The sequence below is a fragment of the Crocodylus siamensis genome, chromosome 7 (assembly GCF_052110815.1).
Source record: "Crocodylus siamensis isolate JL-2025a chromosome 7, ASM5211081v1, whole genome shotgun sequence".
Lineage (NCBI taxonomy): Eukaryota > Metazoa > Chordata > Crocodylia > Crocodylidae > Crocodylus > Crocodylus siamensis.
Genome location: NC_143401.1, coordinates 17,369,596 through 17,657,194, shown reverse-complemented (window position 1 = coordinate 17,657,194; position 287,599 = coordinate 17,369,596). Strand labels below are relative to the sequence as shown.

At 45.6% G+C, this 287,599-nt stretch overlaps 4 protein-coding genes and 1 pseudogene across 10 annotated transcripts; 3 read left to right on the top strand and 2 right to left on the bottom strand.

Annotated features, from left to right (window-relative positions):
- Positions 1–5,855: 5,855 nt before the first annotated feature.
- Positions 5,856–24,412, bottom strand: LOC149859536 (2-hydroxyacylsphingosine 1-beta-galactosyltransferase-like). Of its 3 annotated transcripts, none has more exons than XM_090057110.1 (7): positions 24,067–24,189; positions 16,897–16,953; positions 12,973–13,817; positions 8,745–8,887; positions 8,561–8,637; positions 7,943–8,162; positions 5,856–6,921 (listed from the first exon to the last, which is right to left on the bottom strand). In XM_090057110.1, the coding sequence occupies exons 3-7, from the start codon at positions 13,807–13,809 to the stop codon at positions 6,606–6,608; spliced, it is 1,593 nt and encodes a 530-aa protein (XP_089913236.1). In that variant the 5' UTR covers positions 13,810–13,817; positions 16,897–16,953; positions 24,067–24,189; the 3' UTR covers positions 5,856–6,605. The 3 variants fall into 3 exon arrangements, with proteins under 3 accessions (XP_089913236.1, XP_089913237.1, XP_089913238.1); XM_090057111.1 differs by having other exon boundaries at positions 8,745–8,884; XM_090057112.1 differs by lacking the exon at positions 16,897–16,953 and having other exon boundaries at positions 24,067–24,412.
- A 1,930-nt stretch (positions 24,413–26,342) lies between these two features.
- Positions 26,343–45,762, bottom strand: NOLC1 (nucleolar and coiled-body phosphoprotein 1). 4 transcript variants are annotated; one of them, XM_090057825.1, is made up of 14 exons: positions 45,605–45,762; positions 45,467–45,522; positions 41,628–41,746; positions 40,138–40,295; positions 38,901–39,066; positions 38,122–38,240; positions 37,324–37,480; positions 36,192–36,347; positions 34,975–35,064; positions 33,289–33,432; positions 31,062–31,649; positions 30,687–30,799; positions 30,227–30,307; positions 26,343–29,953 (listed from the first exon to the last, which is right to left on the bottom strand). In XM_090057825.1, exons 1-14 carry the CDS (start codon positions 45,713–45,715, stop codon positions 29,795–29,797), a joined length of 2,217 nt encoding a protein of 738 aa, XP_089913951.1. In that variant the 5' UTR covers positions 45,716–45,762; the 3' UTR covers positions 26,343–29,794. The 4 variants fall into 4 exon arrangements, with proteins under 4 accessions (XP_089913951.1, XP_089913950.1, XP_089913953.1 ...); XM_090057824.1 differs by having other exon boundaries at positions 37,324–37,483; positions 38,122–38,237; XM_090057827.1 differs by having other exon boundaries at positions 38,122–38,237.
- Positions 45,763–72,424: 26,662 nt separating this feature from the next.
- On the top strand, positions 72,425–154,551 carry PIK3AP1 (phosphoinositide-3-kinase adaptor protein 1). 2 transcript variants are annotated; one of them, XM_090057789.1, is made up of 17 exons: positions 72,425–72,565; positions 81,181–81,597; positions 111,290–111,438; positions 115,395–115,539; positions 116,752–116,894; positions 117,235–117,367; positions 118,381–118,577; positions 124,527–124,716; positions 130,104–130,199; positions 135,221–135,403; positions 136,253–136,315; positions 140,480–140,685; positions 142,455–142,527; positions 145,219–145,374; positions 148,001–148,071; positions 149,241–149,356; positions 150,440–154,551. In XM_090057789.1, exons 1-17 carry the CDS (start codon positions 72,553–72,555, stop codon positions 150,492–150,494), a joined length of 2,406 nt encoding a protein of 801 aa, XP_089913915.1. In that variant the 5' UTR covers positions 72,425–72,552; the 3' UTR covers positions 150,495–154,551. The 2 variants fall into 2 exon arrangements, with proteins under 2 accessions (XP_089913915.1, XP_089913916.1); XM_090057790.1 differs by lacking the exon at positions 136,253–136,315.
- Positions 154,552–157,053: 2,502 nt separating this feature from the next.
- On the top strand, positions 157,054–158,533 carry LOC149859533 (uncharacterized; annotated as a pseudogene).
- A 9,756-nt stretch (positions 158,534–168,289) lies between these two features.
- On the top strand, positions 168,290–273,258 carry TM9SF3 (transmembrane 9 superfamily member 3). Its single transcript, XM_090057064.1, has 15 exons — positions 168,290–168,541; positions 183,887–184,082; positions 205,443–205,565; positions 213,021–213,181; positions 219,030–219,107; positions 224,554–224,685; positions 225,434–225,600; positions 230,940–231,034; positions 236,978–237,108; positions 251,966–252,105; positions 256,726–256,794; positions 256,888–257,034; positions 257,432–257,515; positions 258,783–258,859; positions 271,620–273,258. Exons 1-15 carry the CDS (start codon positions 168,449–168,451, stop codon positions 271,685–271,687), a joined length of 1,761 nt encoding a protein of 586 aa, XP_089913190.1. The 5' UTR covers positions 168,290–168,448; the 3' UTR covers positions 271,688–273,258.
- Positions 273,259–287,599: the final 14,341 nt, after the last annotated feature.

Here is a 287,599-nt window from a genome sequence, read left to right as displayed (position 1 = left end):
CAAGCTCAGCAAATGGGCAGACGAGAACCTCATGGTGTTTAACACCGAAAAATGCAAGGTTCTCCACCTTGGGAGGAAAAACCTGCAGCACCCTTATAGGCTCGGCAGTGCTACGTTGGTTAGCACTACAGAAGAAAAACACTTGGGGGTCATCATTGACCACAAGATGAACATGAGCCTCCAATGCGATGCTGCGGCTAGTAAAGCGACCAAAATGCTGGCGTATATCCATAGATGCTTCTCGAGCAAATCCCGGGACGTCATTCTCCCCTTGTACTCGGCCTTAGTGAGGCCGCAGCTGGAGTACTGCGTCCAGTTTTGGGCTCCACAATTCAAAAAGGATGTAGAGAAGCTTGAGAGAGTCCAGAGGAGAACCACATGCATGATCAGAGGTCAGGAAAACAGATCTTATGATGACAGGCTGAGAGCCACGGGACTCTTTAGCCTGAAAAAGCGCAGGCTCAGGGGTGATCTGGTGGCCACCTACAAGTTTATCAGGGGTGACCACCAGGATCTGGGGGAACGTCTGTTCACCAGAGCGCCCCAAGGGATGATGAGGTCGAACGGTCACAAACTCCTGCAAGACCGTTTCAGGCTGGACATAAGGAAGAATTTCTTTACTGTCCGAGCCCCCAAGGTCTGGGACAGTCTGCCAGCGGAGGTGGTTCAAGCGCCTACATTGAACACCTTCAAGAGTAAATTGGATGCTTATCTTGCTGGGATCCTATGAGCCCAGCTGACTTCCTGCCCTTTGGGCAGGGGGCTGGACTCGATGATCTCCCGAGGTCCTTTCCAGCCCTAATGTCTATGAAATCTATGAAACTGCCAGAGGGCACCCATGGACAGGTGCTGCTAGTTTGCCATGTGCTGTGAGAAGTTCTGCTTGCACAAGCAAGTTAGTGTAGACAAGCCTCAAGTCACTTTAATTGCTTTTTGGTGTCTTGAAGGCTCAGATCAAGCGTAGTGGCTTCTTAATCTGGCAGGGGAAATACCATGCATCTGTGTCCAAGGAGGCAGTTTTCCTGAACTGCTTTGCAGGAGAATTGCTTTTCTGGCATGGCTCAGCACCTGCCAAGGTGCAGCAGCTTTAAGCTCAGTTTATGAAAATTGGAGTCTCCTCCCTTGCTTGGTCTGAGGTCCTTATGGCTAAGGGTAAGCAAAACTTGGAGGCATCCAAACCCCAAGCCTTCAGGCTAAGGCCTGCAAGTAGGATGCCCGCCAAAGGTTTTGGGAACATCTGAAGTCCCGAGACCACTTATGATTCTGGACTCTTGGATTTGGATTTAGTTTTGGCTAATTTGGCCTTGGATACAAATTATTATTAACAAATAGAATAAAAAGACAAGCCCTTAAGTACCACTGGCTTTCCACCAGAAAAAAAACAAAGCATATGGCTGACACCAAACTACTGTCAAAGCCCATGGTGTTTCTGAGTCCCTACATGTTCTTGCATATATGTTGAAAAGGTTCTTCACACCTGGGAAAAAGTGTCTGGGGAAAAGCAACAGTTGGCTATTCATCATTCTCTGGGGAGCTACTATAATGTTGATCAGCAGCACCTTGTGCTGGACAGCATTAAACACTGCAGAGTTGCAGCAGCAGATGTGCAACTGTACTGTCTACATTTATGGCAATACAAGGTGAAGGTCAGAGCTGTGTACTCTCTGGTTTCTCTTCAGTTCTTGCATAGCACTGTACTGTTTAAATGCTCACCTTTCACAATTACGTTTCACAGAAGCAAGAGATACAATCTTCATTAGCAAGTCTGTCTTTCTTCATTCTTGGAGGAGGTTCCAAATAATCTGACTGGGCAAGACAAACCAGATGAACAAGTTAGTTCACTCCCCAAGCACAGTCCTCCCATTGGGTTTCCTCAGAAACCTTTCTGATGTTTTTCTCATACTGCATCAAGAACACTGGCACTTGACTCTCATTCACTGTTCTCTTCCAAAAACCTAGAGAACGGTGGAAGGCCAACCCTGTTCAGAGAGTTGCATGGGACTAAACCAAATTATCAGCACTTGTGTGAGCATCCTATAGTTTCAGTTTCCTCTCTGCTTCCCAGCCATAGGATAGGAATGATAAGGCCTGCTCCCCAGGTTTCCCTTTGTAGCTGCTTCTATGGCTCAGTGGCCCACATAGCATATGAGCCATTTTACTTTCCTGACTTGGAGAAGGCTGAACTAGATGACCTTGTGAGGTCCGTTTCAGCCCTGCTCTCCCATAGTCCTACTTCTACACAGGACTGCACATTCTTTTCTGTAAAACTTGAAGTTGTTGACAGAAGAGGGCACCTAGTGAATTGCTCAAACTGACCCAGCAAGTCAGGGCAGATCTAGGAGTAGGAACCCAACTCTCCTGACTCCTCTCCTCTACCACCCCTCCCCCAGATTATCCATATCAAAACTTAAAAAAACCTTTTAAAAACTTAAAGACAAGCAACACATTTGTCTCGCATTTACACTCTGCTTTTAGCCAAGATGTAAAATAGTCATTATTAATGTAGAACACAAACATACAAAAAAAAGTAGAATTCTTGGTTTCAATGGGGACTTTTTACCATCTTGTACCATCTAAACTTTTTCCCAGAGCCTGACAAAGGGCCTTTAATCTCAAGAGCTTGAAGAAAATGACAATTTTCTTGCAATTTCCCATTTGGTCTAATAAAAAGGTATAATTTTGGAACCAAGAGTTCTAGTTTTTTTGTATGTCTTCTTATCTCAGATCAACACGGCTACCAAGTACACCCCTGAACACAAACATATAGGTCTTACTTGGATAATGCATTTTACAGCCCAGCACAGGAATGTTCCATTCCTGGACCACAGGCCAGATCCAGCCCACAGCACTGTGTCATCTGGCCCACTGGGCTCCCCACAGACCTTTGGGATACTCTGTGAGCTGTGGCACTGCATGCTAGGTTGGGTGTGCAGGGCAGTGCAGGGCCCAGTCCTGGCGCACAGGGGCAGTGTGGAGCCCTGGAGCCTAATCCCAACCTGAAAGAGAAAGGATTAAAAATCTAGGCAGAGAAAAGCAAGGGAGGGGGTAGAGACCACGCATTAGAGACTTCTAGAAAAACATTCCTGATCTCAGAGTTTCTCTTGAAAATTTCTAGTTGTCCTGAGCAGTTGATTCCACAGTGACCAACTTACCACATCTGTGCTCAAGCCTTCAATTATAGGATGCTCCTTAAAACACAAGTTGTGTAACACTAGTCTCATAACAGCTATTAGCACCCTGAGCCAAAAGTTATTTGGAGTACTTCCAAAGCCCATGTGTTAAATTAGAGCCCCGCTCCCAAGTCACAACAGCAGCATGCATCTAAGCTAGTTGGGTTTATTTAAAAACAACTGATGTGGGGAGATGGGGACAGGGGCTGGAGAATAGATCTTTCTGCTGCAGCAATCTTAATCTTAAAGCACAGGTCCAAGGAGGAGCAAGGAGTACTAGCTAAAAGTTGTTCCCATCTGGGTTTTTGTTTTCATTTTGAGGCGGGAGGGAGGGAGGGGGACAAAGGGGGAGGAGCAGAAGAAGAGTGGAAACCTGGGCTTAACTTAGACTTGTTGGCCAAGCATGTGTACAGGTTTGAGCAATCCAAGTAATTTGTGAAGAAATAAAAGCAGTGCAGGTGGGGCTGGGATATCACAATGCTCTTGCCCCATTCCCAGTCTTTGAAACTTTTGAAAGATCCAACTTTCTGTGAAACTGGTTTTCAGCAAATTGATTAATGTTAAGATTGGTTTCCCCTTTTGGCCAAATTATAGAACCAACTCTCCTGAGCTAATCTCATGCCCATTCCATAGCAGTCTGAGTCATACGCATTTAACTCTGCTCTTTTCTTTGCAAATCAAATGGTGGTTTTTTACATTCCTGTCAGAGTGCTGCACACTTTTCCTTCATGAGCAGCATTTATCTAGCGTGAGTTTGCTGGCAAGGATTCACTCTGGAGCAATCCTGCAGTTTATGGGATAGAGCATGCTACAGAGCAGTGAAACATAACCTTGCTTTTCTCCTTTTACAGCACTCCAGTCAGCTAGTACTTACCTGCCCTGCAGCAGGGGAATCAGACTGCAAAGGAAGGATCACTAGAAACCAGCATGGACAGCTTGCATCTTTACCTACTTTCCACATGGAGTTCCCCGAGCTACAGACCTTCAGCTTTTGTGCTGTAAACTGAGCAGACAAGGTCATTTTGGGGCCCACATGAGAACTGGTAACTTGGACAGACACTATACCAGTGGTTTTCAACCTGTATTCTGCAGATCCCTGGGGATCTGCAAACTCTGTCTAAAGGGTCCATGAAAAATTACTATGATTGATCAAAAGTACGTGAATACACACACTTACAATCCAAAGGGTCTGCATCTCCATTCAAAAAATTTTTAGGGGTCCACAAATGAAAAAAAAAAAATGTTGAAAACCACCACAGTATACAGCTTGGGCTGACATTATTTAAAGGTGTTAGCTTTTCAACCCCCACTGATTGATCACAAAGAGGAAGACTGAGCCCGCAGCCCTCCATCACAATCCTTACTCCTCCCCTAGCACCTAGATGTCTCTCATTCTCCTCATCCCACCGCTATTACTAGCACATCTTATTATATATTCTCTTCTGCACTGTTACCATGCCAGTTACAACAGTCTCAAGTCAGAAATGACATGAAACAGCAGGACTGCTAAAGAATAAGGCTACTGTAGACTGATAGCCCATTTCCAATGCAGACCAGAACCAGATGGGCCAGAAAGGAATAAGAAACCACCTGAAGAGTTTGTTACACCCAAGTCAATAGGTACATAGTGTTTCAGTCCACATAGACTCAGCTTTACATTTGGCCTAGAGAACAGATAGGATTCTGGCTGAAGTCTTCTTTATCACCCTTGTGTGGCTCCAGTGATATTAAGAAAAAAGGAGCTAGAACAAGGCCTGCTGGACAGGATGGTCTTTGTCATGGTAGGAGAGGAAGGATTTGGGTATTGGCACCAGAGCCCTGAGCCAAACACATGGCAAAAGAAACACAAGTGCATCTACCCATTCCCAGATGAGCAACACCCAATACAGAACCCCTCAGGAGATTAGTCCAAGCATTATCTCCTTGCTCACATTCACCATGAGCAACTTAATATTAAAGGCAAGTCTGGAGGATGGGCCCAGGGAACAAAGCAGATTAACCATGATGTTAATTAATGGGCTAGACATTGCTAAGTCATGATATCATCAGCCAAGATCCCAGCAAAACACTCTTACTCTTGTTCCAAAGCATCACCAGTTTTCTTCCCAGCTAATACAGCAGTTACACAACCCACCTTCAGTAAAACATTGAATGACTTAACAGCTCATGCAACTAGAAGCACATACTCCTTGGCATCACTCCATACCACGCCCAAGTTCCAGAGCAGCTGCATGCCCAGTCGTGTCCATGTAAGAAGGCTTGGTGTCCATATTGTTACTCTTAAAAGTTAGATGCTTTAAGGTCCAGCCCAAACTTCCTGCCGCTACCCAGAGGTAAGAGCTCACACACCATTTCAGGCTGAAGCCCTTGCAGGCATCTCTTTCATGCACTCTTCTTCAACCACATGCTTGAGGCATGCCTGGGTGTCAGGTGGGTGTATCCACATGTATATGAGAAAGGTGTGCGTGTGGGGGGAAACAATCCCTGAAAACCTGATTAGAAAAGAGGGGCCCTAGGAGATGAGGGATATAGGGAAGAGCCGGTAGCCAGTCACACTGTGTGGGGTGGGAGATAGCTGTGGCTTGTGGTGTGTGCATCTGTGTGTGTAGATGCCCAATAGGACTTCAGTGAAACTATGGCTACCTCTGCCATAAGACATGCATTAACTTAGGCAGAAGGCACTGCTAAGGAGAAAGAATATAGTTTATTAAAAATAAATAAATTAGCACAAAGAACAGAGCACAACATGTTGAGGGAAGCAGGAAGGATGTCTGCCCAAGAAATTTAAAACAGAGATTGAGTTTTAAAGAAAAACATTTTGGTGCCATTTTCCTACCCCTTCCACAGCTCCACTTTGGGCTCTTCACCTGAACACAAAAGAAGTGTCCCAAGCCTCAGGATACTGGTAAATGAGGCTGGGGATAAGTGGTAACCAGCCCAGACAAGGCCCTTATCCCTGTTATATCAGGACCTGCCTTCTGTACCTCATAAACTGAGGTATATAAACTGATATAACCTTCCAGTTTAATGCCAGCATCAAAACCAACATACATAAAAAGGAAGCAATTGTTTGCTCCTCCCCAGAAGTCTACCCACTCATCCCCCTTTCCCAGAGTCCTGGCCAAATATATCCACCCACACCTGAATTTATGACCCCACCCACATTTGCTGTACACCAAGGTGTGCATATAGGCTTCTGCAATGCTCTCCCACTTTTCCAGCACAACAGCAGCCAGATAACCAGTTATATACCCACCTCAGAATCCACATCCCCACCCACATGTTCTGTACACAAAGGCCTGCACACAGAGCTCTGCTATGTAGCCATCAAAACAGCAGCCAGGCCAAAAACTCTTCAGTCTCTCCATGCATGCTTGCAAAGTGAGCCTTTGCACTGAAGTCTGCCTTGCTGGAGGGGATGCATCTGAGAAGGCCCTACTTCAACTTTTTCTCTTCCACCAAATGGCCATTTGGACACTGGCCATTCAGATGCATGGGTCTGACGCCCTTTCCCATGTACCACACAATGACTTTGTACAGGGCAAAGGCTGCCCCAGCTAGACACAAGAGAAAAAGAGCCAAGACGTCAAGGCAGTAGTACTCATAGAAGGAGAGGTCGTAGACAGCTGGGCGAAGGTACGGTGCCCCATCGTGGCGGAGGAGGTACTCCAGCCAGTACACCGTACGATTCAGAGCATGCATGGGCGTGTCTAGATGCAGAGCTGAGATCAACTTGGCTGCTTTATGGTAGCTGCAAGACAGGAAGAGAAAAAAAGTCACCTGTTTGTGCTGATGCATCATAACAGCCCAAATCCTCAAGGAAACCAAGCAGTCTCAGCTCTCAGATTGTGCAGGCATGGACCCTAAACATGAATGGGCCTTCTATCTGCCCCTGATGGCCAAGCCAATTGCAGACACTAATAGAGCTTTATAGCATTCACCTGTTCTGCAGGTTTGCTACAGCAATGCAAACCTCGGTCTATTCTGCCTCTCACATCATGGATGGGCTGTCAGTTCAATTCCAGGGACAACAGAAACTCCTCTGAAAACTTACCTGGGAGTTCTGAGGGTGGAATTACACTAATGCCAACATCATATCACAGAACCAATTTTCTAACAATGGCCCCAACCCAAGGTAGGGCTGAGCACTGTGAGCTTACAGTGAAGTTGACAGCAATTGAGATAACTAAATGGTCTGAAAGAGGAAGTCACACACAGCAGTTTAAACATGAGCTGTCAGGGGGATTTTGGGAGGTTGATGTCTACATCACATGGAAGCAAGACATCTGGTGGAGCAGTAAGAAATAATTCACAGGCCAAAGGGTCTGGCTTTCAAAACAAAACAACTACAACAAAGCAGCTAAAGAATCATATCTCATGCTTGCAGGCCCCACCAGTATCTCTGCACTCTCTGCTCACTTAATGCTGTCTGCTTAAATAAATTAGGGACATCCTGTCTTGCCTGGACTGGTAACATACTACCAAAAGACAAGGAGGCTCAGTATCAGCCTCTCAGGGACATTTAAAGTCAAAGCCAAGCAAAGACTAATCATATTCCCCTTGACAGTAAACCTGGACAGTCTTGTATATCCAACAGGGGCAAACATCAAAGGATAAAAGGCAACAGGATGTCCAGCAAGGCAAGCAATATAGCTGGTTGAACGAGTGCTGGACCACTTGTTGTCATGGGCTTTGCCAAGGATACACCCAGTTATTGGCATCCTGTGCCCTGCACCTCTGAACCGAACACTTGGTCCTTCCACATATCTCACCTGGGATCAGAGACAACTGTGACTATGGCTTGGTAGAGGTCATCTTCAGTGAATCGGCCCCAGTCCATGAGAATCCCCATGCCCTTTGCCTGAACTCTCGTCATGATGTCAAACTGATCCCCATAGAAAGGGAACCCCACCACTGGAACTCCGTGATAAATTGCCTCAAAAATGCCATTCATCCCACAGTGGCTGACAAAGGCTTTCACGTTGGGGTGACCTATGAAAAAGTAGAGGTGAGAAGGCGGAAGGCATGCCATGCTCCTCGGGAACACTCAGACAGATACCCCAATTTATCTCCATCTTTCTTCACACCAATGCATGCTGTAGGTTGGAGGAAAACTGGGCACATTTGGGAGATAGTATGAAGGCTCCTGTTTACTCCAAGATCATCACCACCTCCCACTTCAGACAGCTAGCGGGTTGGGTCCCTAAAGAGCAGGATCAAGATACTTGCAAACCAGAACTGTTTTGAGCATTGGGCCTGGACACACAGTAGTGGCATTTGTTTGAGGTGTTTTTGCTCCACAGTGGAACAGCCCCTAATAATGTTGGTAGTTCTCACATTCACACACATCCACTCACCCCTCGGCACTTATGTCACTATCCCCGTCTTACCCAGCAGGTCATTCTGGGGCAGCCACTCCATCATCAGCGTATTCTCACCCAGGTGAGCAGGCTTTGGGCCAAAGTACCTGCCAGAAAAAGTGAAAGAGAAGGCAGATTATGGGGTGGAACCATCCTGTGAAACATGGGATTTCTGCTAAACCAGAACCAATGAGAAAGCTCCTTTCTCCCTCACCTCCAAATGACCCTCTGAGGAAGGCGGGCAAACGCCCCAGCCATCTTGTCCACCATGTCACTTGGGAGCGCGCGGATCCCAATGCCGAAGGAGACAACAACGACACCTGCATCTGCAGCTTCCACCCAAAGACGCAAGCCCTGCTAGCAAAAAACACATGTACAACTACACCGTAAAGCCTCTCCCACACAAGCTTTGAATGTCTTATTCCATCTCAGCAGTGGGAAACTCTCGTCTTGGAGAGACCACATCCTCTCTATAGTGAGGTTATCTCCCAGAGTTTGCCAAGAGATCTATAGCTACTATGGCTCCTACTCATAGCTGTCAGGCATGGGAAGAGCCAAGTTGAGCAAGCAGAGTCTAGATAATCCTCCCTGCCAGGAACTTTGTAGGGAGCTGTCAAGAACATCCATGTCATGGTTCTGCTGCTTTGGAAAGCTCTGCACAGAGGCTGGTAATAGAGGGACTTGACGAGGGCATCCAGTTAACACAGGTTGCAGAGTGGCAGAGTGCAGAAGGTTATGGGTAAATTCTCATTCCCTAAAATTCCCTTGGATTAAAGAGAACACATACAGAAAAGTTGGAGCTGTAAAGGAAGTGTAGAGCTTTCCAAAGCTGCCTCAAGGATCTGGATACCAAACTTTCCATTGAGTACTTTGGGGAAAAAAAAAATCCTCAGCCTTGACATCTAACTTCCCAAAAACAAATCCTGTCGAGGTCTTGGCAAGGCACATGGAAAACACAAATGGCTTTCCCTTAATTTTGATTTTAAAAAATAAAAAAATAAAAAAAATTGGAGTGGGTGAGAAGATTCAGCCTTGTGAGAGACACATAAATAAAAAGAGCACTTCATTTAGAAACCACAAATCTATTTTCGACCATTTCACAAGTGTAGCTGCGCTGATCTAGAGTTACAGTTATTCTCAGGGAAGACCTCCCCTGAGAGACCTCTGCCAGATGCTCGCCATATTTAAATGTCTGTCTTCACACAATGATCTGAAAAAAGGAGGTTATGACTCCATCCTTTAAAAGTTTGGGTGTGCACTTGATTTAAAACTAGCTTTTCTCGAATTTCATGGAAATATGTTCCTTTTAAGAACTGCTTTAAAACTATTTTTTTAAGCAGGGGGTAATTTCATATTTTAAAAACACTATCATGGCTCTTGTCCCTCAGTAATTAAGTTACTAGTGAAACTCTATTAAAACTGCCAACAACTGAAGTTTAGGGAAAGACAGTTGACCTTGGAAAATGTCCTCTTCTCCCCCTTGAGTCCCCTTTAGCAAACACCAAATCCACATTTCCAGTGCCAGGGACAAACTCTCAGCCACAGCCATGTTTTAAATACAACATGGATGAAAAAAAGACAGATGTAACGGGGCAGCCTGCTCCTTTAAGAGGGAACAGTCAGCCCTATTGAGAAAGTCCAGATAACAGACATTTGGATAGGCGGAGGTGTCTTGCTAGAAGATTTCAAAAGAGCCCCTAGATGAGAGAGGAGAAAGCCAGCTATGAATGCAACTGCTACAAGAAGGGGCCAAGCTGCTGTATCCTGCTTCAAGTCCCTTTGAAGTATGCTGGAAAAATACACTAACACTTTCTTACAGGGTATCTTATTGTATGTCTGTATGGTTACTGTGATTCCTTCTGGAGAAAAGCTGGTCAGGCTGCATGCTCTCTCTGGTCATCCAATGGCAAAGGAGCAGCAATCCATCTTGAAAGACAGACATGTAAAGCAGGAGTTGGTAACCCACAGCCTGATACACAAGACATGAGAGGCTGCTGGAGCACAGTAATTGCTACGCTCCAGCAGACTCGATTAATCGAGTCTGCTCTGATGTGCTGGAATGCCAGTGCGTCAGAGCAGCCTCTGCGCTCTGGTATAGGCTTAGTCTTGGAAGGTGCTCAGTGTACTGCTCCAAAGCAAGGCAAAGCACCCAGGTACATACATGGAGTTAAGTATCTGAGTAACTCCACTAAAGGCAGCAGGACATACGTAAAAGTTAGGGTTGCACTTAGGTACTCTGTAAAGTAGTGCAAAGCTTCAGGTGCCAATTCGATTTGGAGGAGATTTGGCCCGACTCGGTGGCCAAATCTCCGAATTCAAATGGAATCGGAACCAATTAAAAGGTCCAGACTGATTCAAAGTTTTCCAAATCTTCGGAAGAGATTCAGAGAGCTTTGAAGCATTTGGACAGTCCCCACCCACTGCAGCAGGGAGCTGCAGCTGAACTTAGAGCTGGTAAGCAGGGGGTGGGAAAGGGGATTGGAGGAGGGGGGAAGGGATCATGGGGGGACCTCTGCCAGGCCCCATCCCCTGCCCGCTCCCCCAGCCCCCCATGGCTGTCCCACCTGCCCCAATGCCCCTTTTAAAAAAAAAATGCCCCCACTCACCAGGTGCTGCCAGGCAGGGGGGGCGAACCCTGCTGCCCCACACTGCATGGGGGACTCTGCCATGAGCCCCCTGACCCCTGCCCCTGTCTCAGCCCCCCCCATGGCTGCCCTGCCTGCCTTACCTCTGGCCCTTTAAGACACCCCCCCAAGAAAAACCCCAGGACTCACCATTCCTGCAGCTTGGGGGCTTCAGGGGCTCGTGCAGAGCCCTCCGTGTGGCGTGGGGCAGTGCAGGGCAGCAGGAATCGCTCCCTGCTGGGCAGAAACGTGAGTCGGGGGGGGTGGTTCTTAAAGAGCCAGAGCTGAGGTGAGCATGGCAGCCATGGGGGGGGGGGGGCTGAGGGAGCAGGGAGGGGTTGGGGGGCTCATGCAGAGCCTCCCATGCAGTGTGGAGTAGTGGGGGGGGGCAGCAGGGATCACTCCCCCACCCAGCAGCACCTGGTGAGTTGGGGCTTTTCTTTTTTTTTTTTTTTTCCCAAAGCGCCTGGAGCTGGGGCAGGTGAGGGATGGGCCTGGGTGATTTGGAGATTCGGCAGCAGCTGAATCTCTGAATCAGATTTGGCCGAATCAATTCGGGACAGTGATTCAAATCACCAAATCGAATCACTGTCCCCCAAATCGGCCAAATCTGAATCCGAAGCGAATACTAGCTGCTTTGCAGAGGCCTACTTTGCTGGATAAGCCAGAGACTGTTTGGAATGCCCCACGTACCTATAACATTACCTAGATGCTGCATAATAAGGAAGGGTGTGGAGGGACACAGGGGTCGGAGTTACTGTGCAACCTTCATTTCAAAGCTCTTGGTTTCATATGCTTCTTACTTTGCTAATGTTTTAGTTCACTTGATGTCTATTTATAGTTTTAACCCAGAACATCAGTCTCAGATGATGCTGAATCTGGCATTTTGTTTCAGTTTTATTTATTGTCAGGGACACAGAATCCCTTCTGACAGGCTAGCCCATCTGGTCACTATGCAGCCCTGTCTACACTAATGAGGTCTTCCTACATATTTCCAGCACTGCTAGGGAGGAATGCTTGCATTGCCTGGGCTCCTGCAGCCAGTCCCTGTTGCAGGACAAGTTCTGTACAACCCCAGCTGAAGACAATGGTGTTTGCACAGGTGGAATTGAGCACCAGGGCCTGGCCCTCCAGAATCTGCCACTGGTGATGTGGCATGAGCCAGAAAGAACCTAGCTGGTCTGATCCCAGAGGAGATGATCTGGGCTGGCTGCCGATGGAGGGGAGGCATGGAACATTTTCCCCCTGTAAACAGAGCAAACCTGACATAGAATCACAGAGAGAATAAGCACAGGGCCTGATGATGCCTTTAAGACTAAGTTTGAAGAACAGAACTTCACTGTAAATAAAGTGGGGGCAGGGAAGAGTTAGCAGAAAATCGTTATAGTAAGAAGGATGACTGGTGAGACAATAAGAAAATAAATGAGGTGATCACTTAGTCTTAGGAGCACAGTTGTTGTTAATACTGAACTGACCCCAGATCCAGCATAGTGCCAAGCTCCTTTGCTTTCAGGGTTGGGGGTTCTGAAACACACTCCCATCTGAGGATGAAGGATCCCTAAAGTGAATCCCCAATACACTGTCTTAGGTTCCAGGCCAGCCCAATACACACACATGTACATGCATACAGGCTTCAGAAGGAATCAGCTTTACAGCCTGCTGCATTATTCATGAGACTCCACCAGGGAAGATGCACCATGGATTTCCCCCCAGAACCAATCTCAGTTCACAGACCATGAAGGCCCTGGCTAAATCCAAGAAGGCAGAAGAGCTCTGAAAGGAGAAGTCCTCAGAAACGGATCCTTCTCAAGGACTTACCACTGGAAGGGGCTTTGCAGGCTCAGCCAGTATTCCCCCCGTGAAAACGACATGGGGGAGTGTGGGTCGGGGAAAGTCCAGCACCACATCATTACACAGGAAGAAGAGATTGGTCCCATGGAAAAGGTCCATCATGGACCTCTGTGGCTCCACCCCATGCTTCTGCATGAGGTGCTCAAACTTGGGAAGGATGACTAGTTTGGTGGCTATACGGATGATCAGGAAGACCAGGAGATTCCAAGTCCTGCCAACTAGCCCCATCCGGTCTGTCATCAGGGAGTTGAACTCGGGGACGTAGGCAATCGGTGAAGTGGCACCAATCTCTGCTGGGAACCAGAAACCAGTTGAGAGCACAGCATATTTAACACCAAGGAAGTGGGCCAGAATGAAGCCACACATCTCATTGGGGTCTACCAGGAACAAGTCAAAGTCCTCACTGCGAAGATGCTGCAGGAGGGCAGTGTTCCCCAACACTAGATCACAGTTGTCCACATACTTCTCCAGGACTGAGAAAATCTGCAGGGAAATCATCTTCCCCTGGAAGATATGCTTTATCTTCTCCTGCATCCAGGAATCTGCATTCTCTGTGCTGAAGGTCCCCTTGTACTTCTGAATTCTGAAGCCTGGCAGGAAGGAGTCCATCTCCCGGCCTTCATGCAGAAGTAGCACAGGGTCATGACCCTGGTCTCTCAATGCTTCTGCCACCCGCATGAAAACACGTAGATGGCTGTCAAAGATTACGGTGGGCATCATCAGCACCTTGGCACTACAGCAAAGCTCCAGATTGAGAGCAGCCACTAGGAAGAGCACAGCGGTGGGGTATGGCAGCAAAGTCATCTTCAACACTGCAGGGGGGGAGAAACATGCAAGTGTTACAGCATAAGGTGTTAGGTCATACACTTACAATCTAACAGCAAGATTATTTGCTTCAAACCAGAAGTTCCTCAGTCGGGAACAAAGAGAAAAACCCTGATCACAAGAGGATTATGAACCACCAACATGATCCTAGGAAGCATCAGGAGAGGTATTTCCAGGAGAAACTTGGAAGTATTAGTGGCAATGGCAAACACTAAACTGCAAGACTGTGTACAGTTCTGGTCCCCCATGCTCAAGGAAGACTATTTAAACTAGAAAAGATGTAAAGAACTGTTCTACTCCCCTGACCACAGTCTCCTAGGAGAGGAAAGAAAATAGCCTTGACATACTGAGTCTACCAAAATGAAGGAGGCTGAGGAGGGACACAATTCCAGTCCTAAATTTCTGTGAATTGCTCTCTGTGAAATACACCAAAGAGTAAGAACCTTCGAGGAAGGCTATTTAAGATGAAGCTCAGCACTGGTAAAAGAACAAATAAGCATAAACTGTCCATAAAGGAGTGAATTAGTAATCTTAAAACTTCTAGCCTATCAGAAGAGTGAGGTCCGGCTTCCCAAAAGATTGTTTTTTGCCTTACAACTCCTACCTACCTTTGAGACTGAGCTGCATGAGGGTAGGAGAGAGGATTATATGATGAAGGTGCCCACAATAGCAGCATTCTGGACATAACGATCCAGGAGGTCCCTTCCAGTGCTATGTTCCCAACCTGCTGGTGTTGCATTCCCAGACCACTCACCATGTGGGAAGGAAGATGCTAAGGCAGTGCCATATTTGCCCACCAAATATTGCTGGAAACTCTCTCTACAGGCAGGGCCTCAAGTTACATATGACTTAAGCTCCTCTACCTACCATTTCTCCCTTCTTTCTCCTTTTATAAGCCCTCCACTTTCTCACAACAAAGGAACAGTTCAGTATATTTTCACAGCCTCTTCCCTTAGGCTACTTTTAAAAGGTTTGTTCAGGAAAAGTAGCAGTTCCTGCCCCAGTAGTCCCATTTACTGGAGGCATCAGAATCCTTACTGATACCTACAGGCTTCCCTCGCTTTATGTGGGTTCTGTATGTGCAAACTTGCTCTTATGCGATGACCCTTTTTATACCAAAAATTTGTTATATGCACGGTAAATTCACGTTTATGCAATTGGTGTGGTGGAAGCACGCAGTCAGCTGCTTTGTGCAGTGCATTGTGGGAGTGACATGTGCCAAATAAAGTGTCTTGTGTGGATTTGTCACAGACAACGAGTTTGGAGCACACATGTTTCTGTAGTTGCCATCCCCATTATGGCTTCTAAGTGTCCCACTAGCTTAACATTCACCACCACCCAGTGCTTGTGTGTACTGTCCACTGTGGGCAAGTACCAAAATTATCTTGTAAAAGCGGTAGAAATGGGTCTAGGGGTCAGTACAGTCAAAATCTTGGAACATATCCCTATTTGTTACATTGTAAAGTGGGTTCCCTTTATGCGAATTTAAGTTATGTGCCGTTTTTCAGGAATGCGTGTACAGCATAAAGCGAGGGAAACCTGTACAAGAAGACCTCACTCCTGTTTACTTTCCCCTGCTCGCCCCGCAGAACTAGCACAGCTGGATTTTGTTCCTGCCTAAGGATCGGCAGGATTCCTCATTAACCTCTATTCTGTGACCTCTGTGCAAGCCTGCTGGAAGGACCACAAGATCACAGATGGCACCATCTAGCCTGCATAGCTTTTGTCACACAGCAGGAAGCTTTAGGGGGACTTTCAGTATGATCATGAAATCCTGGTGAGTTTGCAGAGCTTTCAGTCAAGAAGGACATTTTACCACTACTCAAACGAGCAAGACTGAGACAGAATAAGCATTCAGCCAATCCTACAGATTTACTATTCAGAGAAAAACTGCACTTGCACAGAAGACAACATCAGACAGCAAGAGGAAGAGTTATCCCAAGTATAGAGAACAGTAAGGATGCAAGATGATCAACCAGACCAGGCCTCCTCACACATGAATAGGTTTGAGTGGCTTGCAAAAAAAGTCAGGCAGACACAAGCAATAGCTTCTCATGTAGGTTACAGAGAGCATAACACTAGAACAGACTGGAGAAAAGGAAGACACCGCAGAAAGGACCCACCTATTCTTGCAAGTTCCTTCCACAGGAAGTGGTGCAAGCAGCCATTAATCTCCAAAGCCCCACACCTACAGTAAGCGGCTCAATTCCCAGGTTGGGACAATACCTAGTAAAGGCTAATTGCACAAGTTTAGGGAACCTTTCTATATCACATCACTGAAAACCAATGTGTTTTGCTTTCGGCTTAGTCTTTTGTGGCAATTATTTGATTACAGTAATTAGGAACACACATAAGCAAATTAATACTCTGAGCCCAGAGAGAGCCCTCTGCACATGTGCAAATGGCAATAGCAGCTCTGCTGGCAGAACTCCATTGAAATCACCATAGTTGCAGGGCTGTAACAAGGCAGAAATTGTCCTCAGAACTTGCCCCACCTATGCACACCTATAGTTGCACCCCTCTTCTTTTCCTCCTCCTCCCTCCACGAAGGGGCAAGAAAAGGATGGATGCATCTCTGCTAAATTTAACCACTATGGGGGGACCTGCTAAGGACTTGTGTAGTGTGGGGGAACAAGGGCCACAGACTGCTGAAAGAGGATGCAGATATATGAAGTTAAATGTACAGATGCTTCCCTGCAACTTGTCTCCCAAATGCAACGTACAACAGCTATAGCTTGTTAAAAGAGATTCACATTAGCTGCTTTCCACAATCCTTCTTTTGCATTAAGTTAGGCAAGTGGTGGGAAGGAAATGAGAAGGGCAGCTGGAGTAGTTGTAATTTAAAGAAATTAACAAGGAAGAGAGAAATGTGAGGACAGCTGCATACCACCTAGGAAGTGAAGATATCACAAGGGTGTTTGGATATACATACAAACATACACACACAGAGACAGGACTCCTGCAAGCAGAGGAGAGGGGTGAGATCACAGAGTTTTTCAAGGACCTAGATGAAAGACATGGGGATGGCCTACAGATTCCCACTCAATACCCTGCTCCCTCACTTACCCGTGTCCCACGGATATAAATGGTGTGCCTATAGGCTGCAGACTTCAGGGCAGAGTGCTGCAAATGAGAGAACAGTCACCAATTAGTATTAACACAGTGCATCTCCTTCCTCCAGGATGGTGGATGGATCTAATCTTCAGCTCAGGGGCTAGGACTAAAACATTTCCAACTTGAACACCCATTCCTCTGCTCCATGTAGGCTGAACAGAGTAGCATAGAGTTGAGGCTTTATTCCAATCCAACCAATTCAGCACAAGGGTTCTGGCTTCTGAATCTGCTTTCTAGATGAACGAGAAAAAAGCAGATAGAGGTATGGCTTTGCAGAAAGCCTCTACAGATAACAGAGTAGGCGTGGTTTGGTTCTGAAAGCAAGTACGTGATCTGGGGTTGGACACAAGTTTTGGAGTAAGGAGGATTTTATTTGCTGCATTTTTGACAGCATATAACATGTCCAAGGAGGCAACTATAGCTTGAGAAAGGAGCCTGAGTGAAGTGAATGTCAAAAAAAATAAAATCAAATAAAATCAAATCAAGGAAATGCCAGACTTCTAAACAGAACAGTGTTCCTCTGTCTGCCAGTTCAGGGCATCAACAGATGAAGTATTTACAGCAGTATAAACAGCATTACACTGGTGTGTACGTATACAGAAGTCAGAAAGCGGACAATACAGATTTTTATACCAAGAAGATAACTTTGCCCAATCCAGTGGAAAATTATCCCCGAAAGAACCAGGGGTAAAACTCTACTGGCCTAAGTCATACCAGGTCAGGTTTTGTCTGCATCTATTCCAGATAGTACCTGTTGGTCAATGCAAACAGCCTAGTATTACCTGCTTCCTAGACATCTAGTGGTAAGACACAGGAATAGTAGATGAGGAAGGTCAGGGCTGCAGGCTCCCTCATACCCTCTAATCCAGTGGTTCTCAGCCTTTTCAGACTCAAAACACCCCCCTATAACTTTTGCTTTATTACATTACTTACCTCCTTGTAGAGGTTCTGGGCTGAGGAGCAGCAAGGCAGGGAAAGCCAGAGCCTGCTTGCTTCAGTTATCTCCTCATACCTGGAGCCTGTTATTATCTGCTTAAACTACTCACACCTTGCTTATCTTCTCACATGGCCTGTGACACCCTTCAGAAGAACTCCTGGCACCCCAGGGTGTTCATCCACCCTGGCTGAGAATCACTGCTCTCTGTCCCGGCAGACTGGCCTGCCAGGTTCGACTGGTTAATACTGGGACTTGCAGGGTAGGATTCATAGAGATAGGATGAAGAGCTAGCCTCCTTTTCCAGAATTAAGACTTTGACCCAATGGAGCAAAGACCAGGTAGAAGATATAGAAGTGGGGGACAGCTCATGGACCATCCCCACCCACGCCAGCCCACACAGCTATCCCAAACACAGACAGCCTTATCTCATCTATAAACCTAAGGACCCACTATGCTCCATCCTCATCCTTCTCCCAGCACAACTCCTCTCCTTTTCTGTTGGTGGCTCTGAAGATGAGGAACCTGTCCCATGAGGTTAATCCAGATTTACCTTGCAGAGGCCTGAATTCTGTTCCTCCAGAGACAGCTGGTACATGAGTCCCTTTGTAGCAGCCACAGGTTCTGCAGTCACCGGAGCCTTAAGTGACCCCAAGGGTTCTGCCTAACTGCCCATGGCATACTGGTAGGGCTGAGCTGCATCAGCCAAGGTCTGTATGCAGGCAGGACTGCTGACTAGAAATAGATTATTTTCAATAGGGAATCTAAAACCCAGACAACTAGGAAACAGAATTCAGCACAGTATGGAAATTAATTCACAAACTGCAACACTAAAAGAATGCTTTTTTTCTGAAGACCAAATCTTGGGGAATAAAAATCCAGTGTGCAAATTGCAATGGGCACAGGCATTTAAAGTCATGACCTCAACATGACCCAAGGTCTAAGAGTCCTAGATTAGAGCACTAGGAAAGACAAAGAAAGCATAAGAGGTGTCTACAGAAAAAATGGGAATAGATAGAACAAGGAGGTAGACACTGTGGCTTCATGAAAGATCAATTGGTGAGATGAAGTAACTCTATACACCAAACAGAGATGCTCCCCAAACCACAAAGAAAACTCAGTTAAGGCTTGCATGAAAAAGAACAGCACGCAAAAGAGGTAGCCTGCCAAAGGGCTAACAAAACAGGGCTCGACACACAATAAGCAGGTGAACATCCTGGGGCAGGCCAGACTAGATGACTAGTCAGGTCCTTTCTGGCCTGAATGCTGCTGTGACCTACAGCACCAGCTGCTTCCTATCCCAGCTCTCTTACCACACCACCTGCGTAGGGGAGGCATCCCACTCCCTACCTTGCTTCTACCTACCCTCCTGCACAGGAGGGTGCCTGCCCCTCTATTGGAAGTGAGAGGGGAAGAGAAAGGCCCTTCTCTTTTTACTAAACAAGAGATGCTATTGCTCTAAGTAGGGAAGCTTGGAAATCTGGCAACCCCCTGCGTCACCAATTGTGACCAAATGCAGCGGTCGCAATGTAAAAGTGCTTTGGGCTCTTTGAGAGGGACTTTATGGAACTCCAGCAACACTTCAGCCCTGGATGCATCAGCTGCAGAGACATCTAGGAAAACTACACTCACTGATGATATGTTAGGTTGGAAAATATCAGTCCCTGAGCACATATAATTTATCCCATGGGAAGCAGTGCTAGCATGTTTAACCATCAAGCCCTAAAAACTTGCATCAGAGTAGGGTGTGTAGCAGATAACGTTGCTGGAGCCAGAGGCATCAACAGAGGCAGCAGGAAAATTTGCCATCACAAAAACCCAAAGAGAAGTCAATATATTAGTTTAAAGGGAGATCTACTACAAGAGGTTTATTTTACTTTCCTGCTGTCTTATACACGTTTCCCTCACTTTATGCTGTACACGCGTTCCTGGAAAACAGCACAACTCGAATTCCCATAAGGGAACCCACTTTACAATATAACAAATAAGGATACGTTCCAAGACCCTGACTATACTGACCTCCAGACCCATTTCCACCATTTTACAAGACAATTTTGGTTCTTGTCAACAGCAGACCATACACACAAGCAGGGCCTATCACGGGGAGGGGGGGCCAGGAGGGCCATTTGGCCTGGGACTGTCATTCACGGAGGGCCTCAAATTTAGACTTTTGACATTATCTCCAAATGAGGTTATACATACAGACACAGAGATACACTGGCAGGATTGAAAGAAGAAGACATTCATCATACAACTTTAAACTTGTGTCCCATTATCAGGGACACAGTGCTGAGACAGCAGGAAGTTATCACAACACCAGTCACCTTCCCCGAGTTGAATCGGAAAGTCTGAAGGAACAAAACTGGAAATCCATGCCCCTAGCATAAGGCACTAGGCTGGCTGGCTCTTCAGCTTAGTTAACAACCAGATTGTTTTTCTCTCATACATTGGAAAGAAAGGGACTTAAGGCAGGGAGTAGGGAATTCTTGGCATGCAAGTGGTTTGCTTTGTATGTGGGGGTGGAGCACTATGTTAGCACTTATTTGCCTTTTCTGACATAGAAAAAAAGTTTTCCCTCCCTTTCATCCCCCTCCAAATTTTGATTTTCCTATTGGCGCTCATGGAGACTGGACAGCTGGAGAATTCTCATGGCCAAAGTCTTACTGAGCTGGAGAGGAAGGAGCAGGTAGTTTGCGGTCATTAGTCTTCTGAAGTTTCCATAACTCTCTTGGGAGAAGAGTTCTCAGTAAGAGATTCCTTCTCCTGTACGCCTGCCAGTCCAGGGAAGAAGTTGTCCCTCCCAACCCTAGGCTCTACAAAAGGTTCAGCAGCAAGAAGGTTCTTTGGGTAAATCCAATATCTTTTATTAGACTAACTCAGACAGTTGGAAAAATTCTTCTTCGCAAGCTTTTGGGTACAAATACCCTTTGTCAGGCTGAGGAAACACCTGCAGTTGGTTGGTGCTCTTCCTGGATGGGATGAATAGTAAAGAAGCCAGAGGCTGGTATGTAGCAAGAAAGAACTTCTGATGCTTCATATCCCTGCTTCTAAAGCTCATAAAAATGAAAATGTGGAAGGACATGACTCGCCTAATGGATGAGAAAGCAAGAAATGGGTAGCTTCTCTCATAGGGGCTTTATAAAAGGAGAATTTTTGAACAGGGAGGGAGAAAGTTCCATTATTCCCTTTCCAGAGTTGCTAAATACATTTCTCTTCCCTTTCCCCTGCCCATGTATCTACACCCTTCTCAGCTCAGAGATATAGTTGTTTCTCTAACGAAGCCTGCTTTTTTGTCAGCTTTTCCTCAGTGCAGGAAATAATCTATTTCACTTTTGATTTCCATATTGAAACAGTTAACTGGGACAGCCTGGTTGCTGCTTATCTGAAGTAGCAGGAGGAAAGAGAATACCTTTCTGAAAGAAGTCTGAGGTTCTTACCTGAATGGGAAACTCACTTTTGCTGCTCTTTTCTTAGTCCAAAAAAGTGGTTGCATCTGCTGTTTTCAACCAGCTAATAACCAGTTGCTGTTACTCTGCCACCAGCCAATTATGGCTCATTAAACAACATCTGATGAAGTGAACTTGGATTCATTAAAGCTTGTGCTCTCATATATATACATCTTACTTAGTTAAAGGTACATTTCTACCCTGCCTTCTGACTGACTTCAGACTTATACAGCTAACTACTTCTCCCTGCTCATTTAAACAAGTCACAAGTGCATCTATTGCATACTGGCAGGAACTGAAGCAATGCAGATAAGTAATTCTGCTGGATGAAAGCTTGGCAGCCAGCAGGTTACTACTTTAAGAAACAGCCACTGAGAAGCAGCTTTCGTAAATGCCTCCAGGATAAAACACTGCACAGATCAAGTCTGAACATATTCCAAAGGCAAAACATCTAATCCATAATTGGTTTTAACATAGTGCCTCTCACCTTTTGGGGCCTTCCTTTCCACTAGCTCTGGTCACTAACACTACCTTTAAATGAAAAATACTTATCTAAGACTATCATAGAAATTGGGGTGTGGAAGAGACCCCAGGAGGTCATCTAGTTCAACCCCCTGCTCAAAGCAGAACCATCTCCAACTAGGTCATCCCAGCCAAGGCTTTCTGTAGCCAGGTCTTAAAAACCTCCAAGGATGGAGAATCCGGAACTTTTCTGGGTAACCTGTTCCAGTGTCTTACTACCCTCCTGGTGAGAGTTTTTCCTAATATCCAACCTGAACTCCCCTTGCTGCAACTTGAGACTGTTGCTCCTTGTTCTGTCACCTGCCACCACTGAGAACAGTCCAGCTCCATCCTCTTTGGACCTGCCCTTCAGGTAGTTAAAGGCTGCTATCAAATACCCTCCCAGTCTTCTCTTCTGCAGACTAAATAAACCCAGTTCCCTCAGCCTCTCCTCATAAATCACATGCCCCAGTCCCTGAACCATTTTTGTTGCCCTCCGCTGGACTCTCTCCAATTTGCCCACCTCCTTTCTCTAGCGGGGGGGCCCAGAACTGGACACAGTACTCCAGATGTGGCCTCACCAGGGCTGAATAGAAGGGAATAATCACTTCCCTTGATCTGCTGGTAACGCTCCTACTAATGCAGCCCAGTATGCCATTAGCCTTCTTGGCAACTAGGGCACACTGCTAACTCATATTCAGCTTATTGTCCACTGTAACCCCCAGGTCCTTTTCTGCAAAGCTGCTGCCCAGCAGTCAGTCCCCAGCCTGTAGTGATGCGTGGGATTACTCCATCCTAAGTGCAGGACTTTGCACTTGTCCTTGTTGAACCGCAGTTCAATGAGTAGAAGCCACATTTCTGTATAAATCTCACCACCAAAGCATGCAACAAAGCAAGATATTGCTTTTGATATTCCTAATACTTCATACTAGAAGTAGGGGGCATTGCTAACATAGAATTAGCATAGGGGTATTCACTTTCTTGAATATATAAAGGGAAGTTAAATAGGAGGGGGAAACTGGGCCATAATAAATAAGAACTTTCTTTAAATCTTAATATCTCATATCTTAATTTCTAAGTCTGGACAGTCAGAAAGAGGTGAAGACCTGAAAACATTCATTATTGGAGAGCAGAATAGTGGAATGAATACAGTACTTGGAAAGTTTCAGGTTATGGCTCATTAGCAGCCTTTTGAAAATGCAGGGAAAATGAGGGAGACATCAGAGTACCAAATTCCAGAGAAAGATGAGTGAGAAAAATGATCCTTAGTGACTGCTACTACCTAATTTATGCTGCTCTCCAGACAGCGTGCAAAAAGGTTGAGACATCTTAGGTGATTATGAAAGCTCACAGAAAGCGTGGAAGACTGATGTAGTGGGAGTCTGGCCAGACAAGTCTGATTGCTTTTAACAGAATTACAAAAACAAGAAAACAAGAGCTACAACTTCATTTTAGTAAAGCAGTTGATTCCAACTCATGAAGAGTTAGCCAACTAGCCTGGCTAGAACCAGTAGCCAGGAAAACGAGATGATCTGCCATTCCCAAAGATTAGTAAGCATACTGAAGGGCACAGACCCCCTCCAGGTGCATAGTGGGCTGGGACCATCCCCTCAGCAGGCTTGGAGGCACACAGAGCCGCAGAAGTGAGGGAAGAGCATCGGGGGTTGTTACAGCCCCAGTCCTGCGGGGACTGACCCCCGTGCTCCCAGAGCTGCCTCCAGAAGCCCACCTGGAGTAGTTACAAGACCTTTTCCTGGCGCTGTCTACAAACACTGAGGCTTTCAGTGTTTGTATTAATTAAGACAAGGAAAAAGACAGCAGCACAGGACCAGCCCCTGGATGGAGAGAAGTATGCAGCCCTGTCAGGCTGAAGTCAGGCAGCCCTATCTGATGTGCAGGGGCAGCCTGGGCCGGTGCCCGCTCGGTGAATAGAGCTGAAAGCCCGCGCTGCAGTGGGACTCATCCACCCAGGCAGCTCCAGGCTCCCTCTAAACCTTCCGCCGACTGATCCTTCGCCGGCCGACCCGACCGATGGCAGCGCTCCCTCCTCAGGGAGCCCGCGCCGCGCCGCTTCCACCCCTCCCCCCGCCCGCCCGCCGCGGCGCTCGTGCTGGCGGGGCCCGGCGGCAGCCCCGGAGACGAACCCGGACCCGGGAGCCTCGTGACACGCAGCGCGGGGGGCGCCGGGCAGGGCCAGGCGCCTCCCTCGGGGCGCAGGGGTCCCCCGGCCCCGGTGCCCACCTGGGAAGGGCCGCTGCGCTCGGCTCCGCCGCGCCGCGCTGTCCCTCCATGCCCCGGCGCCGGGGCCGCGGCGAGCACCGCACAGGCGTGGCCCGGGAGGCCGGTGCTCGGCCCACACAGCGGGCTGCCATTGGCGGCGCGGCCCGCTGCTGCCGCCCGCGCCTCGGCCTGCCCGAGCCTCCTGCCCCCGGGCCCGGCCCTGCCGGAGCAGGTGCTTTGCTTTCTCTAATCCACCCAGCCCAGGGCCGTCTCCACGAGAACAGACGTTTGGTGGCAGGGCCGCGCTGGCACCGTTACTTGCTGCTCCACTGCAGCCAAATTTCCAGACCGGCAGGCTGGAGGACGGCCCTGCACGCTGCAATGCACCTTCTTCCAGGATCCCTCACAGTCGAGGATGATCTCTTCCACGCTGTCTTATCTGTATGGCTGAAGAAGGTGTCTCAGAGATGGCCTGGCGACTACTGCAGCTCAGGCATGTTTCTGTGTGGGACAGGTGGCTAGGTCCTCAATTTTGTCCGCCACATGCTCTTTCTGCCACACCTGCTTCTCCATCTCCTGTTGTTGTTGTGAGGTTTCAAAGTACTGCAATTCCCGCAGCAGACTCTGCCTCCATTTGGGGCAGTCCTGGGCAATTGTCTCCCATGAGTTGACATCGAAGTTGCATTTTTTAAAGTTGGTCTTACAGATATCCCCGAAGCACTTTCTCTGCCCTCCTCTTAAGCATATGCCTTGGCTGAGCTGGGAGAATAAAACTTGCTTCCGGAGGCTGGGCTTGGACATCCAGATGACATGGCTGGCTCAATGAAGTTGACGTTGGATGACCATAACCCCGACGTGGTCTTTGCTTGCAAGAGAATGCTAACATTGTTGCGTCTGTGTCTCCACTGGATTTGGAGGATCTTTTACAGGCAGCGTTGATAGTATTTCTCCAAAAACTTTGGCTGTCTCCTGTACATTGTCCACATCTTAGCTCTGTACAGCAAGGTGGGGATCATGACTGCTTGATAAAACAGCCACTGCACCAGCACATGGCTGGATGCAGACATATCCTGCTGGGCTAGTGCACTGCATCACACCTGAAGATGGACCCTATGTGCCTAACCCATGATGGATCTGGCCCACAGACCAACCCTGCACCACTCACCAGGCCTGCAGGGCTGGATAGGTTGAGCACCACTGAGCTAGTTCTCCAGCTTTACACACAGAGCTCCAGGGAAGCCACAATTATGACAGGTGTATATTTAAGGAATACATAAGGACTCTAAGTGAAGGCCTTTGAATTTACAAGTCATCATGCCAGCACAGATCAGAGAAGTGGAATCTAGCTGTGAGGAAGCCTATTAGATGGGCTGCTCTAAGCTACAAGTCAGGGGTGGATAAAATATAGCCTGCAGGCCAGATTCAGCCTGCCAAGGGATTTTATCTGGCCCATGGCAGGTGCCTTCGCCCTGCCCAGCCCATAGGGCTTGCACCTGGTCCTGCCACTCCCGAGTGCTGTGGGGCAGGCCAGCACAGCAGATGGCTGTCTGCCTGGCTGCTGGCCCATCTGCCCAGCACCCACCGCAGGGGGTGCTGGACAGACTGGGCAGGTGGGGTCTCCATGAGGACTGGCCTGGGACTCCCATGGGCAGGATGCACTCAGCCGGGCAGATGGAATAGAGCTGTGGACAGGGGAGCAGCGTCTAGAAGTGGGATGGGTGGATGGAGAGTAGCCTCCAGGAGCTAAGACAGGCAGGTGGGGGCCAGGGCCTGGACAGCACGGCAGTGGCAGTATGGGCTCAGTGCAGGGCCACGACTGGCTTCCTGCATGACTGCCTGCAGAACCAGCACCCGTCACAGGGATATGCAGGCAGCCCTTTGTGGCTCTGCCCTTGGCCTGTCCCACTGTCACTGCCTCACAATCCCAGCCCCCACCCGATCCACCCAGCCGAGCGTGCCCTGTTCACAGGGGTCTCAGTCGGTCTCCATGGATACCCTGCCTGCCCATCACCCTTGGCAGTAGATGTGGGGTGGATGAGTCCAGAGCTGGATAGGATCATTTGCCCCACGCTCCCAGCACTAGGCCAGGTCATCAACCCCTGCTTCCACCCACCACCAACTCACTGAAACTCCTTAAATGGCCCAGCAGCTCAAATAACTGCCCACCTCTGTTATAACCACATGGGCCCAAGGGTGTGTGTCTTCATTACTGTCCATGAGTTAGTCAACCAGACTAAAATTACATAAATCAGTAGCTCCATCTTACACCTGTACAATAGGGCAGTGTTCCAGCCATCCACAGGGTCAAAGGAGGTATTTTATTTTTGGAGGCCTACTTAGGGTATCAAAAAAGGCACCAAATCCAAAAGTGGCAGAGGGTATGGGCCTGCTCATCTAACAGGAAATAACTTTGAGACAAAGGCTGATCAGCCTTGCAGAGTACTGACTTCCACCAGCATCTGCTGAATGTGCTCAGCATCCACCGCAGGATATGGTGCTGGCCTTTCAGCCAGCATAGCATCAGCCCAGGAACTCCATACTGAAACTGAGGGACCTGGGAGGGGCTCAACCTTGTACAACTACAAAGGTGAAGGTCCTCTGATGTGAAATGACTGGCACCACAAATGGCTTGACAGGGCTGTCCACTGCAAAAGTTCCCAGTAAGTGACAGGAGGTCTTGGAAGCACAATAAACTCAACTTTTTTTTTTGTTACTCAATTCCCCAGTGCACAAGTCTGTGATCTTCCCTTTACATTAGGCTTGGCGTACCTGGCACGTGTTTGCTCAACAGACAAATGGTGGGGCACACAGAAGGGATGCCTTTACAGAAGTATTTATTAAAAGGGCTTTTTCCATGTTATGCTTTGTGCACAAGATTCTTGTTCCACTAGGAGCAGCACAGAAGAGTAGCTCCGTGCCCAGGGTAGCCAGATTCAGCTAGAAGGTATCCACTACCACAAAGGAGTTAGAATCAGCGTCTAATCACATTTCTTTCTGTAGCCTAGAGTACAGAGACTTCACTCTTTGGCAGCCTTAGTTCACTAGAGTCTGACCTTAGTTTCTGTCTACTCTCCACAACAGGTCACATTCCTGAGCATGGAACAGGTCAGTTCCTTTTCTCCCACCCGCTTGTTTATCAGAAGAGCAGGTGGAGGCGGAGAAGGAGGACTTTCTTCCCATCCCCTGGCATGGACAGAGGCAGAAAAGGATCTTGGAGTCACTACTGATTCCAAGGTGAACATGGGCCACCAATGCAAGGAAGCGGTCAGTAAGGCTAACTACACCTTGTCACGCATCCATAGATGCATCACAAACAGGTCCAAGGTGATCCTCCACCTGTATGCGACATTAGTCAGGCCACAGTTGGAGTACTGCATCCCTTTTTGGGTGCTGCACTTCAGGAGGTACGTAGACAGTATTGAGAGGGTCCAAAGGAGGGCCACTCACATGATCAGGGGACAGCAGGGCAGGCCCTACGAGGAGAGGCTACGGGACCTGAACCTGTTCAGCCTCCACAAGAGAAGGCTGAGGGGGGATCTAGCCCCACACCTGCCCTTCTATTCCAAAAAGTTAACACTCAGTGAAGCACTATTTACAAATTGTCATCTTTATTTATGTATGACACTTGCTCATACATAAAACCTCCCAAATCTTAAAATAAAAAGTTTAACCATCACAGGTTTGTGAACTTCCAGATAAGGAGGACAGCAAGGTCTTGACAAGTAACTGAGACTGCTCTAAAAGTCACCCCACAAAGGAGGCAAAAAGCATCCTCTTTCCCCCTCCTTCAGTCTCTAAATGCTATAATAGCCATGGTTTCCTGAGCCCATCTGCATTACTGCATAGAAGCCAACAATCTGACTTGTTGTGCAAGCATCAAGGGGAGGTGCTGAGAGATACTACTTTCAACACGCTGAAGCTAATGTGCACGGTGGTAACTTAGTCACCCCTCCAACGCTCAATTATCTGGTACCGCTTCTCAGATCTAACTTCCTGCAGCAACAGGAGGGGCCCCATTCTGCTGGAAAGGAACACAGGGATAGAAACCAAGCCCAGGGTTACTCCTCTCTTTGGCATCCAGTGCCAGAGATCAAGCAGTTATGAGCTGCAGAAATTGCACGGGGGAGTGGGACCTCAAGCAGCAACTTGCCTGGATTTTGCTTGAGGACAGGATGTTAACTTTTGCACTGATTCCATGCCAACGTGTCACTACTCAGGGAAAGGCAACTGGAGTTTTACTTCTTCAGAAAGGTGCCATAGACAGGAACTAACCCCCAGAGAACAAACCAGCTAGGGGAAGAAGTTTAAGGCAGATTAAGTTACATTCATGTCACTTCCCTCATGGGCTGTACAGCACACTGCTGGGATAAAGCATGTTCTGGTGAATCAGATTCCTGAAGGTGACACAGCACAGCTTCTGTTGCAAGAGGGCTGGGCAAGGTGGGAGGCATTGCCTGATGCTTTTACCTACTTCATCTTTTTATCCCTTCTCTTGAGCCACAGACTTATCTGAGAGTTAGCAGGTAACCAGGCATTTCCTCGCATCTTCTCAACTGGCAATTCCCTCCAAAAAAGCACTACAGGACTTGCAGCTCCTGGCCTTAGTCCCCATGTGGCACAAAGGTGGGGAAAGCCCTATAGCTCCAAATCTTGAATTTCCAGGTTGGAGAACAGGCCATGGAACAAAGAGCATTTTAGCGCTTTGCCTTCCCCAGGGATATCAAATATGCCAGACTACTAGTGGAAGTGGGGAGGGGAGAGACACATCCAGGGGGAACGGCCCACCACAGAATCTGGGGACCTTGGGCCCTCATGGACAAGGTGATAGGCAACAGGAAGGCGTGCAAGGCTGATATAACCCATTGCCATTCAGTCACTTTGCCTGTCACCACTTCTGCAGCCTTAGCTCCTTAGCCCCTGGCCCAACTACCACCCTGTGCTAAAGTTAGAGCTGTTGCCGTGGCATGGGATGGTGGCAGGGCAGTAGCTCTGACTCCAGGCATGCAGCAGGGGTTGGAGCTGCACTGCACACAGGTCAAAACTGAAGCTGCCATTTGTCCTGGTCTGGAACCACCCCACATCCTGGGCCAGCTTCAGCCTGCAAGGAGCCCCACGGTTCCAATCCAGCTTGGAGTGCAAAGCAAGTTTGACACCCTGGCGTACTCTGCCTACCAGCACCCACAGGATTTCTTCAAAAGGTAGAAAGGTCATTGCAAAGTGGGACCGTTAAGGACGGAAGAAGAGAAGAACTCTGTCGGGTGTCTGTCCCCTCTTCCCCCACTCAGTTTTCATTTAACGGTGGGGGCACGCAGCAAGGAAAGCTCTAACCACTGGCCTTTCCTCCTTGGCCACAAGCAAATTACAGTACTTTAAATTTCACAGACTTACACTGGCTGAGAAAAGGGGACTTACAGAAAATAGAAATCCTTTGTTTTACACAATAGGCAGGAGTCTGAAACCCAGGACACTGCCAACCTTTTAAAATAAAACTGTACAGAATGAGCCATATAACACTGATGGTTACCAGGCAATAGTCTGGTGCCACCAGCCCTAAGGCTCTTACCAGGGCCACGGTCAGAATTAGTTAGTAATGGTGTGGGAGTCCAGCCACTCTCCCACAGCCCTAGTGTGAAGGATAGAGAAGGTTAAGTCCTTGAGGATTGATGCCCACTGTGTCCAGTCTTTTCACATGCCCACTTAAGGGACTGTGGTGGCCACATGGGTTATGAGCTCCCCAGCCACATGCAGCTCAGTCACTTTCAAACTTGATGGAATTAACTTGGGTAGAAATAGTGCCTCCGCAGTAACTGCCCCTTTTCTTTTTCGTCTTCTCGTGTCGGAAGGATTTGCCTTTGGTAAATTTCAGGACGTTGTTGGCTCTCTCACCCCAGTCGCCCGCAGCTCCTTTCTGTGACAGAGGGAAGGGAAGTTTGGTCAACAGCCAACAAACAGCACAACACAGACAATACTTGGCACTACATGATACACAGCAACAACTTTTAAAGGGTGGGTTTCACCCAACACTCAAGCCTGGAGGGAGTGGGTACTTCACACTGCCAGCACTCATGAGTTCCTCTAACAGAAGCAGGTCAGACAGGAAGTCTACAAGCACCTGGGACAGATCTGCCAGATGGCCTGTCTTATAGAAGCAGACTGTCATTCTGGCCTCTCCTGTGCTTACCTTTGCATCAAATGAGTTGTCAGCTACGCGGTTATCCACCTGGATCTCCTCTTCTCTCACTCTTCGAAATGGAGAAGAAGGCTGATTGAAGAAAAAAAATAATGGAAAAAGGCCATGGTCATGCTAAGCCAGTACATCCCACAGCTCTCCTGGCTAGCCCAGGCAGTAGTGCAGGACACCATCATGAAACCCATTTGACCCACCCTGCCCTTGTTTTACTGGTCTCGTTTCTCAGGCCTATGTACCACACACCTCACCTGCAGTGGGGCAGGACTAAGGTGCATAGCATAAGCATCTTAAAGGTACCATAAAAATGGACCCTTAGGATAAGTCAAAGAGGGTGCAGGGATCCTACTAGGATCCCCTGCAGCACTGACGATAAAGGAAAGCAATAGATTGCTGGGACCGAGGGACAAGAAAAAGCATTTCTTCTTACTTAGTGGATTCTGCTTTCACTCACCTGCTTTACTTTGGGAAAGGAATGGGGTGTCTTGTGCTTGGCTTTTTTATTCTTATTCTTTGGTGTCGCCAACTCTTGGTCATCTTCCCTTGCCCGCTTCTTCTTAGTAAGGCCTGTTAAAAGCCACAGCAGTCAAACTTCAAGGTGAACACAATGAGTTTTGTTTCTCTCCTTGTGACTTGGGTCAGCCATAATACAAGCCAAAAGTAGAAGTAGGCTGGGAACCCAAGCACCAACTTAACAAACCTCTAGTAATATGTGGAGGTGGCGTCAGAGCATAGGCTATGTGCACAGTGCTGTTTTGGAAACCATCTGTGGAAAAGGACCCCATGCATGCCCTGTCTGACAAATCCCTCCCCAGCCATGAGTTAGTACCTCCATTTGCTTTTCCCTTCTCCTCATCAGTGCTCTCAGAACTGCTCTCGCTGCTGCTGCTATTGCTGATGCCAGCTGGCTTCTTCACAGTTGGCGATTTGGCTACAGGAGTGGGTGAAGACTTTGGTTTCTTCTTCCCCACGCTGGAGTTGTTCTGTGCCTCTTTTTTTGCTTTCAAACCAGCGACAGGAGTCCCTGCAGGTTTCAGCTTCTCTGCCTCATCACTGGAACTGTCAGAGGAGCTGCTGCTATTGCTTGCAGCCACTCCTTTCTTCTTCACTGGTACTCTGGCACTCCCTGCTGGTTTGCTGGCCGATTTCATGGCTGGCTTCTTTTGCTCCTCCTCACTGCTTGAGCTATCAGAGTCTGAGCTGCTGGCCTTGGGTCCTGGGGTACAGGATTTGGACCCTGGTTTGGCTGCTTTCCCTGCTGGCTTAGTTGGGGGGGCCTTCTTCTCCTCCTCGGAGCTGCTGTCTGAGTCAGAGCTGCTTTGTGCTTTCTTTGCAACAGCAGGAGACTTCTTGGATGCTGGTGGAAATGGTTTAACTGAAGGCTTTGCAGGGGCTTCATCCTCAGAGCTTTCAGAATCTAGAAGGGAAGCCTCCAATGAGAAACCACAATGACTGAGCAGAGCTGATTCAGCAAGACCAACCAGGCAAGAACCCTGTCTAACCTAACATGTGGCAAAAAAAACAGGTTTTGCTCACTAGTTAAAAAGGCAGAACAACACACCCTTATAGATCAAAGGTCTCCGCTTACACAATAGCCACAACATGAATAACAGCAGTCTCCCCTTAGGCCGCCACAAGGGGACAAGCATGGTGGGTAGGTGAGTATGAGTGTGCATTTGCACGTGTGCGCACTGTACATATCTGCCCACTAGCACAGAGTCAAATTGGAGTCACTCACAAGCCAAACAATTGTCAAACCAGTTTGTCCCGAACGTCTCACTGGAATCAAGTGGTACTTTCAGGACTGAGCTGAGAACATGCCCACTTGCCTCACCTAGGGAGGCCAGAATATGGTCTAATGACTGAAACCAGCTAGAACAGCATGTTATTCTCAAGCAGCATGGTGTGGCAGCTCTTTAGAAATATTAACCTGGGCAGTGATTATTCGAAAGTGTTAGGAATACAACTGTCCCCTCCTGCTGCCTTCACCTCCCTGCTGGAGAATGAAGTTCACCCCCAAAATACAAATTTTACAAATGCTAACATCTGAAACTAATTTTACAAATACTAACCAGCGGGGATGATGTTTCAATCACGTGGTAGAGCGAGGTGGACAAAATATGGCCCATGGGGTGGATCCAGCCTGCCAAGGGATTCTACCAGGCCTGCAGCAGCTAGACTCTGCTTCCCAGCAGCCCCTGCAGCGATGGCTTATTTCAGCTGCCACTCCTAGCATGTCCACAGCCACTGGCCCCAGCCCAGCTGTTCTGGCTTGGTCTCCATGGAGATCCTACCTGTCCATCCAGTACCGCCCAGCAGGCAAATCACATTTGGCCAGGTGGATGGGATGGGGCCGCAGGTGGGCAGGGAGCAACCCGGGCTGGGATTGTAGGGCAGTGGGGCAAAGCTGCAATCTGCTCCTTGCATGCCCCTGCCTGCAGAACCGGTGCCTGTCACTGGGACATGTAGGGAGCAGATCACAGCTGTGTCCCAGGCCCCAGCCACATGCTGTCAATGCCCTGTGATCCTGGCCCCACCTGCCTGTCCTGCTCCCAGACACTTCTCCCCAAATGCCATGGCCCCATCCCATCTGCCCAGCCAAATGTGCTCTGCCCACAAGGGCCCTGGCCCATTTCCGGGAGACCCTGCCTGCCCACTTTATCTAGAGCCTCTGACAGGGGATGCAGACATGCCCGGGCTGGATGGGATCAATTCCCTCAACCCCCAGGCCCAGAACACCGCACCAAAATTCCTGAAGTGGCCTTCCAGCCAAAATAATTGTCCATCCTGTGGTAGAGGCACTGACACTGCAAGTGATAGGGTGCTAATGGGTTAGGAACTACTTTGCCTGCAATCTGTGCCCCGAAGTGGCATTTTGTAAGAGGTCAGTTCTGCAGGCTTGGCTTTTACTGAAAGGAACTGATCGCTGGGAATCAGATCTGCTGGGTCTCACAGAATCCTTTAGGCATTCACTGCTGGGAATGCACATCCAATTTTGCATGGCACTTACAGTTATTCAGCAATTGTGGAACATAACAGCCATCTGCTCCCAATACCTGAGCTGTCTGAGGATGAACTGGAGCCTTTCTTTGCTTGTCCCGTCTTGACAGCAGCCTTTGCTGGTTTGGCAGGACCCGTTGTTGAAGGTGACTTACCAGAGGGTTTCTTCACTACCTTCTTCTCTTCCTCAGAGCTGGAATCTAGGCAAGAGAAACACATTCCCTACATGTTGGGGATGCATCCCAGAAGCACACTAAAACCAATAGGAATCCTGATCATGGTAGTGTGGCATACAGCATCACCCACTAGGGAGATTCCCACTGCTAGAGTTTCTCTACTCATGGGATAGAAAAGAACCAACAGGAAAGGCAGGGCCAAACAATTCTGATAACCATTCCAAGAACAGCAAGCAGAGAGCATCTCAGCCTTGAAGATTGTCAAATTTCCTTTGTTAGGAGAACAGCACTGGCAGCAACTAGGTGCATCCCTAAAGAGCTTTTCATGAGAGGTAGCTGAGGAGAGTTAAGCAAACTAAGCAACTAAGGAGCGACTATGGGTCTCAAATGGGAAGGTGTCAGAAAAGAAACAAAGGGAACAGGAGAGTTGCAATGAAGATCAAAGAACAGAAGGAAACTGGGAGAGAGGGGAGTCAGTGTACAACAGAGGAGTGAGAGGAACGAATGGAGGAAGCTGCCTAAGAGGGTTAAAGTTTTTCTTTCACATGGCAGGCTGGGTCTCTGCGGTGGGCCAATGATGGGACTGGAAATCTCTGGATATGCTTACTGGCATATTGGTTTGTCAGTCGCACATCGACTTTGGAATTCATCTGACGCAAGGCCCAAATTTCAGGGAACATTCAGACTAAAGAGAACAGAACCCTGTCAGTGTGGGGAAAGCTGGAATGTAAAGCCAGGGGACACAGGCTTTCTGCTGTTGAGCCAAGGCACAGGGTAAGCCCTTCCAAATGCCTGTGGATAGAACCTAACACATTTCAATGTGACATGCAACTCTGCCTATCCTTCTCTGGGCTTACGCATGGTGACATCCTCTTGAAATAAATAAGGCAACCCTTAATAAGGATTAAGGGGTGCACACTGGGAGTGCTGAAGAGAAGGATGTTAGAGTGGCTCATTATATGCTTCAGAGGAGGGCAGAGATGAGACAGAGGGAGGCAAGCAGCTCCCACTACAGGCAATAAGCGTGATCAATAGAAGGTACAAACTATGGAGCCCCCTAACTCTAGAAGCCCATCAGGAGTTACCCTTTTTGCACACCTTGACCCTGGCAAAGGTGGTGGTGACACTCAACTCAGACACCTGTACCTGAAGCTGGCCCTGGCCCCATTACAGACAACCTGAAGCTTAAAAACCCAGAAATGGGTCCCCAAGCAAGTTAATCCCTTGTCTGAGGTGCTTGTTCAGGAGCAAGATCCCTCCAGCCTGCAATGGGGAAGACTTGCTTGAGCTCATCACTGTTCTCATCCATGCTGCTGTCATGCTTCTCATCAGTCCTGTACAGGCAATTCAGTTCTCAGTGGATTTTGGCATGGACAGCAGGAGAGCTAAGACTTACTCCTACTTGAGACCCCAGCAGACAGGAGGTCACTGCACAGTGAGAGTATGGACAAACGTACATTTAGAGCAGTTTCAAAAGGGCGGGGGGGATGATGATGACGGGGGTCTTGAAAGGGGGTATGAACAGAGTCCCTGTAAGGAGAGACAAGATCACTCTACCTTACTCACCTGAGTCACTGTCTGAACTGGATTCAGCTTTCTTGGTGGCCACAGCTGCAGGTTTTGGGGTAGGGGGCGTTTTAACTGCTGCTGCTTTGGCTGCAGAAGAAACATAATACATATCTTGTACTTGCACATAACCTTGCATCCAGAGACCCCAGTGAGCTTTACAAAGGTAGACCACCATTAGCCTCTTGTAAAGCAAAGAGAAGCAACTTCACTACAGCTCCAGCTTAAGCCTTCTAGATTTTTCCATCCAGAGTAAACAGATGCACCTCTTATGAAGGTGACCATACATCCTGGGTTGGCTGCGACAGTCCCAGATTTTGTAGGCTGCCCCAGTCGGTTGGTGAAAATTGAAACAAAAGACCCAGATTGGCAGAGGGAAAGTGCTGCAGCATGGGATGTTCACACATGCATGTGTGTGTGGCATCCTGGGGCAGTAGGGGGTGCAGGGCAGCTTGGACCCCTTCCTTGAGTCAGCAAGTGCAGGATGAGCACAGGGTGTGGCAGAACAGTGCATTTGGCTGTGGTGGCTGCAGGGGCGCTGTGTACCTGGATCTGCAGAGCCCAGCACGCCAGTCTGCACCTCCTTCCAGGTGCTGCAGCCAGGAGCCAAGGGTGTGCCTGACAGCCTCGTGCCAGGTGAAAGGGTGCATGCACTGGGCGGGGGCTTGGAAATCACAGGGGCAGAGTGCAGTCTGGCAGAGAGGCAGACTAATATGGTGCACTTCCGCCTGTAGCAGCACTGCTGACTTAAGAGAGCTGGTGAGGGCAGTATCCTGGATTTCCCACGGTGCTCCTACTCGTACGGCACACTGCAAACTAGGCCTAACTCACAACCCAGCTCTGGCCTGGGAATGCAGTGCCCCACATTACTACACACCCCTGCTCAGCAAACTGAGAAGATTCTCATCCAGACAATACATTCCAGCTCAGTGTATACCTTTGGGCACCTTCAATATGCACTTGATTCATCCTTAGCATAACTACACTGAAGTCACTGGAGTTACGTGAGTGGTTACCTGATTCAATATATTCAGGTTAGAAATGGGACTGAATACAGTTTGGAGCCAGGAGTTCAGGTTTTGTAGTTTAGGGAATAACTAATTGCTTGGAGACATCAAGGAGTCACATACAGAATCCAAAACTCAAGAGCAACTCCTAGAGGGGCCACATGCCTTCCATATATTGATTTCATGGCCAGCTGTTGCCCCACCACACACCTGCTGTTCCCTTTTTGGGAGTCTTGTCTGCTTCATCACTGCTGTCTGAGCTGCTATCTGAGGAATCGCTGCTCTTGGCCTTTTTCCCAGGTGCCTTTGCAACACCACCTTTCTTTGACAGTGCTGTTTGAGGAGGTGGCACAGCACTGTACAGAGCTATAGAGAGACCAGATAAGGGTCAGCAGAAGCACAGCATGCACAGACCACAACTACAGTGTTGACAAATGCAGCACATGTGGCTCCTGGGTTTATCCAGGACAAGAATATAAAACAAGCCATTTATATTACCTGCTCCCACACAGTCACACATTGGGACTTTATTAAAGCACAGATGCAATACTCTTTCCCCCTCCCATCTCTCTACACCCCCATTACAGTTCCTCTCTCCTCTGCCATCCCACCCACCCTTCCAAAGCTGGTAATCAGCATTGCTCCCTTCCAGACTTGGCGGGCTGGACTGATCTCCTGAGTTAACTGTGAATACAAGGAGCAAAAAAGCTTATATTGCCAAGTACCGTGGCTTAGTACAGCCAGAGGCTTTCTTTGCTGCTACAGCTCATTTATTCCATGCCTTACCAACTCCCAACGTAAACAAACTCTGCTTAACTTTCAGGTATTGCTTCCTCCTCCACCTGTATCAACTCCCACATTAGGGGGGACACAGGAACTACTATATCAGATCAGAACAGAGGGCATCTAGTTCAGCATCTAACTCTGACAAGGGTCAGCACACAATGCCTCAAAAATGCAGAAAGCTCTGGAGTGGACAATTACGGAATAACCAACTCAAAGTGGAGTTTCTTCCCAGCTCCTGACAGACTAGGAATCCTGCATGAGAACAACTTTCAGCAGCTTTGACCATGGGGCATAAAAGCAATGGGAGAATGGAAGAGGCAAACAGAACCATTTCCATTTCAGAAGAAGGATTGATTTTTAAAGCTTAACCTCACCAGGCTGTGGCCAGAATAAAACCCCTGCAGCTGTGGCACTTACTACCACCATCACCTCTCTGACACTCTTTAGTTAGCACCCAGTTAGACTTCTGTTAGCACGGTTCCTTTTCACAGCATAGCAGGGCAAGTAGGAGGAAAAAACCCTCCTTCCCAACATAGCATCAGCCTTCAGTACTCACCTGGCTTAGGTTTAGTTTTTGAGGCTGGCTTTTCATCCTCTGAACTGTCAGAAGAATCCTCACTGCTGGAGCTCTCTTTGGCAGGGACTTTAGTTTTACCTGCGGGTGCCTGAGCAGCTGCAGGCTTGGATATCTTGGATGTTTTCTTGGGAACGGCCTTCTTTCAAAAAAGAAAGAAACACCTTTCTTCAGTAAGAAACCTATGCTTTCAGACAGATGCCTACCCCTACAGGAAACTGTCTGGTTCACTGGACAGCAGATTTCCAGAACACAGAATCAGGATCAAATGAGGTTTCTTAAATGCTGGGAAGCCCAATATAGCCTCTCAGGCTGGGAAGAGCTGATATGGAACGCGAGCGGCCTGAAGAGAGCGGAATGGAAACTGCAGCATTCCCTGACCACAGCTGTTTACACCGTAGCAGGAAACTCTCTAGGAGATCCTCCTTCTGCTGAGGTGAGGCATTTTGAATTAACAAACTCCCTCTTGCAAAGGCACAAGCCATGCTATGGCTGGATGAAGCAGTGCACTTTGCACAGAGGAGGAAACCCATAGGGAGAGAGAAACATGCAGGTGCTGCAGAAGTATGCTGGGTCAGGTTCAAGGAAAAAGAGGAAAAGGTAGCCTTGTGGTAGCCCCTGGAGTGAAGGGGTCCCCAAGGCAAAGCCCCACTAACAAATGGCCAGCTGCTGGGAGGTTTGAGGGTTACTTTTCATAACTATTAAAAAATAGGGACTGACTCAATCCCAGAAGATTTGCACCACACCCAGGGATCCTCACATGCTGCTAGTCATACCTACCTTCACTAGTGCTGCCTTTTCCTTATCAGAATCCTCACTACTACTGCTGCTGCTGCTACTGCTGCTTTCTGCTTTGCCATTGGCCACTTTGGGGGTCACCCGGGCAGCTTTACTTCCTGCTAGGAACAAGGCAAAGAAAATAATTAGAAAATGTGAAGGAGGAAGAAATGATCATTACATTCAATGAAAAGAAGCATAAAAGAGGAGAATCGCAGTTATACACTCCCCCCTGGGCAATATAGGACTTTACATCCAGGCAGCGTTTATACTCCTGCTCCCTGTCAGGACAGTTCTAATGCTCCACCTGCAGTTTGCTTTTGACACAGCAAGTTCAGCAGAGACAGTCAGGAAAGCACTGACTGCAGCCTATAGAAGTCCCAGCAGTGCAGACTGGGCATAAGTTTGATTTGCCATGGTCCCATGTGGCCTCAGGGTTGAAGTCATTAGCAAGAAGCATATAATCCCAAGCAGTCTGGCTCAGGGATTGTAAACAACCACGGGAATGAGATAGGCTTCATCACGCAGCATTTCAGATGCGATTTGTCTTATTCTGTTTTTCACCGGGACTTCCAAAAAGTCAAAGTTAAGTTACACTTCCAGCATGTCCCCATCTCTTGCAGTCCTAGGGAAAAAGACTTAACTGATCTGCCTGAATGGATGGTGGGAGTTAAGATGGTAGATACATCTTTCCTATCTTCATTTTCAAAGGATCTGATCCCAGGCCCCTCCCCTGGGTTTTCCATTCACATAATCACTCATAGTATAGTGGCAATGTGTACCTGATTTACCAGCTGTTTTAGCTGCTACTGGCTTTGGAGTCTGCTGCTTTGGATTTTCATCCTCTGAGCTGCTAGAATCTGAACTGGAGCTTGCTTTCTTCTTCTTCTTCTTCTTCTGGGGTTGAGTTTTGTGGTTGCTTGGCTTGGCTTGGGGCCTGGCTCCCTTCTAATCAGGAGGGAAAAACAAATCAGTTCTTGTTGGTCTAAGAGGGCAAAACTAGCTGAGGTGTGAGAGGTGGGAAAGTAATTTAGCAGGCACCCTATTCAGTACAGCGGATGGCTATAAGCTGAGGTTAGTCAACTTCACTGCAGGTTTTCCATTATTGAGTGGCTGAATGTTCATTTTGAGGTACAGATGCAAACAGGCAGGCCATTTCCTAACCTTCTTGATAACAATAATTTTTCCTTGTACCCTGATACAGCCAAACAAGTACTAATTATCTGGTACAATGCTTCTTCCTCTATAAGAAAGGAAACTGGAACACCCAACACAGACCTGAGGGGGCGGAGTGTACTGAGGTGTTCAGTCAGCATGCTATATTCTCAGATGCATGACTGTCCCAGAGGGAAAGGAAGCACCAGGAAGAGTTGGGTCCAGGTTGAGCCATGAATATCTCAGCATACGGCTGATGCTCCTGGATGACCATGAGGCCACACCGGACATTTTCTATGCTTTGGGATTCAGTCACCAACTTTGAAATATCAGACAAGGATGGCTTTGGGACTGTGCAGGGGACTGGAGCAGATGATCTCTGTGGTCCTTTCCAACCTAAGGATTCTTAGCTTAGATTGTTAGCACAGAACCTCTCTTCCCCACTGGTCAGTATTAGTCTAACAGTTCAGTGCTGGTGGGGAATTGTTAGTCCTTCTCCTTGGACTCAAATGTGTCTTGATCCTCCAGCTCCCCTCATGCTCATGAAGGAAACAGATACCAGCTTCACAGTCAGGGTGCAGGGGGAAAAAAGGAGGGCATTTGCCTAATCCTCCCCCAATTCACAGGTTACCAGCTACTATTTGATGCAAGGCGGAAAGATGTGGTTCCTGCCTCACAGAACTCAGTAAATTGCCCTTGGCCTGAATTTTAAGATTGATTAACAGAACAAAGCGATAGAGGCCCATGCTCTGTAGCCAAATCCCAAATCCAGGAGTGGTCCCCACATCCCATAATGCTGGTCACACCCTATATTCTCCAGTGCTGCTGAGCATGTTTTGGGAAGGGCATGGAGGAAGATCTGACCTGTGCTGGCTTCTTCTCCTCTTCCTCAGAGTCTGAATCATCACTGGAATCCTCACTGCTGCTCTTTGCTTTCTTGGCTGAAGAAGGCTGTTTCTTGGCTGCTTTCTTGGCTGTGTCTGCCTTCACAGACACCTTGGGCACAGGGGTTCGCTTAACAGCTAGATTGGAAACAGCAGACACAACAGACTCACTCTCAGCTCCCATACAGTACTAGAAAAGAGATAAGTCTCCCACACCACAGCTGCTGAGGCCTACGTTGAGACCCAGGTGCCTACTTCAGCCTCCAAAATGGGAAGTTAAGGAACAAACCCACCGGATTCATTTATTGCCAAGTATACATGCAAATGCATAATTCTCTCACTGAAGAAAATGCTGGGTTAAGCACCAAGGTGTTATCAGGCTTACTACCTCAACCTGTGTTAGTCAAATCAGTTTTTCTCCTTCACCTCACTGTTAGTTGAGGAGCATGTTCCCAGGCTCCTTAAAAAAAAAATCAAGGTCAGGCCCAAATTCAGAGCCATGACTGGAAAAAGGCCAAATTAAATATCCACATGGGTCCCTCTTGGCTCCCCCACACTCTTATGCACTTTTTCCTTTTTCAGAATGCTTGATTCCTTAACCTGACGGGGCTTATTGCAACCACTGATTTTGGCTCGAGCCTAGTTTAACAGGCAGATTTCTGTCTCGTTAAAACTGCACTCACTTGCACTGAATTGGGCCCTCTGCCCAGCATCACAATAAAGCAGCATTCCTTTGAAAACCAACATTTTGCTGGACTGTTGTCCCCTTGGAGGCAGCACGTCTGGTATAGGACAAACATTTCCAGCCATCTGTTTGTTCCACAAACCCAACAATTTAGGTACAAAAAGATGTTAAGGAATGTGAACCGGGGTATCAGGGTACTGGCCAGAGCTGGAATAGATGCTGACAGAAGTCAACATGTCAAAACTTGACAAAGTTCAGAGAAGTGAAGACCAGACTCAGAACAAGAACGAAGATAAATTAAATCTAGAAAATTGAGGGTGGAAAGTATTTAATTCTGATTTTTAAAATTTTTTAAATGGGTTTATTTTGTTTTTTTATCAACTGCCACATCTCTACTTTCTTCCCATTTTAAATTCCTAGCGTTGATGATTTGTACTTATTTTTTTAGTTTCCCGTAAGTATAACAAGTCTGACCTAGACTTTTTTCTATTGAGTAGTTCCATGATTTATCCGATTTGTCCACAGGAACTAGTCAGATGGCAGAGAAATCAAGCAGCATGAGCACGTAAACTGGAAGTAGAATGACAGTGGGAGGGCAGAGGTTCTACTAGAACACAGACCCCCCCATCTCCAGCACCAACCCCACCTATGAGAGCTGTTCAAGAACCTGAACATAAGCCACAAAGGACCAGCCAGGCATCCAGCATAAAAAAAACCAAAGAAACACTTCTCCACAGTAATTTGGGTCACACATGCTTATCCCAAAGGCTTTTTGCAAACTTCACCTGGCTTCTTAGCTGGAGGCCCCTCATCTTCATCGCTGGAGCTCTCACTACTAGAAGAAGATTCTTTCTTTGAAGAAGGTCCATTAGGAACAACCTTCCGTTTCTTCCCTGCAGGGGATCTGAAGAAAGTTGGAAACAACATTTTCCTGATTTTTAAACACTGTCAGCATTTTACTTCTCCTATAAACATCCAGTTTATTATTTGTATTAGAAAACTGAACTGGAGCTTTATTGTGTTAGGTACTGGACAGCTTAAGACAGTTCTGAAGAGTCTGCTGCCTAAACAGACCTAGGAAGAGGGAGTGAAAGGAAAGAATGCAACAGGCATAGACAAGATGCTAATTAACAAGGCTGATAGCTTGCTAATTCCACAAATCTCTTTTTTTTCTTAAGATTTGTGGGTGGAGTGTTCAGGTATGCTCTGATGCTTATGGATATAAGGAACGAAGCACTTTCAATACCAGGTCCATACACTTATCATAACAACTGACCATTGCAACTCAGTGAGAACTCAAGGCCCTTCTGTATGTAGTAATGAGAGACTCCTTGCAACAGATAAACGTAGCCTCTTAAAGCTACAGCACATCTTCCAGTTACATGTAACCACAGATTTCATACCTTGTACCATTAAAAGTGTTACAGAAGGTTGCCATTCTCCATATCATTTTACAGTGGTGGTTTTAATCCTCATAGCTACAATTGAAAATGTTAATGATAAACCAAAAGCTAATAAAATGAAGCCAAAGGATACACTTTACTTTTTTTGGAAATATAAATGCAACCATGAAATTGTGCACACTTTGGGTTATTTCTGATGGCTTACTTGGACACTTTAATTTATGATTTTTATATGCAACTCATTTTCAACTTTGTTTTTCAGTTCTCCATGTGAAACCACTGACTATTAAGATAATTCCTACAACACAAAATGCTTTACAACAGTGACATACATAACCTGATAAAGGCAAGGTTTATTCACATGCAAACTAGGGGCGCACCGATAAGAGATTTTGGGGGCTGATACCAATAGCTGATTTTTAAAGAGGCATATTGGCCTATATTAATCCGATTTCTGATACAGCTGCACGTAGGTGGTAAGTCTGTTGTGGTGGAAGGGGAGGGGGAAGGGAAGGAGCGTGGGGGCAGATCAAGTCCCCTGTGGTGAGGAAGGAGCAGGGCTGGGGCAGGTGCTGCAAGCCAAGGCAAGGCGCAGGATGGAGCCACGGTTTGTCCGGGGGCGTGGCGCAGCTCCGGCTGCTGTGCGCATCCCAGGGTGGGGTGTATGCGCATGTGCCTCCCAGATCTGTGTGGGGTGGGCTGCAGCTGCAGGCTGGAGCCACACTCAGGGCGGGTGGCAGTAGCAGTGCTGGGAGTAGGGCTATTGGGGGGGAGGGAGGGCTGCAGCCCCCCCCAAATTTCACCACAGCCCCCCATGATCCATCCTCCCAGCACTGCCACCCACCCCCAGCACAGCCCCAGCCCAACCCCTCCCCCTCGCACCAGGAAGAGCCCAATACAACCTCGGCCGTAGCCTGCAGCCTAACCTGCACCTCACGCAGATCTGGGGGCACGTGCCACCCCCCTCGCCCCCCCCGTGCCCTCCCAGGGTGCATGCATCAGCAGAAGCCACGCCCCTGCCCCATTATGCCTGGATGAGTCGCCTCTGTCCCGCCCCCCACCAGGCAGCGCCTACTCTAGCTCCTTCGTTACTCCCTCCCTCACCACAGGGGCCTTTGCTTTACATCAGTGTTGATCCAATATCAGACCCATGTATCAGTGCACCTCTAATCCAAAACAATGTCCTTAAGATCAGGGGTCAGACTGCCACCTGAACAGAATCAACACAGAATAACCCTGTTCAAGGGACTCCTAGGGCAGTGGCTCCCAACCTTTTTTTGCCACAACCCCAAATCCAGGTCGCGACCCCCACCCCAATGCCCACCCTCACTCATGCCCGGCGGTGCCAGTAGAGCCTGGGCCAGGCTAGGATCATGGGGGGCAGCAAGAGCCGCATGGACTGTGCGCCGGCAGAGCCCCGCAGGCGGAAGGGGTGGAACGAAGGGCAGACCTCCCGCGACCCTGATTTGGGTCATGAGCTGAGGTTGGGAGCCACTGGCCTAGGATCTACAAACACACACCCGTGCTTAAAAAGAAACAACCCCCTCACAAGAAAAGTAAACAACCCCCTCCCCAGAAGCAGCATGACTGGGGAGCAGAGCAGAAGCAGAATCTGGGGGAACATAAGAAAAACTGATCCAAACTCCCCACGAGGTAAAGGAGTGGCCGTCTCAGGGTATTCTCTGCTCCTGCTCTGACACTTGTGGTACTGGAGATCTGACTGCAGCTTGACTCTCTACCATTTTTTCTGAATACAAGACAATTCTGAATGTAAGATAAATCCCTAATAATTGGATTCGATACATGAACAATGAATAAATTTGTTACAATTTTCCATGCACAGAATCTAATTCTTGAGTGGGTTGTCTTAAGTGTGTCCTTCCCATTGCTGTGACAGGGAAAACAGCAGCAGGGGGGCAAGTAGTGACAAGGAGGTAAGCAGCCTGTCTCCCACCCCATGCTCCCTATGCCTGCATCCCCTGGCACCTGCCCCTCTAGCACTCACACCCTCCCTGGTGCCTGCCCCGCTTGGCACTTAGCTCCCACCCTAGTGCCAGCCCCTTCCTACCATTTGACTTCACCTTCCCCCCTGCCACTATCACTTACCTCAAGTTGTGGCTCCAGGTCTGGGTCCAGGTCCAGTCCTGCTCTGACCCAGGGAACATGCTAGTTCTGGCCCCTGCTTGGCTCAGGAGCAGCAGTTGCAGGGGCAGCAGCTATGGACCTGCCCCAGCGCTGGGTCAGAACTAGAGCTGCCAACACTTGCAGCAGCTGCCATCCCAGGTGGGGCCTGGAGATAGCCAGGACCCCAGGCCAGTGACAGCAGCCAGAGGGGGAAGAGGGACACAAAGGCAGCAAAGGGGTAGAGTAGCACGGGGCAGAGATGGACACTCCAATTCTGACTCTGGGTGAGGGCCAGAGCCACAGCAGCTGCCTGCTGGCTCCATCTTGTGCTCAAATTCACCCCCACTTCTGCTGAATGGAGAAAATGACCTCATCTCGGATTTGAGTAAGCATGGTACTTTCTGACCAGATACACTAGAAATAGCGTGACTCCAGAGTAGGAGTTTCTCCACGAAAGCAGTGAGGATTCCCAAGCTCAAAACATGTAACCCTCTGAAGAACATACAGACGCCTTGAGCCCAACTCCCCTTCTGTTACATTGTCTTTTTCATGGGGCTGAAACACGCTTAACTGTCTGTTCTGGATTCATAAATCAGCAGGGCTAATCGTTTCGGCAGATGCGTCACAAATTAAACCCCGTGCCCTCTGCGAGTGCCACTCCAACCCCTCCCGCGGCCTGACCTGCTGCTCTGCTTTCTGCCCTCCCTGCTGCGTGCTGTGAGGGCCACGTGTGGCACACATGCTGCAGGCTGGACACCCCCGTCTTAAACAGAAACTTATGGTGAAACCTAGTGTTTCAGAAAGGCTTACGCCAACCCATGACAGCATTCGTGTTTTGTGCTCAGGAGCGGCAGCTGCATCTGAGCTGAACTCATCTGGTCCATGTGCTCCCAGTCTCAAACTCACGCACCACTCGCCGGCCCTTGGCATGGGCCGTCTAGGCTTGAGGCTTGGCTGGCTGGAGGAAGCGCTCGCTTCCCGGCTGGAGCAAGGAGTCTTCCCCATCCGAGCCCGCGAGCAGGACCCTCCCCCCACGGACCGACCCGGGGGAGGGGAAGGAGGGCGGCGGGCCCGCCACCCAGCCCGGCCGCACTCACTTGAGCCAGTGGTCGAAAACGTCGAGCAGCGAGGCGGCGTTGGGGTCCTGGTCCGCCTGCAAGAGCACACACGGGCGTCAGCGCGAGCCCGGCCCAGCCCCCCGCCCCGGCCGCCCCCCGGCCCGGCCCGGCCCGCACCACTCCGGCCTCCCGGGCGAAGGCGCGCGCGGCGCGGTCGAAGCGGTGCTCCCGCAGGAAGCCCAGCACGAGGGGCAGCAGGTCGCTGGGTACCACGCGCCGCTCCGCCATGCTGCCGCCACCACGTGTATCGCCCGCCTCCGCGCCAGGGGTCGGGGGTCAGGGGTCGGGCCGCCGAGGGGCGGGCCGAGGAGCGCGGCCGCCATCTTGAGGTCGGGCAGCGCTGCTCGGCCGCTGCTGGCGCCACCTGGCGTCGGGCGGCCGCGCTACGGGTGCGCCGAGCAGCCAGAGGTCTGGGAGCGCACAACCCCGGCACAATGTGTGATCAATGATAGTAAGTGTTCAACGTGTGGGGTCATTTTTTGAGGCAGCGAATTGATGCAGCATGTGCAAAACCCAAGTCACTCACGGAGAGTTTTAACCGACTTTTTTTGTTTTGCAAAAATATTTCTATATAAATAAATAAATAACTCCACCTCCAACACTCTGCCAAGTGGCCCTTGCGGTTCACTAGCGGCTCAGCACACTAAAAACCCATTACACAGTTTATGCTACGTGGCCGTCCACCTGTCCCTATACCCATACCCCCACCCACTGCCCTCCTCAGAGGCGCTAATCCTGAAAAAGTCTATGCCAGACCCTCTCCACCCCGTTAAGGTCTGCCATTTCTTTCTTGTCGTCCTCTTGTGTCTTTCTGTAGTAGCAGTACATTTCACTTAGTCCCATTTTAATACAGTCTTCAACTTCGGGGTCCAAGTGTCAGTATGTGAGCAGGTTCCTGGTTTTGCACAGTGCACACCTGAAGCAGGCGAAGAACTGGTCAAAGCCCGTGCTGTCTGGTCAGGTGCAGTGGCATAGGCAGTGCATGGGGGTGCACATGCACCCCCTGAGAGCGCCGGTGCACCCCCTGACAGGCCGCACTTGCCACTTAGGTGATGGGCAGGCAGGAGTGCCAGTGCCCTCCTGTAAGCGCCAGCTGATCGCTGCAGCCACTTCCAGGAGATTGGTCACAGCAATCAGTCATCGCGGGATCGGCTGCAGGGGGTACCCCCCCAGTGAGTGGGACTAGTCACAAGGGGGAGCACATGCCCCTCCAGCTAAGGAGACACAAGTTGCCCACGGTCAGGTACCCATAAGAACTGCTTCCCTGGTCAGGCTTCTGAAACCTCCCACCACCAGAAAGAGCACACAGACTTTATTCCACACCTTCCTGGCATATGAGTAGTCCCAGAAGAAATGGTAAAATGTTGCTGCCTGTCAGCATCAGGACAGCTTCACGCAGGGCAGAGAGTTTTAACAAACTTCAGAGTTTGCTGTCACCACTTTTTTGTGACAGTTATCCTTGAAATAAATAAACCTGTCAGCTTGTTCTCACTCACTCACTGGCGACTTACAGTGAGAAGCAATATAAAGTCAATAAAATGAATTATTTGCATACTTATTTGCATAAGTTTTCAGTGTACAATCGTTTTTCAGCAAATACGATCATTTCAAATTTCCAATTTGATAATTTCATTCCTAAAACGCTTAAGCCTGATGTGCCAGCCCTGGTGCCCTTCTTGGGGCTGGCAGACCCTTGGGCCTGGCCTGGCCCTGCCAGGGTGGGCTTCTAGAGCAGTGAGTCTCCCCCCACCCCTGAAGAGCCCCTCAGGGGTCACACCATGCTGGATCTAAGGGACTCATACAAGAAATGCACGGGGACCCCATAGGGCTTCTCCTGCCCTGCCTGGGGTCCAGCGGACCCCTGCCACCAAAGAATGGCTGGAGGCAAGAAGCAAGGGCAGCACAGGAGCTTGCAGCGCCCATGGCCTTTCCAGTGGAGTTGCATCCTGCACAGCTTGCGCCCCTGCTATATCAGACTCGGATGCAGGCACCTCCCCAAAAGCGAAAGTGGAAGCGTGAAGCAAAGCCAACAAGTGGCAAAGATCCAAGCCAGAGCCCTGTCCATACATGCCCCACTTAAGCTCCTGTGGCTGCCCAGGGCTGTGGTGGGCCACCAGGGAGACCTCAGCTGGGGAAAACGAACTTGTTGAGCTGAGAGGAGGCTTTGCAGGGGAGTTTGGTGGGGCCTGGCTGGGGGCCGCTGCAGGCACTGAAATGAGGCCTGTTACTGTAGCATCCAGCAGCCCCAGTCATCAGCCAGCATCCAGAGGTTCTCGGTGCTGTACCTCCAGAGCAGGAAGACCACCTGTGACCCAGAGAGCTTGTGAGTGAAGCATAAGGCGATGAGAGATGGAGACAGACAGATGGAGGAACACAAGGGAATAAAATGAGAATACCAGGCACCATGGGAGGCAATGGTTTTGGCAGCCTACTCATTATCCATACAGTTTCCTTGGAATAAGGGCAAAGGAGAAACCTGATGGGGGTCTTGAGACTGAATAAATATGGCCTGCAGATGATTATGGGGAGCCTGTCCCAGGCATGGAGAGCAGCATGAAAGGCTTTGGTTGAAAATCGAACAAGTGGGTGATGGCAGCTAACATCATGGGTTGATCAGAGGAAATAGACCTCTTGATGCAGAATGAGGGAGGATAGGTAGGGTAGGGTAGGGATAGTTTGCGAAGGGATTCATAAGTGAAGATGAGTAGCTTATGTTTAATGAGAGGCTCTCTCACTGTTTCCAATAGGATTGAGACAGGCTCCTCTTGCAATCTTGGTTGAGAGTCTTGTGTTGTTGGACATTATGGATAGGAAATGGGATGCACTTCAGACCATAAGGCCCTTATTAGACTTTGACATTATTACAGTGCTATTATGTGAGATTTTAGGAGTGCTGCTCTCTCTTGAGGAGCTCTCAACATTGTTGAATTTGTATCACCAATTCCTCTAGTTCTTTCGCAAATGTCAGATTTGATTTAAATTTAAAAGAGAGAAAGAAAGACAGAGAGCAAGCCTGGCACTGAACAAAGAAGCACTTGCTTTTGTAATTTAAAATTTAAATTTTAAACATATATATGGTGTAGAAATCTTCAGGAAAAATAAAAATAGAATGCAGGGATTTGGTATTTACACGCTTGTTGACAAGAAACACAGTCCAGCATGTATTACTGTAACACAAAGAATTGGGTTCTGAAGAAATAACTTAAAGTGGGCTGATGTGGGGAGGAGATTGCTTTGGTAGACATAAAACATCCTGCAGTGGGGGCTTGGTATGGTTATACTGATTTCTCTCCCAGCAGCAGTGTACCTTGCTCTCCAATAGCAGGGACAATCCAAAAAATGCTGAGCTCACTGTGTGGCTGTCTTCCTCGCTTTGCCATCTCCAAAAGCTTCTACATCCAGAAGCAACCACATATCTCAAAACTAGATCTGGTCCCATTAAAGCTATCCTTCCTGAACCCCCTTTTGTCAGTCAATGGACCTTAGAGTCCACAATGTCTGAGTGCTTGTGAAAGATCTTGCATTGATACTGTTGGCTTATAAAAGCTTCTCTTGAGGAGATAGGGGTTGTACTAGCTGATTCTTCCGTGTGCTTGTAGCAGGATAGAGCCCCCAGGGGTGGCTGTGATATCCCCTGATGGCAGCACAGCTCCTGCACCCACTCTGGCTCCCTGGGTCCCTTTCCTTTTCCTTCACCTGCCATACCTTGATGTAATGAGTTGGTTTGTGAAATGGAGGCTTCCCTGGGGTCTCCAAGTGAACCCTCGTTCATCCTTCTTGGCCAGTTGGTCCCTCATGGACGCCCCCGGTCCCTAAATCTGCCCTTCAGGCACTAGGTGGGCCCTTCTGGTCCATCCATGCTCCCTCCAGGGCACCTGTTGCCTTAAGGGCTAATTTTGTGGACTTTGTCCTCCTCTGTAGCCATGCCCATGCCTTGTGGAGGTTATCAGTCAATCGGTGTCAGGTCTGGCCTTTTTCAGACCTCTCCACTCTTGCTGGGGCTTCAACCCTGCTGGCTGCTGCCCCTTTCCTTTCATTGGCTCCTCTGCCTAGGCCCATCATGCCGGACCTGGCTTCTGGGCTCCAGCCCTTGACTCACCCTCTCGGGTTCTGTTTTGACTTCTTGGGCTTTGGGCCCTGGCCTTAATCTCACCCCTCTTGCAACTCTGGCCTTGGCCCTCCCAGCTTCAGTCTGTCTCTGGCTCCCCCATCTCAGGCTGTGGGCCCCTGGATGTGGTTTCACCCTCTTGGGCTCTATCCCTTAGCCCTTCCAGCTTCAGGCCACCTCTTTCACCAGGCTTTATACCTCTTGGCTGCTGCCTGCCTGGGGTTTGAGCTTAGCCTTTAGCAAGGGCTTAAACACTCATGCGCCTCTTGGGCACTATTGTTAGAAATGGAGTATTGTTAGAAATGCACAGCTTGCATCTTGTACCCGATAAGAAAGAAACACTGCCAAGGACTTTGTTCCTTTCCTAGCCTTGCCACAGCTTTTCTTATACTAAATCGCAGACTCTCCCCCAGCTTCTCCCTAGCCTTTCTCATACAGATTACAGAAGCTGGAATTCAACTGACTGTGTCCTTGAAAGGGGGCGGGGTTTAAACTCTTGGTGACCTATAGTAGTCTCTGAGCATGCTTAATTAGCTGATGCATATTTACCTCTCCGCCCTGCATACTTAAGTAGTTAATTATTACTATACATGCGATGTAAGTAGTGATGTAACCACATGTATGCTTGTGTGAAACGGAAGTGAGCTGTAAGAGTTCCTGTTTCTGCACACATGCCCAGGAGGAAAAAGATAAATACAGCCTGCAAAATTCCTTGGTGGGTTCAGAGTAACCTGAGTTTTTGACTCTGCTCTGACCCTATTTGCAAATACACCTTTTGTGCCATCTAATGAGTGTGTGTCTGTGATTTTGGTGGCCTCCAGAGAAACGAACGGCTTTAAACATCACTATTGTGGGTTGGACCCTGCCCCTGGCACAGGTCACTAACGTGTCTCTCTGGAGCTTTGGGAACGCCTTATCCGCTGATAGTCACAACCCAGCACATCACTATAATTATTAGGGCTGTGCGAAGCTTTGGGTGGTGATTCGATTCGGAGAAGATTCAGTCCGATTCAGTGGCCGAATCGCCGAATCCAAATTGAAACAGGGGACCAATTTCAAGGTCCGAATCGTTTCAAAGCTCTTTGAATCTTCAGCAAAGATTCGGAGAGCTTTGATGATTCATGCAGTCCCCAGTGAGCCACTCTGAGCTGGTAAGTACCAGGGGTGGGGGAGGGAGGAGGGGACCATGGGGGGATCCAAACCAGCCCCCTAACCCCCACCCACTCCCCCAGCCCCACCATGGCTGCCCCTGCCCGCCCCAGCTTGGCACTTTAAAAAAAAGCCTGGTGCTCACCAGGTACTGCTAGGTGGGGAGCACTGCCTCACACTGCATGGGGGGCTCTGCACGAGCCACCTTCACCCTCCCCTGCTCCACCGGCCCCCCCATGGCTGCCCCACCTGCCAGGGCTCTGGCCCTTTAAGAAAAAAAAAAGTGGAGGAACGCCCCTGGGCTCACGCTCCTGGTGCAGCCTTGGGGCTGTGGGGGCTCCTGCAGAGCCCCCACATGGTGCAGGGCAGCAGGGATTGCCCGCTGTCCACAGCAGAAGCAAGTCCCAGGGTTTCTTTGGGTTTTTTTTTTTCTTAAAGGGCTGGAGCTGGCCCATGCAGGACACCTGTGAGGGGGCTGGGAGAGTGAGGGAGGCATTGGGGGGAGGGGCTCATGCAGAACCCCCCATGCAGTGTGGGTCAGTGGGGATTGCCCTCCACCCGGCAGCACCTGCTGAGCCAGGGCTTTTTTCCCCCAAATGCCTAGAGCTGGGGCAGGCGGGGTGGCTATTGCTGGGCTGGGAGAGCAGGCAGAGGATGGACCTGTCCTGGCTGATTCGGACATTTGGCTAAATCGAATCAGGACAGTGATTTGAATCACCGAATCGAATCACTGTCCCCCGAATCAGCCGAATCCGAATTCGAAGCAAATACTAGCCGCTTCATTCAGGTCTACCAGTTACCCCCTGCAGCCCCCAATGCTGTCAGTCATTTCGGTTCCCTAGAGTTAGTTGCTTTGTTTGAGTGCTAGTTAGCTAGTTATCCACAGTTCTTAAACAGTGGCCAAAGCGTACGCCTTTGGAGACATGATTCCCCTTTCTCATTCAGCTGTGGGGGGCAGCACTGGGGACACCCTGCAGACCCGTCACGGGGACTTTGGGGCAAGTTGCTGCTAGGGGCTCAGGTTGTGCCAGGGCCCAGGACACGGCCCCATGCCTCATCCCTGCTCTTGGCAGTCAGTCTCCTTTTTCCCTCCTTCAGCTCGGGAGCTGTGTTTGCTTTCAGATGCTCCAGTAGGACAAGCTGCCACCGGTGCGCCTGCACTATAGCAACCCAAGTGCAGCGTGGGCATATGCCCTCCATGGGATCAATGAGAAGTGGCCAGTACAGGAGGCTTCAGGCCTGTGTGGCCTCCTCTCCCAGCAGGGTTTGCCTGGACAGGCCAACCCCTGCTGTCCTAGGTCCAATGTGGACAGACTGAACTCTGTGCCTCTGCTGCCCCCAGGAGTCACCCCCTGCTCCTCACCAGCAAGTTCCCTGGGGAAGGGGAGCAGGATTGTCTCCCACAGGCTCCTTACTCTGCTCCAGGTCCAGGCCCTGCCCATGCACCTGCCCTGGGAGTCTTTCCCCTGGCAACGCCCCTGCTCCCCTCTGCTCCCTTGCAGGGTGGGGCCCACATGGGCTCTGGGATCCCCATCCTCACAGTGGTGCTCAGGCCTACCCAGCCTGATGCGCAGCCCTCATCTCCCCTCAGCACCAGATGCCACCCTGGGTGCAGGCAGGTGGGCAGGAGAAAGACTCCCCCCATTAAGGGCTCTCCATGTTTACCCTCCCTGGGTGAAGGCCAGGAGAGGAGGGACTCTGCACCTGCTGAGTTTGAGTCCAGCCTAAGCTGGGTGGTGGGGCGGGGAGCTTGTGCAGTGGCATGGGGAGGGGGCAAGGTCTCTACCTGAGGGAATCCCCCCTCTCCCTCCTGAGCCTTCATTCCCAGGGGCCAAGCTGATCTAGCCCCTCCCAGCCTGTTTGGGACCACCCTCCAGAAGCCTGTTTGGGCCAGGAGACCCCTCCCCATCCTTACCACCCCTTATCCCTTTGCCCCTGGGACCTATGCCCTGCCAGGGGCATTTGCATCTCATGCAACCAGCCATGTCCCTGGGGTCTCTCCCAGACCTGCTCCCTGAAGCGACTCCCACCCCAACCCCCATGGAGGAAGGCCTGCCCTTGCAGCATGCAGGACTCCTGGTAGGTGCCCCCATGCGTTATGTCCCAGAGGGGCTGGTCGCCCTGCGCCTTGGCAGCAGAGTGGGCCCAGCAGATGCACGGCTCCTTGTCTCCCCTCAGAACCCAGAGCAGTGCTGGGGGCAAGTCGAGGGGTGGGGGAGACCCTGCCAGCTATGCCAGGCAGTGCTGCAAGGGGCCAGATGTAGCTGCACCCATCCACTGCAGTGAGTCTTTCCCCTGCCCAGGGTGTTGAAGGGACTGGCCTGGAGTTCAGGGGTCTCTCACCAGGTGCCCCATGCCTCTCCTACCCCCATGCAGTGCATGAGACCTCCAAGTAGAGTCTCACTCTCTGCCGACTCCATGGGCCCTCCAAGAATAAGGGAGGGGTCGTCGGTGCATCCGCTGATCATAGGGACAGTCTTTCCCAAATTGGAGTGTCTGAGGGGACCTGGCACCTTAAGTTGGGAGGTGGGGGATCATTAGAGACAGGTGGTAACAGCCAACACCTGGGATCCCCAAGACGCAGGCCCGTGAGCCCTACCTGGCCCCAGGGCTATGGGGGTTGCCAACCCTGCATCATGGGGAGAAGGGGAATTCACTGCCCGAGGAAGTCCATCGCTCCAGCAGTTCTTTCCTTCCCCAGGAGGAGAAACCTCGTGGTGGGCACTGCCAGAAGTAGGTGCGAGGAACCCAGCTGGGGTCAGGGGCTGTGATGGAGACCAAATAGGCTGGGTGAGGGCTGCCTGGAGGGGTGGACCCGAGGAACAAGCATGGGGCTGGGCTGGGGGATGGAGGTTGAACGCAGGGCTAGTGGGACAGATGTGGGCAAGAGGTGGCTATGTGTGCAAACAGGCAGTGGCATGAGGCCTCTCTAACCCAGACTGTGTCATTCTCTGGCAGCTTGAGCTGAAGGTGCTTTGAGCCTGACTGGCACAGCAGGAGCAGGACATGGAAGTCCTCCTGTCCTGGTAGGTGTGGGGCTGGGGAGGGAGCTGGCTGTTCCCTTTGTGTGGCACAGATTTTGGGGCATAAGCCCAGTACCCATCCCAGCTTCTGTGCAAGTCTCTCCTTCGGGAAGGCGTGTTTTCTGGGATGGCGCTGTCAGTCTCTCTGAGCCCGCAAATGTTTTTTGTCTCCACAGTGCACAGCAAAAGGAGGAGCGGCTCCTGGTGAGTTTGCACATGGCAGAGGCTGGCAGGGTCATGTGGCAGGGGAGGAAAGAGGCTGAGGCGAAGCTTGACCAGGCAGGGTGAAATCCCAGAGGATGCTGAAGCCGTGAACAGAGTCCTGACATTGCGTGTGGGGAGAAGTAGTCCCTGATGGGTGTCAGGGAGGTAACCCTGCTGGTGCAGAGCCCCAATATGCTGGGTGCAGGCATGGGCAGTCTCTGACGGGTTGGGGTGATTGTCGTGTAGGCCAAAGTGGAGGACCTGAGATGCCAGAATCTCTTCCTGATCCTGGCCCTTGAAGCAGGGCCAGGCTCTGGACGACAGCCCCACAGAGGTGAGCTGCTCTGCATGCCCCTGCCCCAGGGGGGCAGGTGAGTGTGTGTGTGCCTGTGTGTGCACAGGGCAAGCCTGTACCCTGCTGTGCCAGGCCCTACAGTAGAAGGGACAGGGGTTGCCCTGGCTCTGTGGCAGGGTTTGTGTGTGCAGTGCTGGGTACCATGTGAGCTTTGTGGATGTCACACTGTGGGATGGGTGGGGTGACATGTCTGTGCTGCACTGACATCCCCTGCTTCCTGGGTTGCTCTCCTCCAGGCTCCCCCATACTCTGCCAGGTGCCAGCTTGCGGCCAGGGGGCTGGATTTTCTCTTCACTGCCATTTTCCTTTTTCATTTGCAACAGCCTCCCATGGACGTTGAGGGGATGGCTGAGGAGTGCTGGCCACCTTGGAGGGGTAAGTGGGGGACTGGGAGGAGAGGGTGAGGTGTGGGGCTCTCCTGGGTAGCTTGTGGGCTCTGGGGCAGGCTATGAGGTGTTGCAAGTGGTGCTGTTTGCAGGTAGGGGAGTTCTTCCTTTTCTGGTGCTGGTGGGGATGAATTCAGCCCAGGACCCATTCCTGACCTGTTCCTTTTTGTGCAATCGGGAGCATTAGCTCCCTCCAGGAGAAGGAGGCAGGGTCCCTGCACAGCACAGGGACCCAGACCAACATGCCCCTTAATGCAGAGGCCAGCACCCAGGCAGAGAGCCCCTGGCATGAACACGCCAGCACCCAGACCAGGACCCTTTGACTGACTGAGGTGGGGTGCCCCAGTGAACCCCTGCCAAAGATAGAGGCAAGCACCCAAACCAAGGCTTACTGTCATCAAAAAGAAGTAGGACATGGGGATAGGTATGGTGCTTTTCATATTGTTAGTTTGTGAGCCTGGGATCAGAGCTGGATGGGAGCTGGGTGATGATCAGGGCCCCTTTTGCCTCCAGGCAGGCCGGGATGACCCATGATGGCCATCCCACAGGGGGTCAATGCCCTGTACCAAGGAGTTGTCTCCTGTCAGTCCCTCATCATCTCTGGGCCTCCAGATCCTGTGCTCAGGTAGCGTGTGGGCCACATTTTGGAAGGGGATTTCCCCCAGGCTCTATGAAACCCCAAGAGGCTGGTGGGAGGGGTCAGTGGGGATGTTGCGCACACCAGGTCATGGTATCCTGGTCCCTTCTGTCTCCATCCATCTGGGGCTGAATGGGGAGCAGGCTGTTCAGGTCTACTGGGGAAGAGGGCTGATTTCTGAGACAGCTCCATTTCTTTTTTGTCTCTGCAGTCCCCAACACAGACAGGGGAAGCTGTTGGTGAGTGTGTGTGGGGCAGGGGCAGCAGGGCTCTGCCACCCTCAGGAGAAGGCCAGGGATGGGTAAGGGAGCCAGGAAGGAAGCAATTCCAGAGGGGAACCCAACAGGGTCCTGACACACTTGGTGGAGGCCTGGGTAGGCACTGAAAGGCTATGCACCATCTCATGCAGACCATCTTGGGAGAGCTGTTTGGGGGGAAGTTGAGGACGAGCAGGACGAGGGGGAGCCATTGCTCCTAGAAACCCATGCTAGGGAGAACCCCAATGCAGAGATGAGCCCCTCTATGTTCCTGTCCCCTGGTGCTGTAGAGGAAAGGGTATTGTGTGTGGGGGGGGGGAGGTGGAAAGGGCAAGGCTGTGCCCCCCACTCTGGATAGCTCCTGAAGGGGGCTTGGGGAAGGTGGCACCTTCCCAGTGTTTTGTGGGAGGGTGTGTGTGCATTGCTGTGTGTTGTGATGTTGGGGTGTCCCACTGTGTTACCCATGGGGTGTGTAGTGTGGTGCTTGAGTCAGGGGCTGGTGCTGCACTGACCTAACCTCATTTTTGGGTTGGTGTCCCCTTCAGGCTGCCACCGGGGCCAGCTCTGGGATAGAGAAGCTGGAGGGTGGTTTTCATCCTCAGTGGCATTCAATATTTTTAGTTGCAAGCGTAGCCCATGCATCAGGAGAGGATGGCCCTGGGGGTCTTGCCAGCCCTGTGGGAGTAAGTGGGGGATGGTGGGGAGGAGGAGGTGGTCCCACAGGGGTATGTGGAGGACCAGACAGGTGGTGGGGGCACTGGGGGTGTCACGCACAGCATTCCAGCTGCAGGGCAGGCTGGAGGTGCTGGGAGCGGTACTGTTCATAGGTAGGGGAGTTCTTCCTTCAAAGGGGCTGTTGGGGTCGAACTCAGTCCATGATTCATCTCTGACCAGTTGCTTCTTGTGCAGCCAGGAGCAGATGCTGCTCCCAGGGGATGGAGGCAGGGACCCAGGCCAGCTTGCCCCTTACCATCAAGGCCAGCACCCAGGCAGAGGGACCCTGGCATGAAGACATCTGCACCCAGACCAGGGCCCTCTGCCTGGCTGAGGTGGGGTGCCAGGCTGACCCCCTGCTGAAGTTGGAGATGAGCACCCAGACCAAGGGTCATCACGGGCTAAAATGGAAAGGACAGGAGGAAAGGTATGATGATTTTCCCAGTGGTAGCTTGTGAGTGTGGGATCTGTGAGGGGAGCTGAGGGAGGGCTGGAGCCTGGACTCCATTCCTGGTCCTGGGAAGGGTCTAGCAGGTTGGGGGAAGGACGGGCTGAGGGCCAGGACCCTTGGGTTCCTTCCCAGCTCTGGAGGCCTTGGGAGGGAAGAGATGAGTGAAGGGGAAATGACTAGTGTGTCTTCAGTAAGTGCCTTGCCCACAACTCCCTCCAGCACCCTGTGTGTCTAGGTGGGGCAAGGCTGGGGCAGGAGCTCTGCAGGCCTGGGCTTTCTGTGCTAGGTCTGGCTCCTGTTGTGTATATCCAGACTGCACCCAGGAGCCAGACCTAGGCCCGGGCAGCACAGAGGGAGGAAGGGAGATGTGTCTGGCAGGGTGCTCATGGCTGGTCCCCTGGCATGAAGACACTTGCACCCGGTGGAGGGTGGTGGAAGTAGCAGGGGCCTCAGGGTTTGAGGTGTCTGTGAGGTGACCGTGTCTCTGCCTCCCGCCCCCAGTGCTGACACTGCAGCAGAGGGAGGAGGAGAAGGTGGGGAGCAGCGAGAAGGTGTGTATCCCCCAGGCCTGAGGGGCTGCCCCTCTCTCAGCCCAGATGATGATCTGGTGCCTCCTGTCTCCAGGTCACTCAGGATGACACATCCTACCACTCTGCCAGGGCCCTAGCGCCCCATATGAACTGGCTATCTCCTGGGTTGGCACCTCATTGCCCACCTCTGGGCCTGAGGACCCTGCTGCCAGGGGTTCACCCCAGGGTTTGGAGGTCAGAGCTTCTGGCCCAGGCCAGGCTTGCTGGGGACAGAAAGCCCCACTGAGCCATGTGTGAGAACCATGTACTGCTCCCTGCTGGGGAGACTTTCCTTTGCCCTGTGGTTGTTCCCTGAGGGTGAGTGGAGGGGCCAAGAACCACCCCTGTCCCACTCACACTAGTTTCTTCTTGCCCGGTCTGGTCTGCACCCCACGCTGAGCGTGCCCTGACTCTGCCCCTTCTCCCACAGGTTCCAGCTGGCCTGGATCTTCCCCTGCTGTTTTGCCCTCAAGGGGTGAACAGTTGGACTCCCCTCCTCTTCCACCTGTGTCGTCCCCTCACTTCATCCTCCCAGGCCTGATCCAGGATGGGCCCACATGATGCCAGCATTGGTGCTTCTGCCTCTCTGAGCATGTAAGTGGTTTCTGATTCCTTGTAGGTTTCTGCAGCCTTGTCTTGGGCCTGCACACTCCAACAAGGGGCTGTCATGACCTTAGGGCATCTTAGGGCTACAAGGAGCCATGTCCTATGAATGCGCCCATAAGCCAGGCAGGCTACAAACACACCTGAGCTATAAGGTGAGGCAGGATGCAAAAGTGTGAAACAGCAAAGAAAGGGGCATGGTATGAGCCACCGCTGCATTGCTCGTTTTATACCTGTTCAGCTTTCTGGCTTTAAAAGGAGTGCCCTTGGCCTAGATCTGGACAATCAGATCTGGACTGGACAGTCCAGCCCAGCACACTGCCATCAGACTGATGGCAAGATTTTCAAAAGAACTTAAGCAACTATGAGCTTGACATGTCCTGCTCTGATCCTTCTGAGTGAAGCATTTCAATGCTCTTGTTGGAATGACTTCATTCAGGATTTGTAGTTTGAATTTTAATTTTTGTTTTCATTTTAAACTTGGGGATTTTTCCTACAAATTCCTCTTGAGGCTGTTTAAAACCATTTGGAAAGGGTCAAGAGTGTCTCTGGAAAAGCAGGAATTCTTGAACTGGTTCACAGTGTACCAGTGTTACTTATGGCCTTGCTGTATGGTGAACATCCCCCAAAGTGTCCTGGTGGAAACTCCACATTCCCTGGAAATACTCTCTCTCTGCCTTGTCCTCAGAGCACAAACGTGAATAGGGGCTTAGACATTTTTGTGGATGGCTCCAGCTTTTATGAGGAAGGAAAATGCTCGTGTCCACAGGTCATCAGTCAGACAGCCCTGGGCAAGATGAATTAACCAGGCTATATGCAGGCTGATCCATCCCTTACCACTCCTCTGACCCTCATCCCATCGCATCCCCATTTGCCTGTAGCATTCAAAGCCCTAGGAAATCTTAATGTTGAGATTGCCCCCCTCCCTCTTGTGTAACCTTGTAACAGGCCCCTGCCTGCCGCACCTTGGCACTGCGGCTCAGGTGGCCTGGCTGCGATCAAGGCACTAACAGTGACCAACTGGACTGAAAGACAGCACTTGTGCCCAGAGAACTGGATGGATTTCTGTTCCTGAACAAGTGTTCACAATATGATTTAATCATCACAAAGCAACTGAATGAAACAGTGAAACTTATGACAGATACTTGCAAGTACACTCATATTCCTTGGCTGTCTCTTCTAGCTCATATCCCTCCTTCTCATCTTCAATATAAAGAGTCTAGATGAAGAGTCTACAAAAAACTGCTTCAATTCACTACCAATTTCTGAGGAAATGAATGAACCCCACAGGCCAAGGTTTATGTCAGGAAGACCATTTTGGAGCATGGGAAAAGAGCTGAATGATGCAAAGCTCTGATATCAAGAAAAATGGATCCAGCAATGGAAGACAATTGACACCCTTAATAATTTTCTTATCACAGACCCCCACAACTAAACTTCCTGGTATTGCTTTACTAAGGTAGAGCTGGACTACATTGAACAGGGTTCATCCTGGACAACTATCTAATTTGTAAACGGAATTGCATTGAAGACCCCAAGTGTGAGTGTGGTGAAATCCAAACTGTAGCACATATCATAGAGGAATGTCCTGTTTATCTTTGTAATGATTGCATTGAAGACCTGCACCAGGCTACTGATGATGCCTTGCCATGGATATCAAACCTAAAACTGTCACTCTAGTCTTGTCCCTTAGTGCCATTGTTTATAGGTTGCTTGTAGCTCGTTCTATTATTTGGTTGCTGTATTGCATATGAATAAATCACAAACTGGAAGCCAAGCACCCCTGCTCAACACCCTGGCTCCTAATTGACTATATCATACTGTGATGTCCACCTCAGCACAGCTACGACCAGAGCAGTGCGGGACTCCAACTGCCATAACGGTCATAACAGAGGCGCTCACGTCGCAGCCCGGTCAGATCCTGACAGTCTGCAGGTTCTGCTGAATCCCTGTCATCAACTATCTCAGACAGGACATGAGAAGAAGATGAGGAGAAGACCAGCCCCAAAGGCTGCTGGATAGATCCTTGTTTGATATCTTCCATCATGCCCATCCTTATGGCCACAAAATGATGTAACCCAAAGACGCAACCAATGAAGAAGTTCAATGTCAAGTGCTTCAAAAACCCTGCTAAAAACATCACCTCCAGCAGTGGTCTGAAAGCTTGCAGAAGAATTAATCAGGGGTGGACATGACAGGATACCTGTTGTTCCTCTTAGGACCTAGGCCCTCAGACAAGGAAGCAGTGAGAGTCACCCTCAGCCTGGTGCCTGTGTTCAGACAAGGCCTGGAGGAGTCCTGATGTAGCTGAGAAGCTCCATGGAGGTTGTCAAGGGACAATGATCAAGATGCAGCAGAGGAAGCTTAGGTTGAAGATTAAGAGGAACTTACTGACTATGAAGGTGGCCAAGCATTGGATCAGGCTACCTAGAGAAGTTGTGGAATCTCCATCCTTGGAAATTTTCAAGAGCAGGTTGGACAAACACTTGCCTGGATTGGTTTAGTCAGGGATGGTCCTACCTTGAGCAGGGGACTGGACTAGATGACCTCATGATGTCGCTTTCAACCCTACTTTCCTATGATCCTAGGGGTAGAAACAGTTATCACTTGACGTGACTTTTGTGGTGCCTTGACAGTTTTAACCAGGGCACAGATACTGAGAAAATACATCACTACCCTTTGTTGCACCACATCAGTAATGTGATAGTACTGATAGGTGGTGCTGCTTTATTGTCGCAGGTGTCTATTTGCTCTGTGGCAGGAGACTGTAGGCAGCTTGGAGCTGCCTGCATGCTCCTCTTACCCTTGGCATGTGCTCTGTTGGCTTTTGAGCCTGATCTTGCACATCCCAGGTTGGATAGGACCCCTCAAGCCCCCAGAGCACCTGCCTATTTTTCCCCACATACAGAGTTGTGTCCCACATGTACATCTCCAGAAGCAGAGAAAACCTGCATGGGTCCTGGCATGGAGGCATGGGACCTAGGGAATGCCAGGCACCCCACATGTCCATCCTGGGGCCCACATGACCCCAAACCTCCATGCTAGGATCCTCACTGACCCGTACCACCAGCTGAGGCACAGGTCAGTGCAGGACCTGACAGGGGGCAGCAAGGGACCCAAGGAATCCCCAGGCAAGGGGAACACATCACCCCTTGTCCTATATTGGGCAGGGGACCTCATGTGGGGCAAGCGTTGATGTGTGTGTTGCCCAATAAAGCAGATCAGCTGGAAAAATATGTCTGGCTACAGCTGAGCCACTTCAGTTTGGCAATGTAGGTTTCTACCCTATGATCCCACCTATAACAACCCATGAGAATATCATTGCAACTGCCCAGCTCAGCTAGCAGAGGGAGTGCCAGGTCACCAAAGCACCTTTCCTTTCTCTGTTATCTGAAGCAAGGATTTGTGTGGGTGATACCTTTTATTGGGCCATCTGCACAGTTGGGATAGACTTAGGCAAGCTTTCAAATGCAGGGCTGCCTTCTTCAGGTGACTCACATTCAAAAGCTTGCCTAAGTCTGTCCCCACTAAGGTGCTGGCCCAATAAAAGATATCATCCACAGAAATCGTTGCCTCTCCAATATCTCCTGGACAGTCATAGCTACAACATTGCCCCAGTGCTACCTTTCTCTACTATGCCAGTGTTCCAACACGGCAACATGAGACATGGATTCCTGGTTAAGAAAAGACAAAATATGGGACATTTAACCCTCACTTACCTTTCTTGTTGGGACATGGCTGCTGTAATGTCTGCTCTGGCAAAATGTAGCAGTGCCTTGAGGCTGGCCACTTGTGCCTCTGTAGGCAGACTGTAGGTCAGTTATAGTTTAAAGCTGGGGATGGAGGTTAAAATTGCATTCTCTTTGCTTACAGTTTTTCAGCCATGGAATTAAGTTGAAGCCACTGGACTAAGGCCCAGATTCTAAAAAGTACTTGATCACCTGCCTGTCTCAGTAGACTCCTAAAGCCAATGTCTAGGCACCACTGATATCTTCAGAATTGTTACCTACTTGTCCATGTGGCCATGTGCCTTGTTTTCTGCATGGCAGGAACTTACCTGAGAACTGATGCTGCATGGAGGCCTCACTGAAATGGAAGCTCAGAGACCGTCCAGCAGGATTCTTATAATAGATGTGTCTCTTGCTTATCTAAGTAGTTGGATCGGAGCCTCCAGGCTTCAGTTGAGTTCATTTTCCCTTCTTTATTACCAGAGGTCCCAGGACCATGTCACCTCTGGTAATAAAGAAGGGAAAATGGTAATGTAGCACTCTTCATACATAGGGAAAAAAGGTGTTATAAAGAGGATGGTGATCATCTGTTGTCCATGCTCCCTCCTCTGCCAAAAAAGGCATATTTAGAAGCCAATAAAAGGAAAAACACAAGACTCAAGGTATTCATTACAAATACAAATATCTTAAGCACAGCAAATTGTTAGCTGATAGCATAAAATCAATTTCTGCTTGTTAAGAAAGATAAATCTATAACATGATGGTGAGATTTTGGGTAGGATGTTGAGTAATGGCTTAACTTTTTGCAGAGGAGATCTATGTTGGAGAGTAGAAAAAAACCTTCTGTTTCCTATAAGGATATTTAGGGATGGAAACAAGTAATTCCTCCCACTGAAAGATGAGAACAGGATGGGTAACCATATCAGGAATGGTCTAGGTGCAGTGGATCCTGCCTCAGAACAGGGGGTTGGGTTAGATGACCTCTTGGAATCCCCTTAGTTAGTCTGCTGAGGTGGAGCCGGTCATGCTGTCTAATCAAAGCATTTATTAAAATCAGAACTGAGACGGTGACAGTCTGGCATCTCGCCACTTCCTTCATGTGGCTATTCTGGTATGCAAACTCTTAGGCAGTGATTCCCAAAGGTGTGCTGCAGCACACTAATGCACCGTGAGAACAGTGGAAGGGTACTGTGAAAAATGATACTTTTCTTTCTTTTTTTCTCCGTTGTATTTTAAGCCAGAGGCACAGAGTCCATGCAGAGCAAGGTACAGTGCAGGGTGCAGTAGCATGCAGCGCGGCTGTACAGCAGCAGCAATTTGCAGATGTCCAGTCCCAGTACAGCTCCCCAATGGCTGGAAGTTGCATGTGTACTGTATCCAGGGAGCCAGGGATTGGGGGCAATGCCAGTGGCACTGGGACCAGACATCTGCCAACTGCTGCTGCCACACCCTGCCTGCACCCTGAGGTCATACTGTGCACCGGCACCTTAATGCCACACTTTGCTGTGCCCAAGGTCATTAATGCTACACTTTGCTGTGCCCAGGTACATGGCAGAGTGCACCTGCGCAGCTCCCCCACTCCTTTTCATCTGACTGCAGGCAACTGGAAACCCTCTTGCTCGGTCCCTGCCCCTGTCCCTCTGAGTTCTATGGAGACCTTGCACCAAGTATCCCTGTGCCCCACTCCTGACTCCAGCCATGTCTGTACTCTGTGACTTCCCAGGGTAGTGTGGAGTTTGCTTGCCACTTCTCTCTTGGTCCTGGGGTGCACAGTGAAGTGGCTCTATGTACCCTGTTGCAGAGACTGTTGCTCCAGTTCAACCTAATGATGCCACCCCCGGGGAGGGCTTTCCCCATTCCCTTGCCACTGCTGCTGCTCCCAGAAGTGAGGTCTGTGTGCAGCTTCCAGCCACTGGGGAGCTGTTTTGGGATCAGACATCTGCAAACTGCATTTGCACCAATGCTGCCACTTTTGGCCATTCCCCTTTGCGGGTGTATGAGTGAAGTGTGCTGCCAATTTTAATTCAGAAAAAGTGTGCCCCAGATATCAAAAGGTTTGGGAAACACTGCTCTAAGCCTTCATTTAAAGTCAATGGTTGAGATGTCAGCAACCATGCCAATTTGTATGAAATTATGGTTCTGAAAGGAGCAAGTTACTCCATTTATTTTAGTGGGGGTGCCTCAGATGCCCAGTGCTTTAAATGTTAACACTGTTCAATGTCACTGCACACCAATGCATAGAAGAAAGGAGAGGGAGAAACATTAAGACATACAGTCAACTGTGAGCAGTGGCACATGGAGGCAGACCTTAAAAGTGTCTCTCTGTCTTCCTAGTTTCCTGGTTAGAGTCTGAACAGCCTCCCACCCAGGGCACCCCAGAGAACAGGATGTAACAAGAATTTAAGGCCTTGTCTTCATTACAAAGTTCCTCTGACAGTGATCTCTTGGGTAGAGATGTGAAAAGATCACCCCCCGGTGGTGGCGTAGCTTGGCCAGTAACACCTCCTGATGCAGATGTAGTTCTGTTCAGGGGACCTGGTATAATGCTGGTGGTAGAACTCCTTCTGGCAAAAATGTGTTTAGACCAGGAGGCTTCACAAACCCAGATTAGCAGCCCGATAGTGTTGACTAAGTACTACAGAAATACAAATGATTCTCTTGGGGCTGAATAATGGGATTTGGCTGCCCCTCTGGGAGAAAGGGGAAGGTTTTTGCCAATCCTATTTCTTCCAACACTTCAGCATTTTGTCCTAATTCCCAGTGTGTTAAAATCTAACACATTGTTTTAGTGTTTGTTTACTAACATTAAGGGTGGCAAAATACTTGGCAAACAGTGATCCAATTTCACAACACCTTTGTAATGGAAGGAAACAACTTTCTTATGCAAAATAGAGACAGCGATGCACTAATTTGGCACTAGCAAGTTTCATGGTAGTACTGAGTCCTGAGGTGCTCTAGCCAGCAGGCAAATCTTTTCCCCATCCCTACTTCTTCCCCTTCCTCCAGACATCAGTAAGTTTTCATTATTAACATAGATCATTGCAACCAAACAGTTCAAGCAGTACCCAGTTTCATAAAGCTTGGTTTTAATTGTGCAGTTTTCCAGAGTGTAAATTCCAGTATGTGGATTGAAAGTCAAATGGGGATGCAGGGAGTCTGTTCTACCAAAAATTGTTCTGAGTACAATGTAAGTCAAGAATGAATAAAGAAGCTTGGAAGGAGACCCCGGCCATCAACTTACCTGTATTCTGCTCCAGCTGAGACTGTCACAGATGCGGGAAGGACTGACATCAAGATCTGGCTCTTAACTTTCCCTATTTTGGAATCAGCTCATTAGACCTGAGCTGTGAACCAAATCTTGCCCAAGATATATGGTTTTGGTTAAGATTCAAAATCAGTGTGTTAGATCATACTTACAGTAACAGGCTAAGGCTGCCTGGAAATTGAAATAGATGTGGTGCCAGGAGGAATTGTATTAATTGGTGAAAATCCAGTGCTCTGATCCAAGACTAATACCAATTTTCATGCTCTGATAAATCAAATGTTTATTCATTGCAACTTGACATCTGTGCTTCATTGTTTCCTGTTATGAATGTAATGCTTCTTTTAATTTGGCTCCAAAGGGCTGGGAATATGTTTTGAAGGGCTGGATAGCTGGTAGCATTATGGGGTTACCTGATGGCATATAAAGGGCCTTAGGGGGAGCATGTTGGGACAACTACTGGGCTTGACAAGGACGAAAATGAAAAGTATTGGTCACTGCCTGACTCAGTACCTTGGACAGTGCCAACCCTTGGCAAAAAGAGTTGTAATAGAGCGGGAGGTCTGATTTTTAAACTTAGTAAAATTAAACCCGTTCACTGATCCCCACTTAATAAATCTTCATATGGAGCCTGACTAGTCTGTTTATGACTAAAACAGGAACTTGACAGGCCTGATATGTGTGTCTTCCTGTCAAATGCAGATTAAATCATTACCGCCATAGGAAAAAAAACCTGTTAGTGACACAGAAGCCAAGACAAGGCAGGAAAAGGGAATTAGAAGGACGTAAAATGATTTGCTTGGACGTCTTGAATCAGTATATTGTAACACCACTGTTATTCTTTAACTCAATGGGCAGAACCCCTTGCTCTTCTGCTGCACTACGAGATGAGACGCTATGGCTGTAGCGTCAGACAAGCCCAAACATGAAGGAAGAGTAGAAGCATATAGCAAGGTGCATCCAATTATTTCCTTTAAGAGCTCCCCACTTAATACGTTGAAGATGTTCTCAGAATATCAGGTTCCAAGCTACCTTTCTGGTTCAGCTGTAAGGATAGTTTGTCTACTCCCAGGCTAGTTCACTTCAGAATGAAACCAGGACTTCTACTCCAGAGGAGATTTGGGAAGGGTCATAAAGATTTTCAATAATCCTCTGATGTAACAGAGTGCAGGATTTTGCTCTACATTGTTAGCATGGCTTATAGAAGCCCCATCAAATCCAATAGGAAGTTGGCATGAGGGTGGTCCTTGACACTGGTGATATAGAAAATCTCCAAGATACTTTTTAGAAATTATTAGACACTTCAATGGTAAATGTATGTCCCTTTAACCACCCTGGCAAATGCACCAAATTAAAATGACTTGAAAAGCCTTTTTTCTCTTTGATTTAAATGACACTTCATTTCCAGGGGCCTCATGTCAAACCATAATCTAGCTTCCAGTGTAGGAATGGAAATGGAGAAGGTTCTTATAAATTTTCTGGCTGGATCAAAAAGGGCCTTAGGCTTACAGTTGAGGTTGGATCATTTTAGTTAAGCCCTGAAGGGATATTTTTGTTTCTCTTAAATTGATTGGGAAATGTTCTAAGCTAAATGTAAAAAGGTAAACCCCAACCCAGCATGAGTGCCTGATTCCCAAGGAGCAACATTGCATCTGGATTGGGAAGAGGAGCTAAGAGTAGTTGTTTGTTTAATGAGAAGAACCAAGACTTTCCTATATTCAGGGGGACATCAGTCTAGTATTTATTTAAAAGAGATTTGATTTAACAGATGCTCTTTTAAATAGGCTGGGACCAGCCCATGGAAAAATACCCAAGTTGCATGAAGAAGGTACTCTGACTCCACAGCAGTGACCTCATCTCCACAAAGATCAGAACCATGAGATCCTGCATGTCTATTCCTGCTTTGCAGAGGGGCAGCAATAATGGTTAGTTGCCAGTAAAGAAATATTTCTGAAGATGATCTTCATGTCTTCCTAAGCCTGCAGGGGGACACGCTGAAATAATAACCAAGATGTAAGCCATGACTCTAACTCCAACAGTATGTTAACTCTGAATCCTGCCTTCTAAGTGCCAGCACTATTACACAGCTGCTTATTTGTCTTGAACTTAAACTATCCTGGGCACAAGGTCACTGTGGAAGCTAGCAAATTCTAGCTAAAAACAACAGGCTTAATCCTATAAGGCACACTTCAAAAAGTGATAGTCATTTAACTGTCTTTTCATTAATGATTTGCTGTTTCTTTAAACTGGAGCAAAACTCCTTGCTGCTAGAAGTTAAGCCTGGAAGCTTAAATTAAAGGCACACTTGTGGAAAGGGACGTTATCTGCCCAATGCTAGAACACTTGTTGCATATTTATCTCTGATTAAATATCATTGCTGTCTCTAGAGTGCATAGAATATGAGCTTTTCTTATCCTCAGATGCATTTTTGGTTTTTGGGAGAACTTGTGACCAGATCTGGCTGGAAAATGTCATTTTCATTCCATGGGAAATTCCAAATTTTAGATTGTTTTTTTTCAGTATGAATTGACCCAAAGCTAAAATTTTCCATGAAACAGATATTCCAAAACTCCTTCATTTTGACGGTACTGAGTCATCTGTTTTAGAGAGGTTAAATCATCATAATAAAATATCAAATATATATAGTTAGTAGATTTTATTGTAAGGCCAAACACTTTTCGCCTTATGCTATCAGAGGTCATCAAGTGATACATCCCCACACAAGTCTTAGTTTTTGACAAAACCTTATACTTTGAAAAAAACTGTTCTGCTGGAAATTTTTTGTCCAGCTCCAATTGAAACCTATCTTCTCACAAAGTTGATGCCACTCACCAGTAACAATAAATGACAGTTTGACTTAAGAGTCATAGAAAAATAGGGTTAGAAGGGACCTCAGGTGGTCACCAAGTCCAACTGTTGCTTAAAGTAGTTCAGACAGGAATGATCCCATCTCAGCAAGGTGTTTGGAAGTTCTTAAGTACTGACAAAGATGGAGATACCACAAGCCTTCAGAATAATCTGTTTTAGTATTTACCCATCCTCATATTTAGAAAGGTCTTCCTAATATTCAACCTAAATTTCCCATTTCAATTTTAGCCCATTACTACTTGTCCTGTCACCTATGGAGGTAGAGACTTGGTTGACCTTTAGGATCCCTCTGAGGTCATTGCTTTCTTTGCTATTTTATTTTAGAAACTCCTGTGAAACCATTCCTTGGCACACTTGATGGAGATCAGCAGGGACCAGAATCACTGGGGGCACAGTCAAAGGAGAAGCAATGCTTTCTATTGCACACTAGAAAAGAGCTATTGAACAAACATATAGATGACACAAACTGCAAAGGAGAAGGATTTTTTGCCAGTGGTAAGTCTTTGAAGAACTCAGTACTGCATGGGTAGAATAGGACTTTTGAGACTGATTGGGAACAAATCTGAGGGTTTCTACAAAAGGAGAAAGGGAACTTTGTGCACATTTGAGTATGTGTGGCATGATATGGTCAGATGTCTTTAAGGGTACACCTTCAATGTAGTAATGTAGGCTAGTTTAGCACTGCAAAGCTCTGATCTTCTCAGCCTCATGGACCTATATTCATAAGGAAGCTGTACTAGTCTGGGTGCTGGGACAGATTTCTGGTGCTACACTGATGCCTTAATCCTCTGCTCTCTGACCTCATTAACAGGTGGCTCTCTCTTGTCTATCATAGAGCGGCAGCCTGGAACAGTGACATGAGAACACCACTATGCAAGGTTCCAATAACAGCACTCATTCTTCCAGCACGCTTCCAAAGGGAAAAGTGGACAGCATGTCACAGCATGGATGTTTAATGAATGTCATCAGATTCAGTCTCCAAATCACAAAGAGATTTGTAGCGCACTTGTCTGACTTTTCCACCTGTCCAGTTCTTTCTTGTCTGCTAAACATAGCCTCTGTTCTTCATGCCACTGTACAGAGTTTCTTTAGGTGGTGTCCGCCAACTTCTAAGACACCTTCATGAAGCACTGGTGTTGTTGGAGGCCCTCTGTTTAGCCCTTTGACTTCACTCCCATCTCCAAGCTGAAGTGTCCTCCATATTCATTTGAACCATCACCCTGTCTGAGTCTTTAGTTTCAGGTGGACATAGACCTGCCTGCACCAGTCACTCTAATAAGCAAACGTGAAAATGTCACCATGGGGTCATTTTCCTGAGGTTATGGGTGTCAGCTACTATCCTACGGTCAGAATAGGAGGAAGACTGTCACTGTTCAAACACCATACAGGTGCAGCAGAAAAGAAGCAGGTAAATGTGGGGCTAAAACACTTAAGTGCAGTAGCTTCTGAAGAAGAAGGGAGGAAGCAGACAAAGCATAGATGAGGTGAAGTTGTGGGATGTGAAACTGTGCTGGGCCTGATCACTCTGGGTTCTCACTGCAACACAGGCTGAAACAAAATGCAGGTTTAAGGCTATGTCCTTAACCGTGCTTGCTTGCTCATATTTATAGCATGCTTGAGTTTAGTTAGAAGTTTTTCTGTGTAGCTGAGGGCTGCGGTAGCACCTGCATGTACTCTATATGCAGAAGACATTCTGAAAGTGGATGGCAGTATTCTGAAAACTGGGATAGAGCTGGGAGACGACAAAGTCTAGGATGGATACAACTTCAAAGCTAGCAGTAAATGGGGGATGCAAGTTAAGAAGAGATCCAGAAAATTTGGATACAATGACTGGTGTGCTGTTCCACAAAACGTGAAAGGGAAAAACATCTTACTAAACACTGTATCAGAAAACAAAGACATCCAGTTGCCCTTTAATTTCTCCTTCAGATTTATATCTTAAAATCCTCATGTGGCTATCAGCTAGTTCCCTTGAATTCCATGTTTCAGTCCACATTCCTTTCCTTTCTGATTTATTTTTAATTTCAATGAATTCAAGTCAAAAGGGGAAGAGCTGAAGCAGCCACAGTTAGTCAAGTTGGAGCAATATTAAAGCAGGCATGTTTCCAGTCAGTGTCTTTTAGTATAGGACTGGCTAATTTTGAAAACATGAGTAAGGCTCCATGTTTAGTTCAGCTATTTATAAATTAGAAAACTGTGGAGCTGAGGCAGAGATACCTCATACGACAGATAATTTGGGAAGGATGCTGGCAAAAGGTTATTAAGCTCCTGGGATAGATGGTCAGTAATTTCCTGGGTCTGTGTGCTAAACTTCCCCAACTAAAGTCAAACTTCTTTTGGAGAAGCATATAGGCAATGCTAATTCCTTGTACCATCCTAATCTCTTAACTGCTCCACAGCATTAGCAGGCAGGAAAGGGAGGTGGAGTAAGTGTTGTTTGTCATCTTAAATGACCAACATTGTTTATCTACATGTGAGGGAGCTGTTACTGCTAGGAAGGGATGTGTGGTATGTGCGCTGAAATGAGAAGCAAGTAGATAAGTGAGACCCTGGTTTCTGTACAGGATATGAAGTAAGGGTGGGAGTGAGCGGGAAGACATGTGGTTGAGGTTTTGGGTGTGAACTGTATGAAGGTGAAAGAGTTGAAGAGTGTTCAAGGCATAAGGAATAGGAAATAGTGAGCTCTATGCATGAGAATTCATTTGGTGCCAAAATGTTTAACACTGGATCCAACTGCCAGCATTATATCGCTCCACTGAAGTTCCACCATGGTGAACTTTGCTTCCTTTGTCCTTTGGTACTTCATGAATTTGAGGTAACTTGTGTTTGCTTCTGAACTGCAGCTGCTACTGAGGTGGAAAGCAAGAGCTGTTACAATACTGAACCAGAGCTAGGAAGGGAAGGGCAATCTTTGTCCACTTAAAAGATCTGGGATCATTTAGGTAGATACTCCCTGAAATTCAGACTTGGTGTGAACAGGTGAACTCCACTGGCTTGCTTCCACTGGCTTGCTTACACTCAGTCTCAGGGTTTAGTCTGCCTGAATGAATTAACTGAACTTGAGGTTGGCCGAGGCATTGCAAAATTAACATAGTGATTTATTCCTTCAAACAAACCATGGGATAATTAATGGTCCACAAAGGTAGGGAACTATTTGTCCCTGGAACCCAGCAACAGACTGCTCTTTCAGTGTTTTGTCTTGTGGTTCAAGTTCTTTGTAAACCTGTGACAAAGCTCTCTGAAAAGCAAAGTAGAAAAGTGTTAGGTTGCTCAAACATAGGGATGCCCGAAGAACAAATTCCCCTCCACCCCCTTGGGCGGGTCTGTTCCCTGCTGACTTCCTGTATAATGTTCCCTATTATACCCTGGTGAGCTCACATTTTGCCTAGGTTCTCAAGCTACCCACCCCTTCCACCGCCAGAGCTGGGTAGGGAACCGGAAAGATTTCCATGTTAGAAGAAAACCATGCACCCTGCATTTATAGCCTCCCGCCCATTCAGCTGCCCAAATCTCCCTGTTCTGGGATGTATGCCCTCTTCATCCCCATGACACTAACCCTGCCCAGACCTGAACTAGGCCTCAGCGTGTTGGACCTGGGGTGGCAGTGTGGGCAATGGTACCATGGGATCAAGCAAAGGGCATGTGGGTCCATGCCAAACAGCACTGTCTCCTGAGCACCTGGTCTCTATGCAGTCCTTTCCTGTGATTTCTCCCTCTGGTTCCTCAATGGACTCGGACCTGCTGACGTTTCTGGTTGTTCTACCAACGGCCCCATCCCCATTCCTCCAAGCCCAACCTCTCCCCTTCTTTCTTTGTCCCACGCACGCCCCCCAGCCCCCTTCTTCTCACATTTGGGATGACATGAACCTGATTTAGGCCAAAACCAGCCCTTTGAGAGAAGCTGTGGGCCATTTAGTGAGCACCCCAGGGGACTGTGGGGGAATAAGAAATCCTCCTGGCTCCTTGCTGTGAAAACCTGCACCCACAGGTGATCAGCACCTCCATTTTAAATAAATTGAAATCAAAACAGCCTGGAACTGCACAGAGCTGGAGGACACTATGCATACACACACAAAAAGGGATGGGGGGGAAGCAAACCAGGAAAGGATAAGGGGGATTAAGACTTTGTATGGCACAAGTTTTACCCCTTAAACTAGAGAGGGGCTATAAACTGGCTCAGTTAAACCGACTCATGTCCCTGTAGGCTACTCCAGTTCGGGCTGAGGGGCTTCCTTCAGCTGCCTTTAGAACAGTAAGGGGCCTCCACGAGCCTGAAGTGCCCGTCCTGAGGAGGAGCTGGTGCAGGAAAGGAAGGTGGGCGGGAGGGCGAGCGGCGGTTGGAAGTGGCCCGCTTCGGACCCGCGCTGCGCGGCGGTGGGTGGGTGACAAGGGCTGCTGCTGTGAGACCCGTGTCCGCACGTCGGAGCCGACACGGCCACGGTGGGAAGGGAGCTGCCCCCGGCCCGGCCGGGACTAGGGGCCCGCGCTCCCGGCAGGCGCGTGCCGGGGGCTGTCGTCCTCCTGCCGCCAGCGGGGCACGGGCGCAGAGGCGCAGGCGGGGCGAGCGCCTGCCCCAGGGCCGCGAGGAGCCGGGCGCGCGGCACGTGCGGGCGGGCGCCGTGGCCCCCGCAGCCGGGGCGGGCGGGCGGAGCCTGGCGCCGCGCTGAGGAAGTGGCCGCGGGAGGAAATTCCCCCTCGGGTGCCGGCGGCAGCCGGGGCCGCGGCTGCAGGGCACAGCGCCGCGCCGGACCATGGCCGCCTCAGGTAGGCAGGCGCCTCCCGAGCCCCAGCGCCGGCTCGCGCCGCCCCGCGGAGCCGCCTGCCCTGGGACGGCGGCGGCACGGGCTGCCCTCGTGCCCGGAGCTGGGCGCGCCGCGCCGTCGGGGCCCGGGGGCGGCAGGGCCGGGGGGTGTCCGGGCACAGCCGGGGCGGCGGGGCACCCCGCCCGGGGCGGTGTTAGCGGCGAGCGGGTGAGGGCGGCTCTAGCTCCCGTCCCGCGGCCCCGGCCCCGCTTTCCTCCGCCGCCGCGCGGGTCCGGCAGACGGGCCTTGGCCGATGGCAGCGGTCGTTCCCAAGGTGCCGCCTTGCCTCGGCGCCGGCTCACTTCTTCCTGGCGCTGCTTCCCTGAGCCAAATGCCAGGAAGGTCACTCCCGCTCTCGCTGCGTGGCCTGGTGGAGAGGAGAGCCAGTGGCTTTCACTGGGCACAACTCACCCCTGTGCCCCCCTTCCGCGCTTGAGTCCTCCTCGGTACCTCAGGCTACCACTTGCCCCAGCTGTGTTTTCCTCGAGGGTCCTGCCATGAGATAACAGAGAAAGGGGGGCCCTAGAGTCAAAGAGAAGTTGGGCTGGACAGGACCCGCAGCGGTCATCTAGTCCAGTCCCCCACCCCAGGCAGGATCATCCCTGTCCAAGACATTTTCTACAATCCATCATGGAAACCAGGGGTGGACAAGGATTTGGGCTAGAGCGCCGCTTAGGGGGGTTTTGGTGAGCTCTCGTGGGCCAGGTCAGCATGCCCCCCACCCCCAAAGCTCACCAACGTCCCCGAAGTGGCTCTGCTCTATGCTCGGCAGGGTGGCTGGGATGGGGCTGAAGGCAGACAGTGACATCCAGGAGCAGGACAGGCAGGCTGGGCCAGGGCTGGGATTGTAAAGCCACGATGGCACAGGATCAGGGCTGAGTCACAATCTGCTCCCTGTATGCCCCTGTGACAGGCACCAGTTCTGCGGGCAGGGGCATGTAGAGAGTGGATCACAGCTCTTCCCTGGGCCTCAGCCCCATGCTGTCACTGCCCCACAATCCTGGGGTCTCTGTGGAGTCTTGTTGGGACCTGTGCAGGCAGGGTGCATGGCCAGGTGGATGAGATGGGGCTGCAGGTGGGCAGGGAGTGGTGTCCTGGAAGGGTGGGTGGGCTGGGATCTTGGGGCGGTGGCAGCATGTGGATGGGGCTCCAGCACAGAGCTGCAGTCTGTTCCCCACACGCCCATGCAGGTCCCACCCCTCATGGTGGGTGTAGGGTGGATGGACTGGGGTGCCCAGGCAGTGGGGTTGGGTTTGGCAGCAACAGCAGCCAGAAGAAGCTGCTGCTGATGGGGCTGCCAGAAAGTGAGTCTAGCCCTACTGCACACCTGGGTGTGGCGGGACCAGTCGCACACACCATGGCTTGGATTGCCCCCCCCACACATGGGCTGGGCGAGGTCAAGGGATACAGAGTCAGATGAAGTCTTTTGCCGTATTTTGCCCACCCCAATCTAAACTCTACCTAAGACTACCGCCAATGCTATAGCATGCAAGGGTGACTGCTCTTTAATCCTGATCTACTTGGGGAAGTTGGAAGGCTGGGAAATAAGGGAGTAAAGTATGTTACTTAGTGCCTTTGATGCTTCCCTCTGTGTGATGTTTCTTCCATGTCATGGTGCAGGCAGTGGAGTAAAGCTGTATGCTGGTCCTAATTCTCATGGTGGAAACAAGCAGAAGGAGTCTATCTGAGAACCTGTGAGTGTTCCCAGATCTATATGGATGCCCCAAGATGTGACTCAGGCCTTCATACCATGCCCTGGGCTCTTGCACGGCAGTCCAGTTGCCTGTGAGGATGTCATGTTGCTATGCAGTTTTATTGCTAGTGTCAATAATCATCCTGCTATATCCCAGTCTGAATGAGGAGGTAGCATGCAGCCAGGGGGTTGGGGCATAATGCTGGCTGGACTCTTCTAACCCTTGGGCATGCTCCATAATGTGAAGTCTATGCAGATCAGTGGTTCTAAACTGGGGTGTTGTGAGCCCCTTCCAGGAGTTCTGTGATGTCTGTGTGACCACAGCCAGGTTAAAATTCCTGTGGAGGTAGATGGGGAAGCAGTTGTGGTAGAGCCCATGTCCTTCCTGCAGCCTTCCTTGGTCCAACCCCACATGCTCCCCCATGAAACAGATGCCCTGGGCAGGTGGGCCTATCCCGCACCCCTCTATTTCTGGGAGGAACATGCAGGGTTGGACCAGAAGAGTGCATCCCCTTTGGCTGAGCCCTTTGTGTTGCCTGTCCAGAGAGGTTTGGCTGGGCAGCAGCAGTCATTTGTATTGCTTACTAGATGAGTCCTGCTGTGCTGGAGCAGCCCTTTGCACTAGCTGGCTGGAGAAGCTGGGTATGGGAAGCCCCAGGGCAAGACAGACCACATTTCTTCCCTCCTCCCAACCCAGAGGCACAAAGGAGTTTTGTCCAGGGCTCAGAACTCATTAGGTAAGCCTGTGCTCCTGCCTGTTTTAGGTTTGCTAGAAAACCCTAATACATGCTGAAGCTTGTGGTACATCACCCTGGTTGCGAACCACTGAGGCAAGTGGAGGCAGCAATGGTTCTCAACTGAGGTGAGGCAGCAATGGTTCTCAACTGAGGTGCTATCAAATTCAGAAAAGCTGTGGAGAGTGCCTTGACTCTAAAAAGGGTGAGGACCACTGACCTATATAACACTGTACAGCAACTTGTTTTCTATCTATCCCCTGATATGTGGCAGGGCCCGGAGATCATTCAGAGTCCTCCGGATGCCACTTTACTCCCATTCACTTGGCTGAACTCATTTTTAATTACCCTCTACACTGGGGTGGCTTGTGGTGCACGCACTACAAGTATGTAGCATATGAGCCCTGGGTACTCAGTAAAGGGAGGTGGAGGAATGGACATAAGAGGAATTGAGTATTTGGCTACTTGGAGCAGAGTGGGGACAGGTTCCTGCTGCAAATGGAGGTGCCAGGTGTCAGCACTAAGAGTCAACCTGTCCCTGGCTCTACAGCTGATGCCAAATTTAGGGCTTTACATCCTCACTCACCATATCAACTGTGGTGGTTGCAGGGCCTGGCTGTTGGCAGCGACTCCTGTCTTACAGGAGCATCTGGCTTCTGCTCCACCCTGCTCAGCCAAAGGCTCAAGGCCCCCCTGCCTCCATTCCAGCACCTAAGGTGGAAAATCTCTCAGGTGCACCTTTGCGGGGCAGGAATCAGAATGATCAGAGTGGGGAAGGTCACGGCCTAACTTGTGCCCTGCCTACCAACAATGTTCTACACAAAGCAGCTCAGGAAAACATATGCAATGTAGTTAATAGAAAATGGTTTAAGAAATCTGTGACTAAAATCTAATGCCATTGGCATGTGGCCCTGGAGTCCCATGAGAGCAGGGTTTGGCCCATGTTGCTTAAGTTTTACTGACATTGACCTTGCAAGTCCCCCCTCCCCCTCAGGGAAGCGTGCTTGTTTGTGAGATCTTCTTCTAAAAAAGGGAAAACGTGCCCTCCGGGGCTGTGAGGTAACGTTTGTGTGTCACTGACGCACATCTCCTTGTGATGTAAAAATATCTAAATGAAGGTCTCAAGGGACTCTCAGACAGATACCAAAATTACTTTCTCTTCAGTAAACAGAAGGTGGTTCTAAGAGGAGACTTTCTGCTATAAGCAGAACTACCTTAGATTCACATGCTGGTTTATGCAAATCTTGTGTTCCGATCACTCAGAGATGATCTTGTTTGCAAAGCTCTTTATCTACTTTTATCCTGCTATTTCCCCTGAGTTTGCTTGCAGCACTTTTAAATAAAGTATTGGTTTCCTGGTCCAGTCAACCTGGGAGACTTTGATAACATGTTGGTTAATAATTATTTTGGGTGATTAGTACTGAGAATGTTTTCACTTTACTATGCATTCCAGTGACAGACAGCAAGCAGCCATTTTCTTATGTACAGCTTAAATGCAGAAGCATCTGCCTAGACCCAAGGGCTGAGGTCAGCCAAGGGAATTAAGTATGGCAATACCATACCTAAGTTTAGGTGTTGGCTCTGGGCATGGAATTCAACCCAATCCAAGCCAAGGTGCCTTAAGTGCCTAGTACACTAAAAGGGGAGACGTAGGTACCTCAAGAATGGGGTTTTCAAAGCCAGCGCAGCACACTGGTTGGGGAGATAGTAAGCCAATAGGAAACACAGAAGAGAGGTGTGTGCCTGAAATCCCTCCTCTCCTCCAGACTTGGGCACCTGCCTTGCGGGCTTGAGGGAGAGGTGCCAACAGGAGACTGGGATTCACAGCCCAAAACTCCTTCCTGGACTTAGGCACCAAAGTCTTTCCCTTGTGTACAGATTTGCTCTTTTCCTTTTGAAGCTGGCTGGTGGTGGTGCCCAAGTTTCAGATGAGTAGCTCTGGGACTGAAAAAGGCTATTACACTGACCTGGGTAGACTCTTAGCCTAAGGTAACGTAAGATGTGCTCTTTAAGTACCCAGTGTAGTCAGTGCTATGATATTAGCAGCCCCCAAACTTACTAGCTCCGCTCCTTCTTGAGACTTCCAATAGCTAGTTCTGGACCTGCTGAAAATGAGTAGAGGTAGCAGCCCTGAACCTGACTGGGTCTCTTTGTTTTCAAGTTTTTAAGAGCAGCCCTTTGACAGCTGCTTCCCCTTTGCTCTTTCTGGAGCAGTTAGACAGGGTATATGACTGGTTATAAAGTAGACATGGATTTACAGCTACCATGCAATTAACTGGAATAATCTTAAATTACAAGGCAGAGAGAGGGGCTAAAAGATGCTACACTTTTAAACAGCTTTGGTATTAAATTTTATGCAGACAATGAGAGTATATTATGATATAAGCACTGGACAGCAGTTGGAACAGGTGTTGTATTATGTAGTTAAGCGAATGATGCACTTACCTGGTATCCATGTAAGTGGAGTGCACTGTAGTAGCCTAGTCGTTGGGGTCCACCCCAAGGCTCTGAGGTAGTTCACTGGGGCTTTGTGGCTTTCTCAGATTCTACCAGAATTGCACTTTTAGGTGCTGAATCCTTTCTTGGATCTGACACTTAAGTGTGCCAGGTGCTGAGAATCTTCATTCTTGCAGGAGCTGCTGCCACCCTCAACCTCCTGACAGCACGTGTACAAGACCAAGAATTAGGTCTTGTTATAATGAGGACCCTGGCCCTGATGCTGCCTCAGTTGAAGCTGCTGGCTTCTGTCTTCAGTAGGAGAGAACTGGGTCCTCAACAAAGGACCAGCATTTGATACTCTGGTAAACAGACTGGTCTTAGATCTTTCATTCAGGTAGATTACAAGCACTTCGCAGACTGTCAGTACTGACTACGGGCTAAATAACATCCCTAGGATAACCCCTCTGAAGTCATTAAAGTTACACCAGGCATGAAGTTAGCCTTGTTGATGAACTTTTCTTCACATACCACTTACTGTGGTCAACTCAGTAGAAGCATAGCAGCTGTCTGACAGCACCCTGTGGCACAAAATAGGAAAATGAAGGCGGTATCCTGCCAAAACTCAGGAGTCGTTAAATGGACAAAATGCAGTTATGCCCAAGGAGGACTTTTAACTCCCCACTCTTGGAAATATCAGCTAATTAATGACCAGAAGTGATCAGAACCCCAGTTTTACACTCTAATAACCAGAGACCAGCTGCTCAGTGTCTACCAAGAACATAAGGGCCACAGCCTGGTAGCGTGTTTATACCAGATCAGACCATGCTAGGGAATGGTGCTGTAAAAATACACCCGCCCACTCTCTCATGCTTTTTGCATGCTGAACAATATGTCAAGTAATTGCCATACTCATGAGTACACCTGAGCCTGAGAGCCATGCTATGTATTGGCCAAAAAAGCAGCTACAGGGAAGTGGAGCAAGTGACTGGTGTATCTTTTCATGACAATACTCATTAGCCTACTCCAATGCAGTGCAGACATAGCCTTACCTCCAAACGCTCCTCAAAGATGACCCTGAGGTCCCTCTGTCTTAGAGCCTGAAAGGATGGATAAAGCCGTGTATGGTACAGGTTCTAGTCCAAGGCCTTAGGAGACTTTTACTGTATTCTCGGTGCTTCTCTGGACCATCTATGACTGCAGGCAGGTCTGTTTAGATTATACATTTTTCGAGATGGGGACTTTCTCATTGTTTTTGCACAAGGCTGGCATAATGGGGCTCCAGTCTCTGTCAGGGCTGTTTAACAGTACTGGATCATCATCTCATTATGCACAGTGCCACATCATTAGTATATTTTATAATGTAGATTTTAAAAGGGGCAATCTCAGTTCAAGCTGAATGTAAAGCTTATATTCTGTAAATATTAATTCTTGCTAATTTTTTTTCAATTTGCTAACTTGATAAATTGACTTCTTTCTGTGAAATCCCTCCTTCTTCTTTCATGTCCTTTTGACAAGGTATTTAGTAGAATTCACAGATTCATTGGAATCTAACAGGGCCATGCTGTGAGCAATTCTGCTGTGGCTTTGACTTTGTGACCTCTGAGCTGTCAGCTGTACACCTTAGCACCCATGGCATCCCAGCCCTTTTCCATGTAACAGAAAAACCTAATGGGATCCTGCATTGCTTGCAACACTACAGACTTTTTATAAAGTAAAGCAATACATGCTTTAATGCTGAAATAAAATGGCACCAGAAGTATATACTAGATTTTAAACTTTTTGATAATTTAAGATAGGGCTGCCCAATTGATGTCCCAGGGGTTGCATGTGGCCTGTAAGGTGCTAACTCATGGCCCCTGGGGCTCCTGCATGGCTGGTGCTCCAACCACTGCTTCAGCTGCTGCAGCTACTGCTGCAGGGTCTCTGGGCTCCCAATCCCTCATCGTGCTTCTGCTTCCTTCCCCCAACCCCAGGGACATGGCATCATGGCCCACGGAGTCTGGGGCTCAAGGGACCCTACACAGTGAGGTTGCCCATGCATTGAGGGAAGCCTGGAGGAACCCATGCAACAAGGCAAGCATGGTGGGGGAAACATGGGAGATCCTGCCTGCACAGTGGTGGGGGAGTCCGTGCAATGCAGGGGGGAAAGGCAGGAGTTGGGGGAACCTGTGCAATAGTCCCCAGGTGCTGAGAAGAAGGACAGGCCTGATCCAAGATGCTCTAACAAGTTATGGAAAGGAAATGAATTTGTGCAAAATGAGACTTGGAAAATGTTCCTTATTGTGTATTGTCTTTTACTAATGAAGCATTAACCTGTGAAACTCCTTGCCAAAACATGTAGCTGACTTGAAGCAGAGGATGACAGAGGAGCTTTGTTAGAGTAAGGACCTATACTTTTAACTGTGGACTTCCTTATCCAGGCACAATAGTGTGTGGCCGGCTTGTGCCCTGAAGCATGAAGGTGCATATTCCTTATGTGTTTATGTCAACCACTGTTGCTGGGAGAGAACTCATTCTATGAAAGACCTTTCTAGAATTCTCCATTTCTTTCACCTTTCTGTGCCAGCTTGTATTTGATGCTTCAGGGGCAGGTACTAGACTAGTTACACAATTGTCTGAACCAGTGTTCGCTCTAGCAAGGAGAAAAAGTGAGCATAGAAATGCATCTTATGCTATCACTGGTTTTGTTAAAACAATTCTCGCACTGTAACATACCTGCAGGTCACATTTGTTCCCTCCTTGAGGCTTTCTTTACCATCTAGATTTAGAAACAATTTTCAGTATTTTTAGGTTCTCAGGCACAATTATACAGCAAGTAGTGGCCAGGAGTGAAATCCTAAAATAGGGAAGCTGTAGCCATAGAATCCATAAGTATTTCAGTACTGCTTGAGGTCTTGATTTAAACCAATGCTCTCTTAATTCTTTGCCTCAGACATGGGGATTAAAGATGCTATATAGGAAGTTTATTTCCTGAAATGTGACAGTTAAGGGAGAAGTGGTCAAAACTGGGCTTATAAAGGAAAATGTCTTGGAGCCTTAGCTATGGAGTTGCTGTCGTGGTTCCATGCTGGAGACTCTGATGGGACCTGATGAAACTCATTTCAGTTTCACACATAACTGCTCGCAGGCAGTTTGCAGAATGAGCATCTGACAAATACAGTATGGCCATTGTAACTTCCTGTAAGTCTTGAGACACCGTATTCAAATAAAGACCTTTTTATTATAGAGGTTTACTATATTTAGTGCAGGTTCCTCTTCTTCAGTCTGTAACTTGTAGGCTCGTACTTGAAAACTAACATAATCCACATAATCAACTAAAGTTAATCAATTTTTTATGATAGTCTGGTCTTTCTTTTACCTTAGACTTTCAACCAGCCTATTCAATCGGAAAATTTCCATTTGTGGCTTTTCACGCTCAAAATTGGGTAGGAAATTCCCCTCTTCAAGGAGGGTTTGTGAGAATGAAACATCTACTCAGATTTTAGCAGAGGAAATACAAGTGTGAGTTCAGCCAGCCATACAACTGCTCTGTAAATGCAGAAGACATCTGCTCATTCTGCCTATATCTGCTACTCTGTTAAACTTCCATCAAGTTCAGAGCTCATGTATATGAGTCGGAAAGAAATGAGAATTGGTTTCTTTGCTGCAAGTCTAAGGTAAGATTTTGGTTGCAGAGTTGACACTTCTCCCTGTTCTCTTGCACCTGCACAGGAGTCCCTGGGGCTTGTGACGTATTGATTGCATATACAGATGATGCCACTGAATGGTCTCAGTATCTTCAGAATCTCTTCATTTCTTCTCGGCAAGTTCGAAAGCAGCGGATTCTGAGCTACAAGGTGGAGAGTGGGACTGCCATTCCCCATGAGGAGCTGGACCTATTCCGTAGTAGCCGATGCATTGTTGTGTTGCTCTCTGGTGAGCTAGTGCAGAACTTTTACGTCCCTGCTGCCCTTCAGAGCCTTCAAGAAGCTTTGCATCCCCCACACAAAGTGGTCAAACTGTTTTGCGGTGTCACAGATTGTGATGACTATCTGACATTTTTCAAGGAATGGTCTCAGTGGAAAGAGCTCACCTATGATGATGAGCCTGATGCTTACCTTGAAGCTATCAAGAAAGCTATTTCAGAAGGTAAGTTGGCCACCTTGGCTGCATGTTTCCTTCACCAGGGAGGCAGTGTGTGATGTTATTGATCTCCATTTTGTGTGCTGTATAAGTGTTTCCCTGAGAACACAAAATATAGCAAATCCTATAAGCCTCTTGAATCAAGGAAGCTCTCCAAACCAGAGCCCTTTACATCCACCCCACCAATGGGTTTTTCATTGGGAAAGATTCTCAACAACCTTCAAACAGTTCTTTTATTTGGAATGCTTCATAGTCACTTATAATTGAAGAATCCCTAACATGGGCTCCTAGAAAGCAAACGTTATTTTTTCAGTTAGGTAATATTGTTTGTTTTACAGGTGCCAATGCATTTTCCAGTAGTCACCTTTGTTAATCAAAAAATTCAGCCAAACTGGAAACGTGCTTCTGATCTGGGCAGTGGGGAAAACATTGGCTTTGCTCTGCATTCCCACTGGAAGGCAGTTACTGTTCACTATGATGCATGTGACAACTGAAAAAGGCTAAAGCCCTCTTTTTAGTTCATAAGCAGTATTGGGGGTTCAGTACGTTCAGAAATGTTAATGGGCTCTAGAGAACCCTGAGCTGTGAAGCCCTGTCTGAGTCTAAACATTGCCAGAAATCTGGGGATGCTCACAGTGCTTCCTATCAAAAAGTTTTTACAGTAACAAATCAGGAGAACAGTGCTAGGCTTTAGGTTTGTACTACAGCCAGAAGTCTCTGTGAGTGCCAGTAATCTCCAGTAATCCCACGGGGGATTGAGAGTTGCTGGTATATCTCAGGGTTTGAACCTAAAACCTTATCTATACTGGAAAGTCCTGCCTCTTTAATGATGCAATATAATTGTCAAGTTTGGTCAATCATACTTAAAAAGATATCTAAGTTTTGCCACATGGGAAGGGGAATAACTGTCCTAGTATAAATCACTTTTTTACTGTTGTAATTATTATGGTAAAAAAAATCATGCTTGTAAACAGAGTAGTCATAACAATAACATTATTTAGTATAGACCAAGTTATGTTCCCAGCACAGCTGAGCCACAGTAGCTCCTCCATAGCTCAGGCTGCAGTGAAATATTTGTATGAGCTCAAATTTGGATCCCTCTTTCAAATTCACCAAACCTACTTGGACTTCAAAAAGGTTAGGTTTGGGAGCAAGGCAGGAGTTTCTCTGATAAACTGGATGTGAATAGGGCAAAAGACAGCTAAACTTCTTTCCCACAAGAACCAGAACCAGATTTCAAAAGTCTATTTGCTGCTTTGCAGGGGAAAAATATCCTCCTCTAGGAGAGATTTAGCACATGGTACTGACTTTTAGCTCATTAAAACATATTTCCAAAGTTAGTCTTTGGGAATGTCTGTACAGCAGCAATTTTACTTAAGCCTGTCAAAGGGCCATTGGAAACCTCTACCTTTAAAATAGTAGTAGGAATCAACTGTTAGCTTCTTTGGTGCAGATAGCTGTCTCATGTAACTTGACTGATGGGGAGGCTTGTTAATGTGGTTAGTGGGAGAATGTTAATTGATGGATTGCTGGTCTCTTTATAAGCCTGGCAAATGTTTGATGGAGTTTCTCTAGTCCTTCCAAAGCGAGAAAACCCCTATGAGAAGGAAGGACTTATCCTTATTCATCTTATTCTTCCAAATGCCTGCTGTTTATCATTCTCCTTCCTGACATCCCCATATCCTTTGATGGCTCCTAATGTTTGAGTAGCACCAGTGTGTACACGTGGGAGCAGTGTGAACTGCCCAAAACTGGAGCCTGGCTGACCAGAGCCACGCTTCAGCTTCTGGCCAGGCTCTGCACACTGGACTACTGCCACTGAAGTCCTGGGAGGCCCTCAGGACCCCAGGTAAGGCTGCTGGGGTCATCCCAGGTGCTGGCCCCAACCTCTCCTGCCCCACCTGGGGCAACTTGCGGCACACCAGAGTGTGCATGTATGGATTCCCTGAGGACAAGTAGCAGTGGCACAAGTCATCCACTTTAAGTTAGAGGAGATGATTTTTCCCTCAGTTGCCAGGAACTAAGAATATAGTTAAGGTTACACTGGAAAAGCTGGCACCCAAGATATCTGCAGTTTGTTCCAGAGAAGCCACTTATGTGTACCCAAACACTAAAACAACAGCCAGTCTATGGTCTTATCTCATACAGACTGGGAATCACCTTATGCTAAGTCTTGTTCTGCATGCACGTCTTCTAACTTAATAATATAAGCTTGTGTAGTTCCTATGGGAGGTGTGCTACCTCTTAACGATAGCTGACTAACTAGCAGATTCTGGAATCATGGGTCTGACCTTCCAGGTTCTGAGTGTCTACTGTGAAGTGCCAGATGGTCTCTGCACCTCTCAGGACCAGCCCCTACAGAAGAGATAGGAAATGATTCCAATCTGCATGGTGCTGTATTTGTCTAGTAGGGAACTGGTAAAATTCTTTCCAGTATGGATGAGCATAATGTAGTATGATTGCACTACAGCTACAGTGAAACTTCTTGTGGGCAGGTGGTAGGTGTCTGAATTTCTCAAATGGATTCTTATAGCTTTCTCTATACTTATTCTTCTGAAAGGTAACATGCACTGAAACCACTGATACTTGCCTGCAACATCAATTACAGCTAACTGCTATTTTAAGGAAGACTGAGGTTTTGTGGTACAATTTTTGTAATGAAAAACCCATCAAACTTTGTTCAGTTGCTTCACCTGAACTCAAATGCATATATTCCTGGTTGGCTTTATTGTACTAGAGGCAAAAATTCATCGGAAGAAAAGATGGTGTAAATAAAATACCTCGGTTAAAACTAATTCCTATTTACCAGGGTGTTTCTCATAGCCTTTTTTCCAGGCAGTATGATTATGACTGGAATGACTTGCTTTATTCAAATTTTAACATTAACTCCCTCCTCCCCTCCCAATCTGTCTGGCACCTAGGACCATTTGAAGTATATAATGAGACACTTCTAAGATTATCAAAGCACACAGTTCTTTGTCACTGACTCTGAATTGTGAATCTGCTTAAAATATGTTATTCAAAACAAGATATAACTGACATCTTACATTAAAAATCCTCTTGTTCAGTGAGTGTGGATACACAATCCATAACCCATCTCCTGCTGGACTGTGATATGACTGCAGAAAAGGTGGGATTGTAATTAAGGCTTTGGGTAATCTTGGTTCAGTTCTAGTCTCTGCAACAGACTCCCTCTATGTTCTTGGGTAGGTCATTTAACCCTTCTGTGCCCTAGTTTGCAATTTTCTGCTAATGCTGCATCCCTTTTCCCACCCATTTCCATTCACATTTATGTCACAGGGGAGCATTAATGTGCATTAACCTATTTTAATGCGCATTAAAGCATCACAAAAAACTGTGTTCTTTAGCTAATGTGCATTAAAATAGGTTAATGCACATTTTTCTAGTACCTCACAATGGAGGGTACCTGTAGACTTGCTGGGAGGCTGCTACAACATGCTGTTACAGTTCATTGGAGGAGACTCAATTAATTGAGTCTGCTGGAGTGTGCTAATTAGCGTGCCAGCCTCCATGTCTCGTGTATTAGCGTTCCTGTGCATCAGCTTATTTGATGAGCATTAGTTAAGGCACCCCTGCTACTAGGGACACTGATGTATGAGATGCACGAGACACTGTGGCACTTTAATTAGAGTGGCTCCCCCACTACCCACAAAGCACATGTAAAAATGTCTGGAGGAGGTAGTAGATTTAATGTGATTACCTAAAGTGCATTAATGAATGTGTAGACATGCTCAGGGTGTCTCACTCTACAGTGCCTAGGATAATGTTAGTACAGTGTGCCCTGATATTGTCTGAGGCTTCTACTAATAATATATCCCTGTCTGCCTGACCTACTTGATCTCTTTCTGTCTCTCATGCTGGTTATAACTGGATATGTCCCACTGTAGTGGCAGCACCAGCAGCAAATGAACAACTAGTGAAATCTTAAACTTTCTGTTACTTGAATTCCTGACTGACTGAGCATGTAATAAAGAGCATCATAATGACAGGTAACTGATAGAATGCTATATTTTGGCTCTAGCATTTGGTAATGGCTGTCTGTATGTTTGGGCCCTGCTTTGGGGACTGCGATATTGCCCCCACTGCAGCTGGTAGTGTGGTTTACTTCATACTTCACTGCTGTGTCCCACCCTTAGACATCACATGCAGAATGCTATTTTAACTGCAGTTCTGGTTCTATAGGAAGTCAGAAATGCGGAAGCTCTTGTAGAAGCTCATGCTAGTAATTGAAATTTTGTTGCTCTTTAGTACTCACAAGGAGTTGTTGAGTGTTTCTGTTGTTTTCAGAGTTGTCATTTCAAGCACACCTACTAATTAACCTATTATGCAAAGCTTTCTGTACTCACATGAATAATTCCAGGTCTTCACCTGAAAGTGAAATGGGAAAGTGAGCTTCTGCTAGGATTCTTTGCGAAAACTTCCGTGTAATAGGAACCATGCCCCAAGTTACTTAAAATTGAATTCTGTATCCAGAAATATAGTTCACATGTGGAAGAGACATGGAAATTGGAAAGTATGTCTGGAGAGTTGAGTTCTGAAAGACACCATACAAAGTGTTCTTTCAGGGGACTGGAGATGAGGGTAACTGCTTGGTGTTTAAGTGAAAGGCTGTTGTAGACAAAAAAAAAAGTGTAGCAGATGTACTCTGGGGCAGATGGCAAGAATGCTTGGGAGGTGATGGGCAGAAGGAAATGATCTGAGAAGCTGGTGGGATAGGAGTTCTGCAGAAACTTTTAAGATGATGGAGACAGCTCATAAGGGACTGAAAATTTATCCCAGATTAAACTGATGTGCAGTCATGGAACAGGGCAGTGAGCCTTGTTAGAAAATATGAAAGCTTGATATAATCTTATGAAATCATGCGCTGAGCCACCACCAGCAATGGAAACAAATTCTGTGCCATTTGAAAGTCCTGAGGAACCATGCTATGACACTCTTGTTAACTCTGCTGGTAATAAAACCAAGGGATTCCTTTTTCCTAAGGCATCCCTTGGCACTGAATTTAGTTATCGTCTGTCCTAAACATTTACAGCGGAGTAGTTCACACAAACTATTCATGTGCTAAAGACTTCAGTGACTTAAATTACAGGAAATAGAGTGATATGCTATAAATGGCCTGATTTTTTTTTTTTGTTGGAGGGAACTAGAGTAACAAAAACCACACAAAATGTGTTATGTGCAGGAAGAAGTGACAGAGAATGCTAATTAACTTCTCAGTTCTCTTCTTTTGGCCTGGTGAAACTATGAATGAGACTTCAGAGCACATGATACTACTTATCCAAATGCTTTTACTTACTTATTTAGCATGTTGCCAAGTTTCACTTGCTCAGAGATTTTTCTCAACTCTGCAAGTGTCAGACTCCACAAATCAAAAGCCTGATTGGAACTTTAGCCTTACCATATGAAGGGAAAGAGACCCACTCAGAAAGATCAACCTAATTAAAATGGCCAGAAAAAAAAGTTTATGTTCCACTTATGTACAGAGCTGGCTGCTATTGTCTATCATTGAAGTAAACAGTCTCTTAATTTCAGTGTTTTTTGATTATTTATTTAGTGTATGTAGGACCGATCTTAACATTGCTTAGCTATCAACCCTTACACATCAGTGCTTAAATTTACCTGTAGCTGGCCCTGGGCAACATTTTCAATCTGTTTTCTATGTCACTGAGGTTCCAGGCTTCATTCTGTGTACCACACCAACCCACCAATGGTACATTGGTGGCAATCTCAACAGTGAGAGGAGGGAGGAACAAATAAGTCATATAAGGTAATACGCAGAAGATAATTATTCTGCTGTACTTAGCACTGATAAGGCCTTGGTTGGAATACTCTATCTAGTTTTGGTCTATTATTTTTTGTGTCCACCAAGGGAAGGAGTAGAAGTAATCAGCCTAATTTGTAGCAAGTGTGATTTAGGTTGGATGTTAAGATTTTCTGGACTGTAGGCATAGTTGAGCACTGGAAAAGGTTATATAGAGAGATTTTGGAATCCCCATGAGAGGTTCTTAAGAAGCTGCAATGCAGGTACTTCTGAGGGTGTGTGGGAAAGAAAGAATGGGAAAGCAGAAGTGACAGGGGAAATATAAATGAAGAGCTTCTCTATAACCTCTCTTAAGTGTTTGTAAAGATTACAGTGTAGTGCCATGAAGTGTTATTTTTGTAATGATAATATGAACTTATAAAGGTACAAAGTATATCACACTTGAAAATGCATGCATGAGCCAGCAAAGTCTGAGAACCGCTGGGTTAGACAAATATCTGTCAAGGACGGTATTTGGTCTTGCCTCTGGGGTTAGACTAGGTGACCTCTTGAGATCCATTCCAGCCATACGATTTTGTGATTCTTGGTTAGTGATTGTGCTCATCAGGACCACAAAACCCCCACATTCTGATTCTATTTAATAATCTTGGAAGAGGAATGAGTCTGAACTAACTAGTGAGTTATTTGGGATCCATGAAACAAACTAATTACTGTAAGAAAGACTTGAGAGACTGGTCGAAAGTACCTTCTTTTGAAAATCCCAGCATGTTTGACTTGTAGATGTCATTGTTGAAAGAAACTTAAGATGCACCATGTCATGGCTCTCTCAAACTTATATAACATTATAGAGCCCAACATTATAGCAATGAGTCTCATGCTTTAAGTATGAACTGACTGTTGAGAGGGTGTCAAGAGACCATTCTTCCTTCTTACATAGAAAGACGGGATTCTATGGGCTCTGGATCTGAGTAGTCTAGTAGACAGCATGGGGTTCTCCAGAAGACTGGACTAACCTATGTTCTGCTCCTGTCTATGCTGCTGATTGGGAAGTGCTGTAGGTCATTTAGCTTCAAATTTGCTACCTAATACTAGACCCATAAATCCATGTGAAGCATTAAGTCTAGGTTTGACTGTGTAGTTCATTTCCTGGACACACAAATGGGGTTAGCAATGATCCGTCTTGTGAGGATTTATGAATTTGTATTTGGGTCATTCTTGAGAAACGTAGTTGAAAGGTACCCTGAAGCTTTCCTCTGAAATAGTCCACCGGCCAACAGGCTTACTATGAAATACTGCTAGCATTTACTCTTATGATCATTACTTCTGGCTGATTCTTTATATTGTACCTTGATATTTTTTAAGACCTTCAAATCTCTCTATGATCACCACGTTGTAATCCAAGAGTATTGAATGTGCACACCTTTAAATTATATCTAAAACCCCAAGTGCCCTACAGAAGAGCAAAGCAAACCCCAAAGTAATCTCAAAGAAAGGTCTGTAGCTTTTGTGGATGGGTTTTTAAAAAAATTACATACTTTTAAAGGCAAACCTTTGCTCCTACAAACCACAGAAGCCATAAGAGTACAGTAACTGTTCGGCTTTGCTAAAGTAACAGTTACTCTATCGTCTAGTAAGGTTGCTATATTGCTACCAAATTGTCTAGGTATGCATCTCTATATTTAGTGCTGAATGCTTAGCTGCACAGTGAATTTACTCACTCATCTCTTTTTGACAGTGCTAACTGTTTTTTGTCTGTCATGTCTTGCTTGTTCCTCACTTATATTTCTGTAGTAGTTCATAAGGTAGTTCAGTCAGCTCATTGTTTAGGTACACTGGCAAGGCAACATGGGACTGGTATGTATGCTGGAACTGAGTGTTGATCCACAGTACAGCTACAATTTCCAGAAATATTTGTTTAGCATCTATCAGAGCTTGAACATCATATTGCATGTGTTGAGACAAGCTGAACAGTGCAGGATGCAGAAAATTAGTCTACCACGGTTTAATTCAGTGAGGGCCAAAGGTTTTGGCAGGTACATTACAAATAAGCCCCACACCTTCCTCTAGTGTCAGTGCCCTTCCCCTGCCTGATCTGCTGCTCAGATTTATGCTCCCAGCCCCTGTTTTCCCTGCCTGATCTGCTGCTCTGTTTTCTACTTCCTACCCTATCTGCCACTCTGCTCCCCCCCACACAGAGGCTGCCCATGCTACTTGTGGCACTCACACTGCATGTTGGCCATCCTTGGTGTAAACATTATACAGTCAGGTGCACGCTGGCTGTTTTGAACGGTAAGTCTTTGCATTAGAAAGTTCTTTGGTTGACTGGGAGTCTGTTTCAGAGTGCAACACTTTCGTGATATAGCTTTGCTTCTGGCATTTGTCAAGTAGTTAAAGCCCTGAAAGTCATGCATAGGAGTTAAGGGTGAGAGAACATTATCAGTGCAAAACTGTAACCATTCCTTAAAAGCATAGTGTAGTTTTAAAAAATAGCTATTAAAACACTGGGAAACTATAGAGTTCTGTGCTTGCTGTGTTGGGGAATGTTGCATGGTCCAGTTAATGCTCCAAGAAATTTGAACTGTGCCTTCCAGAGATGCCCTTAGAAACAAACTGACACCCTTATCCACCTGCAACAAATGGGTTCATTGCAGCAGTAACTGCACACTGAAATAGCTTTTCGAACTATAAAATGGATACATGATTATAAACAGTCCAGATTGCTTTGTAAATTTTTCATCTGTCCAAGCTAAAAGCACAATACATTATGACTTGCCACTCATTTAGGCTAGGGACAGATATTCAAAAAGCCTAATTTAATTTAACCTACCTAGGCTGAACTGGTTTGCAGCTGCACAGACATTCTCTCTGCACTGAGGAAATTCAGGCACATGTTTGCAGTGGCTTAGGCTACAAGCTGGGGGGGTGGGGGGCAGCACTAGAGCAGCCCTCCCTCCCTTCTACAGAGCTGAGCTAAGAGGGGGCATGGTGAGGCCCCGGCAGGATGCTCTGATTAGGGAGGGATATAAGCCCCAACCCTGCCTGCACAAGCTCAGGCTTTTCCCCGCTTGCTGCTGAAGAGGCGGGAGTGTTGCCAGTCCCCAGCCCCGGCCTAGCACTCTGAGGCAAAGGTGGGGCGGAGTGTGCAGTGCATGCATGTGTTGATGATACTGAGCTTTTCAATCTCCCTCGCCCTGCTTCTTCATGCTGTTTGCAAACCTGACAAGCTAAGGAACCAGTAGGAAGCTGATAACACAGCATTTATCGTCAATAAACAAAAGCCTCTCTCATTAGTTCAAACTCTTCATAAACAGTTTTTCCAAGGAAGAAATGGAGGGACATTACCAGCTGACCTGTTGATTATTAGGTCCCCAAAAGCCCTAAACAGACAGTGTTCTTTCTGTCTGTTCCAGTGAAATTGGAGACACCCACCTCTCAGCATTAGCTAGCACACCACATGCCAGGGTCCATGGGGCTGGGGTCCATGCTGTGGGAGATGGAAGTTGGGGGGGGAAATCCCTGCTTGAGCAGCAAGCAGTGAGGGCAGTGGGAAGGCAGCGGGAGGCCAGGCAGACCCTGATGTGCTTTCAGTTTCAACCAGAGCTCTGGCTAGGAAACAGAGAGGTGTGGCCAGCTCTGTTCTCTGGAGCAGACAGCCCAGCCCAGGGTTGCAAAGCACCTGGGATGCTGGGGGACTGTGGTTTAACTTAAATTAAGAAGGGGTCTGGGACAGACATTGCATAAACTGGTTTGAGCTAAATCAGTTAAGTCTACATTCAACCAGGTTTATCTTAAACCAGTTTCAGCCATTTTGAAACTGGTTTATGTACACTGAACTCACATTCTGTTACAGGTTTAAACTGGTTTCTGATCACACTCTGGAATGATTTCTGATCATTTTGTAATGTCTGCTCCTAGCCTTAGGGTTTTTCCAGCTATATAAATATCTAACTGTGCTAGTGCATTTGTGTCTAGGTTCAAATAATAAAACTGCACTTTTCTAATAAGTGCTACACAAAGTGAGTGGTGAGAAAGTGTGCAACTGGTGGGCCTCGAACATGAGGTCTCACACTGCTTGGCCCCTGGTGTATGGGCCTGCTGGCCGCTTCATCCCTGGAATTGTCTATTCCAGATTGATCTTAACGGTAGTCTCCGCCCCTATCTCTCCTGCCACGACTTTGCTGGAACCTTCAGTGGAGAGGCCGACTACTTCAACTTATCCGGTGTTGGGACTCTCAGGGGCAATGGGCTTCTGTGAGGCTCCGCCTTCCCGTACACCTCGCCTTAAGATCCAGCCACGCCGCATTGCTAGTGATCCCGGTGCCGACCCTTGCCTCACGATGCCCAGGTGTAGCTGGTGGCGAGCCTGTGTGGCTTGTCCCTCCTCTCACTCCAGCTGGTAAGGGGACCCTTCTAGGGGGCCTCCAGTCCCTCGAACCGTGGGTCACTTAGGCATGCAAAAGACAAATACTACCCGTAATCTCCCAGGCTAAAAAAACCCAAAATATGGACTCCTCGTCCTAGAGAAAATCCTCTCCTTCCATAGTGTCCTCTGCAGTACCCCTATAACTGGGTGCAGCATTTCCCTAACAGGCACCCGGGGATGCTCCCAGATCTTTGGGCTTTCCTCTTTGCTCAGTCCCTTGTTGGATTCTTCTGCGAGGCAGAATCCAGGACTCTGCAGCCCCTCTCGCTGCTAGTACTTGGGGTCCCAGCGGGGGGTGGGGGGGAGGGGAGGGAAGGAACTCTGGGATGCTCCCCTGACCCATTCCGGTCCCACCTGGTTTGTCGGGTCTTCTTCTGGTCCCCTCTCTTCAGGGAGCCTTCAACTGTCTGGTTCGGTTCCCCGATCCTTTTGCCCAGCTCTGCTGCCACTCACTCGGTCATCCACTGCCTCTCCTGGGGCGTTCTTGTTCCCTCTGTCCGGGAACGTGTTCCAGCCTTGTGGCTGGCTGCTAGCTTCTCCCTTGCCTCTGTGTGAGGCCTTGGGATCCTCTCCTCTCCCCGCTGGTCTCCAGCTGTCCTCCTGCTCCTCTTCCCTTGGGGCATTCTTTATCGCCCCGCACCGGCTCCGATCACTATTGATCGCAGCTGGCCGCAGTTTTAAGAAGATGTGGCTAATCAGCTGCGTGGGTCCCACTGCCGCTTCTGACATTCCCGCGTTGTTGGCTGCAGGTAAGGAACTCATTGTTTTCTTTCTTTCCTTCTTTCTCTCCCCCACCTTATTTCGGGTCTCGGGGCACCTCTTTTCCCCTTCGGGACCATATTGTGCCGTCCCTCTGCAACAGTGTGTATTTATACTTGACTTCATACATATCAGGTACTCTAAAAATACTTCTCTTCAGTGCACATTCTCAGTAATCTACCCAAAAACTGAATAAGGAAGGGGTTTCCTCCAAAGTATCATGGCCACACCCATATCTTGAAGGTTCTTTTAAATCTTTATGTAGAAATACTAAGAAAACAGGCCAGTGGCACTTACTGTATCATTATAGTTGCTCTCTTTGGAACAGGATGGCCATAGCTGCAGGCTGTAGGTTTCTCGAAACTTTTAGAAAAATCCATTGTACAAAACAAATTTACTATATGAAGTAGATACAAAATTAGAAGGTTAGTTCTGGTATCCCTACAGGGCAGAGTTCAGATGATTTGTGAGCCTTGACTATATATCTCTACTCTGCACTTCCCAAATTTCTTAAGATTACTATTTAACCTTGAATTTCCTAGGTGTCCAATGGCTATAAATTCATATCTGCATTGGTGTAGAGATTTTGAATAACTCTTTATAACTTTGCCTTAGTAGCCTAAGTCCCACTGGATTTCAGTGGGGCTTAGGTTCCCAAAGCACATAATGAATTCAGGGTAAAATTTTTACAGGCACCTGGCTCAGTTCCTTCATTCAGGATGCCAGGCGAACAGTTCATGGGATCTGGAGACTTTTTTGTGCATGTTGTGCTGAGGCAGCCCTTGCTCTGCAGTGCTTACCTCTTAACTTGATGGGAAATAACTGACTAGTGCCTTAAATTTTCCCTTTTTTGTATGTAATTGCTCAACAGGAAGACATGAATCAGGAACTGTTAACAGCCTGATTTTTCTGCCCCTTGAAAAGTCCCCAGGTCTGCAATTGCCCAATTGGTTAAACAAGACAGCAGGAATGGATCATTTTTCCCTTGTTCCTTAAGGTTTGGGGCACAGTTTTTATGAAGATTTTGACTGACAGCAATGAACTTTCCACAACTCACACCTGTGTCCCCTTCTTTTCTCCTCTGGTTATATTGGGAGTTATGCTTCTGTCTGAGTATTTCTCCCTGCACTGGTTCCTCAGCTCCCACAGGCATGTACATTGAAGTGAACTTCCTGCTGGCAGTTGCCTGGGTGTAGCAATTGGACCCTGTTACAATCGCACAGTAGGCCTCTGTGCCCAAAAGGACTAGTAAGAATAACCAAGTCTCAGGTGATGTGGAATCTTTTCTGGGTAAGTACTGGACCTCTAGGTGGAGGTTTGCTATACATGTGTGTCACCTGGGAGCAGGAAAGGGTGGTTCTCTTCTGATTGTGGAGGGCAGTCTGTTTATATTTCAGAAGAGCAGATTTTCATCAGTGGTCATAGCCTCCTGCAAGGAAGAGTTATGCCCCTTTTCTGTGTGCCTGTCCTAGGAATTTGGCTAACAGTATGGTGTTCTTACTGGGCTAACAGTGTCTTTGGAGTTATTCACTGCTATGCCTGGCCCCTCTGGCTGCTTACTCTGCTTGTCCTGCTCTGAGGCAAGGACAGCCTGCAGGCCTCAGAGCACTGCAAGTTCACCAAGAGATGCTGTGCAAGGTATGTAGTGGTGTTTTCAATTTCATCTTTATTCAGTGAAAACACTTTTTTTTCTTTTCCTGGAAGAGGAGTGTTTCCCTTTTGTATTGGGAAAACTTGTATGCCAAACTTCTGTGGAACAGCTCAGTGCTCTGATACTAGTGGACAGATTTTGTATGGTTGACCACTTGGGTCTCCTTGCTTGCTGTCTATGGAGAAGAAACCAAGGATCAGGTTCAAGTAGAAGCCTGAACTCCATTTCCTTTAAGCCAGATACCTGCAGGTCAGGGTGGGGGAAGGTCACGGTAGCAGCATGGGTGGGTGCTTTGCGTAGTTGCAGCAGGTGCTGTGTTTGATCTTCAGCTAAAACTTTGTCACCAAGCTAATCTGGCATCCCCATTTTGATCCAGGCTTTATACAGAAAAGACTTTCACCTCAGGCAGTCTGCTATTCCTATAAATCCTTCAGGGCAAGTAAAGTCATGTGCACATAGTGGAGACCTGCAAATCACTCTGGGAGGACTGTGTGTGCAATGTTAGCTACTTGCTCACTTAATCACTACTGTTTCTCTGCCCATCTTGTGCTCCCCACCCTGCAGCTGTTTGGTTTATCAGATGAAACAGGTAGGTGGTTAGATTAGAAAGCCCACATCTCAGAGGTATTTAGATATCTATCGCTTATGGAAATCACTGAGAGTCAGCTGCCTAAATTCCTTGGGATCTGGGCCTACATTCTTTGGGATAGGGTCCGCATATGTGGACAGCACCTCACACGATAGCACCCTGGTCAGGGCCTCTGGGAATTGCCACGACACAAGTTATAGCAATATGCTTCTATGAACACTTAAAAACAGAGTGCATCCTGAGCAGCTGACTAAAAGCTGTTTTTTAATCTCCGTCTCAAAACTGAAAGGCCTCTACTGGAAGTGCCTCGGATCCCTTTGCTTCCTTCTTGTTTCCTATTGCTGCCGCTTCCCCTTCCGCTTGCAACTCTCTTTATCACTGCACTGTCTGTTCCCCATATCAGACCATGTTTTCCTCCTCCTCCTCCTTGCTTTTTCTTTTGTTTCCTGTGCCTTGTAGCTTTTTTGGCTCTCTTCTTATTAACTCTTTGGCTCTCAATATTCTTAGAACTACATGCTAGCTTTCTGGTCCCTTCCTGCCAAACGCACATGGTTTTAATGGCTGTTAGTGCACCCCTCAGAGCTGTTCACTGACTCAGCTCTGTCCCTCAGCTTGTTTGTTCATTTTGGAGATTAAATTAAAGAGCAACTCGGGAGCAGAGTTTGGTGAATACTAAACTCATGGACACTGAAGGGAAGTCATCACTTGGGTTAATTTTTAATGAACCGTGGAAGGTCACAGAGGGTTCCTGCAGTCTGCTGGGAAGAGGCATTACTGATATCTTTTTTCCTTTTTCATTTACAGGTCTGTGGTTCTGGTGAATAACAAAGGAACTGTTTTACTTATTTAGGTATCAAATATTCTGCATATTTGAACCGTAGAATAGCAAATGTTACTAGTTTCTACGGCATCTACCTGCTTTAGTAGCTAGGTACTTTTACAAAGCTAAGCACTCTTCTAGCCAACAGCTACCCACAGTAACTGAGAGGCTGGTTTTATCAAAAGGCCTCTTGCCTAGTGACCATCTTATCTAACAAAAAACAAACATAAACAAATGCCAAGATAAGATAAACTTATTAAATACAACTTGCTTCCGTGAAAGGGAGGGTATTTTAGCTTATTGTAAAGCTTCCAAAAACCTCTTTACAGAACAAACAGTGTGATCATTTCTATGAACAGTACATCATCTGTTTCAAGGCAGTACATGCATAGATTTAACTGTCCTTGCTTGCTCTTCTCCCAGCAACCTACATATCAAAATTAAGGATTGGAGCAAAAATAAAGGAGTTCTTTTCTTTTTCTGCTTGCGTGGTTCTCTGGGGTCATATTAGGATTGCTTCCTAACAAAAAAAAATCTAAGTAGCTTGAAACAATCTTTGTTCCTTTAATTGTGAAGTGAATTTGGGGTTGGTTTTCTCAAAGCATGAGGCCAACTTCTCCAATACACACACATGTTTTATCTTGGCTTTCTTTGCACTGTGTGAGATTGGGCAAGATACTGAAAGGCCACAAGCCATTGGATGCAATAAGTGTTCAGTATTAGTGGGAAAGCACTGTGTGTGTTCATTTAGGTGTGGACTTTACTGTAGGAGGGACATAGGGCCGTAGGACACAAGACTCATCCTCAATCAAAAGTCTTCTTTGGGAGATGTTATGGAAATGCTGAGGGGAGCTGAAGTTCAGGAACAGTGACAAGGCATACTGGGAAAGACCTTGGGTGAGGCAAGGTTTGCAGTGGATTCTTCATGGACTTTCAGTGTGAGGGGGCCAAGAGAAAGGCATGATCGGGGAGCTGGCTGTGGGCAAAGAGCATAAGAGTTTAGGATGGCAAGAGAGTCCTGGCTTCTACTTTGGGCCTACAGCTGTGGCTTCCAGAGCGTGAGATGAAGCCTATTTCATTCTTTGAATCAGCAGAAAGACATCAAGATGGGGTGCTGGGAGAGAGGAGCTACTGAACAAATGCTTGGAAGGCAAACTTGTGACAGGTTGGCATCAGTGCAGAGAAGGCTGCAGGCAAAGATAATCAAGGACATGTGCTATTGCTCCCTTGTCAGGGCTTCAGCCTTCTTGGCTTCTGCCCATTTTGTTTTGCTGGGCCCTCTAGCTCCAGTCTACTGTGCTGGACCAAGCTTTTGAGTTTCATCCCCTCTCTCTCTTCCTTGGATCCTGAGCCCCTTGGCCCATGTATTATTCCTTGTCGGGCACCTCTGGCCCCATCTCTGCCCAGCTCTGGGTACTGAGCCTACTTTGACCATCTGCCTGGGCCTCTAGCCCCATATCCACTCTTCTCTGGGTGGTGAGTGGCTCCCAGAGAGAGGAGGGTGAGAGAGCCTCCTTTGGCTCTCTTGGCTGCTGTCTGATTTCACACCATAGCTCACTCTTTGTCCTGGGTCCCTGAATGCCTGTTGATTGACCTCAAAACAAGGAGGCTTTAGCCTTACCTAGCATTCTCTGTATTGAAAAGGGAAAGCAGTGTTGTTCTAGTGCCAATTAAAGTAGGTTTATGAGATGCTTTTTTATTCTGTCACTCAACATGAAATTCCACCTCCCCTGACAGTGCAGGAACTTTGCATGAATCTGAAACAGGCTTGTATCCTTGGGTAAGGCAGCATCCTTAAGGCTAGGACAATGACAAATAGAGCCTCATGTTGCTTACTGTACTTTCCCCAAACTTCCTTATCTCTACTTACAGGACTTTGCCAAGAGTTTGACAAATACAGCTGAGTTTGTACATACAAAAAACTAGAACTCTTGGTTCCAAAATTATACCTTTTATTAGACCAACTGGGAAATCTCAAGAGAATTGTCCTTTTCTGTAAGCTTTCAGGCTCAAAGGCCCTTCTATCAGGCTCTGGAAAAAGTATAGCTGGTAAAAGATGATAAAAAGTCCCCATAGGTAGGAAATAAACTTCATTTTTGCACAGAGGGAGCTGGAGATGGAAAGCTGCCCCTCTGGGTCCATAAGAGTGTCTTTGTGAGCTGTGCTGAGTAGCTCTTTGATGTGTAGATTAGGTAGAATTCCTTCCCTGAAGGTGTCGGATGGCAGGCAGGGAGATAAAAAATCTTTCTTGTACTGCATAGAAGTTTAAAATCCAAAATTGGCTAAAATTCAGCATCATCCATGTTTCAGGGTTTTACTTGGTAGCCGTGTTGGTATGAGACAAGACTTTTACCATCTTTTACTATATATAATTTTTCCAGAGCCTGATGAATGGCGTTTGAGCCTGAAAGCTTGCAAAAGAGGACAATTTTCTTGTGATTTCCCAGTTGGTCTAATAAAAGGTATCATTTTGGAACCAAGACTTCTATTTTTTCGTATGTCTTCTTGTCTCAGACCAAGTACATCCCTGAAACTGAGTTTGTACAGCATTACATCTGAATACTTTTTTCTGGTGTGGAATATCAGGGGTGATGGACCTGAGCAAATTCAAGACTTAAAAGTGATGGTGCCAAACCATTTTCATGCTTTCATACTCAAAACTGATGTATTGACATTAAATTCTGCTGCTCTTTAAGCATGCTACTTCAGTTGTGGAATAAGCAGTGAGTAGAGCAAATGAAGTATCCAAAGATCACTGGTAAAGGTACAGTTTTTGACTGACTCATTGACTGACTACTAAACCTTGTGAAGATGATTCATGCCAACCCATGTAGACTGTATTGATAACCAGACACTGGCATGCCCTGGACAAGCTGCTGGTTTTCTGTGTTCATGTGCCTGGCAGTGTGTAGATTAAGTTCTGAGTACCATGAAACCACAGCTGTTGTCTCCATGCAGATAGTCAGTTTAGCCAGAGGAAATGGATGACAGACCGGACGTATGTTTGATGGGTAAGAACATGCATCTTAAAATAACTTGTTGCTTTGCATCAGCATGTATTTCTAGTAAACAGTTAACAAAGCAGGTGGCCAGACTAAGTTTTTCCTGGGGTTTTTGTCTGGGAACTACAGATGCACACTGAGTTTCTAAAATCAAATGGCCCTGTGGAATTGAAAGCTCTGGGTGCAGAGGGCTAGGCTGGTTAAGATTACTGTAGCAAGTTCATGTTCCAGGTGCGGCTGTGACAACCCTTGCCATGCCCTAGCTCTAGGGTGCCCTCCCTTTCTCACTTTCCTGCTACACTTTAATGTATTTGTCTGATGGAAAGGGAGGCTGCCTAAGGGTCCTAAAGCAAGCCCCAGTTCTTCTAGCAGCCAGCCAGGCCCTCCCGGGTTCTATTGTTCTCAGTTCTGCTTCTCTCAGTCAGGTGGGTCTGCCTGACCCATCTGTTTCTCCTTCCCCACCCCCCGGGTGCCTTAAGGACCGTTGTGTGGCTCCAAACACCCCTTACACCACACCCATGTCTTGCAGGTGTTACTGTGAAATTGCTCCCTTGTCAAGGCTTCAGCCTTCTTGACTTCTGACCATTTTGTTTTGCTTGGCCCTCTAGCTCCAGTCCACTGTGCTGGACCACGCTTTTGAGTTTTATCCCGTCTCTCTTCCTTGGATCCTGAGCCCCTTGGCCCATCTATTATTCTTTGTCAGGCACCTCTGGCCCCATCTCTGCCCAGCTCTGGGTACTGAGCCTAATTTGACTATCTGCCTGGGCTCCTGGCCCTTTATCCACCCTTCTCTGGGTGCTGAGCCTCCTTTGGCTCTCTTGGCTGCTGTCTGATTTCAGGCCAAAGCTCACTCTGTGTCCTGGGTCTCTAACCCCTGGTGGGCTCAGGACCCCTGTGTACCTTCCATCAGCTAATAATAGTCCTAAACCCAAACCATGGGATTAAAGTGTAACGAAGGAATAAGCACACTGGACATACACATAAACTAAACCTGTGCTGAGTCCAAACATCAACAGTAACTTCCATGCTTTCTCTTGCCTTGGGGTTACATCACCCTGATAGTGAGCCTTCAGTGCCTTACTTGCACCCTTAGGGGGTTCCTGGAGTCAGCAGAGCCCTTTCCTGCAGTCCATGACCAGGAGCTTCTCACTCTGCATCTTACTGGGCCAGGCTCTTGACCTGGTTTAGGCCCTAGGATTATTTGCAGCCTAATCTCTGCCCCTTCTGGTCGGGCAGTGCTCCAGCTGAGCCAGGGGTTTCTCCTTAGGGCCTGAAGGTTGATTGCACTGCAGTTTATGACTGCTGTTCTAGCAGCACCTCTGTTCTGCCCTACTGGCTTATTTCCTTGCAACCAGTTCCCCCCTAGACAAAGTTTTCCTAGCTGGCCATCGGTTTGCCCTTTCACAGCAATGGGCGGCTCTTTGCCTAGGTGGTAGTGTTTCTTTGCTGCCTGCCTTCTTGTGGCTAGCCCCTTTTCTGTTGTCTGGGCCCTGTCTGTTGCCATTTCTCTCTTTAAAGTAACAAGAGCATGAGGCTCCCTGTTAAAATTACTGTATGAAATTTGCCCATTGGCTCTTCCTGGATAGGTGCGTGTTGTTTAAGGGAAAGGCTGTTGGCTCAGAGCGTCTTTCCTTACTTGGATGCAAGTAAGTTCCTGCCTGAGAGGCAGTCAGATGTGTTTTGTGGAAGCAATCATTTCAAAGGGAGCAGAAGGACTTTGCCTTTGGCAAGACGGAAACTAAGGCTTCTCATTTACGAGTTGTTGACCTGTAGTAATTGTGCATGGAAAAGCTCAGTTCAGGTTTTATCTTATTGATCAGGAAATGCTGCATGAGCCTGTCAGCTTCTTGGTAGTAGTTTCTGCAATCACTATGATGAAGCCCATCCTACCAGACTTAATATTAGACTGTAGGTAGTGACACTGAAGTCATAAAATGCTTAGACAAAAACAGTTCGTTGTCTGAAGAGAGCGTCTATTGACACAGCAATTCACAATTTCAAGCATATGATAAAGAACAATAGAAACATTCTGCCTAAGCAAAGACACAGCCCGATAAAACAGTGACAACATGCAGCTTAGCCTAACTTAAAATGCAACATAAACCAGAAGGACAAGAGAAAGTCTTGCATAGATCTTACATAATCCTGAGGGCAGTGTCTCCCCGCAGCCAGCAATTCTGAAGGTCTTTCTGAGGGATCCACAGATCTTCTGGGCAAGTGAGGAGATCTGACCTTTGCCTGGGTTTTTATAGGCAGCCTGAATCCCCCTTCTTTCCATTGGGTGCCTTGACATGGCATGCTTTTCATATCCATCATGTATCCCTTTTCCCTCATGATTCTCATGCATTCAAGGTCTCTATCTCTTCTCAGGTAATTCCAGTCTCTTGCCCCTTACAGGTTCTACTTTGTAATGTAAATGTAGCTCCCGGCATGTAGTTACAGAATCTGTAAAAAGGCCAACACTTATGACTGTGCCAACAATCCCTTCTTTGATGGCCCTCCTAGAGGAGCCATCACTCTTATATTTATGCTCAGGGGTAGTGAAGTGTTTGAGGTCTATCCAGCAAAACACCTAGTGGGCTGCAGCCACCAAAGGAGAGATTCTTAGTTCTTTTTGATGACGCTCTCACTATCCTTATCCACTCTTGCCCTGGCCTCCATTATGATATTATGGTATGAGTCTGGTATTGGGTGTCACAGGTTACACTTTCTCTAAACCTAATGGGTTGCAACCATTTCACAGAGACTGATCTTTCTGGCGTCTTGTCACTGCAACCCAGTCTTGTCCTGGTCACTATTCTTGACACAGGAGGGTTTCCATCCTGGCCATTACAATTCTAAGGTGACTATACAGGTGATGTATATAGCACAGATAGCTATAGCTGATAACATCTGAGCTAAGAACTATTAATATTACTAATATTAAAACGCCTTAAATTTATATGTTAAAAGAGAACGAGGGAATAAAACTACATTACTATCCATCTGGGTTTTTTTTCCATAATAGCAAGACATGGTATTCATTCATTTATTTCTTCCATTGTTTTACAGATAGCTATAACCAAAGCACAGTACAAATAACCATAATTTGAATTAGTAATACAGTGAGTAGGAGGTGAGTAATAACGTGAGTAAGTCCTTGGCTGAAGTTCCAATGGGTCAGTTTATCCTACCAGTTTTCTGTGGTACTTTCCTGGATGCTACCATTCAGTTCTTTTAGCTGCTTGTTCTTTTAATCCACAAGTGTACCCACAACTTTTCCTTCTCCTTTTAGTCTTTCTGTAGTTTAGCAATTTCCTTCAGCTCCTTCTGTAGCCAAGTATGCAAATTAAGGGGACCCACATTAAAATGATTCACTAGCTTCTGGGTTGATTTGTTGTGTAATTTTGCATATGTGATACCCTGAATCCAGGGTATCCTTCGGCCCCAACATTTTGCAAGAAAATGTTACTGCACCAGGTTTCCTCTTGTAATTCTTCTTCCCCTATTGTTTGATTCTGTGTGACATAGGTAACATTTGTTAGTGAAAACACAGGTAGGCATACGTGTCTATCACTAAAGTGCCACAGGCCCTTGCTATGTCCTTGTATAGACATGCACGCTTTATGTGCTGTTTGCTTTTCCCCTGCAGCTCTGTCCATTTTACACCATATTGCCTTCCTGACAAACCCAAATGCTTATCTGGTGTTTTCAGCATGTACAGTTATGGCTACCTACTGGTCCTCTTCCTACGTGACCCATTCAGGGGCTCCAGTAGGCATGATGACTTATGCCATTTATCATGTTACCAATGTTTACAACAGGGTATGCCTTTCCCACAACTCCAGTCACTGGACCTAATGTGTATATAGTGTATCAGTTAAAGGTGTAGTCTCCTAGACTTACTTTCCACCAATCTACCCAAGGCATATCGGAGTTACTTACCACTATGTTCCAACTAGGAAGCCATGTCTTATGGGATACATCTCATATTGTTGATTTTAATTTCCTCAGATGTCCATAATTCAGTCACTTGGCACCCCGTGGCCCATGAGACATTTATGCATGGCAGTAGCCTGCATTAATACTAAGGCCTTTTGTCCAAAAATCAGGTTTTCAATTTTTTTTTAATGTACTTACCTCCAGCTTCTTTAACCCCTAATTTACTGCCAGTTGATCTTGCCACACTTGAGATGCATAGCCTCCTTCTGATTGTAAATTGCTTTCTAATTTTTGGATGTCTCCTGCATTTAAACTTTCTATTCCTGACCCAAATGCCCCTCAAGGAGTATCTGCTAGGCTCCATTTGTCCCTTTCCTTTGACCTTTTCTTGGGGTTTTGTGAGTGAGGCTTATCCAGTCCTCTAAGTTCTTTTGAATACTTGTGATAGCCATGCTACAGTTGGGATACCTTTCTTGTATGGACACCATTTTGGGTACCCACTTCTACCTCGTCAGTTTTAAGGAGGCATTGAATACTATTTGTTTGGGCATGTCTACTGTGACTTGCAATGGGGACCCCTCCTCTCATTCACTGTAGGGTTCCTGTGCCATAATGACAGATGAATTCCTTAATATTCCACATTTGGCGGGCCAGCCTGGAAGAACACGTTTAATTATTCCCATAAATGCGGGAAGTGTTTTTAGTTGCAAAGTTGTGTTTCCGTTGTTTTCACTATTTGTGTAGTTCATCACGTTCTACAGCTGGACTTGGTTTTGTACACCCCATCCTACAGGCCCAAAGGAGGGGTGATCTACTGTCCTTCTTCCTTCATGCTGTGCTTCAAGTAGGTCGGGACTGGTCCCATCCATACAGGACTGAGCGCATGATTTTTTTTTCTTTACCTTCTGATACAACACCTAGTGCCCAATCTCCTATTCTTAGACATGCAGCATGGGGGCTAGATGCTTGTCCATTTTCTGGATATTGGCTTTCAAGGTTGTAACCAATTGTCTCAGTGTGGTGGCCACTGATTGTAACAGGCTTTTGTAGCCATTGGTCTGTAATGATATGAGGTTGAAGACTGTTCGACGGCTCCCCTCCTATCCACACTGGTTTGGTAGCTGCATCTCTGGCTCTGTCATGGCTTTGTATGGGGTGATTCTATGCATGGCTACAGTTCCTCTTAGTGACATCAAAATTAGGGGTAACTTTTGATCCCAATCCTTCCCTTGTTGGTTGACTATTTTTTGCAAGGTAGTTTTTATGTTTCTGTTTGTCCTTCCTGCTTGACCTGAACTCTGGGGGTGTCCAGCAATGCACAATTTTTGTTTTATTCCAAAAGCTTGACATATAGCCTATGTGATTTCTCCAACAAAATGAGAGCCCTGATTCAGATCAATTTATTTGCCCCTGCCCCCCCCAAAGAACACTTTTTCTACCAACATGCATGCCATGGTGGTCACTGTGTTGTTATGAGTGGATATAACTTTGATCCATTTTGTAATGATATCCACTGTTATCAGGTAGTATTTATTTCCCCTTGCCATTTGAGGCACAGGTCCAATGTAGTCTATCTGCAGCCTATTCCACGGACCACTAACTCTTTGCTGTCCCAAAGGTCCCTTAATTATTCTGGTATCAGGATTATTTGCTGCACATGGTAAGCAATTGTCAGTGTATTGTTTCACTTCCTCCCTCATAGTTGGTCACCATCCTGCTGCCTGCAGTCTTGTTAAGGTTTTGTCTGTCCCTAAGTGTGGTATTAAAAAAACCACCACCAACAAAACCCAAAACCAGAGCTCAGTCCAAGCAGCTTCCAGTTTTTAAGTCCAGCATTGAATAAAATGTCTAAGTGCTTTGCACAGTAAAATCTCTCAGTCCAAGCAAATTCAGTAGAGCCCACCCAGGGGTGTGGAAATCTGTTACCAGACTTAATATTAGACTTTAGATATTGGCACGGGAGTCATAATATGCTTAGACAAGAATAGTCCATTCTCTGAAGAGAATGTTTATTGAGCACAGCAATTAGCAATTTCAAGTATAGACAAAGGGACAACAGGAAAACTCCACCTAAGCTAAGACACAGCTTAGTAACACAGTGACAACATACAGCTTAGCCTACCTTAAAATGCAACATAATAAACCAGCAAGACAACAGAAAGCCTTGCATAGATCTTACATAATCCTGAGGACCATGCAGGTGATCTGCATCCCTTTCTCCCCATTGGGTGCCTTGACCATGGCATGCTTTTTGCAGCCATCACGTATCCCATATCTCTTATGACTCATGCATTCAGTGTCTCTGTCTTTTCTCAGGTATTCCAGTCTCTTGCCCATTACAGGTTGTACTTTGAAATGTAAATATAAATCCCCAGATACAGCCTTCAGAATCAGTAAAAAGGCCCACACTTGTTATGACTATGCCAGATCTTTACCAACACTCATTTTGCACATATGGGCCATGTGGATATCACTGGGGATGTCACCCTTCAGGAATCTGAATGGTGCACTGGAGCTGCCAATGGTGCATGCCCCTTGTGAAGTGGTGCTGCCTGCAGTGACTCTGCTGCTGGTACTCGCATGTTCAGGTATGGTTAGCGTGTGCACTTGGCCTTTCTTTTGGCCCTGTAAATGTTGGTCAGTACTGATAGGGGAAGTTAGTAAACTCTGACCTAATTTTTCTGAATGAAAGAACACATAATTAATTCAAAATCCAAAGCTTCCCAGTTGTGTGTTTCTTCTGCTGTTATTCCAGTAACTCATTAACAGGGTTCGCTACCTTCTTACACTTTATACGATAACTGTGTATAACTGTGACCTCCAGTCAGTCAGTACGGTTATAAATATGGGGAAATACTGAACAAAATCATGAGTCCAAGACTTTAAGCATCCAAATATGTTGTTGTCAGGTAGATCTCTGTTGCTGTTTTGTTACAGTAATCATAGAATTTTGGGACATCCAAGAGACCTGTTTCCTCATTCAGGGAAGCTGTGCTGATTCACTTAAATCCTACTTAATTTTCTTTTCTGTTGATTTCTCTGTTCCCAAGGGAAAATTTAGTGGGATCTCCTTAAGCACAGCACATGTTAATCTCTGCTTTTTGGGTTGCATCCTTTTTGTATGGCTCACTCACATCATTAACAAAGTGTCTTTGGAATCTTCCCAACCTGGCAGCTGAAGGGAAGGATTTTGCCCAGGAAAGGGCAAAAAGTACTGTTAACCTCTGCAGGCAAGGACCTAAGAGGGCAAAGGGCTGTTTGGTTGGGAAGGTTCTCTAGTCTACCTCTGAGTGGGATTACCGTTGACTTGGCTGGAGGGCTGCCTCCAAACAGCAAAACTGAAACTGGGCCTGGAGGGGAACCTGGTCCACATTGCACCTGATGAGCACCCAGGCAAAATGACTCTGTGGAGCACTTACTTGGAGGTCCATCATGCACTATACCCAGCCTTAGCTTATGCCCATTTGCCTTTCTGCTGGATGTGCTCAGGCTGTGGTTTGGTCCCCAAACAAAATGCTTCCTTTTCCAGAGGCTCTATTGTCTATTCTTCACTGAACTTTCAGCATTTTCTCCATCTTGCCAGATCCTGTTCCTATATCCTTTTGCATTTGCCTTCTTCTCTGCCAGTCCTATATAACCAGGTATCTTTGGAGAAAATCTGGGTGCCCTAACTTGTCTTTTCCCTCCTCTGTCCTGCTACATTTCTCCTTGAAGAGCTCTGCTTCCCTAAAGCTCCTTGCACTTATGGTATCCGGTGGCTTTTCTCTCTCTGCCTTTGTCTCCAGGCTCAAACATCTGCTTTCCCCTCTGTACAGTCTCCCTGTTCTGTTCTAAGAAGATCAATTAGTGTTTTCATGCCCTGCCCTCAACTTCCTGTCTTATTTTTAAAACTTTTCTTTCTTCAGACTTGTCAAACCCTAATGCCATTGCCATTCCCAATGCCTGACTTCTTTCTCATCCCCACTGTTATCTTCAACTTCTTTTGATGGAATGGCTGAGCCATATAAATCCTTCTTTTCTTAAAGTGCCTGTGTTTTAGATGGAGTGAATTGCATGCTGTGTAAGTTTGCCATGTTCTGCTACAGTGATGGGAGGGGGCATTATCTCCTTATAATCTAAAGTGCTTCAGGATCCCTCTGGATATTAGGTTGTATATATATGTCAGGGATTTTATTTTATAGCTGTAATCAAGTCATAAACTTGAGTAGTGGCTTTTCTCATGGGGAAAGCAGTTTCATTCTCTGAGTTGGATGATCGAATTGGAGACTGTCTTCTACAGGATTAAAATAATTTGATTCCAGTGGGAATAGTTAGAGCTCACTAGGAATTTTTGAAGCTGTACTGTTCTGACAGTGGCCTGAAGAGACCAATTAATTTGAACTAGCAGAGAGAAATCAGGGCTTGAAGGCAGTGTTGAGTTATCTCCCTAGCTATTCCAGTGATCTCATTTGTCTAAGTGTGCTTCATCTTTAGTTTGAACTATATTAGACAATGGGCATATCTACATGTGCACATTTACTGCACAGTAACTGAAATTACTTCGCAGTATGGGTGCATGTCTACATGTGCATGCCTGCACTGTGCAGTAAATGTGGCAACTTATGCCAACTTGAGCATAAATTTGATACCTGCATCATGTGCCTTACTGCGCAGTAATATTCTGTGTGTGGATTGACTTGGAACTAGTGGGCCAGGCCAGATCCATTCAGGTCACAGAGCACTGCAACACTGCCTGCTCTGCCTGCAGCAGAGCCACAGCTATGCTGCCTGCTGCCACCAGTGCTGCGGGGCTAGGTTGTTGGGGGCAGCCATGTGACAGCCTTTGCTCGAGCCCCTCCATGTCTCCACCGACTGGGACATCCCCTCCCCCTGCTGTTCCCCATCCCCCCCCACTCCCCATAGCCCCCAAGACCCTCCTCCACTCCCGACATCCCCCTGCCACTCCTCACACGCTCATGCCCACCCACACCCATACACCCCCCATCCCCATTCCCTTACTTACCTTGGACCGCGCCGGAGGCAGCAGGAGCACCACAGAGATGCTCTGACCAAAACCAGAGCATCTCTTCTGGAGGACTGACTCCTGTGTTTGCTCTGCTGTTCTCCGGAGTGTTTTTTTTACCTCTGGATATCCAGGGGTCTAATTTTGTCCCCGCACTGCAAGTTTGCGGTGCAGGGAACATTTTTTCGTTCCCGCATGTGCCTCTTGTCACACCTCAAAGGGGTTTGAGACATGGCAAGAGGCATGTGTGCGCTCGTCTGAATTTACCCATGGTGTCCAATATAGGTACTCAAAGTGGAATGGACTGGTTTGTAAATAGAGGCAGTTTAAGATACCAGTATTAATTATAAATAATCAACAACACTTCCACCCTATTTAAATACTTAATTCTCTTCAAATAAACTAATTTGGAAATGATCATTCAAGCTTTAACATGTATTACCTACAGTATATTACAGGTATTGTTTTTAGGGCCTACCCTTGGTGGATTTTCTTATTTGAATTTTACAAAATTCTGGGATCTGAACCTTTCAATTTTGTTCACACTTTAGCATATATATATAACTCTACTCTCCAGAAAAGCCCGTTCATTTAATGGAACGACTTCTGCTTCAAATCATACATGTAACATGAGTGCTTGTACCATCAGGGATTAAAATGATATTGTTAAATTTAGTGACCAAATCTGTGACATAAAAACAAAATTATTTCAGTGTAAATAATGAAAAATGATTTACATGTACTTTAGCCATGGATGCTTTTTTGAAATCTCACATTTAAGTAGACATTTTAAAAAAGAGTGTAGAGTTCAGCACTTAGATGACCTTTGAGTTAACTGTTTAAAAACAGTGCAACTTGTGCTTCTTCTGGAGCCCCGTTTAACCACTTGAACTTTCATGGGAAGCTGTGTTACTAGCAAATGTGTAATAAAAGCTACTGAATGATCAGTTTAATTTGAATATCTGGTGTTTATATGACACAGATATAACTGAGGCCAGGAGTATCCTTTTCACCTTGGATCAGTGGTTTTCAACCTTTTTAGACTTGAGGGACACCCCTGGAAAATGCCAGCACTTAACTGTCGCTCTTTTTTTGACTACAGAAAAATAATACAGCAGTTTTCTTGCTGCAAAGAACTCGGAAAGACCACACTATGGTTTTCTATTTGAAATCTCTGGGTTTATCTTGTGTGCATCTTGTTGAATCATGTTTGCAAACCTACAGGGTTGACACTGCATGGCACCCCACAGCACCCTGAAAGAATCTCAAGGCACTTCAGGGTGCAATGGCACTCTGGTTGAGAATCATTGTCTTAGATTAACATTTTTAAAATGTGAAACTTCCCCATAGGGAAAATCCCTTAGCGAATTCTCAGCTGAATCTGAGATGTATAAAAAGTGAATGTTTTATATATTTTTTTCTTTTCTTTTTTTTCTTCCCATATTAGTCTTAACTACAAAGAACTATCAACATATAATTTTTTTTTAAATCATTATTTAAATAGAAACATTTTTTGTAGAAGTCTTTTAAAAAAAACTTTATGGCTCAGTTAGGTCATGTTTGAAAATATTAGCCCTGACTACTATAAATCTAAGAATATGAGGAACTGCACAAAAAAAATTCACACGTTTTCAGAATGCTTGGCAACTGTCTGGTGATGATTTCACACTGGGTTTTTAAAAACTAGTGTGACCATACTGCTAGTGAGAGGTGACTGTTCTGCAGATAGAAATCCTAAATCCACAGAATGGTCACAGGATAAGTAGCTGTTACTGCTGCCTTCTTCATGTCCTGCCAGGATTCTGAAATGGGATAGGCGATTTTTATCTGTGCCTAATTTAGTTTGTGATGCCTCTTTAATGACTGTCAGCAAGAAATATTCAGTTTTTTGGCACTTCTGTAGATGTGGAAAACCATAGGGAGGCCACTATTCTTTGCACACAGACATTTGTCATAGGTATAGGGTAGCTGCATCTCTCTTCCCCCTCTAGTCTGAGTGTCTCTCCTTAGGCCTCATGATTTCACTTCTCTCTGGATGGAATCCTGTGATTCTTCCGCTCTGAGTCTATGAACAAGTGAAACAATTATGGTGACTGGAAAGTGGGAGGAAAGGAGGGACTTGCCATGGTTAGGGTGATCAGTTGTAACTACTAGTATTTCTGAGTCTGATCTGTACTACAATATGTGGAAGGTAAACTATGGTAATTTGACAGCTTTTTCATTCTGGTGTTTAACTTCACTAACTGTAGGATAAAAATGGATACATGAAACAGATAAAATGAATCAGGTGACATGATTACAAGTAGCAAGTCCCTCCTGTTCCTTTTCAATCAGCATAATTGTTCTAATTCTGTAGTCTTAGTGCAGGGGTGGGCAAAATAGCCATCGGGCCAGATCTGGCTCACCAACTGATTGGATCTGGGCTGCAGGTGGGGTCCCACCAATTGACTGGATCTGGCCCATGCCTGCCCCCAAGTGCTCTGCATCCGGCTGAGCCCCGCCCACCCTGCCCTGCCCTGCACAGATCTGGGGACATGTGCCCCCCATGCCTCCTGGGGTATAGTAGCAGGAGTTGCACCCCTGCCCCCCAATTAGCCACTCATGGCTCAGTCCCACCTCCCGCTGGCTGTACAGTGCCTGCCTCTCCCCTAGCCCCAGCCCCACTCCCTTCCCACCCCTGCTGCAGCAGCTGGAAGCCCTCGGGCAGGCTGCCTTGTTGCCCTACCTCTGCCCTGAGTTTGGGGGGGATAGGCCCTGTTAGTCCTCCCACTTCTGCTGCCTATGCCTGCCCCTCTCTTCCTTCACCCCTGGCTGACTCTTGGGACTTTGCATATGAGGAGCCCCCCATGCCCACCCTCCACCTCCTCACCCACACAATATACAAGAGTAAGACTTTATTTTCAGCTATTATACAATCACATTTATATACACTACTCAAAAAAACATAAACCGGGCATTTTTAAAAATAAAATTAAAATGTTATAGTAGATGATTGATTTTTAGTGTGTGATTTTTTTTTCATTTATAATTAGCTAAAATGATATCTTCTGAAAGATTTTATGTGTGCAGCCCTTGATAGTTCACTAAAACCCATTAAGTGGCCCTTCAGCTGAAATTATTGCCCACCCCTGTCTTAAAAAGTACCTGTGGCTTCTTCAGGAGCTGGATTACTAGGTCAGAGTACTGCAGGTTGGTGCATTTTTTTAACCTGGGGTTTGTGGGGAGTTATATAAGCAGACCCCCTGCATTGAAGTTATGGGAGAGAAATTAGCCTTTATTTGCTTTGGGAGAGAATTGTGCCAGATACATGCCTACCTTGCTATTATTAGAATTGGGCAGGCTCAGCTGGTGATGAGATTGCTTTAAGAAATGTTACTTACTATATTGTCTGATTTTTTTTTTTTTTTTTTGATTTTTTTTTAATCAATTGAGAATGGGTCTGATTGTCTCAGCACAGAACTGATTTTCTGGTGAATAAGCTTATTAAGTGCTGCTACAGCACTTCTGTGTGCCATATGCATCTTTGCAAACAGTCCCCAGCCATCCCCTTCAGGGAATAAATGAGGAAACCTCAGTAGTTTCCCCTTTCTCAGCTAGATCTCCTTTTCTAAGACTTTGTTAAAAGAATTACAGCAATTTCTGTTTTTTCTTACTTTCCATCTTTTCTTGTTTGATATACCAAGGTATTTGTAGCAAATGTGAATATCATAATGGCTTTGTTTTTTGAATAGATCTGTTTTTTTGTCTAGATTCTGGCTGTGATTCTGTGACTGATACAGAGGCAGAAGACGAGAGAGAACCAGTTTACTCCAGGAAAATTGCAATGAGTGAACAGCATGGAACATCTGAGGGCACCACAGAAAACCTGGTGGTGCTGCCTGATCACATACGTTGTGGGGTACAGTATGTCTGCTGCTTCTTTGGAGTCCTAGTTTTGGGATTGTGCAGTACCGTAGTGGTCCATACTGGAGACCACCCTTCATTCATTTTCTGTCACTCCTGTCCTCAGTGTTCGTGATTCCTCAGATTGCTTCCCCCAACCTAGGAGCAGCACTGAAGACCGTCAGTGTCCTAATTTTATCCTGGCTGTATTGAGGACCTCAGGCAAAGATCTAAATAGAGTTGCCATCCATCCTGAGAGTTATAGGACGGGTTCAGATTTTTATGTACTAATCCTGCATCCTATTAGGATTTCTAAATAGGTGGGATGTAATAAGTCAAGTTACAGTAGATTCAAGTTATGGAGGCAACACCCCAGCTCTTATGCTCCCATGACATTCCTGCAAATGATTACAGCTGGTAAGACAGCACTTCTCACCAAAGTTTCCCTCCCCCCCACAACACATTTCCCCCACTGCCATATATAAAGTGCAGTACCAATAAACTCTGTCAGAATAGTACAACCTAATGGATCACCAATTTCTTTTTCCTCAGTATCCTGGGATATGCTTTCAAATCAGAGATTAGTGAACTAATCCAGCCTGACCCTGTTTAATGTGAAATTTGATGACATTACAATTTAAAGCACTGACTGTTAAAGGAGACTTAAAACTGAACAGCTTAACAGAGCTGATGTGTTGCAATGTGACCACCAGTTTACATTATTTCCTTTTCACATGATGTGGACAGGAGCAGAGTCAGCCTCTAGCGCAATGTTAGATGTTCTGCAGTAGGCACTGGGTATGTTTTCTTACTCTAACATTTATGTCAGTTTATAGGAACTTAAGATTTGCTGTTTGTCTTAAAGCACCAGTTCCTGGAAGCATCTTATTTGGAGGAATCTCAGTATTTTGGCCTTAATGGGTTGCAGCTGAAAAATATGTGCGGTAAAGGCATGAATAAGAAGTCAGAGAAGAACATAACATGAATCCCATATGAATATATAAGCCCATCATAATGTTCTGAACTGGGCTCATGATTTTCGAATGTATAGGGTTGGCAGCACTATTGCATTATAATTTGAAATGGCTTTAGCAAACTGGGTATCTTTGATTTCCTAGCCTACAGTTTTAAAAACATGCTACCATGCTGGATGGTGAGTTTGAAAGTTGCTATTAGCCCTTCATTTCTGGATCTGCAAGTGTCAGATCTGATAGAAGCATACCTGTACAGCAGGTAAATCACCTCTGTCTTAGCAACCTCATGTTTAAATGAAAATCAATTGCCCAGGGAGTCAAAAGAATGAAATTTAGAACTCATTATGTGATACAGCCAGAGAAGATGCAAGGCTGAGAGGAAAAATCCATAAGATGGTATATGCTTTCTCTGGAGCCCATAGTACCTAGAAATGGCTCTGCTATCTGCTGTTGATAAGCTGTGTCACACTGGCCCAGATGAGGGAACCTGGGGTTCTGCATAAAAGACAATGATCATGAAAGAACCTGCAGGGCACATACAAACTATGGCAGTACTTCCCAAACTATTTTCCATTACGACCCCATTTTAACACATGAAAATTCACAGGACCCCAGATGCCAATGAAAACAAACCAGCAATAAAGCAGTATAATGACAACATTCACTATATAAAGTTCACATATTATAGAACAACATATAATACAAAATATAAATATGAAAATCTGTTTTTAAAGTACTTTTATAAAGCACTTTTGTGACAGGGTGTGACTGTGTGTTTCAGGTCAGAGATTGTGTGTTTCAAATCCGGAACCTGCATGTGTTTTATGGGGTGCTCCATGCGATAGAGGCAGGCTAGCCTGGCTGTGGTCTTTGCCACCATGTGCAGCACTCGCTGGAGCTGCGTGCTGCCAAGTGGCAGCGTTTGCACAGGCTGCAAGTGCCCTGAACACCTGCTGCTGCTGTTGCCACTGTTGGGGGCTGTGCACAATGCGGGGGAGTGTGTAGGGGTGCCCCCATGCCCCCCCACCTTCCCTCACACCCACACTCTGCCCACCCAAGCTCCACAGTCCTACCACCTCCCTGGGCACAGGCTCCATGCTGCCACTATCCCCATGCTCTGTGCTTCTGCCCAGCCCCTCCTCCTGCTGCTTCTCCCCTTCCTCCTGCTGCTTCCCTACCTGGTACCTGGAGCGAGGAGGAAGCTGAGCAAGTCCCCTGGCAGCTGCAGCAGTGGCAGCAGCAACCCCACCAGGAAGCTGTGTGCTGGCTGGGCTGGGGCCCTTCTGCATATCAGGGTGGGAGTGAGGCAAGCAGATTGGGCAGAGTACAATTATGCACCTGCGAGCCAGATAAAAGTGCTTGGCTGGCCATATTTTGCCTGTCCCTGGATTAAAGTGATTTTATTTCTTGTGACCCTGTGCACTGTTTCTGCAACCCCATTTGGGGTCACGACCTACAGTTTGGGAACCACTGAATTATGGTGTTAATGTATTAAAATGTGCAAATAATTACATCTTTGGTGTCAGTGATCCTTACAGCCCTGGCTACTTGAGAAATGACTAGTGCTGCACTTAATAGCATTTAAAGGTTTAGATTACCATGAGAGCATATTGTTATCTAAAAATGGCTAGGAGTCTTGTTGACCACTAGGATAAAATTTGGAAATCTGGTTCTGGACTACATAGTACACCAGAGCAGAAGTGAAGTAAATTAATCTGTATGATTTGCTTGCCGACCAGGTACTCTCTGTTGACAGGTATAGTTCAAATTGGTTAAAAGAAGGAACTGATAATCTGAGGATCACTGTAAGCTTTTTTTTCCATGTGAAAAGCAAACTCATTGGGTGCGTCTCCACGACACATTTACTGCACAGTTGACTAACTAGCTGCACAGTAAAACTTGTTCATCTACATGCGCACCTCTATTAGGCCAGAGTAAACTCCTGCGGCAGGATAATACTTGTAAAAAATTCCACAGAAGTGCATGTGTAGATGCTGCCTCAGCTGGCTGGGGCACGAAGGTGCTTTGTTGCAGGGGCTACCTGCCAGATAGCCCCACGCTGAGGTGCCCTCATGTCCAAGCCAGCCTCTCTGCAGCACGTTGAGCTGGGGGAGCATCCCTGGGCTGGCAGGCTGACCACCTGGCCCCCCTGCCAGCTAGGGCTGCTCTGATCTGGCTTACTGTGCTGTGCTTGAATAAACTCCAAAGCGATAAGCTCTGAAGTTTATTCATGCACACTAATAGTATGTGTAGATGAATCCATTAGGTCCAAGTCTCTTTCTTTGATCCTGCCCTGAGCATGAACAGCAATGTCATAGTGGCCATGCTATTTAGATGACTATTTGGGAAAATTCACTTTTAGTCTAAGAGGCAGATATAGCAGAAACTGCACTAGCAAGCAGGAGAAATTACAGTTCTTTCCAGTGCTAAAAGCTCTGTCTGCACCACCCTGATGTAGGCCTGTCGTAGGAGTTCAGCTGCATTGGAACCCAGAGGCACAGGAGTGATTAATGAAGACTCAGGATGCTGTCTCATCTGCACTATGCATGTAGTCTGGTATCATTTATATTGCAGTAGCAACTGAGAAGAGATCCCAGTTATGAGAGGTGCTGCCACCATCTGGCTGATGGAAATGCTGTGAGCTCTTCTTTTTTTTTTTTACCATATAAATGGCTCCAAAATCTATTATGTGAATGCAGGTGCAACCATTAGAATGCCTGGCAGTTTCAGGAGCTACCTAATTCGGTCACCTACCTATTTTTTTACTCAGAGGCACAGTCCTAGTATTGATGATAATATATGCTGCAAAACGATTTCTGAACAGTAATTTGTAATGGATTACTTCTTCCAGATGAAGATTAGATACCCTGAGGAAGCACCACCACCATTCTGAGGCAGTTATTCCAAGCTGAATTCAGCTCAGGAAGACTAGTGAAGTAGTTGTAAAGAAGCATGTGTCCTTGAATATTGATCCCACATGTGATACCTTTACTCTTAGGTGCAGATGACTGTTTATATAATCATGAAGTGCAAGATGGATGGTAAAGTGAAAACAGAAGCTGAATTCACTCCAGGGAATGCCCCACCTGTGCGTGTGCAAGCCAGGATGGAAAATGAGTACACAGTTTCTGTGCAGGCACCAGGTAAGTACAACCTCTTCCTGTAGGAACAGAGTGTTTTTGTTCTCCTTTGCCATAGAGTTGCAGAGTTGCACAGCTGGAACACAGAGGTACAGCTGGAGAAATCCTAAACTTCTACTCCCAGTTCTCGTGCTCTCATGTTTTGAATTTGGGAGAGAACTATGTTCAGTGGCTCTGTTTCACCTGCCAGTAAGAACAGGATAGTAATGCTCACTCACCTCAGTGGGAGGTTTGAGAGATGGTTTTGACTTACGAAGAACTTTAAAGCTGAACAAGCATGGAAGGAAGCTACATGTTATCAGCACCACATTGTTAGGTTGTTAGGAAAAGAGATGCCAGTAATTTAAAGAGAAGGCTGAGGGGGGATCTAGTGGCCTGTTATAAACTAATCAGGGGGGATCAGCAGGCATTGGGGGAGTCCCCGTTCCCCTGCTAGGAGTGACCAGGAATAACGGTCACAAGCTGGCAGAGGGTAGATTCAGGCTAGACATCAGGAGGCGCTACTTCACGGTCAGGGCGGCTAGGATCTGGAACCAACTTCCAAGAGAAGTGGTGCAGGCTCCTACCCTGGGGGTTTTTAAGAGGAGGCTGGATGAACACCTTGCTGGGGTCGTTTGACCCCAGTACTCTTTCCTGCCATGGCAGGGGGTCGGACTAGATGATCTACTCTGGTCCCTTCCGACTCTAGAAACTATGAAACTATAAAAACACAAATGGAACAGCATTGTTGTAATGTGTGAGAATCCAGGTAACACTGGATATAAAGGTGAAACTGGTTATTGTGACTTTTTCTTTAATTCATGTAAATATTTGTGTTCATTCTTGGTTTACAAAGCATCCTAATCTTTAGAGTTGCAAACCCAAACTTCCATGTTTGTCTTAAAGTTTAGTGGGAAAGGTGCAAGGTTAAAAGTATAGAGAGAAGGCTGTGTGATTAAAGTTGTAGGGCAGAGTTCCTAGAGCCTCAGGGAAATTAGCTTCATACACTTATACCTGTGAAGTTGATGGGCATACAGAATCACTAAGAAGTTGCACAGTACAGCTGGTTTGAAGTCTGTTCCAGTGAAACCTGGGATTGGAGTGATACGAGACACCATACCCAGGGGTTGAAGAGCTGTGATTTAGTTGTGTGCTAGCAGCCAGGCTGGAACATGTATTTGGAGTTTGTTCTCATTGCTTATTCTCGTTGATGATTACTGCACTTTATTTTTGAAGATTTAACATCTGGGCCAGTGTCTCTACGGATATATTCAGGTGACTTGTTGGTAGGGGAAGCAAACATCAAGTATTACACCGACATGGAAGAGATCGGCAACTTGTTGGCTAATGCAGCTAATCCAGTGGAGTTCATGTGTCAGGTAATGATTATAGACAAACAGCTGGTTTTGATAGTAACATTTTTGGGGGTGGGAGGGAGATGTGAGGTGCAAATAGATTTACTGAACTCTTGGAATAAATTAGTTCACCTGAAGAAAGGAAACATTATTGTGAATGTATATTCACAATCAGGAAGCAACGAAAATTGCCTGATCTTAACATTGGTCCTCTGAGTATGTTTATGTTTGTGGTTTTAAGGGGGATTTTGGTGGCTTTTTGTGTTTTCATAAGGTTTATTTATTTGACTTTCTTTATATATTGGTGACCTGAATGTCTTATCTGAAAATACCCTGAGCTAAATTACTCTTCATTTGTGTTTAGGCCTTTAAAATAGTACCATACAACATAGAAACTCTGGACAAACTGTTGACAGAATCACTAAAGCAAAACATTCCTGCAAGTGGCTTGCACCTGTTTGGAATCAACCAGCTGGAGGAAGAAGATATGACAACAAGTAAGTGCTTTAAAAATGACTTCCTCAAAATAACTTTCTGTCTATAATAAATGGCCGCAAAATGATTTGCTTACAGCATCATGCAAAATAGAAATACAGGCTCTTAAGAAATGCGGGGGAAGGGTCCATTACGTTGAATTGTCCATTCTGACATACCTGAGCTGTCTGTGGCCAAGATTTTCAGGAATACTTTGAGATGATGATAGATGCTAAGTACGATCCACTGTTGTAAAGGGCCTAATTTTCAGAAAGTTGAGAACCTCCTCTCTGAAAATAAGACTTCCTTCAAGGGCTTAAGCTGGAAACTGAAGATCACTAGTCCTTCCTAAACTTTGGTGTGCTGTTTTGTTTTGGGGGTTTTTTGGTTTTATCAGAGTGCACTCTGAGTATAGCAAAAGCCATATTGAGTATGAGCATTGGAATTACTAATACCTGCCTGGGTAGTACTTGCTTCCATGCTCATAGATCTGGCCAGAGTCTCTGAACATAGTTTACTAGCTGCTGCTGATACAACTTTTGTATTTCAAGCCATTTGGATTGGAGAAGCCTTTCCAAGCCCAACTGCTGTTGTTTGTGGCTGAGGTGCTTCTGGGTATCCTGGAATTCTCACATAGCTTTTGGGAATCTTTTAGAGCACTCCAAGAGCCCTTCTATTGACAGTATTTGCCCTTTGCTCAATTGCCCACCTGTGTGGTTACTCTCCTGATCTTCCCTGTGTGCCACTCATCTGGGGTTCGCTGAATAAGCAGCCCCTTTTCATACTCAGAAAAAACTCCTATGATCTGAACGGATGATTCCCCTTCCCACCCCATCCCAAGAGGCGATGGCTGAGCCATTCCTCATCTGTTCCATGCAGTCTCATACATACAAAGGCTTCTCCATTTTGAAATGATGTAGTATTCTGAAAGCTATTTCATTTTGTGTCTGTTCCCCTTTGCTGGTATGTGCATTAACACACCCAGTGAACAACATTAGAGAGGAACTTGATTTTAAAAGGTCATGTGTTCTCTTAGACCAGAGAGATGAAGAGCTGCCAACACTGCTTCACTTCGCTGCAAAATATGGGCTGAAGAACCTCACAGCTCTGCTGCTCACATGCCCAGGAGCCCTGCAGGCCTACAGTGTAGCCAACAAATTTGGGTACTATCCGAATAATATCGCAGAAAAACATGGCTTTAAGGACCTCCGACAGTTCATTGATGAATATGTGGTAAGAGGGAGCATTGGCCTAGGGGGCATTAATTCATGCGCTTTGCACTGTGAAAGGTACCCTGGAATGCTGCCCCTTGCTGAGGCAGGCCTCCTGTGCTTGGGAAGGGAAGCTTTGCCACAACACAAATGTCTTGATGCTGGGAAGATGGACTAAGGTCAGGGTGCAGCAGGAGAATCAGGGGAAGAAGTTAAGGGTTTTGCATATAGAAAGATAAGCAGACAGTGCCATGTAAATAATGAGCATTGCTTACAAAGTTGTAAGTATTTTGACATTAGTAGCCCTGAAACTTATTAGTTTCCCTCCTTTCAAGACAGTTCTGAGTCTGTTATTAGAAGTCTTGAAAATGAGGGGAGATAACAGTTTTGGAACTAATTGGCTCTCTTAATTTTCAAGGCTTCTAAGAGCAGACTTTTAACAACTGCTTCCCTATTGCTTTTTCTTGATCAACTAAAGACAGTGTGATGAGTTACAAAGTAGACAATAACTAGTATTGTGCAGTTAACCAGAGTAAAATTTGCAGAAGAGAGTGCAAGGGCCAAAAGATAATATGCACTTAAGAAGCACATCCACATATGCAAGCACGTGTGCTTGCAGCAGCTCAAATAGAAGTGGTGCAAATTTGAGCTGGGGTTTCTTGCCTCAGCACATGTGTTTGGACATGCACTTTGTTGTGGAGCAAATTGTGCCACTTGGGGCAAAATAACCCTGCCTGGCTCCTACCAGATCTGCAGCCAGGGGAGCTAGAGCCCAGGGCCAGCACCTGTGCTGTTGCCAGCAGTATAAAAAGCTGCCCTGTCCTGGCCCCATCAGTACAAAAAGCTGCCCTGGCAAGTAGCTTCAGGGCTACTTGCTCTCAGGAGCTTCTGGGGCCTAGCCAATTGGTACCTGGGGACACTACCCCTTGTGCCAGCTGGACTGCTGAAGCAGCCCTGAGAGTTCCCTGCACCTTTACCCACTGCAGCAGTCTAGCAGTGGGGGCTGCTGTCTGGCTGTGACCTGCTGCGCACCTGCCAGACCTGGATGAGGCATCTGTCCCTCTGGGCCAGCTACCAGTGGGCTGTGGCTGCAGAGTTGGCCTTTGTGCGGCACTACTGCCACGTGTGCCCCCTGCCTGGCCATCTGGGCAGCTATCACCCAGAAGATATTCTGGGTGCGGTGGCCTGCTTTGAATTGTCAAAGCATGTCCTCCTGGCCCCAGTTGGCCAGGAGGACAGCCACAGCCAGCTGGGTCCAAGGTGCCAGCTCTGAGCAGGCAGGGTCCTGCCACTGGCCTCTCTAGCAGGAATTCTGGTGTTCCCTATTGGAAAACTGAAAAAACCCTGATAAAACTTCCCAAAGTCACTCTGTAAAATACCCCCAAATCCATGTTACTCCACAATTAAAACAAAAGACTGCTCTCTCTCAGAGACAGAGATCAGTTGGGCAATGTTTTATTGATTTATCTACAGTGTTAAAGCAATTTGGAAGACTACCAGTGTCTCTATCATAATAATAAAGTGAACTCTAAGTACGTTTCATGAATACATGACTATGTAATTTTGCTGCCCCCCACAGGTGCCACGGCCCCTCCACAGGGGCTACCCCCCTGCAGGGCCCACGTTCCCTGCCCCACCCCTGCTTGTGCTCCCCCAGCCCCCTGGACTGATGCTCTACCTGGCCCCATCCCCCACTTGCACCCCCAGCCCCTCATGGCTGCCCCCCCAACCCCAGCCTTTGGCACTTTAAAAAAACCCCAGAACAAGCCTCTACTCACCATAGAAGCAGGGGCGGGGGGGGGGGGTCCAGAGGCAGGGATGGGGGGCTCAGGGGGCTGGGGCTGGGTGGGGAAGGGATCAGGGGGCCTGGGGGGATGAGGCCAGGCAGGGAAGGGATTGTGGGGGCTCAGAGGGTTTGTGGGGCTAGGGCCAGGCAGGGAAGGGATGGGGAGCTGGCGGGTGGGGTGAGGTCAGGTGGGGCAGCGATCAGGGGGCTGGCAGGGGTCCCCCCCATGGTTGTAAAATGATACAACCTTAGGTACCACCAGCAAGTTTTTTGTTGTATAAAGTAATTATAATAAATCGGTTAACATGTAGCACTGACAGGTTGTCTGCGTACCACTGGTGGTACGCATACCACAAATTGGGAACTGCTGCTTTAGACTATTCTGTTCCTCCCTTCAGTGCCCTGTGCTGTGCTGTGCTGTGCTGAAATGTGCCTGATAGAAACTCTGGGAGTTGACTCTGAGCCCTGCTCCCATTGTGCTGTTTCTCTTTGCCAGCATTTATTGGTTTTTATTTTGTAATTCTGGTTCCCCTTTTTCAGTCTGCTGCTTTTCAGAAATATTCAGCACATGTGGATCAGTTCCTGTTTTAGATCCACAAGAGCACTGGCACCAACAACTTCCCTGAGACAGAGGGTCTCAAAACAGGTTTCAACCAGTCCCTATCTTTCCTTTGCTGGAAAGCTACCACAGTTGTTACAACGGGCTTCTGCCCGTGGAGGCAGGATACTTTGTTCACTGCAGACCAGTGGCTTACTCAGGTGAAACAACTGGATTGTTACATCTCTGAAGAGAATTTCCACAGACTGAATATGTGATGTTTTTTTCTTGACACATAACACACAGTTATTGGCCACCGTAATTGGCTTGGATTTCATTAGCATATCCACTGCCTCAGGTACTCAGGCTGTTTGCTCAGTTCCCACCAGTCCAGGTGTAGTATTGTGATGCTAATTTTTTTATTCAGAAGGAAGTGCCTGAAAGCTGCTGGATTTTGAATTCTCACACTTCCTCTAGAAGTAAAAGTTTTCACTAAATGGAGACAGATCCCAACCTGCTCATTTTAGGATGAGGTCATACGAAGTGGCAAGCAGCTACTAATTTGTACACTCTAGGATCCATTTTTTGTCATTTGCCCTTGAGCAGAAAGCCAGCACTTGGCTAGGTGCCACCTAGTTCTACAAAAGGGAGCTTGCTACCTCCTGTAATGCATTGATTACACTTTTGTGACAACTGGGATGCTGCTTCCAAGAGAAAAGGTGAGCTAGAATTCCTGTTAAAACAAGTCAGAACTAATAATGAGCTACATGCAGAAATCTTAAATGGACAGTGATTGGGGAAGTGCACTGTTCCCAAACCTGGTGATTTGAGTGTGCTAATTAGCACACATCAGAGCAGAGCTCATGTGTATAGGTGCAAGGAGCCCCTCATTGCTCCCTGGGAAAGCTGTAGGGTGCTGATCTCCTCTTCCATGTAGACAGCACACCGCACCCCCAGAATTCCTAGTCCCAATCCCACAGCTCCAGCTGGAGTAGGAAACTGCAGGAGAACTCAAAGGAGGAGCCAGGTCTACCTGCACTGGGCCTGGACTGAAAAACAAAAGAGAGGCAGGCCTACCTCCACTGTGGCCTGGACATACAACTGGTTCCAGACACACTACTTAGCTGGGACATAAACTGCAACAGCAACAAAATGTACTAGGACTCAGACCTGGCCCGAAACATGCCAGGTCTCAAGCCCAGCCAGCAAAACTGCCAGGCTCCAACCCTGGTCAGTTTGCTCCAGGGATTAATATCCCCATGGTATTATCCCACTTAAAACCCAGGGAGAAAAGGGGGTAAAAGAGGAGAGAAGCTGATTCCCAGACTCTAAGACAGATGCTCTCTCCCTTTACCTTGGATTTCCCATACACATAGCTCAAACTTGCTTTTCCAATGAAGAGGGAGGAGACCCCCTCACATGGAAAACAGTTTTCTGCAGCTTAGTTCCCCAGTTATGCAGCAGCCTCTGTAGCAGCTCTTCCTGCAGCTGGAAGACTCCTATATACCTTGGCATGACATAATCCCAAATTTTCCAGTCAGGGTTTGCAATGCTTCCAGCTTTTTTTTTTTTTTTTTAGCCAATTAACTTCAGAGAATACTGTTCAAATCTAGCCAATCAGGGTAGGGGTCTGATTTCCCCTGCTTAGGTGACTTTCTGGTATGAGCACACAGCAGGGGGTGTCCCAAAACAAAAGCCTCTTGTATCACTGTAGGGGGCTTTTCTGCCTACATGTAGACAGCACATTTCTCTAAGCCAGGGGAGAGGAGGCCAGATACACAGCAAGTATAGTGAACATGAATATATATATATAGCAATACACTTTGCAGTCTAACGTGATGTCCCACAACATGAAACTAGAACACCTTTGCAGTGCAAAATGGCTTGTACACTCTGTGTATGTTATATTTCCATTAACCTCCAGAGAAAAATGCACTGTATTACCCAGTCACTAATACAGAAGAGTGCTAAATAGGTGAGTCTGAAATCATTCCACCACATATTCCTACTGTGCTCCTCCATAAGAACAGCCATACTAGGTCAGATCAAAGGTCCATCTTGCCCAATATTTTATCTCTAGTAGGGTAGGTAGCAGGTGCTTTAGAGGAAGACCCTGAAAAACAGGGCATGTGTAGAATGATCTGTCCCTCCCAGTTACCAGGCGCCAAAGGATTAGGGATGTTCTGAATTTGAGGTTACTTCCCTCACTTGCATTTAATAGATCAATGCTTCTCCACCTTTTTGGACTTGAAGCCTCCCCCATTGGATTCAAGCCCCCGCACCCCACTCCCTTTTGTGATTTGAGTGGCACCGAATGTCAAAAACGAATTTATATATTACAGCGCTTACTTCCCTGCAGAGGGGCAAGGCAGCAAGGGTGGGGATTGGCCAGGCAAGGATAAGGCTTGACCTGGACTTACCTGCTTTTCTCTTCACACCTTGCTTATCTCTTCACATCTTGTGGTACTCTTCAAAGGATCATGTGGTACCTCAGGGCACCACAGCACCCTCATTGAGAATCATTGCTCTAGATGGACTGACCCTCTATACATTTGTCCAATTGCTTTTTGAAACCAATTATATTATAGGCTTCCACAACTTCCTGTGACAACACATTCTGAATTTTAGTTCAGTGATGTTGCATTAAGAAAAGGGCTTCCCTTTGTTTATTTTAACCCTGCTACTTGATTTCCTATATCAAGTGCCCCCTACTTCTTGAGTTATGTAACATGGAAAATAATAGTTCTCCGTTCACTTTTTCCAGACCACTCATACTTTCATAGACCTCTCTCATATCTACCATTTAGCCATCTCTTTTCCAATCCCAGCCTTTCTAGTCTTTCCTGGTATGGAAACTGTTCCAGAGCCTTGATCATCTTCGTTGACCTTCTCCTTTCTAGTTTCCCTATATCCTTTTTGATATGGGGTGACCCACATGGTGGGCCAACTATGGATTTTTGTTTCGATGTTGCCTCCTCCCTTAGGTGTGGGTTAATATTTGGAAGTTTCTCTCCATAAGGAATGGGACGGAGACCCTCCAGAGGGCAGCACCAATTTCTACAGTGAGAAAACCTGCTGCTGCAGGTTTTGTGGGCTCAAAGCACAGTTCAGCTAGTGCATACAGCAGACTGATATCCCTGGAAATTTTAAATCTTCTGCTCATTCACAGTGTGGGCAAGTGCGGGGCATATTCTCTCACAAAGACAGTCTGTGGCCCATTGGTAGAGCTGTCAAGTCTGCATGAACTCATTCAAACCTCAGTCAGATTCCCCCATTCAAACCTCAGACAGTTTCCCAAGACTGTTAGAAGGTGGGGGCCCTTCAGTACTAGGAACTGGACTGAATCTGAATTTGTTTTACCATCCACTGGCTCTGTAATGATCTATGTAGCCTCTTTGATTCACCCCTGACTTGGGATTGGGTGGTAATTTGTTAAGAACCACCCTTGGGTCAATGGTTTTAGATCAGTCTGGTAACTCTGGTCATTGGGTGGACTCTGTGATGTTAAGTATCTTGTACTTGAACATGTGTAAAAAAAGATCAGAACAGGATAAAAGGGCCCTACCTCACCATGGAAGCACAGCTTTGTTTCCTAAAACCTCTGCTTGAAGTAAGTTTATGCATTTTTCTTGTGCTCCTTCCTCCAGGAAACAGCAGATATGCTGAAGAGTCACATTAAGGAGGAACTGATGCAAGTTGAAGCAGATGAGTCTGTTTATGAGTCCATGGCCCACCTCTCCACTGACCTGTTGATGAAATGTTCCCTAAATCCTGGCTGTGATGATGAGCTGTATGAATCCATGGCTAACTTAGTGTCTGGTGCCACAGAAGATCTTTGTACGTATAGTCTTTATGATTAATCGAGTCTGCTCCGACGTGCTGTAATTACAGAGTGTTGGAGGTGCCTCTTGGTTTGTGTCCAGGCACCCCAAAATGTTAAAAGGTACCATCTGTTCTCCACCTAAGTTTGTAAGCCCCTCTTTATAAAGTCTTATTTAGTTGCTGTGGAGATTATTTTGTTTCTGGAAAACCAAGATTATTCTGAGTTCAGGTGAAAATAAACAGCAGGGCCAGTCAAATTCTTCAAGAACAAAGCTCCTGTTGTGCCTAGTAATTAAGTGTGTTGGTGGGAGGAGGACTGTGGATAATGCAGACTATTGTGAAAGTTTTCTGCACAGAACTTGTTTTTGGATGTTTTGGATTCTCCTTTTGGGAGTCAGTGGATCTCTGCATGAAGTTTGAATGTGGTCCAGGCAAAAAACATTGATGCTTAAGATCACCAAGCTAAGCTTCTCTTTCCTCTGTATTTGAAATGTTTGAACTCCACAAAAGCCCAAACAAAGTTGACTTATCCTTCTGTTGTGTTTTATTTATTTATTAACTTTATATGCTGTGCTTCCCAAAAGAGGCTAAGGGCAGCAGAGTTAAAACAGGGAATTACCATGTGCTGAGCAGTGGTGGCACAGTGCCAACTACTGTGCCACTAGTGGTAGCAGTGCCTCACTTCCCAAACAAAAGGCAGAACCTGGGGCTACTGTCCCAGGCTCCCCCCTAGGCCAATCGCCACACTACTGCAGGGTGGCTTACAATAAAATAGATAAAATAAATACAGAACAAATAAATAGATACAGAAAATAGAAACAGTAGATACAATAAAAAGTAGATAATGACAGCACAAAATATTAAAATAAAATAATATGTAATAGAAGACCCTCCCCAGACAGTGACCTAAAGCCTGCTGAAGGCCTGCCCAAAACAAACTGAATAGACCAGGGGTGCTCAGCTTCCAACCTGTGGCGCTGTGTCATTTGGCCCATGGGGCTCCCCACAGATCCAGAAATTTGGCATTGGGAGAGCAGTGGCATCACTCCCTTGTTGCCAAATCTCCAGATTCATGGGAAGCCCCAAGCCTGGCACATTGGATCTGATGCCTGATCCAAGTGTGCAGGGCCAGGTAGGAGCAGTGCTGGGCCCCAGAGCCCAATACTAGCAGGAGAGGGCAGTGCTGGGCCCCAGGGTCCAGTCTGGCCTATGGACCAGCCCCATGCCACTCATTTGGCCTGTGGGGCCAAAAGGTTGCACACCACTGGAATAGATCAAACTGAGTTCCCTGTAAATTACTATGTACAAGTCTTTGGAATGAAACTCTGAAATGTAGCTTCATTTTGAAAAGTGACTCTCAGTGGCAGCACAGGGTTCCCCATTTTTGGGGGCTTAAGAAGAAAATAGACTGAGTCAAGCAGCATACCTTGAACCTTATTACTAAGGGACGCCTTCTTAGTCAAGCCTGATAAGTTCAATGGGTTTGCAGAAGCTTGTAAGATGAGAAGTTATTTTTTTGATGCATGAAAGAGCTACATCCTGTTTTTACTCTCTGGTTGGCATGCAGGGCTAAGAAGAGCTAAAAACATTAAAAATCCCAAACCATTCAGCCACTAAAATGAGCATCTGACTCTGACTTTGCACAAGGAGCCTAGTGGAGTGGTGAGGTGCCATTTTTAAGACTTCACAAAATAGAGCTGCAGTACCATGGCAAGAAGGTTTGGCACCTGAGAAAAAACACTCAGCGGCAGCCCACCCTCTCCCCATACACGGATCCCGGGGGGCACACGTCCCCCCCATGCTTGCCTGGAGTGCACACAGCAGTGGGAGCCACCCTGCCTCCATCCCCACACCCTCCCCAAATAAGCTGCTTGTGGCTTCGTCCTATGCCCTGCCCCAGCTGGGCAACGTGTGTTGGCGCCCCTTCATTTCAGCACCTGGGACGGTTGCCTGCTCACCGCCCCACAACTGTCCCCTTGCTACAGCACTGTAGAGCTGTGTTTTTAATATGGAGGGTCTGTCCATGGAATTTCTTGTAACCATAGACTAGTTAGAGACAAAGTAGTTTCTCCTTTCTCCACAGTGCTGTGCTTCTGTTTGCTTTGGGGTCGTTTCTATACAAAGTGATGGTAAAAGGAACATAACTTCCAAGTCCAGCTACAGGAGCTGAGGAAACCCAAGCTTTTAATTTTAGAGATTTAAATCTTTAATCTATAAAATCTGCAATTGTAGAGACACTCTTGGAAGAGAATCTATTAAACTAGTGTGTTATGGAGTTCAGAGAAATGTTAAGGACCCCCCAGATTCTCATTAAGCACGAGTCCTGTACACTCTTCCCCTTGCTATGTCTCATGGTACGAGCTGTGTAATTAGCAGCTTCCCATTCTACTCCAGCTTTTCTGAGGAAAACATTTCTGTACTATTTATTGGTTTTGAGGTACTGCAAGAAACTGCAGCCTCCTTGTTTCCCTCAAGTGAACGGAGAGAATTGTGCACAAAATGTAGCTGCTCTAAAATTCTGTGATTATGCCAGAACAGTGAAGCCTGTGTCTTAAAGAATGAAGAATTGACCTATGAATACAATTGGCTTTGTGTACGCTTGGTAAAACCTGACAGAAAGTGCCTTCTATTTATTAGTGGAAAAGGGGGTTTCATAAAAGGTAGGTACAGACGCAAACTGAAACAAGTGCTTGTGTATTGTTGCTGTCTTTAAAAGCCAGTGAGCAGTGACTCATTTTTAGCAGGTTTAGTTCTCTGATGCCTTAATGAGCAGCTGTTAAGATTTCTAAAGTCACTAGTTTCTGGAGTGTGAGGATGGGGAAACTGAAAGCTAATTTTTCAGACTCGTCCAGCCTTGTGCACTGTAAGACCTGAGGTCCCAGCATCAATTCACCTCTCCCCCTGGCTTAACAGGCTAAGACCCTTCATCCAAATTCCCATGCTAGCCTCAAGCACACCAAGACCCCCTGCAAAGCTATTGGTTGTGCCACCTGGCTATAGGTTCAGATTCTGTGTGATCCTTCTCCCCCAGATCTCTGGCTCCAAGTTATATTCTCAAGTCATGCAACAAGAGGAATAATTTTTGTAGCTAGCAACATTCAAGGTATCTGCTTGATTTACTGCTTGATCTTCATGCAAAACAAAGATATCTGGTGTACAAGGATTTCATAGATTTCATAGACATCAGGGCTGGAAGAGACCTCGGGAGATCGAGTCCAGCCCCCTGCCCAAAGGGCAGAAAGTCAGCTGGGGTTATAGGATCCCAGCAAGATAAGCATCCAATTTACTCTTGAAGGTGTTCCAATGTAGGTGCTTGAACCACCTCCGCTGGCAGACTGTTCCAGACCTTGGGGGCTCGGACAGTAAAGAAATTCTTCCTTATGTCCAGCCTGAAACGGTCTTGCAGGAGTTTGTGACCATTCGACCTCGTCATCCCTTGGGGCGCTCTGGTGAACAAACATTCCCCCAGATCCTGGTGGTCACCCCGATAAACTTATAGGTGGCCATCAGATCACCCCTGAGCCTGCACTTTTCCAGGCTAAAGAGTCCCATGGCTCTCAGCCTATCATCGTAAGATCTGTTTTCCTGACCTCTGATTATGCGTGTGGCTCTCCTCTGGACCCTCTGGGTCCAAGGACAGAGCCTTGAGGGACCCCACTCGTCACAGGGCAGTTGTCTCTCCCAAGGTTCTTCTTCCGTTAGGCATTTAAGTTTGTTTCCATTTTCTCACTGTATGCTATTTATTAGGACATGTCAATACCCTCTATACCTATTTCACTAGATTATATCACTCATCTAATGTTGGTTTTATGCTCACTCATGTGCCATCCTCTTGTGACAATGGGTATGTAGAACAATGCTCAAAGATGCTTTCCCACCCTCTTACAAGGTTATTGGTCTTCTATTTTTTGAGCATAGAGAGGTAGTTAGCTGTATTAACCTGAAATCAGGCAAAAGGCAGGGTAGACTTTCACCTTCTATAAATAAATAAGCTTTGCCTGTCTGGTGTTGGCAGACGTTATTACACTTACATTTGACTGTCTGCTTTCATGCAAGTTTCCAACATAATTCTCAGTGAGATATGACACTTGGGTTTGCCTACTGTTGATTTTGTTCTTTCATAGCAAAATTTAACATGGCTTTGGATTGAAAAAAGAAAAAACCGGACCCCATACCAAAAACATGCTATAGTCATGCCATTAGTCATGTTTTAAAACTAAATAGGGTTGGTTAACAATTGATTAATGTCCCTTAAAGCATACCTGATGTCTACACTGGCTATAATTACTAATAATGATATAAAACAATGACCACTAGATACATAATTTTTCTTTGCTTGAAGTAGATAAATGTTTTTTTGGCTATTTAGATTGGCTTTGCTCAGAAAAGTAGCAGGTACGTGATGTAAAGCTTTGACTTCATGGCTTCCTGTTCCTGTAATGGTGTATTAGTTCTACAGAACATGGACAAAGAGGAACATGGTACTATCTATCTTTTTCTATTCAGAAAATAAAATGAACTTTGTATTCCCTCCACTCCCCTAATTCCTTCTACTTCTGAATCCGAAAACCAGCAGGTTGGTTAGACTGTGGCTCATTTTAGCACAGATATTAGCATGGCTCATTCATATAGGTTGCAAATACCATTTTATTAACATTATTGATTATTTGGGTGCAAAATGAAAACTTACTGTACAAACAGGCGCTCTACTGCTGATAGCTCCGTCTTGGGCTTTGTGGGTTTTAAACTGGCTGAGAGCGAGCAGTCTAGCCACAACAGCACTGAGCTCACTGAGTGCTTCAAAACTTGCTTGAGAAATTGAGTAACTATTTAGGTGATTAATCTTCATCTGCTCAGGTACGTCTGTGTGGGTTGCAGTCACTTCATTGACTGTTGTAGACAGACTCTTACACACAGTAACTACCGGTAATTCTCAACATGCATTTGGTGCCCTCACTAAATGATGTTAATCATGTGTGCTGTTATGTCTTCCTGAGCTGTGCATTGGAAGCATCTGGAAACTGGAAGAATGAAATCTTCCACTGTGGCTTATCGTTTTTGATTACATGAAATCTAAATTGTCAGAACAGAAGCTTCTTCAAAAATGAGACTTGTCATAATGAAAGCACTTGTATTAAGCTGGCTACAATGAAGTATATTCCTTTTTTTTTTGGTGTAGGTATATAATTCTCATTGGTCTCAATGGAATTTAGCACACAAACAATGGTAGGGCTGTAAATTGTCCATCTTTCTTTTTGTTTCTTACCATGAAGTCAAGTAGCTGGTGGGTGGTCTTGGGGACAGTATTTTAGAAATGTCATCAGCTGATTGTATTGGGTTTCTACATGGAAAACACTGTTTGAAGACAGTCATCCAATTACTGTTCACAATTGCTCTTCTAGATGTTGAGATGCTCCAATCAAAATCAGACACCCCGATCACTAGAGATGAGATTTCTATGAGAACCAAAGACTCTATGCTGCGCAAATTTTTAGAAGGTGAGAACTGTAGGCTTGCAAGTGCATGTGAGGGGTGGTGGGGGTTGCTCTGACTGAGGAGGAGCCTTTTCGTTACTATTAAACCATTCAGATGAGAGCAACTTGAAATATCTTCCTGATGTGGAAAGCTAGAAGCAGACTGGTACAACTTAAAATGGTAACAATGTCTGGTAAAATGGTCGAGGTATCAGACCTGCTTGGGACACAGTACAGTCCATTGAGAACTGGGAATTTCTGCTGGTGGTGTTGTATTATTGAATAGTTATGCCAGTGCAGATTGAAGAGACATGGCCTTTATCTCTCTAATTCACTATGTAACTTCCTACATTGGTCAAATGCCCCTCTCCTGGGCAAGGCCAACCTAATGCCAGACTGCTTTGGAGAGAAGAGGAGCCAAATGCTGATTTTTCAGAAATGAAAGCTGTCCTTTAAATCTCCTCTCATCTGTTGTACCAACCCAAAGTGCTCATGGAGGAAGACCTATTTAATATATGGGGGGAGGGTTGCTTGTTGGGGTCAGTGACTTGCAGTATGCTGCAGTCACTTTCAAGCTTTTTTGCCATAACCATGAAGGCTAGAAACTTCCCTTTATTGCATTTCAGAACAGAGGCTTTCAATTGCCCAACTTCAGGATTCTTAACTAACACTAAATAAGGTAATATTTGTGCTAAAATGGCAAGTTGGCCATTCAGCCTCTAAAACAGCTTATCCACTTGTGCTGAGTTCTGAATGTCCAGTATCTTCCCTTGTGTAAAACATGACTCTGACTCCAAGTGGATTGTTGATTAAATTAGTGGAGTGTCAGATTCATCTTTGTAAAGGGGAGGCTGGCTTGGACTTTTTGTATGGAGAGCCACAGCATCTCTCTGCAAAATGGGACTCCAGGGGTGTTTTTCTAAGAAAACATCCTCCACTGAAAGAGGAGGAATAAAACTACATGAGATTTGGAACTATCTTAATCTGTGCAGGTACATTCATTTGTGGTCTGCATCTGTTAACTGAATTTCATGTCAGCTACTATGTGTTGTGACTGTTCTCTACCACTGGTCTCCAGTTGTGATGGGCAAGGGAACTTTTCTAGACAACATGTCCCTGGTTAGGTTGGCATTAGGGAAAGAATTGTGAAGGCATTGTATTTGCCAGATTTGTTCCCTGAACAATACCTGGTATCTGAGACCAGATCTGTGCAAATAAAACTTTTGCTGTGGCAGCAGTGGACCCATTTCATACTGGCAAAATGCTTTTTCCTTTGCCATTTGTAGCTTATTTTCCTTGTTGAGCCTGTTATACATTAAACACAAAACTGTGCTAGGAAGCTTTTGTTAACAAAGCAGTGCTCACCAGACTCTGAAGCAGTGATTCTCAACCAGAGTATTGTGGCACCCTGGGGTGTCTTGAGATCTTTTTAAGGATGCTGTACCATGCTAGGCAATGTTAGCAGTGTTGGGTGTGCAAACATGACCCACAAGATAAAACCCAGCGATTTCAAATAGGAATTCATAATATTAAAAACATTGTGAGCTAGTGTCTTTCTGAGTTCTTTTCAACAGAAGAATTGCTCTAGTATTTTTCTGTGGTCAAAAAGTGAGAGAAAACTAAGAGCTGGTGATTTCTAAAGGTGTCCCAAGTCTAAAAGAGTTGGGAACCACTGCTCTGAAATGTGTGCCCACCCTGGGTATTGTTCTGGGAAATCCTATTGCCTGCTGCCACCTGCCGCCACCTGCCTGTGCTGCTGTGAGCCTGCAGGGTGGAACATGGGTCTAATAGAAGAATTGGCCATTAAGTAAAGCCAAGAAAATGACACTAAGATGTCTTGGCCAGGAACTTAATGTGGCACTTGGGGCACTTGTACACATGATACTATTAACATGTACGTGATGAAAATGTCACTGTGTAGCTTAATGGTGTCATGGTGTACACATGCAAGACTTTGGGGGGTTTTAAATGATTTTGCATTGTTTCAAACTAAACTACATCCAGATGTAGTTTAGTTTGCAGTTTTGCAAATTGCAGCGATGCAGCTGTCAGCTCACCCCTTAGCTGTGGGAGAGGCAGGCAGGCTCCGTGGGGAAAAAAAGGATCTTTTTTTTTTCTGATGGAGCCTGCTTGCCTCTCCCATGGCTGGGGGCAAGCTGCTGGAGGGCCAAGTGGCTCCGGAGCTGCAGGGGCCTTCCCTCCACAGTGGCAGTGCCCCCTGGGGCTACCTGGGCAGGTTGCTAGCAGACCTCTTTGTTAAACCCAGGATAGGGTTGGGGAAGAGTTGGATTAAGCTGGGTGCTGCCTGCAAGCTGGGGCAGCACCTGGCCCACTAGCAGCCCACCCAGGCAGCCCCACAGGGCACCACCACTGTGGAGGGAAGGACTGGAGTCCCCCCAGCTTAGGGGCCACTCAGCCTGCTGGTATCTCAGCCCCGTGGCAGCAAGACGCAGGCAGTTCTGTTGGAAAAAAGGATTGGGCCCCTTGCTGCTTCTCCCTTCAGCAGATGCCTGCTAAAAGCAGAAGCAGTAAGAGGCCTGATCCTTTTTTTTTTTTTTGGCAGAGCCTGCATGCAGCTGGGTGGGAGGGGTGAGGGGAGCAACAAATTGCCAGTGGGCTGAGCTGTGGGGTCCCTGGTCCTTCCTTCTGCGGTGGCAGTATTTCCCAGGGCCACCCAAGTAGGCTGCTAGTAGGCTGGGTGGTACCCCACCTCAGAGGCAGCACCCGGTCTGATCCAACTCTTCCCTGCCCCCAAGCTGGGGCACCACCTGGCCTGTTAGCAGCCCAGGGGGTGCTGGGTGGCCCTGGGGGGTGCCACTGTCATGGAGGGAGGAACCGGGGCCCCCTGCAGCTCAGGGGCCCCTCAGCCTGCTGGCAGCTTGCCCCCTGGCAGTGGGCAGGCTCTGCCCAAAAAAAAAAGAAAGAAAAAGCCTCAGGCCCCTCATTGTAATGTGACAGAAAAATTGAAACAGTTTAATCCTTAGGGTTACTCTATGCCCCACTATTTCAATTTAGGGGGTGTAGAATAAAACCTTGGGTATTAAACCCCTGTCACATATACAAGAGCCCTTGGATTTCATACTAATGTGATGGAAGAGAAAAAAATCCAATTGGGAGACCTAATCTGCACTCGTCTTAGACACCCAACCAACATCTGATTTCCAGCTGTACTGCCCTGCTGGCTCCCAAGCCTGATCTGATCTCTCTTCCAAAGCTGGTGCTTTTGCATTTTCAGACTACACTCAGTCCCCAGCTCCCCACTTACCCTCAGACATGATCAGAGTCCCCATCCAACACTTCCCTGACTCTTCAGATTCCTGCAAGATCCTGTTTCAGTTCCCTGTGAGGGAAGAATGGGACTGAAACTGTGGCTTTTAATTTCCTACTCTGTGTGGCCCCTGCTAGTGCTGTCACTCTGTGCTGGTGGCATAACAAGCTGAATGGGCATCTGGGGCAAACCCTGCAGGTGGGGAAGTGGCGGGGACACAGTTCTGGGGAGGTGAGCATGGGGCAGGCGAGGCCCGTGGATTCTGAGGAGGGGGAGGAATGTGGTTTGAGGGCAGGGATGTGAGGGGGCAGGAACTGTTAAACAACTGCGGCTGTCATGCATGTTCTGCCTGGCCCAGCTGTTGCTCTTAAAGCAACAGCAGCCAGGAACTATTTCAGAGTTCCCAGCATGGAAGTGCTGCCAGGACACGGACTCTGTAGAGGTTGGGAACAATTCCAGTGTCCTCCTAATTTGGCTACTGGGGAGGGTGCTCCTCTTGCCCACTCCTAGTTATGCTGCTGCTCTGTGGATGCCATTGTCCCTGCCTTACAGATTTGCATGCATCACTGAAGGGAGGAATGCTTCAGTGTTTAAAGCATGTGCTTAGGACTTGGGAAACCCTGATTCAGTTCCCTGCCATTCAGTAAACTGTGGGTAGCCTTGGGCAAATCACTTAGCTAGCCTGCCTCAGTCACAGGAGTATTGTGAGGATGGAGGCACTAGGGACTGCAAAACACTCTGTTGCTATGCTAATAGGGGCCAAATTCATATTAAAGCATGGCCTTTTATATTAAGTTCCAAGGGGAGTTGGTTCAGCTTCTTTGGCAAGATATCAGCATTCCAGTTCATTAATATAAAGACAGGAACAGGTTCCATTTTCAGTGTTTCCTTTGTCTCTTCTGCTCTTTTCCTGTGGCATACTTTAAGTTCCTTATCAGGCTCATCATAGCTGTCATGTGCAAGAAGCTAGCATATAGGTTCTTGGGGGTCTTTTGGGGTAAATTGTAGCCTACACTTGCAAGACAGGGTGGGTGGAGGCATGGCAGGCAGTGGCGGCACTGAGAGGGGAGACTACAGGGGAGCTATGGTGAATTTTGGTATGCTGCTGCCCCCTTCCATAGCCCCCTCTCCAAATGCTGCCAGTGCCTTGCCTCACCTGCCCTGAGCACAGCCCACCCTTGCCCTGCACACAAATCTGGGGGGTACATGCCCATATGCCTCCCCTGGGGTGCACTCAGTGGCTGGGAGCTGCCCCTCTCCACACTCCCGAATAGGGTGGCCATCATAGAGGACAGTCCGGGTGTCCTCTGTCATCTATTGATATGAAACTGGACACCTTTTATGTTCTCTATTTTTCTCTTCAAGAGAAAAGTAGAGGACATAAAGGCATTGGGTTTCGTATCAATAGAGGACAGAGTAGTAGAAAACTGGAATGTCGCTTTACAATGGTCACTCTATCCCTGGATGAGCCATTTGTGGCTCTGTCCCACAGCCTGCTCAGCCCTGGCTGGGCAGTACCTCTTCCTTCCTCTACCCCAGCCCCACTCCCTCCCTCACTGTGGTGGCCTTGATCTGCCCCCCCCATACCCCTTCCCTCTCCCACACTGCTTTCTCCCCCACAGACTTACTGGCTGGATGTTGATCTCCAAGCTGCCGGGCTGCACGTTGGCAATTGTATTGGTATTGGCTGATATGGCTGGTTAATAATTGGTCATCAGTATTGGCCAAAACAATCTTTATCCCTGCACCCCTAGCACTGACTCTTGTTGCCTTTCAGGCAGTAGCGTAGATATGCCAGATTCAGAAGAAGATTCTTTCCTGCAGTGCAGTGGGGAAGATCTTTACTACACTATAGCACAGGATGACTTTCCTCCAGAGGTGGCTAGCAGGCCCCCAGTTCCTGTTCCAAGGCCGGATGCCAGCTCCCCACCACCAGACAAAGAGCTGTACATTTCCAAAGGTGAGTCCTGTACCAGAACAACTTGTAGTCAAAGCTACAGAACATAGGTTCAGGGTGCGTGTAAGGTAGATGGGGAATAGAGATGTACTCCAGATGCCAAATGCTGATCAGAATCCACATCTGGCTTCCCAAATCCCCAGAGTTTGGATTTTTCAATTCTGGGGTCCTGGTTCAACTTGCAAGAGGTAACACCCCATTTTGGAATCCAGTTCGTGATCTGAGTTTCACTCTTTTGCCTACGCTAGGTATATCCCAGAGTTGCAAGGCAGCTATTAGGCCAGTGGGAAAACTGAGACATAGAAACTGTGGCAGTGTGATATAGAATGGAAAGAGCTGTGGAGATAACTTGGGAGTCCTGACTCCAAGCTGCTACTCTAAATCACACTCACTTCCATCAGAATTATTAAATACCTGTGGAACCACAAGATAAAATATAGAAAAGCCATCCTTATTGGCTGTTGTTTTTCATATGATCTGGTAGATTTCAATTACATGGAATTGTCAGGTCAAATATTTTAAAAGCAGATTTGGAAATCCTGGACATAATATTTCAAGTACATTCTAGAAATATTATAGTAAAGCAATGGAAAGTCACTTAGGGTGACCCCCAACAGCAGAGTGACACTAAAACACATGTTGAAAAACATGCAGACGTTGGTTAGGGCTGGATGGGTTGAATCAACTGATGTTCCAGGGAAGGAAGTTCTCATACTGTCCCTGTCCCATTTTCTTTCACAATCGTCAGTGGGGTTGCATGGGTTGTAAGGTAGTGCAGAATTAGCTTCATTTTTCATTCTTTCTCTCCTGCCTGATATGCAATCTGGTATCTAAAGAATATGTGTCTTACAGTTTTTGCACAAAAAGCCCGAAGACCTGAGAATCTTTATATCTCTTCAGAGAGGGTTAAGAAAGGTAAGTCTGGTGTCTGCACCTTGAAAAAGTGACTGACTTAGATTCATGTGTGAAAGTATACACTGATTTACTTCCATTGCTGGAGTGGACATAGCCACCTGCAACCTCTCAGCTAAGTGCATTGTTGAGGCACAAATGTGTGTCTAATTTAAACTTAATTCATAAGAAACACCCCTAACATATTTTAGATTCCACCAGCACTTGGATGACCCTTTACCTTTAAGTCTTTGAGCTGTTTTCAAAGAGTATCTGGAAAGATTCTAGTTCTGTGGCTGGGGGTGGGAAAAGATTTTTGATTCATGGATTTTGGGAGGTGGGTGACTTACTATAGGGGTGACAGGCTTGCTCCTGTGTGTTGATTATAAGTCTTCAAGACTATCTGTAACTGGGGATGCATACCAGAGTCTGATGATGACATGCTTCTGCTTTCTGGGCTATGCATCACCTCTTCATTTTGCTTTGTTTAGCTTTATGTGATCTAAAGCATTTGTAAGGAAGTACCTAAAAACCAACCCCATTGATTTCTTGGTAGCTAACAATCAGCTAAATTAGTTGCAAAGCACTGTTAGGCCAGGAAATGTCAGCCATAGGTCACTGCTACTGGTATGAAAAGTATAAAAAGAAAATAAAACAGCTTCCTGTATTGAAAAAAGAAGTAGATGTGCAGTCAGGGACAGGATATTCTATATATATATATAGCTGGTTTATCTTTCTATCAGTCAAACTTAAACTTATACAGAAAGCAAGACTTCTGTGTTTTTTCTGTTAGGTTTATAATGCTCATTCTAGTATGCTGTTAGGGCATTGTACCCAAAACCTTATGTAACCCTTGTGGTAGGCACTGTTTGGCAGCAACAAGGGCCAAGTTCAAATTTCTGGGTACTCAGTTTTCACTGTGGCTCAAGCCCCCACCCAGAAAACTAGTGTCTCTGAATTTGGCTGGGGTCTTCCCCATAAACCAAACCTCCTCCTGGCAAGTAATCTAAACACAAAAGGACAGAATTATTACAGAAAACAAAGCTAAAAAAGAATAAAGGAAACATCAAATGCAGTTCAAACAAAGGTATAGTCTCTAGTTTGCACCTCTTTTGGGGAGACTCCACCCATGCCCAGGCAGTCTGAGGCATGGCAGCTTACCCAAAAGGTTAGTTCTGGGGGCCTGCACCACTATATCAGCTACTCAGTAACAGATTGGATGTGAGGCCTACACTGGAGAGTCTTATGAGCTGCTCCTTGGGGTTTGCTGCACCTTGGGGAGCTGCTAACGAGCGTAGGTCCTTCTGTGATGCAAGTGGCCCCTCATTGCTCCCTGGGAAGCTGCAGGGCACTGATCTCCACTTCCACACGATGGCTTTGATAGGGTTCTTGCGGCTTCAGTCAGCATACTGCAACCCCCAAAATTCCTAGTCCCAATCCCACAGCTCTGCTGGGGCAAAATAGCTTCAAAAGAACTCTGCAAGTGTATCAGCACTGTGGCTTGGACGTACAACTGGTCTCAGCTGCACAGGTAGGCTGAGACGAAAGGAGCTGCTAGCATGAAAAATGGACCAGGCTCTAGGGTTGCCAACCCTCCCAGATTGGCCGAGGGTCTACTAGAATCAGCTTCAGTCTCCTGGTGACTATTGAAAGCAATCCAGGAGATTTTAGTAGGATGTTTTAAGAAAATAAATTCAATTAATGACATTGCATCATATTGGGGGAAGAAATCTCCCAGAATAGCTTCAGTCAGAGTTGGCAATCTTACCAGGCTCCAACCCTGACCCAAAACTGCTAGATTCTAATCCTGGCAGGTTGCTCCAGGGATTAATACCCTCATGGTATTATCCCACTCAAACCCCAGGAAAGAAAAGGGGAAACAAGAAAGAAGGAGAGAAGAGGAGTCCCAGACACAGAGACTCTCTCTCTCCCTTCATGTAGGCTCCTGGAACCCTCTCTGTCCCAACCGCAGCTCCAACCAGCTCCCCTTTCTGTGTACCTGGCGTGATATATCACTCTGGCTTTTCCAATCAGGGCTTCCATGCCATTCTCTTAACCAGTTAATTTAAAAGATCACTGCCCATTCTAGCCGATTAGTTTAGGGGTCTGATCTGATCTCCCCTGCTGAGCATGTCTGAAATCAATCTTTCCTTTTCAGTACACAGCAGGGTGGGTGGAGTCCTAAACAAAAACCACAGGTGTCAGGACACCCCAGGGGGCTTTTCTGACTACCTGCCAAGACAGCCTTGCTTCTTTTCAGATCACAAGTAGAGATGAGACAAGATACAGAAAACATGAGTATGTACAGTAAAGCAGATACATATTAAACATGATCGTATTTAAAGTAGAACACACTTTGAAGTACAAAACTGCTTGTACCTTTTGTGTGTCTTATACATATATTTTTAACCCTGTAAGTTCTGAACCATCCACAGGCCTTACTGACCTTAGAATGGGGTCATTAGCAGTAATATGCTGCTCTTACCTCATTGTTTTTCACTCATCGTTCTCATAATACTTCTTCATGAAGAAAAGCAATGGCAGAAGGCAGAAAGAGAAGTACTTTAGCAGGCCTATGGCAGAGCTGGGAAGATACTCCAGACCTGAGTCCCAGCCCAGTGCTTTATTCACTAAAACATTCTTGCCTTTGACCACTGCTTCAATACATACAGTATGTTGAGATGAATGTTGGTTTAGTAGCTTGAACACTGGATATCAATGGCACCTGACACCCACTCTGCTCTGACACTGGGCAAGACAGGTTTTCTCTCAGAACTAGTTTTTCCTGTGACATTTTGAATTTGTTTAAAATAAGCTATTAAGAATGAGAGCACTCATTATTATTACTATGTGCTTGCACACAAGTACCCCAGGTTTTGTCTGGTACCTCTCAATTTTATTGTAACACGAACAGTTGCATACATGGTCATATCTAGGATTCTGAAAAACAGGATGTAGATGGTGTAGCACATTAACTCATAAATTCAGTGAACATTTCTGTCCAGTAAAAAATAAACTAGAAGCTTTATTAATATGTTAGGGGGCTAGCACTATAGTATTTATTTAAGATCAAAGCAAAAACAAATATTGGAATGTGTACTAATTTGCTAATTTGCTAGATTATATATAAAGTTTTAAAAAATGCTAGGCAAAGATTAATCAAAATAGTCAAAAGATATTATATAATTAGTTCTTTAATCATTCCAGTTTAAATGCAGGTCTCTTATTCAGATTTATAAAGCAAAATCTAGCTTTCTTGAGCATCTTGACAGTACCTGTAGTACTTCACTGTCAGTCATTTCTATACCTGAGTTAATATTACCAAATCTGAGTTAAAGCTTTTAGCTAGGGCTGTGAAATAGAAGAGAGGCATTACCATGAACATCTAAGAGATAGAAAAATTGCAGAAGAAAGACCATAGTGTGGACTGTCAAGACCACAGTCATTAACACTGGCGGCATGGAGAAGGATTAGCCAGAATTAGCCAGAAGTCCGTCAGAATTAGGGAGATGACAATAAATAATGAAGTCACTTGACTCCCTCAGTGCTGCCAGAATAGAAATATCACTGCCCCTCCCAGGCAGTTGGTTTTAAAATTTGGGTGGAGCAAGCATCAAAGGACACCCCTGCAACTTCCTGCATCTGCCCCTGGTTGCACATCATAGAATGCATCCAGGATGGGTCACTTGGGTTGCTGGAACCACACACTTTCCTGAGTTGTCTGTTCAGATCATCTACTATACCTGCACACTAACTTAAGCATGTTTTTACCTGTCCTGTGACAAAAGTCCTGGATACCTGGGGGATCTCCACTTGTATAATTAACATTAGAAATGTAAATTGTACCAGCTCTCCTAAGTTAGCTGCTGCTATAGGTGTAACAACAGCACCTTTCTAATAGATGCTGGGGAAACCTGTAAGAGCCTATTTGCAGTGAGCAAATGCCTGACCCAGAATGGTTGCAGACACATGATGTCAACACTGGTATAAACTGTTGTGTTTTACTACTATTTTTGTGGAAGTAACTTTACAATGGAATCAAATGAATTAAGCCAACGTAAGGCTGCTTGTCATGCATCTCCTCCTTGATAATGCTAGTGTAAAACCAGATTCCACAGGCATGTGTTGTGTATCCAGGCCAAAAACTGATTGCAGAAATTCAGTAACATTTTGACTTTCTCGTTTCAGAACCAGCGGTCAGGCTAGTCAGGGACGCATCTCAGTCAAGCATATATGATCCATTTGCTGGGATGAAAACCCCGGGTCAGCGGCAGTTAATTACTTTACAGGAACAAGTCAAGACGGGAATACTCAATGTGGATGAAGCTGTGCTTCATTTCAAGGAGTGGCAACTGAACCAAAAAAAGAGATCAGAATCATTCCGGTTCCAACAGGTACATGCTTTTTTCTACTTGTTAGCTGTTTTCCAGTCCTGATCACTTAGTGGCTTCGCTGCTCAACTTAGCCACTTAGCTACCTTCCTCCAGGTCACCCAACAGCCACTGAGGGCTGTTATTTTGTGACTCATCTCTACCCTGTAAGGTCCTGCCCATCCTGTCTGTGCTGAAGTTTCATGCTTATCAGTAGCCTGATCCATCTCCTGGCACTTTGCAAGCCAGAATGAAAGAAGGCTTTAGCCAGTGTCCAGAGGTGCTTCTTTATGACTGGCAAGATGTTCTAGTAAACTAGTTTTAGGAAAAAGCTTTGATTAGTCAGCCTAATCCCTGTGTGGAGGTCAGTGTCTGAGAGCAGCTCAGTAGTTTGCAGCAGGGGCTGAAACACTAGCAGCCATATTGTAATGCTTCTGTGTTCAAGCCTCATTGGCTTTCCCATGATTAATGCAGCACTAGGTTGTGTTATCATCACTGCCAGTTTAGGCTGTGTCAAACTTGACTATGACATATGAGCTAAGGCTGTGGGTGCTACTGTCATTCGAGCCTCTTTTTGGAAGGGCAGGACTATACTTCTACCCCATTCTCTCCCACAAAAGTCCCCTTGATCCAGAGTACATCATGCTAATTTCTCTTATGTGTTGCTTCACTAAAATCCTGTGAGTGACAGCTAGCACCCTCCATGCAGAGATGAACTGAGATGTTGTTTGGAATCCAGTACACTGCTACATACTAGTATAAAAACAAATCTCCTTCCCACATGTATCCCTTCTCCCCTGGACACATGACAGTGTGCTCTGTTCTGAAATTCTTTTTCATCTACCAGTTGCTGCTGCTCCTTTCCCACCTCTGTAGGTTTTCATCCTGTAAGGCTTTGTCCCCAAGAATGCCGTTCCATAATGTAACGTCTTTATCACCATAAGATGCAAAGATTACCATGCACTGCTGTGGTGTGGCAGTGACACATCAGGTCCAGTTATATCTCTGGACTTCAGGTTCCCACATATTTCAACAGGGAGGGAGTGTCCTTTGTAAACTGGGAGGAATAAACAGCACTCTGTCACTTGTGCCCATAATTGCCTCTCTCTCCAATGAATGTGGCTGGATGGTTACTTCAGATAGGGAGTGGGCAGCACCTCAAATCCTGTTCCTTTGCCAGTATCAGTAATAGAGGGGATACAAATACAGAAATCAAGAGAGACAGGGATAAGTAAAATCTTCTCTAAATGTTTTTTGAAGATTTCTAATGAAAAACATTGGTGGCTTTGCAAAACATTACTTATATATGCAGTAAGTATCTTCAAGTACCTTGGCTCCTGAAATGCAGCGTACACAATGTGTAACCTCCTCAGAGGACTGGATTAAAGCCCACTCACACAGGTTGGCCTAGATGTTATAGGAGGTGTTTGACTTCTAGTGGTATGAGTTGTTTTTTTCTGGTTCTGAGACAGGACCCCTCTCCCAAAAGGAGTATTTCTGGGGGGAAAGAGGACGGACTTCTGGTGGCAAAGGTTAGGGGGTGGGATTTCTGGTCCCAAGATGGTGACCAAGGGGTTGGGCAACTGTCAAGGGGCGGGCTCACCAAAACTTGTTAAGTGGTCCTCCACCCAAAATAGTTGCCCGCCTGTGGCCTAGGGCCAGATTTTGCAGATTGTATGGTTCGTACTGTAACTTGGAAACAGATTTAGCCCAAATGTGTTCTTGGTGCGGTCATAGAATTGTACATGTTCACTTATCTAAATCCCTGAGAAAAACGTTTTGTGATATTCTAGGAAAACCTGAAACGGCTACGAGACAGCATCACCCGGAGGCAAATAGAGAAGCAGAAAGCAGGAAGAAATTCTGGTAACAAATTCTGAGTCATACTTTTCTCTCAGTCAATGAAGCTACTAATTGGGTAGCTTGTACAGTATCTAACCATTAGTGCACGCATTATAATAGACATTGTAGGCTGAAACTTGTCTGCTGGTATTGTATTAACTGCATATTAAATTGTTGTATACACTGTACACCAATTTAGTATACAGACAATAGTCTGTAATATATACACATAAAATACATGCCTGTATAATGTATTGGCAAGTAAAACATGGGGAATCTACTTAACTGCCTATGCCCCAGTTTCCTTTTCTCCAAATGGAGAAGATACGTGGATGCATGGGTGAGGATCCATATTCATAAGCATAAAGTACAATGAAGATCTATGAGTTAAAGGACTGTATCAAAGGGTTGGGCAGCTGGCGTTCTGTAGTGCCAGAGGGTGATGTTTTCAGCTCTGGTTGAGCCAGCAGTCCTGGAAACTGCAAATCGCCTAAGGGTTAAGCTCTACTGCTGCAGCCAGGGAGCACCATGCTGGTCTGTCCACTGCTCTGAGCAGTCAGACTGTGTAGAAGGATCTGCTGCATCCCTGAGGGCCCTGCATGACCGTTGAATTCTGCTGCCCATTTCTTTTTATCCCTGCCAGAGAGTGCTGAGAGGCTGCTACAGTAAACCTTATGGAGCTGCTAGAGGAGTGTTGGGGAGTCAGGGAATAGGAGAGCTAAGGATCGTCTAAGGACTGGCAGCAGTTTGGGAGAGGTAGATCTGTGCTGTTATCAGTCTTTCACACAGACTGTGGTGCAGAGAGATTTCTGTTCCAGAGCTGGTAACCCAGTGGGACCTCTTCAGGGATGTCTGATGTTGACAGGAGCAGCTGAGGAAGCCCTTTCCCATCATTCCTTGGGGATAAGGAGGACTTTGTGCTCTCAGGATGTCCCTGACATCCTGCTCTGCGGTGCGCTGCTGTGTTGTGAAAGCCTCAGGCAGGTGTGAGAGTAGGAGGTTTCCCTCAGGAATCAGATCCTGTTAGGTTGTGCTTAAAATACTCATCCTGGAAAGGGGCAGATTGACATGGAATTTTCTTGAGTCTTTTGAACTGTCTGCAAGTGGCTCCAAGAGAGCTGTAAGTACACATGTGGCTTTGAAATGTTCAGTCCCCTCAGCTGCACACTTGCACGAGGTAGCCTGCTGTGATTTCCCCTCCAGCTGCTCTGTGCACATCTGGTCCCTGGGGCATGACTGAAGGCCTGGGCAACTGGAATGTGTTTAAAGCTGGCTCCTTCCCCTTAACTCTGATTCCCCCATATTGCAGCCAATCTGTTAATCCATTCCAGGCTCTTCTCTTTGGGCTGTCTTAAAAACAATATAGTATCTCCAGGTGCAGCCTCCATGTGCTCTGAATCTCTTGAAAACTTTCTGGCTACACAGTACAAACATAAGGCCATCCTCTTCCATGCTCTTAGTCTGTCCCAGTGTTAGGCAACCCCCTCTTGTGTCATCATCCTTATCCTGAGGACAGGTCAGGCCAAGCAGATCCTTTCTGACAACACAGCTTTTTTCTCTTGGGGAGAGGGGAATGTTGAGATTTGTCTTCTGGACCATTCTGTTTAGTCCTACTGGCCTGAGACTCCTAGATCTGAATCAGTAGTCGTACTCACTCTGCCTGTCTCATAATCTGCCCAACCCTTAAAGTTGCCCTAGTGCTTCTCATGTACCCTGTACTTTACAAGGGGTGCCCTGGGTGGAGCACTGGTCCAGTGCCACTGTTCTACAGGTTGGGGGGAGGCAGAAGGGCTGAAGAGAACAATTCCATGGTTTGTCCAGCACTATGTAGCAAGCCAGTGACAGTCTGAATCACAGCACAAGAATCTTCACTTACTTTGGCTGTTACCATAAGACACATATACAAAGCATGCTGCAGTATGGTGTGGAGATATTTGAGTTAGATCTAAGTTGCAGCAAGCTGTTGAACTGAGAAGCAGAGGACATTGGCCTGGGTGGAGTACTTTGCTACCACAGCTAAACTGCTTCCAGCAGCTAAGCCAGCTTGTTCTGTGCAAACTTGAGTATTTCTGTGTAACACTGCATTGTGCTGTGTAGAGACCCACAGTAATCAGCCTGGAGATGAGAGCTAGAGAACAAAGTGGCTTATTCAGTCCAGTGTGCTTCTGCTGTGCAGGGAGAATAGTGATGCTATTTGCTAGTGTCACCCAAAGGTGGTTGTATTACCCAAAGGTGGGGAACACTTCCTTGGATACCTTAAGGAAGGGACAGATAACCTTCTGACCCAGAATGACCCACCCTAGGTCAGAGGTAGTCTGTACTAGGACCTGACTGCCACCCTTGCTTGTCCCCATGGTGGCATGGTGAGAGTGCCCACAGCTGAAGCCGTAGCTCTGCAGACCAGATCCAGTGGTTCTGTGGGCTGGATTTGGCCTGCAGGCCATAGGTTGCCAACCCCTGCGTTGAATGTTGATGTGAATGATGTCACTTGGAAGTATCACCTTCTTCCTGCAAGTAAGAGCAGAGCTGTTGATCAGCTGCCCTAACCCATTGTAACATTGGTAGAAACTGAGCTGTGAGGGCAAAATTCCTTGCTGGACTCTGAATTCTGATGTGAGGGAGTTCACATTTAATCTTTTGTATGGAAGTATGGTTGTCTACAGCACTTGAGAAAACCCTGACTGTGACTGAACTATGCTTCATTTCCCTGTCTAGACTTGGAAATCACTGAGCCTATTCACCATTTGTATAATTCTCCTGGGAAAGTAGAATGCGGGATTTATGAATATACCCCCAGAAAAAGTGCTTTTCCACCAAAAAAGGAGCTAAAGCGAGGGGACTGGAAAACGGAGAGCACCTCAAGCACGACGAGTAAGTAGGTCCCCTGGTCCACTCATTGGTACAGAACTGAGCTCACTTCCTCTCTTTGGCTCTTGGCTTGGCTGAGAGAACAAATATTGCCCTCCCAAATATTACAACACTGACTCATATGTATCTTGGTGTAATCTACCCACACTGAATAGCTATAGATATTATACCACCCACCAAACACAGATTGGCTGCCTCAGCTGTGTTTTAGAACGTCAAAGATGCCTTCAAAATCTGGGAGACTGCATTTGGTGGTGTGGGTGCTGTCTTGCCCTGACTCCAATACTTGTATGTAATGCTAGGATTGTGAGGAGACCTCCCCATTCCTCATACTGGTTTAAAAATTATAGAGGATTATCAGGTTGTAGATTGGAACCCTACTACTGCAGAGCCATCCAAGTACTGGCACCTGAGTACTGGCAACATAACCATCTTGGAGCTGTCAGATTGGCATAAAACTTGGGATTTCAAATGGGCATAATTTTGGTGTAGCAACTGTGACGGCAGTTTCCTGAGGTGTAAACTGATATTGGAGTCGACACTTTAATTTAAATGCAGCATTGGTGATTCTAATACAGTGGTTTTCAAACTTCCCAAAGTCATGGAAACTTTTCGTATTATTTCTGTTGTGGACCCCCCACACCTATCCTAAAGACTGATGCAGAGCCAGATGACCTGGCCAGGCAATGGTGGCCCATTGCCTCCATCCCACTCCACCATTACTCCTAGTCTCTTAATGGAACCCCTGACGACCTATTGCAGAGCCCAGTGTTCCACAGAAAACAGTTTGAAAACCACTGATTTAATGTGACTGCAAGGTACGGACCTGTGAAGGACCTCCTGGAAGCAAAGTGCAGTTGAATGAGCCTGATCTTGATATCCAAGCTGAGTGAAATGCAAAGACCAAGGATAGGGGATTGCAGAAAGGATGAATACTTAGATTAATCTGTCAAAATGAAGGTGTGGAGAAAGCAACTGTTATAGCTCTTTAAAATTATAACACTGTGCTGCTGATTTGCTCTAACATGGGGGCTGTCAACATGGGGTATGTGTACCCTTGGGGGTACTTGGGAAGGCCCCAGGGGGTATGCAGTGGCAGTGCAGAGAAGCAGAGGTACTGGTAGGTGGAGGGGTGGGGCTGCCACCACGCACCGCTTCCCCGCGCCCAGGTACCCCCGCTTCTCTGTGCCATCCACAGGTGGCAGAAGTGGGGGCTAATGAGGTTCAGCCTGTAGGGCCACAAGGCAGCCTGGATGTGGGCTTCCAGCAGCTGCAGCAGGGGTAGGGAGGGGCATGCATGCAGCGGTGACAGAGGGAGTGGGTCTAGGGAGCTGGGGCTGGGGCAGTCGCTCAGAGCAGGGCACAGGACGGAGCTGTGAGCAGCTTATCTGGGGCTGCGGCTCCTGCTGCTACATGCACCCTGGATCTGCACAGGGCAGGGCAGGCTGCCACTGTAGACTGGGGATGGGGCTGCATCAAGCTCTTCTTGTGGGGGGAAGGGGGGGGGGAGGGTGGACTGCACTGTGGAGGGCAGCTGTGGCACTGGGAGGGGGCTGCAGCCACTGCAAGATTTGTAGTAGCCCACCGACACCCCCCCCCAGCACTGCTGCCACCCACCCAGAGCACAGCACAAACCACCCCCCCCCCCACCAGGAAGAGCCTGGCGCTGTTCTGGCCACAGCCTACAGTGGCAGCCCATCCTGCCCTGCACAGATCTGGGGGCACATGCCCCCCCCATCCCATGTCCTACTGGGATATGTGCAGTGGTGGGAGCCACTACCCCTCCCTGTACCCCCCGAACAAACCATGGCTCTGTCCCATGCCCCTCCCTGACCGTGCAGGACCTGGCAGGCCGGGTGTGGGGTCCCGGAGGCTTCGTCCCCTCCAGCCTGGTGGTTCAGCCAAGGCTGGCCCTGCTCCGGCCCCTGGCTGGGGTCCCCAGGCAGTTTGGGGCCAGTGCCAGGGTGGGGAGGAACCGGGGCTGGGGGCGACAGTTTTCTTGGTGCAGGGCCTGCTGGGAAACAACCCTGGGCATGGGGGAAGGGATGGGTGCAGCAGGCCCTGGCCTTAGCCTAGTCCTGGGCCTGGCTTGGCTTGGCTTCCTCCCTATCCCTGCTGGGTCCCAGGCCTAGGCCCCACACCCTCCACCCCGCGCACCTCCACCTCCACTCCCTTTTTCCTCCTTGCAGCTGGCTGGGCAGTGGGGGGAGGTCCTGATTTCAGCCTCCCACCACCCAGCCAGAAGGGGGTATAGTCCAGAAAGGGTACACTCCTTAAAAAAGGCTGAAAACCCCCACTCTAACTGATCTGCTCTTTTTGTCTGTCTGCACTAACCGAAACCATTGCAACTTTGAATGTGTTTCATTTGATACTCCATATAGAGGTCCTCCAAGTTTTCAGCAGGGCACCAGACAAAATAGTTACATTGCTTCACACGACACAGGCTTGTGAGTGGTAGGTCTCTCCTATACAATTTAAAAATGGTTTAGTGTTGCCTGTTTACAGTCTGACCATTTCAATGGGCATTAAGACATAAAGGGGAAACTGGCATGAATTTTCCATAGGTAACTTCCCTATAAGTGTATGAGATTTAACAACTAACTTGTTTTTTCTCTTCTACTGTCTCCAGGCAGTGCAAGTAACCGATCCAGTACTCGAAGCGTCATGAGTGGCAGTAGTGGAATGGAAGGTGATAGCGAGGTATGCTTTCAGCTCTGTTGTACACTGTCTGTTTGCCTTCAGTGTGCATTTGGTCTGATCTTGTATTGCACTATTTAAAAAAAATTCTACTAACAAAACTTGCAAAATTACAAAGCAGCTTTAGATCTTCATTAAAACAAAGTTACCCACTTCTGCTGTAAAAGGTAGAAGAAACAAACTAATATGAAATGTGATTGCTATGGGCCTCTGTGCAACCTTGTGAACGTAACCCTCTCCACATCTGTTCTTACCCCTCGCTTGGTTCATATCTGTAGTCTAATTTAAAAGCTCTTTGAGGCAGGGATCATTCTTGAGCACCTGTTCCACAAAGCACCTAGCATGCCTCATAGAATAATAGAGCTGGGAAGGACTTCACAGGTCAGAGGCACAATGCTACTTGTAGAACATATATAAATATATTCTCTGTTACATTATAAGTGGATCTTCACATGCTTATTTGTCCAATCCCCAAGTTTCCTTCCAAAGACGGTGATATACCTGTGTGGGGAGTGGAATCTTGAAGGAACATAGGACTGGAAGGGGTCCCCTAGGCTTTTGAGTCCAGTCTCTTGTATTTGCAGACAACCATTAACCAAAGAGCTTGAAAAATCTTCCATGCCAAAACCTCACATGCCACATCTGCAAGGCACAAAACCAGAAATGCTAAGAACACACGGCACCAGTAAAACCAGGGGAAATGAAGGCTCTGATGGTGCTTTGACTGCATTGACAAAAGTAACTGGAATATTGCCTATTGGAAGGATCCTGGGAAACTGATTATTGCCCATACTACCAAGAAAGGTGAAAACCTCCACAGCCCTTGACAATCTGACCTATGGAAAAATGGCTTCCCAAAGCTGGCAACTGGTTTGATCCTGAGCAGAAGGGCAAAACTCTAACTAGAAACCTCTGAGGCTGCTAGCTAGGATGAGATCTAACAGTGGAGTAACTAGGGCAGTGTGAACAGGACAACTGGCCCAGGCACTGATTGGGGGTGGGGGGAAGGGAGAATCAAAAATTGTGATCACAGTAGCAACTGGAAGTCGCTGCTGAACCTGAGCCCTGGGTGTCCAGTAGTATCCCAACACTGCTGAGATCTAAGATGCTAGCATGTTGTGAATGATGTGGATAAACTTAGTTCTCTTGCCCTTTCCTTTTCTTTTGTGTAGGACAATGAAATCCCAGAATCCAAGAGAAGCCACAGTCCAGGAGCCCCACAGCTGGAGAGGTTACCTCTCACTCTGCCTGAAAGGCCTCCAAGAGTGCCTCCCCGAGGTGCAAGCAGGTAATGCATATGACTGAGCTTGATCACAAGCTTCCAATGGCATCTATAGCATGATGTGAACAGCACAGAAAACTCCATGTGCAATGTATCCTTTCAGAGGAGTTGTGAGGCTGTTTGCAGGAAGCAAATGTTGCTAATAAATTGTGAAATTCATTTGCTTCTCCATAATACTTAGAATTGGTTTCCAAGTTAATAATCTTACTGCAGCAATCGTCTTAGTGTGTGAGCCAAACTAATAAGTGCTGTGTTCCTGGAACGTAACATGTTCCATATTGAATTAGATTGATCCAACTAATCTAGTATCTTTCCTCTTAATACCTGATCCTTTTGAAAAGAACTCATGGTAGGCAGGAATTCCCTCCAGTGGGTGAGCTATCTTTGTACTCTGAGCAAGACTTGTTTTGTTTCATCTCATTTCAGCACAAAAGTTGCGCTACTTTGACTAACGGGTTGCTTTTAACAATGTTTAGATAAGCTGTTACAAATTTGATTTAAAAACAACCCTTTAATTAAACCAGCACACATCTGTGTAGTCCATCTTGGGGATCCTACCTTGCATAACTGCAGAGATTAATGATATTTTTCAGTTGTTACAGTAATCCAGATACAATTGCTGACCATCCTCAGAAGCAGGGAATTCTTCATGTTAGCTCAGCTCTTGCACTAGTAAGCCAGAACCCTTTTGAAACTGCAGGGGCCAATTATATCCCTCTTGTCTTTTTCATTCCAAGATCTTCAGAAGAAAGATGCTATATAAGTTTACCATTTTACCCTAACAAAGTACTCTACAGACGGTAAGCAGCTCCCAACCCTCCTGGCAGATGGGCAGCTACTATATTATTGCAACTATGTAAAGATGGAGAAGGAACAGGGAACAAATGACTTAGCCAGTATTATACCAGACTCTTGGGTTCTGTTCCTAGTTGTCCTGCTGCTGCCAGTCCTACCTAATCACTAGCATGCAATACATATGTTAGATATCACAATGTAGATTGTTCTTATATTAGATATTAAATATTATTTGCTATTCTAGAATTCTGTTCCCTGGTTTCTGATATGCTCCTGTTATGTGTCTTGTTGCAGGCCTGTAAGCAGTGAAAACCTTCTTCCTCCACCTGTGCCCCCAAGAGGTCGCTGAATCTCAATGTATTTTGGAATCTGGGATTTTCTAGAGCATGTTGTGTGGGGAGGGAGGGGGGGGTGATATTTTTGGGTCTTTTACAATTATTTATAGGTGGAAGTAAGGTTATTTTCTTCCCTCAAGTATCTTTTTTTCACTGAGATATCTTTCAGCCTCTGGTGCCTTTTTTCTTGAAGGCTGTTTGTACTTCTGAATTTTAAGGAAAAACCATCTGAATTGACAAGGAGATTTCTGATGAGCTCTCTGACAGCTCTGAATCAAGATAAAGAGCTAATCCTCCCCGGTCAAGAGCATCCCAGCCACCATCCCTTTGGTTATTCTAATAAGAATTATTTTTAAAAAAGGATTTAATGGAAAATGTTCTTTTGTAAAAAGTTCTTTGAGACTTTATTTGAGGACTACTCATTACAGGCTTCACAAAACGAGTATACCAATGAATATGCTATAACTTGGACACTGGGTTCGTTTGCATCAAATCCCAGGTGGTTTAGGATTTCTCTTCAAGAAGGAATCGCTAGACTGGTTTTTGCGAAAGGACTCTGAAGACTACTTTATGCAAGCAAATGTTCTAGTGTACATTATTTTAATCTAATTGTTTTCCTCTTCCCCTTTGTCCCTTGATGGGATTTTTGTTTGCAAGGTTCCGTGTATGCTGCTTTTGGGAATGCAAAACCCCCTGACAGTGACAGATGGATTTGCTCTTGGGTACAAAGCAGCAGCTTAGGAGTCTTCTGGGGATTTTGTTACTTTAAACAACCTTTTTAGATTCAAGACACCCTTTGTTAGACTCAAGGTACCCCTTTGAAATTGCAAGCTCTTAGTTTTGACTTGTTTTTTGATTACAAAAAAATAATAGAGCAATTCTTCTGTAGCAAAGATCTCTGAAAGACCACAAATCGGAATGCTTTTAAAATTATGGATTCCTATATGAAATCTGTGGGCTTATCTTATGAATCATATGTGCATGCCTAACAGTGCTGATGTTACATGACATCTTACAGCACCCTTGAAAAGATCTCAAGGCACAATGGCACGCAGGTTGGGAATCACTGCTTTACATCCAAGAAGCTGACTTCTTGCATGAGGGAAAAGAATATGCAATGCTCCTCTACCTTTCTTTCTCCCCTGTGCACTTTGGATTATCTTCACTAGACATCCTGAGGCTCTTAGCTTAGGCTTTATCACAGCTGATCTCCTCCTAAATGCATCGCCCTTACCAGTACCAGCTGTGTGTTTAATCCTTGCTCTTTGTCTGGGGTATGCCCTCCCTAAGCATCCTTTCTGGCAAGGTTAATCTGCAGTAGCAGCATCTCACCTGTTCAGCCTGAGGGTGTAAAACTTTCACAAAGGGCTTCTCTGTTCTGCACCCCTCATACCACGCCAATGGCACACAAAGCAGAAATCGCATGAGCCCTTGTTGCAGGGGACAGAGAAGCTGTCTTTGGGACCTTCCTTAATTCTGCCCTGGCTCACAGCTGAGGAAAAAACAATGGGCTCTAGCTGACGTGGCCCATTGGGTGTGATCCACAGCCGACACAGGTTAGAGCTGCCTGTGGCTGCTTCAGCCCAGAGTTAGAGAATTTTTTGATTTTCAGCTTCTCTCCCTCCTCCCTCCCCCCTGAGTCTTTGTGAAGGAGAGAAGCCATCCCTTACCCTGGGCTCAGGAGGAGCTGATCTAATGCCTGTGCTGCTCTTTTGGGCTCCCACAACCCAACAGATAGGCAAATGGGACAAGAGTTGCAGTTCTGCCTCTCCTGCAGTGCAGTATGTGGTCACTTGAGGGACCTGCTGAAGAGCTGGAGCAAAGAAGGAGCAATAGCTGTGCTCTATTCCTAGCTCACCTCTGGGCTGCTGTGGAGGGTGGCATTAAGGTACTTCACTGTTTACCTCACTTTTCTTCAGGGCATGGGTGGGGATGGTGATCAGGAAATGCAGCTAAGTTCACAATCGGATACAAACTCCATTCTTGATGCAGGATTTTCCTTATAAGCCACAGGCTCCACAATCCTTTACATGTACGTAGTGTCCCATCCAGTGACCAGGTGTGACTCTAAACACTACACACTTTGAATAGCAGTTTGCAGCATCTTGCTCTCTGGTCCTTTGAATGGGAGTGGAGGGGCAATGACTACAGACAGCTACAGTGGTCAAGTCCCTGCCACTATTCTAGTGAACAGAAAAAGGCCTTTTTGCTTATTGACGAGGAAATTGATACCATGGGTGAATGAAGGAGAATGGATTAAGAAAATAAAACTGAAGAAGTTAATCCAAGGGGCTGATGGCCCCTATTCAACCCTTGCTACTGCTGTTTTTTGTATATAGCTTCTTGACACTGTGCTCTGATGTTATCCTAACCTGCAAGCTGTCCAGCGACACCCTGGCTTCCCTGGTTTGCCCTGTGTGCTGCTCCTAAACTGAAATCAGTGATGCAGCATTACAGGAATTAAACTGCTTTCGCATCTTTTCCAGGCACCAAGGAGGGTAGGGAGGGAGCTAAAGGGTGTGGTGAAGATTACAAAGAAGGCAGAAAGTAAAAAGCAAAATGTGAAAGGTGCCATGAAATTGCCAGGTCTGAGGAAAGATTATGGCAAGGCAGTGAGGCAATGGGACTTTAAGTTTAGGCACTGCCTCAACTCAAAGTCATGAGGGATCTCACCATGGGCAACCCTCAGGAGACTGTCAAACATTATTTCTCTAACATGGGTTCATCTGAACTCAACTAGAGAAAGCATTTCTAAACAATCTTAGCATCGCCACCTGTTGGACTGTCATTGCAACAACTGAGTTGCAAATGCTGAGTTTAGGGGTGAGATGAACTATGCTTGTTCAAGCTGCTTACGAATAAGTTAATAATAGCCCTTAAATCTCTGCTTAGAGTCTCCTTCTCTCTGAAGCTCAGAACTTCCCTATGTTGAACAGTCTCATAAATGCAAACACCAGGGGGACTGTATTAGTTTCAGGAGCCCGTTGTTGCTTTGGGCAAGACCAGAGCTGCGGCAGTGGGTTCCAAGTGCATTACAAACCTGACCTGTTCAGAGCCTATATGCGCGGAGAGGAGATGCCTGTCTCCAGGTTGTGTTTAGGCAGGTATTCCCAAAATGAAGTTTGTTTCCCATGGCCATATTTTCCTTGTGACTTAAATTCAGTTTTAAATAGGTTCCTTTTATCTGTAGGCTATAGATGTGTGTCATATACATGCAATGCACACCAAAATCACCAGACTGCATTCCTGCAGTCTCCAGTATTTCTGCCTCTGCTCAGGATGCAGACATTCCTAGTTACACTTCTGGTCTTTCACTTGTAATTCACTGATTCAAATGGAGTCTGGTCTGCAGTGACAGTCTGGCTGGCCAGTGAAAAGGGTTTGCTCTTAGAGAAGTGTGAATCATAAATCCTACCCACCACAGCAGATGGGTTTGCAGACAGAATTAAGGACAGAGTGAGGCCAAATTTTCCTTCCCCTCATAGGTGGTGGGCCATCCAGTTTAGAATTGACATATGCTAGCTGGCCAGTGTGAGAGAGCATGTGCCACTTCTCCCTCAGCTGTATCTTTCTCCAGCTCTCTATTTATTTTTGAGTAGGAGACAGTTGGAGCAATTTTTGACCAACATTTTCCCTTGTGGGACTGGTCCTGCCTCCACTAAAATCAGTGGATAATTTTGCCATGGACTCAATGAAAGTAGAGTCATTCCTTATGGAAAATGCCCACTCATGAAACTGTTTGAATCAAAACTTATTTTGTTACAACAATGAAGAAAATAAATTTGACATGTGAGGCTGTGAGGAGAAAACATTTTATGGATTCTGCAGACTGTGCCTAATGGAGAAAGTAAACCTATGTTAAAGTTCATCAATCCATATGAGAAAAGACATGAAGGAATACTTGTGTTCCTCTGACTTCTTATGATAGCTCTGTGTGAACTTATTTATTTTTGGCATTGTGCAATATTTGATATGAGAAGAATGCAATGTTTGCTGTTTGTCTTTTGGGAAATGTAAATGTCTTACGAAAATTGCTTTTGTATTCTTTTCTTTTAAAGATTGTTTGATCAATGGGTGCTTAATGCTGTGTCTGCTTTTTTTTACTTCAGGCATTTAAGTTGTTTGGGATATTTATAAATACACATGCCAGTTTGGTAGAATAAAGTTGCAGTAACTGACAGGGGAAACTCACCAGTCCCTTCAGTTTGGATAAAACTTTATCCAGGTTTTCAAAAGCATATGCACATCAAATAGGAAATGATTTTTTGCAGTTGGGAGTTACATGGCACATATGTACCAATGCTGTGTATATGCATTTACATGGGTTGGCACGTGTGGATGCCATGAATTGAAGTGTGGACAGACTAATTTACCCTGGATAATTTATATTGGATTTGTATAGTGATGCGTATTACACTAAGATAAGGAAAAAATAAACTACAGCTGTCCCAGGATAGAAAATAGTATATTACAGCAGAGGTTCTCAGCCACTGGGCTGTAGCAGATTGGCTGCCGGGTTGTGGCACAAGACCTCTGCTCGGACCCTCATCTGTCCGCCTGGGCAAGCGGCTTTCAGGGTTAAAACTGAAATTCCAGGGTTAAAGCTGCATGGCAGGGCAACCCCGGGAGGGAGGTAGCTGGCTCTGTGTGCCCCATCCTGCTCCCACCAGGCCGTGGTACAAAAAAGGTTGGGAACCACTGTATTACACTGCCTTGCCCTTAGGTGTTGATGGGGCCAGGAACAGCCTGCAGCAAATGTCAACCCCCCCCCTTATCCCACTCTATGGTAGCAGACAGAAGACCCCTACACTGGTGTCACTTGAAAGGGTAGAGTTGTCTCTCTCATTCTTTTGAGGAGTGGCTCTCCACTAGACTCTGCAAAATTACCCTGACTTAAGGATTTGCATCTGAAGTCCGCTGTGGCAGGACGGCCTCCAGGGGTGCTGTGACTTCCCCTGGCGCCCTTGCCTACCGTGCCAAGTCTGGGTCCTGAACGCACCCTCCATCTTGCCAGCCACGTCTTTGATCTTATATTATCAATGGGAGGCTGCCTTCTTGCCCCCCCTTGGCATGGGGCCAGTCTTGCTAGACCATGATTCTGGGGCTACTCCCTGTGCCGGCCCTCGCTGGCCTGTCTCTGTGACTGTTTTAAGTAGCCCGCTCTCTCTTTGGGCTTCCTAGTAGACTTGCCCTTCTCTCCGGGGCCTTCCACTGGGCTTGCCCCCTTCCAGGCTTCCCCCTCACAGGCAGTGCCCCACTGGGCCTGCCCAATGTCCAATATACACGCCCTCTCCCGGGGCCTGCTCAATGTCCAATATACACACCCGCCTCCTCGGGCCTATGCCCCACTGAGACCTGCTCGCTCTAGCAGAGCTCTTACTCCTTAGGCTGCCAGAGGGGAACTGGCTCTGGCCTCAGCCTTCTGTTTATGAAGGCCAGGCCCTGCCCCCTGGCGGTCAGCTGACCCAATTAGTTGCTTTGGCAAGTCACAGCTGTGCCGCCCTATTGAGCGGCAGCTAAGCCTATATCACCATTATCAGTAGCAGGCTCCTTAGTGCCCTGCTACACACCATTATCTAGTAGCAGGCACCCTGGTGCCCTGCTACATCCACCATGGTAAATATTTCATCCATCCACACCTTCCCTCCTGAAGAGTTGGACACAACTTTCAGCACTATTCTGCAGCACTAAGCCAAACAATACTCTTATAAGCCAACGTACAAAATCACTTTGCTAATGGTCTTTTAAAACTGCGCTTCCCTGAAGCAACAAATAATGCTGCATTTTATGTATGCTTAATGCACTCTTTCTACATTTGTCAGCTTGAATTGTCATTTTGAGTTGGTTTTACTTTCCAATTCTCATATGCTTATGCCAGTGCTACTGTTTAGATTAAGGATCGTATGGGCAAAATTGATATCCATACTCAAAATATCCTGGGAACATTTGTGGGTTAAGTTTACTTTCACTGAAAACACTGGGCATTTGCTACTTGGCAGTATCGCTAATGGCTGATGTACATTTGAGTGCTGTATTAGAAGGAAGGAAACCCTCTTGCTCCTGCCAGTGTTTGTTCCTGAAACTGTTCCAGTTTGGCTTCCATGTAGCTCTTCTGATGCACCCCGACTAACTTCTGTTTACCAATCTATTCTGTTCTAGGACTGGCCCCTCACGTATGATTTTGTCCTAGAATGCTAACTGCTATTGCAGTCCTCTGCTCTCCCTCGAGCACAGGCTGCAGGCAGCACCGTGTTGCACAGCACCACAGATGTGCACCATGGCTTAACACACAGTCAACCACTGTCACTGCCTGGACTATGTTGGGATGTTGTTGGTAACGCAGCTCAGGGTCCAATTGACTGGACCAAATCGCTAGCGTAGGGAAAACTTATCCTGCTATGGAATTTGATGCTGAATCAATCCTTGGTTGCAAAATTTGTTTCAGAATCTAAGGTCCATGCTAAGGAATTGTCAGAGTGCTGAATGTGTTACTTCAGGACCACAGTGCCCGAGGCAGGCACCTGTACCATGCAGTATTTTTTATTAATCTCTTACAATTGCATTTTAGTTGTGATGTGTGAAAGAGAGCTATATTACAGCTGGTACAATGGCTATTTTATGTTTGTGAGCATCAGACTGAAAAAGCTGAACAAAGATCAGAGTATGTTCGCTTTCACACGTACCTCCCTCCACTACCACTGGAGGAGCTGGGGGAAGCTATAGTTTAACTGAATTACAGAGATTTTAGTAAAAGCTCTGTCAATGCTGTATACACAATATTGAGAACTTGTAATCCTTTCACTGGATTTTTGCAAAGCTGGCTGTGTCTTTCCTTTGAACTCAACTGTTCCTTCAGTTTCCTTGCTGCCCTGACTGTGTGATGGTAGCAGTTACACCTTACATTTCAGGGATTCTTGTTGGAAATACATTATTGGTATGATGGGTTCCAGTGCTTCTGACTAGTATGTAAAAAGCTTTTTAGCGGCCAATTTAAACTATTCAGTTTAATTTCACAACAGGCACCATTCTAACAACAAAAAAGCTTTAGCTTCACAGTCCCTTTAAAAATAAAATACAGGCTTAAGTGGTAACAAATGGAGATATTGGCAAGACTCCTTCAGAGGTCTCTGTATTCCATGTGCAAAGCGGGTGTTCATACTCAAGCAGGGTTCTTTGGGTAGATGTAATATCTTTTATAAGACCAACTGAGTAGTTGGAACAAAGTTATTTGCAAGCTTTTGGGCACAAGTACCCTTCTTCAGGTATACGGAGATTCTGCTGTTGTTCTGGGAATACCCATGATCGTCACCTCACAAATCTCCTCCAGAGAGATAGAACACACTTTTGCAAGAGCCACTTGGATACCATGCAAAGATTTGCTGCAGTACAAAAAGAAAACTAATAGTGTGTGATTCTTGGGGGTTATGATATACCACCCTTCCTGGGGCCTACATGGAAAACCCTCAAACAACTGCAACCTATACTAGAAGAAGACCCGATTCTTAAAGAGATCTTTCCAGAACCACACATCATAATACCCTTTAAACAAGCACCAAATCTCACTAACCTCATCACCAGAAGCAAACTCCCTATGACCCAAACCACACCGAATGGATCCAGACCATGCCAGGACAAGAAATGCAAAACCTGTCAACACATCTCCACCACTCCCACAATAACCACACCCCACAACAGAACAATCACCATTCCTGGATCTTGCACCTGCACCTCCAGAAATGTAGTATCTCTCATCCAGTCCACCAGATACCCCGATGGAAAATATGTAGGAGAAACCAAACAACTGTGTACCAGAATGAACACGCACTGAAAAGCCATCAAAGACAAAATTATCCAACTACTTGTGGGTGTACACTTCCTACAAGACAATCACTCCCTCTCTGACCTCTCAGTTCTAATCCTCAAAGGGAACTTATAAAACACCTTTTCTAGACAAGCCTATGAACTTCACTTCATAAATCTAATGGATGCAAAAAATCATGGACTCCATATAGACATTGGATTTATGACACATTACAACCTGCCTGACATCTGATTCACCAGGTACCTGCCTGAACTTACCATTTCCATTTCCCTTCCCTTCCTCCCCTCCCCCTCTACCCTTTGTTTTCCTAATTTCCAGCTATTTACTTTTTCACAGATTGCCTCTTTTCCTTCACCCACTTTCCCCCCCATCCTCTACCACCCCTCATTTGTCTATCCATTGTTTTCCACCTATTTGCATTCTCACTGACCTCCTTATCACACCTTTAGCTTCTTTCATTCCCTGGAGATCTTAGAACAACAGCAGTCTCCCTATGCCTGAAGAAAGGTACTTGTGCCTGAAAGTTTGCAAAGATTTTTTCCAACTACTCACTTGGTCTAATAAAAGACATCACATGTGCCCAGAGAACTTTGCCTGCCTATGTCCTTAGATGAACATGGCTACAACCAAAAACCCTGTTCATACTCAAAAGATTTAAATACCATGCTGTATGCTGTCATATAGAGACACTGTCTCCTACTACTTCTTCATCAGTATGACTCAAAGAGTGCTTTTGTCCTCAAGATCCACATCAGGAACTAGATTCTCTCTTTTCCAGCTCTGTGTGCCTAACCTTTATTTGTCTCCTTGTGTAAACATGATTATTTGATACAGTCACTTCTTTGACATGGTCATGGACTTACTCCAAAAGTAAGAGTGTTTTGGGGTGCTTGTGGGCTGTCATGCATAGATATTTTCCTGAATTAGAGAGTTATTAACATGGTGTTCCATCACTATTTAGAGACAATGTTAAGCTGTGTTTAGTTTTACCCTTTTTAATGTTTATTTGAACCATATTTTTGGTATAATTGTTATTTTGGCATGTCATAAGGTTTGACTTGAAAATGGCAATAAGGTGTTTGTTAGATAAGGTGTTTCTTTCCAGACAATATTGTTCACACATCCAAGGAGCAATCAATTTCATAGATTTCATAGACATTAGGGCTGGAAGGGACCTCAGGAGATCATCGAGTCCAGCCCCCTGCCCAAAGGGCAGGAAGTCAGCTGAGATCATAGGATCCCAGCAAGATAAGCATCCAATTTACTCTTGAAGGTGCTCAATGTAGGTGCTTGAACCACCTCCGCTGGCAGACTGTTCCAGACCTTGGGGGCTCGGACAGGAAAGAAATTCTTCCTTATGTCCAGCCTGAAACGGTCTTGCAGGAGTTTGTGACCGTTCGACCTCATCATCCCTTGGGGCGCTCTGGTGAACAAACGTTCCCCCAGATCCTGGTGGTCACCCCTGATAAACTTATAGGTGGCCATCAGATCACCCCTGAGCCTATGCTTTTCCAGGCTAAAGAGTCCCATGGCTCTCAGCCTGTCATTGTAAGATCTGTTTTCCTGACCTCTGACCATGCGCGTGGCTGTCCTCTGAACTCTCTCAAGCTTCTCCACATCCTTTTTGAATTGTGGAGCCCAAAACTGGACGCAGTACTCCAGCTGTGGCCTCACCAAGGCCGAGTACAAGGGGAGAATGACGTCCCGGGATTTGCTCGAGAAGCATCTATGGATGCAAGCCAGCGTTTTGGTTGCTTTACTAGCTGCAGCACCGCATTGGAGGCTCATGTTCATCTTGTGGTCAATGATGACCCCCAAGTCTCTTCTGTAGTGCTATCCAACCTAGCACCGCCAAGCCTATAAGGAAGCTGCAGGTTTTTCCTCCCAAGGTGGAGAACCTTGCATTTTTCGGTGTTAAACACCATCAGGTTCTCATCCGCCCATTTGCTGAGCTTGTCCAGGTCAGCCTGGATCACCCGCCTATCTTCTGGCGTGGATGCTTTGCCCCAAACTTTGGTGTCATCGGCGAACTTGGCCAGTCCACTCCTGACTCCAATGTCCACATCATTAATGAAGATGTTGAACAGGATGGGTCCCAGGACAGAGCCTTGAGGGACCCCACTGGTCACAGGGCACCATGATGAGTGACTGCCATCGATTACAACCCTCTGGGTCTGACCACGGACCCAGTTTCCCAGCCAGCGGATCGTGGTGGAGCCAAGGCCACAACTGGCCAGTTTGGCCAAGAGGTGATCGTGGGATACCAGATCAAAGGCTTTTTTGAAGTCAAGATATATGACATCAATCTCTTCTCCCTTGTCCAGGTGATAGGTCACCTGGTCATAGAAGGAAATGAGATTGGTCAAACAAGACCCACCCGCAACAAACCCGTGCTGGCTGTCCCTTAGAATGTTAGCCTGGGCCAGTCCATCAAGGATGGCCTCCTTAATAAACTTTTCCAAGATCTTCCCCAGGATAGAAGCCAGGCTAATGGGCCTGTAGTTAGCCGGATCCACTCTCCACCCTTTCTTGAAGATTGGCACCACATTGGCCTTCTTCCAGTCTTCAGGCACTACACCAGAGTGCCAGGAATATTGAGAATTTGTATTTGAGATGTCTATGCATATTGGTCAACCTTGCAGGTGAGTGCATACCTGAGCCATAATCTATTCCAAACAATGGTGGTGTTCATTTCAGAAAGCAAGCCCTTAGCTCAGACCCAGAACATATCTAATCAAAGACTGATATTTCTCACTGTTGGGCTAGGAACAGACATTCAAAAAGCTGGAGCCTGAATTCGTTCAACCTTTGCAGGTTAGTCTAACCTGCAGTTGCTCAGGCCAGGAGCAGGGGGCACTAGAACATGTCCTTGGCTGCAGAGGAGCTGTGCTGGGTGGGGTGGTCAGTTTAGGCTGAACTGGCCAGAGAGGGGTTTCATTCCCCACTCCTTGTCCCACCAGCAGGGACCTGACCTGGGTCTGCCGGGTGCTTCCTCTTTGCTCTGCAGCCACGGGCCAACGTGACCCCTGATGCCGAGGGCCAGGGTGGGGGTTATTTTCCTCTCTACCCCTACTCCCCCCGGGGGACTGCAGCCAGGTCTGTCTGCCCCAACCATTGCTAAGCACTAGAATAAGTCCCTTCCTATCCCAGAGGGAGGGGGAATAACCCCAGTCCCTGCCCCCTCCAAGGAGCCCTGCCAGGTGGTATCTGGCCCCCAGGTCAGGGCTGGATGTGGAGTGGGCTTCCTGGACCAGCTCAGAGGTGGTGGTGTACCCTGAGCCTGCCATGCCCCCTGCCCCATGGAGAACCTGGGGCTGCAGCCTAACAGGCAGCTGTGGGCTGGCTGGGGTGGGAGGCTGCTTTGCTGCCCTCTTCTGCAGCAAATATCACACCTATCCAAAGAACCCTGCCGGCGTAATCACCTTTTCTATTCATTTACATTTTATGATCAGTTCTCAGGGAGCATATGTATATTATGTAGATAACTTCTTCACCCAGATATGCATCTGTTTGACAGGGCAGGTATTTTTTTCTGATCTAATTATATCTAGGAAATAGTCACATCCTTTTAGACATATAGACCTTTAATCTTAGCTATCACTTATTCCAAAGAGATGAGCTCTCACTTACTCTCTCCAACGCTAGGGACAGACTTTGCACATAAGTTGGTTCAAGTGATCAGAAACTGGTTTAAACCTGTAACAGCTGTGATTCCATTACAGCTGCTTCCCATGCCCCAGCTGAGCTGGGCTGGGCCAACGAGCACTGCACTGAGCCCCACCTCCCTTCCCTGTTGGGGGCAGGTGGAGGAGGAAGAGGAGGGGGAAGAGTTCTCCCCAGCACTTAACAGAGTGCCTGAATTGCTTCAACCTGGTCCACCCTGTGGCAGCAAAGGCAGGGGAGGAGGAGAAGGGGGAAGGGGAAGTGTCCCCCCCAGCACTGAACAGACCCCCCTTCCCCACCCCACTCTCCCCAATCTCTCAATTCTAATCCTCAAAAGGAATTCACAAAATACCTTTCACAGACACGCCTATGAGCTTCACTTCATCAATCTGCTGGATACAAAAAATCATGGACTAAATATATACATTGGCTTTATGACACATCAGAACCTGCCTAACATCTGACTCCCCAGGTAAACGCTCTACATGTCCATCATCTTAGCCCCCACCCCAGCAAAAATTAAAGGCAGCACCTATGCTCCTCCACAGAATTTAGAGCACAATCCTTGGAGAAGGTTAAGCATTTCACCTACCTGGGTAGCTAGCTTTCCCAAAAAGTAAACATAGACAATATTCAACTCTGGATAAAATTTGCCAGTGCTGCCTTTGGACATCTCCAAATTGTGTCTCTAATGATCATGCCAGTAGGACCCAAACCAAACTTCCCATTTACCAAGCTCTTGTATCCCTACCCTATTGTCTGGGTGTGAAATGACATAGCAGAAACCCTTAAAAGCTTTGGAACGCCACCATCAGCACTGTCTTCAGATAATCTTCCATATCAACTGGAAGGCCAGAATCCCAGCATTCAGGCTGATGCAACCACCATCAGCATTGACACCAGGTTTACATGGCACAAGCCCTGGGATAGGACATAATAAGGATGCCTGCCAATCAGCTCCCAAAACAGCTCCTATACTCCTAAATTGGTGATGGTCACAGCTCTAGAGGTGGGCAAAAGAAGAGGTTCAAGGACATCTAGAAGTCCAATCTGAAGAAATTAAATCTTAACATCAGCACCTGGGACACTCAAGCACTGAATCGCCTCCGGTGGCACTAATATATGACAAGGCATTGGTAATTTTGAGCAAACTTGCTTCGCTGTGGAAGTAGATAGCCAAGACAGACAAAAGGAAAGACCTGTGACCTGACAATATCATGATCTACTACTTCCTTCTGAACTATTTTCCATGTCTGTAGTTAAATGTCTCAGATCAGATCAGCCTCCTCAATCAAATACAGACTCCTGGTGATTTTAATGAAAGACTGTCATCCTTACAGCAAAGGACTGCTTACTGCAGGGGTGGGCAAAATATGGCCCACAAGCCAGGTATGGCCCTCTCCAGCCTGTGGGTCCCCTAAAAAAATTAATATTTATTTGCTCCTGGATGCCTGTCAAAGGTGACAGGAGCCAGGGGCAGTCAGACCCAGGGGAAGCCCTCAGCAGAACTGAGCAGCCCAACCCTGTCCCACTCCCAGCCATTTCACCCTCTTCCAGGCTCTGCCATGCTCTAGCACTACGTGGCTTCCAGCTGCATCTCCAGACTAGGGAACATGGGGCTATGCTGGTATGTGTATATGTGTGTTTGTGCACACATGCATGCAGGCAGGGGGTGTGTGTGTGTGTTCATAGGGTGAGTCCCACATGCACACACCATCATATACATGCACCCATACCCCGCCTCACACTGCCATACACACAGACCCTCATACCCCCTCTCACGCCCTGCCCCCACACACAGCTCCCCACATATCCCATACACACCCACACCCCACATACCCACACACACACACACAGCCCCCTACAAACCTATATGCAACCCTCACAATATACAAGAGTAAGACTTCATTTTAAGCTACTGTGCAATCACCTCTGTCTACGCTACACAAACATATGTAAATCAGGACAAAAATTTTTTTTTTTTAAATCAAATTAATGGATGCTGCACATGTTTGCTTTTTAGAATATAATTTGGTATTTTTCTGGTTCCAAGATGGCAAAGCCCTTTGCTGAAAGGAGTACTTCTGGGGGCAAGGGGAGGGACTTTGGGTGGTAAAGGTCAGGGGTTAGGGGGCAGGATTTCTGGTCACAACATGGTGACTAGGGGGCAAGGCACCTGTCAAGGGGTAGGGCTACCCACAAAATGCCACAATTTGACAGCTTGCCAAAATTTGGTAAGCGGCCCTCTGCTTGAAATAATTGCCCACCTTGGCTTACTGTCACAGGGTCTTGTCTCCAGGGGTGGCTGTAAGGCCCCTAGAGACCAAAAAAATTTACTTTTACCCTGCTCTGTGGGCAGTCTGCCCTCATCTCACGTACCATACCTTGATGTTAGTTGTTAATAAAACGCGGGAGACTGCCCTGGTCTTCTTATAATAACTACCAGGTTTGTGGTCAAGGCCTTATGGGCCAATTGCATGGCTCCATTCCACCCCTACACCATGTCCCAAACCTCACTGATGGCAACCTCATCAGGTTCACCATGGTCCCTCAGACCCCTTGGTCTCTCCCCTGGCCCTTTTCTGGGCTGTCATACTCTGGTCTCTCACTGGGGCCCTCTCTGGGCCTCTGGACTCTTATGGTCCCACTCTATTCCCAGCCCCTCACTGGGCCTCTGGACCCTTCCAGTCCCACTTTTTCCCTTCCTTTTCTGTTAGGGTGTGGTCCCTTACCCTTCTCCCTCCACAGGGTAACCCACAAGGCTGTGGGGGCTGAGGCTTGCAGGTATCCCATGCTTACCTTTCCCTGGGATGGCCCACATGTGGTATTTCGTGGAGGCTGCCCCACCACAGGCTGCTCCATCATGCTAACGAGTCCCAGGAGGGTGCAGTTTCAGTTCCTACCCAGGACCAATCTCTAGGCCATCCTATTCTAGCTATCCTGGGCCCCTCTATAATATCACACACCCCTCCTGGGCTGCAAGTTTCCAGGCCCAGTTCAATCTCACCTCTGGACCCCCTGTCCCCAGCTCAGTCTCTCTCAGACCCCTTTTTTTCCTCAAACTCTTCACCTCAGATGGTGCTGCTCTCACCATCTTCATCCTGCACTCATGCTCCTAAACCTCTTTCTCCCAGGCTGTGGCCACACATGGACCTTCAGCTTATCCTAGACCCTGGCCTCACTTTGGGTCAGTTGAGATCTCCAGGTTTCCCCAGCTTTGGCAGTCTCTGCAGCAGTATCTTTCAACTTTTTGACCCCTCTTGGGCCCTGGCCCTGCATGGGCCAGTTGAGACTCCATGTCAGTCCTCCAGTTCTCAGCCCTCATGTGTGGTGCTGCCCTCTCATGCCCCTCAACAGGCTTCCAGCCACTCAGCCCCTCCTCTCTAGGCTCACCCAGACCCCTCAATCAGCCCCCAATGCACTCGCCTCCCTCTCAGGGCTCTAGACTCCACACTGGGCGACCAGAAACCTCCTCCACCCCCATAGTTGCTTCCTCTGGACTATCAGCTGGTATCTCTATGGTAGCACTCCACAGCTGTAGCTATCTTGCTGTATACATATCAACCCAGCAATCTCCAAGATATTACTACCACCGGGTCTGGGCTTATATCCTGCCTAATCCCAGCTCACTTCCAGTCAGATGACTCCCTCCAATCAGTCCTAGTCACTACTTGCAGGCTCCCTGGGCCAGATGACCCCATAATCAGCTCTGGCCCCACCAGCAGGCTGCTACACCAGCTGCTTGGCCTCTGAAAGTGGAGGTGCTAGAAGTGTCCTGCCACACTGGCAAGAGCTCTTGGTATCCAATAGGTTGACGAATTTTTGTTCCCAAGCTAGTGTTTTGAAGGTGTTTTGTAATTCTTGAGCACCAGAACTGTGGTCAGAGAGGGAGTGAAAATGTTCTATCTGTGTTCTAGTGCTTCTGTCCTTTATTTTTTTGGTGTTCATTCATTCTGCTACAGAATTTTTGACTGGTTTCACCCAGTTTTCACACAGGCATTTGGCGCAGTGGATGAGCTACAGGCAACCCCCGCTTAGCGCTCTTAATTGGTTCTGGAAAAAACGAGTGTTAAGTGGAACTGTGCTAAGCAAAACCCATTTCCCCATAGGAATTAATGTAAATAATTATAATTGGTTACTGCCACTTCTTGCTACTGCTGCTACTGCTTTTCCCCACACCCCCTGCCCACTCACCAGCTGCTCTGGCACCATGTGCCAGCCTGGACCCCGTGCTCCTGCTGCCCTGCCCTGACCTGCACCCTGGCCCAATCACAGGCCCCATGGTCATGCCCACTTGCTACCACTCACCGCCACTCCTCCCCACCCCCCTGCTCACCCGCTCAGCATTATAATGAAACTTGCCGAGCACTAAGTGGAATCAGGTATGTATTTAAAATGAGTGCTACAGTAAAATAGCGCTAAGTAAAACTGCGTTAAGCAGGGGTTGCCTGTATATCACATTCTGGGATAGAGGTATATAATCTGTTGATTCTGATGGTTTTTTTACAGGGAAGGGTAGATTGTTGTAGCAATAGATAAGTTGACAGGTCTTGGATTTATTGGTAAGGAAGGGCTGGGTTTTGTTAGGTCCCTGTTGATCAGTGAGGAGTTTGCTTCTGATGCTGAGTTAGGTAGGCAAAACTAGGGTCTGTCTGAAGGTCAGGTGCAGAGGGGGCAAAGGTGGGAATATTTCCTTCAAGGTCTGGTCCTTTTTGAGTACAGGCTGTAATAATTTGATGATCCTTTTTATTGGTTCAAGTGTGGCATGGTAAGTATCAACGAAGAGCATGTGGTTGGCAAGGGTTTTCTTCTAATAGGGTGCTGCTGTATATTTGGGCAGCTCTCTCAAAGATACCATCTATTTCTCTGATGGAGGGGGTCCATGTTGGGTAAAGGACTTTTGTGAGTGGTATCTTTTATTGGACCAACTGCATGATTGGGATGGACAAGCTTTTGGGTACAATACTAGGCAGTTTTAGTTTGGTGAGATGGGTGTCGGAAGTATTCTCAGAGCAGATGTGGTGTATTCTTGTCATTTGAGTGTAGTGAAATACACTTGGGACTTCTAGGCCAAGCTACTGTGAAGATATGAGCTAAATCCAATAGAAAAACTCCAAAAATCAGTATGAGGGACATTTGTAGGCACCATAGGTACATATACACATGCAGGGAGGCTGCTCTGACACTCTGTGGACTCAATTAAGTCTCCTGAAGCGTGGTAACTACCTCGCTCCAGCATCTTGTGTATTGGCATCCCTGTGCAGGGGTGCTTTAACTAAAGGCTCTTCCATGAGCTTTAGTTAAAGTGCCCTTGCCATCATTTTTCAGCGCAGGGACGCTGACACGTAATGCTCCGGACACTTTGAACGGCTCTCTGAGCTGATCTAATTAAAGCATCCCCCACCCACTCCTGGAGCATGTGTATATTTTTCCTGTGAGTTTAAAAAAAGTTTAAAAACTTTTAAATTTTAATCCGTTCTCCAAAACTTCCAGAACAATTCTGCTTTGGAATGAGACTGGAAAATGGCAACCTGAAAATAAGCACTGCAAGGGCTTCCAAATACCAGAAGCTGCGCAGGGAGAAAGGCAGGGGACGGATGGAGCAGCTCAGTGCTGAAATACTCTTCCCCTTAGCTCCTATCCTGTCACTGTGAAGTGGGGCATAGGCTACCTCACTTCCTTGTGTTTCTCTTCTCATAAGACCCAGATGAGATACGAAGAGAATGAATTCTTCGGTGAGAACTGCCATCTGCTGGGTCAGGCCATGGGTCCCTCTTGCCCTGTATCCTGTGTCTTGCGGATGCTGGCTGGTCAGCACCCCCTGGTGCTCTCCTGACGATCACTCTCACCCGCTTTGCCTTAGGTGCTACTTTCTCAGCGGCCCTTTCTCAAGGAGGTCACTGTTCTTCGGGGCAGGTAACAACCCCGACCCCGTGCAAAGGGCGGGCCCGTCTCGCAGCCCCTCCCGCCTCAAGCAGGCCCGTCGCACCACTCGTCCCCAGCATTTTTCTTGTCATTTCTCCCAAGCAACTAGCAACTAGCGCCCCGCTACGGCGGCCTGTCGTGGGGCGGACTTAGGGTTTTCCTTTGCTGGGCCTAAACCCACGATCGCAACAGCAGAGTCCCCGCGAAGAGCCACCTCCGCCCGACCCCCAGACCCCTCCTGGCGCTCAGGCCCGCCCCGCGCATGCGCCCGGGCACCGCCTGCGCCCTTCCCCTCCTTAGCGCGGGCGCATGAGACGCGCCTCTATTCCGCAAAGCCACCGTCTCGCTGCCCGCTTGGCCCCCGCCAGCCGCCGTAGGCGCGGCGCTTCCGGCGTGTGCCCGGATGACGTGGCTCGGGGAGCGGAAGCAGCGTCTCCTCCTCCTCAGCGGCGGCAGCGGCGCGGGGCCGGGCCGGGCCGGGCCAGGCAGAGCGGGGGCGGCGCGGGGGGAGCAGGAGCAGGAGCTTGCAGCCTTGCGGCAAGGAAGGCGCGGCGCGGCATGGAGCTGTCCCAGCTGCTGTGCGCGGCCTCCGCGGCGCTGCTCCTGCTGTGGTTGCCGCTGCGCGCCCGGGCCGACGAGCACGAGCACACGGTGAGCAGCTGCCCGGCCGCGGGGGCGGTGCCGAGAGCGGCAGTGTCCGTCAGTCCGTCCCCGGGGGGCTCCACGCCCCGCCCGGCCCGGCCCGGCGCTCGCGTGTCCCGCCCACGGGCGCTCTTGGCAGCAGGCTGCGCGCGCGGCGGGGCCCAGAAGGGGGCACGTGGTTCGACCGTCGCCCGGGCGAGGGCAGGGCGGAGGAAAGCTGGAGTCGTGGCTCCACGTGCACCTCTTGCTGAGGTCCTGGTGTCAACGGGTGTCATCGTGCACGTCTGCGTCCTGGTTTGGTCGCAGTGCGGGGATGCCGGGTCAGCCCCGCTCTGCCTAAGCCCCGAGATGCAAGTGCAGTGAGAAAAGCAGGGGTTATAACAACCGTTACCAGCGCAGCGTGGAGGTTCTTGCACAAATTCATGGAGTGTGCTGCATCCCCGCAAAGTCAGCCTTTGTTCTGTGCCAGTGACCAGGGCACCTCCTAAAGACTTGTCAGTAGGAAGGTGTCAAAGGTTGTGTCTGCAGCTGAGTCCTTGGGCCATTTTCGGATGCTGCAGAGATGCAAATGAGAGCTGGTGTTTCAAGTTGGTTAGGGGCTGGCCACACACTAAACCTGCTCTGAGAAACTCTGAGGCTTTTCTTTCCACACTGCTTTGAGTCTGGTGCTGACACGATTAAATGCAGACCTGCTGTTAAACACCAGAGCATCTAATACAGCTTTTAGGTTATGTGTTTTTTAAGAGTAGATAAGGCCTCAGGATATGAGGTCTTTTGTTTGAAGGACTTTGTTTCTGTTTGACTTGAACTGTAAGTGAACAGTGCTCTTCCTGGAGGATGTTTGCACCTGCTGGAGGACAAACATGGGTTGGTTTGTGTTCTCACAGGCTCTGCTCCAAGGGCAACCTGTAGTATTAGGGATAATGGAAATCTAGGAAGGTGTTGCAGTTTGACAGCTCACTGTTGGTAAAAATGGGGTATGGTTTTGATTTGGAAAGGAGGTATGATGGCAGGGCTATGGAGGAGAAACCTGTACAATCCCTCACTTTGGCCAGTGATATTGGCCCGTAGATGTGGTGATGTGTATGTGGAATACCGTGGGCCTGTGTGTGCTCAGTGATTATCATCCTGGGCTTTCTAAAATGTCTATAATGGCTGCTATTTCTGCAACCATGCACCTCTTTGCTTAGATACCCCTGATCACAGGCATGCTTGAAGCAGTGTTGTTAGGTTCACAACATTGTCTGGTTTTAGTTGCAAGTGATTAGTGATTTTTTTTTTTAATATTATTTTTTAATGTGCTGTGTAAGACAGTTTACAGTATTAGCTGAAGTAGTAAAAGATTGTGGTGGTCTTAACAGGTGAATGTTCACCTCTTGTTGATTCTAGCCAGAATCATATGAAGAAATTGGCTGTTTACACCACTGAATTTCTGCTTTATAACTTCAGGAACATGCAGTTTTCATAAACTTAGCCTAATTGTTGGAAGAGAGGTTCCCCAGCATTGTCTTAACAGATTCCTGCTAGAAAAATATAAATGTGCTTGCAAAAGTCAAATATGAGTGGATTAATTAGGCCAATAGTTTAAAGTCTCATAATACAGAATGTACCATAAAACTCTTATGATATCATTTAAAAATGACTGCTATTTTATCCCTCTTGGGCAAGAATGATGCAGAAGTTGTCAGATGCTAAGATTTACATATTTAAAGGTATTAGTGTAAGGGAAGAGAAAATGGGACATAGTGCAGCGATTAAAATCTTTACAATCTAAAGGCAAATACAGCTTTTAAAGGTCCTGGATTGATATGATATTGCTAGAAAATAAATCAATTTAATTTGTAGATTGATTTGCTAACTTATCTGTGTGGGGTTTTTTTTAGAGAGAATTATTGCATCAGCTTTTTGTCCACACTAGGTAAACTTGGGCAACTTTTGAGCACTTAAGCTAGTAACTGTTGTAGATAAGGTGTAACTGTTTTTACTAAAATGTTATCTGATTCAACACTGGTTAAAGTAGGGACTGCCCTATTTTTGCTGTCCAGGCTTAAGTGAAGTGCAAAAATTAAACAAGTGCTATACATGCTGAAGAGGAAATAGAATTGTAGTAAGTTTTAAAATTTCTGGTTTACTAAATGAGTAAAGAAACTATTTTCTAGATGGACTTTTAATCTGATGAGTATATTTAAGTTCTATAAATGCAAATGTCTTGTTTCAAAGTCTTCATTGAAACAAATGTTGTTATAACTTAGTGCAGGTAAATACGTTTACAGAATTGGTACAAAAAAGCACCATTTTATCTGACCAACATATGAAGCATGCATTTTTCAACAAGTAATAGTAGGCAAACTTTGTAAGCAATTCCTGTTCTCAGGCCTCTAGAAAGGTAAGTAAGTAGACATGTGCTTTCAACCCTTGCAACTAGTTCAGATCTTTCAGATCTGTGTTTCCAGAGCCACAACAATTAATGCTGCCACTGCTCTCCTGCCACCAAATGTCCAGACCCGTGGGGGAGACCCATGGGCTGGATGACATAGTCCAGTATACCGGATCGCATTTCTCTGGCTGTACCTGGTTTGCCAATCCCATGCTGGCCCTATGCCACTCATTCAGTCCATGGAGCCACAAGATTGAGTGCCAGTGCTCTAGAGCAGCATTTCTCAACCTGTGGGTTGTGACCCAAAAGTGGGTTGCAAGAATATATTAAAGGGTCACAGACAAACTGTAAAAATGGATCAACAAACTTTAAAAATGGATTTTCTTTTAAAGGAGAAAAGTGTGGGAAACCGTGGCTTTTCCCTTGCAGTCTAGAAGAGTTCCAGTCTGCAAGGGGCTGCTTGAGGCCCCCCAGCCTTCCCCACACTCCCACTCCCTGCCCTGCACACTGTGGAGGTAGGGCCTGGGGGTGGAGGGCAGTGGGGTGGGAGTGAGGGGCACAGGGTCAGGACTGGCTATTGATGTTTATGGCTAGGTCCTGGCACAAAAAAGGTTGAGAACCATTGCTCCAGAGCAGTTGATTCCCAAAGGATGTGCTGCAACACACCAGTGGACTGTGAGAGTAGTGGAAGTGTGCTCCAAAAATGGTACTTTTCTTTCTTTTCTTCTTTTTTATTTTAATCTGAGGGCACAGTGTCTGTGCAGCACAGGGTGCACAGCAGTATGCAGCCGAGTCCAGCATGACTATACCCAAGGTGTAGGAAGGATGCCATGCTGGGAGGTTGCAGATGTCCAGTCCTGGCACAGTTCTCCAGCAGCTGAAGGCTGCATGTATGCCACAGCTGGGGAGCAGGAGTGGCACTGGAACCAGACATGTGCCATCTCCTGGTTTTATGCCTTGCATGCACCCCAGGGACACTGCTGCACTGCATATCTGGGCACTCAGCACTGCACTCTGCTGAACCCTGCCCTGCACACACACACATCATCCCCTCTCCTGGGCTGGTTGGTGCAGGTCCCTGTTCCAAGAAGTGTCCCTGTGCCCCACTCCTGCCCCAGCCATGCCTGCCCTGCATATCTTCTTAGGGCAGTGTGGAGTTTGTTTACAACCTTCTCCTTCCTGCTCAGTCCCAAGGCGAATTGTAGAGTGGCTCCATGCACCCTTTTGGTGAGGTTGCTGTTCTGTTTCAGCCCTGCTGCTTCCTGATGCCATCTCCCCCAGGGAGGACTTTCTTTATGCCTGTGCTGCCAGCCCTCTGCTCCCTGACTACAGCACATGTCCAGCTGGGGAACTCCTCCAAGATCAGATGTTTGGAGACTGCATTTATGCTGCTGCCGCTGCTTCCCCCTTGTCTTTGCCCTGCCTCCTTTCGGGTGTAAGAGTGAAGTGTACTGCCAGTTTTAATCCAGAGTAAAAAGTATCAAACGTTTGAGAAATGCTGCTTTAGAGTATATGTCAGCATAGGCAACGTGCATAATGTGTACATAGCTATGGCTATATGAGACAGCCGCACTTCTTTTAAAAATTCTTTCAGGGGGGTGAAGGGATGCTACTGGAGATAATTTTGCCCCACTGAAAGTAGAGACTTGAGAAAAAAATCCCTGATTCATAGGATTCTAGACGCACTGTGGAGATTAGCCTTCATCACTGGTGCTTGGTCTCTACTAAAGGACCATAAGGCACTGAGTATTAGAAATTTAGGTTTTGACACTTTTTTAAAATTATTCTTGCTTGTCCTTCTGGCCTTACTCTTTTGTTGCTGTTTTCTGTGCTGCTTTATGCTGCCATTAAAAAGACTGTCATGGTAAACTTAATTTCCAGCATCTGTAATGGGAGTAAGGGAAGGACACAGCCAAACATCTAAAAAATGCAACAAGGGATGAAGGTACAGATCCATGCTTCTGAAGCATTCTGATGTGTTTTTGGGTTGATATCCCTATAATTATGCATAAGTCTAGCGCAGTGCTAACTGTGACACTGACATTTATCTGATAGGTCTTTGCAGGAAGTATAAGAAATCAGACTTTTTTTGTGCAGTACTCAGTCACCATTGTATGGACTTCAGGATATTATTGACTAAGTATATCACTGGCTAATCTTGTTGCTGATTTCTTTGTACTTAATATACTCTTTGGGATTTTTTTTTTTTTAAGGAAGGATTTATATATTTCCTTTTTAACTTGAAGGGAGTGTCCTAAAGGGGAGTCGATAATATTAATGGCTCAGCCTGAAAATGGCCTCAGTATTGCTGTATTTTGTTACAGATGATAAATGGACATTTGGATGTGTTGATTCTAGCTTCCAAACGGCACATGCATCAAAGTTCTGAGCAAGCTGTTGGAACTGTGTTGTCCTACTCAGACTTGCATTAAAAAGTATCACATAGATGTTCCTGGCCACGATAGTCATGCTGACTAAAATGTGGTTGTACCTGTACTGTGGACTTTACCTTTACCAGCCCTGTGTTGATAATGGGCATTTTCTCCTTGAAGCTTAACTTCCAATTTGCAAGACTGCCAAAGCATACGCTTGTGTTTACGTTGAAACTCATCTGAGCTGCTGCAACATTTCTGGGCAGTTGAAAAAGAACATTACATTCTCAACATAATTATGGATGTTACAGAACTGAATTCAAACTGAAGAAAATGCTGCTAAACTAATCTTGCTGCATTTACAGAATAGACATATTTCCTTCAAATCATCGTGTATGAAAGATGTTTTTCAGATGCTTCACTTCTTCAGTTTAATATTCTAAAATGAAGCAGCATATATTGGGTATTGTAGCATTTTCAAGATGTTTGTTCAGGCTTCAACCTTTTATAAAAATTGCTATGTAATCTTTCTGATCTTGGGAGTCCTTGGAGCACATGCGAAAAAACAAAGTTGTCAGATATGCCAGTGTTGAAGATACAACATCTAATTTTTTCACTTCCTTGCTGTTTTCAGCAGCACCTTTTTAGTGGTCCTGTGTACTGAATCATTCTTGTTAGGACACTTTGGATCTGGAAGACTTTCTTTTCTGCCTTTTTAGGGTCACATTTGTCCTTTTTTGTGTAGACTGGGGTGAAAGGGAATGCAGAATGTAAGAGTATTTCTAAAATAATTTTGTCCTTTGCAGTAGGTTAACTAATTGTTTTAAAGGATGCTGTTGATAGAGGTTGATTTCCCCTCCCCCCCCCCCAAGGCAGAGGCTAATCTGAAATCACATTTTGACTAGTCTGTGGCTCTGTTTACATATTTAATTCCATGTAATGAAGTAACCCTTGGTATTTAATTTAAGAGAGTCAAATCACCTACTCTCCCATGCTTTGTCATGACTTTAACCCTGAATTCTTTTTCCTACCTTATTCTTTAGCAAATCTTATTGTAGCAGAGATCTACCTTTTTGACTGGCATGCAACAGATTAGTCCTGTACCCTTCCTGAGTGCCAGTTCAGTCTCCTTCCTCTATCCAGTTTGCTGCTCTGCTTTCTGTCCTATTTGCCACTATGCTGCTTGTCCCTTCTCTGATCTGCCACATGACATACACACAGAGGCTGCCTGTGCCACTTGTGGCACATAAGGCAAGTTGCCTTCCCCCCCGCCTTGTTCAGTGCAGAGAGGGGTAGTTAGCCATGGTAGTCTGAAGTCAGGCAGAAGTCAGGGTAGCATCTTAGGGATGACCTGGCATAGAGGGTTAAGCTTTCATAGGCAATAGCGTACTTCCTACTCATCAGGTGTTATGACTGGACTTGTAGAAAGCAGGGTTTACATTCCCTTCTGTTCAGAACCCCTGCTTTCTGTAAGTCCATTCAGTACCATCTTATTAAGTAGGCTGTTGCCTATGAAAGTGTGTGCCTCCCTGAATGAGTTAATTCAGTCTTTGATACTATTCACTGCAAGGTGCTATTGACCTGCTTATGAACCATAACAGGAATCAATGGGATTTTGATTTGTTCCTTTGTGCTCAGGGATTCTAGATAAACCTGAGGAATTGCTCACCTGTTCAGTAGCTTCTTTCATGCTGGGTTCTGTTTTATCATACTGCTAATTGTATCTGTTGGAAGGGCTTGATGTTATGTGGGTTATAGTTACAGTATGGTAGGATACTTAGTTTTGTATTCCAATCCAGCAGACTTGTATGATGTGGCTGAGTGATAGGTGAATAAAGTTCTGCCATGAGACGGAAGAGCTCATTCTAAATGGGCTGGAAAAAGCAGCAGGAAGAAGAGGGGAGTCAGTTCCCCTAACTTGAGGGAATATGCTATCTATTTGTACTTTAGCATATGGGATGATGAGGTGGTCATGGTGGATTCTTGTGTTTTCCTATATGTATAGTGAGCAGTATTTGAGTTATTTAGCTGAAATTTCAGTTAGAATAAAATCTGTAACCCTTAATAGCTAAAAGGGGTGCAGCAAGAACATCGGAGTTGTTATATGCATTAGGGAGCAAGAAGGAAGTTAGGATCATCTAGGAACATGGACAGAATGATTGGCAAGCAGGGCCTGATTCATGAGTTGAATAAATATACCTGGAAGCTCTCCAGTTCCACGCTGTATCTCTTGTGAGAGCTTGGTGGTCCTGGTACATGGGCACAGTAAATATGAGCTTCTCCAATTCAGAAGAAATATTTCTAGTCAGTGTGCTATTTAATACTCTGCATCCCCTTACACCCGGAAGTTGAGCATTGATGGGATGGATTGAACTCTGCAGGTGGACCTGGGTCAACTATGATGACTGTTCATGCAGCTAATGGGCACAGTCTTGATTTTAGTAGATTAAAGAGAACCTGGCAGTGATAGACTTTATATATACATTCTTGGCCATGGTTCATGGTCGGTGATTCAGGTCCCTCCCTCAGTCTTGCATGCTGAGCTTGTGTCTGTATAAGTGCAGCTCTGAATATGTAGCACACCTATGTGGAAATATGAGCACACCTGTAGGGGAGTACTGCATGTAAGTCCTGGGATGTTGAAATGGTTAAGTTTGAAGAACAGGTACCAAGACTGGCAGCCAGGAAACTGAAGTCTGTCACATTGGCTTCCAGTGCAACTGATTCTAGCCAAAATGCCAGAGAACTTATGCTGAGGTTTGCATTTAAGGAGTCCTCTTCACCTTTCCTCTGAGCAGCACCACCACCATCAGCAGAACAGCAGTATATGTCACTGGTTCCAGAGCTCTTCTGCTTTTGTCAGACTGCTTGTTTTTCACTGATGCCAGCAGAGAGCTCTCTGTGGGGATGCTGGAACAACACCTCAGGGTGCACATCCATCTAGAATATTCATTACTCAGAATCATTGCAAGATGAATGGGTGTCTTATAACCTGGCTAGTAACAGTACAGTTTATACCCCTTATCTTTTCAGGTTCTGTTGGAGCTTACCATCTCATTGGTTTCAGTGATGGATCCTGTCACATCTCTACTAGGAGAAGGAAATCCTTTTTTCTTCCAGTGTTGGTATCCAGAGTAGCTTCCTCAAAAAGTTGCATGGAGAGTAGTGGACTAAGTGCAGGGGATGCTACTCCTTTCCTTGCTTGAAAAGTCCTTTTCTTCCCTGATAAGGTGACTAGTCTGGGTGCACACTGGTGGTAGCTGATTTTCAGCTTTTCAGGAGCTCTTATTCTGTATTGTAGATGCACAGCATGTTGAGTTGATCAAGAAAATGCCCAGCTGATTACTGAGCTCCTCAAGACCAAGCTCCCCCACTCTGCCCAGATGGGTTAAGTCAGGACTAGGGCCAGCTACTACAACCAGACGCTATTGCTGTAGCTGGTGGCCCTGGTTGCTTGTTGTATGAGAACAATGGAAAAGAACAGCTGTCCAGGGTCTTTTGATTAAAAGCATAAAACCATTTATAAGGAAGACCCATTCCAAGCGGAATATATTTTTCTGTAAGGGTGGGCCGGCACAGCCTTGTGCTTGAACAGGCCTTAATTGCTAATAGTTGCCTCTTTCCCCTTAAGGCACGTTCTGTGCATTGACAAATCCATTATGCAGGCGCTTAGGCTGGGAGATCTGACAACAGGTTTGGAAGAACAAATACTCTCAGATCTGTTTAACTGATAGAGTTCATGGCACTCGTTCCTGTCGTTCTGAAGAGAACTCTGCTTTCCAGTTACTTAAAGCAGGATCTACACTGGTATCTCCTTAAAGAGCAAATCGTTGATTTGCTCAGCCATGATTCTTCAGGATGTTTTCAGTGTGGATCTATGACCTGCCCCTGTCCTTGCTTTGAGAATCTTTGGCAAACATGGACTTTCATGCAAGGGTTGGGGTGTGTCATTCATTCATGCTCTGAGACAGGAGGCGGAGGAAGCAAATGGTGGATGTGGAGCTTTGATGTGGTTGTTGAAAAGATTCCAAGTAAGTGTGAATATGCATCATGTGCATGAAGTAGAGTGGAATCCATACTGTCTACATCATGGATGCTAAACCTCTACCTTGTGGAGTGACAGTATCCACCCTGCAGGGCTACACGCAGGTCAGGAAGTTTGGACAGCAGGAGAGTGATGACTGTTAAGAAGGCCACCTTCCTGTGCTGCCGAATTCCCAAAACACTAAACCCTGCACAGCAGCAAGCTGGTCTGGGCCACGCCCCCTCCCCCCTGCAGCTGGAATAGAGCCAGGCCATGTCCTCCCTCCCCCAGCAGGGTTGGGTTGAGGCCAGACTGCCCCCCTCGCACATGGCCAGATGGGGCCCTGCTGCAACTGTACTGGGTGCTGTGGATCTGGCCTGTGGAAGGACTGGCATCTGGCCTGCCAGACAAAAAGGTTGAGTACTGGTCTAGATCATCCTCATGCAGAACCAGAATTTACTGTAGAATAGTTAACATAGGGTTGAAGAGTCAATAAGCTTATGAGGTGAATTCTGTAGCATGGTTCATTTAATTCTCATTTTCTATTTCAGTAGGGTTTTACGTGGAGAAAGTAGTATGACTTGTCGCAAATGAAATGAGACCTCCATTTCCCCTTCCTTCTTTTCCCCCTGCTAAAGACCTTACAAACTAAGGTTACGAATACATTACAGTTACAGTAGTGACCGGAGCATAGTTTAGAGATACTCGAGCTATATTTAAACTACTTGCAGTGGATGCCAGGGAGATCTAGCTTGGGATATGCTAATTTATATTGTTTCTGGGGTGGGGTTTGCAAGCTGTGCAGGCCTCTGGTGCTACAGTTAGGCTGGAGCGTCGGTATAGAATATTCAACTTGGGGAGTATATTAAAAGGGCGAAACGTTTAATCGAATAGATGCTTCAGAGCATGTTTTTCTGTGTGTAGTTCTCTGTTTACTTGTAAGTAGTCATGGTGGCAGCTTTTCTTACTTATTTAAAATTGGTCCGTTTCCTCAGGCTTAATTAACAATTGGTCCTTAATACAGTATCATTGAAGTAGAAGCAATCATTGTTAGTCTTCCACATTCTCAGTTTTTATTGATTTTTTTTTTCCCCTCCCCCTCCTCCCCCCGATAAATTCCCCGATTTATTTATTTTTTCTAAGTCATTTGGTTTTTACTGATTTACACTCATTTTTCAGTTCAAATCCCTGTTAGCAGGTACGAGTGGGAAATGGCCCTGGGTCTGTTCAGGACAGGGCAAGTTGCTGCTATGGGCTGGGGCTGGGCAGCACTGGGCTGTGCTCAGGGTGGGTGGTGGCAATGCTGTGGTGGGGGGGGCTCCAGCCACCTCAAAATTCACTATAGTCTCCCCAGCCCTTCCTCCCAGTACTGCTGCCACCTGCCCTGAGTGGAGCCTGGCCCAACCCCGTACCAGGAAGAGCCTGGTGTGGCCCCAGGCCAGAACGGCAGCCTGCCCACTGTTCCCCACACAGGTCCAGGGGCACATGCCCCCCCCATGCCTCAGGGTGTGTGCAGTGGCTGGAACCACCCCCAGACAAGCCGTGGCTCTGTCCTGCACCCTACCCCACCCTGGCTGGGCAGCCCCTGGCCCAGCCCCACTCCCTTACCGCAGGGGCCTTGATCTTTCCCCACACATCCCTCCCCTTCCACCACCACAGACTTACCAGCTGGACACAGCTCTCTAAGCTGCCAGGCTGTGCGTCTCACAACCTATGTACTGTGCTGCGGCTGTGCGCATGTACAGTGCATTTATTGGGCACATTATTGGCTTCACAGAGCAAAAAAAGCTGATTTCCGTTGCACTCAATTTTCTTTATATCGATGCCCATCCGAGTATTGGACCGATGTATCAGTGAACCTCTATAAATCAGTGGTTTCCAACCTTTTAAAACTTGAGGCACCCCTTGAACAATGCTAGCTTTTAGTTTAATAAATAAAATAAGTAAAAACTGCAGAAAAATAATAGAGCAATTTTTCTGTTGCAGAGAACGCGACCATGTTTTGGACACTATGGATTCCTACTTGAAATATCTGGCTTTATTTTGTAAATCAAGTTTGTGCACCTAAGTGCTAATGTTGTATGGCGCTCTGCATCACCCTTGAAAGGATCTCACAGCACCGTGGTTGAGAATCACCGCTTTAGACTACTTGGGTGTATGAGGGATATTATCACTGCAAAATGGGTACATGGCCTACACTCAACATTTACGCTGATGGCCGTGTATGGCTAGATAATGCTTTCTAAATCAGACAGTCCCTTGTCCAAAGGATTTGTAGCCTGATATACATTGATTAATATGTCCTTGTTGGAATGAGGCATTCTTTTCTCTATGGTTGTCATGTCTTGGCTATCTACTTTATTTTTAATGCTTTCTTTGTTTGGAAATTGTGGTAAGGGAGTGTGATAAACATTGAGGTGGTGTTATTTCTTATTGGAATGACTGAAGCTGTCCTTCTGTGATCATTTTGCTTTTGAAGCCTGGAGGCTTAATTGGAGGTTATAAAATAGGATGTTTCATGTGTTGAACTATGAAGTTTCTTGAGGACAAAGACATGGCAAATATTTCACTGTATTTTAATGATTGCTTTTGCATGTTTTGTTCCCAATAGATGGGAAGATGCTAGTAATTAGGGCTTGGATACAAAGGTGATACAAGCATCTTTCCAGTAATTACACATCTTAAATGAGATCATAGTTGTTTGACCAATAAGCTTGGAAAAATCTGATATTCCATCCTCATTTCATCTTTGAGGTGACATATGTATTGAGACAGTGGCCTGAATTTCCTTATTCAGATAGAAATAGATACCTGTTTTCAGGCTGTGTTCCATGGAACCCTACTACCATCACAGTCTTCATTGAGAGGAAAGGACTGTGTATGTAGGCTGAAATCCATTCTAATACTTAATTGGTCCCTTTCCTTTCCAGGCCAGGATGACAACGCCTTGGGGTCAGCATGAAGAAAATGACATTGTCACTTGCTTACATATCTGTTCTCTTCTGTATTATGTTAGCATTTAGCAACCCTAACTGAGGTGACTATCTAATTGTGCTAACCAGGCAGTACCCCAAAGAGCTGACCATGTAATCACACAATTTACAATCTGCTTAGGGGATAAGTGGAGGAATGAACATACTATGAATGTCTGGCGATCTTTTATTGCTCCGAAACACAAAAATGAGGCTTTGGTTAATGTCCTTTTAATACTTGTGTATACACAATATTACTTGTGTAAACAAGCTGGGTTACTATATTCAAAGTTGAGCTGCAGCACTTCTAAGAAAGGTGGCCATCCCCATTCTGTAACAGATGAGCTGCAAATAAGGGCATTATTAAAATAGTAACCAAAACATCATTTCCTTTTTTTCACAGCCAAAGAAATGTGTTCAGAAATCTCAGAAAATTGATACAATTCATAATTGTTGTCATGGTGTTTGTAGCTGAGATGATGCAGGGAAAGACCCTGCATGAAAGAAGCAAGATTTCATAGTTTCATAGATGTTAGGGGCTGGAAGGGACTTTACAGATGATTGGGTCCAGCCCCCTTGTACTTGGGCAGGAAAGATGGCTGGGGTCAGATGACCTCACCAAGGCATCTGCTAAGATGCTTTTTGTGAGATTCTTTTATTGGACCACTTTACAGTTGAAAGAGGTGTTAATTACGCTTTTGGGTGCAAAATGCCCTTCCTCAGATATTACCTCCCAAATCTTCCCCCACAGTTTGAGTGGAAGTTGTACAAAAACTGTAGCTCTGTTTATGTGCTACCATTTTTATCTGTTCTTCTGCTAAAAGAAATAGTATTGTGCTTGGGTCTTGAGAGATTAAAAACACTGAGTGAGGGCTGGAAAACTGTAGTCAACAGCTTTTAGGTATAGAAGTCAAGTCAGGCATTACAAAAGGAGAAGATAGGGTAACATGTCTCTGTTTCCCAGCAGAAGCTGGGAGCAGTGTCTTGGTTGCTAGTTTAAGAGCTGAGAGTGAGGGGAGCTGTACTTTTTTCCTTCACTTCAAATTCCTTCAAATAAGGGTCTTTATGCTACACTCGTATAACACTGCATGTGTTGCTGTAGAGTGGATTTCTTGCCTTTTTTGTCTTCATCACGCAGACCTTTTCTTTATTTCTGCATCCAAAATTACTGCTGTAGTTTCGTTTCTTTCCCAAGCCATTTAATAAAAGCTGAGAAGTATCTGGTCTGTATTATTGCTCAGAATGCAACAGTGAATCTGTTCTAATGTTTAGCATTTTCTGTTGCTGTTGCTCTGGCAATAATAGCATACTAGGCAGATTTGGAGATGTGTTTGTTGGGAGACTGGCATGACTGCTCAGAACATGTTGGCTTAAATCCATGAATTAGAATAAAAATATTTCTAATCATTTGTACCTCAAGTATTTAGAGTATCCTGTATTGGTCTGCAGCTAATTATTTTGGGCTCCCCTGGCAGTATAAGTTGATTATTCAAAGTAAATGGGGTTAAGGACCTTTATTCAATAGTTGAAAGAGAGAATGTACAGTTATACTCAATGTCTTAATTGTGCAATAGAAAATGCACTTTTGACTAACTGTTGTTTCCTTTTCCCACTCTAACTTGTTCCAACTGTGTGAATTTCAGTGTAGTGAGAGTGGTTTTTATTTGTGAGCATTTATAGGGCCTGAATTCTAACTGGTAAGTCTGACTGCAGGTTGGATTTGCATATGCATAGACAGCTATGTGCATCTAATCCTGTCTTAAAAATCAGACTCACATGCTTTGCCTGGTTGATAGGACAGCTATTTATATAAAGGATGTTGGTGGGGGGGAAAGAGCTGAAGGTAAATTAACTTCTTTTTTTTTTTTTTAACTGTAACATAGAACCAGCCAGGGTTAACGTGCTACTGAAGCATAAAGTGCCAAGAGTAATTTAAATGCTTTGATATTTATTTATTCATGCCTCCCTGTGCTTGCATGTTGGATGCATTTATCTGAGAACATACTCACATAAGAATTGTCATTCACTGGGTCAGACTATAGGTCCAACTTGCCCAGTATCCTGTGTCCTATAGTGGCCAAGAGCGGGTGGTGAAAGAGAGAGTGAGCTGGGTATGACCAGGGTATTTTCCACATTCCTCTTGCACTTGCAGCCTCTAGCTCTTGAGGCCTAGGAAGTTCTAATTTGGAGGCTGCACCCCTAACTCCCATACTCAATAGCTGCTGAAGCCCCTTTCCTCCAAGAATTTGCCCAGTCCTTTTTTGAATCTGGCTAAACTGTCAGTTTCCACAGCATCGCGTGGCAGTAAGTTTCACACTTTAATTATGCTTTATGTGAGAAAAAAAAATTCCTTTTATTAGTTTTAAATGTACTACCTACTGGTTTAATTTTCTGACCCCTGATTCTTGTATTGTGAGAGATTTAGTAAATAATACATTCCTATATACTTTCTCTTCACCACTTAGTGTTTTGTAAACCCTTATCATGTTTCCCCTCAAACATCTCTCTTTTTTTTTCTAAATGGAGTATACTGGCTTCTCTAGTCTCTCCTCCTACAGAAGTCTCTCCATACCAGTAATAATTTTTGTTGCCTTTCTTTGGACTTACTCTAATTCTTCTGTATCCTTTTTGAGGTATGGGGACCAGAACTGTGCACAGTATTTAAGGTGTGGATACACTATGGATTTATAAAGGGGCATGGCAATACAGTTTTGTTAACAATTCCCTTCTTAAAAATCCCCAACATTTATTTGGTTTACCTTTTTGTAGTTGCTGAGCACCGAGTTGGTGTTTTTAGCAAATTCTCAGATCTCTTTCCTGCGTGCTAACAGCGAATGTAGAACCCGTCATAATGTAGGTATAATTTGGGTTATTTTTGCCTGTGTGTAATCACTTTACACTTATCTACATTGACTTGCACTTGCCTTTTAGTTGTCTATTGACTCAGTCATGCCAGATCCTTCTGTAGTTCCTCAGTCTGCCTTGGTCTTTACCGCTTTGAATAATTTTGTGTCATTTGCACATTTGACCAACTCTGTTCCTTTCCCATAGTGTATGTGAGATCTTCATATATCCAGAAAGCTGAGTTTCTTGTGACTAAGGCTTGGAAAACTTAGTCTGTTCTGACTTGGGACTAAATTTACTGGCCAGAGGTAGCTGGTGGGTGCTCCTTCAGAGAAGTTCAAGACAAAGCCCAGCCTCTGCTACTTCAGGGTTAAGAGGAAGAAGAATGCTGGTTTTGTACTGGATTACATTCTTTCTACATGCCACCTGGGATCTTCATCACTTGTACTAACAACTGTGTGTAGGTGCAGTTGAAAAGGTGTGCTTTTAGTAAAGGTAACGTGCTGTTAATTTCTGGCAGTGTTACAAGTCAGATGTTACTGATACTTTGTGTCATTAAGAAAATGAAGAACAGTGGTCATAGGACTTAGGAAAAATATTTTTTTCTATGTGACTTTTTGTCCTAGTTAATTTTAAGTGCAGCTGTTGCTTGGACTCCTTTTTCTGGGTGCTATAGTCATACTGCTGCCTTTCTAGATAAAATGAGCAATGAATACATCTTACTCTGCCAGGCTTCTCATATGTTTTAATGTACTTGTCTTTCAGTACCAAGATAAAGAAGAAGTTGTTTTGTGGATGAATACAGTAGGACCCTACCACAATCGCCAAGAGACATACAAATACTTCTCTCTTCCCTTCTGTGTGGGATCAAAAAAAAGCATCAGCCATTACCATGAAACACTAGGAGAAGCACTTCAAGGAGTTGAACTGGAGTTTAGTGGTCTAGACATAAAATTTAAAGGTAGGTATTTCAAAGTGCATTTAAGTCACTAAAACCGCCTTATGTTTATTCATTTTTTTTACACGCTTTTCTTATGGTTTGTCTTATCTGCTACTGCAGATAGTCTGTTATACTCTGAGTTTTGCACTATGTCTTATTTAAGGAACTTCTTTTGAAGCAGTTAAACAGAATTAAGGAATTTCAAAAATCTATCTTCTGGTAATACTGATCCAGTTTACATATAAACAGCAGTGGCACATGGAAGTATACTCGACTGTTACTGGTTTGGGAGGGGTCATATACTGTGTCCTTTTTACCCCCAGATGTTTTCAGGTGAATGAAAGTTGAACATGCAGCTAAAATAGTTACGGGTTTTGACAGTTTGTTGCTAGGGGTTTTTTTTGGGTGGGGTGTCTGGTCCCGTCCCCCCCCTTCAGCTGTGCTGATCACATCAAGCTCCTGTTAAGGTCAACATCATCTTTGAAAAACCCAACCAAAGTTGATGTTGAATACGCCTCTCTTTTTTTTGTCTTCCACTGTTAAATATACAATATTTTGATGGGGGTTTCTTGGGGAAGGCAGAAGATTTTTTTTCTTTTAAGATAAAAAACAAATAAAACGCAGGATCAAAAAGCCTCCAATGAGTCTGCTTTATAGGAATTCCAAAAGAAATTTTTGTACCGTAATTTTGTCTTGATAATGCAATACGTGAACCTTTATTGCTTCCAAAGCTGAAAATAAATGGGATTTGGACTGAAAAGAAGGAAATGACATAAAGATGTTCACAGTTAATTTTTAATCTCCGCCGGCAAATCAATAGAAAGAAATAGGACTTCCAAGTGTAAAACAAATGACAAAAAAGGAAATTAATATTTGAATGCTTTTTGTATAGCACGGGTTCTCAATCCCCAGTCAGCGGCCCAGTGGCAAGCCACAGTAGGTTGGCTGCCAGTCCGCAACATGGTTGGCTGATAGACTGGAAGTGTCTGTGGACTGCGCCTTCCCCGGAGCTGGGTGGAGAGGCCACAGCTCCTTCTGCAGGGCCTGCAGCAGTGCAGGGTTTGGCCCACCTGCCCACCTGGGGGCTGGGGGTATGCTTATCTATCTTCCAACTGAAAACTCTAGCTGCATTTGGCTGTGACTGACTGCAGCATAAAAACTTTGGGAACCCATGTTTTGTAGCATTCAGCCTTTTTGACTTTTCCAGTATAAACGTTTGTAACCTGCTATAAATGATTTGAGTAATGTGATCTGATGCTCTAAGCACCATGAATGAATATGCTCTGAAATTTATACCATGCTTTCTTGATTGATGATTGTTTGAAGATACAAGGTGTAAGGATTCCTGTTGGACCCCTCTCTGTACTTCTGTGGTAGGCTTCTTGACTCCATCTCGCTGGAAGGTAGAGGATCTTTCCTGAACTTTTCAGCACTTGAAAAGGAGCTTGTTTGCACATATCCCTGTGCGTCTGCCCAAAATGAGACCCTTTTATGCTGAGGGTTTAGAGTTTGGAGAAGAATCCTGTTTTGTCTTTCCACCCCAGGTCTGTCTATCTAGACTTTTTTTTTGAGTGGGGGGTAGTCCTATCTGAAAAGCTCTTGGGCCTTCTCTGAAGTTTTCCAGAACTTCAGAACTGTAGCCCATGACTCAAATCTTGACACTTCAATGTGCTTGCAATTTCTTCTTGGCATCAGTAAACTTGACTATGCATTCTACCCAGTTATGTCATGTCACAGCAGTCGCAAAGGCACTTGAGCTGTCTTCCAGCTAATTTGGGAGGATGGCACTGCATTGACTTAGGTTCCCTTCACATCTGAAATATTTACTGTGATACCATAAAAGCTGGAAATGTCATTATTGCAGCACTAAAAATCTGACACTTCATTGATTTTTTTTTTTTCCATCTTCTAAAATGAGAAACACAATAACTATGCAATGTAAAACAAAACAGATCCTGAACATTTCAGTTTTGATAGTTTAAAGTGCTACTGCCTATTTTAAAATAGTTTGCAGTGTGATTAAATTGCATTTGTCCTTAACAAAAGATAAAACAGATAAAGCTCCCCAGACCTTAAAAACCATCAGAATTCAGTGGAAGCTTCTAAATGTTTGCAAAAGGCTTGTCAGCTGCTCTGTTTCTGTGAAGTTTTTACAGCAAATCCTTAAGATGTGTGCTGCATGACTTATGCTATAGCGGCCGAATGATCCAGTTTTCCTTACTGGTTGACTATTCATTGTTGCCTTTCTGGCTTTTTAAAATAGCTACCCTAGTGGCAGCTGCTACTGGGGATATGGGATGATTACTTCATGCTGGTCAGCTGCAGCCACCCTAAATGTTGCTGTAGCTCCTTCCCAGAGCCACCATGCGCCTGGTGCAGCCCCAGCTCTTCCTGGCTCAACCCCCGGCTCCCCCCATATTCTGGGAAGGCCAGGGATGCACTGGGCATGCGGTGGCGCTGGGAGGGAGCTACGGTGACATTTGGGGTGTCTGTAGCCCCCTCCATAGCCTCCACCCAGACCCCAGTGAGAAAAGCCCTGCACAGCCTCGGCTCCAGCCTTCAGTCTGCTTGCCCTGCCCTGCCCTGATCCGGGGGCACGCCCCACACCCAGTGCTCCCGGGAGCCACTCCCCCCGCCCCCCCCCCCATGAGCCACAGGTCTGCCCTGTGCCTTGCACCACCCTTCCCCTATTCCCTCCCTCCTCCCTCACTGAGCTGGGGGCAGCTCTAGGCACCACCTTTGTGAGATGGGGGTGCAAAAATAACTGCTACCACAGCAGTGGTGATCATGCTACTGTGATTGGCACCCCAGCAGCCAGTGCTGCCCCAGGCATTGCATGGCTATCCTGGGCACAGAGCTGCCCCACTACACCTTGGAGTAGCAGGACTTGCATTTACCTAAGATGAAATAATGTTCTGGTTTCAGTTAATCTAATATATCTGTAATCCCTTTAACATTACTGGGTAGGTACATTGGATCGTTCATTGATTGATAAATTGTCTTCATATAACCAGGGCTTTTAAAACCTACTCAAAGCTGGCAAGTGGGAATCTCTTTTTGTGGGAATCCAAGATATTGGTTTTTGTAGAAGTGAAGCTTTTACTAGCTGGAATGTTTTTTAAGTCTGTGTAAGATCCTGTTGTACTAAATATAAATCTAGATAGTGATATTGCCTGGAGTCTGTAGACAGAACTCTAGTGTTAGTGCTTCTGCTAATAACTTGTTAGCTTCACTCTACCAGAGTTTGACAGTACAAATCAATTTAAATATGTCTATTCATAACCCTTAGGGCAATCATGAAACTGTCAATAGCGTCAGTTTCATGTTGCTATCTGCAGCCCCCCTCCAGATGTTATTTTGTATAGTGCTAAATTAGTACAAAATTTGTAGCTCTACTAAGAATAAAGTGCCGTGGGTGGTCACACATTCAACACCCTTTTCCTGAAGCAGGGGGTGATTATGGGGCTTTTAAAGGGCTTGCAAAGCCATCTGAATCTGATCTCAGGCTACCACTGAGCCCTTTAAATTTCCTTGTGCTTTAATGGGTTGCTGGTTTGGGAATATCAGCAGTCCTTAAAAGTTCCAGGGTTGCAAGAAGACCCCTTATTCTTGCTGCAAGGGTGATGGAGATTCCTGTGAACCTCTGGGGGTGGTAGGGGCTGATCAGTCCCAATAAGCCCCTGTCAGTTAAACAGAGCCTTGTCACCTTTGCTGCTGGACAGGTAGCTGTGGGGGGGGGATCTGTGGAAGAGGCTGACCCAGGATCCATGCCCTTAATTAGCTCCTGCCTTCACCATGTGCATTGGAGGCAAGGGTGAAGAGGCTCTCACAAGGAGCCGGAGTTAATGGATTGGGGGTGGCGGGGCTGAAGACCACTTAATCGGACTCTACTGCTTCTTGCAGGGAAGACCCTCACCCTTGTCACCTAACTGGGCCTGTTATGTGGGGCTGGGGGGGGGGGGGGGTCCTCTACTCACTGTCTTCTTTTTCCCCTTCCCCCCCTGTACTGGAACCTTTAAAAGACAAGTAAACAGCCTGGCTCTGGGGACCTGCTTGCCAGTGCTGCCATATGCCCAGAAATGTAAAGAGCACATGGCACCTAGGAATTCTTCAAAGTATTTGGCTCTTGGGCTGCCTGAGAATGGGGAGCACTAGTTTTCCTTGCCTTCTCTAGTTGCCACCAGGCAGCAACAGGGGCAGGGCAGTCAGCAAGTCTTCCTGACTGCTTGTGCTAAGTGGGCTGTGCAGGAAGCCAGAGGTGAAGCTGCTGGCTCCAAGTGGAGGGGAGGTAGAGCAGAGCATTGTGGGATCGTGGAGGGTAGACACCTGGCCAGGTGTCAGATTTGTCCTAGCACAACAAAGTTATTTGAATCAGCAACTTTTTTGTTGTGGATCTGTAGCTGTTGTCATGGATCAACCATTGGTTGGAGGTGGGGGGAAAATTCCTTTAATATCTGGCAAGTTACCATTTGTTGCAGGAAACTCGCACATATCCTGCAACAGATGGTATGTTTTCAGGTTCCTGGGAGACTTCTGAGTAGAACTAGGTATGATAAATGCTTTAAAAGAACCCATTTTATTTATTTATTTATTTTACAGTAGCCAAGGGTTGTGCAGCTCAATAAGGTAGTGGAAACTCTTCTGCCTTAAATATTCAGGGACCTTTGGAAGGGGCAGGGAAGGAACTGAGAAGCCCTTTGCCTATGAGGGTGAACTCTGATTCATTAAGAAGCCAAACTGGCTGAAACTGAGACAAAATATTGACCATTCTTCACTTTGCCTACAGCCTGTTTCAGTTAATTCTTTTCTCTCAGCAGTTGGGGATAAAGAACTGAGGTTTTTGGTGGGACAAGGTTGTCTTTGTGCCTTCATCAGTCCTTCTATCTAGTGGTAGCTAATAGGTGAATGAGCCTAGGGAGGTGTATGTTAACTTCTAGCTCAGCATATAATATTTAATTTGTATACTAAAAGTCCAGTTACACTCTTTATTTCCTCTTAATGATACAGCTAGCTGCTTTATTACCTGTGCACGTGCCAGATCTCATGGGGGACCCAAAAAGATTACCACTAGTCTAACCATTTGCTGTCTGCCTGGCCCGCTTTGTGTAAATTGTGGGAATGTTACACAAAGCCAAACCAAAATAAGTCTCTGCTCTTCTTTTCCTCCCTTCTCCTCCCCCCACATAAGCTGAGGGAGGCGGGATCTATGGCATCACTCAGATTTGTTAAAACAAAGAGTATTTTATAAATCTAAAGAGCTTTAGCTAGCACAAGGGAATCTATTTGTGTGTTAAAAATAAATTGTAAGTTAACATTTCTCCCTTAAAAAATTGAATGCACCACCAAATGATACTGTTATTCACTCACAAACAATTGCTACCATACTGCAGTATTTACAGGTGGTTATGGATTTTGCTGTGAAGGAAAGCAGCATCCAATTCAAATTTTTAGAACGTGCCTGAAAATGGTAAGCAACAGGAATGACAGAGGCTGTTGTTTCTATTGACTACAATTAAATGCTACAACAAAAATGCATTTAATCTTTCATTTAGTAAAAGTACAATGTGTCTGATTTTTTTTTTCTTGTTTATAAGGCCAATTTATTTCAGTTATTTTTAATTGCATCGTTTTTGCATAGAGTTGGAGCATTGTGCCTCTTGACAAGAGTGTTCCTTAAATGCAGTAAGAGGTGTGTAGGAAGAATAGAATTTGTGTGACTTGGGTCACTGGTGAATACTGGGGGTTTCTGTTTCAAGTAGGTCCAAAGAATTTTTCCTCTTTTTATTTCTTATGATTTCCAAATTGTTGCTTAACTTCCAAAAGAGAAGCTGTACAGTGAGTCTGTTCCTGATGGACTATGCAGTTTTAGCTTTTTGGTGGGAGAAGTTTGTCTTTGTATCTTCACGTATAAAGTGAGATCAGTGGATTGTGGTGATCTGCAGCAGATATTCCTCATTCCTCCTCCTTGTCAATTTTTTTTCTGTCCACTGTGGAAGCTGCAGCTTTCCCTGTTGGGGTAGAAGTGGGATTTCGATAAATTCAATTCAGTTTTAAAGTAAAGACAGAGTTGACAGCAAAGGGAGGAAGTGGACTGTTACGACAGCTGTAGGTGACTGAAATGCTGAATGAAGAGGCTTTTTTTTCCTTGAGGCATAAAAAGGGATATAAAGCCATTCAACTAGCTGCTTGTTCTTTCCCATTTCTAGATCAGCCATTCATTTGATAAGTGAGGTTCAGTCAGAGTTGGGGGTGGAGATAGGTCAGAGTTCCTGCATTCTTTCTGTTTACTTCTCGTCTCAATCATGATGTGACCCAAGTCTAACTTGGATAATCCTGCAACATGATCGACATCTGTAGCTCAGTGGCTGCTTTCTGTTCACGTAAAGGGTAGGATTTTTCTTTTAAACTTAAATAGTTTCCTTCATAAGGATGTGTACAGATGCTTGTATTGAAGTGACATAAATAGCCAGATGGGCTGAGCTTTTCACCTTTTCAGGTGTATTTAAGATTAAATTTTTCTTCCTATCCATTATTCTAGACCACATGATTTAAATCAGCATCTGTTAAGAGCTGGAAAGAGAATTTGTTACTCTTAATTTCCTTTCTCAAACTATTTTCTTCAGTTCTGCAAATACAAAACATCTCCAGATTAACAAGTCAGAAGGGACAGGTTTGCTTTCTCTCCACAGGTTGCTTGGGGTTTTATTTAGAGGCTGGGGGAAAGTAGTTCATAACAGCTTATTTTGAATTGTTGACCAAAGAGAAGCTTGATCATCATTGGAGACTACTTCCTGCAAGTGTTGCAGAGACCAACTAGGGCCTGTGCTCTTCTTGACCTACTGCTCTCAAATGGGAAAGAATTGGTGGGGGGATGTAGAAGTGGACGGCAAGATGGGCAGCAGTGACCAAGAGATGTTTGAGAATCATGACAAAAGGAAGAAAGAAGAGCAGCAGAGTATAGACCATGGACTTCAGAAGAGCAGACTTTGACTCCCTCAGGGAACCGATAGGCAGAATCCCCTGGGAAGCCAGTCCAAGGGGGAAAGGAGTCCAGGAGAGCTGGTTGTATTTTAAAGAGACTTTACTGAAGGTGCAGGAACAAACCTTTCATTGTGCAGGAAGAAGGGTGAATATGGCAGGTGACCAGCTTGGCTTATCAGACAAGTCTTTGCATAGCTGAAACATGAAAAAGAAGCTGACAAAAAGTGGAAGCTTGGACAGATGACTCTGGAGGAGTATAAATATTGCTCGAGCATGCAGGGTTGAAGCCAGGAAAGCCAAAGTGCAATTGGAGTTGCAGCTAGCAAGGGATGTGAAGGGTAATAAGAAGGGTTTCTTCAAGTATATTAGCAACAAGAGGAAGGTCAGGGAAAGTGTGGGTCCCTTACTGAATGGGGGATGCAACCTTGTGACAGGTGAGGAAAAGGCTGAAATATTCAGTACCTTTTTTACCTCAGTCTTCACAGGCAAGGTCAGCTCCCAGACTCCTGCACTGAGCAGCACAATTTGGGGAGAAGGTGAGAGCCCCCAGTGGTGAAAGAGCAGGTTAGGCACTATTTAGAAAAGCTGGACGTGAATAAGTCCATGGAGCCAGATGTAATGCATCCAAGGTTGCTGAGTTGGCTGATGTGACTGCAGAGCTGTTATCTTTGAAAACTTATGCCAATCAGGTGGGGTCCCAGATGACTGGAAAAGAGGAAATATAGTGCCCCTCTTTAAGAAAGAGAAGGAGGAGGATCCAGGGAACTACAGACCAGTCAGCCTTCCCTCAATCTGTGGAAAAATCATGGAGCAGGTCCTCAAGGAATCCATTTCTAAACACTTAGAGGAAATTAGGAGCAGTCTGTTTGGAGTCACCAAGTGCAAGTCATATCTAACCAACCTGATTGCCTTCTATGATGGGATAACTGGCTCTGTGGATGCGGGGAAAACCGTGGATGTAATATGCCTTGACTTCAACAAAAGGAATCAATTTAAAGCAATTAAAGAATTTTTTTTGCAAAAATCTAGTTGATCTAATAAAAGATATCACCTCTACCATGAGTTCCAGTTCCTTTTGCCTCTAAACCAATCTTGGATACTTGACTTTAGCAAGGCTTTCGATATGGTTTCTCACAGCATTCTTGGAAGCAAGCTGAGGAACTTTGGGTTGGATGAATGGACTAAGTTGGATTGAAAGCTGGCTGGATTGTCAGGCTCAACAGCTAGTAATAAATGACTCAAAGTCTAGCTTGCAGCAGGTATCAAGTGGAGTGCCCCAGCCCCCAGGGGTTAGTCCTGGGACCACTTTTGTTCAATATCTTCATTAGCTGTGTGGAAGATGGGATGGATTGCACTCTCAGCAAGTTTGCGGATGACACCAAGCTGGGGAGTGTAGTAGATACACTGGAGGGTAGGGCTAGGATTCAGAGTGACCTAGACAAATAGGACAATTGGGCCAAAGGAAATCTCATGAGGCTCAACAAGGGCAAGTACAAAGTCTTGCACTTAGGATGGAAGAATCCCATGCACCGGTACAGCCTGGGGACTGAGTGGCTAATCAACAACTCTGCAGAAAAGGACCTGGGACTTACAGTGGACAGTAAGCTGGATATGAGTCAGCAGTGTGCCCTTGTTGGCAAGAAGAGTAACAGCATACTGGGCTAGATTAATAAGAGTGTTGCCAGCTGATCAAGGGAAGAATTATTCCCCTCTATTCTGCACTGGTGAGGCCACATCTGGAATACTGTGTCCAGTACTGCCCTTCCTGCCCCTCCTCCCCACCAAAAGGATGTGGACAAGTTGGAGTCCAGCAAAGAGCAGCGAAAATGGTTTAGGGGTTGGGGCACATGACTTGTGAGGAGAGGCTGGGCTTACTTAGTCTGGAGAAAACTGAGGGGTTTGATAGGATCCTTTAAGTACCTGAAGGGTGGTTCCAAAGTGGATGAAGCTAGACTGTTTTCATAGGTGACAGATTACAAAACAAGGAGCCAGTTGCAGCAAGGGAAGCTTATGTTGGATGTTGGGAAAAACCTGTCACCAGGAGGGTGGTGAAGCACTGGAACAAGTTAGCAAAAGAGGTGGTGGCATCTCCATCCTTGGAGGTTTTTAAAGCCTGGCTTGACAAAACCTTCGGTAGAATGATCTAGTTGGGGCTGGTTCTGCTTTGAGCAGGGGGCTGGACTAGATGACCTCTGGGGTCCCTTCCAACCCTAATTTCCTATGATTCTATGAACTGTTCTCATTTTTAATATTTGAATGATTTGCCTTTCCCTATGCCTATAGTGTCCCTTGTAGTTAAGAGCTTAAAATAAAGTGCTCTGGAAAGTATTGTTGACTTAGGATTAAAAGCAGGTATAAAATATTACATGGTATGACTGAAGTTCTTTCTCCTGTAGCCTAGAGCTGTGTCCCTACCAGCTCTGTATCTGTCATGTGCTTTAATTCCAAAAAGTAGGTAAACCTTATTTTTCTTATAGCCATATCTTGTTTTGATGTTCAGACATCACAAACCTTTATTAACATTTAGAAATACAGCATTCATTGGTCCATGTGCGACTATCAGTACATTTTCTCTGTAAAAAATGTTTCTTTATTGACAACCTAAGAATGTGGTTCTTCATGGGCCCAAGTTCTAATCTTTCATTATATTAATATCCGTCGGCTGGCTTTGCATCATTACATACTATATTTACTTTCATACTATGCTCACCTAAATTAGGCTCCCAAGATTGGGGTGCAGTGATGAGGTTGCACCCTCCTTTGATTCCTGTTCCACCAACCAACTGCCTGGCAATAGCAGTGGCATTTCTAGTTGGGCAGCAGTGAGGGGGTCAGTTGACTTCATGACTCAGTTATAATATACCTGTTTCCTGTTAATTGCTCTTCAGTCCACAGGTGTTTATGATTCCCCCCTCCCCCTTTTAATGGTCTTGATGTTCCGTTAATTAAGCTATCCTTTGTTCAGCAGTTATGCTGTCTATTTTATACTCCTGGTCTCTGTCCTCCTACATTGCAGTTCTGCAATGCTGTTTGTAGCTTTCCTCAAAATTCTAGACCTGTCTATGAAGTCCAGTTTTCAGCAGTAGCTACAGTATCAGTCTTTGGCAGAGCAGTCAAGAGCTGCCAACACTTCAGTTATAGCCTCTTAGTAGAAAGGCAGGATGAGCAAACTGAAAATTAGGCTCTGTCCCTGCTCCATACAACCATAACTCTAGAAAAATCTCTTTTTCTTCTTCCTGCTTTCCCAAATACAAGCCACATGCCTTATTTTCTGGAGGGGGATAGAGGGGAGGTGGTGTGCAATAAAAGAATATTCTCAGTTAACATATACACTATACCTGGATATGGTAGGGTGGCATATCCTTACATTGAGTCTGAATAGTTTGCAATCCCAAGTAAGGTCTCTTCCAATTCAAAACAGTAGAGATTGAAATGAATTGAAGAAGGGTATTTGTGCATGAAAGCTTGCAAAGAACATTTTTTCCAACTATTTAGTTAGTCTAATAAAAATATCACATCTACCCATCTAATTTCTAAAATTAGAAATTCTTAAATTTTAAGAGTTCTGAAACCAGATTTTTGTGATATATGCCTGAAGGCTAGCTGTACAGCCTCTTCTAATTAAGGCTTTAATTGCTCATTTCTAACAAAGTCAATTTTGGTTATTGAAAAAGTATTTATATCTTTTCATTGCATCAACTGTCCTCTCACACTTGTGTAGGATCAACGCAAGAGGGTGAAGTTTATCTTGTCTCCAGCCTGTTTATTTCCATGAATGCATGAATTTTTCAGGAGGTTTAGAAATGAGTCCAAGTGGGTTTTCAACTCTGTCCTTTTCTTCATAGTTAAGTTGGGTAAAAGAGAGGATAGGTGATAGATGTCCCAGCTCTTTAAGGGGTGCAATCAAAATCTAGAATTTGATGTTTTTGTCGTCTTGGAAGTGTGGGAGACTTTAGAGTGCTGGCAGTTAGTTCCCACCAGTTCTAGCAGTGGTAAACTACAACATTTTTCAGGCAGAAATGCCAAGAGTGACTGGATCCATGTTTGTATTTGGACTCTAGCTGAACTGGTGGTCGCACCAATGAGAATATTCTGGTAAAGTGGCTGTGCCTATGAATTAACCATTAGGCTGATTAGGTTATCTCATGGCTCTTTCATGGCTGTTGGGCTATCTCATGGCTGATTTTTTTTTTTTTTAACCTTTTTTTGTGTGTCCCTGCAATTAAGTTATTCCAAACTGCATTTTTGTAACAGATGGTTTAAAAACGGTGCCATTGCAGAACAATGTGAACTTAAATTTGCAGATTTAATGAAGACCTGCCTAGGAAGACATTTACATGCACTATCTAGCCATACAAAATGTTAATTAAAATATTCACAAAGTCCTATTTTTCCAGAAACAATTAAGAAGGAAGGAAGATGTTCTATCAAGAGAGCTCACTTTGAAGCTATTATGTATTATAACTTCGAGGGATAAAAAAGAAAAGTAATCCTAATTAAACACCTAAAAGCAAAAGAAGGAAATGGCATAAATTTGAATGGAGCTAGCTAACAGGGCAGGAAGCATATTGGGACTGTTTCTGCTGTGGCACTAAACCACAGAGGGAATGTACTGTCCATGACAGCAGTAAGGAAGTGTTATGACATATTTTCTGTGCAATTAACACTTGCAGAACAGCTTGCTTGCATCCATCTGGAAATCCCTGAACACAGCAATCACTCACGACTTTGCTTTTTCTACTAGATCTTGAGGGAAGCACCCATTTTATTTAATCTGAGTCACTCTGAGGGAAGCTGTGGCTAGTATTTCCAAAGCAAATGTTGTTTTACTGGGAAGCTGGTAAGATGAGGGGTGTCTGAGAGGTGATAATTTTAGAGCCTGCCCTGTATTGTCTATTTGCTCCTCTTAAGCAGTAACAAAGGAGTATCTGCAGGTTCCACACACATACGGGACCTAATAACAAGCCTGTCCTGTCTTATGTGATAATGTTACTGACTTTTATTGCCTAGTGGTTTTAGCTTCCTTTTGAATAAGAATATAGTGAAGCTAATCCAATTTATTAGTTACTAATTGGTTTTATATATAATTTTTTAATTTTTTAAAAAATTTTTTTGTGAGGCAAAGCTTGAAACTCCATTTCCATTCAGCCCCCTCCTGCTTTATGTTCTTCTGAGTACTGAACATTTTGGTATTAATTGGTCTAAATGTTTGAACTGTAACACACCTGCACTGGATTTGTATTTAAATGCATTTAGAAAGCCAGTGTGGATCAAAGTGAAGTGCAAACAGATGGTATTGGTAGCCAGTTGATGAGTAAATGCGGGTGTGTGATCTGGAATGCTGTCTCTACCCATTTCTGCTTTGTCCCTTACTATCTTTATGCCTATAATAAAGGATGAAGACAATAATCCCCTTACTATTAGTTGGCTTGCAGCCATTACTATATCAGAAAGTAGTTTTAATACTATTTAATATTGGATCATGAATTTAATCTGAATATGCATTCTATTTTTAATATAGTAAAAGTGCTAAATGTCTTATTTTTGAAGTCAAAGCACTTGAGAGAGATAAAAATAATAACCAAGTTTCTATTTATTGAGTTAAATTTTTACAAATAACATGGTGACTTGTTTAACCAAGAGTAGATTAGTCCCTATAAACTAGAAAAAATGAAATAAAGGTCATATTTTAACAGCCAGGAATCCTCCCCAAAGGGCTGTTATAACAGCAAAGTATTATTTTATACACTTAGCAGGCAAGCAAATGCAGGCATGAAGAACCAGACACGATCTTAAAGATTTGGTACCCTTTTGTCAAATGCTTCTGCTGTTGTGTTTCTTCCTTATGAGAGCTGAAGTGTATTCTTATCATCTCAATTTAGGGGTGAACTTTTAAATGAAATTTCATAAAACTTTTCATAGTTAAAATTGGCTTGTGTGTTAGAGTGAATTGGAAAATTAGCAGAATAGGCATAACATTCAGATAACATTTTGTTATGTGTTTGCTTTTGGTTTGTTTTGTTTTCTCCCCAAAGTTGCCCAAGCATTACCCAGCTGAAATCGAGGCCAAAAAAATCATAAATAAAGACTTAAAGTTGGCCGTCACATGTATTTGGACTCATAAAAGGCTTGATTGTCAAATGTGCTAAGCATCCAATAATTTCCCACTGAAGCAAATGACAGCTGGTGAGTGCAGAGCACTCCTGAAAACCAAAACACTTTAGATACCTAAAATGCACTCTGTTAAATGTAGCCACTTTTTAAAAATAGTGGCCTGAGAACCTGAATTAGTTCTACAGCTGTGATGATTTCCCTGAAACAAATCTAAATCCTGATTTCAGAGGACAGTCCTTTAGGGACAGACCTTAGTGTTAGGGAAAGTTCAGTAATTAATAAAACGTTTTAGTCTTTAGTTTTGGGGAGCAGGGTTGGTCCAAGCTTTTTAAGGGCTTGCCAAACTAAATTTGCTTGCTGTCTCAATGTACTGGAGTAAGATGAGAAAAATTGCATCCAACTTCACATGCTTATCAAAGGTACTCTATAGTCAGAAATTTAATGTAAAAATGGCAAGGTAAATACCAATATTAGTCACTGTTAAATGAAAATCACAGCCCCATTCACCTAGAATCTGCTCTGGGAACCATCAGAGACTGTCTTTCTACTTAAGAGTTTGGTTTAAATAGACCAGACGTACTTAGGGAAATAACATGTTGTGGCTGGGCAGCTGAGGCACACGGATGAGTGACCTCCCACAGGCACATCGGACATTTGTGGCAAATGTAGAAATTGGATTCAGATCTTCTTATCTTCCAGTCCAGTGTCTTAACCACAAGACTATCTTTCCTTCGTTATAATCTTCCTCAAATATAGCTAGTGAAGGCTGTGGTTAAGATAGTGGCTTAAGGTGCCCACTATTGCTAATGTTACAGGAGCTGACATGGCATTAGCAGTTTCTCCTTTATTTTAGTGCTACAGAAAGTAGCTGTCTTCTTTTTTGCCAAATATGAAGCCTTTTTTTTCCTGGATGATGAAATGTTGGGCAAGATTCCATATCAACTATTTTTTCTAGGCGTATTTAATTTTTTTTCTATCTGGCATCCAGTCAAAAAATGTTTAGATACACCTGGATATGGAATTTTGACCAACGTTTTATATAGTATATGACTGGTGTGTATGTGTAAATGTACATATGTACATTTATCATTGCTATGAATTTGGGCCTTTGGACAAAATTTTGGAATGGCTTCATCACCATGGCCCCAAATAATATACTTGTTTGAAGTTTGAAAGAATTACATTAATATCAAATTATCCCCATATAGTAATTTTTTAGAGAAATTAAATTAGCAATAGTGACAGTTGAAAAAAAAAATTGACATTGTTAAAATGACAAATGTTTGAATTGGCAGTCTCTATCTGCTGCATCTGCGTTCCTGTGAATTATTTAATATATGGAACATTAGCACCATAGCAACTTGTACTGGAAAACGAAGATTCTTTGGCATTACTGTCAGGGTAACATTAATTCGGAAAACTTAGATTTAAAAAGCGAAAGTGTGTGTGTGTGTGTGTGTGTGTGTGTGTGTGTGACGCACATGCTTTACTGGCCCATGGGCCAGATGAGCATCCCCGAGCTGGTCAACAGGCCAGACTGGGACAGAACCCCTGTGGAGTGGCTGTGGCACGAGGTCCAGCTGCACAATGTACGCAGCATAGCATGCACCAGCTCCTGGGGCTGACATGGGGCCAACACTACCTGCAGTATTCAGGTAGCACAGGAGGTCAGTCCAGGGTGCTGCATGCAGCTGTGCCCTGAGTGCTGGCTCTGGGTCAAGTGGGGCACTGCATGGAGTACATGCCCTATGCAAGTCCTGTGCAGCATGTGCTGATTCTGGGGCTTGCTGGGCATGTGGCCCCTGGAGACAGTAGGTGCTTGTAGTGCATGGGCTGAACCCACTGCTTCATGTGCCACAGGGTCAATGCATGGGCACATAACTCCCTTTGCTGCCTGCAGTTCATGTGGTGCTGGGTCTAGTTTGCATGCCACATGCAGTGCACAAGGCCAGGGCTGGCACAGGGAGCATATGGCTCTGTGGGCCATGTTTGACACCTCTGCTTTACTATATTTTAATATATCACTGATTTAGGAGAATTCTAGAATAAGTGATAAGTTTGTTCCCAGAAGCATGATGAAGACTGAAGAAATGTGACAACAGCTATGTAGTACACAAAATGTCATGGTGTAAGGTGCTCACAGTGATGATGTGGCATTGAGACCTGAATAAAATAAAATCTGATCTAAATATTTGGCAGAAATCTCAGAATTCGTTGCTGGATCAACCCTGCTTTTATTTTGATCTCTTGTATGCTGTTTCAGCACTTTCAGTTAGTTCTTAACATGGTGCTGACTGAAGAAATATTGGTGCCCTGTAACAGGTGCCTCCACATTGTTTTGCTCATGTACACATGCCTTTTCTTTTACACGTGTATCTTGAGACCTTAGATGCTTGTAGTCATTGTTACTGAGAAAAAACAAAATGCTGCTTACTCATTACAACATTTCTACAAGGACTGTATTCAACTTCCCCAAATATCAAATGATATTACAGGATACTTCATAGAAACAGCAAAGACTCTATACCATATATATAACATAGTTATTGCTTCAGTATGCCAAGGAGCTAGAAAGGCCCATTTCTAATTGTTCTGCAGGAACAGTGTTACTAGATGATTTTTTTCCATAGGGGAAAGTGGAGAAGGTACATGTAATGTGGATGTGAGTAAGCCAGATTGAAAGTGTGGTTATAGGTTCAAGATTGGGTGAGGACATGGGGATTTTTTGGCTTTTGAATGACTGGATTGGTGGTACATACAATTAAGTATAAGGAGTTCTGATGAAGGCCTTTGATTATTGTGTGGAATTGGTTAGTCTCTACTGAAACGATTGGCTGTGAAATATTTAACTTTGAGCCTTTATGATGATGCTTTAAATGTCAACAATAGAGGCCACATAAATGGATAAAGGCAACTTCATATTCTTGAGATCTGTCTTCCAGCTGAGCCAAATATCACAGCAGTGATGTTCTAAAGCATTGGCTCTCAAACTTTGTTAGACTCAAGATCCCCCTCCATAATGTTTCTGAATTTAGCAGGATCCTCTGTGATGTGTGGGGAAAAAAAGAAGGGCTCTTTCTATGCACATCCAACAGAAGCATGCCCTCCTGTCTTTGTTCTAGTGCCTAGAGAAGCCTTTCAGAAGCCTAGAGGGCACCCCTCACCTCCTAGGAAGTGTAGGGGAAGAGGCTGCACCTACTGTATCCTGCCTGTGGTGGTGACATTGATGGTCTGGACTCAAGTGGAACAGCAGCAGCAGTCCTTCTAGTCAGGCTGGCTGCAGTAGGCCACCCCCTTCTGCTGCAGCTGCTTCTTGGTCCAGCCCTGACCATGGCTTCTAGAAAGAAAGAGGAGAGTCAGCGCACTTCCACCTGGCAGCAGTGGTGGAGTGGTAGAGTAGAGGTAAACTGTCTCCAGGCTGCTGCCCCACTGCTTTGCCAGGTGGAACTGTCCCAGGTGCCTTTGTTTCTAGAAGGCCTCTGTAGGGCCAAAAAAGGAAGCGGGACGTTTCTGTCTGCATTAGGCTTACCAAATGAACCAGCATGCCCTCCTGCAGGAGTATCCTTAATAGTGCAGTCATTTCATGGTCTGGCTTTACTTGTGCCTCCTGGAAAGAGAGGTTTGTGGGATGGTTTCATCTGAATGCAGCAACACCTTGAAGAGATCTTGCAGTGTCCCAGTTGAGAGCCAGTGTCCTAAAGGGTTTCTTTGGAATTCCAAGAGCTACCTAGCACCTTGATCCTAAAGCACAAGCACATGGCTTCATTAAGGACAATTATGCATCAGTTCACTTGGCTGTATGTTGGCAGTTTTAATTCAGCAGTGTCTGCTTTCAGTTATTTAGAATTGGATTTAAATCAATTAGTATCCTGGGAAGACTGGTCCACAGATGCATCCATGCTCTCCCAAGTCTTTGGAGCTTGTTCCTTTCCTCACATACCCAGGTTTGTTTTTAAATAAACAAAAGCTATGGTGGTCAGAATTAAATTTGAATTTGAAAAAGTCTCTGAGCAGTGGATATTAGCTGTATCCATTTTAGGCCCATACTAAGATTGATCCTTATAATCCTTGCTAGCAAAATGCCTGACATGAATGACAGATTTCAAAGAAGTGTTTATGTGGCCACCTCTGAAGGGTAGCCCTGCAACTGCCTATTCTGTTGTCCCTCATGCCAAGCCACAGCCCCCCCCAGCCCTGCCAGTGCCCCTCACTCTCACCAGACTGCAGTATCTTGCTCCCCTGGGCCCTGATGGTGCCCCTCACTCCCAAGTTGCAGCCCACCCCCACCCCCCCGGTATGCCCCTCACTCCTGATCCACAGCCCCCTGGCACTGTCAGTGTTCCCCACACCCCAAACTCACAATCCCCAGCCCCTCACGCCCCCCCCACCCCCCCGGTCCCTGTTGGTGCCCTTCACTCCTGACCCACAGCCCCCTGGCACTGCCAATGCCCCCCATACTCCCAACCCATAGTACCCAGCTTCCCCACCAGTGCTCCTCACTCCCTACCTGCAGCCTCTCAACCCCTGCTGGTGTCCCTGTTGGTGCCCCTCACTCCTGACACAGCCCCCTGTGGTGCCAACCCACAGTCCTCTGCCCCCACCCCAGTGCCCCTCAGTCCTGACCCACAGCCCCCTGTTTCACCCCTAGCCCTGCTGGAGGCCCCAACTGTCCCCATTGTGCCTGGGAAGAGCACTGTGGCTCTGACTCACGCAGGTGGCGGTGGAATGTGTCTGGGCCCATCGCAGGCTGAGGGAAGAGGAGGGGAAGGGAGGCTTGTGGCAGCCCTTTGCCCTGGAATGAAGCTGCCACTGCACCAGGTAGCCTGGCCATGGCCTCCTCCCTTTCCTTCCCCCCCTCCCCAGGCAGCCGCTCTTGGCTGCTCACCCCTTCTGAACATGGCCACTTGTGCTTCTGCCTGGCCACAGAGCTCCTGGCTGCCTTCAAAGCCTCCTTGCCCTTTTCCCCACTGGAGAACAGACAACCCTCCTGCCTTCTCCCTGCCCTGTCGCAGCTGAAGCCCCTGCTTGCTTTCCCCCTGCCCCAGCCCTGCCCAAATGTCCGGGACTTTGCTATGTTCTGGGAGTGGGAGAGGGGGAGGTGATTGGAGGCAGCAGGGAGCACCACATGGGTCTGCACCTCCACAGCTGCGGGTGGGTCCATGTGTGCTCCCGCTACCTGTGACCACTTTTCTCCTGCTCCCACCCCCAGAACAAAGAGAAATCCCTGACAGCCCACCTGGGCTGTGATCAGAGGCTTCAAAAGAGCAGGACATGTGTGTGGGAACCCTAGCTGGGCGCAAGCATACTTGAGCAAAAGCGTTATGGACAGACAGACACGCAAACAGAAGTGCTGTGGCTTTTATTATATTAAAATACTTCTGGGTCATATTCACATAGGTGGCTTGCAGATGTTAAAAAACAAACAACTCACCCCCCCAACCCCCCCCCCCCCAAACAAAACAAAACAAAAAACCCCAAACCCCATGCTTTACTGGAAGAAGCAGTGCAGCATCTGTATAGGTTAGGACACTTCAACAGGGCTTTTTGGTACTTTTAGCTAAAGCTGATTCAATCAGCTATTAGATAAAAGCATAAAAAAAGCCTCATAAAAGCGCTCAATCTATACAGATGCTGCAGAGCTGGGTCCAGCTGGGGTGCCGACTCTTGGGTATTCATGGAGCTCGGTGTGGGAACGCATCAAGTTTAAAGTAAAGCACCATTTTGGGGTGGGGGGGAGGGTTGTTTTCATTTTGTTTTTTAATGTCTGTAAGCAGTCGTGTGTCTGCTTGTCAGTGCTGTAACAGATTTTTAGAGTCATCTTAGTGTTGCTTAGAAAAGTAATCAAAGTCTCTAAGCTCTGGATTTTTGACTAAATGGAGGATTTACATTTTTCCCAAAATACTTGGTGCTTTATTGCCATTCTTTGTCAGTTTCATACTAAGCTCGAATTGTGATTCATGTTTTGCTTAATAGCAAGTCATCTTCTTGAGCAGTAGTTAATCTGTCAGGGTCAAATGTGGCTTAAAATAAACCTTTCTAAACTTGAGCTGCAAAATATTTAGTTACATTAAATAAGAACTGAATTGACCAATTAAAAAAAACAAAGAAAAAGAAAACAAAATAAACCGTGCCGGCTTCTGCAGCCCAGGCATAACATTTTGTTTGAGGCATCGAAACCTGATAGTGAAAGAGCCAGAAAGAGCAGCTCTCAAAGTGGGTTATATTCTAGAGGCAATGTAGCTATCCTTAGAGTGCTGACTTATATGTTCATGCTATTTTTTCTTTCCAACTACTAAATGACTTTAGAGCACTTAAAACGCACTCTTTTCCTAGTGATACATCTTGAAAGCAAGAATTTGGTTTAGCAAAGAAGTCTGAGTCTCTGACATTTCCATTTGTTCTGTTCATTCTGTTTGGAAATGTTTCACAATGGAGTGGGGAAAGAGATCCACTGATCCCCAGAATAGCCTGTAATCCAGTAGGTTTATGTTTAATTTCGACCAAAAATTGTATCCTGGACAGTTTGACTTCAGCCATGTTACAGACATTCAGTTTCTCCTGAGAGAGTTGCTTGTGTCCCAGGAGAAACCACTAGTGTACAGAGTAAAATAACCTGGAAACAACCAGGGTTAAAGTACTCCTGGGAGAGTGAATGTCTGTACATGTTTTCTTCTGAGAGAAGTTACAGTATAGTTCTTCAGCATCCCAGGATGCTTTGCTCCCACCTGTCTCTATCCCCTTCCTCCTCCCTCCCCCAGGAGACCATGTGTGTCTGTACTCTGTTTCTCCAACCAAGCATGGGATAGAATATGCCCCCTTCACAATCCCTACTTTGTGCTTCAGGGAGAGACAGACTGACACTGATCAGTCTGGATCTGCCACTTGGGGCTTCCCAGTGCACTCCTGCCATCTGTCTCCAGGCAGAATAGAGACCCTGAAGAGCATGCTGAGATGTGTGCTTAGGGGTGCCCTGTTAGTCCTGCAAGATCTCTGCTCTTCAAGAGCTTAGTATTCAAATTTCTGTGTATGAGTCTCTGGATAAGTTTTTCTACCAGGAAAACAAACCTGGGAGAATTATCCCATCATCTGAATGTGTGTACACGTTCTTTTGACAAATAGTTACTTTTCAAAGTAAAAATACCTTGATTTAAATTTCCGGACAGCTCAGCTCAGTTCCCTAATACCCTTTTTGTATCAACAGTCATCGTTTAGTACTTTTTATGACATCTTGAATTTTTATATAATACTTTATATAATATGGCACTAGCTTCCTGAAAGTGGCACGCGAGTTAGTTTGTATTGTTACCTAATATATTGTGTTGCAGTACTTGCAGCACTTACTAACTATATACAGTAATGTACCTTTAAAATGGTTTACAGGTTTGACACTTGGTTAGCAGGTGTTTCTAATAAAAAAAAAAAAAAAAAAAAAAGCCTTTGGGAGTGGTTATTAGTACAAGTTTGCTGCTGACTTTACTTGTCTTCACTTAACTTGTTCAAGTAAAATGCCTCTTAGAAAGGCATATCTTCATTTATTTATTTATCATAGGATGCTTTGAAATCCCACCTTTTTTTACTGTATTGGGAAATGTTTGTGTATTAGGGTATGCAGTAAAGTGGTGTATTTTCTCACATACAGCACACACCTTCCACCCCACACCTGTGCAGTCAGCCCCACAAAATTAGGTTGCATATATTTATCTGGGCAAGCTGACTTTTTTTGTTTAGAGTTGGAAGCACCCTAGTTTGATTCCTGCTTTACAGTGCAGCAACTGTAACATTACTGTTTAGTTAGCTGAGGGACTCCTTTGTCTTAATAGCTGATTGTTCTTCATTCTACAGATGTTAATGCTCGTCTCTCCTTTTGTAATGGCCTTGATGTTTCACTAATCAAGCTAAATTCCATTAAGGCAATTTTTCTGTGCTAGGTGCTTCTGGTTCTTTCACAGCTTCTTCAGCTCATACCCTTTAGCTATTTAGTGCAGACTCTTTTCAAAATCATAGCTTTACCTACCACCATGGAGACCCTGCTGGTCACCAGCAGCTAGGGGTTTGGCTTTGGTTATGTAGGAAAGGGAGGATGAGTCAGCTGAAGATTAAGCTCTGTCCCTTCTGTTTTCTTCTTTCTGACTTTCAAAAACCAGGTGCCTGTTCCATCTGGGGGCAGGTTGTATGCAAGAAAATAAGGAATTACAGGCTCTGGAAGTACACATTCTTCAGTTTATTTTGTGTTTAATTAGAGCCATCTCATTAATGCATCTGTTAACATTGTTTTAATTTTTACAGATGATGTAATGCAGACTACGTACTGTGAAATTGACTTGGATAAAGCAAAGAGAGATGCATTTGTGTATGCTATCAAGAATCACTATTGGTACCAGATGTATATTGATGACTTGCCAATATGGGGTAAGTGATAAGTCCTAATAACTGATTGAAACCAAAGCAGTTGGGCTTTGTGTGCTGGTAAGATTTATGGAATTGTTGTATCTAATGACTAAGATTTCTTCGGGGAAACCATTGATCAGAATGTAGTTTATGAATACATAAGAAGATATCTTGCTAGAATACCTTTTGGTGACTTGCATTGTTTCAGTTACAGTTTACATAGAAAGAGTAAAAAAGTTGCTTTGACAATTCTTTCCTTAAATTGATGTTCTGCTAATTCTCAGTTCTGTCGTGGGATATGCCAAGTCATGTCATTAGCTGTATGTGTAACAGAGGCCACAATTTGCCTTTTGGCATAGTACAACTGGGATTTTGTCTCTCAGATTCAGTAAGCTTCTTAGTTTTCTCATCACTTTGCATTATTAAGGTAGGAGCTAAATAGTAATTAAAAAGCCACTTAACGATATTAGAAGTAAATTGAACTTTTTGAATGGACTGTGTGAAGTACTATGCCTATGTGAAGTGTATTTACTTGCTCTCTCATCATTTTTCAAATAATTTTGCTTAACTTCCTCAGCAAGCAGCAAGGTGTTGAGAATTGGGACAAATAAAGGAGATAGATTCATTGTCACAAAGTTTTACATGCTTTTGTCCCAAAGTCCAAGTGCAAAATGAACATTTTTGTTCCTTAGCTTCAAAGCTGAAAGCATTGTATAACTCATCCATTGATATTAACTACCGTCTGTTTCAGGACAATTACCTGAATGATGTGACTTGTCTTGTTAATGACATTAAATAAGGAATAAATTTAACTTATTTCCTCTTTTTCCCTTGACTCTCTGGAAGACTGGTTTATACAGAGCAATTTGTTGATATTCTTAAGTAGATTTAAAACAGGGGTGGGCAAAATATGGCCCATGGGCTGGGTCTGGCCCGCTTAGGAATTTTGTATGGCTCATAGCAGGTCCCTTGGTCCCACCCAGCTTAGGCAAAGGGAACAGCCTGGGCCATGGCACATGCGGCCAGTCTTGCCACCCCTGGGCGCGCAGCAGGGCTGGGGTGGCACAACAGCTGGACTCCATTTCCTGGCAGCCCCAGCAGTGACTTCCTATGGCTGCAGCCACCAAACACAGCCCCACTGAGTTGGCATCCCAACCTGTCTGCCCTGTACCCACTGCGCAGGCAGGGTGCTGAGCTGGGCAGCTGGGATGGAACCACAGGCCTGGGGAAAGAGGTATTCAGGAATGAGACAGACGGGTGGGGTCAGAAAAACCCCAGGATCTTGGGGCAATGATAATGCGGAGCCTGAGTCAGATCCTCAATCCACTGCCTGCACAGCCCTGTAGCAGGCAGGGGTTTGCAGGGAGCGGATTGCAGCTCTGGCCCGTCCCAGCCCCATGCTGTCACCCAGGATCCCAGACCCAGCTCTGGACATAGCTTTCTGCCTGCCCACAGCCCCATCCCATCCACTCAGCTGAACAAGGCAGTGACATCATGGGGCTGTGGGCCAGGGCAGAGCTATGATCCGTTCCCCACACACCCCTGCCCTCAGAAATGGGGCTCTGCCCCAGCACCATTCTGTCATTGCCCCATGATCCCAGGTTCTCCATGGAGACCTGGCTGGGAGCTGTGTAGGCAGGTTGTGTGGCTGGGTGGGTGCAACAGGGCCACAGGTGGGCAGGGAGCTGCATCTGGGGCCAGGTTCAGGATCTTGGGGTGGTGGCAGTGTGGGGCCAAGGCCCAGGGCAGAGCCATAATCTGCTCCCTGCACTCCCTTCCCCGTGGAATCGGTGCCCATCACAGAGGCATACAAATAGCAGATAGTGGCTCTGCCCTGGGCCCAGGTCCCTTGCTGTCACTGCAGGCCCAAATAATTGCCCATCCCTAATCTAGAAGATGTACTTCAGTTCGGAATCCAAAACTTTTTTCTTTCCTTATCCTTGGGGTCTATGACTTCTCCTTTCCTCTTCATTCTCTCTGGTTTCCTAGGCCACTGTTTATCCTAATGGCGAAAGCTGTGCAGTTCTCACTTGCCTGCAGTGTGTCTTAGTGTCAGGTTTCATGGGCAAAGTTTTACATGTGTAAATATCCACCTTCTTATTCAGCCAGATTCTTCAAGCTTTAAAAATGAGGCTTAGCTCTACTAGTCTTGTAACTGCAGAGACAAAATAGAAGGTATTTTAATGAGGAAAACTTAGCAAAGATGTGGGTAAGAATGGGAGGAGCAGAGTGATTCTGGCATCTGTGGTGATAAACGGTACTATCTTGAGAGCACCATATGTTGTACTCTTGGCAAACCTTTAAAGGCAGTCAGGCATGGATGACTTATTTCTACAAAAGGTTTTTTTTTCAGCTGTTGATGTTAGCATCCCAGAACATGCTGTTGAGTAATGCTTCTGGACTTGGAGCACAGTAGTTGCTGTCCCTCTGGTGCACTCTTATTTGGCTTATCAGTTATCCAAATAAAGCTTGTTGTTGGGATTTTTTTCCTTTTTCACTTGAATACCTTTCAGAACAGAATTTCTACTCAGTGCTTGTTTATAAGGGCTGTGTTGTGAGCCTTACTTTGGAGCATTTTGTGACTGACATCAAATACTGAATTTATTGAAGGAAAATTGTTTAGCGCGAGTAGGTTTTTGTAGCAGAGCTCAATCCTTATTATGTAAACAACAAAACCAAGGGCTTCTGATGACTTAATTTTTAAAAATTAAAATTTAATTTAAAAAGGACAAACAAATTTTTCACAGCTAAATAATTTGAACAATTGCTGTGTGCGCCAACAAACTTTGGGCTGGGAGAAGTTTTTGAGTTGGAGATGGACCAACTAAGCAGAAGTTGAAAGTGGTTGACTGACTAGAGCAAGGGTGTCAAACTCATCTGGCTCTGTGGACCAGATGAACGGTGGGAGGCAGTCTGTGGGCTGGATCAGGCCCACAGACCCCTCCTCCGTCTTTCCTTACCCCCAGGATACCTGATTTGGCAACTGCTCCAGCTGGTCTTGGACCTGCAGTGCACGCAATACAGATCCCAGAGTAGCCAGAACAGGCACTGCATGTGGTGTGGTCCTGCCTGAGCAGCAGCTGTGCTACACATGGTGCCTGCTCCAGCCAGATTGCACTGCGCACAGTGCCTGCTCCAGAACTGCCTTGCATATGTCACCTGCTCCAGCCAGTCTAAAACCTGTGCTGCACACTACTGGAAGGGGCGCTAGATTGGGTATTTTGGGGGAAGCAGAGGGGCAGGAGTCCACAGTCCAGCGCCATGCTATAGGCATGCACCACTCTCTACATGGGTCTGATCAGACCCAGGAGCAGCACTAGAGGCTGAGTGTTTGATGCCTCTGAACTAGCCTTAGTGTTCCTACATTTACGCAGGATTTGTTAGACTCATGACCAGGGATCCAGGTTTTCTGGTACCCATGGAAAAAAGGATTTTCTCCTTTAAAAGAGAATAATTTGGGGAACCACAGGTTTCTCCTTGCAGGATGGCAGAGTTCCAGCCTTTGAGGATATGCTTGGGGTTGGGGGGAGCAGGAGAAGGACAGTTAGAAGCAGGGGGCACCACATGCATGTGTGTGCATATACATGCCCATGGCCAGCAATACAACCAGGAAACATTATGGAAAGCAGCTCTTGCAACTCCCTGCAGGTAAGTCTGTTGCAGTGGCAGGCCACAGGCAATTGGCCCTGAGGCCAGGACCTGGCGTAAGAGGGTGGAGTGGGGCGGGATCAGTTTTGCTGCTGCCACCACTGCTGGGAGTGCTGTGCTGCCATGGCCACCAAGGTGAGGCATCTCTGCCAATCCAGCAGCAGTAGGGGGGCACAGCTCTGTGCCACTGCTACTATGGCACCCCCTGCTGCTGTCGGGTAGGCAGGGGGTGACCTGAGCGCTCATGGCAGCATGCACTCCCTTCTGTGCTGGGACCTGCCTACTGGGTCATGGAGATGTCTCCTGCCAGGTGACAGTCCAGCCAGGCTACAGCCTCATGCCCTGCTGTGGGCACAGGGATCCTGCAATATATTTATTGCCTATGGCATTTCCTGTGCCTATGCACCCCTTGCCCCACACATATATATACCCCCGACTTCCCGACACACTGGGTGGCTGGGGACAGCGTGAAGCAGGTTGGGAGTGAGCGGCACCAGCAGGGCTGGGGACGGACAGACGGGGGCTGTGGGTTGGGAGTAGGGGGCAATGGTGAGGGCAGGGCACTGGCGTATCAAAGATGTTGAGCACTAAAAATCAGCAGGGTGGGGCCGTAGCCAGACTCCCATCTTGATGAGGGAAGGGGGCATGGGGAACTCTGAAAAGCACTCTGAAAATGGCTAAAAATGATATGCAGACTACTAGTAGAAAAATAGCATCACACTTGGAAGACAAAAGAACTGAAAATGTTGTGCATGTCTGCATGGCACCTTTGAATGCAGTACCGTGTAGAGCTGGGGTGTGTAATTATTTTTGCTGGCAGTCCACTTAATGCATTTTGGTGACCTGTCAAGAGCCTCTCCTGCAGCTGTGACCAGCTCAGAAACCTCAACCTGCCTGCAGTTTTAGCAAACCACCCCCCACCCCACTCCAAGTCTGGACTTGGCAGCTGCTGCCCATGTCCACAGCTGTCCACATGTGGCCGGCAGCTTCCCTTTTGGGGCTTCAGGAGGCGGGTTTTCGGGGGTGCTACCAGTGTGGAAGCCTGAACCAGTCCGTAGCTCTGGCATGCCTTCCATGTTTGGGTATCTGTGGACATGGCCAGCAGCTGCAGGGTCCAGACTTCGGGAGTGGTTGCAGGGTGCACTGCAGCAGTGGACAAGTTCATGCTTCTGCTTTTGTGCTGGTGGCCACCTCAGCCCAGAGAGAAAGAGATGGCACGCCCAGCACACTGGAAGCAGCCCTGGCTTTAGGTACCTACACTAGCTATACTATGCTTTAGGTACCTATACTGCTTTAGGTACCTACACTAGCTCTGTCTCTGTAAACTTTGTGGCTTGGATGAGCCTATTGGCAAGAATATAAACATATAGTTTATAAAAGTATATAAAATATAAAACATTTATGAAACATAAAAATGTAATTTGAGTTTAAACTACCATGAGGAGTATGGAAGTAGGAAAGCCTAGATAAGTGATTGATATACTAGGAATGCCCTGGATAGTGATAAATTTCTCGTGTAGTGCTAGGAATAACCAGATGGGTTTTCTGGTAACTATAACTAATAGGTTAAACTTTTAAAGCTTATCCTCAGGTTTCTTTGTGCTGAATCTGACTTCCTGCTGTGACACGCAGACCTTCATTTTGTTCAGTTCTGCCAGGATAAGCAACATTTGGAGGTCTGTTCCTGATTACTTGAGTCTTATGCACCATGCCATCTAACCCCTTGACCTTTTCACAGTGTAGACAGAGTCGTAGCATCTTTTGCCTTAGCTTGTCTTCCTGTTTTATCTCTGATGTGGAAATGAGTTGCAGTTCATAAGAATGTTCTAAGGAATTTAATGTAATAGGATCCAGTGGCATAGCTGCTGTCTGTGAACTCTAGGCAGTTTGTTTGATCTAACTGTGAAAGCAGACCACTTTTCTTGACAGGTAGTAATCCATCTGAGTTTCTGTCCAGATGGGCTTGTGTCTGAGGCTGCCTTCATTGTGTCTTTGAGCATGAGGTCTGTCTGCCAGTATGTTATGTTTTTCCAGGGTGTCCACCATAGTAGGACTGATTAAACCAATGTCAGACTCACTAGTGAAACACAAGTCCATTAATACTGCAGTTTCATTTAGGTGGAAGGGCTGAAATGTAGTAGTGCTTGCTGAATGTCTACATGTACAATAGGTTTTTCTGGCTATAGATAATGAAAAGGCACTGACCTCAACACTGGAAGGATGCACCTGGTTTAGTAACTTTAAGATGATCACCTAATCATTCTTTAACTCCATTAGGGTAAAATGAAGTTTTGGGGATATTTTTCTTTGACTTACTGCAAAGGCCAGGTAGGGAATTGCTAGGCTCCTCTACTGCATTGCAAGTAGTTGTCTTGTGTGGTAGGAGTGGTGTGTTTTAAATACAGTCCTTCACATAAGGGTTGGTCTTAGTGGTCTTGATTAGTTTAGAGGTCTGGGCTACCAACTCCTTGGATACTGCCCTGGGAACAGATGGCAGGCCAGGTGGCAGGCTGACTGGCATAGCTAAAAATTGGCAAATGTTTCTCTTGTGCTACACACAAAGGAACACTGACAGATGAGCTTGAGTGAAAAACAAAGAAAAATATCTCCTTGAAAACTACAGAATATAGATAATATACAAGTGCTGTTTCTTCATATGTCTGCTCCTTTGCGGTAATCCTTATCCTTGCTTTTCTTCTGGCTTTTGAGGCTTCCTTCCTATGTTCATACACTTTTGGTATTACTGTAGTAGTAATTTATAATTCAGATTGTTGCCCTCTTTACAGAGAACTTGAGAAAAGACCGGTTCATTTTATATATTTATGGATGATTCTTAGACATCCTATCTTCTGAGGTGTTAGGAAAAGTTGGGGACATATGACTTCAAGCTTTTCTTTTGAGGAGAAGTACGAGTGCCATGCCTGAGGTCCAGCTTCTCGATAGTGATAGGATCCAACTCTTTTATGGTGAATTCCTTGCATTCTGTAACTCTTGGTAAGGCAACTTCATGAAAGTCAGGATTTATAACTTTTATGAGAATCATTAGTCTTGTTCAGTCCAGTAGTCCTGATAACATCTGATCTGTTCTCCCTCTGGTGAGTCAAGATGTGATTAGTGTGTGAGCAAATTGAGAATTTCCTTCAAAATACCTTGTAATGAAAATTAAAAAGTTTTTATTTTAAATGCTCAGCTTAGATATGAATGGGGCAGCACCTGATGTAGTTCTTCTGCAAAAGTAGAGTAGTCTAAATCTATAATTTTTCAAGGAGCAGAAAACCTAACCAGGACAACAAATATGTGATTGGAGCAGATGTGTCAGTAAATAATATTAGGGTATAGAATGAATGTGGAGCAACGGCAATTGGAGAGGAAGGAAGACAATGAGCAATTAAAAGATGGTGGAACAAAGGAAAGAAGAAACAAAGTGAAGCAAATGATTGGGGTTTAGAGACAGCAAGCTCATAGGTTTGGAGCTTGAGTGGTCATTTGTCCTGGATTCAGATTTTAAAAAGAGAACAATGATACATCAGGTGTTTTTTAAATTCTAATATCAGGCTCTTGTGTCTTCAGCTGTTTGATGGCTATGATACCTTCACTAAATGCTTGTTGTGCTGAAAAAAAATAACCTGTGGTTTTAAGGTACAGCCTAATTAAACCTGCTAGTTGAAAAGTGGGTGATTAGATGCAATTTGTTGATTTTAGCTACCATGATTACTTATGTAATATGCTGTGGGACACTAAGCATTCATGAAAATTCTTCACAAAATACTTTTGAAACTTGTTTGTACTTGACTCTTATTTTTCACCCATGCTTTGTTTCTTTTGCAGGGATTGTCGGTGAAGCAGATGAAAATGGGGAAGACTACTATCTTTGGACCTATAAAAAACTTGAAATTGGTTACAATGGAAATAGAATTGTGGATGTGAATCTGACCAGTGAAGGAAAGGTCAAATTGGTACCAAATACAAAGATCCAAATGTCTTACTCAGTAAGTAATGGAGGAGTACACATAGGATGAGAGAATTTGCAGGGTGCAGTGTAACAAATCCATTCAGTTTGTTCACCAGAAATTCCAGGTGGCTGTCTGGGTTTAATATGGAAAGCAGTTTTAAGAAGTAAAGGCGTGCTTTATCCTTATATACAAAATGAAATTTAAACACTCATTTGCAGCATTTAAAATGAACTGAAGCCTTTAAGGTGTATAAGTTTTCTTTAGAGAATTTCTTTTCTGTGAAATCTAAGATGACTGACCAGATGAGGGCTTTGTAAGTAGTACCCACACCTATAGAGCAATGATCCTTGAAACCACAGAATGGACAACAGATAGCAATAACTTCTGTTGACCTAAACTGCATTCTCAGCTTGTAGCAAAACGCTGTTGAGTCCTTGAAATCCTTTGCTAAGATACTACTTTAGCATTAATGGCTTTTTCATGTTTTGCAAATCAGAGTTGAGAGGCACTGCTATTTAGAGGAGTGCCTGTAGAGCCTTCTGTTTTGTGTTTTGAATGTTGGTGAAGTATATTAGGCAGATACTTGTGTGTGATAGAATAAGTGTACCTTGGTCTATTTGATATAGAGTGGTGAGGTTCTCCCTTGTCTTCATTTAATGAAGTTTTTTCCATTGCTTTCAGAGACATCACATCTCACTGTCAGCCGTTCTTGGAGCAGCAGTTTCGAGTTCTTAATGTGTTGACTTTTTTTCAGAATGTGTTAGCATAAACAGTTCTAGCACAAAAACTGTTATCTTATTTTAGAAGGCAGATTATTTAACATAAAAGTCTTGCTAGGATTGTACACCTGTAGTTTGAAGTGTAGAGAATTGGTTTCACATATGTGTTCTGGATAAACTTCAGCTTCTTTTCTCTAACCTTTTCTTTTCAGCAGAAGTGTTACAGAGACTCGGAGTCTCTCTCTCTCTCTCTCTCGCTCTCAATAGTTTTCCCATTTCAGATCCCAGCATTATAGGGCCCATTCTTTCTCTAGACTCTTGATTTTACCAGTTTCCTGAGTGGCTCCTAGACTTATTAGAGAAAGATGTTCCCATCGGGCTCCTACTGGTTTGGAGACCTCAAGACCTTATCTTGATTCCTTCTTGGATCTAGTGGATGTGAGACACTGGATTTTTTTCTGGAGATCTTTTGTGAACATAGCCTTGTTTTGATAGTGCAGCAGTTCGTGCACGACAGCCTCTGCCACTGATTTGGCAGTATCCTTGTTGGAAATGTATCAATATGAAATGATGCTGAAAACTTTTTTGCGGATAAGTTGTTAACAATCCAGCTGCACTTGGTAATAGAGAAACACACAAGATGCTTCTGGTGAGTGTGGAGTTGAGTTTTTTTTGGCTTTAAGCCATGCTGCACCAGTCTGGTTGGAACTGGGCAATAGTTTCACAGCTGGAAGTAACTTTAATATCCAGCTCAGAGGTTTGTTCAGTCTTTCCCAGAACAGCAATGACTACCCAAGCGCGTAGATGTAAACTGTGAACTGAGACACTGCTAACCTATTTCACAATGTTAGTACAGGGCTAGGTTCCCTGTAATGCAATTTATTAAGCACTCTGCAGTAATCGGCTCCTAACTGTGTTGTGCTTTGGAGCTGCTTGGTCAAGAAGCATGCAGCTCCTGACTGGGAGGAGGCCATTCTGATTGTTGTCATTGCTGCCTGTGGCTTTGGGTTGAAGGCAGGAGAGTTGGAGTGCATCTCAGCAGGCATGCCATGACGGACTGAGGGGCATGGAAAGGGGAAGGTGAAATTCCTTACAGTTTTTATAGCACCAGACAGGGCCTCTTGGATATAGATTAGTAAGTCCCCACTTAAAGGTGGTGTTGGGAACAAAAGTAACTTCTTTGTGATTGGTCAGTGAGGATAAGAAAATGGAGTAGGAAACTGAGAAAAGCCTGCAGGAATGAGGGAGGGAATGAGAAGTCGAGGGTGCAAAAGAGTGGTGGGAGGATGGGAGAGAATGAAAGTAAATAAGAAAGTTAGGTGATACGAAGTACAGATTGTGGGGAGGGGTGCCATGATCTTAGAATCAATTTTAAGTTCAGTCAGTCTGTCATCTTATGTGAAGAATGTCAAAAAAGATCACAAGAAACAAAGTTACAAAGTCAAACACTTGTAAGTGAAATCTTTTAACTTATCCTTGCAACCTGAATATCACCTTCTCACTCATGCATATTTTTTAATGATATACCATGACCACCAAGGTGGTTTTTCTACTGACGGGAAAACCACGGAAGTGGCAAGGGGTAGTACAGTGACGGAGGTAATGCATAGTTAGCCCCCCACTTTCACTTCCAGTGGGAAGATCTTGGCTATATGTCAACTTAATGGAAGTGGGAGACTCCTCCCTAGCTTGTTTCTGCAGCCATATGGCTGGGGGGAAGTAAAGTTGGGGCGTATCTGAACCCCACGCCTTGGGCCTGCATGTAGGATGTCCACCAAAGGATTTGGAAATATCTGAACCCTCTGGTGGGAGTGGAGGATGCTTGCCGATAGCAGGGCCAGATATGGTTCTTGAATGACTCTCACAGATTTGGAACTAATTTGGCCAATTTGACTTGGGACACTAACAAATTTCCTTAAAAAAACAAGCAAACATATTTTAATTATATGTTCCACGTTATCCCTGCTGGATTCACATCACAAGATAAATCATTAAGGAAATAATCAGGGCTCTGTTGTACAGGAAAGGGTTGTCTATCTGTAAGACTCTTTGTGCCATTTGTTGTAGGAGTTGGAAAGCACATAGTGAATTAAGCAAGTGAATTACAGGAAGAGAAAGCATAGCCCTTTGCAATGGTAACAGAATTCAGACTGGGAACTTGACTTCTGTATCTGTCTCTGTCAGTCCTAATGTTGATACTTGGCTCATCACTTAAACCAGATTGTTCAGTTGTGGTTTCTGGCACACCAGTGTCTAATAATGATACACTTGGTCAGATGTGTGCAAGTGCTGAATGAGCATAATTGCATATGATGTCAGTTGTAATTAAATGCTCTGAAAAATCAGTTCCTACGGCTGTCAAGTTGGGCACCAAAATTAGTGGCCTTATCTCTGTCCCTTGTTTTCCCATCTATAGAATGGGAAAACCAGTTTAGCCCAGAAAGTGCTATAAGCATGAATTCAAGAATGTGCATAAATTGCACTGTAAAGCACACATGACAGTGATGAAAGCCTATGATGAGAAAAATGTGTGAAAAATTTAATAATTCATTATAGGGTTTAGATGGGAAGCAGTAAGGAAGGTATGGAGCTAATCACAAAATTTGGAGAAATTTGTTCTTTAGGTTAAATAATCTTTTGGTTAAGACAAGGCAGACCCAGTATGTATTTCTGGGCTTCTAGCTGCTAACACAACATAAATTCTTTGTTAATCGAGAGTTAAGGTAGCTCATGCATTTTTTTTTTCTTATTTTCATTTTTGTTTTTTGTGTTTTTTGTCCTTGCTGGCAATCGTGTATACCTCTGAGGGCCAGAAAACAGAGCAAGGATGCCCATGTGCAACCTAACTTCTCTTTTCTCAGCAATGCCCTGAGGCACCAAAAAAAGCAGGAACATCTGTGATGCCAGAGGGCCACCTGAATTCTTCATTTGTGATGTTTTGCCACTGATTTTTCTTAGTGTGGTAAACTCAGATATTTTTGTATACTAATGATTAGCTGTTGTCATACCAGCTGGCAGTTCAGTGGCTGCTGTGGTTCCAAAGTCATCCTTCTCGCTCCTGCCCACTGTCAGAGGAATGAGGATAATAATGGTCTTGGCTTGTAGGGCCTGTAGAGTATAGCTGCTAATGAAGGCTGTGAGAGAAATATAGTGTAGCCCAGTGGTTCTCAACAGGGTGCCATGGAACCCTACCGTGTCTTGAGATCCTTTCAAGGGTACTATGGAGTGCCCTACAATGTTAGCACTGTTAGGTGCATGAACACAATTCACAAAATAAGAAACTTCAAATAGAAATCTATAGTTGTGGTCTTGCCAAGTTCTTTGCAACAGAAAAACTCTGTAAGTAAGAAAAACTCTGTTTTTCTGTAGTCAAAAAAGAATGAAAACTAACCCGTCTGTTTCCTGGGGGGCGCCACAAGTCTATCCGAGGTTGCCTCGAATCAAAAAAGGTTGAGAACCACTGATCTATATTTAAGTTAAGAATTGTATCAGTTGTATCACTTGGTGGTTATGATAATTTTGAAGCATGAGAGAAGTCTTTTTTCTTTTTTTTTTTGCTAACTTTTTCAGCAAAACCACACCTTTGTAGCTGATTAATTTATTAATTGCTTACTGTCCTCTTCTGTCACATAGTCACCAGAGACAGCATTCCACTGGGAGGTTATCCAGATCTTTGCTTCTGTGATTGAGCCCCCACTTTGCTCTTCTTCCAGGCCTCCCCAGCTGTGGCCCTGGTCTGCTCATTGCAGTCATTTCCCCAAATCTAGGATTTTAAATTCGATCCATTTTTGAGGAGCTACCAAACCTGGCTTTTAAAGAGATACAGAGAGGGCTTCAGAATCATGTCCTGTCCCCCATTTATGCCCCCCCTCCCCACCCCAGGATTCCAGGCCATTAGCATACACAGAAGGGAAAATGACTGCACTTTATAAATATGTAGGGGTGGGGAAGTGCCAGAGGAAGAGAAGAGCTATTTAAACTGAAGGATGATGTTGGCAGAAAAGCAAATGGAAAGAATCTGGCCATGAATATGTTTGGGCTGGAAAACAGAAGTCAGTTTTAATAAACAGAGAAGCTGGAACATGCAGTGGTCTCCCAATAGGAGTAGTGAAGACAGGAAACCTCTAATTAGTTTTCAGGTGGAGTTTGATACATTTAGAAATGACATTGTATAGTGTGGGAATGTGAGATAGCAAGGCATTGGACTTGATGGCCCAGGAGAGCCTTTCCAATCCTAGACCCCTTTCCACCATCTCCCACATCTCTCTCCCTTCACCATAGTCCCAAACACATCACTCTCCTTTCTCCTCCTGACATGCCTTAGCACACACAACTTATTGAAAATAGTTGAGCACCTGCTATCTGCTGTCCTCCAGTTCAGCTTCCTGAAATAGTCCTCCCTTGGAAGATGCGGATCGTGACAGTAGGTTTATAGATCTTTCTCAGGATGTAATTTCCTACACTGTTATGAAAGCAAACTGGGACAGGGAGAGCTTTTCAGAATGGGGTCTGCTTTTGAATACCATGCAATTCATCTAGGTTGGGACTTCTGGATCCTCTTCTTTGCCTTGAGCAGGCAGCTAATATGTAACAGTAGCAGGGTGTTATCCTCTATGAACCAGCCACTTGAAAGGCAAAGAGAAATACACTTTGCAAGTGGGTTTCTACCTTTTTTCTGATAGTGAAAGAAATGAAGACTCTAGGCTTCGTGGTTCTCTTCTGGTATTTAGAAGGAAGTTTTTGTGGTTAGGACTCTGTTCCCACCCATGTGAACTGATTCCCTTTTTCTCTGTCCCTTCAGCCTTTTTGTGTCCCAGTCTAGGCCCTTTCGGCTTTCCTCACTCTCATCTTGCTCTGTCAGGCTGCTTTAAAGACTGAAGGAGACCTGACGTGTGTCCCTTTTCCCCCTGCCTTGTTCCTAGATCATCTGTCTCAGAGATGCACTGGAACAGTTTTGCAGGGCAGTGTGGAGAGGCAAGCATAGCTGATGCCCATGCTGTGGATTTCAGTATTTAGGGCTCTTAGTCCACTGTATTTTGCTGTCTCTGAAATTCATATTTTACATTTCAGAAAATGTCTGGAATGCATGATTTCTAAATCCTTTGTATTTGTGGGCGAAGCAAGTACTATGAGCTTTTCTAATGTCAACTTTTTTCTTTCCTCAGGTGAAATGGAAAAAGTCAGATGTCAAGTTTGAAGACAGATTTGATAAGTACCTTGATCCATCTTTCTTTCAGCACAGAGTATGTAATTCTAAAATATCCATACAAAGGTTCCTTTGAATGTACTCTGTTTTGGAAAGGTTAGTGGAACAGTTCTACAGGCTGTTCCAATTGCTACTGTTATAAGAGAAAATAGAAGTACTGTGAAGGAAGTCCTGTATCTTTTGAGGACAAAACAGATTCAAGATGTTTAAAATTGGCTTGTTCAAGTTGTTTTTATTTTTAATACAAGATTACTTTGTACAAGAAGTCTACAATACATGAAGATATTCTCTTTAGTACCTAATAGATGTGAAGGAAATTCATACAGATTAATGTGAACATTTACCCAGCTATAAACTATGCTACCAGGAGTCCCCCATTCTGAGAGAAGATACTTATATTGAGGTTTCCTGAGTGCTTTATCCTTTTTGGGACCTTCCTGGTATCCACCTTGGCATCCTGTACTTGTCTCCTTTCTCCCAGGAAATTACCAGCAAAGCAGTTGCTTCCAACTTTGTTGTTTTGTAATGAGCCTGCATGGTGTGCACACAATAGGTTTCATCAAGCGTGGGGTCATTTTATATGCAAGATCAATGTATAATTGAAATAATGTGGCATAGCCAAGGTGATTGTAGATAATGGCTGTCCAGTATGCTTTTCGGCTTTGAACATGTAATAGAGTGCCATCCTTAGTGACTTTTATGGGCACCTAGGGGCACTCCTGAGTCTCTTTATGCTTGCCTTTCCTGCTGGGAACAGACTCCCCTTCACTTGCATACCACGTCTTGATGTTTCTTTGGGTTCCAAACAGGAGGCTCCCTCAGGGTTTCCCAGAGTTGGATCTATGCTCATTAACACCTTGTGGTGATGAGCTTCAGTCTTAAGGGCTCTTTGCACGCTCCTACCTCCCCTTAACATGCCCCATGCCTTGCAGGTTTTGACTGTATAATGTCGCTTTATGGGGGCTTCAGCCTTCTGAGCTTCTGTCCCCTTTTTCTCTGGTTAGGTCTACCAGCCAAGGTCCATGATCTAGGACTTGACTTCAAGACTCTAGCTCCACAAACTACTCTGGGCTCCTGGCTCTTTACCATGGCATTGGCTCCCCTGTTTCTTTAATACTACACCCCTGTGGTGCTGAGTTTTGGGGGCTTCAGCCTTCCCCAGCTTTGCCCCTTACATTATAGCTAGGCCTCCCAGCCTAGGCCTGCTAGGTAAGACCCGACATTGGGGCAGTAGTGCATCCCTCCACTCTGGGCTGTGTGCCCTGTATGGTTGTGTCTGCTATAGCACAGGGTGTTTAGCCCTCCAGCTGTGTCCCATGGATGCTAATGAGGCCTGCACCTCCACTGCAGCCTCAGCCGCAAACCACTGGTTTAAAATAGAACATAAACAATAAACCCCCGGGCTATAAAGGATGTGGAGAAGCTTGAGAGAGTCCAGAGCAGAGCCACGCGCATGATCAGTGGTCAGGAAAACAGATCTTACGATGACAGGCTGAGAGACATGGGACTCTTTAGCCTGGAAAAGTGCAGGCTCAGGGGTGATCTGATGGCCACCTATAAGTTTATCAGGGTGACCACCAGGATCTGGGGGAACGTTTGTTCACCAGAGCGCCCCAAAGGATGACGAGGTCGAGCGGTCACAAACTCCTGCAAGACCGTTTCAGGCTGGACATAAGGAAGAATTTCTTTACTGTCCGAGCCCCCAGGGTCTGGAACAGTCTGCCAGCGGAGGTGGTTCAAGCACCTACATTGAACACCTTCAAGAGTAAATTGGATGCTTATCTTGCTGGGATCCTATGACCCCAGCTGACTTCCTGCCCTTTGGACAGGGGGCTGGACTTGATGATCTCCCAAGGTCCCTTCCAGCCCTGATGTCTATGAAATCTATAATAAAAAAAGGTAAAGAAGGCAGTTTGCCTGCTTATGTTTCTAGGGTCTCTGTCTCTGCATCCCACCGCTGGCTGTTCTCTCGCTCAAGCTACCGTGGCTTTTTTATGAGTTCTCAGGAGTCCACCCTCTCTGGAGCTTGAGCCTCATGGCTGGCTCAGGCACAGCTTATATAGTTTTGGTCTGAGCCCTCCTTTGGTCACCTGTTGCCCCATCAGCTGACCAGCCAGCCAGGCTCAGCTTTTAACCCCTGCTCTGCTGGTAGGCTGTGCCCAGGAGGTTCGGGTCTTACTGGAAAGCAGGGCAGCCCCTTTAACAGGGCTAGGAGTCCCTGTTACAAAACAAGAACATTCCTCTTGGGCCCTTTGGTGCAAATGACATTGAAAGTTAAATTATGGTAGGGAATCATTTTTCTTTTTTCTATTTTGTTTTTATTTTTTTATTTGATGATTTTAAAAGTCTCTGCAATATGAAATTCCAAAGTTAACACTATGATCCCACATGTGTGCTTGCATGTGCACGCACGCCTGCATTTTGTATATGTGTATCATGCCTTGGTAGCATCTAGATCAGGGGTGGGAAAAGTCTGGCCTGTGGACCGGATTGAGCCCGTGGCAGACTCCATTCCCCAGCAGCCCCAGCTCCCAGCTGATTTCCATGGAGACCCCAGGAGCATGAGGCCATGACAGCGCATGGCCAATGACAGCACAGGGCCACAGAACCAGGGCTCGGCCTCAGCCCTGCCTGGCCCCATGCTGTCATGCCCTTGTGCTCCTGGCGTGTTTCTGGGATTCCTGGCCTGTCTCCTTAAGCAGGCCATACAGCCGGGTAAGGAGCTGCTCCAGGGCTGGGGCCTGGATCTTGTGGCAGTGACAGCACAGGGCAGGGCCAGGACAGAGCTGCAATCTACTGCCCGTCCATTCCTGCAACAAGTGCGGGTTCCACAGGCAGGGGCATGCAGACAGCAGTTTGCAGCTCTGCCCCAACCCTTCCCTCCCGCCCCCCCCCCCGCCCCCAAACGAGGCTGGAAATGAGGTGCCCACGTGTACACCCCCTCAATATACCCTGCCTCGCTCCCACTCTCTTGGGTGCGAGGGCCCTGTCCGGCCAGCAGCACCTTCTGGGTGGGGCTCCTGCTGTAATTCCCCCATGGGAAACTGCTTGGCTTCCTGGAAGTCCAACCTGCTCAGGGTGGCAGGTAGGGAAGCAGTGGGGCTGGTGGTGGGGGTGGACTTGCAGCTGGGTGGAAATGTGGAGTGCAGTGTAGAGCCCACACCCTTGGGGTGGCAGGAGTGTGCAGCTCATCTGGGCAGGCTGTGGGTGTGAGTGTGGGGGGTGTAGGGACCCCCCACACACTCTCACAATGATAGGCAACTCTTACTACTGGCAGCAGCAGGCGAGGAGGTCAGGGTGCTCGTGCTTGGCGCAGGTGCCTGGTAGGGCACAGCTGTAGCTAGTGCTGCATGCCTGCAGCTCCCACACTTGCAGCGGAGGAAGCCCTGCACAGGACTCCAGGAGGAAGCAGGGGGTGGGGCTTCTACCACTCCCAGCTGAGTGTGGGGACCTGTGCAGTAGAAGGCAGGGAAGGCAGCTGGCTTCAGCATGGGGCTTCCCCTGCTGTGAGTGCAGGAGCTGCAGGTGTGCAGCATAGAGGCAGCTGGGCAGGCTGTGCTTCCCCCCACCTTTTGTTTCATAGTTGGTAGGGTCGGAAGGGACCTGAGCTGATCATCAAGTCCGACACCCTGCCCTGGGTAGGAAAGAATGCTGGGGTCAAATGATCTGGCTAGGTGATTATCTAGCTTCCTTTTGAAGACCCCCAGGGTAGGAGAGAGCACCACTTCTCTTGGAAGTTGGTTCCAGATCCTAGCTGCCCTGGCTGTGAAGTAGTGCTTCCTGATGTCTAGCCTGAACCTACCCTCTATCAACTTGTGGCCATTATTCCTAGTTACTCCTGGTAGTGCTCGGGGAAATAGGTACTGGGTACACAGTGCTGGGCTCCTGCACTGGGCTTGAGTGCCCTGACCTCCCTGTCTGCTGTTGCTGCCAGTAGCAGGGGCTGTACACTATGGGGGTAGTGTGGGGGGTCCCTAGACACCCCCACCATCGCTCACACCCCACACACCCACACCCTGACCCCACAATCCTCACTGACACACATATGCTCAAACTTACCCTATTCCCCCTACACAGCTACATCCCTACACTCCACCCCCGCACATGCACACTAAAAGAGTGAACCTTTATTTTGAGTTATTATGCAATCCCTTCTATATACAGTACACAAGCACAAGTCATGACAAATATTTTTTTTGTAAAAATATTAAAATATAGTAGGTGTTTGACTTCTAGTATATGATTTGTTGTTTTTTTCTGGTTCTGAGATGGCAACCCACCCCCCCTCCAAAAAGGAGTATTAGAGGGTGTAGGTGGGCAAGGGAAGGGACTTCTCATGGCAAAGGTCAGGGCTAGGGGGCAGGACCCAGGGATTAGGGCTACCTATGCAATCCCTAACAGCTTTCCAGAACTTTTTAAGTGGCCCTCCACCTGGAATAATTGCCCACCCCTGGTTTAAAGTGCAGTTAATTGGTTAATCATATCTTAAGTGTAATGTCTGCCAGGGGCCTTAGTTACTCTTGGTGCCAGTGGCTTTCATTGATTAATGTGTCAACCTAAAATAGGGTACCGTTTGCCAGATGAAAATCTCATTTAATAATGTGATGGCTCCAGTAAAGTGTTCATGGGATTTCATGCCTAAATTGGGAGTTTGTTGATGTCATATTTGGCCTTCTGATGGAAAAAAATTAAGATAATTGTCATGCTTGGCAGTCTCTAGTTTGGTTAATGGAAGTACTCAGTGGGTGTGTTTACACGTGCCCTTTACTGCACAGTATTACTGCGCTGTAAAATGTCACCATCTACACATGCATAACAGTTGGGCTGGTGTAGACCAGTGGTCACCAACCAGTCAATGATTGACTGGTTGATTGTGAAGCCTCCGACAGTCAATCTCCGTCTGTCAGAGGATCCATGATTGGGAGTAGAGGACGAACTGACTGGGCTGAGACACCCCTTGCTGCCCAGGCCAGGCTGGGTGAGTGGAGTCAGAGCCTGGGAGGAGGGATGGGGTGGGAGGTGGGCTGGAGGATGGAGTGGGGGCAGTTGATCTTGGGGTGCTCTTTACTTACAAAAAGTGATCTTTACCATAAAAAGATTGGAGACCACTGATGTAGACTAATTTGCAGCAACATTGATAGTCCTGTCAGACATGGGTACTGTCTGAAAGTGGAGTAAAGTACTGCACTTAAATGCACGTGTAGACAGTGGTAGCAAATTAGTTTGCTCGGGCTCAAACTGCGTTGGACTTTATTCAGTCACATTAATTGCATATTTAGATGTACCCAGTATGTGTTGTCAAAGAGTTACAAGAAATAAATAATTGTCAGGCTAGATTCAGTAGGCTTTTCACATGTTTATGTAATTCATTGTTCTTTTAACCAGTAGTTAATACTGAATACTATGAATACTGTACTGTACATACATCTGTTGAAATGTATGTACAGTATTTAAAGTTGATTTTTTTTTTCTTTCCCCTGTAGATTCACTGGTTTTCAATCTTCAATTCTTTCATGATGGTCATCTTCCTGGTGGGCTTAGTGTCCATGATATTAATGAGAACGCTGCGCAAAGATTATGCTCGATATAGCAAAGAAGAAGAAATGGATGATATGGTCAGATGTGTAGTAAGCTTTTATGAATGTATTTGTTTTATTTGTGTTCGTTTCATTAGAGAGATTTTTTTTAATGATTTTGTTCCTCTTCACAAAAACAGAAATTTGAGGGAAAATTTAAGGAGAAAATTGGAATGGATTTGTCTTGAAAGTGGGAAAGGAAATCTCTTTGGAATATGTTTTTCAAATTGAAGAATACAGGTTGTGCAGTTTCCTTAATGTGTTCAGTTACTGACTGCTGAGGGACAAGCAAGGGAAATGAAAGCTGTTGTGATAGGTTGCATAGAGGGCTGGAGATGGGATGACAGCCTTCTGTTTCTGTTTCATCTTTGGATTCCAAATAGTTCATACAACCTGTGGCTTATGAAAAGGGTTTGCTATTTCATATATGTTCTAGTCATTTGCTTCTGGATATAAGACTTTACCTTATACTTGGTCTTTTCAGTTTACATTTGAGGCATGCTGGCAGGGTTTCTTGGAGAAGATTTGCATTGTTCTGATTTGTTTTTCCTGCTTTTCATAAATTGGGCTTTAACCTCTGTAGCTATCAACCAAAGCAGTTGAATGCTTGTCAGATGGAGCCTTCAGCTAGCAACGTGTATTGTACTTTTTATGTGTGTTTATGAACTGCTTGGAATTGCTTAAACTATCATATTTGGGCAAACATTTACTTAATGCCTGGAAATATTTTTTTTTTCTCATTTGTTATTACTTAGTAGTTATAACAAAGCTATTATTCTGCATGCAGGACAGAGACCTAGGTGATGAATATGGATGGAAGCAGGTCCACGGAGATGTTTTTAGACCATCCAGTCATCCTTTGATATTTTCATCACTTATTGGCTCTGGTTGCCAAATCTTTGCTGTCTCTCTCATAGTCATTGTTGTTGCAATGATAGAGGATTTGTACACAGAGTAAGTATGGTCATGCTGTGCCTTTTTTATATATTTAAGTGTTCTTAAATGAACAGAATGTTTATAAAAATGAACCTCTTAGTCTGTACACGGTATTAGTAAAAGTGTTGTTTCAAGTTACACCTACATTTCAGCTATGTCCTTGAAAGTATGTTCCTATAAATCAGTGGGATTGGCCGGTTGCTGACTGGACTGGTTGCTGGGGAAGGTACGTGCCACCCCTGACTAAGGTACCAGTCGCTCATGATCTAGTGTAACCAACCCCTTCCTCAAAGCTGGACCATCCCCAGCTAGGTCATTCCAGCCAGGGTTTTGTTGAACCAGGCCTTAAAAATCTCCAAGGATGGAGATCCCACCACCACTCTAGGTAACCTGTTCCAGTGCTTTTCCACCCTCCTAGTGGAAAATTCTCTTAATATTTAACCTAAACTTCTGTTGCTGCAACTTGAGACCATTGTTCCTTGTTCTGTCATCTCCCACCACTAAGAACAGTCTAGCTCCATCCTCTTGGAAACACCCTTTAGGTAGTTAAAGGCTGCTGTCAGATCCCATCTGTCTTCTGTTCTACAGACTAAATAAGTCCAGTTCCCTCGGCCTCTCCTCAGAAGTCATATGCCTGAGCCCCCTGCATTTTTGTTTCATAGTTTCATAGTAGCTAGAGTCGGAAGGGACCTAGGAAGATCATCTAGTCCGACCCCCTGCTTTGGCAGGAAAGAGCACCGGGGTCAGATGACCCCGGCAAGGTGCTCATCTAACTTCCTTTTAAAAATCCCTAGGCTAGGAGCCTGCACCACTTCCCCTGGAAGCCGGTTCCAGGCCCTAGCCACCCTGACTGTGAAGTAGCGCCTCCTAATATCTAATCTAAACCTACCCTCCGCCAGCTTGTGACCGTTATTCCTGGTCACTCCTGGCAGCACACGGGGGAACAGGGACTCCCCCAATACCTGCTGATCCCCCCCTGACCAGTTTGTAGCAGGCCACAAGGTCCCCCCTTAACCTTCTCTTGTGGAGGCTAAACAGGTTCAGGTCCCATAGCCTCTCCTCATAAGGCTTGCCCTGCTGACCCCTGATCATACGAGTGGCCCTCCTCTGGACTCTTTCCATATCGTCCACGTCCCTCTTGAAGTGTGGCGCCCAGAACTGGACGCAGTACTCCAGCTGCGGCCTGACCAGTGCCGCATAGAGGGGGAGGATCACCTCCCTGGACCTGCTCGAGATGCATCTGTGGATGCATGACAGGGTAAGGTTGGCCTTCTTGACTGCCTCCCCATACTGCCGGCCCATGTTCATCGTGGAGTCAATGACGACTCCAAGATCCTTTTCCGTCTCCGTGCTGGCAAGAGGGGAGTTCCCCAACCTGTAAGTGTGGTGCTGGTTCTTCCTCCCCATGTGCAACACCTTGCACTTATCAGTGTTAAACCCCATCCTATTCTCATCTGCCCACCGTTGCAACCTGTCAAGGTCAGCTTGTAGCCTACTGCACCCTTCTAGTGCACCCACATCCCCCCACATCTTAGTGTCATCAGCAAATTTGAACAGGGTGCTTTCTACCCCCTCATCCAAGTCACTGATGAAGATGTTGAACAGTGCGGGTCCGAGGACCGAGCCCCGCGGAACCCCACTGCCCACGTCCTTCCAGGTCGAGAAGAACCCATCCACTACCACCCTCTGGGTGCGGCCCTCTAACCAGTTGGCGACCCATTTGACCGTGTGGGCATCGACACCACAGTCTCCCAGCTTTTTGATGAGGACAGGGTGAGAGACAGTGTCGAAAGCCTTCCGGAAGTCCAGAAAGACTACATCCACAGCAACCCCTGCGTCTAATGATTTGGTGACCTGATCGTAAAAGGCCACCAGGTTGGTCTGACAAGACCTGCCACTGATGAACCCATGTTGGTTGCCCCTGAGCATGCATTCCCCCGCAAGGCCCTCCTGGATGTGTGCCAGGATAATTTTTTCAAAGAGCTTACCTGGGATTGAGGTAAGACTAACTGGCCTGTAATTTCCCGGGTCCTCTTTTTTTCCCTTTTTGAAGATAGGGACCACATTGGCCCTATCTTGTTGCCCTGCACTAGACTCTCTCCAATTTGTCCACATCTTTTCTGTAGTGGTGGCCCCAAAACTGGACATAGTACTCCAGATGTGGCCTCACCAGTGCCGAATAGAGGGGAATAATTACTTCCCTTATATACTTTGAGAAGTTACTTTCACTCCCATAGGAATTATTCCCAGTGTCTGAAGTCAAGGAGATAAGTAAGTACTAGAAAGAGTCTACCCCACAAGGCTTATTCTGCAATTTGGAGTGCACATAGAGCACTAAAGTAACCCTAACTCAAGTTACTTAGACAAAACATAGAAATCCAGATCAGCCCCATTTAAACGGTCAGTCCTGTGGCTTGTCCATTGCTTTGATTTAGTTGCTTGTGGGAATGGTATTTCCCTTCCGCTCTCCCCTTCATCATTTTGTCAGTTTTTAGACTGTATGTTCTTGGGTATGCACTGGCTTTCTCTGTTTTGAAAAGCAGTTACTGCATTTTGGGTGCAGTAATGATGAATAACTTTACTAATATTTGCTTATTAAATAGCAATTAAAAATCTCTCTTTGGCTTTCATGCAATTTTACACAATACTTGCAGTTTTTTTGGTAGGCCACTAGAGAGAGCTCTTGCATCTGCATTTAGCTGCCTCCTTTTACTTAAACTGAAACATAATTTTTAAAACCCCCACACAGTCATGCCAATTATCCTGGTGTGTTCTTGTTGGTTTTATTGATTGTTCCCCTGATGAGAGTAGTGAAGAGGGAATTACACAGACAGATTCAGTTTATTAGAATTTAAACTGTTTAGGGCAGGAACCATTACTATTATGTTTGAAATATTTGCACATTGCAGTGCAGCTAGTATTGGTTTTGGGTTATCTTGTAAAAGATCTGGGAGAAACAGCTGGTGATTTCAGAGGTGTTTACATGGTCTCTAGATCTGTTTTTTTTTGTTTGTTTGTTTGCTTTTTTTTAAGTGCCACTTGTACAGAGATATCAGTCTAGTTCTAAGAATGGATGTAAGCATTTCACCAGTTTTGGTTGAGAAGTCAGCTAGAAGGAAGAAAATACAATGGTCTAAGCTGAAAAAATGTACTTTTGATTATGCTTTGCCCATGGGCAATCACTTTTACAAAATAATTGGCATGAGTGTTGTGCAGTTCTATAAAAAAGCTGGCTAAACCTCTCCAGATATTCCACAGTTTTCTGTGGAAGATGTCTAGCTGGCATTTGGTCATACCTGTTGTTAATTTATTAATAATGGATTGTATTACAGGAAAGCTTTTGTGTTTAGGACTTGAAAAAAAATACGACTGAAGTATAAAGGTGACAAATTCTAACAAAGTGATTCTCAATAAGTGTGCTGTGGCACCCTGGCATGCTTTTCAAGGGTACCATGGAGATTCGCACGTTAGGACTGTTAGGTGTGCAAACATGAATTGCAAGGTAAATCCAGAGTTTTCAAATAGGAATCCATAGTGTTCAAAACACTGTAACTTGTTGGAGTCTTTATGAGTTCTTTGCAACATAATTTCCGTAGTATTTTTCTGTAGAAAAAAAAAACAAGTGAAAATTAAGAACTGGCATTTTTCAAGGGATGCCTTGAGCTAAGTGCAGGATGCCCTGAGTCTAAAAGGTTTGGAGCTGGACTATTCTTAGTGGTTACAGATGACAGAACAAGAACTAATGGTCTCAAGTTGCAGCAAGGGAGGTTTAAGTTGGATATTAGGAAAAGCTTTCTTACTAGTGGGGTTGGTGGAGCACTGGAACAGTTTACCTAGAGAGGTGGTGGAATCTCTATCCTTGGAGGTGTTTTAAAGCCCTGGCTGGAATGATGTAGCTGGGGCTGATCCTGCTTTGAGCAGGGGGTTGGACTAGATGTGACCTCCTGAGGTCCCTTCCAACCCTCACTGTCTATAATTCTAAAAGCATGGTTCTAACATCATTTCAAGCTAGCATTCACTGAATGCATTGGATTTATACTAACATAAATTAGGCCAAGATTTACCCCTGCCTTTTTTTTTTTTTATAGCCTGCTTTTAAATTGGTTAATGTGAACAAGTATCATAACTATGTGCATTTGTTGGCTGGAGCTTTCTAAATGGAAAACTTAATTTTAATAGGCAGATGGATTTTAGTAGAGTTCATGTCTAATATGAAAGTTAATACATCATTTATTTATTAATGTATTTACATTTATTGCAACCGTTCAATCCACTGCCAAAGCTGCAGAAGGAAACTACCATGCATTAGAGTTAGCTAGAGTTTTAGCATCCAGTGTTTGTCCATCAAAAGCCAAACTGCCTGCAGTCCAGAATTTATCAGATGGAATGACAGACTCATTCAATACAGCCAACTGGCTGAAATCCTACTGTTGATTCTGCCAAAGAAGGGTCAGTTTTATTAGGGGTGGTATGGCGCTGCTTTATTCATGAGCAACCCCTGAGTCCACTTTCTCTACAGCCTGATTAAATAAATTGGTGAGGAGGGAGGCACCTTTTATGGTTTAACGTTAGCTTGATTGGCCAGTAAAAGTCCCCAGCAAGTAAAGCTCTATATTTGCTATATTAGTAAGTCGACAACTTTTTAAAAATGACTGAACTTTTCAGCTTCAATTTGATGCCTTCAGGGTGACAATGTGGAGGCTTCAGTACAACATTTTGCAATATCTATATTTGATGTTTTCAGTCTTCTCTAAGACAAACATTTCAGGCTATCTTTTATTTATTATCTGCTGAATTCGAATAGATGGCGGACAGGTGATTTGTTTAGTATTCTCAAGAACCATCACAAAGTGACTTTTTGTTTGAAAAACATTACAGCTAAAGTAGTTCTTTCATCTGAAATTATGGCATATGTTAACTTAAGGGAGCCATATGTTATAGTCTTATGATAGCTAAATGTGTATGTATATGTTATAATTCATTTTTTCATGCTATAGGGCACAGCTACAAAAGACTACCAATAATTTGGGTAAAAATTATATATTTTGCCTTCATTTAAAAGGAAATTAAGCATGTCAGGAATATACTGCACCAGTAACGTAATAGCTTCTAGCCTGGTAAAATGAGGTTGATCAGCAGCTTTCAGTGGGAAACGAGTGTCATTTTCAGTAAAGATACTAAACTTTTAAAGACAAATTTCATTTCATCTTGTATTTTGCTCTTACTGCCACTAAAAGTAGCAATTACATATTTTTTGACAGTTGTGCTCGTTTTACTGGGATCTTTTGCTATAATATACATTGGGGGTTTTTTTGCATTTATATTTACCTTGCTAAAATACCTGTTTCTTATTGTAGGAGAGGATCAATGCTTAGTACAGCTATATTTGTTTATGCTGCAACATCTCCAGTGAATGGATATTTTGGAGGAAGCCTTTATGCTAGACAAGGAGGTAACTTTTCTACGTTTTTAATTAAAACTATATTAAATGATTATGGTTAGGTTAGTTAATGGATTATATTTGAATCTGTTAAGCTGTCATTCCCTGCTCCAGAGTTGGCTGTTTCTCCTAACAGAAGATTGCCAAAAATATCAGTAGTATTGTTTTTTAAATCAGTGAGGAACACAGGGATGTTAAACAGCAGTCTCCTGGCCAAATTGCAGCTCAGTAATTACATTCTGCCTGTCTAATATGTCTTTTAATATCAAATGGATTCAATTTCTTTTGTTCTGAAAGCAGTATGGTATTACTGTGTGCTGTTAAATAGCCTAGGTGTTCAACCCCAGAGAGGTGGCCTTTGCTGCCTGATCCAATATCCTGATATATACCCGTTCTTCATAGGGACCTTGAGGTTGGCTGTTTGTAAAGAGCGAAGGGAAGGGCTGGTAGACGTGCACAGCATTCATTTCTTTGGCTGTTCATTGGACTGAGTAACTTTCATGGGATCTTAGTAAAGCATCTGTTGTTTAATTCAGCATGTTTCTTGTTTGTTTGTTTCACCATATTCAAAAGTGAATATCGGTAGGCAATAAAAGCACGATAAAATTAGCCAAGTAAAGTAGGGCAGGCTCTCTGCAACCTTAATTCTGCAACAGTACCAGTGCTTCTGAGATCTAAACTGGAGTACCCCGTTTTTCCACAAGCTTTACTGTTTCCCTATGCTGCAATATGAAAATAATAATTACTTTTTTTCTTAGAGAACTCATCTTCAGTAAACCAGACAGATACTGGAAAAAATGTTTTTAGCAAGTGTTACTTATTAGCACTTAGCTTCTGTAACACCCATCTTCATTGCTCTTTAAGAGCTTGAAAATGTCAAGTCTAAACCTTTCTTGTTGAAGTTTTTGTGCTGACTGAACTAAAATTGTTTACTGACAGATCGGTAAGTCATTTTTGCTTACAAATAGGGAAGAATTAGTGGGGGATGTAGAAGTGGATGGCAGCTTGGGCACCACTGACAACGAGATGATCAAGTTTAAGATGCTGTCAAAAGAAAGAAAGGAGAGTAGCAGAATAGGGACTGTGGACTTCAGAAAAGCAGTGGGCAAAATCCCCTGAGAGGCCAGTTTGAGGGGGAAAGGAGTCTGGGAGAGCCAGTTGTATTTTTAAAGAAACCTTACTGAGGGTGCAGGATCAAACCATCCCAATGTGCAGGAAGAAGAGCAAATGTGGCAGGTGACCAGCTAGGCTTAGCACAGAACTTTTTGGGTAGCTTAAACATGAAAAGGAAGCTTACAAGAAGTGGAAGCTTGGACAGATGACTAGGGAAAAGTATGAGAATATTGCTCAGGCATGAAATCATGAAGGCCAAGATGCAATTGGAGTTGCAGCTAGTAAGGGTTGTGAAGAGTAGGGCTTCTACAAGTATGTTAGCAACAAGAGGAAGGTCAGGGAAAGTGTGGGTCCCTTACTGAATGGGGGAGGCAACTTAGTGACGATGAGGAGGAAAAGGCTGAGATATTCATTGCCTTTTTTACCTCAGTCTTCACAGGCAAGGTCAGCTCCCAGACTACTGCACTAAGCAGCAGAGTTTGGGGAAAAGGTGAGTAGCCATCTTCAGCCCTCAGTGGTGAAAGAACAGGTTAGGGACTGTTTAGAAAAGCTGGATGTGCACAAGTCCATGGGGCCAGATGCAGTGTACCTGAGGGTGCTGAGGAGGTTGGCTGATGTGATTGCAGAGCTGCTGCCTATTATCTTTGAAAACCTGTGGCAATTTGGGGAGATCCCAGATGATTGGAGAAAGGCACTATATTTGCCTATCTTGAAGAAACGGATGAAGAATTGTTCCCTGGATCTGCAGACCAGTCAGTCTCACCTTAGTCTGTGCTCAAATCATGGAGCAGGTCCTCAGGGAATCCATTTTTGAGCACTTGGAAAAGGAAGTGATCAGGAACAGTCCGCATGGATTCACCAAGGGCAAATCATGCCTGACCAACCTGATTATCTTCTCTGATGACATAACTGGCTGTGTGGATTGGGGGGAAAGCAGTGAACATAATATACCTTGACTTTAGCAAGGCTTTTGATATGGTCTCCCACAGCATTCTTGCAAACAAGCTGAGGAAGTGTGGGTTGGTTGAATGAATGGACTGTAAGTTTTATAGAAAGCTGGCTGGATTGTCGGGCTCAACAGGTAGTAATCAGTGGCTCAGTGTCTAGCTGGCAGTCAGTATCAAGTGGAGGTGTCCCAAGGGTCAGTCCTGGGGCTGGTTTTGTTCAGTATCTTCATTAACAATCTGAAAGATGGGATGGATTGCACCCTAAGTAAGTTTGTGGATGACACCAAGCTTAGGGGTGTAGTAGATATTTCAACCTGTTTTGGTCGTTGTACCCCTGGCAGCCAGTTGACAAGTGGGGGAGGAGGGTCCCCAGTGGCCAGTCTACAAATGGGGGAGGGGTCCCCCATGCACCTGTGGTAGCAAAAGTAAAACTGCCATCAGCACGCAGTAACAAAACTAGAAGTGAATTGAAAACAAAAGCAGTGCAGGTGGCCCTGCTCCATGCCACTACTGCATACCCCCTGGGACCTTCCTAAGTACCCCCAGGTGTATGTGTACCCCTGGCTGACAATCCCTGCACTAGAGGGTAGGGCTAGGATTCAGAGAGACCTTGAGAAATTGGAAGATTAGGCCAAAAGAAATCTCATGAGGTTCAACGAGGACAAGTGCAAAGACCTCCACTTAAGATGGAACAGTTCTTTGTACCACTACAGGCTTGTGACGACCTGCCTAAGCAGCAGCTCTGCAGAAAAGGACTTGGGGTTACAGTAGACAACTAAGTATGAATCACAAGTGTGCGCTTGTGAGCTTTCTTGAGAACAGCACACAGGTTACATTAGTAAGAGCGTTGCGAGGAGATGGTGGGAAGTAATTATTCCCCTCTATTCAGCACTGGTGAGGCCACATCTGAAGTATTATGCCCAGTTTTCGGGCCCCCACTATAGAAAAGATGTGGACAAGTAGGAGAGAGTCCAGTAGAGGGCATCAAAAATGGTTTAGGGGCTGAGGAACTGGACTGATTTAGTCTGGAGAAGAGAAGATTGAGAGGGGATTTGATAGCAGCCTTTAATTACCTGAAGGGTGGTTCCAAAGAGGATGGAGCTAGACTGTTCTCAGTGATGGAAGATGAGAGAACAAGGAGCAATGGTCTCAAGCTGCAGCAAGGGAGCTTTTAAGTTGGATATTAGGAAAAACTTTCTCACTAGGAGGATGGTGGAGCACTGGAAAAGGTTACCAAGACAGGTGGTGGAATCTCCATCCTTGGGGGTGCTTTTAATACCTGACTTGACAAAGCCTTTGCTAGAATGATCTAGTTGGCACTGGTCCTGCTTTGAGCAGGGGCTGGACTAGATGATCTCCTGAAATCCCTCTGAACTCTAATTTACTGATTCTATATTTTACTGGTATTGAAACAAGTACATTAGTATAAAGACACGTATGAGGTAGTTGTACCAATCTGTAATTTTTTTCCCCCATCACCAATCTGGTTAAGTTGATACAAAAACTGTGGAAATGAACTCCTGTATGCTGCTGTTAAAATCCATGCACTTTGCCAATTGATAATCAGCATGCAATTCTTGAAGCCATTTTCATCACTTTTTGGCTCTGGTTGCCAAATCTTTGCCATCTCTCTCATAGTCTTTGTTGCTGATTTTGCTCCTGTACGGTATTTGTTCAACTGTATGGATGCATCCAACCTCTGTAGATATTTAAATAAAATACAAGACCATAAAACTTCAAGTAAATTCAACCAAGTGAAAGCAAGCATAAGGTATTTAAACAAGTCTTGCTCAAGTCCCTGAAAAATGTTCTTTGAGTTCTTGCACTCCAAAGCACAGCAGTAATTGCTAGAGATGGTTGCTAATTCCATAACAATCTGTCGAGGTTTTGAAAATCTTTTTCATATTGACTGGTTTTGTTTAGAGGTGCCACTGATGCATCTGTCTGATATCGGATCAGCACTGATTATAAAGAAAATTTACTGTATCAGAATTCGGCTATATTGGGCCCATAATTTGGCCAGTAAATGGCCTGTGAATGCTCCCCACCCCCAGTGCCGTCCCAGACGAACGGCGGGAGCAGTGGCAGGATCCGCCACATGAGCAAGTGAGTGCCAGATGAGCTGCCGGACCAGCAGTGTGCAGTGGTGGGAGCTACCCCCTCCCTCCCTGCACCTCCCGGATGAGCCACGTTTCCATCCCGTGTCTACCACGCCCCGGCTGGGCAGTGCTTGCCCCTACCTCAGCCCCACAGCCTCCCTCACTGGGGGGGGTGTTGATCTGCCTCCCCAGCCCCTTCCACCACACCAGACTTACAAGCTGGAGGCAGCTCTCCATGCTGCCTGCATGGGTATTGGAAATTGGATCAGTATCAGCCAATATGCCTCCTGAAAAGTCAGCTATTGGTATTAGCCGCCAAAATCTCTATCAGTGCACCCCTAGATTTATCCTTTTTCATTCATTTATTTATTTATTTTTGAAGGCGCCCATTGTACTGAATTAAATTGTATTGAGTTATTTAAATGTATTAGTACTTATTTTACATGTATGTGGTAATTCAATAGCAGACAGGAAGAACAATGGTAATATTTTCAGTTATTGATATGTAGGAACCTACCAAATACATGATTTTGTGGATTCCATAAAACCCAACATTGCCTGTGAAGCCCAGGCAATGCCTGCAAAATCCACAGGGGAAAAAAAAACTTACAGAAAAGAAAATGCTCTCTCCTTAGAGGGACCCCTCAGTCTTTGCTGTGCTGCGGCAGCCTGGCAGAGCGGGGAAGGGGGTCTGCCCACTCAAAAGGCAGCAGGCAAGATGGCTGCAGCTCTCATCCCTCGCTGTTGATTGGCTGTGAGGGCTGCCTGTCATATGGTCCTGCCTCTCTCCACCAATTGATAGTGAGGGGCAGGGCTGCATGATGGAGAGCCCTTGCAGCCAGTCAGCGCCTAGGGGCAGGGCCACATGACAGGCATCCCGTGCAGCCAGTCAGTGGTGAAAAGCAGGGGCACTGAGGCCCTTTGGCCAATCAGAGGTGTGAGGGGGGCTCTGCTGTGCTTCGCCCTCAGAATCACTGCATGGGCCCACGTTTTACCTGAGAGATTGGGGGGCAGCCCCTGCAAATTAGGTAAGCCTCTATAGATATGACTTCAGAGTTTGTCCCATGAAATTCCACGTGAAGTCAGTCTCAGATCGCTTTCCACTTGACCACTTTTGAAAGTGGAACTTTAAATCCATTGACGCAGATACAGAACATTTTACCCAGTAGCCCTTTCTCAAAGAGTTTGCTATCTGTCTTTCTCATATATACAGACAGAAGGTGATCACAGCAACAAAGGGAAGGGAGTGATGCTGAAAATCACTTTATCATGGAGCTAAGCTCAAGTCTTTAGTCCAGCTTTATGTGGCATTTTATGGGTTCTGAGTTGACCTTAGTTGAAATATTGCCGTTAAAGCTGTAAACTGTGTGTTGTCCTTCTTGTAAAATTTAACTAGTGCTTTGAACTGACAGTTTACAACAGTATAAATGTCTACAGATGCAAGTGAGATAACTTCAGTTATAAATACCCATCAGCTGCATTTCTAAACACTTCTTGCATAATAAGCAAAGGTTGTTTTCTATATCACCGTTTCCCATTTTAGGCTGTTGTTCTACTTCCCATCTCCATATTACTGTATAGAATGGTGTTTTTGAAATCAGATTCTTTGTTAGGCATGAAAAACTGTTGCCTTGTTCTTGTCTGAGTAGATTATTAGCAAGTACTAGTTTCTTTCACTTGGGGTGGGGGGGGAGCTAAATACTTTCTATAGAGCTTGTTGCAAGTATAAACTGAGAGAGCCCAAATGAATCACATTCTGTCCTCTACCAAAATGTTGAAATGTGTTCTTCTTACAGGAAGGAGATGGATAAAGCAAATGTTCATTGGGGCTTTCCTTATCCCAGCCATGGTGTGTGGCACTGCCTTCTTCATTAACTTCATTGCCATCTATTATCATGCTTCAAGAGCTATTCCCTTTGGAACAATGGTGAGTGATTTTAATAGAGAACTTGAAATATTATAGCAAACCTAGGAAAATTACCCTCTAAATCAGGAAAGCCCTGTTTCACTGCAAAGTGGACTATAAAGTTCAAATACAGAGAATCTTAAGTACTGTTTCTCTGACAGATAATGTTGAAAATCTGTGGCTGTTGTAATAGCCTGAAAGAATGCCATTCTTACATTAACACTTGTCTTGAAATGTAAAATTCACAGTTGCAATTTATATTAAGGATCCTTGGCTCGCTGTAGTAGCTAACTATTTAGGCTAAGTACAGATGGGAGTGGCGGGGGAGGGGGGGTTAGGGGCAGGTTAGAACACATTAAAAATGGCCACCCAGCTTAATGCAAGTTATAATGTGGGGGCTAGCAGTGGGGGCATTGGGGTGACGGGGGACAAGCAGGCTTGGGGGGGTTATCGGTGACCCTAACCCCCCCCCCAACCTGCTCTTGGCAGGAATACTACTGAGATCAAATGATCCTGGCAAGATGTCTGTCTAGTCTCCTCCTGGTCTTCCAAGGTTGGGGACTGCACCACCTCCTTGGGAAGTCTATTCCAGATTCTGGTCACCCTTACTGTAAAGAAGTTCTTCTTTACATCAATCCTGAAACCATCCTTCAGTAGTTTATGGCCATCGCTCCTTGTCCTCCCCTGGGGCGCCCTAGTGAACAGATTTTCTCCCAGCTCCTGATATTCACCCCTTACATATTTATACACAGCCACCAAGTTCTCCCTCAGTTTTCTCTTCCCCAGGCTGAACATCTCCTTAGTCTTTCCTCATAAGGTTGGTCTTCCAGGCCCTTAATTATTCTTGTGGCCCTTCTCTCAACCCTTTCAAGATTCTCCACATCTTTTTTTGAAGTGCGGGGCCCAGAACCAGACACCCTACTCCAGCTGGGGTCTCACCAGTATTGAGTAGAGAGGAAGCATCACTTCTTAGCCGATGTGTCATGAACACAGCTAAATGCATCTGAGGATGGGGTTGGGGGGGCAGGTATCTGTGGGACTGGTGGGGGGGCAGCTGGGATCTGGGAGGGTCTGGCAGGATCAGGGGAGCTCTTGGGTCTGTAGTGGGGCTTGGAGGCCCCCTCAGTGAACGTACATCCCCATCCCCTGCCCCTCCCCTCACCGATGCTTGCTCAGCTTCTAGCAGGGTTGAACGCTGAGAAATCGGGCACTGGAGCTGCTTGTGGAGGGGTGGGGGTGCTAAAAATTGCCTGGTGTCAGGGGGTTGGGTAGGAAAACTGCAGTTGTGGGGCGGGGGCCTGGGGCCAGTGGCTGGGCTTTTCCAGTCCTGTGCAGGTAACTGTACAGAAATTTTGTGCACTAGTCTAACCTAGATCACTTTAAATTTGAGCATACATCGATCCAGGTCTATCTTAGACCAGGTTCCACTGTCTTTAGATCAGTCTATGTGTGCTGAACTTCTGTATTGTTATGCGTTTAGATTGCTTATCAAACACTTAGACTCGATCTCAGTAAAAGGTCCACACCTGGGTGAACTAAGGTATATCGAATGGCCATTTTTAACACTATCTAACCTCCTCCTAACCATCCTGAACGTCTGCACTTACCCTTAATGTGATTTTCAGTTTGTAATTGAAATGCTGAAAATTGTGAGTGTTGAAATTGCATGGAACCAGTTGCACACACTTAGGTTTTATTCATATTTACTGGGAAGAGATATGGGTCTTGTGCTTTTACTGTGTGGCAATATAGGAACATTGAAAGGGAGGGATGCATTCAGGGGGGTGATGGCTGATGTTTTTGCAACAGGACAGCAGTTCTATTATCTTTAGTTTCAGAATGAAAATTATGATGGGTCGAGGATGCAGTGTGGTAGGTGGGTAGTCAGACCAAAGGCCGAGATGAGTGATAACATTCATTTTGAGATGCGTTTTTCTGTCAACTGAAGCAGTACTGAAACTTCATTCATGGCACTCATGCTTAAGACTTTCTGTCTAAGGATCTTAGTGCTTCACAACCATTTATTAACTCCCATTACACCCCACTGCCAGTTGGCTATGGTATTCAAGTTAGGTCTGCATCTTGTGCATTTCATGTTTGTGCGTGACGTCTTAAAAACTGAGTCTGTCTGGATGCAGCATCCTCACTTACTGCCTTTCCTATCCTTCCTATCTACTTGTTCTTTGTCTTAATCCTTCTGCAGCTTTTGTTTAACACTTGGCAGCTCTTTTCTCAGTTGTACATTTTTCCACTTCTCTTTATCATTTTTCTAAATTCAATTTCTTGCCAAAAACTGGTTTTCTTCAATGAGGCTCTACTACTTTAGGTCTCTTCCCTGCCTCTGCCTTCCAAAAGTTAAATTCCCTTTCCTTTTTCAAACATTAACAGCTTGCTTAGTCTAGCCCACAAGGTGGAATCTCTTGCTCCCATAAATGCAACTGAAAGTATGTAATGGTCATATTTGCATTGAGCTTGGTATAGATTAAAGGCCCAGTTTTGGCTCTTTCTGCGCTGACCAAACAGAAATGTAAGGTTAGCCTGGATTTTTTAAACCTGGCTCCTGACTTCTAATTCAGCTTCCCATGTTAGTCTCTGCTGGAAAACTTCATTGTAAGGAATTGATTGTGCAGTTTGCAATGGTATATGCACATTTCTGAACTAGTGAGTTACAGCTGGTAACCATTTGGAAGTCTGCGGAGGTTGGTTAGATGTGCCACTTTGGAAATGTGGTATCCAGTCATCTTAATGCATCCCTTTGTGAAATAGTGTTCTCAAAACCATAACCTGGGATAGAAATCGTGAGATATTCTGTCCTGGCAAGATCATTTTATAGGAGATAGTATGCGAGTATAACACAATGAGAATTATTTTTCTAGCTGTTTCATCCCCTTGTGAAAATCCTCTGACTTAGATATGTCACACGTCCCTTCTCCCCCATCCCCAACTGTATTTAATTAGAACTATTTTTTTCACCTACAATGGTATGGAAGAATGGGAATAGCAGGGAAGGTAGTTTTGACTGATGGGTCATACTCACTCCCCTCTGTCATGAAATAAAATTTTATTTGATTTGTCCAACCTGTGCTGACCTTTCAGAGGGTTCTCTGCCACCTCCATTAACTAAGCTGTTTATAACTCCTGTCACATGTTTGGAGATCATACTGCTTTTCACTATGCTGCCAGAACCAGCACGACGTTCACTGGACTGAGTTCTGCGTGAGGTTCTGTTCTGTTCCGTTCCATTTTCACCAAAGTGGCATTGAAGGTTTTTTGCATCCAGCTTTTTTTAGTGTGGAAAAAATTCCCAGGTGGAGAGAGGAAAGTGAGAAAGAGCCTGTAGTGTTGCAGCAAACTGCAGTCCACTGCAAATTGAAAAGAGCAAAGTCACTCCTCCTTTTCCTTACTGTGATATTTTTTTGCTTGGTAAACAAGTTTGGGGTTACTACAGCTGAATCCCTGAAATAAGAGCGGGGGTTAGTGATTTGGTTTTTCCCTAAATAATCAATGTGGTCCTGGTTATAAGCTCAGGCAGGGTACAGCATAAAAGCAATGCAGGTAAAAAACACTTCTGAACCCTCAAGGTTAAATAAAATAATCTGCAGAATGAAATATAAAAATTCTGAACTGTTCTGATTTGGGTAACAAGACTGGCAGTGTCATCTTATTTCAAAATTGTCCTTTCTGTCCCACTATGTACATACAGGGATATGCTTAAATTTGGTCAACCTAAAATCTGATTGGTCATGGTTACTTTTCCTGTTTTATGAAAGCTTGCCCCAGAATGCTAATTGTTTAATAGTAAATTAGAATGCATAAGCATATTCATATAATGCAAGAAAAATCACTTGTTCATGTCTGAGTTACTAAAGGTAATGATAAAGTTGTGATTTTGGAACTTGCTGAATGAAAAAAAGCCTTCTAATATTTTAACATGGCACGCAGAAGCAGCACCATAGTCTTCTTTCAGGCTGCAACCTAAAAGGAATTTCAGAATTTTTATTAAACATTTTTTTTCTCGTGTAATAGTTGTTGTCAACTTGTGGAGTTTAATTTTGTATCATTTTCTTAACTATCAATATTGCATTACTCTTTAGTGTCTGAACAGCTAATGTTTCACAAAATGGTAGGACGTTAGCTGGATCCAGCTTGCCCAGCATCTGTATAGACCAGGCGCTTCAGTGGGGCTTTGGGGGGCTTTAAATCGTTGGTAAAATAAAACATACATCAATCACATCACAACTTTTTTTTGTGCCTTGTAAAATGTTTTAACTTGTGGAAATCACCTATGCAACTCAAATTCAGTTTCTAAAAGACACATTGTTAAACTGAAGGATGAAGGTGGCAGAAATCATAATTTTAAAGAACTTTTTACTTCCATTCAGGCCTTCAATAGTTTTTCATTGATGGTCATAAAAGAATTTATACATGGCTGGCTTCAGTTTTTCCTATTGCTAGCATTTACCATATTTTCTAGTATGCACATGCATCCCACCCCCCAATTCAGTTGTTGAAATTAGGGTCCACGTTATAAACAAAGTAATGCAGTAATATCAGTTTCTGCCTCTGTTTGGGAAAACAGAAGTAATGCTGCTAGGTTTCACATGGGGCTCCGTAGCTGCTGGCTGTGAACATCTCCTCCCTACCAGAGGCTCCTGCTGCAGAAACTCAGTTATTTACTGCTATGTATCAGTGGTTCCAAGGAAGGATCTTTTTTCTCCATGCTGACTTTCAAGAGCAAAATGCATATATTGGGGCATATTGTATGCAAGAAAATATAGTATGTTAGGGTCTTAATATAGCCTTTTACAAGAAGTGCAAGACTTACAGTAATTAATACAGTATCAAGTTGAATATTTGTCACTTTTCATCCACTGAATCATGTTTGTTCTTTACAGAAGATATGCAGACCAAGAATTAAAGAGTGATTTTTGTGATGTCTGTGTTAATTGGTTTGTGCTAAAATGAAATCTTGTATCGTTTTTCTGTGCTAAGCAAGCGGTCATATCCAACAGTGTCAGAAAGGTTTACAACATTGATCACTGACACGTGTAAAGAGGCTGTATTTTACTGCTGAGCAGGCATTCACAATATCACATTTCTCATTCGTATTCTGATTTGGAGTTTCGGAATGCTGACAGAAGGGAATTCCACCTGCAATGAAGTTTTAGTCTAGTAATTCTGTTCAGCTCATTTTATTTTAAGGTCACAGAAACATGCCCATACAAAAGCAATTGAGAATGTAAATCTTAAAGGGTCAGCTACTGTGTGTGCAGGACTCCTTATACACTCAGTGATTTTTATGATCTCTAGCTTTTTATGAACTTATGTTCAAGTCATAATTACTGTGTGGTAATAAACCTCCCTTCTACTAAAAGCTTGCAAACTCCAGTGAAGCAGGTTGTAGATTAGAAAGTTCATCAGAAAATCTGTGCTGTAATCAGTTTTAATCAACTGACGGAATAGTTGTGTAGGAGGAAAGGTAAGAGCTTAGAAATTAACCTTCTTGGAGTACGTACCTTTGTCCTTGGGAGCCCCTAACTTTTCCATGTGCAGAGGTTGTCCATGCCCTCCTGCTCCCCAGAGTAAATAAGCTTCTAAAAGTCTCTAATGGCAAAGTTACTCCTGTTCAGGGCAGAAACGATACCCAGTCTAGTAATAGGACTTTATGGAGAATCTTATCTTCTGAGCCTTTAAGGCTGCTGAATGGTTTTTGTTTAGGCCTCATTGTGACTTAGTCCTTCACCACTCCATATTTCAGATATGCCCTGCTAGGGGTCTCTCAGGAACCACATCAACAGCAAATGGGTTCCCTTCCTCTGTTATCCACTGACATAAATTTAGGGCTGGGGCTCCATTTTTGACCTTTTTAGTATTCAATTATTTGTTGGCCGATTGATTGTTTTGTTTTTGTATGCTGCTCTTCCCCAAGAAGGCTCAGGACAGCTTACAAAAAAAATTAATTGTATGAAACTGATAAAATAAGTAATAAAACAGTGCCCCAAACAGTGGCACAGGACTCAGCCCACCTGCCAAGAGCGGTCCTAGATGAAAAGGTCCTACAGTGCTTCTGGAAGATGCCTAGGCTCAGGCTTTGGTGTGAGCCTCCAGCGGCAAGTGAGTTTCAAAGCTAAGGAACGACTACCAAGAACAACCCCTCACTTACTTTCACTGAACGATCTTGGTTTACAGATGGAACTTGTAGGAAGTTGTTTGCAGCTGAGATTAGGTATCATAAGGGATTATAAGGAAACAAGGGAGGAACCTGATTGACAAGGGAAGGTTGAACCCCATCAGAGAAGTGTCCCTGCCATCCCATCACCCTTCCCAAATTTATGCCTGCAAATCACTGTCACTTCTTCTCTTGTCTGCTTTCAGTTTCAAGGCAGGATCATCTTGGACTAAACTATTGCAGCCAAGTAGCTGTGTAACCTGTTCTTGAAAAGTTCTACGGGTGGAGATTCCCAATTTCTCTATGAAGCCTGTGCCAATCCTTGACCATTCTTATAGTCAAAGTCATTCCTAATTTCCAATTTTAAATTTCCCCTGTTCCAGCTTATGGCCATTGCTCTTAGTCCTGCCCCTTTGGCCACAGAGAAAATCCCATCTCTATCCTCTCTGTAATTACCCTTCAGGTATTTGAAGATGTTAGCAAATCTCCCTTCTTCTCCAGACTAAATAACCCTAGCCTTTCCTCCTAAGAATTGCCTCTGAGACCCCTTTATTTTTGTTGATCTGTGCTGTGAGGCGTGGAGTAATGCTAAGTAGTGTAGCAGAATCACTTTCCTTGATCTGCAAGTGTTAATACAACCAGTATTCTGTGGTGGGGGGGGCATTGTATGTTTGGGGAGTTTTTGCAACAAAAGCACCATTGTTGGTTTATATTCAGTTTATAGTCCCCTGTAACCCCCAGGTCCTTCTCTGCAGTACTGCAGCCAGTTAGCCATTCCCCAGTCTGCATTTATGCATGCACTTATTCCATCCCAGGTGCAGGATGTTGCATTTGCCCTTGTTGAATCTCATCTGATGATCTGCACTACTCCTGACTTAGTTACTGTTAACTCAATTGGCAGATGTTTGCACTGTGGATCTAAAATCGCTAATCTGCTGGCAGATGATGTGGGTATTGTAGGACTCCACAATGAAAAATGTGATTTGCAGTTTGCCTTTTAACAGCAGAAAATTGCATAAAAGGTGTGAAGGGCACTAAGGTTAAATAGTGCTAAAATAGCCCTCAGTTTGGCTCTCTTGTGCATATGTATTGAGACAGTCCTTCAGATGCATCAGGACTGTCCAACTGGCAGCCCGTGGATGACATCTAGCCCCTGACAGGTTAACCTGCAAGCTCTGGACTCCTGGTCTGGACACCACTTTGCCCACTGCTCTTCTGCTGCTGCTGGAGTCCTTAAGGCTTCCACTTGCTCCTCCTGCTTGCACTTCCTGCCCCTGCCTTTGGGGGTAGGGAGGCCTCTGGGCCTGAGGGAGCACACAGCTAGGGGCCTCAGGGGATCCCGGGACTTTGCACGGTGCAGCAGGTGGAGGTGGAGCCCCCATGGCAAATGGGAGTGCCAGCGTGGTGCAGCAGGGCTGGCTCGTGGGATGGGGCTGCACACTGGCTCAGAGCCCAAGTGGTGTGGGGGCTGCAGGCACCCTGGCCACTCAGAAGTTGGACAACCCTGAGTTACCTGACTGAGTCGCACCCCCCCCACACACACCCCTGTTATATGACCTGACTCATTCAGTGCACAGGATGGCCTGAGCTCTGAGGATGAACTAGGCCTGCATAGTAAAAAAGACTGGTCTGTAGGACCCTGCTTCATTTGATGCAGAATCTGAGAGTTGTATGGTGAATGAGATGTGACTGCAAGAAGAGGCTGCTCGTTGCTACTGCACAGTAGGGTTGGAAACAACCAGTGCACTGCTGGGACTGCACAGTAACAACTGTGCAGTTGAGGGCATGTGTAGAGGCATTCTGGCACTTGACATCTAGTAGTACCAGAGGACTAGATTGTGTCCCTGCTTCTTCTGCAGAGTTCCTGTGTGGTGCTGGCCAGGTCCTGTGAAGCAAGTTTGTCTGTCAGCTACTTGTTCTTACTTTCTAGGTGCCCAATTGAAGATGCTAGTGGCCTAGGTTACAGGAGAGTTGAACATTCAGAAGCAAGTGAAAGTGTGTTCACTGTAAACTAACTCATGTTACTTTTCTTAAATTAGCCTAGCTCAAGTAAAAGCAGTGATGGTGCAAAATAACACGTTGGCTCCTGTGTCATTGCTGGCACTGCATACAGTTGTGCTTGTCACTAAGACTTTGTGGGGTAGAGACTGTTAGTTTTCTGCTGTACTGTAAACTATGTGGCAATATGTATTGTTGCTCTGGTGAACGAAGACAAATAATCTATTGTTTTTGAGCAAATGGGTACAGTTTGGTGGGGGGGGGGAAGGATTCTAGGAGCTGGAAGGCCAGCCTTTGTCCACACTGAAACATGGTCATTGAACTGGCTGATTGTACTCTCACTTGTTTTGTAGCAGTAGTTCTCAACCTTTCTTCAACTCAAGGCACCCTTGTTAGCCACAGGACACCCCTCCAGAAAATGCAGATTCTTTGTTTTCACTTTGACTGCAGAAAAACAATAGAACAATTTTTTTGTTGACAAGGACTCAGAAAGACCACACCAGGTCAGAGTGTATTTAACACAACAGATTCCTATTTGAAATCTTTGGGTTTCTGTAGATTTGTCATGTGGATCATGTTTGCACACTTAACAGTGCTAAATTTTGTGGCATCCTGCTGCACACTTGAAAGGATGTCAGCGGGCCATCAGGTGCCATAGACCCTGGTTGAGAATCATTATTCTATAGTCTACCTGATGAGGGGCCAGCCAACGTGCTTTGGAAATGCCCTTATATTTGAGGTGAGGCTTTTTATTTTTTGTTTTAGCAAGTGTGAGGGAGCTGAAGATAAGGGTAGTGCTCAAGTTATAACTACAGATAACTTTGCAAAGAAAGCAAGCCCTGAGGTTGACTGGAGTTGTGCTTGCAGATGTTTAAAAAAACAACAACAACCAAAAAAATGTGCTTTACCAGAAAAAGCATCATGAGACTTCAACTTAGCTCCACAGTGTCTGTATAGACCAGGCACTTCAGTGGGGCTTTGGGGGGCTTTTTTCTAATAGCTGATTCAGTCAGCTATTAGATAAGTGTCAAAAAGCCCCACTAAAGCGCCTGGTCTATACAGATGCTGGGCAAGCTGGATCCAGCTAATGTGCTGCTTCTGGGCATGTGCTGCTGGGCTTAGTGTGGGTGGGGATGTGTGGAGTTTAAAGTGCCTTTTTTTTAACATCTGCAAGCAGCCATAAAGTGCTGCAGCACGTTAAGTTCTTTGAAATCACTGGCCACAGGCATCTCAAATTAGGCTGTCAAAAACAGTGTTCTCTTGACTTCATAGGTATCTTGGTTCCCCATCTGTTAAATGAGACTATCCTCTCACTGCATAGAGATCTTGTGAAATTAAATCAATCAGTGTCTGATGTTCTCAGGTGCTATAGTGATGGAACCATAGAAAAGGCTGTGAGGAGATGAATTACTGTGCATTCTGCTGGGTTTAAAGCATGACCAGTAAATAGGATATGGGGCCACACACTGAATGATGAGTGTAAAGCAGCATTGAATCGCTGTTCACGCAGCAGTCGCAGTCTCTTTACCAAAAAATGAGGCAGGGGTCCTGTACAGAAGTTAAAGTAGCATAATGCTTGTGCAAAAAGGGGTGAGATTAAGGTTGTGTAGGGTATTCATTCTGATATTTCTTAGCTTTTGGGTGCTTGACATTTAATGTACTTTTCAATATATAACAATGGAGATACTTGAGTTAAATATTAAATCTTAACCAGGTAAATTTAGTGTGATATCTCTGACTACTCTAAGTTTCCATTCCTTTAGCTTTTGCCTAGGGGCCTGCAAACATTGCTTTTTCTGTATGTTAACTCTTCATATCTGTAACCCTTTATTACTGTGCTAATTCAGTATCCTCCACTTAACCTTACTCATGGGGAGGTGTCCTATGATCTCTGGCATACAATAGTAGTAGCTGACTGGAATGATCAAGCTGCCTCTTCGTTGGCAGTTAATTTTTATTTTATTTTTCCCTGGTGCATTAAGCAGTCGGACACCAAAGCCTGCCAGTGGCTGTTTAATATTTGATGTGCTCATAAAAATTTTAATTATCACCTCTGAATGAAATTTTATCTATAGTTGTCAGAAAATATGAAACGCAGCACTAGAACATAAATTTACCTCTCTCGATTTAATGTTTCTTTTCAAACAAGAAAAATTAAATGTTGCACGTTCAGTCAAGGGCAATAGAATACTGAATTCTCCCTTCCCTCCTTCAAAAAGGGAGATTTTAAAGAATGCAGGCAGCCGGAGTGGAAGATCTGTCATGCCAGCTGAAATCAGGAAACAAAATTAAGGGCTGATATTTAAATAATGGGTGTTTTTAGACAAAGAAAATACAGTAATCAAGATAGTTCAATCTTGAAGGTGCTAAAAAGATAATCAAATATTTATTTTTTTCATTTAAATATTTAGTAATATCCATCAGGGTGGGAGGGGGTTGTTTTGTTTGACTGATCAAAAGCAGGTTTTGCAAATTCAGTAGAGTAAAATGTATAAATTCCTTCCTGTCCCAGTGGTGTGGTTAAAACCATCCTTTGAATATCTGTGGCTGACTACTGAAAAATTTGGAGTGAATTTTTAGGGCCCAGTTCTAGTGTCGGAGATTTCTGTAGCTGATCCCTCTGTGTTTATGCAAAATAACTTGGCTTTCAGGTGATATTTAAGCCAAGCAACTGCTTTTGTTTGAGTATGCATCAGTGATGCTTTTTCTATAGGTGCACAAGATCAAATTTTTGAACACTAGTGTCAAAGTAATCCAAGTGCCCTGGAGTTGCAGTGTTCCCTCAAATTTCTGTTGCCTTGTGAAGGAGCTAGATCAGGGTCAGAAATATTTTTGGGAAGTGCCAAAAACTTGACTTGTAAGATGTTGGTGTGCCCCCGGAGTGGATGACTGGGGAGCCACAACGAGCCCAATCCTTATTGTGTTAGCACAGCCTTGGCTTCTTCCCTGCTGTCCACCGAGAGGCATGTAAGCACCGGCTACCAGCAGTGAGCTGAGCTGGGGCTCTGCAAACCTTAATGCAGTGGCTTGCAGCCTCGCTGCTTCCTGCTGCGAGCAGCCTGGGCTCTGTGGTAGGCAGCAGGGGCCTGTCCAGAATCTGGGCTGGCTGTGGCGGATGCCCAGGAGGCTGTAAACTGCTGTGCCAAGGTCTGCAGAGTCCCAGTGTGGCTCATTGCTGGTGGTGGGTGTACATGCATGCCTCGCAGGGAAGCTGCGAGGGTCCCAATCCTTGTTGTGGCAGTGCAGCCCTGGCCCCTTCTCTGTTGTCAGCCCTGTGGCGTGTACACGCAAGCAAAATGCGTTCGCATGCCACACTGACATGCATGTCAGGGGTTGCTGACCCATGAGCTAAATAAAGGCCAGTGTGTCACTGTTCCTGAAAACCTAAAACTCATCCTTTCAAACTTTCAAGAAATCCATGTCCCCTGACTGACTGTCTTGATACTGGAAATAAAAGCACCACTCGCTGCACCAGAACTGCTTTTCATAACAACTTGAGGGCCAGTGAAATTGCACCAGGTGTTCCGTGCTGTGACCTGTCATTGACAGCTCCATCATCACATCTGGTATCGGCATCCAGACAAAAGGGCAAGATCAAAAGGTACAGCTTGAAGGAACTGAGAGACAGATCCAGAAAGCAAGAAATGCTGTCCCTGAAGCAGATAAGGTAATGATCTTCTAGAGAGAGTTTTAATCTTATTCTTTTGCCAGTAGACCTCTGCAAACCTGGTCTGGATCTAGCACTCGGCCTTGATTGCTCTACCAATTACAGGCCTAAGAGAGACTCTCAGAATGCCGCCTAAAACTGGTCTAGAAATGCCTTTGGCATGGTGCTGATGTATGTTGCCAGAAGCAGAGCCAACATATTACCACACAGTACTGGCACATGTCTCTCCTAGTTCAGGAGAGGGCCTGAGGTAGCGCTTGATCTCCATCTCACAAGGTGCTGAAACAGCATGCTTCATCTGCTGCCTCTGTTGCACATACCACCACGTTAACCAGGCACTGAATCTGACAGAAATGGCAAGGGTTGGTTACAGGAAAGCTGGTCAGAGCTAGCAGCTACTTGTCAGGAAGTGACTTGCCCTATTCAGTCAGGCTCAATCCACTGTTGGGTCTAACACATGGGTGTTGGACATGATTTGGTTCTGGGTTCAAAAGTATGTTGTCCAAGGTAAGTTCCAATTACTTAAAACAAAAACAACCCCCGTGCCCTGCCCCCCCAGCCCACCTTAGAACTTAGTACAACTGCAGGCACATGTCCCTTCACTTAATAGACTTCACCTACAGACCCATGTCTCCTGTAACTTTTTGATCAGTCTATTACCTATCCCTGCAGTGGGGCAGAGGCTTGATGTACACCTTACCCAAGGTGATCTTCAAGATTAAGAGAGATGGTCACAAACATCCTGGTAGTACCATACCATCCAAGACGGTTCTTGCTAACAAGCTTAATACAAATGCTTGTTTAGTGACACCATCTAACTCCTAGATTGGGTGGATTTGATCTCTTAAAACCACAGCCAGAACCTCTATTCAGATCTGAAGGCACTGCCCTGGACTGGCTGTTTCACTCAGCTTTGTTCAAATTCACCTTAAATCAAGTTCAGTTTGTCACCTGCCTCTGTGGTTGTGCTTAGTTTTCTCTCACCAACTGATACTGAAGCTTTTTTTAAAGGGCTGCTTCATGCCTACTTAACTCTGAGAGCCCACTGTAGCTTGGGACCTCAGTTTAGGTCTTCTGAAACTCGAAGGAGCCTCCGTGAGGCTCCCTCAGAATGTTTTCATATCATCACACCCTGAAGCTGTTCTCCTATTTGTTCTGATCCAGAATAGTGAGTGATGTCAAGGTATCCATGGCTCAACTCTCAAACTTCCCATACAACACTTCAGAGAAGAGAGATGATGCAAAGGCCTTGCCTGAAATGGTCTCAGAAATTTTCCTGACCCAGTTCTTAAACTTAGCTGTGTTTGGTTTGTTTTTTTCTCTGAAGTTACAAGAAAAGAAAAGGCACATGCTAGAGTGATCCAGATTTATTTTTTTATGGTATTGACAAACTAAAGCAGTGATTCTCAACACGGGTGTTATGGGATCCTTTTAAGGGTGCCACTCAGTATTAGTAACTCATACACACTTCACAAAGTACACCCAGAGATTTTGAATAGAAATCTACAGCGTCAAAAACATTCTGACCTGTTGTGATCTCTTTGAGTTCTTTGCAACAAAAGAATTGCTCTGTTATTTGTCTGCAGTCGAAAGTGAGTGAAAGCTAAGAGTTAGCATTTCTTGAGAGGTGCCTTGTGACTAAGCAGGTTGAGAACCACTGGACAAACTGGGGCATGCCTGCCTGTTTTCCAGCTATAGCCTTGCTCAGAGGCAAAGCAGTCGCATGTTAAAGGTTTAGAAAAGAGATAATCTAGTGCACCTCTTTTCTTAGCAGCCAATTACTGTTCAATTCATGCAGCTGGAACTCCTCATGCCTACTTTCCTGAGCTGCTGTTTTCTATCTGCCTAAAGTTTGGATCCACAATGATCCATACTCAAAAAGGAATGGATAGTTATTCTAGGATAACTCAGATTGTTAGATGTTGTTTGTGTGGATATCACAACCTGCCCTCATATCAGCTTCTGGGAGTCCTTGGCTACCATGGGCTGGGGCTTGTGTGGAAACTGAAGGAGGAGGGCTGGCTGCTTTGACAGAGAGACCAAGAGCATTGAGCTCACTCATGAAGTGCCTGCAGATGTACAGTAGGATCCACACGAAGAACGTCTCTAAGGACTGCAGTTACTGTATGGTCAGCAGCTGTTCTATTTTTAATCATTGGTATCTGGGAGTGGTATGGAGCCATTAAATATTTAAGTAATTTGATATATCAAAGTTACATGGTTAGAAAACATTCTGCTGAATCCTTAAAATTCTTCTTTTTGAACTGCAAAAATCCATTGCCTTTCATGAACAGAAAAAAATAACACTGTCTCAGAACTGGAGACTCTTTGCTCCAGAGTCTTTGGAGGTACTTTCTGTTGCATCTGCTAACTCCAGCCAAAATACTTGTTGCTGCATGCAGAATTGTACATCTGATTTGCATATGTATTTATTGCAGTTGCACCTGTAAATTGAGTAACCGTGTATGCAAATAGTTAGGTGTCTGACAGCTTTTTTGTATAATTACCCAGGTTGCAGGCCCATGGTATCAGGCCCCAAATGTTAGTATGACTAACATGATATGGTTTCAGTGTATTTTTTGGAAGACTTTTACAGATTAAGAACTTTGAGGCCTGACATTTATATTTGTAACAGGCATTGACAGTTAACAGATGGACAGTAATGATCAAAATTAATGTATTTTGATGATAAGCTCTGCTGCAGTGAAATGCAATAAAGGATCCCGTTTGTTTCAGCCCTTCATAATGTGCAGATTATAGCTTTACTTTAGGGATTGTGAATAAAAATATCTCAAAAGTGCTGTAAATCTCTTGCAACATAATGGAAGGTGGTTAAAATATTTTAATGCATTTTAGTGTCTTCTAGCAACTTTGGTTAAATTTGTCTTGGAACAAATACACGTGTTGCCTTAGTCAACAGTCCAGAAAGTGACTAGATGTTGGCTAATGTCATGTCACCAGGAATATGCTAAAATCTGTTAGCTATTTGAGATGTCTCGCTTTTCCTCTATCCATGATCTCATACCTGTTTGTTGAATTCACAGGTGGCCGTATGCTGTATCTGTTTCTTTGTCATTCTTCCACTGAACCTTGTTGGTACAATTCTTGGTCGAAATCTGTCAGGCCAGCCCAACTTTCCTTGTCGTGTTAATGCTGTGCCTCGTCCAATACCGGAGAAGAAATGGTAAAGAGAATCGCTTGTAAATCACGCGTAATCACTTGAACTTAAATGTCCTCAGAATTGTTGTTGGATTGTGATCACCGAGTATTCTAGAAAAGCATTTTAAATTTGCTTAAATCAAGAGTTGGTCACAGAGGAAAACTTCTATCAAAACTTATTTGCAGTATTTCTCTTTAAAGAGATGCTGAATAGATTGGATGGCTACTGGTCTTTTCCCCTTCCCCCCAGTTTTTGGGTCACTAGTTTGTATTCTGTTTAATTAGGCAGTGACTGATACGGAAACATTTGACTATTAAGTTTCCTATTTTAAAATGAGTGGTTCTAATCCTGTTTTTGACAGACAGGGATCTCTAGAAATTAAGCGTCCTCATCCTCAGTTAGCATCTTTTGCTGGATTTAGGATTGATTGAGCCTTGGAGATGGAGCTCTTATAGCTCAGAGTGAGTTTCTTCAGGTTACGGCTGAGGTGTGCTTGCAGGGTGTTGTGGAGAGGGGTTGGGGATACATCAGGCATTTCATCTGTCTGTTCTCTACATTAGATGTGAATAAATGGAGCTCTTGAGTTTCTAAGCCATAAGTCTGGCACTTCCCTTAAGTCTTGTTTATTTCTTAACTGAATGTAAAGGGATGATCAGTATCAAAAATTGTTTTTGCAGCTTGTAGCACGGGGTGGGCAAAATGTGGCCCATGGGCTGGATCTAACCTGCCAATTGGCTGGATCCGGCCTGCAGCTGCCCCTGCAATGCTCCACATGGGGCTGAGCCCCACCCACTCCCAACCTTGCAGCCAACACAGGCACTCCCCTCACCTCCAGCTGTGGCTCTTGCTCCTATGACGGTGCGGCACAGCATAGCAGGAGCAGCAGCAACAACTGCAGCTGGAGGTGAGGGAAGCGGAACAGCCTGGCCAGTGTGCAGCCTGGCCTGGCACAATGCGGTTCAGCTGCAAGGCCAGGGACTGCATGGTGTGGCACGATGCCAGCACAACCTGGCCTGTCCCTTCCATGCTACTGCATGGGTTCTGGCCTTGCAGTGAGGAGCCACAATGCTACTGGGACAGGCCAGGCCAGGCTGGCTCCGTGCTGCATTGCACGGTCCTTTTCTGCAAGGCCAAGACCTATGTGGCACAGAATGGAGGAAATGAGCCAGAACAGGCTGGCTACATGCTACACTGCATGGGTCCTTGCCTTGCAACCAGAAACTGTGTGCCACAGCTGAGCCAGGCTGGTTCTGTGCCACTCTGTGTGGTCCCCAGCCTTGCAGCTGAGACTGCATTGTGCCAGGCTGGGCCAAGCTGGCCCTGTGCCATGCCATATGGGTCCTGGCCAAGATGGGATGGACAGGGCTGGCTGCCCACCATACCCCCAGCGCACAATCCCCGCCCACCATAACACCACACACACTCCCACCATCCCCACACACACTGACACTCACCCACACTCTCCCACATACCCCACACCTATACCCCTCAACGCTCACTCCTACCCACTCCCCAACCACACAGTCCCCACAAATACCTCCTTAACCCTCCCACACACAATACACAAGAGTAAGAGTATAATTTGAGCTATTATGCAGTTGCCTCTGGATACACTATGCAAACGCACATAAATTGCAACAAAAATATTTTTTAAAATAAAATTAAAGTAAGTTATAGTAGAAGTTTGATATTTAGTATATGATTTGTTTTTTCCCCAGTTTCAAGATGGCAACCACCCCCTCCCAAAAGGAGTACTTCCAGGGCAAGGGGTGGGACTTCTGGTGGCAAAGGTCAGGGATTAGGGGCAGGACTTCTGGTCACAAGATAGCAACCAGGAGGCAGGACAACTGTCAGGGGGTGGGGCTACACATGCAGCCCCTGACAGCTCACCATAGATTTCATAGACATCAAGGCTGGAAGGGACCTCGGAAGATCATCGAGTCCAGCCCCACACCTGAAGGGCAGGACGTCAGCTGGGGTCAGAGGATCCCAGCATGATGAGCATCCAGTTTGCTCTTGAAGGTGTTCAGTGTGGGTGCTTGAACCACCTCCGATGGCAGGCTGGTCCGGTGTCATTATGCTGCCCTCCAGCCAAAACAATTGCCCACCCCTGTTGTAGCATGCGTTTCATGAATGTCATCTCCTTGTCCTATTAGCATGGCTCTGAAGAGGAAGTAAACCATGAAAATAAAGCATCTTTAGCAAATGATTTTCATATGTTTCCTTCCCTTTCACAACTGGAAAAGTAAAGGGGACAATGGGATCTGTACATCCCTGGCGTCCAAGAAATGTTGTGCCTTGAATCTCCTTTGTTAGTGCTGGGGTTGCCCAGCTGAAGAACAGAGATTTGATTAATGTACAGGTCCATATCTTGGGGAGCTGTTGGACTTTTCAGTTAGGATGACAGATAGAAAGAAATGAGATGCTTTGTAATGAAGGTGAAATTGTGGAACTGTCAACTTAGACAAGTCTCCCTATAAATAATAAAGGAAGCAGCAAATTGAATCACTGCATTGCATCTAGTTAGACTTAGCCTCACTGTAGGAACTTTGAAGAGATGACCTCTGGGAAGTGACAGTAACGTGCAAGTAGCTAAGTATTTTAGTCTAGAATCATGGCATAGATGTCAGTATAGAATTTCAGTAATTCTGAACCAATAATCATTTTTATGTAAAATGTTTTTCTCATAGTTTGTTATTCATGGTTACAGTCTCTTGTAAAAATTATTAAAGTTTGGGTTTCAATGGTTTTAATTATGAGTGCAATAAACACCTATATATAATATGTTTTTGTTAAATATTGGATTTAGGCAGAAGTGCATGCACATGTGAAACTTGAAATAGCTCTACCAGTTATGAACATCGAGCACACTTAGGAATAATAGGAATAATACTTATTTGCAGACACTGAAGATGGTGGGTAAAAGAAGGTATTATTTTACTTTCTAGTTGGAGAAAATAGAAACAAAGTGAACTTGCCAAAGACCACAGACTTACATCTGGTAAAAATGGATATGAAATCAGATTGTTTGATTTCTATAACCACAATAATGTCTTGTAATAAAATAGTGTCCCTCCAGTACTTGGGTAGGTAGCAATTTTCATTTCAGAATTCATTTAACATTTCTTACATCATAGAGCTTTAGTGAAGTTTTGTGGCCAAGACTTTAAAAAGAGCAGATTGTAGTTACACTTTTAAATAATAGGGGTGCACCGATAAAGAGTTTCCTAGTCAACACCGAGGGCTGATTATTTACCAGCCGTATTGATCAATACCAATCTGATAGCTGATTTATAGGAATGCAGCCCACTAGTTTGGTGAATCCTGTCTGGCCGGTAAGTCTGGCGGGGGGAGGTAAAGGGGTGGGGGGGGAGAAGAAGAGGCATATGGGGTGCAGATCAAAGCCTCCATAGTGAGGGAGGGAGTGAGGCTGGGGCTGGGGCAGGTGGTGCCTAGCCAGGACAGTGAATGCAACCTTGGGAGTGGAATGGAGCCGTGGATGGCTCATTGGGGAGGGGGGAGTGTCTCCCTGCCACTGCATGCACCCCAGGGAAGGCATGGGAGCTTATGCCCCGCCCCCCCTCCCCCCAAATGTGTGCGCAGGGCATGGGGCCTGGAGCTGCACCGGCTTCTTCCTGGTGGGGGGCTGGGGCTGGGATTCAAGGGGGCAGGGCAGGCAACAGCAGCACTGGCAGGGGTGTCTACAGGGAATTTTGGGGTGGCTGTAACCCACCCTGTAGCCACCTCTCCAAGCACTGCCACTGCCCACCCCACCTACTCACAGCTCACCTTTGCCTATGCACAAATCAGGGGGGGAAGGCCCCCCATACCTCCCCTGGGGGGGACACAGCAGCAGGGAATTGCCCCCCTCCATGCCCTCCAGACGAGCTGCCCATGGCTCCATCCCACTCCCAACCCCAGGGTTGCATTCAGTGCCCTGGCTGGGCAACATCTGCCCCACTCCCTCCCTCACCTTAAAGGCCTTGATCTGCCCCCCCCCCACAACCCTGTTGCATTCAGTGCCCTGGCTGGGCAACATCTGCCCCACTCCCTCCCTCACCTTAAAGGCCTTGATCTGCCCCCCCCCCCACACCCCTGCCCCCCCACAGACTTACCAGCTGGACACTGTTCTCTAAGTTGCCCAGCTGCATTCCTGGCCATATGCATGCTGTGGCTGTGAGCATGCATGCAAGATTTATTGGTGACATTATCAGCTATGCCAGCCAAAAAAAGCCAGTTGCAGATAATACTAATTTTCCTTTTTAACGGTGACACTCCGATGTGACCGATATATCAGTGCACTTCCATGAAATACGAATTCCTTTTTAGGCATGGTGAGTTCCCACTGATTTGACTGTGTCTGCATGCTTAAAATCCTTAATCACTTAGGACCTGAACCAGTGCCCATTTCTGTTAATGTTTTTTCCATATGCCTTGAATCAAGCTTAAATATGGATTTTAGAAATGGACATGAATCTTGCACTAAAAAAAACAAAACAAAACCTTGTCAGCTCCAGGAAAATTGAGGTGGGATTTGTCAGTAAGTGTTGGGTTTGAGGGGTTTTGGAATTTGTTGTTTGTCTTAATGTGTCTTTATAAAGAAAACCCTGTTATCACTGATGTGCTAATCCTAATATTTTACAGGTTTATGGAACCAGCTGTTATTGTTTGCCTAGGTGGCATCCTCCCTTTTGGATCAATTTTCATTGAAATGTGAGTTTAAGTTGACTATTGCTAATAAATATGCTTGATCTTTTCAGACCTGCTATTACAACCAATTATAATCTGCATATTTGATTCATTTAGGTATTTTATTTTCACGTCATTTTGGGCTTATAAGATCTACTATGTTTACGGCTTCATGATGTTGGTGTTGGTTATTCTCTGCATTGTGACAGTCTGCGTGACTATTGTATGCACCTACTTTCTGCTAAATGCAGAGGATTATAGGTGGTAAGTGCCTTCTTTGTTCATAGTTGACTCAGTGATACATTATCCTAGTATTGAAATGGAAATTGACAAGATATTTTTTCCTATTCTAAGGAAGTTTCTGAAAGTTCGTGCTAGTTTTCTTAATGTATCTTATAAGCAGCTAGACTTTTACATGAGAGGTTGAAGGAAGGCAGAATTTATGTGATAAAAATGTCTGTTATTCAACCACATGGCTGGGGACATAGCACACTACTTTGGCATGAAAGTAATGAGTATTTCCCTGGAAGGTTGCTTTTTTCAAATGAATTAAAATATTTTATCGAGTAGATGTTCTTCTTTTGCAGGTTTTCCTCATGTGCCATGTATTTTTGTCAGTCAGTATTAGTTTGTGTGTTGATACACTTGTATGTTTTTTCAGGCAGTGGACAAGCTTTCTTTCTGCTGCATCAACGGCAATCTATGTTTACATGTATTCCTTTTACTACTACTTTTTCAAGACAAAGTAAGTGGTGGTTATCTTGAATGTTTAATTCCCTAAATTAGGAAGGCCTTCAACACTCTCTCTCACCCCATTCTCATTAAAAATTTAGGCAACTATGGCGTCGATGTCTACATGGGTAGATGGGTTACTAATTGGCTGGAGGGCCGCACCCAGAGAGTGGTGGTGGACGGGTCACTTTTGACCTGGAAGGATGTGGGCAGTGTGGTCCCCCAGGGCTTGGTCCTTGGGCCCGAACTGTTCAGCATCTTCGTCAGCAACTTGGACGAGGGGGTGAAAAGCACCTTGTTCAGATTCATGGATGACTCTAAGATGTGGGCAGAGGTGGGCACGCTAGAAGGGAGGGACAGGCTACAACTAGGTCTGGACAGGTTACAGAGGTGGGCAAATGAGAATAGGATAGGATTCAACACTGACAAGTGCAAGGTACTGCACCTAGGGAGGAAGAACCAGCACCATACCTACAGGCTGGGGAACTCCCTTCTCATCAGTACAGAGGCAAAAAGGTATCTTGGAGTTATTATTGATTCCAAGATGAACATGGGCCACCAATGTGAGGATGCGGTCAGTAAGGCTAGCTGCACCGTGTCATGCATCCACAGATGCATTACGAGCAGGTCCAAGGAGGTGATCCTCCCCCTCTATGTGACATTGGTCGGGCTGCAGTTGGAGTACTGCATCCAGTTCTAGGTGCTGCACTTCAGGAGGGATGTGGACAGCATCGAGAGGGTCCAGAGGAGGGCCACTAGCATGGTCAGGGGGCAGCAGGGCAGGCCCTACGAGGAGAGACTAAGGGACCTGAACCTGTTCAGCCTCCACAAGAGAAAGCTGAGAGGGGATTGGTGGCTGTCTATAAACTTACCAAGGGGGACCAGCGGGGAACGGGAGAGTCCCTGTTTCCCCAAGCACTACCAGGAGTAACTAGGAATAATGGCCACAAGTTGATTGAGAGTAGGTTCGACCTAGACATCAGGAAGCACTACTTCAGAGTCAGGCCGGCTAGGGTCTGGAACTGACTTCCAAGGGAAGTGGTGCAGGCTCCTATCTTAGGGGTCTTCAAAAGGAGGCTAGATAATCACCTAGCCAGGGTCGTTTGACCCCAGCATTCTTTCCTGCCCAGGGCAAGGGGTCGGACTTGATGATCTGCTCAGATTCCTTCCAACCCTACCAACTGTGAAATTAAATGCTTATAAAATTTTAAGCGTGTTTTAAAATAAGTAAATAGTGAAAAATGACCTGTGAAATAACTTGCTATCTTGTTTCATTTCAGGATGTATGGCTTATTTCAAACATCATTTTACTTTGGTTATATGGCGGTATTTAGCACAGCCTTGGGGATAATGTGTGGTAAGTTCAGAACATATTAAAAATCTGTTATTTCAAATATCCAGGTGCTGGTATTTTCAAAATGCGATGCAAATAATTTTATTGGATGCTAAAAATATACAGCTTTAAAAACAGGGTTATAGTCAGAGAACTAAATGTTTTCAATCATTATGACACTAGCTTAAGTAGTGTAAAGTTATACAAACTAAGTAGGAAAACATCTCCAAAGTGCTGTACAGAAACAGACACCTTGCAGCCATGCTGCAAAAAGTAAACAGTGCAAAAAACAAATGTAAGGGTATATTTTTAGCATGCTTAAACTTTATAAAATTAGTTCTATAATGATAAATAATGTCACAAATAGCTTTTATTCTGCCCTTTGGTGACTTACTGTCCTCATGTTAGTATGAGGTATTGGAACAACAAGGCTTTTTATGGTGGGTAAGAAAGACACTGTGGAAATTGTTTCCAGGTTACCCACCACTGAAGAGCATGACCTGCAGGCTGGAATATGAATACTAGACAAGGGGATAAGGCTTCTACCCACCTGAATGTTTTCCTACTACTCAGCTGCTGCATGCACTTGCAGCAGCCTAGCTTACATGAGACCTAGATTGTCTTTCTGGTTTTTCAGTTTTTGGGGTAATTAGGCTAGATGTTAACATTTTCTGTGTAGGATAAATTGAAACAAACATGCAGAACCTCTATTCCTAGCATGCTGAAGAGCAGGATTTAGACATCCAAACATATAGGGTGCCTATAAATGAGTGCAGAGGCTGCTCCAACATGTTGGAATTCCAGCGTGTCAGAGCAGACTCCATTAATTGTTGGCTGAGCATGGCAATTACCACACGAGGCAAGAACACGATTTAGTTCAAGCATCTCTGCCACCATTTTTAAGCACAGGGTCACTGATACTGGAGATATAGTGGTGCTCTAATTAAAGCAGTGCTGCACGTGGCTTTCCCCCTCCCCCACCCCGGAGCACGTGTAAAAGTGCCCATAGTGCCATTAACTTACCAGTACTCATAGCTTTGAGGGGAAGTACATTCTCCAAGTACCTGTTTGGTCTAGGTTGCCCTCCCTAGGTTGCCACATCTCTTAAGGTATGTCTACATTGTGGCAGCAGTGTCTCCCAACCCTGAGTACCATGATGAGTTGGTGTATTTGGGAACATCATGGCTGGACCATACAGTTGCCACTGAAGTGTAAATATAGGCTAAGGTAGGGGTCAACAACCTATGGCTCACAAGTCAGATATGACCTGCATAAGGGATGTGGTGGCAGGGACATGCTGTCCACCCTGTACTGTCCATTCCTCTGCTACTTGCTGCCAGTCCTGTCTTCAGCTTCTGGCATCCCTACTCTGTGCCAAGGGTCCTCTCACCTTGCTACCATGCTGCACAGCTGAATTTATGGCTCCCCATCACTGCTGGCAATGGAAAACAGTGGCAGCCATTGGCAAGGGTCAGTGAAACACAAAGCAGGGACGGCTGTGGTGCTGTGGAGAGGACTGGCAGCCTGGGCCCTGCAATGGCTAGGTCACAAGAGGCATACCACCCTTTGTAGGAAAAACTTCTTTAGTGTCTGAGTCCCCAAGGCCTGGAATAGACTCCTTCCAGAGGTGGTGCAAACACCTGCCTTGGACACTTAAGAAATGTTTGGATGCTTATCTTGCTGGGATCCTTTGACCCTAGCTGACTTCCTGCCCTTGGGGTAGGAGGCTGGACTTGATCTTCCGAGGTCCCTTCCATCCCTAATGTCTATGAAATCTATGGAACTGGGCTTGTTTAGTCTGCAGAAGAGAAGACTGAGGTGTGGGATTTAATAGCAGCCTTCAGCTACGTGAAGGGTGGTTCCAAAGAGAATGGTGCTAGACTGTTCTCAGTGGTGGCAGATGACAGAACAAGGAGCAACCGTCTCAAGTTGCAGCAAGGGAAATTTAGGTTAGATATTAGGAAAATCTTTCTCATTAGGAGGATAGGAAAACACTGGAACAAGTTACCCAGAGAGGCTATAGAATCTCGATCCTTGGAGGTTTTTAACACCTGGCTAGACAACACCTTGGCTGGGGTGATATAGTTGGGGATGGTCCTGCTTTGAGCAGGGGGATGGACTAGATGACCTCCTAAGGTTCCTTCTAACCCTAATTTTCTAAGTCCTCCAGTATGATGTCTAACTGTTGTCATAGTTGGCTGTGACTGCTATACTGGGCCCACCATCACTACTGTCACGGGACAAATCAAGCTGTTTGCCCTGATCATGAGAGAGTTTCTCCCCAGCGCTTTCAATCTCCTTCTCCCCCTCCCCCACCACACACATTCTATATATTCTGTTATATTTGTCTTGGCACCTTCCAGATGGCATGGATTGCTTACTTTAATGACTTCAGTATTAGCAATGTCCTGTGCCTACTGGCAGGCATTGAAGAAACATTTAAATATTTACAGATGATCCATGAACACAGTGCTGTTCAGGTGGTGTTTTAGCAGATGTTTGGGGGAAAATGTAAGATACTGTTTGGAAGTTCATCTGGTGATTTGATATACCAATTCATCTCTTAGTCCTTTCCCTTGCATCTTTTTTGAAAGCACAAGTTTAGTTCTTTGTACAAATATGCAGATAGTTTACCCTTTTTAAAGTCTTATTTTACACTTCCTTGTACATGTGACTTTTTTATTTGTATGAATAAACTCAACAACTCTATTAGTGAGTACTTGTGAGTTAAGATACTGATAAGGTTAAGGGTTACTGATACCTGTAAGGGTTTGCAGGATCAAGCCACTGGTAGATCCTGTAGTCACCATTTATTTTACACACAGATTTTTGTTTTTCTTTTTTAATCTCTGGGAGACCCAAGAAGGTAATGTCAAGACACTCTAGGGGAGAAAAAACTCCAGTTATAAAGGCTGAATGCTTTTTATTCTCCTGAAATCTCATCTGGCCTCTTGAAGTTCTTGGCACACTACACGGTTCCCCTACTGTTCTGGCAGCGTCTCAGCCATTTTTCTTCAATAAGCTTATACCTTTGAGCTCTAATCTTTCGTTAGTGCTCGGTGTGGTACTTATTAAAATGTCTATAATGCAGAACTCAGCATGTCCATCAGTTTCTGTAATTAAAATATGCTAAAACTTTGAAAAAGAAAACGTACATATGCTTTCTTATTATAGTGGAAAAAATGGATATAGTATGAAGTAGAACTCTAGATTAATTAAACTTTTCAAATATTTATCTAAATGAAATCCTCTAATATGTATTCCATGTCCGGTGGCATTGTTTTGTGGCATTGTTTGAAGGTTTCTTTTTTCCCCCTTGCCTTTATTGTGGGACATTGGAAGTAAACCCATGAGGTTCTTTTTCCTAGGAACTCTTGTGTTCCATTTGTAAAAATCCCCTTTTAGCAAACTTCACTTGTCTTGCACATTTAGTATGGGATTTTTTTTTTTTTTTTTTTTTAAGTGTAATGGCTTTTCCCTTGACATCTGAACTAGCCGAGTGCACACTGTTGAAATTAATTGAGGGCGGTCATTAGTTGTCTGTGGGTTCTGATGTAGCTTTATCAGATCTGACAGTTTCAAAAGGGCTTCTTTTAAAGCAGTCAAACTTGTCTTGAGATACATTTCGAGGCAAGTTGCCAGGAAAGTTGCCCTCACTGAGGGCTAACAGAAGATTGTGCTATAAAATTGAGCTGTGTACAATGCTTGTATAGATCTCTTCTGAAAAACATAGGGAAACCTAATGTTTTGGATGCCCATCCATGTTGTCCCCAGCATAATAAAAGTGGATGCAGCTTGAAATCATTCGGATTTTAGATGTCACTGACTGTATTGGCATCTCTCTCTACCCGTATCGCTTGTCCCTAGCTTCAGTGATCTTGACCATGGTTAGTCGACTTGGATTTAACATAATCTGCAGAACAAAGTGACCGCCCACCTGCAGATCACCTGAATATTGATACTGGCCGTTGAAAGCTTATTACAACTTTCAGGCTTGCTGAGCTCCCTTTAATTTCATTTTGATGAAACTGACAGATAAAATCCCTTTTCTTTGTCAGAGAAAAGCACTCTGCCGATAGAAGAGAGTTTTTCCAGAGTTTCCCGACTAACTAATGTCATCTTCATGCTCTGTAGAGTGTGTAGTTTGAAAATATGAGCTTGTACTACTCTAGTATCGCACATTTAGATAAATAGACTTGGAGTTTCTCAATTTCTCTATTTACTGAATTACAGTCCTACTGTGTATTATTTGTTCTGGAGCACTGTGGAGTTCTTTAGTGATAAAATACTAAGGCAGTGGTTGTGTTCTGTGGATCAGGTGTCCCCAAGATGTAATGTGCCGTTTCTATTCTGCACCATCACCAGTATAGAACTAGAACTAGTGTCACCTAGCTTCATAATGAATTACCCATATTCTCATGTTTTGAATAAACTGGAGCACCTGGATATGCTGCGTCTAGTTTTGTCCATAGAAAACCATTTTCACTGGAGAGTCTAAGAATTTGAGGTTGATAAAGATTTTATAGAGAAAACAAATTTCAGCAAGACCCATTCTCTGGGTGTTGGACCAAATAGTTGCAATAAATATTTGTTTTCACTTTGATACACCTTCACATGTGGTAGCCAGTAGTGACAGAGGTCAGCCCCAGAGACACCTGAACTGTATTTAGGAATTATTACCTATGAGTCACGACTAAACTAAGATATAAAATTACAGTCTAAATTATGGTGACCCTTAATGCATCACTTCTACAGTACAGATAGCACACAAAAAAGGAGGTTCCAGACACAGAATACTTGATCTGTCTGTGAATCGGAATATCACAAATCATAGAGAAGTAGGGCTAGAAGGGACCTCCAGATATCATCTAGTTCAACCCCCTGCCTGAGGCAGGATTGTTCCTATCCAAACCATCCTATACAATTCACAAACTAAACTCTATGTAAGATTACCATCAAGCCTGACAGAACACAGACCTAACACCCTAACTTGCCACAGGTAAAGCAGGGGAACCATGGCAGCTAATGTCCTGGTTCTATGAAATGTTGTTAATATATACTCAAGAGATCCCAGGTAGAAGGCCATGCCCCTTGCTGCAGAGAAAGGCTCCTAGACTCCTAGAGTCTGTATCAACCTAACCATGGGGTAAAATTCCTTCCTGATCCCAAATATGGCATTTGGTTTGACTCTGAGTAGAGGGGCAAGACCCTCTAGCCAGTTACCTCTGGCTTGGTCCCCAGCAGGAGCATTGGCCACACCCTAATCAAATTCCCCAGTCTTGGCTGTAGCTGGCACCCAGTGCCTCTGAGCTTCCTGATGCATGAAGCAGAAAGAGAGAAGAAAGGGGGGCAGCCAGCAAAGCCCAGAAGCATGGGAAATGCCCGTAGTAGAACGGATGGATAGCTATGCCTATGTCATCCCTGACCATTGGCTGTCCAACTTCTTTTTGAATAGTGATAGAGCCCACAATGTCCCTGGGCAGTCTATTCCACTGCTTCGCTGTTCTTTCAGTGAAGAAGCTCTTCCAGATATCCAGTCTAAACTTAATTTACTACAACTTTAGGCCATTAGTCCACATCCTGTGTGCAGCAAGAGAAAAAAGGCATTTTTCTTCTTAATGGCAGCCCTTTACGTATTGGAAGACTGCTGTTGTGTCCTTTCCTAAGCACCTTTTCTACAAGCTGAACATGCCTAGCTCCTTCAGCGTCTCATCCTATGACTTGTTTTCTAAGCTCTTGATCATGTTTGTTGCCTGCTTCTGGACTCTTGTCTTCTCCATGTCCTTTTTAAAATGTGGAGCTCAGAGCTGCACATAGTATTCCAGTTAAGGCCTAACTGTACTGAGTAGAGGCACTGTCACCTCCCGTATCTTGCTCCTAATACTTCTATTAAATGCATCTCAAAACTGCATTTGCCTTTTGTGTGGTTGTATGACACTGCAGACTCATTGAATCTGTGGCCTACCAAGACTCTCAGGTCCTTTTCCATAGTTCTGCCATCCAGCCACGTATCATCCGTTTTATATTTGTGTTTTTGGTTATTCCTACTGAGGTGTAGCATCTTGTATTTGTCCTCATTGAACGTCATCCTGTTAGCTATAGCCCAGCTTTCCAACCTGTTTAGATCCTACTGAATTGCATTCACATCCTCCAACACGTTCACAATCCTTCCCAGTTTTGTGTTGTCTGCAGACTTTCTCAAGCTTTCTATGCTAGCACCCAAATTGTTAATAAACATGTCGAACAGCACCAGGCCTAGGACAGACTCCTGTAGAGGACTCTGTTCAAAACCTCTTGCCATTCTGACATGGACTTGTTAATAATTTAAAGTCCATGGTGGTGATCACCCTTTCCTCCTCCAGATGCTTGCAAATAGCCTTCTTTAGGATAATCTCCAGTACCTTCCTAGGTATTAAAGTGAGGCTAGTCAGTCTGTAGCTCCCTGGGTCCTCTTTTTTTTTTTTTTTTTTTAAGATGGGTATTACATTGGCCCTTTTCCAGTCCTTTGGTACCTGGCCCATTTCCCACAGCTTCATGAAGATCATTGCCAAGGGCTCTTAGATCTCCTCTGCCAGTTCCTTCAGTACTCTTGGGATGAAGTTCATGTGGCTCTGCTGCCTTAAATTCATTCAGACCCAACAAAAGCTATCTGACCATCTCTTTTGTTATCTCCTTCCTCTGCTTGCCCCCTTTCTTATCCAGATAATCCCTATTAGGTGTCTGGCTGCAGCTTAAGTTTTTTTTTCTTGAAGACTGAGGCAGAATAGCTGTTGAGTAGATCTGCCTTCTTCAAATCTTCTGTTAGGAGTTTCCCTCTGACTTCTTAACAAGGGACCCACAGCTTCCTTTGTCCTTCTTTTCTGGCCAGCATACTTTACAGAACTTTTTTTGTTGTTGTCCTTGACCTCCTTCACCAGGTGTAGCTTGTTCTTTACTTTCCTGATTTTTGTCTCTGCAGGTTCTTGCTGTTTCCTGGTACGTTTTCTTGGTGACCTGCCCATTCTTCTATTGCTTGTATGCTTTTCCTTTCTGCATTTGTGGCATTTTAGAAGCTCCTTGTGCAGCCATATTGGTCTCTTGCTATTCTTCTTGTTCTTCCATCGTGTTGGGACAGTTTCTTGTTGAGCTTCCAATACTGTGCCCTTTAGAAGCTCCCAGCCCTCCTAGGCGCCTTTATCCTTCAATCTGTCCTCCCTTGACACCATGCCTATTAACTCCTTGGGTCAGATGAAATCTGCCTTTTTGAAATCTAGCATTGTAATTTTGCTAACCTCATGCTTTGCCTGGCTCAGGATCTGGGATTTTATCATATTGTGATTGTTTCCTCTCAAGTTACCCATCACCTTAACATCCTTTACTATTTTCCCTGTTGGTCAGGACAAGATCCAAGATAGATGATCCCCTAGTTGTATCTACTTTCTGGAAGAGAAAGTTGTCCTCCTCATGAGTTAGGAACTGGCTTGGCATTTTTTGTTTGTTGCGTTATTCTTCCAGCAGATGTCCAGAAAATTGATATCTCCCACCAGTACCATCCCATAGCTTTTTGGATAGATTTATCACATGCTTGAAGAGTTCCTCATTCACCTCCTCTTCCTGATTTGGTTCCCTACAGTAACTTCCCACCAGTATATTTATGATGCGTCTTTCACCTTTCATCTTCACCCAAATGTATTCTTCTTTGCTGTTGTTTCCCTCCTGAACCAGGGAACAAGTATATGTGCTTTTGACAGAAGGCAGCACCACCACCTTTTCTCCCAGCCCTGTCTGTCTGAAGCAGAGTGTAACCTGTGATGCTGACATTCTCGTCGTAAGAGTGGTCCCACCAGGTCTCTGTAATGCCAATCAGACCATAGTTTTTTTCACAGGCTGCAGCTTCCAGCTCATCTTGTTTATTCCCCATACTTCTCTTATTTGTATGAATGCATTGGGTATATTTTGCATTTTGACCTACTTGCTTCACTTTTGCTCTACTTTTGCAGTCCTAGAGCTTTCTGGCCCTTTTCCAGAGTTAATTTGCTTCTTTGAGTCCTTTTCCCTTTGGACTGTGCACTCTGTTGCTGGAGGGTTTTGATCAACATCCCCTGTGGAACCTAGTTTAAAGCTGTCCTTACTGGGTTGGCCAGGTGACAACCAAAGATGCTTTTCCCCGTTCTCATCAGATGGATCCCATCTCTTTATAGCAGTCCTCCTCCCAAGAGCATCTGCCTATTGTCAAGAAAGCTGAAGCCTTCATGTCAACACCACTGTCCCAGCCACGCATTCACTTCCAGAATATGATGGCCTCTGCCTGAACCCTTGCCTTCCACAGGAAGAATTGATGAAAACACCACTTGTGCTCCAAATACTTAATCCTCTTGCCAAGAGCCTTATAATCACCTCTGATCTGCTCAGTATCATTCCTGGCAGTATCATTGATGCCTACATGGACAAGCAGGAAGGGGTTGGATGAACTTTAGCAGTCTCTCTATGACAATTTCTCAACCTGTGGTATGCGTACCCCTGGGGGTACACAAGACACAGGCAGGGGGTACATGGATACCTCAACACTCTGTCTTTCTCGTCCTTTTTTCCTCTCTCTCTCTCACCCCTTCCTCCTCTCAAAACTATGGCAAAAATTTGGTGCAATTAAAAAAAAAAAATTAATTCGCCAGTAATAATTTGTTGGGTTCCACCCTCCTAGCTTTGGCCAACATCATCTCTAGCTCAGGGACATACTTGCGTTGTGCACCCCTGGTGTAAAAGGTGGCAACCCTACCAGCACCAGATCAGACATCTGTCATATCACGGCCTTATATACACAGCCCTTCTTCCAACATATGGCACACAGTCTATAAATATAAAATCCCCTGGAAAATTGAGTGTTGGGGTACTTATTCAAATTTACAGAAGTGAGGGGGTACTTACTACTTAAAAGGTTGAGAAACACTGCTCTATAACATCCTGAATTTGGGCTCGAGGCAGGCAGCACACCTCCTGGCACCCCAGATCTAGAAGACAAATGACGCCTCTGTCTCCTGCATCAGGGCATCACCAACCATCATCGCTCTTCCCTTCCTTCTTGGTGCAATGGTTTCATAGATTTCATAGACGTTAGGGCTGAAAGGTGCCTTGGAAGATCTTCGAGTCCAGCCCCCTGCCCCAGGAGCAGGAAGTCAGCAGGGGTCATAGGATCCCAGCAAGATAAACATCCAGATGTCTCTTGAAGACCTTCAAAGTAGTGCTTGAACCACCTCCGGCGGCAGTCTATTCCAGACCTCGGGGAGCTCAGACAGTAAAGAAGTTCTTCCTTATGTCCAGCCTGAAACGGTCCTGGAGGAGTTTGTTCGATCTTGTCATCCCTTGGGACACTCTGGTGAACAGATGTTCCCCCAGATCCTGGTGAGTGCCCCTTATAAACTTATAGGCAGCCATCAGATCACCCCTGAGCCTAAACCCCATGGCTCTCAGCCTTTCATCATCAGGTCTGTTTTCCTGACCTCTGATCATGCACATGGCTCTCCTCTGCACTCTCTTGAGCTTCTCCACGTCATTTTTGAATTGTGGAGCCCAAAACTGGATGCAGTACTCCAGCTGCGGCCTCACCAAGGCCGAGTACAATGAGAGAATGACATCCTGGAATTTGCTTGAAAAATATCTATGGATGGAAGCCAGCTTTTTGCTCGCTTTACTAGCTGCAGCATCACAGTGATGGCTTGTGTTCATCTTGTGGTCAGTCATGACCCCCAAGTCCCTTTCTTCCGTAGTGCTAGCCAGCGTAGTGCTGCCAAGCCTATAAGGATGCTGCTGGTTTTTCCTCCCAAGGTGGAGAACCTTGCATTTTTCAGAGCTGAACACCATCAGGTTCTCATCCGCCCATTTGCTGAGCCTGTCCAGGTCAGCCTGGATCCCCCTCGTGTCCTCAGGTGTGGATGCTTTACCCCAAAGTTTGGTGTCATCGGTGAACATGGCCAGTCCGCTTCTGACTCCAGTGTCCACATCATTAATGAAGATGTTGAGGAACCCCACTCCATTTGGCCCTTGTTATAAAGAGAAAGCTAAAAATAAATCAGCATAAATTGGAAGACTTACCTCTACCCCAATTAGAGAATTGGGACCTGTGATATTTTTGGACTATTTAGTGGGCCACTGTGAAGGTTAGCAAACTCGTTTTGCAATCTGTGTATTAACTGTTCTGCTGTCATTTTTACTCCCAATTTCTTCTTTTCCCATTTTATTGGGAATTGCCATTTCTCCTTGCACTTGGGCTTTGTGCTTTTTGCTATCCTAGGCTGCTACCTCCTCTGCCTGCAGATGTTCTTGTCTACCTTTTTCCTCAGTTCCATTGCAGAGTGCTTGAAAGTGGTTGGTGACTTCAGTCTGCTGCTTTTCAATTTTGGGGGACCCTCTTTTGAGTAGTTGCATGCTGCCACTTCTCCTTATTGCCCTTTGGCCTCTCCAGTACCAGCCTCTCATAACTCTTGTTCAGATAATCTTCTTGGTCCCTGATGCAGAGCAGCTTGGATACCTGTGCTTTCAATCTTTGAATCTTTTCCTCCAGGAAAGACCTCAGTTTACACTTGGTGCAGATGAAGTGCTCCTGACCCTCTGGAAAGAACACAAACACAGCACATCCCACACGGGTCACAACAGCTGACCCCCATTTGTGCCTCCTTTGCTGCCTGGAGACCACCTAGACTGTAAGAGCAGGGGAGAGGAGAAAAGCTGTAGTACAAGAACCTGCAGACTAAACAGCATGGCCCTTGTACATGTTCATACGCACAGAATCTCCTGTTCCCTGGCTCTCTCCTACCATGAAGTCCCTAAGCCAGCGGTTGTCAACCGGGGGCATGCATACCCCCGCGGTACTTGAGAAGGCCCTTGGGGGTACATGTGGGCAGGCAGGGACAGACTGCCGCCATGCACCATCCTGGCTGGGTGCTGGGGGCAGAGGAAGCTCGCATGTGGCAGCTGCCACTGCTCTGCATTCAACTGAGTGCCACCCTCCCCTGGGTCCACATCTGGCCACTGGGGGTACGCTGATCCAAAAAGATTGAAAACCCCTGCCCTAAGCAGACTCCCTCTCTGTTTGCTGCTCTCTGTTCCCTGCTCAAACTGGTTTGTCGGGGGCTGGCTGCCTATCTTAACTGTACCCCTCAGTTACCTAAATTAGCCCATCCAGAGCAAGGCCTGTCACTCAGTTATTCCAGAGGGGGGAAGCAAAGAAAAGAAAGAAATAGCCAATAGATGAAAGACTGAGAATTAAAGCCTGCTTAAACATACTATCCACTTCTATCTGATGTCAGCAGTGATGAACACTTTCTTTCCCTTCTCCCTATGGAAAGACTTAAATGTGTGGCTTTCATCAGCCTGCGGCTACTTGTGCCAGCCTGGAAGCAAAAGTCTGGAGCAGTTTAGGAGAAATGCATATTATGTGCTATAAAGAAGCGCCTCTCAACCCAGACACATCTTCTTTATCCTTTTGAAGATGGTGGTGTTTGAATTGTTTCTTAATAAGGTACTATGAATTGAGTTGTAAACATCCGAGTGTGGTTTTCTTCTGCATCTGATCAGCTTCCACACAAAACAGTAGCGGAGTCTCTAGTGGGTTATTTCCGGGGGTCTCTGGCTTTCCCCTTTTTGGGGTAAAGCTTTTGCTTGGGGTTAGGGGCTTATATTTTGATTATTTTTCTTATTATTATTATTTGGGCTAGCAGGGGGTTATTTGGAGGAAGTGGATGTCTATTTTGGTTGATTGGTGGTCTTCAAGAGGAAAGCTTGCTCTGCTGTGGACTTTCTGGTCAGCATCCTTCCAGGGGAGCATGTGTGCATAATCCATTCTGAAAAGAACACCCAAAAAGCTTGGTGTTAAAAGCTCTATTAAATCTTACCCATAGCCTTCAATTGCCCATCCATTGGTTACAATTATTACTATACAGGGAATGATAGCAGTTCTCTTTGATCTTTACCAGGTTTGCATCTCTTGCTCCCCTGTGAGTGTTAGCTAACCTGACATCCACAATTCCACCTCTTTGGGAGACATGCAAGGCAGTGCTATGGACTCCTGTACTTCTATGCACCCTTATTGTTTATGCAGCCTTGCTTATCTTCCCCAGAGTGGATTGGTGATAACGAATCTATTTTCTGGGTCAGATTCTTCATGTCTCTTGCCATCAAACTGTCTGCAGTAGTTTATTACTCAAACTGCTTCTGCTTGCAGAAATCCATTATCCTATTTCTTTATTACTTCTGTGACCAGGCATAATCTTTCCATGATTCTTACTAATTTCAAAACTGCAGGTTGCAATTTCCCTTTAAACTAGTAACAGTTAGTAGTTAATCTTTTTGTTCAGGCCTCCTTGGAATCTCAGACTCCTAGGATGGAGGTTAGCTATTATTTGTACCTTAAAGTAAGGCAAAAACATTTGCCAATAAAATACTCATCCAAAAGATATGTCACTTATAATAAAAACCTACCCTCCTACATACCTTCTCTCAGAGTTAGGGTTTTATGCTTTCAGCCCTTGACCTCAAAAAATGGACCTGGTTCTTGGAGACAGTAGTGGGGGGCTGGTATGTTTTTCAGGGCCAAGTGAGCATGGCCTGTCGGTAAGATGGTTTGACAATATCTCTTGAGATAAATGAGTTTTTGCCAGACATTCCCTGGGATAATTAGAATTTGAGAACAAGTATTCCAGGTAAGTTATTTTCTTAGTTCAGAATGGATAGTGTAAATAGCTGTATTTTAAGGAGTGTGTGAGTGTGCATGCATGGCTCTAAAATATACCCTCTTTTTGGTTTTTTGCAGGAGCTATTGGTTACATGGGAACAAGTGCCTTTGTTCGTAAAATCTACACTAATGTGAAAATTGACTAAGGAAATAAGAAAATTGAACTATGGATCAGTTACTGTTTTCACAGGAATGGACTTGCACAGCAACAAGCGCAAGAAGAGATTTGGGTTTTAACACTGGGCACTGTATGGGTCTCCGTTCTGTGGATGGCTTAAAGTAACATCTATTTTCATTGATCCTAGGTTCTTACTGACTGCTTTCTCCAACTGTTCACAGCAAATGCTTGGATTATATGCAGTAGACATTACTACAGTACATGGCTAATCTTCCCAAAAAAAAAAAACTAGCTCATTAAAGATGAATAGACTAGCTCTCTTCAGTGAAGAGGACAAACGGTTTATTTAAAGCATTTGTTCCATTCAGTAAAAAGAGGGAAACTTGGCTGCTAAAACTGATTAGTAGTCTTCCTGGTACTTAACATTTCTAAATTATCTAAAAATGCTGTTCCAGAAAGATTACTTATCAGATTTTTACTGCCATTTTCAGGATAGAGGTATGTTTTATATTTTGACTCTGGGTGCTTTTTTGGTTCATTTGCAATATCAACTATACCTACACCCATTTGTTTAAAAAAATTAAAAATATTAAAAAAACTGCATGTAATATATCAGCTATCATTCTAGTTGGACCAACTTCCCTTTTATTTATCTCTAAAATAATATTCAGCTACATCTTAAATCCATCCAAAGAAAATAAGGCTGAAGACAGAGGTGTGTTCTCTGCAATGCAATTTACTGTACAGTTAGAAAGCAACATGTTAAATGAAGAGGATACTGTTTGTTTTTAATAAACATTTTGAGGTCTAGATTAAAACAAAACCAACATTTTATCTGAATGTCTAAAGTGATTCTCCTTTTTTCCAAGTTAGTCTTATTTTTTTGTTTGGGTTTGAATGAAGGGTTTTCCTTAAAACGTTATTAAAGGGGTAATAAGTGTATATAACATTAAATAATGTAACTTAGGTGTAGATCCCAAATGTATTTGGATGTACAGATTTACTACAGAGTACTTTTCTGATGATTCGGTGTACAAATGTGTGAATTTGGGTGGCTTTTTACATCTTGCCTGCCATTGCATGAAACCTTGGGGTTCCTTCACAATGTGTGTGTCATGCTTTCTGTTCTGTTTCCTTTCCGAAGCTCTTACAAGAGTTAAATTTGTAATTTAGAACATTTTAATTTTTTGTTTATTTGATCTGGACACTGATATAACACCAAAAGCACAGATGCTTTGGGGTGTTCAGAAAACTAAAATAAACTTTTCAAACAAAAATATTCTGATTGTGAAAATAGATGAGTTTGCAGTTGAAAATGTCTGTTTAAAAAGGCAATGCTACTGAATGCCAGTGTCTGTGTACAGTATTACTGTGCTTTTCAAATATCAAAAACCCATGCTTCACAGTCAAAGAATTTGCTTGCATCTAGATTATACAGTCCAATTCCAAAATGGATGGTCAGTCTAGAAAGGTCCTCCTTGGCTGGACTGTCAATAGGGAAATCTGTTTAATGATCCAGCAAGTGTACTTGGAAGATGGAGAGATGAGAAGAAGACTAATATAAATGAGCAAATAAAGGTTAAGATTTTCTAAGACAAATGAGTGTAAATTGTGCAATGTATTTAGCTAGGAGGAGTCTCAATGTGTTAAGTCTCTCATGGAAACAGATTTAAGACTTTAAGGGGCAATCAGCTTGGGAATTTTGACACCTGCTACATAGGGAAGTTTTCATAAACCTGTTTGGAACAGAGTGTCTTCCCGCAGAAAATGCAACTTACTAAATAAAATAAAATTATAAGCAGCAGTATTTGCATCAATGAACCCTATATTTATCTGTCTAAAAATCATGCCAGTGTTGTACAGGGGTGTGAAATACATTTCTGCTTCTTGAAGAGGGAGACAGGCACTCATAAGGGATTGTGTTGTTTTGAGGTGTGTGTTTTTGGAAAATTTTGCATTCTGTTTGTATATATAATGTAAAGTATGTGACCTTAAAATGAGTGGAACAAAATAATTCTTCTGAATGGGGGAAAATGCAACCAAATCTACAGGTGGAAGATATCAAAATCCTGCATATTCACTTGAAATTTTACTCAATAAATGTGTATTGCATATACACGTGCTCTGATATTTTTTGGCCATTTTAACTGATTTTTGCAGGAAAAGAATTAAGTTATATTTCAAGTGAATTGTCGGTTTTCGTAGATGAGCATATTACAGTTTGACACGAGATATTTCTCATTTAAAAGTACAGACCAACTATAATGGGATCATAACGTGGTCAACAATTATTTCTGCCTTTGTCTGACAATAATGTAGGATTTATACAGAGTGGGTTTTGTACTTGTTCCCGTTAGTAATTTTGCTAGTGCACATAACTGTCTGAAGCCTTCTGTATATTCTAAACTTAAATAAGAAACCATTATTTCCCCTGATAAATATATTTAGTGCTCTGAGATGCAGAATTTTCAAGGGGAATATTTTGGATCTGTAGCTGTGATTAGTTTATCAAAATGTCACAAACCCTTTTGTAAATTTCATTTAACCAGTTTTGTACCTGGATTTTTTAATGCTGCAGACTTGTGGTACATATTTCCTTTGTGTTTTCTGGCATCATCAGTGTAGATATTTTTTGTACTTCTGCAGTTTCCTGGGAATTGCCCCCCTTCACCGCCGCTTCTATGCAAGTGTAAAGTAGAAGTTATTTTGAATGTCTTGTCTTTGTCATGGTGGTTGACAGGTGCTACCATATTTTTCTGTTTATATCATGCCCCCATATATAATACCTTAATAAGACGTAGGGTGAAGAAAACATTATTTTTCCTCAAAGAAACAGAGTATGTTTGGGTCTCTCTTTATGCAAGTTTCGTTTTGTGCAAATTTGCTTATATGTGATGACCTTATTTATACCAGAATTCACTTTGTATGAGAAAAAATTGATATTATGTGAAGTGGCATGCAACACGGCTATGCCTGTAATATTGGATTCACTTTATGCGAGGTTTTTTTGGAATGCAGACCTCGCATAAAGAGAGAACTGAGTATAGCAGCAGCTAGGGAACCGAGCCTGCTCCTGAATCTGCACTAGCCCTTGTGCCAAATGAGGTCTGTGGACAGACCCAGTTCACCACATCTGATGTGGTGTGCTGAGTTCAACCTGGCACACGGGGTCTGGAGCCGTGTGTCAGCTCTGATCCTGCATGTGGGGCCATGTTATCTAGCCATGGGGCTCCCCATGGGTCTGGATATTTGGCAGCGGGGGAGTGGTGGCAGTGTTAATTGCCATGGTTCCCAGACTAGCAGCAATTAATGCTGCTGCTGCTTCCCTCACCACCAAATTTCCAAATCAATGAGGTCAGGTTTTCTCTCATTTAATGTGCACCCCAGGTTTCACAAATTGGTTCTGGTTGAAAAGGGTACAGGTTATATTTGAGAAAATGTGGTCTTTCCTAGCCAGCTTACACAACATCTTGGGTAATAGGATGCAGAACCTTTCTGCTTAGACAATGTCGTCTTCTCCTTTTGTACAAGAAATACACATCTTGCATCTACCACTTCTCCCATAGTCACTTGTCAGGAGTTTCCTTGAATTAGATTTTTTAAGCCCTCTGTTAATTTTAGAGTTTGATTGTACAGCACTTCTTTTCCCATTTTGGTACAGATGATGTGTGAATTCACTAAATCAAGGGATAGCCAGTCTTGGCCAAATGTTTTAGATGAATACAAACCTGAATGGTTTGAATTTAGATGGGAATGTGGGAAGAATGCAGCTGTAATACTTTGTTTACAAGAAAATGGAGAATGCTTAGCAAGAGAATTAATTAGGAATGATCCTCTCAAGGAGTGTGTCATTCTTCAGGTGGATAAAGTATGCATGAAACTTGAGATTACTGCTACTACACTTTAAATTATTTGAATTTATGGTTGCAAAGGTGACTAATATTGATGGTACTTTCCTGAAAGCTTTTTTCTTTGTTCAGGAGCATCTCATTTTTAGTGGCAGATTTACATTTTACTGATCTTGTCAGCACTGTAGAGGTACAAAATAATGAAAATGAACTAGGTTCCAGGCTGGTTGTGGTATTAATAGTATCATTAGCCTGAGTTCGTAATTGCAGGGTCAATGTGATGGGGAAGTATGCATATAACTGAGGTCAGCATTTGTTCTCCTAGAACTTGCTGGTATGTTGTATAAGCCAGAATAAACCAAGCTATTTTTTCACCCCTCCAGGGGCAAGGATTGTAGCCAGAGGAAATTAATGAAGATTTAAGTACACCTGGACTCAAGTCGGTCATCTTTTCTGACTAGCTTCTTAAAGAATTCCTGCTAATACTTTGTGGTTCAGTGATAAGATCTGTAGAATAGACAAGAAACTTAAGCTAGAGCCATTTTTTTTTATTATTAAGCTAAACTTGCTACAATAGGACTCTCATCACTGCTACTGATTCAGCTGAACCAGAAGGGGTATCAGATGGGCCTGTGCAAAGCAGCCAATTCAGGGAGGGGCAATGATTTGATTTGGCTTGAATCACCAGAGATCATCAATGATTTAATTTGGTGATTCAAATCACTGTCCTGATTCGATTCGGCCAGATCTGATTTGGAGATTCGGCTGCTGCCAAATCTTTGAATCAGCTAGGCCAGGCCCATCCCCGTCTCCTAGCTGACCAATGACTGCCCTGCCTGCCCCAGCTCCCGGCACTTGTTAAAAAAAAAAAAAAAAGAGCCCCAACTCAGCAGGTGCTGCCAGGCAGGGGGTGATCCCCACTGCTCCACACTGCATGAGGGGCTCTGCACAAGCCCCCCGACCCCCCCCCCCCCCCCTCACTCCCTCAGCCCCCCCATGGCTGCCCTGCCCAGGCCAGCTCCTGCCCTTTAGGAAAGAAAAAAGCAAACCCCCCCCTCCCCGCCCCCCGACTCACTTCTGCTGGTCAGGGGCAATCCCTGCTGCTCCCCATTACGCCCCACCACGTGGTGGGCTCTGCATGAGCCCCTCTCACAACCCTGAGGCCACTAAAGGAGAAGTGAGTCCTGGAGATTTCTCAGCTTTTCTTTTTCTTAAAAGGCTGGAGCTGGCCCCATGCAGCATGGGGCAGCGGGGGGCAACAGGGATTGCCCCCACCAGCACCCAGTGAGCACTAGGCCTTTTTTTTAAAGCACTGAGCTGTGAGGGGTGGGGGCAGCCGGGGCGGGGTGGCAGAGATCCCCCCATGGTACTTACCAGCTCGGAGTCTAGCTGCAGCTCCCTGCTGTGGCCACCAGGGGCTGCCCAAATCACCAAAGATCTCCAAATCTTTTCTGAAGATTCGGAGATCTTAGAATCAATTCAGACCTTTAAATTGGTCCCCTGATTTGATTCGGATTTCGAGATTCGGCCACTGAATCGGGCGAGGTCTCTGAATCAAATCACCACCTGAAGTTTTGCACAGCACCAATTATCAGAGAAACATTTTCCTAACATAGTGCTTGAAGCATGAACATCATGCCACTGCTGGTCACTGAAAGTGGACCTGCACTTCATCTTTAACACTTTTGAGTTTTGAAGTAATGTATCTTCATCCTTTGGGTAGCTCTTCTCCAAAAAGCTTTTCAGTTTCTGCACCTTTCCCAGCATAGGAGTGCAGATATGTCTTTCTGGACTGAACTCATGCACTTCCAGAGGAAACATGCATTTAAAAAATAGGGCACCTTTTCTGGGAAGGAGCATGTAAAACCTGGAATAAACGTTAGCAAGGTATTGCACCTGAATAAGTTATTTCATAGAAAAATAGAGCTGGGAGGGACCTCAGGTGGTCATCTAGTCCAGTCTCCTGCGCAAAGCAGGGCCTCCACTCCCAACTATATCATACTACCATATATAAGCCAGTGGTGCTTAACCTCCAGCCCACAGGCCAGATCTGGTCTATGGAGCCATGTCATCTGGCCTGCAGAGCTCCCTCCTGGGTCCAGAAATGTGGTGGCAGGGGAGCAGTAAAATTAACACTTCCACTGCCCCCCCCAATCCCAAAATTTCCAATCCCTGTGTGCCAGGTGACATGACTGTATGGGCCAGATGGGACCCTGGTCCACTCGTGTGGCCCATGGTGCCAAAAGGTTGAGCACCATTGAAGAGGCCTTGGGTTCTCAACCTGGGCTTCCTTTTTTATGACAGCTGGAATTGATTTTATTTTTTTTTCCTACTTGTAAAGTGAGATTGTGGGACTGGAAAAAGTTGAGAATTTGCCGTTTAATCAATTGCAAGTTTTGCAGTAACTTGTGAAATGATGGTAGAGTGTTCTGATCAACTTGAATGTTCCAATTATGCACACACAACTCTCAATCATTCTGAAGAACAGAAACCCACAGTGGGAGAGGACAAGAAAAAACAGTGCCTTGCTCTTCTGGAGAGGTAGGATTGTTTAGTTGTCCATGATGAATTAGTCTGCTGGATGCCAATTTGTCTTTAGTATTTAAAAGATTTCTATTTTAAAGGGCTTTTTAATCTCCACATACTAAGAATGATGTAACACTTGCAAAGGGGAAGGGTTCATCTGTACCTAATGAAAGAGAAATTGTTACTTTCTGGTATATGATCTAAAAGCTCTTGTTTGTAGGAACTGTAGCTAACTAACCAGCTTTGGGGAGTACCAGCAATGTAAAGACCACATATTGGATATCTAATTAGGTTCTACTGCTCTGTAACTTACTTTTTAAATAAAAATGATTTATGCCCATGGATGCTTTTCCTTTACATTCCAAACCAAAGATTCATGTAAGAGTGTTCAAGAGTTCACGTGAAATATTGAAGGAAGAACTGAACTTGAGGCTGCTTGGCATTAGGGCTGTGCAAAGCTTCGACTTAATATTCGATTTGACAAATATTCAACATATTCGACCTTGAAAAGTGAAAGTCGAGTCAAATCAAATACTGGGAGTTGAATATTAACAGCGCAGGTCAAATATTTGACAAGGGTTGAATATTTGACTTGCCTATACTGGATTCCCTGTGGGGGGGGAGAAAAAGGAAAGTAAGGGGAGGGAGGAGGAGAGGCGGGGAAGGAGTGCTTTCATGACTGACGTGTGGCTGGCCAGTGACCTCTCTGCATTCTCTGAGGTCCCTTCCAATCCCAGTGCTCAGGGGGAGGGCCAGAGAAAATGCATAAAAGGCAGCAGTTTTTCAGCTCCCCTGCTTTCTGCCTCGGGGTCAGTTTCTGAGCTGCTGGTGTTTTCCAGCACCGCTGTGTCAGACCACGACGGCTGGACACCCTGATCTTCAACAGGTTCCTTGCTTGCAGCACTTAGCAACAGGGATTTCTGAGAACTTGGTGCTTTTATTTTTTAACTACTTTTCATATTAGTTTATGCTTATATTGGATGGGGGTAATAGTAGCCTAGGATCTATTCTGTATATAGGAATTTAGTTTATATTAGACATCATTCATTCTTTCCAGCACACCAATGCTTCTCAATATATAATCTACACAAACACATTTACATAACATCCAGAAATCTAATCCGCAGCGCACGGCACACTTCGAGGTTCTGGTTTACATACATTATGAAGCGGGGTGGAAAGGCAAGTGGCAACGCTGGCCAGCCTGCACAAAGGGGAGCAACGGGCGTTGCAAGCGGGAGAGCTGCAGTTTCTCCCCTCACCAAACTCAGACACAGCCTCTTTCCTCCCGCTACAAGGGATGAGGCTGCTACAAGCTGTAAAGAGAGGGGAGCAGCAGTGCTGCCAGAGCCACTGCCTGTGCCTGAGATGCTCTCATGTCCAGACGCAGCAGCCACAACCTCTCCCATAACTGCAACCAGCACAGAGGCACACTCCACCCATGTCACTGCCTATGCTGAGCCTTCCCGCGCCAGAAAAAGAGCTGGTGCTGGATCTGGATCTCAGTGCTCTGGCAAGGGAAGCTCTGGGGAAGGAGGGGGAATCAGTTGAGTTTGTGCTTGACACCCCTCAGGTTTTTTCCTTTCAAGTCATGAGGTCTTTCCCAGAAGGCACTTCAGAAGGTACCTCTGTACAGGTGAAGGCAAGTGGCTCAGCTGGGTCCTCTCTTTCTCTTGCTGTGCCTCTGGCTGCTGAAGAGGGGGAGAGCTCAGCAGCATCCACAGATGCACCCGCAAGCCAGAGGGAAAGGCCTAGTCCTAGCATGGTCTGGGATCATTATGAGCTGGCAGATGATCCCGCGTTTTGCTATCTGCATGCACGGCCGAGCCAAAATCAGCCGGGGCAAGGGAACAAAGCGCATGACCACCTCGGGGATGCTGAATCATGTCCACAGGTACCACCCCTTTGCCACAGGAACGGCCCCCGCTCACTCCACAGCCCCCGTCCCCCACAGCAGAGGCAGGACACCCTGGGACATGGGGGGCAAAAAGGACCAGTTGCAAATGCGAGCAAGGTCACCCAGGCCATTGGGGAGATGCTTGCTCTGGATGGCCAGCCCTTCACCTTTGTTGAGTGGCCAAGGTTCAGGCGGCTCCTGGTACTGCTGGCTCCATCCTACCAGGTGCCCGCATGCACCACCTTCAGCAGGACGGTGGTGCCCTCCCTATACGAAGCATGCAGGGAGCACTTGAGGGAGAAGCTGCACAAGGCAGGTCCGCAGGTGACTGTACACTTCACCTCGGACATCTGGAGCAGCCGGGATGGAGATCACGCATACCTCTCCCTCACAGGGCACTGGTGTGACCAGTCAGACCATTGGTGGGATCTCCTTCATGCCAAGGTGATGGTTGAGTCCCACACAGCCGCAGAGAGAAGGGGGGCCATGAACCGCGTGGTGCAGGGGTGGCTGGGCATTGGGCTGGCTGTCACACAATTTACATCTGGTTGTGAGGGATGCTTTGGAGAGGGACAGGGCTGCTGGTGATGGCGCCAGCAACACCAGCAGACTTGTTTCCAGATGCAGGAAGGTGGCAGGCTCCTTCCACCAGAGCATCAAAGGGGGCAAGATGCTGCGGGACAAACAAGCAGAGTTAAATGTCCCACAGCGCAAAATCATCAAGGATGTGGAGACTCGGTGGGACTCCACATACCTGATGCTTGAGAGGCTGGTGGAGCAACAGAAGGCCATCCATGAGCTGGCCTTGCTTGGGGAGATTGGGATCAGCAGCCCCCTGACCAAAGCTGAGTAGGATGCCATCTCCCAGACCTTGCTGGTCCTCAAGCCCTTCCTGAAGGCCACTGAGACCCTCAGTGCTGCTGATGCCTTCCTCAGCCAGGTGGTCCCCGTAGCAAAGGAGAGCTTCCTGGGGGCTAATGTTCCTGGCTGGGGCAGGCCGCTTTCACCAGATGTGCAGGCACTGGTGAGGTGGCTGAAGGAGGGCCTTAGGAAAAGGCTTGAACCCTTGGGGTCCAACATAGTGCATATGCTGGCCGCCATCTGTGACCCAAGGGTGAAGGGCACCATATGTGGCAGCAAGATGCCGAGTCCCTGGAGGGACGTACTTATGAAGACAGTGATGGAGGCGGAGCGGTAGAGGCGGGGGAAGTGGGACAGGGATCCACTGCCTGAACCCAGCCCCCATCCACAAGCCAGTCTTATCATAGAAGTCGGGTCGAAAGGGACCTTGTAGATCTTCAAGTCTGACCCCCACCCCCCGGCCTGGGTGGGAGAAAAACTGGACTCAAATGACTCCAGCCAGGCAGTCATCCAGCCTCTTCTTAAAGACCCCCAGGGTAGGAGCCAGCACCACTTCCCTAGGAAGTTGGTTCCAGCTCCTAGCCGCCGTAACTGTGAAGTAGTTCTTGCAGATGTCTAATCTAAACCTACTCTCCGACAACTTGTGTCCATTATTCCTTGTCTTCCCCTCCAACACAGGTGCTGCCAATATGGGCTAAGGCTATGGCAAACATTAGGGGGTCCAGACCCACCAAAACCCCCTGGATCCCCCCAGGATCAGGCAGACAGCTCTCACACCATGGTGTCTGCCTATCTTGCCGAGCCTGTGGAGCCCCTGGACTGCGACCCCTTGGCCTACTGGGCCACCCGCAGCCTGATGTGGCCGGATCTGGCCACAGTTGCCCGGGAATACCTGTCCTGTCCACCGACCAGTGTGCCAAGCGAGAGGGTGTTCAGTGTGGCTGCGGATGTTGTGACACCCCACCGCACCTGCTTGGATGCTGGTTTGGGGGAGCAACTGGTGTTCCTCAAGGTGAACCTCCCTCTGCCAGGGTCCCCAAGCGCCGGGTGCAGATGGAGCGAACGCCGCCTTCCTCGCTCCATCTGGATCACGAGTTTTGTCTGTCAGCAGCCTAAGATGCAGTTTCCCCCAAACCCCTGCACCTATCTTGTTGAAAGCTGGCAGGCTTGGTGGCTCCTCAGGGGTGAGCAAGCCTGCAGCTCCCTGTGGCTTTTCACACAGAAGTCACAGGAGGTTTTCTCTCAAGAATTTGGGGTGCTGTTTCTCCAAACCCCCTAAACCTATCTTGTTGAAAGTTGACAGGCTTTGTGGGCTCCTCCGGAGCTACCATTCCTGCACGTTTCATCAAGCTCAGACAAGAAATGCCAAAGTTATAGCCTGCTTTGACCTTCCCCATTATAGCCTATGGGGAAGTCGAAGCAGCTCGACTCGAAGCGGACGGCAAATCAAAGTGGGATCCGGTTTAATATTTGATATGGCTGTCGAATTGAATATTACCTGCTCTGCACAGCCCTACTTGGCATGGCTGCCAAAGGAAACGCGTATTGCATTTTTATAACAGCAGACTTCTGCCTGAGTAAAATATTGCTTATGTTTTACAAAAGAATTGTACTCCTATTTTGAGGAACCGAGTTGTCCATTGCAGTATGGCCCTTCTAGTTTACAGCTGAGTATATTTTTTAAAAAGGCAAAAAGTATCAAACCTGTCAAGTATGTGAAAAGCTGGTTAAAATGACAGGTTTTAAACATGCTTACGTTCTGCTGACTTCAAGTGAGTTGCTAATAGGGAATAAAAGCAGAGCGCCCAACGTTTTATACCTAACACTAGCTTAACAACATAGAACTCTTTTTTAACCAAAATCCTGTTACTAATGTAAATTAAAATGAAAATTTGAATTTCTAGACTCTGCCACACTGTTGAGGACAGTATTTAAAAATGTTCCTTACAATTAAGATATTGGGAAAGATCCATTTCAACAATTCATCTTTTTTGTGCAAGTTAAACTTCATAGATGGAGAAGCTATTTGAGGATACAGTGAAACATTCTGCAAACAATTTGTTTCATGGCATAAGCCAGTTGAGCAACTAGGAAGCTGTAGGTTTTACTTCCTCCTTGTTTGTATTGTGATCCCTATGCCAAGTTAAAATTTTCTTCTGGTCAAGCAGGGACATGACATAGCAGTAGGCCTTGCTGGAAAGAAGTCTTGCTGAAGTAGCAGGTTTCTTTCTAGCAGAATTTGAAGATTAGCACTTAATTTTTGAAGCTTTGTAGAAAGTGTTTCTGGAGGTCCAGAGTGTAGGACTTGATTTGCTGAGTATCGCTAAATCTACAGTAGTGTTTTGCTGGAAATTATTCCAAACATTATGATCAATTTAAGTTTCCTAAAGGTAAGCTATTGTTTGCAATCAATTGTTCTCGTGTTTTTTGAAGTAATAAATCTCCATTCCTTATCTTGTGAGTCTCTGAAGTGCAGAGTACAAGCACAGGAGATAAAGGTTCCCTTTTGGCTCATTTGAATCACAGATCTGGATTTAACTATCACTTCAAGTTATTGAGTAGGATACACCATTTTCCCGTTTCTATCTGTTAAGCTGTTTTGGTTTTTTTTTAGTAATGTCTTCATGTGGCAGGCAAAGATGTAATGGAAATCCTCAATTTGTCTTCTCTCAAGGTGAATTATATTATGTTGCATCAAAATGACATCTAATACTTACTGGGGCAGGCAAGTATACAGGCTTTAAAATTTGCGAAAATCCTTAATCAAATAATGGTCTTCTAATATAATTGCTCTCAAAGGGGTGCAGTTAGGTAGCTGAGGTTCTAAATTTGGATGCAGGTTTCTTAGGAAAAAAATAATTTATACTTAGCTGAAAGCAGCTATTACTTGATTCATTTTTATTTAATGTGCTCCCAAAAAGCGATCACAATCCAAACACTTCAGTGTTATTCGAAAATCTTTTAACTGATCAACTTGAATTAATTTCCTTGCCTAAACAACAACAAAAGCATATTACCTAAATAGTGGAAAAGCAAGATCTAATTTTTGTTCTACTAAATAAAATGGTGACAGCAAAAAAACATCTAGGTTTAAAATATTTTAAAGCTTGGAGTATCTTTTATTCTAAACGTGGGAGAGAGGGTTAGCACATTGTGTATCCAGCAATACCTCAGTGATGCATAAGTGATATTGAGGTTAATGGATAATTTATGGTATATGTGAAAAAAATCCCATGATATAATTATGTCACTTACAATTAATATAGAAAATGCTATTTCATTAGGCAGCAGCCAGATTTTCTGCTAATTCATTAACTCTAAACATTTGTAAATCATGCCAGATTAATTGCACCAAATTAATTGCAAACTAAGAGCATATGCCACAAGGCTCTTCAGAAACGGATGCCTCGGGGGGAGGGGATGCTAGAATGCAACTCCCTCATTCTCGTCAAATAGTAGACTTTAGAAGTTCTTGTGGTTCCATCATTCCTTCCCTTCACCTTCTCACAAGACAGTAAATTGTACAGCAGGAATATTTTTCTAGCAGGGCACATAAGAGAGCAAAACTCCAGAATGCCAAGTGCCAGGGGATGTCTGAAAAAAAGTGTTCTGTATCATCTTGTCAACCTCAGTGGAGTAGAGATCATGGGAAGGTAATTTAGCTTGGCGCTCTCCAGATTTCACTGTTTAATGTATCATCCTCTTAGGTGTATGTGAGGTGAATTGATAGACTATCAAGCGCAAGTACAACAGTTTGGCAACCTGTGATTTAGCCCACAAAGTGTATTACTTTGTTTCTACTTAGGACCTTTGTTCTGAACATGAGACAAATTAAAATAAGCCTGTAATGAGTTAACTATTTTAGTCTGTTTTGTTTTCCCAAAATTGCAATACTGAAGTAATAGAGGAAAGTAGTGTTAGCTGTTCCTTGGAATGAAATACATCCTAAAACACTTTGCACTTACCTTGAATCTTTAATTCAGTGATTTCAAACCACTTCTGGAGGGGGGGTGAGGCTAAGTTTCACTATTATTGTTTAATGGATATAAATCACTGAAACCTTTCTTTACAATCCTAATGTACAACTGGGAATCGCTGCAACAAACTTTTGCAGCAGTACTAATGAGCTTGAATAGGACTGAAGCACAAAGTCACCTCACTGATTTAGGAGATGAAAGGGAGCAGTTGGATTTCTCTGAAGCATTTCCCATAATGCCCACACAATACGTTTGTTAAGAAATTGGATAGCTACTTACTAGGTATAGACATAATAACATTGGTTAGAAATGGGTTACAGAGGGGACCAGTAAAAGGGAAGAGATGGGAAGGATCAATACCGGGGGCTCATATTGATTTCATTAACAATCTAGACTTGTAAATTACACTGATCCAATTCTGCTGAAAAGCTGAGAAGCACAACCTGAGCAGTGACCGGAGGAGACTAGGACAATACACTGCAGTGATCAAATTAAATACAACTAGGTGTAAAGCCTATATTCATTAGAAGGGGAAATAAATCAAAGTTCAAACAAAAGGACTATTCTCTGCAAAGGGAGTCCCAAACAGATCTGGGTGAATACTAATGAAATAAATGGGCTTTGTGGTACAAAGTCAGCCATGTGGGGAGAAGCTAAGGTGCTTCTGGGGCATAGAGCAAAATTAGGATCAAGTCTGATGCCCTTTGTAATCTGGTTCAAGTAGTGCTATGTGAAGTACTGTTTGGAGTTGCCCACCACTAAAAAGAGGGGAGGAGAGAGAAATATCCCACAGGTTCCTTCAAGGGTCAGAAAACTTGGCAGCAGGGAGCACTGGAAGCTCCACGTGGCTGGTTCCAGCCCCACCTAGGCCATTGCAGTGATGGGGGATCAGGGCTTGGTCCCCATCCCAGCATGTCCAGATCAGTCCAGACTGCTCTTCGCTACACCCTGCCACATGTCTGGACTGGGGCTGCTCTTCACTTCCCTGGAATACTCTTTTGTAGCAGTTATGTGGCAGTCCGGTCTCGCAGTGACGCTTCAGTAGATGACTGATTTATTTTTCATAGAGAGAGATTCTTATCTGAAATTTAGAACATGGGTTGTGAGGAAAATGGGCCCAATTTAAACATTTGGAAATAAGATTACCTGTTTCTGCAACTGCAAGCCTTGTTTTTAAATCTAGCTCATGAAAAACAGTTTCTCAAAAGCAATTGAGAATCTGTGGTTCTATCACTTTTGCGCCTTATTTGTACAGACTGGGGCACTTGGTTACCAAGATGAAATGAAATCATCTTTTCTTTCAAGCACAGGAAGAAATGTCACTCCTTGAGCATCACTTGGCTGCAAGATAAGTTTGCCATAGCTTGGGTTGATGCCAATGAAAACTTTTTGTAGAAGGTTGAGTTGCCTTGGTATTGGAAGTTACTGAATCCTTGCAAGGAGACTGCTGCTGTTGGGGAATTGACGCATATGCATGGATAGCTTGACATAAATTGCTCAGATCAATCAGCTGTGCTTGCTCAGATGAATCCACAGAACTAGGGAATTGAAACAATTCACTTATTTCTTCCCCTGCCTCCCTGCCCTTAAAGCGCATGTCTACAGTTGGACCTTTATCCTAGCACAGGGGTTCCCAGCCTGTGAGCTGCTGCCCTGTAGGAGACGAACACCAGTTTTTCCATGTGATCACAATGTGTATCTGCAGGCTGCTGCTGTTGAGGTCTCTGCTGAGCCATGGTGCTAAGCATAGGAAAGGCTGCATTCCTAGTGCCTGAGATGCTCAAGCATTTAATTCCCCTCTCCACAGACAAGCCAGGATCTACTCTAATAGCAGAGAGAGACAGCGTATCTCTTCCAGTGGCCAGGAGGAGACGGTGCAACTCGCTGCCAGGACAGGGAGTAAACTGACACCTTTCAATTAGCACTGGAAATAGTAGTTACTTTGACACGGGGCAATATGAAATAGTAGGTTAATCTGAGGAATAAAACTGAGAAATCCCTGTATTACAAAGGAAAGCACTGACTACTGACTGACTGAATGATGGAGGGAAAAGGGCATTTCTGTCACTGCTGCCATTGGCAATGCATAGGGGGTGCACGTGCACCCACTGAGCATGGTGGTACACCCCCTGCAAAAAGGCACTGGTGGCGCCTGTGGGCGGTTGCTGCTCGCCACTCCCCCCCCATCGCCAAAACCACTGGCGGCATCTGTGAGTGGTTGCCAACCACCAGTCAGTGCTTGCCACCCCTTCCTCCTTCCCCACCTCTCACTGCCGATTAGTGCTGTGGCTGCCTGTGGGAGCTCACTGCTTGCCACTGCCACCTGCGGGGGCTTGCTGTGCCCCCCCCCCGGCCTCCAGGGGCATGTGGCGTTCATGACTGCTGCTATTTTGGTGCCCGGGAACAGCAAAGAGCCTAGTGCAGTGGTTCCCAAACTGACAGATTGTGCACCACCAATTTAAAATGATATAATTTTAAGTATCACCAGCAAATTTTTGTCATATAGAGTAATTATAACAAATCTGTTTACACATACCACTGACAGGTTGTCTGTGTACCACTGGTGGTACCTGTACCACAGATTGGGAACCACTGGTCTAGTGCACTGCCTTAGTGATGGGGATGTAAAGTGGTAACTTCAGCTAGTTCCTTGAAACATTTCCTTTGTATACCCATATCACTTCTGTTTTGTCCTGATTATTTGCCATCTCCTGATTTTTCCACCTCCCCATTCCCCCTTCTTCCAAATACTTGTTTACTCCAACACAAAAGACATTAGATGCCACCAGCACATGGTTAAAAAGCTTGAATGTTTTGCAAAGACTACAGCA

What these genes read in the sequence shown, in the direction of transcription:
- NOLC1 (XM_090057823.1), bottom strand. Translation starts at nt 45,715, where the DNA reads ATGGCGGAGCGGCGCGTGGTACCCAGCGACCTGCTGCCCCTCGTGCTG. An exon ending in CAGTTCAGACAGTGACTCAG is followed by an intron (nt 33,433 to 34,974) that starts GTGAGTAAGGTA and finishes TCTCTTGCCTAG; the next exon opens with ATTCCAGCTCTGAGGAAGAG. An exon ending in CCTTTCCCAAAGTAAAGCAG is followed by an intron (nt 30,308 to 30,686) that starts GTGAGTGAAAGC and finishes TTCTTCAATCAG; the next exon opens with CCTTCTTCTCCATTTCGAAG.
- PIK3AP1 (XM_090057789.1), top strand. An exon ending in AGAGCTGTACATTTCCAAAG is followed by an intron (nt 135,404 to 136,252) that starts GTGAGTCCTGTA and finishes TGTGTCTTACAG; the next exon opens with TTTTTGCACAAAAAGCCCGA. An exon ending in GAGCACCTCAAGCACGACGA is followed by an intron (nt 145,375 to 148,000) that starts GTAAGTAGGTCC and finishes TACTGTCTCCAG; the next exon opens with GCAGTGCAAGTAACCGATCC.
- LOC149859536 (XM_090057112.1), bottom strand. Translation starts at nt 13,809, where the DNA reads ATGACTTTGCTGCCATACCCCACCGCTGTGCTCTTCCTAGTGGCTGCT. An exon ending in CTGCAAAGCCCCTTCCAGTG is followed by an intron (nt 8,888 to 12,972) that starts GTAAGTCCTTGA and finishes GTTTTTTGCTAG; the next exon opens with CAGGGCTTGCGTCTTTGGGT. An exon ending in GCCCCAGAATGACCTGCTGG is followed by an intron (nt 8,163 to 8,560) that starts GTAAGACGGGGA and finishes ACTTTTTCATAG; the next exon opens with GTCACCCCAACGTGAAAGCC.
- TM9SF3 (XM_090057064.1), top strand. Translation starts at nt 168,449, where the DNA reads ATGGAGCTGTCCCAGCTGCTGTGCGCGGCCTCCGCGGCGCTGCTCCTG. An exon ending in AAGAAGAAATGGATGATATG is followed by an intron (nt 224,686 to 225,433) that starts GTCAGATGTGTA and finishes TTCTGCATGCAG; the next exon opens with GACAGAGACCTAGGTGATGA. An exon ending in TACTACTTTTTCAAGACAAA is followed by an intron (nt 257,516 to 258,782) that starts GTAAGTGGTGGT and finishes GTTTCATTTCAG; the next exon opens with GATGTATGGCTTATTTCAAA.